Here is a 252,798-nt window from a genome sequence, read left to right as displayed (position 1 = left end):
CCGCGGCGTGCCCGGCAGCCACCCTGACCCTGCCTGCCGGCTCTCTTCCTCGTGTGCCCCGTGGCCACCCCCGTGCCCACCCCGTGTACCCAGGGGCCATCCCGTTGTGTGTCGTCCCCCACCCCGGTCCCCTGAGGCTGCCTGCCTCAGCGCTCCCCCAGCCCCCCTGCAGCCCGGGCCTGCAGCACACCCGCTGCAGCTGGACGTGTAGTATCGCACCTGGGCAGCGCTCACTGTTGGCCGCAGTGGAGGGAGACCGTGTCCTCGGTGCCGGGGCAGCGTGGCCTGCAGTTGCAGGTCTCACTGGGGAGCCCTCTGGGGTGTCGCCCCTTGCCCCCACTGCTGCTGGGCTCACTTCACAGAATCGCAGAATGGTCTGGGTTGGACAACACCTCAAAGACCATCTACTTCCACACCCCTGCCCTGGGCAGGGACACCTTCCACCAGACCAGGCTGCTCCAAGCCCCATCCAGCCTGGCCTTGAGCACTGCCAGGGATGGGGCAGCCACAGCTTCTCTGGGAAACCGGTGCCAGTGCCTCACCACCCTCATAATGAAGAATTTATTTTTAATATCTAACATAAACCTACCCTATTCTCAGTTTAAAGCCATTCCCCTGTGTCCCATCGCTACATGTCCTTGTAAAAAGTCCTTCTCAAGCTTTCCTGTAGGCCCCCATCAGGTACTGGAAGGTCGCTGTAAGGTCCTCACGGAGCCGGCTCTTCTCCAGGCCAAACAACCCCACCTCCCTTATCCTGTCTTCATGGGAGAGGTGCTCCAGCCCTCTGATCGTCTTCATGGCCCTCCTCTGGACTCACTCCAACAGCTCCCTGTCCTTCTTATGTTGGGGGCTCCTGAACCAAACACAATACTCCAGGTAAGGTCTCACAAGAGCAGAGCAGAGGAGGAAAATCACCTCCTTGGACCTGCTGGTCATGCTTCTTTTGATTGCAGCCCAGGATACTTCATTCTAGATAAGGTAGATGCTGCTGGCACTGGTAAGTCTTTGTTGGTCTTAACAGTGCCCAGGCAGGGCTGCACCAGTAACTGGCACTGATGCTGGCCATGTTTCCTCCCTCCATTCGATTTGGATTAAGTCAAAGTCAGGTCCTTCAGCAAGCCTAGGGCTTGCCTTTCCCCTCCCTCGCTCAGACATCAGTCACTGGCTTCCAGTTCTTTCTATGTTTGTGCAGCTCTGATCCTAAACTTGTGTCTGGACATTGCCCAGTCTCTGCTAGACACTCCTAAACCATGGCATCTCCTCCCCATGCATGTGGCTAGCACTCTCTGCCAGGACATTCACATCTTACCTGCAATGATACCTAATTTTTAGCCTACTGCTGCATCTTAACCCTTGGAAAGTTCAGTTGCAACGCAATGACAAGCATACTAGCTGGGGACATTCCCCACTTCGCTTGCTTCCTTGCCCCCCATGTTAACTCATGCATCCACATTTCAAGCCAGCAGCTCCTTTGCACCAGCCCTGATACTTCCACAGGGGTGTGAAGAGCAAACTGAGTCACTGACTAACACAAGTAGGACCACAAGGGATCCTAGAGGTCACCTCATCCATCCTCTGCCCACAGGCGGGAGCGGTCTTATCTTTCTGTCACCTTGCTGTCCTCTTCAAATCATCCCTTAAGCCTTTCTCTGGCTCCATGCCTTAAAATATTGGAAAAGGTAAGTGCCAGAGTGTGGAGATCACTGAGTGCCGCTCTGTGCAAGGCAGGCTGCTGGTGCTTTCCTGGCTGCCTGGCTGGCCTGCCTGGTGCCCCTGCCTTTAATTGTGTTGCCGACTTTTCAGGTTGGATTTATGGTTTTGCTCTGTTTGTATGCAGCCTTGAACTTGGGAGGCCTGACTCATGAAAGTAGCATGATGGAACTATAAAAGTACCAACAGCAAACCATTTAATAATAGAAAAAGTTCCTGTAAGCCCTCTTAGATTTGGCATCTCTCAGCCTGCCACCCACATAAGCAAGGATAATGTGAAGTTTTACTTCTAAGCTTAGCTGTATCGCTATGATTTGTCAAGCCTTTGGTGACTGATGTATGGCTTGCCAGCAGCCCAGGAGAGTCAATTGAGGGCCTTTGCGCTGTGGCATTCCTTGAGTGATCTGCCGCTGCCCCTCCTTATCAGGGATGGAAAGTGGCTGAGAGGTGCTTGAAATTATGCTGCAACCCCAAAGCTTGAAATTTAGGGATCACAGCTTGCCTGTTTCTATGAGGATGAGAGAGAGGAGGCCTTTTCACTGCTGACCTCTGCATCTAGCAGTAAAAAATATTTTTTTTCTCAGTCTAGACAAACAACAAATGGCTCATGGAGGTGTGCATGTCCTCTTTTCATCAGCCAGGCCCTGTGCTGTTTCCCAGGTTTGTCAGGCAGCACAGCAGGCAGGAGGTTTCCTCCTGCTCATTTCTTTGGGAGGGAAACCCCTCTTCCCAGCTAAGCATCTGTAATAACCAGGGGCCGCCTCCTGGCTTCTGCCAGCCTCAGTGACCCCTGTGAGATCTGTACAAGTCGTCCTCCAAAGACTGCAGGACAGTGATGTGATTCCCTTCAGCAACTGCGCTTTCAAAGAGGTCCTTTTTTCTGGCACAGCTGTCAGCTGCCAAAGGCACCCAAACCAGATTGAGCAGAACCATGTTATATTAAATATTGTCACTGTTTCTGTAGTGTTCATATCTGAGCCTGTCTTACGTGAGTGTGCATGTCTCAAATGAACGTTGCAGGCCACTGAAAATGTCACCTACAGATTAATCTGGCTCACTCCAGGCTTCTGGAAAAATGAATGAGGGTGATCAATAGCTATCCTGTGGCCTTCCCATCAATGCCCATGGCCCCTGCAGCATCCTTGCTGGGAACAGCTCCCCTCCCCAAGGGTCTCAGTCAGTGGCAGAGCTAAGAAATTCAAAGGTGGACAACTGCCATGGGGCCCAGGGCAAGCAATGCTGAGAAACTGGGTCATGCAAATGGGGAAAAGTGGGGAAAAGGGCTGATAGTTGTTAATCAGGGTCGCCTTATTTATTTCTGGTAGCACCTGATTATTCCTGGTAGCACAGCCCGTGCCAGTCCCGGTACCCCATTTCCTCAGAACCAACAGAATCAGCCCTCTGTCAGCACGAGAACAAGTGAGAGTGTTTCAGGAGCAGCTCTGGTGTCTTAATTGCTTGTCCTACTTTAGAGATTTTGAGATGGCTAGAAGCAGCCCAGAGGAAATAAGGTCCATGCTGGGGCGGTGTCTGAGCTGTCCTGATTTACACAAAGGACTATCTTTGAGCCTGAGGGTGGAAGGGGCAGCTCGAAGCTTCCAGCTGTGCCCCCTTCTCCCATGGCTGGATCTCCTGTGCTGCCACCAGCAGATGCAGCAGCTTGGTCTACAGTTACCTGTAAGTTTTATTTGTTTTTAAACCCCAACATTTTCTTAACAAAGCATCATTTCAGTGACCTCTGGGCTGATGGATGGACAAGAAAGCAGCAAACTGGTGGGGCAGAAAATACAGAATGCGCACACACACACACACACACTGACCCTGCGTCACAGCTGCAGAAGATCCTTCGCGTCAATAAAGGGCTGAGCCCACCCCAGCCCAAGATGAAGTATCAGGTCACTGCCTGCTGCTGGGTCAGCACAGCCGGGGAGGGATGGTCCCACTGACTGCCTCCCCAGCCCTGGTCCTGGTGCCTCCTCCCCAAGAGCCCATGGAACACAGCTCCTTTTAAAGCAATGGGATTTTACACGATTATGGCACAAAGAAACATCACCTCATTTTAAAGGCAACTCCTTTAGTTCTGTTCAGCTGCTTATGCTGAATGCAACTTTTAAATGTCTTATAATATACATGACAAGTAGTTTTGTATCACTGTTTTCTACTTAACAAGTTAATAACGTGCCAACCCAAATCCTTCAGTTACTAATGCCACCGGTGGGACTCATTAACCAACGTGAACACATATTTAAGGGAATACTAATATTCACAACGTACATTTTTATATTCATGTTGTCATTCTTGAAACCACAGCTCAGTTCATGTATTCTGTTGAAACATTTGTTTGCAGAGGATTTCTCACTCCCTTTTCCTCTAAATACATGTACTATCACTGGGGTACCATTCTGGTGAATGATATTAATGACAGCTTGTCATCACGGGAAGCTATTCCTAGCTGTCAATTAAAGGGTGTTTTGAAAGAAAGCAGCTCATTCAACCCCGGTGGGAGCAAGTGTGTCTCATTGTTTGACAGTGTCCCCCTTGATGAATTTGGGAGCAGCAGCAACAGCAGCTCTGTGGGGCCAGAAGGTTTGCAGATGCAGCACAGGGCTCTTGGGTGACAATGACAAGAGATTTTAAAGGTGCTGGTGCCCTTAGCAAAGGAAAGGCAAAAGAGGATTTCAGATCATAAAAGCAATCCACATGTAGGAGTATAGGCCAGGAAAGGAGTCCCAGGGACACTGAACCATTCTCCTCCAACTTGTAATATGATTTCCCATCCAACATCCCAGTAAATTTATTAATCTCTATCTTCGAATATGTTTCTTTACTTGCCCATGTTAACCCAAGTAGAAGGCTTCTCCAGGTCTTCTCTGCCTGATAGGTTGGAAACTTACTCTAATTCCCAGATAAAATGTATTCATAGCTAGTTTACACTAATTTGCTGTGGAAAAATATTCCTTTGCTTTAACTTGTGGGGTTTTTTTTCCTCCCCTGGTGTATTTATAGCAGCTCTCAGATCCCAGTCATCTTTGTTATCTTTGTTTTGCTGGGCTAAAAAAGCCGTTTTATTCTTGTGTCTCCTCATCACCATAGCTTTCCATTTTCCACACCATGTTAGTAGACCTCCTCTGCACCTGCTTCAATTTCAATTAAATTTTCTTGAGCATGAATGCCCAGACTGGTACGTGGTATTCCTGAGCTGCGCTCAAAGGCCTCGTACAATATTTGTCGCTTGACCCTGTAAATATCCCTCATATAAACATGCTTGATTTCTATATTTCCCCCCTCAACAGGGTGGTCCACTCTCAGGGCTTTCTTGTTCCTTTTATTTTCCTAAGCACTCCTTGCACAGTAATAAAAATGTACAGACTCAGTGGGGATCTGTTTTAACTTCAAATGTGCTGATTCAGTTCAAAACCCATTAATTCAGCCGGAATCAGGGCCATGGGGTGGAAATCCTTTTCCAGTTAAAACAGAGGTGAGAGGGACAGCCTTTGGCAGGCTAGGAAATAAAGTACATTAGAAAAACATAGCAGGACACCAGAAAGTGGGTGTTGACTGGGCTATGTTCACAGAGAACCAGGGAGACTTGGACATTTTAGATCAGGATGGGATGGATGTCTCTGTAGGAGATCTGCTGTAGCTTGGATTTGGGCAAAGCTCTGGGGTTTGATGCATGGGAGCATTATATTTCTTTAGCCTGTGCTTTCCTGGGTTGGATATGACGGTCCCTGGCGGACCTCACATTGACTGAACATGCAAGGCACTGTACAAAGCTGGCCAGACCACTGTACAGGGCTGGTCCCGTCTGGTCCTGCCTCCAAAAAATCCCTCGTTATCCAAGAACGCAAAAGGATGCAATGAAATGCAAAGCAAAAATAAACAACTGTGTAGCTTGGGCTACACGCTGCCGTGGTTCCCTTCTGTGTGGGCCTGGTGTGACCACTCCAAGCACAGTGTCTGGTGCTGCGTGTGAAGCTACCACCAATGTACATGCTTCAGGAAGCAGGAGCACACCTGGGTAGGTGGCTTGGGTAAGGAGGCAGGGTGAAGAATGCCCAGTGAATCCAGTTTTTGCCTCTTACCTCCACTTTGTACGTGGGCTGAGCAGAAAAACTTCCTACATGTGTCAGGAAGGCATTAACACTGAAGCACAAAATAAAATAACCCCTCAGCAAAGCATTTCCACAAAATGTTTGACCAAGGAAAAACGTAGGCTGACCATGGGAGAAATTTCCTGAGGCTATGATGCATTAAACTGTGGGATCACCTCCCGAGAGGAGCGGTGGGAACCATGAAACCGGCCACTTACAGCACCGTAAAATGTCCCGTCGGTGCCAGCCCAATTCCGGTTCAAGGGAGCTGCACTGAATCATCTACCATGCCTTTTCCAACTCTCACTCCTAAAAATCAGACCCAAGAAGTACAAAGAAAGAAGGACAAACAGTGATGTCAATTTGCTGAAGAAATACAACCTTTTTTACATTATTGTATGTCATAAAACCCTTGTGCTCGCACTGTATACTTGATCCTGATATTCCAATGCCATCCACAAAAAAATTCAGGCTTAACCCTCACAGTTTATATTGTCACTATAAATGCTGGTAAAAAAATATTGTACAGTTGGGTGCACTTGGGAAAATATTCTTTATATTTTAATGGCTATAGCAAAACTCCATTGCTAACTAGTAAAAAAAAATTTTTAAAAAATAAAAAGTTAAATGTGTTTTACAGCTATGTCGTCATGGGAAAGCTGTATTTCAAAGTGAGGGCATCAACAGCAGTGAAATGGGACATTTTAAAATATTTTAAACACTTTTAATGGGACATTAAAAAAAACCATTTCACCAAAATCTCTTTGCCAGTATTTTAGCTAATAGGGTTGCAGTGTATAAAGGAAGGGTTCTGACGCCTGCACAGGCCACCCAATACTGAGCCGCTGCTCAAGTGTCTTGAACTCTAAGTGTAAATGGAAAAAACATCTAAAATTAAGCGTTTCTCCTGGAGGAACAAATTGCTGATAAAGCAAATCTTCCCATAGGACAAGCACACCTGCTGGAAGGTAGAGAGACATTTTTATGTGTGGGATTTTTAACTTGAGATAAAATACTTTTCACGGGCAGTCATATGGAAGACAGCTGGCCAAAAATAATAATAAAGGAATTTGTGTCCCTTGGGAAATTCTGAGGTTTCAAAACCTATGATTTTTGACCTAAGCTGGGACAAAAAGTTGAGCTCTCTGATTTTCTTTTCATTTAATGACATACTCCTAAATAAAAATAGTATATTTCTTTTCACTTTACCGCTTCAACGTTTCTTTTGTTTTATTATTACATAATTCTAGAAGTCCAAATCATCCATTACACCACGCTGTTACATTTCCTTATACCGTACATTACATCGGCAGGCATAATCTCCACCCTTTTTAAAGATCCCTATTAAACCAGCTAAGTTTCTTCATGAAACTGAATATCAGGAACAACAAGGATCCCTGCCCCAGGCTGAGGGGATGATTGGTTTTGACAACTATTTTTCAAATGTGCTTTTAGAAGAATGATATAAGAGACTAGACCAGCCGGGAAGAAGAGGAGAGCCCAGCACCATCCAAACAAGCCCAGGGAATGTGACTGTTGAAAAAACCTGAACTGGCTCTCGGGCTGATGGCTGGCAGCAAAGTGGCCTGGCACAAGCCCACGGTCACTGGTGGTTTGATCCTTGCTGTGGGCAGGGAAGCGAAACTTCACAAAGGAAAGATACTGTACCCAGAGAGTGCCTGGCTCCCCCTCAGCTCAGGAGACCTCGTGTTTTTGGCCAAGCACTTGGATCAGAAGGGGTATATGTGTATAACACAGGAGTAAACAATTCTGTCAGAAGAAGATGACAAAAACCCCATACGAACATCCAAGCAAAAGCTTGGATAACATTGATACAGCCTAGGAAATGCTTCCAGTTACTCCCATCAGCATTTTCTGGTAGAAAACTGGTCTGCTGGAAAAAAATTGACCTGCTCTACCATGAAAGCTCTCATGTTCATTATTTATTTGGACACAACTGCGATGCTCAGTGCTATACAAAACTTTCTGGATCCAAAAATCCTCTGAACTGCCCCATAGAAACTAAATAATTACCTGGCTAGCACTAGCTACTGCTACTCCAAGTGTCCAGAGGCCAGGTCTTTAGAGTATTTCCTAAATTTCCGGCCAAAGTGGCTCCTTTCACCAAACGTAAGGTCTCGCCTCTCTCTCCACAAATGTGCATCTCCGAAGAAGAGCTAAATTCACCAGGAGGGATGTGCATAAGGCGTTAGTCCCTGGTGTGAGGGGCTGAGAGTTAGACCCTTGCTCTCACATACCTTCTGTCTACACTGCTTTAATTTCCCTGTCGTCTCCCCTTCTGTTTATTCTATTTTCTGCCTCTTTGTCTTTCCCCTCCAGTGTTCGGGGACCCTCCTTCCTTTTCCATCCTCTCTCTTCCTCCCATCATTTCCCCCTGCTCGCTCCTTCCTTCCTTTCTTTCTTCTTTCCTTCCTTCTCAGCTCTCTCCCTGGAGTTTCTATTCTCTCTTCCCTCCTCCCTCTCTTCCACCAGGACTTCCCTTCTGCCACCGGAGGCACCTAGTCTGCCAGGGGACGGGAGGAGAAGGACATGCCATGTCCAGAGGAGCCTGAGACACAGATATCCCACTTGCCTGGAGACTCATCGTAGCTCCCGCATCTCCTGCTGCTTTCAGTCCACAGGTACCAGCTGCATGCATCGCTGTGTAGGGGTGGGAACACCTAAGGAGTCCTGGGAGACAGTGCAGAGGGATCCAAAGACTGGAGAACTTGGCCTCTGTGCCTGTAGATGTCCTTTGAAACTCAAGAGAAAGAGCCTGTGAGACCGAGCAGTGCATCATCACCCAGACCTCCTCCTTTGTTACAGCCCTGAGGTAGCTGAGCTTTGAAATCTCAAAATTCCTTCTTCCCCCCCAAATATTCTCACTTATGCTGGCTGCCATCAAAAAGCACAGCTGAGACCACCGAAATTCATCACACTTGTCATCCACGCTGGAGGCAGAGACAGCTACTCCAGCTGAAGAGGCCAGCGTAGTAATGTGCTACCTTATCTCTAGTGCCACTGACTTCGGTCTATTTCATTTTCCCTTTGATTTTAATATAGATTTATTGAAAACAACAGTTATCAAAACAAACTGCACTGGCAAATTGGTGTTCGTCTGTAGCTGTACAAGCACCTATAAAGCTGCCAGTGTATGAAATAAATGGTGCTATATGGGAGGTCAGCTATTGCAATAGAAGTTCCCCAAGGATTTGCACTGGGCAGTTTGATATTTTTCTTATTACCCTCTTTTCTTTTTTACTATTTATGCCTCTCTGTTTAAATTTAAAACATACAGTCATCTGCCAAGACAAGACTCTCCGGTAAACCTTTTCATGAGCGGGCTTCCCTCAGAGTACCAGCAAATACTGATGTGTCCCATACAAAAGGCAGGCAAATGGGGACCGGGAGGCCAAGTTTTCTTCCCAAAAGGCTTCATCACCTAGGCCAGCTCTTTTTTTATTCCCTGCTTTTGAAAGGGTTTGTCCTTACCTCATGCTCCTTGAAAAAAATCCCACTGATTAAAACCCTGCTTCTTGTCACATTATTTAACCTCCATTCAAATTCCGTGGCAGTATCCCACCTTACACAAATTGTACCTGGTATCTGTGGGCTCCTCCCTACACACGGTTCTAAAAAAATCAAATCCAATCATAGTCTAAACCCGTTCATCAGAAGAGATAAAAGGGTTTCTGTACTGATCTCCACATCAGGAGAACACAAATCAAATAACATAACTGTCAAATGAGGAGATGGGGTGTTTAAATGCCTATAGAAATAGGAACTCTAATTACGGAAACATCTATAATGTAACTAATATTATTTACATTAGAGCGATGCTAATCCAGACGAGGGTTAATGTCGCTGCTCCTAAAACATTACAGTTTAAATAGACAAGAGACAGTGAGAGGATGGAGGGGAGCATCAGCATGCTCATTCCTGCTGGAAGATGAGGGATGGAGGCAAACTCCTGACAACAGAAGAGGATGAAAGCAAGCCAAAATGTGCAATAATGAAGGTGAGTTTAGATGCAGCCAGATAAAGCAAGCGACTTGCTCAGCCTCACACAAGCTGCCTGGGGTCTATGTGTGTGTGTGTGTGTGATGGGAAATGAATAGAGACTGTGGATGGCTTATACGAGTCTCTTACTCACAAAAATGTTACTCAGCAGTGGGTAGTGCTTGGATCTCACTGTGTTTTGCATGGCGCTCTGCAGACATCCAGTTCACTGGCCATGAGCTCCTACTGCCATTTTTTAAAGCCAGGCTGGCAGGTTTTCAGGCCACGCTGCTCCAGGTGGAGCTTTGCTTCCATGTGAGAGGCACCAGCCATCATTTGGGGGCTTCAGAGATCAAGGCATCTCACTTTGGTTGACAGAGAAAGAGTTGAGCTGATGGAGAGCAAGTAAAGCTCTCCATCCTCTGGACCTCTGGACTGATTCACTGCTCAGCCCATCAACATGCAGACAACCCACCCTATGCTTAGAACTGAACCTTCTGTCCTTAAAGTCTACTCTCTGGAGGACCTCACCCATTTTGTCCTTTATCCACTGTGGTTTTCGGCTCTGGCAGCTGTTTCCTAACTTCAGAGAGTACTGATGAGAGGACGTATTCTCCTTCTTCTCCTTCCTGCCCCTTCCCACTCATTTCTTTGTGCAAAAGCTCAATGCTTGCAACTACCACTCCTTTAGAGACCACCTGAAGTCCTTCCCGTTTGGCCAAGCTACCCCAATACAACCTGAGGCTGAATAAGACCTGTTTAGACCATACTCCATTTGATGTAAATTGCTGAAGTGGAGACAGACAGAGCAAGTATGACCTTCTCTAGATAGAGCTGTTGCAATATCAAATATAGCTCTGATCTCTTCTTAAGGGATCTCAAACATTTCTCATCCCCTTCAGAAACTTGCTGGAAAGAATAGGAGTCCCACAGACCTAAAATGAGACTAAGATCTTCTGCATTTGGCGGGAGAGGATCCATGCAATTTGGCAGTGGACCCAGCAGATTTTCCAAGGCTCTAGTAACAGTTCAGCACAAAGGGGTAAGCCAGCAGACAAGAAGCAGAGCATTAACAAGTCTGAATGACACGTGCAGCCAGATTGCCTGCTTCGCTGACAATTGATGTCATCCCTATTACTGGGAAAATATTGTAAGCATGCTTCCATAGCGCTCTGCAGCTTATTGCTACAGATAGTGAGTGTTTCTTGTCATGGCTTACAGCTTTTGTGAGCTGATGTAAAATGGCTTGCTGTTCCCATGCCGGAGTTTACTGGTGGAGACAGCCGAGGCACAGCCAGAGCGTGCCTCTCCAAGCATCTTGTATGCTTTGGAATTCTGTAAAGTAGCAACTGTATTATAAATACTCCTCTGGTACAGCTTAAGAGACAGCCTTCGGCAGAGAAGCTCACTGTTGAGGATCCAATACAGAACAAGGGAGAGGGACTTCCACAGACAAGATCTTCTGAACTTGTGCAAGGAGGGCACAAGGTTCTCCACAGATGCTCCTCTAAAATAGGACCATTGAGGAGCCCAAGGCTGAGATATTTAAGTTAGACCATTTACTCGCACCATGGCAGCAGTGCTGGAAGAAGAGCAAGTGCGAAGGCCAGGGGGCAGCAGCCCCTGGGCAGTGGGAAGATGCAGGTGAGCACCCCACAGCAGCCCTGGGGCAGGCAGTGGAGGGCTGAAGGAGTGGATCCAGGCAGGCAGGGACCGTGGGCCACTCTCTCAGGTAAGGCTCTGCTACAAAAGTGGTTGAGAAACAGAATCCTAAAGCACACCCCTTGTTTCTGTTAGTATTCCCTCTTCACTCTTGCTCTCCATTTCTTTTTCTTTCACTCCTGAGACATCTCGTAAGGAAAGACAAGCAGCTTGCCTCTTTAGGCAGTGGAGATGTGACACAAGCCTGTGGTTTCCCATCTTCACAACCCTCTTACATCCTCCAGGTACAGTCACAAGTACCCTGTAAGGAAAACAGCTGTGGTGTGTAGGCAGAGCAGGGGACGGAGGGAGAGGAAGGAACAAGAAGAATTGGAGGCTGAGGCAGAGCATCACTGTGATTCATAGCAATTTCCTCTGATCCTGTTTTATCACTGGGGGTGGGAATGTAAAAGATGCAGAACCTGTGTGAACAAGGTCAAATTAAATCACATTTCCAAGCTGGGGAAATTACTTTTGCCTGCAGCAAGAGAGGTGCACAACACGAATGAAGGAGGGGAGGTTCATGCCATCAGGCATGCTGTATCCAGCTAATGCAAGACAGAGGGAATTTATAATTAGCCCACTGAAATATATCCCTGCAGGATTTCAGTGAAGGGGGGGTGTCACACCAATTGAACATGTAAGAGAAAGACCAACTGAGATCTGATTTCAAACCTATTGCTCCTTATGGAAGACAGCTCGTCCTTATCTCAATGGCCATGTGTTTCTGTCTAATGAGATGACATTACTCAACAGGGTCAACTACCCACACACTCTGAAAATGTAAGAGAGAGACCATGAACATCTCCAGGACAATTCAAACCTGACTCAGCTTCAAGAGCATCAATGGGAGAAAGACCCAGACGCTACTGAAGCTCAAAATTTCCTACAAGAGCACACAAATTGTCAGGTCTATTTAACATCTCTTTGTCAAACCCTATGACTGTTTCTCACTGGCACGGCCTTAAGGGAGGGAGAACAATGCTGTGTGTAGATGGCTTGATGGATCGATGGAAGGATGGATGGAAAGGAGTCTCCTGAAAACCAGCCTAAGAACACAGGACTAGAAAAAATGACTTTTCCACATACTTCACATGCAACAGGGAGAAATTAATACCGACTCCCATGCAGCCTAACTAGCTATGCATGATGCGTGGCAGGCACGCGGGAATTGGTGTGTCTGCCTTAGCTAACTCACTGTCTCAGTGCTAACAAAGGGAAGTGGGCAAGATGGCGTGTGCAAGTGATGGCTGTCAGCTCTGAAGTGCCTGATTTGGAGTGTTGTCACTGAATTTTTGAATCCTGAGTATCCCTCATTCCCTTCAATTCTGACTAGAGTCAAATCCACAGAAGTTTGGAGATGGACCAGACCTAGAGGTCACCTAATCCATGTCTTGCCCCTGCTCACAGGGGCAGTGCCAGAAGGCACAACAGGCATTCAGGAAATCTTGCAAGGGGAAACTACACTGGCAGGACAAGCCAGTTTCTCCTTCAAGCTGGCAATGGTCCCACCTGTAGTGTGAGGGTTTATGCCTGTTCTAAGGTTTATTTTTTTATTTATTTGCTGTTAAAATTCTAGCTATTCTTGTTACCGGAATAATTTTGTGAATTCGAGTAAATTCTGACTTATTGATCCATTGAGGGGGTTGGAGTCTGCAGGAAAACTGCAGATGCAATGCAATGTTCCTCCAGCAATCAAGGCAGGCATCTGAACAGTTGTGAGATGTGGGACTGGATGATGGGATATGGGTCATTGGGACTGGATGGCAGAAAAAGCTAGCTAAAGATAAAGCTGGGCCAAGGTAAAGAAATCGTGAGTGTATCAGTTTCTGAAGAAGCTTGTGTCTGACAGAAAGCCAGCTTGTTGCATGTATTTGCCTGCTTTAAATAATTTACTGCTAGAGTAATGTGAGCTGGATTAAAGGACAAGAGAGAGGCAAGGAAAAGGAATGGGAAATGCAGGTGAGAAGTGACTTGTGAAAAAGACCAGTAGAAAGAAGACACGTATATCTTGGAGGAAGATGGGTAATTTCCCAGGAGAGGAATAGTAAGAACGAGGCACAAAGTCCTGGAAATCAGCAGCAGGGGTCCATCTCAGGAAGAAACCAAAAATTTTCCAAAGTTGTTGGAAAAGATTGTGTAAATGGTCTCTGAAGCCAGGCTTGGTGACTGAGCTAAGGAAGAGCTGGAGCTCTGGAGCGCATCACCCTCTCAGAAAGGGCAAGGAAGATCCCAAGGAGGAGCGAGGCTTGATTAGGTCTGTAGCAGCACCCTCACTCCTGCGCGTACCCCGACAGTTCCTCTGACAGGTGTGTCAGAGTGCAAAATCTCCGCCAGGGCCCCAGATCTGCTGGGGCAGAGCAGCAGGCAGGCTGCTGGGTGCTCCTGCACAGTGTGGCAGCAACAAGGACAGGCTTCCCTTGTACCGCTGCTCTGCTGCGGCCACGCTGCTGTGGGACCAGCTATGGGGAATTTAGCGTGGAAGTCCCTGGCCTGACCCAAATCCCTAGGGAGGGACCGATCAGGCAGAATTTCCCGCTCCCCTGCCCAGCCGCAGGAGGGGTTCGCTTCACTGGGGAGGAGATTTTACAGTCTTCTGCAAAGGGCAGAGGGGATGGAAAGGGTGAAAGATGTTTCGCTTTGCTCTCATCTGAACAGAGGCTGGTTTGTTATTTCAGCCTGGATTTTTCCCCCTTCAGATTTAACTTCCAACTCCTATTAAACAGACAGATTAGTCTAAGGAAAGAAAGTATTTATTTATTTAGTTATTATTATTTTTTTCTAGGGAGGAATACCATCTGGTTGGCATGACAACGGTGCTGTGGGCCACCATAAACACTGGATCATTAGCACCAATGCATTGGCTATTATGTAGGCTTGGCCATCAGCGCGGTTAAGGTGTGTGGGTTTATGGTGCAATCCCATTCGTATCATAGCATGGGAATTATCACAGCAGTCACAGTAGTGAGCACTACAGCTGATGCTGAGGTCCAGCCTTATGCAGGACTAGCTGCACTGGCATAAAGCATTTTCCTTTGAAAGAAGGCAGGCACAAAGCATAGGCTTGTCTTAAGTCACCTATGGCATGTGAGATGGCTAATATCTAATGTAGCTCCTGGGCTGGACCACAGACATTGTAATACTCAGCACTTTGAACTCCTAAACAACATCCCTCTGTATTGTGTATTATCAAGAGAAAATGCATGTGCCTATAAGGCACCAGTGTATTTCCTTCTGAGAACAGCCAGTTCCTATTACTACAGATGTGCAGGGTGCTCAGCACGGCTCTGAATTAGATCCGCAACCTGTACGTTCTTGGGAAAGAGCAACTTGTCTTTCTTTTTACTGTAAAGCCCCATTTCAGCTTATATATCTGTAGCAGATATTAATAACAATCATGCTGCACTTGGCTGCTACAAACTCTGACTGATGAGAGCAGCCCTAACTCACACAAGTTTCCAATTGATTTTATCTCATGTTAGGCTCTAACTAATCACACCGGAGAGCTGCCTTAAAAGCTCACTAGATCTGTCCTGCTCAGGTTTGCTTGTCTGGCTAAAAGGGAAGGTGGGGGTTGTTTCCAGTTCCCCATTGAACTGGGGAGCCCCATGTCTCAGGCAGGCATAGCCCTGTGTCCCTCCAGTCTGTGGAGGTGGTGCTGCCCCTGCATGAGGCTGTGCAGCCTGTTTGGGCCCTGGAAGCACACCCAGCATGTTCCCTGAGGTGCACTCACAGCAAACACAAAGAAATAAATACGAGCAGCAGTGTTACTCACCTCATGCACTTTCCATGGGCCAAAGCAGGAGCCACCACTCTGAGCCGCTCTCAGACATGGCTCCAGCTTCCCCTGGCTTCTGAGGCACAGTTCAATAGCTTTGCCTTAGTTTTACTTGATCCCATTAATGATAAAAATGGCAAACACATATGCTTTGCCTTTATAGCTATTTCACGCTTTGACATGATCCCGGGCAAGTTACCTGTGCTGTCAGCGTGATGGATGGTGCACAGAAGCGGGGTTGGACAGGTGTAGCTCTTCTCACAGGGAAGTATTTTTCCACACCATTAGCCTGTGGAACTCCTAGCAACAGGATATTTCTCAGAGAGGGATTTTAAAAAGCCCTGAAAACAGAGTGGCTGCTTGTGCAGAAAACAAGTGTCCAGTGCTCGAACAGTAAAAAGCGAGAAGTAATTGATAGGAAAGGATGTTGCATGCTGCACATGCTTCAATCATACAGCTTTGGTTACCAGAGTTTTGGAGAGAACTTTCCTCAGGAGCAGAGCCCCAGAAGTGCCTCATTTAGGGCTCTGGATATTTATCCTAAGCATCTGGGTCGGCCCTCAGCTTTGGAAATGATAATATGGTTGAAGTTCCCTTGCAAGCAGTGTACCTGAAACGGTTGATATAGTTACTTATCAGGCATCTGCCATCCAGCCTGCAATCTCCTTTTTGGAGAAGGAATTTTTCAAGGGCAAGGTCATGTAGGAAATACTACCGCAGGACAATGGCTTATAAAGAACACCTAGTACTCATTTGCAAGATCCTGGGCATGGTCTCCACTCTGCTGTAGAGATTTGGTGATGAGCAAGACTGCAAAGTACAGTGACATCTTGCACTGATGATAGCTTGTCCTGGGAAGCGGAACCAGGAGGTTCTTGCTCCTCGCTCTCCTGTGTTGCTCAGCTAACTTTGGAAGAGATCTAGGTGATGGTGATGATAATGATAAAAAAAGGGACATGCTTACTTGTCAGCCATATCTAGGCTGAAGAAAATTTTCTCACTACTAGTCCTGTGAGTCAACAAGTCATTTAAAGGACTGTTTTCCAATTCTGGGAAGACTAGTCACTGAGAGTACACCAGCTCTGAATTTCAAACTTCTGGCATGTAGTATGATTTCAGCCCTGCCTCTGCCAAATTCTTCCTCTGCAAGAGAGAGGGGACTGGCAGAGGGCAGTCACAGATGGCTCAGAAGATGAAGAGTTCCTGTATTAGCTCTTTGCAGCAATGGGACAATCCTTACACCGATCATTAGAGTAAAGCTCAGATTGGCCGCTAAGACAAGAATAATGCTCCCAAACGCATAGGTTGATCTTCATCTCAGATATCCTTGCTAACAGTGTCAGAGAGTGAGACACAGCTAACTGCAGAGGCTTCAAGCTCCTGTCCTCCTGCAGCGTAGCCAACAGCTTATTGACGCTTAAACCACAGCCACGGCTCTGATAAAACCAGGGGACAGAAACATTTGGACAGCAGGGACTACCGCTACTGGCAGCACTTCCCAGCATCTTCTCCCAGGAGGGGACGAGTGGTCCTTCTCCCAGCGGTGAGGGCAGGGTGGTGGTGGCACGCTGCTGAGACACGCTGGCTGTAGCCAGCAGAGGGCATGGAGATTACACACGCCAGCCAGCCACCCACACTTCGCTGGGAGCGATAGCTGCGTTGAAGCCTAATTGCGATAAAAAGCTCATTTTTAATTAATTACTTTGCCGTTTTTCGCTCCTCCATCCATACTGAAGATGAAAGGACGGAAGGGATGGCCTGGGTCTAGTGGAGGTGACAGTGCCGGTGACTTCAGGATGTAGTCCCAGACCTGCAGAATTTCAGCACTTTCTCAGGGTGTCACTTTTCTGGGGACCCACAACATCACAACAGGGCATAGCCCCAAAAATGCAAGGCATTGCCAGGGGATCCCCATGTGCTTCCAGTACGCGTGCAGTGTGGTTTTGCCCCATGCTTTCTGTACTCGCTGCTACAATTTGTCATATTTCTCAATCTTAATTTCTGAATTAGCAGCTAGAGGACAGGAAGATGGGTGAAGGGGGCTCTTGTTTTAAGAATTGTGCGTTGGTATTGTAAGATTCCATCGAGTTTCCAGTCGAAGCACTGTTTGTGGTGGAATTTACATGTACACTTGACTTTATGTATTCTTGGTAATCCTATTGAAATCTATGCATAAAGTTAAGTGCATCTAATCAACTCTGTAGGTTCAGGATTGTATATATTAATTTAATTTAGACTTCAGTATTTAGAACAGCACTTGCAATGAGAAGGTACAGCACTCTGATAGCCCATAAAAATCTCAAATCTTGTTTTAATATAAAGGGGGGGGGGGAAGGGGGGGGAAGGAGGGAATGGAGGTGTCCCCTATTACTCTTAGAGATGAGCAATACACACAAAGTCAAATCAGATGTTCAAAGTTATTTTAGGGTCCAAATTATCAGTGTAGAATATATTTCAGTGGAAATTTTTCCTATGGGGCTCTGTGCATATCACAGCTCCATAGTGGTGCAGGAGTCCATGTTTATGGATCCATTTTCAGGATCAAAACCCTCATTAGTAATACAGATTAATGGTAATTACAAATATAAATAACTTGAGTGTATCTTCTCATTTTCCTCTGAAGACATTGCTCACAGAAGCTAGCTAAATGCCAGACTTGTTCCCTGAATCCAAACTGTATTAAGTTCTTGTGTAACAGTGCAGTAACATAAAGTTAAATAAAGCTGCATAATTTTTTTTTATGCCTCAAAACACAGAGCTTGATTCTCAGCTAGCATAAATCAGACACTGGTGCAAGACTCAGATCCCTTTTTCCGTACCAAGGAACTGGACAAGTAAAAAATAAAAAAAAAATTTAAAATTGCTCTTTGGCTAAGAACAAAAGAAAGAATTTTGAATCCAAGGGATCGTTTTTCATGATGTTGTAAGCACCGAAAATACGGCTTTATAACAAGAGCACTTTTTTAACCAGAGTTCTGTAACTGTGACTGTGAAGCTGTAGCACTAGCTGGGCTGTGGCTGAATGTTTTCCTCCAGATCTCTGGGAGATAAGGGTTGGTTTTTCATGTGGCTTCCTGAAGTGTGTCAAAACACTGATGTTACTTAAAATGTGGCTCATCTATATGACCCTATGGAATATTTACTTGGAATATTTACTGAAGTCCTCAATTGGTTGCTCCTTTGGTGTGGAGCATGCTGCAGGATGAGTATCTTGGCAATGCGCGTGGTGCCAATTAATTCAGTGTCCCACACAAACCAGCAGGACTCATGTGTTGGGGCATGGCTGTCCAGGCAGCCTGCAGGGCAGCTGTTTCTGAAGGGATGTTAGAAATGACCAACCCCCCCCCCCCAGAATCATCCCTTTGGTTAATCAAGGGGTAACTGCAGATGTTATTCATGAGCAGAATATATGCACAGTAATGCTTGCTCACAACTGTGAGAGATTTTTACCTGGAATATCTAAATGCCAGTTTTCACACGAAGGGGAAAAGGAGCTCAGGAATCTGAGCCCGTGTTTACCATTGTGCCACTCCCGATCCATGGGTGAAGGCAGCACTTGCTGCCTGCCCTGCCATCCTCCTCACTCCTGCGCACGGTGTGCAGGAAGGCAGCAGTGGAGCAGGTCCCTTGAAGGGGAAGCATGCTTTTTTTGGTGGAGCATCATCAGCCTCTGTATGGCTGAGCTGCAGGTCAGAGCAAGGAACAGAGAGGGAACAGAGCTGCTGATGGTTACCTAAAGAAAGGACATGAAGCTTCTCCACCAAGTGCTTTCCTGAGTTGAGGAGCTTGAAATGTCACATTGTTTTATTTTGAAATTTAAGTGTGAAAATAAGAAAGCCTTTTTTTTTTTTTGCTAGATTTACTACCATTTCCAAAGGTTTTAGCATTCACGAGGCATGCAAGCACAAGTAAGAGCTGTCCCTGATGTGTTGTAGAAAGGGTGGGTGAGCCTCAGCCGCACGGAGAAGCAAACCGCTATGGCCCGCACAAGGCGCCCTGTTAAGGCCTGGGGGATGTTTCTTGCTGTGCCTGTGGACACTTCTGCAGGGGCTGGCGCATGCAGTGATCCCATGCAGTAACGGGCAAAACCAGCCCATATGCTTTGGTGAGGAGTCACTGCTTACACAGAACTTGTTGGATGTCATAAGCACATTATCCCTCTTACTCTCTGTCACACATAGGATATAGCCCAAGTGGTTGATGACGCTGATGGAGAGGACTTCTTTTTTCAGTGTATGTCGTATAGCATGGTCATATTTTGAGAATGCCAGTGCAAAGTTAGGTAAGAGCCAGAAAATGCTGCTCATACTCTGTTTTTAAGAACACCTGAAATTATTCAGCAGTGAAAGAAAACCAAAACAGTTTGCTCTTGGGTAGAATAAATAGGTCTTTTGGATCAATCCCTGGTGTACTTCACAAGAAACAATGAGACAAGTGTTACATCTGAGCCCCCATCTGAAACTGGTTCTTCCATTTGCTACAACCGGCAGTTTTTGCTTGGGACAGTCCTAGGGCTGGCAGGGGAGTTGCTTGGCGGCTGAGGTGGAGCACATGTGTGTGTGGAGCTGCGACGTGCATCCAGGAAACATTAAAACAGCAATGTGCATGCCGTGCGTGTGTGCTGCAGCTGGAGAGGCACTGGGAGTGTGAAGTCCCTAATTTGCTCTCTGGCTTTGCTGCGGCTGTCCAAGGCAAATGTGGGGATGCTGTCAGATCTGCCCATCCCCGGGCACCCCTGAGTGTCAGGAGATGCAGATGGGTGCGTGGGGGAAGGCAGCGCGCCCGTGAGCATCCCAAAGGGTGCCGGCTGCCCCAGGGCTGGAGGGGTCCGAGGCTGCCCGGGGGGGGATGCTGCTGCTGGGGGGCCCCTGCAGCATCCCGCTGCAATTTGGGAGGGAGCTGCACGGTGGAAAATATGACGGGTGCTAGGAAATAACGGCGGGTGAGTGACGCTGGAGCGGAGGGGCTGGGGGAGAAGCGGCGGCCCTGGGAGAGGAGCAGCCCCCCGGCGCCCCACTGGGGCAACTCCAGAGGCTGTGCCTGGCGGCCGGCCGGCGGGTGGGCGCCCGGTGCTGGACTGCATTTCCCATACTGCCCGAGTGCCCTAATGTATGCAGTGCTCAGCCTGGCTCCGCGTGCGAGTGTGTGTGTGTGTGCGCGCGTGTGTGTGTGTGTGCGCGCGTGTGTGCGTGTGTGTGTGCAGCCGGGAGTCCCTCGGAGAGTGGAGGCTCATTCACTGATGAGAGCCGGCACTGAGAGGCAGCACTGCTCCTTCCCTCGCACCCCCGGCGCCTCCCGCTCTGCTACATGCGAGCGGCGGGCGCGCAGCGGGGCCAGCACGCCCGGGACTGCCCTGCTCCCCGCACGCCGCCAGCTCCGCGCAGCGCCCGCCGGCAGCCGCACCGTGAGTACCGGCCACCGGGGCCGCCCGGCCGCACGCAAACTTTGCAGGGCAAGTTTCCCCCCCCGCCCCCCTCCCCGGCTCCCACCTCCACCCCAGTCCCCCGCGCCCTTTCCCCCTTCCCCCTGCTCCCTGCCCAGCCCCGGGGAAGCCGGCCGGCTCGGTGGCGGCGGGGAGCCGGCCGGCCGCGGGGAGGGCCGGGTGGGTGGGGATCGGCATGGTAATGCCGGGGGGAAAGGCAGATAAAAGGGCCCCCCCCGCGCCCTCGGCGAGCCCCGAGCTGCCCGGATCCTCCCCCCCGGTGGCTTTCCGGGGGGACCGGTAGCCAGCAGGGGGATCAGGTGCCGGGGACCGCCGCGGCAGCCCGGCTGGGGACGGCGCGCGCTGGGGGGGACCCGGCCCGACCCGGAGAACGGCACAGCTTCCTCGCTGCGAAATACATACAGGGGGTTGAAGTCTTTTTTTTTTTTTTTTTTTTTTTTTTTTTCCCCCCTCCTTTTTTGTTTCCCCTGGTGGGGCAAGCCGGGGAGTTCTTTCCTCGCTTCCCTCCGCTGCGCCCAGGACCTCGCTCTCTCCACGGTCTCTCTGGGCAGCGACAATTTCATTTCCCAGCGGCTGCAAAACAAAAACTTTTTTCAAAGGAAATAAGCAGATCCACGCACCCACCACCCAGTTTTTTGGGTTTTGTTTTTTGTTTGGGTTTTTTTTTGTTTGGGTTTCCCCCGCCCCCCCCAAATACACAAACTAAGGCTTTTATTTTGCAACAAAAGTATCTGAAAAAAAACCAACAACCCAACAAACAAACGAACCAACCAAAACCCAACCCAAAGCCCGCCAGGGTTTCTGTGCTTTCAAGAAACACTGAACAGCCAGTAATTTTATTTACTCCGAAGCTTTCATTTTTGCAATCGTGCAGTCCCCGTGTGAACTTTAGTTTTCAGCCATACCAAAAATGCGCGATCCCCGCTCGAAGACCAAATTATTTTATTTTTTTTAAAACGCACGCTGTAAAGTCGCCACTTTTAGCTTAATTTTGGACGAGGCTGAAGTTTGGCCAACATCCTCACCCCTCCTCGGGTCCTTCATCCCTAAAAGATTGCCGCCCTTGCCCCCGACTGCTTTCAGGTAGGACCAAACGCCCGGATCTCACATGCGGTGTTGTTCTGGTTTTATTATTGCAGATAAAACAAAGGTAGAGAGGCGGTTTAAATTGTCAGCGTTATTCAACGAATGAGCTAAAATTACTCCACATGTGAATTGCGTAGCTTGGAAAGCCAGAAGAGGTGGAAGGAATTATCCCTGTTTTCGCTTTAGGTCCTTTAGAAAACTTTCTGGATCATCCAGCGATGCGATCGAGAAATCGCAGGATTTGCTTTCTTTTAACCAGCCACCCCAGCTCTAGCCCAGGGAAGTCTGTAAATAGGTTGGAAGCATGGAAAATAATTCTTCACCTTCAGATCTAAATACATAAAAACCATCTGGTTGACCACAATGAAATCATTAGGAACTGTCTACTTAAAGAGTTGTATTGAATGCTTGTCCTTCCACACAGGAAATGTGTATGGTAAGTGATTGTTGCAATAAATCCAAACAACTCTGGGCATCTCCGCGTTTGAGGATCTTTGTGACTCGGGGTTTAAGGAGGAGGAAAAAGCGCGGGGGGGTGGGTGGGGGGGGAAGGCGACTTCGCGGACCGGACTGGCGGAGCCCCCTCCCGCCGCCCTCCCCGGGAGGGAATAATTCCCGCAGAGGCAGGAGCGGAGCAGCCCCGGCTGCGCCCCGCTGGCCGCTTCCCGGCGGGGCGTGCGGGGCCGTGCGGGAGCGCGGGGCCGTGCCGAGCCGTGTCCGCAGCCCCGGCCCCGCCGGGCCGCCAAACACCTGTTTAATTTGCCGGCGGGGGAGCGGAGCGGCGGGGCTTGGCGGCGTCGGTAGGCTCCAGCCCGGGGCTCGCCCCCTTCTTATTTTATTTTATTTGGATTTATTTAACACACACACACGGGCGGGGGAGAAAAATGGGGAGCGGGGGGTTAGAGGGGGCGGCCGGGGGGTGCCAGCCCGGCTGGCTTCCCGCGGCGGGGCGAGCGCTGCCGGAGGGGCCGGTGCCCGGTGCCCGCCGCCCGGTGCCCGCCGCCCGCGCTGCCCGTCGGAGCGGGGCTTCCCCCGGGGCGACGCCGCCCGCGATTTTCGTTTGGATTTCGCCAAGCTGGGAGCGGGCCGGGGGCGGCGGGCCGGGGGCGAGGCGGCCGGCAGTCCCTGGCTGGGCTGCGGGCTTTTTTTCTTCTTTCCCTCTTTTTTCCTCTTGCCAAACCCCGGGCGCTTCCTCCCTCCTGCAGCCCGCCGCCGCGGGGAGCACCCTCTCCGCCCGGGGGCTTCTTTCCCTCCTTTTATTTTCTTTAAAAAAAAAAAAATTTTTTTTTTTTTTGGAAGAAGTTTGCAGCAAACCCGAAGCGGGGGCAGAGGCCGGACTGCCCTGCCCGCGGGAGCCGCCCGGGGCCGGGGTTGGGGCTGCCCGCTCCGTCCCCGCCGCCGGCTCCTTCGCTCCCCGCTCTCCCTATTATTAATATTATTATTTTTTTTTCTTTTTTTCTTTTCTCCTTAAACCGATTTTCGCAGCAGCTGCCCGGGTGTGCGGCTGCAGTTGGCATATTTCACGCGTTGGAAAAAAATTAACTGTTTTTCCTTTGTATCTTAATCCAGTGATGAGAGCTCTCCTTTGTTGGCTTTCGAGCTTGCATTTGTTTTATTTATTATAAGGAAATCCAGTTTGGTTCAAATATATAATCCATTTGAGCACTTAAATCCCCAAACAGCTGGCATTATTTTGTTTTATAATCTTTGGCTTTTCTGCGCAGAGCATATTTCTAAATTCCTACTTGACATTTATGGGGAAAAAACTTTTTAATGTAAATGGATATTGCGATTTTTTCCTGGGTCTTTCCTAATTTACATTCATCATCAATTTTTCTGGATTTCCTATTGTTTTAATCTTTTTTTTCCCCTATAGCTTGTTAATTAATTTTTTTTCCCCAAGAAAACTTTGTTTCTGGAGGGAGAAAAATGTTAATTTGCCCCATTATTTTAATCTCTAGCATTTGGAAATGGTTGAGAGACCACAAAAATGCAACCTGTTGTAGAAACCAGAGTGGTGTGTTTTACTTATTTTAATCGATAGCAGAGAGGTGATTTAGTAATAGGAACTCTGAGTAACATTTTAGTAAAAGATTTGCAGATCTGGTGGCTGCGTATGGGGTGTGCATGTGCTCGCATATGTGCGTGTTTCTTTGCAGGCTGATTAGCAAGTGGGTTTTACGCTCAGAACCAGTGGTCACTGCTGTTTTCTGCACTTGCTGGGTGTTTGTGATGCCTGCTAAATCCAGCTCTGTCATGGCTTCTCCTACTTTTATCAGACTTTCCTCTTAACTAATTCAGCACAGTGCTACAACCGTCGTAAGCAGAGGAACCAAAACTGAGCCAGAGATAACCGATTACAACTTGTTCCTCGGTGAGACATTTTTTTTTTTTATGGTTCAGAGCGAAAGGCTGTTGATTCAATTTGTCTTGGTTGTGGCATGTTTAGCCTTGTTATTATGAACATACACGATTACACAGGTAATTTGTGTGCACCTTAAACAGGGTGGCTCTAAAAACCAGTAACTATGCACATAGGTAGTCATGAAAAAAATATTAATAAAAAAATCAGAGTTTGTTTTCAGTCTGTCCATCTAACCTTCATCTTTGGTAGACAGTTTATGTAGCTTCCTAGATTGATCTCCACCCCCCCTCCCTCTATGCCTTGTTTAGTTAATTCAACAAAGACTTTTTGCAATCTGTTTGGAGTTTGTCTGATGCCGTGGAAAAGTAGCTGCTGATTTATTTGGTTGCTTTTCGATTTCTGTCTCTAGCCCGTCTTTTCTCCTCCTTTCAGCGGGGATGTCAGCTGTTATTACTTCCTATTGATCCCTTTGCAAAGTGAGAAGTGAACTAAAATTAATGTCAATTCCACTGCTCAGATCAATAGCCGGAGTTATTTTAATCTGGATTTGCGTGAGGTGCTAAATTAAAAAAAATCAGCATAGAGGCAGAAAAGTAGCAGTTCCTCAGTCCACCTGTGCCCACTGCCTTCCCGGTACCCCAATGTTCCCTCCAGCTGATGACCCTGCAATCCATATTTTTTTAATTAAGAAGGCCAGTTAGTTTTCTTATTTTTGGGTTCTGTATTTAAACCTATGACATTTTGACATTGGGAGTGTATTAACGATAGATTTTCATAATGACTGGTCTGCCGCGGTCTAATCTGTCCATGTTGCTGGGGGTGGGGAGGTGCTGGGTGAGAAAGGAGCAAGAGAGAACGAAAAAGGAAGTGGGAGCTGAAAAAAAATTAAATTCGGCTGGCTGAAATATTGTAATGTGTTGATTTATTCCCAGTGTAATGAAGTTTGCAAACGAATAAACGGCCATAGTGATTCACAGTATCCTACAGGAGTGTCAAGTGTTGCGGCCAGATTACTAATTTATGAAATACATTTAACGTAATGGGCTGATAGCACAAGTAAAAATAGAAAAGGAGGCAGAGGTGGTTGCTTTTTTTTCCCCCTGGAAATCCATGTTTTCCCGTGATTGCTCAGTTTCACTTCCATGTTAATGATTGTCTATTTCTGAGAACGGCGGCTTATTTGCATGCATCTCTTTAGATATATAATCATGTGTGTGTACATGGATATTTGCGCAGTTGCGTAAGCCCCCAGCAACTCTGAATCTGCCAGTGGCTGCAGTTTCCTGACCTCCAGTTTTTGATCAGCCTCGCATGAAGAAGCGGAGCAAGCATACCCAGGACTGCAGCACTGACCAGGGTGCCCTTGGCATCCCCTCGCTCTCCCTCTCCCCCTTGCCCTCCATGGCAAAAACTCGACGCAAAAGTTATTTAAAATTTGGAAGAGAGCAAATCCGTTAATGTGAGATACATAATCTGGTAATTTAGCAATGATGTCTGTTAAGGATGGCTGCCAAATGAGGAAGCAGAGAGATGATGTCCACTCATCTTCACAATTAATAACAGTCAGCGGAGCGTCTGGGTACAGGATGGGAGAGAGGAAATGTTATCACTGAACTGCATTAAAGCCACAGACTGGATTTCATACACTTTGTTAACCTAGGCTCCCTCATTCATGGAGTACAAAAGGCACTCCATTAGGGAAGACACTCTTTCACTAAGTTTTATTTGAGATGTTTGACCCTCTGGATTTAAGAGGCACAATTTGTAACAGCTTTTTATTATTATATGATTTTTCTGGCCCTTTGAGCTCCAGCAGCTAGTATATTGTTTCAAAGTTATAGTCCTTGTATTTTAAGCTGGGTTGTGGGGCCTGAATGGCAGGCAGCGGAAGCTTGAAAGAAAAGACACGAGATTGATTGGGGAAGAAAATAACAACACAAAAAGCCGGAGCGAAACGGGGGAGATACAGAAAGGAGCATTTTCCCTTCTGTCACCCTGGGAGGGGGTTGTGGCCGGCTGGGTGGCTGCAGCCAACCTAGGAGGCTCAGCAAGATATGAGGCAGAAATTTTGTTAACATTTTCCTCTAAATGTTAATGGCACATCCAGGGCAGTTTACAAATCTACTTAAGAGTGAGTGCATTAGGAACTAAAATTACTGATCCATTCTCTCTTGTCCCCAACCCGAAAGGCAGACGCTTGCAGAGATCAGATGGCAGAAGCACCCATTATGATTTTAAGCATTGCCAGAGACGCCAGGCATTTTACTAGGGAAGTCTCTTCTTTGGCTAACAGGGACTGTGTGTGTTTGTGTATTGCATACACGCACCCATGCACGGCCACATTCCTACATTCCAACAGTGTGTGCATATATATATATATGTATGTATGTGATGGTATCAAGTACTGTATGTGCAAGTACTTACCTACCCATATAAACTGTGAGAGTGAGAGAAAATACGTCTCTGTTATGTATGTCCTGGGCAGCGTGTACAGTATAACCATGTGCGCCGGCTGATTTGGGTAGCTACGTACAATGGATATTTTTATGTTGGTTCCACGGGCACCCCCCCACAAGCAAATAGTGGTGTGTGTGTGTGTGTTTGGGGGGGGGCTTTCTTAAGTTTATTGCAATTATATGTATGTGCCTCTTTTGCCATATAAAATTCCAATTATAATTTGGAGTTACTATCTTAATTTTAGACTGAACCTTGTTTATTAGTGGGTTATTAGATCTGCATGTTATTATGTTTGGTTTGCCTTTCATTCATCTACAGTGGATGATACCCTTTAACCTGGAGGGCCAGAGCTGATTCCACTAGTGTGTGAAGTTGTCTATTGATTTTCTTGAATGGGAACAGTGGTGCATCTCCGGCCGGTGGGTTGTAACACATGTGGCCACCCTGCTGCCAGAGTGTCCCAGAGAGATGAGTGCAGAAACCTAACCAGTCGTGTTTTCTTTTCTTTTTTGTTTCTTTGCAGTGTTTGGAGGGTGATGATGCTCCAGTAATTTTCCCCACTCCGTTCCCAGGCATCGCCTTGCTTTCCTTCCAGGGAAGATCGTTCTGCTTGTGATCCTGCTGAGGAAAGAGACTCCGATGGACTTACACCGGGCAGCGTTCAAGATGGAGAACTCACCCTATCTCCCCAACCCGCTGGCCTCCCCGGCACTGATGGTTCTCGCCTCCACCGCCGAAGCCAGCCGTGATGCTTCCATTCCCTGCCAGCAGCCGAGGCCTTTTGGGGTCCCCGTGTCAGCAGATAAGGACGTGCATATTCCCTTTACCAATGGCTCGTATACTTTTGCCTCCATGTATCACCGGCAAGGCGGGGTGCCGGGAGCGTTTGCAAACCGTGACTTTCCTCCGTCCCTTCTTCACCTCCACCCCCAGTTTGCACCCCCCAACCTGGACTGCACCCCAATTAGTATGTTGAACCACAGCGGCGTTGGGGCTTTCCGCCCCTTTGCATCTACTGAAGACCGGGAGAGCTACCAGTCAGCCTTTACACCGGCCAAGCGCCTGAAAAACTGCCATGACACTGACTCACCCCATCTGCGCTTCTCGGACACTGATGGGAAGGAGTACGAATTTGGCACGCAGCTCCCCTCCAGCTCCCCCGGTTCCCTCAAAGTTGATGATACGGGGAAGAAGATCTTTGCCGTTTCTGGCCTCATTTCTGACCGGGAGACATCATCCAGTCCCGAAGACCGAAGTGACAGATGTAAGTACCTCCGTTGACTTGTTGGTTCTTCTTTAGTTGCGCCTCATTGAGATGCTCCACAGGTGTTTGTCCCGCAGTGCTGTGGTTCTTGCTGAAGGCAGAGGGAAACCAGCCTTTCCTGCTTGCCAGGCCCAGCCACGCAGCATTGCCTTGTCTCTTCTAAATGGACTTTGGCAGATGTTTAAGGTGAGGTGCTCTTGAAGGAAACTCCTCCTCCAGCATACAGCTGGAGAGACGGTGTTGACCATGCAGCAAGCTGTCTGTGCCCCAGCGCAAGGCTATAGATGCTGGTACACTTATGTGTGTAATGAGGGATGCAGCTGGAGTGTGTAGCCAGAAACTTTCCCAGAGCTTGAGGCAAACGTGTCCCCCCTGCTTCTTTCAGGTGTTTCTGACCTTTTCTTCATGCACACCATTCTTGCAGTAAATGCATCACCTTCGGGATTAGTGCCTCAGGTTAGGACAAAAGTACCTTTTCCTCTGGTTAACTTAAGAATAGTTCTGGCCACTGAGCTCCCTCTTCGAGAGACAAGCCCGAGTCTTACAATTCAGTAAGCTGCTGCACCATGTGCTTTCTCTGTTTCCTCCCTTTGGTGCCTGTCGAAAGGTGATGTGCCCCTTTACAGCTGGGTGGTTGGACTGAAGGAAACCAGTTCACATGCTCATGACTGTACCTCCCTGTTCCCCCATCACCTCGTCCCTTGTGGTGTTGCCTGCACAGAGCTGTCCTTCGGGAAGGGCAGGCCTTCCAGGTTGGTTGAGCTGGGAGGTGACCCGCAATGGGGAGGGGTCTGGGGCCAGCAGCAGAAGAGCACTAACTTATGATTAGAGTTTTCCTGTAAACCCAGACATGTAGACCAAGGAGCAAATTATTTGCTTTTCACACGGGCTCCTTTGTTCTGTTGAATTTTCTTCCTAGAAAACAATTTTATTATTGTTGTTATTATTATTACTTTTTTTTCCCCAACAAAAACCTGCTGCACTGTGCCTTCCTCTCCCTTTCAGACGTGATTTTTCTTCTCCCCTTTATGATGCCGAGGAGAGTAATAGAGACATTGTGGCTCTCTCTCTCCTGTCGGCGCTGCTTCCTCAGGCTGTCTCCTTGAATTAGGCACTGTGCTAACTTACCGGCGCTAAAAGGCATCTGCCTAAACCCAGCGTACCTTTTCAATAAAAGTCATCATAAAATCAACCTGCCTTGTAAATCCATCGCTCTTTGGTTTTGAAATATGCTGCAAGTGTGTCTTTTATGTCGGCGTTTGCGAGGGTAGGATGATTCCCACTGAAGGCAGAAGCCATGTATTCCTTGCACTAAGAATGGGATCTCTTATTTCTCTCCCCTCCCTCCTTCTGATCCACCCCTGACCATGCTACTTTCTGTGCTGTAAGCTCCTTTCATTGTTCAGCATCCCCTCTCCCTCCTTTTGGGTCCGGAGGGGAAGCGGCTATAGGTGGGAGCATGTATGGCTGTGTATGTGTGCGAGCTGGTAATATAATTACCCACGGGGGGAGGCAGGTGAGATGGCAAGGCTTAGAGACATCTTTGTCGATGCTCTTTCCCTTATCAATATAACCTGGCTGTGGAAATGAAGCTTGCTCAAAAGAGTACTCCGGGACATAGCAGCGGATGAGCGGGTCCGCTAGCTAAATTAATTTAGAGTGCATCAGCTGCTATGGATCTTGCTAGCAAAATCCTGTCAGATAGCCCATTTAAAGAAGTAAATCTGTTAAATGAATTAGACCACATGGAGCGCAGCTGCGGACAGACAGACGCATCCACATCCACCGCCGTGCCTCGCTTTTGCCAACAGCGTGTGCCGGACGTGGGTCCTCTCCCTCCTGGGAGCAGCCGGGGTTTTGCACGGGCGCGTGCGAGAGGCAGGCACAGTGACACCAGCTCCCTGCATCGCTGCCAGCGCTGTGGCAGGGGACTTGCAGGGAAAGGAAGCAGAATAAAAACTTTCCAGCCAGCTTGGAAAACTTGGGCAGAAGTGGAAGGCGTTTTGTTTTGTTGTTTTTCTTACCCTTATTGTTAAATTTCTTTAAGATGCTTTGCTGCATGGTAGAGCCAAGCAAATGCAACATCCCTGATATTTCATCGATATTAAAATTCTTCTGTTACTAGCAGGATAGTGTACGCTAAATAGTCTGTTGGCTCTGTATCATATTCCCATCACATATAGATACTGCACCATGGAAACTTCGCTCCATTAACACGGCGAGTTTATTTGGTTGTGCATATGCGGGCATGGGTGTGTTTGCTGGAGGCCGAGAGAGCGAGCAGCAGAGCCTTTTAGAGGATCCTAATGATCTTTGATGTTGACCACCAGAAAAGAAAAACTTCTGCAATGAGGAATTCGAGAGATCACAGTCAACAGATATAACTGTGATCCTGTTTTGCATTGACATTTGCATACAGATTTTTGGAGTTTCTATAGAAATGCATACGTGGGAGGGGGGCTTGTTGTCTGTGAGAAGTTTTGTGGATTCCTTGTGTAATTGTTGTATATAACTCTTGGTAAAAAACTGTGTACTTATGCTCGTGACAGAGAATCTTTTGCAGGTAGGTGGCTGTAGCTTCCAGGCAAAAATGTAATAAGGCTTCTTTATAACCGCGAGCAAAAATTGTAAAAATTTCTTAGATCAGCAACACCTTTACATGTCTAATGGGTGCTTTTCAGATTTGCAGAGCTTGACTGTTTAGCTGTGTTTTTCAGATTCCTGAAAGGGTTTGTGTTACATGAACTACTATGATTGCTCTGCATATTCTTCTGTACCACTTCGCAAGAACCTTTTTTGAATAGCTCATTTAAATATTTGTTTTGCCCCGTAGCTTAAACGGTGATTTTCTAAGAAACTTGCTTTTCTTTTCTTTTTTTTTCTTTTTTTTTTTTTCCTTTTTTCTAAAAATGGGATTCAATGCACTGGGTTTTAATTTTCCTGAAAAATAGGTTTACGCTTGAGATACTTTGCAGCGAAACAAGGATCCAAAGTCAGGCATTTTCATCTCAAGGAGTGTTTGGAAGGTGCTCTATTTAGTCATCTGCATCATGGGAGCAAAGTCTCAGTCTGTTTTCACCAGTGGAGGAAATTTGCAGAATTCAGTAAAATTATTTGGGAAATGTGCTGGTGTAACCAAGATTAGCACCTGTGAGATGTGTGTTTGTGCTGCAGAGATTGCTTAGTCCTTTGGGTGAACCTTTCCTGACTTCTAAAGCGGGGTGTTGCTTGCCAGCGGTACCCATACCCATGCATCCCATGACAGGAGAGCATCTCCTCTGGGGTGCATCTGGGTGGGATTGTGCTTCTTGTTACTCAGCAAATTGGGCTGAGATGTCTGCATTTGGGCAAGTTGTCTCTTGCTGTGAAACGCAGGTACTCAGGACATCCAGAGCGATGGAGTGTACAGGGAGCACATAGGAAAGTGGAGCCTTTCCAGGGAGAAGCAGATGCACCGTGTACTGGATGGGCCCATTCCCTTAGGTGCTCACTGAGAAAAAAATAATGCCATTTGTTAGAGTTTAGAGGCTTCTTGTAAAGCATGTGTTAAAGACACCGGGAGACATATTTTATGGGTTTCCTTTAATAAGCACACAATAGTTGAGATTCCTAGAAGGAGTGGAAATAAATGGCATGTTCCTTTCTGCAAAAGAGATCTATACCCCTGTTTTAAAATCAGAAAAAAAAATTAAGATCCCTGCTTTTATTCTTTGCTTCTAATAAAATCTGTCCCAGTGGCCTTCTGTACCCAGTCACTATGGCCTTGCTTTTGCACAAGGTGACAGGCAGAGGTCCATGCTGAAGCTGGGATCTCTTGGCAAAGAGCTGGACCTTGGCAGAGCGGACACCTCTGCCATCCCTGCGAGGCTGCCCACCCCCCCAGCTTCCCAGGGACCGCAGGAGATGGTTTCCCATGGCTGTCTGCTGCTTAGTCTTCATCTTGTGCTGTCTGTGACTTCTTGTGGAGCACAGCCTGATGTGTGAAGGTGACCCCCTGCATCCTGGCCACTGATTCAGTCTCATCTGGCCAGAGCCTGGCTCTCCTGGCCTCAGTTTCCCTGCTACTGCTGATGGCTCTCACCCAGCCTCTGGTGTGCCCTGGGGATGAGTGATTGAATTGGTGAGCAGGTTGGGATCCTTGCTCATCCCTTGGGACCACTGGGTACAGCGAGAGTGGTTCTATTGACATTATTTTGATTATTATTTTTTATAATCATATTTAACCTTGGTTATCTGGACAGTCAGTTTGTGCTGCAACTGGTTTCTCCTCTGCAGAAGTTGTGCACCATATTGGTGACCTCTTTGTTCCACTTTAGGGTTTTAAAGAACATCTGCAGCATGGAGTTAGTTTTCCTTTTGAAACAGCTGGTTCATTATTGATCAAATTCAAATTGTTCCTCAGGTGATAAACATCAGGGTTATGATGACCACAGCTTGAATTCCTGAATAACGTTGTGCTTTGGAAATCACACTGAGGACTGTCTGTCCAGCCACCCACCCCTTCAGACATGTGTGTGTTAGGCTTTGTGTTTATGGGCTGGGACCTATGTAGAGAGCTGTGTATGTACGTATGTATGTGTGTAGGGTTGTAGGAGAAGGTTTTCTTTCATATATTTTGTGGTAGAACAATGGGCTGGAGGGGGAATGCACACGTGCACACATCCGTTGCTCATGCTCATGACTCTTCCTGCTGGGGTGCACAACTTCCAAGACCAGTAAAATTTGGGGTCTAACGTGAAGTGATGCTTTGTTGCTTATAATAATCAGCCGCAACCATGGGAAATTGCAAGCTTGACAGTGCTTACGAAATAATGAAATAAATCAAGTGGAATGTTTGCTTTCCGTCGTGCAGTGCCCTGCGTGATGTAGGAGGAGTGAAGGAGCAACAGTGGATTTTCTGAAGGGGTGGGCAGGCAGATAGACAGGAACAGAGATGAGAGCCACTCATCCGTCCCTGTCGCACCACCAGTACGTACCGTCCTCGTGGAGCTAGGTGCACTGCGTGGAGGGAGGTCTATGGAGGATGCAGCAATCGCCTCCTTTTTCTGCTTTTCTGGCAACAACCTTCCCACTCCCTCTGCAAACTGTTGCCGAGACTCCTTCCCATGCTGTTCGGCTTAATTGTCTTGTCGGGATAAAGAAATGTTTGAACAGTTAAAGTGGGGAAGGGCTGGATGGGAGCAGGCCCGGCCGGCTGCGGGGCCATCTGGCCTGCCTTGGATCTGCTGGTCTCCGGTTTATATTTCTCTTTCTGTTATTTGGGGCTATCTGGCGCACTCGGAATACCTAATCACCATGGTGAGAGGAGGGACGGGGCTGCCTCCCCCGCCGCCCCCTCGGCCTCCCCTTCCCATCAATTGTCATGCAGAGCCCGGCCGGGCGGCTGTTCTGCTCGCAGCCCTCATTTGCTGTCCTCGCTGGGCTCTCGGCAGAAGGATGGCTTTTAATTGATCGTTTGAGGGGGAGGGTTGGGGCTGTTTTCTCCTCCAAAATGTTTCCCCGCACAGCCGCTGCCATCCGGCCAGCTTTCACGGCGCCTCAGCCATGCCAGCGATGCCTCGTGCCCTTTCCCTTCCCTTTTGGACTGCCCGGGAGTTGGTGTCAGGCCTTCTAACCGCTGTCCTCAGAGTGCTGGGCGACACCTAAATGTCATATTTATCTGTCTCCTGCTGGAGGGACGGGCACGGAGGCAGTAAATATTTATTGCTTCCCTTTTGCCCCGTGTGCCTGAGTGCTGGCATAAGGGTATTTATTGTACAACTGCAGGGCAAGCTCCTCATCTTGCTTGGTACTTCCCATCAAAACCATGGCCTCCAAACCACGGACCAAACCTTGCTTTTCGAGAAGGAATTAATCACATTAAATCTTCAGCCCCATCGATCAGACTCAACTGCTGTCACAGAACTGTGGCAGGAGAAGGGAAGGCAGACTTGGTGGCTGCCGTGCTGGCCTGGGGACTGGGAATCCTGACCTTGGGCACGGCTCGGAGTCATGGTTTCCCAATGCCTAACGGGAGAATAGTGATACCTCCCTCATGGCGGCGTGTGCCGCTTTGATATCTTCTGACAGAAGACACCAGGCAAGGGCAAAGTATTAGTATTATTAATATAGTACAGTTAGTAGAATATTATGAACTATTATAAATCATTACCACTAAACTACAGTTATTAAAGGAAATGACCAAAGTGCACTTTGCAAGCCAGGATCTCTGACAGTTAAAACATTGTTTTATTATTTTACTTGCTAACTTGCAAAATTCAAGAGTTAGCAACAGTTTCCTGGTTGATCGGTGGCGATTGTGTAAGGAGTTGGGAGAAGCAGTGGAGGGGCAGGCATACATTTCAGGGGGGAGAAAAATAAGCATTACTGCCTCGGTGATTTTTTTTTCTTTTTCTTTGATAATTTGACGGTCTCGAAGGAAAGAGATGTACTCAGGCATGGGCCTAATCCTGCTCTGTAGGAACGAAAGCGTTCAAGGCAACGATGTCTTAGAGTTTCTGGAATTCCCCCATGGAAAAAATAAAAGTGAAGGTGTTGGTGAATTGTTGCTGGTTGTTATTTGTTTGATATCATTTAGACAAGTCCCATTAAATGCTAGCAGCAGATTCATTTTTCCCTCTTTGTTTGCCTTCCAAGGAGCAGAAAACAGACATAATTATATTTTACGTGAGACTGTAAGATTTCCTCTCATCTCTTTTTTCTAGCTAATATCTGCAGCTATGAAATAAATTCCATTTGTGCATACATGGTGTTAGACTGAGGTAAATAACTGTCATCTAAAATCTGTCTAACCTTAATCTGCATCAGGAGCACTATAGAGATCTGTACCCATTTGTATAATACTAAGCTTTATTTTTATTATGGATTTCTAATGCAAATTCATAGTGGGGGCAAAGTTGTTTTCTTTTAATACCATATTCCAAGAAAAGCAGCCATTGAAAGCAAATTGTGATGATTTTTATCCTGTGGTTCATGTCACTGGTGGTCTTCGATCACGTCAGTTTGCCTGATAGCCTATGAATTTTTTACCTCTGTTCTTCAGGATGGAATAGCAGATTTGGAGACTTCTAAGGACATTTTTCAGCTATGCAAAGCGGTTTCAATTCTTCAGGAATAATGGATTTCTATTTGGGAAATTTAATGTGGGAACGGATTCCTATACAGCGTCCTCTGAAAAAGGACATGTGCATTTTTTTGTAGATGTACATGTCATCTGGGTATGTGCCTTTCTCCCCCCATCTCCCCAAACCTGGCTGTTTGCCTGCTTGGCTCTGCTGGTCTGAGCGATCCCTGTGTATACAAACACGCAGGTTACAGACTTCTGGGGCAAGTTCATCACCCTGAATTCAGTTTTCTTTACATCATAGTGCTGAAGTATCTTCCTGTTGCTGCTAAGGTATTGGGTATTTGTTGGGCAGATTGGAAGACCTTCTCTGGCACCTAGCCCTCTTGTCAGTGAAAGCTCTGGCTGAATAAGCACTGCGGGATTTGGTACTATCTGTGCCTGTCCCCTTCTTCTTTGTCTTGTTTTACAACGTGGATGGTGGTTGTGATAAGCAGGGCGTTCTTCTTTAGCCATCACTTTCTTCTCTCCTTCGATCATTTGCTGGCATCTTGAATTGCAGCAGTGCCCTGAGCAACAGAAGAGGGAGAAGAGCAATGTTGGGAAGGAGCGAGGCAAAGAGAGATTTATTGTCTTAAATGCAGATAACATGGGGAGGGGGTCCTGGTGACAGTGAAACTGCTTGGTGAGTTCAGGTGTGGGACACTTCCATCGTATTTTTCCTCACTTGGGACATTGTTTCTAATCAGTATTGTTTTAAAACCTTCCTTTTTTGGTAACTTGAGGCTGAGATCTGCTTTCTCACTGAATTGCAGAGCAAGAATGTGTTTTGTACTTTTTCTTGTGAATACTGGGCTGTTCTGCAGTGGGAAAAGGAAGGCACTGAGTGTCTCTAGACACCCCTAAAAGGAAGAGCTGGAAACTGCGTCCTTGCTTTCCCCTAGCAGCACCGATTTTTAGTAACTGGCTCGCACCAGAGTAACAACGTCAAGTTTTTAATTTGGAAAGACCCAGGAGCTTTCACACGTGAGCTTTCTGCTGGTGCATCCTTGCTTGTGCTTGGCAAATGCGCAATGCTGCAGCCCCAAGCAGGGTGCGGGTGGCAGAATGTGTCCAGCTGCAGACGCTGGGCTCGCTGGTGCGGCTGGTTTCCTGACACGGGCTCATTCCTTGGAAGGAAGGTGGAGTGCTTTGCAGCTCTTGTATGAAAACTAAAACAGAAAGCGCTGGGGCGGCAGTCAGCAGGTGAGCAGCATGCCGCCGGGTAAAGGTTCCCCATGACCACCTCACCAGACACAATAGGTTTTGTAAACAGAGCAAAAAGTAAAACTCAGGGGATGCATTTCTTTCCATTGGGATTTGCGATACTTTGATTCAAATTAAGATCTTTTTAATTAAAAAGGACTCAGCCTTTTCACGAGATTTTGATATTGTTTTCCTGCACTTCAGGAAACAACTTGCAAAGCCATTTAGTATGTGAAATTTTCTGTCCTGTAACATCCTTTTCTATAAGGAGACATAGGATAACAATCCCTCATCGCAGAGAGCCTGCTTCGGCAGTTGTGCTGGGATGCAAAAAGACCTGGTACCAGGTTACAGCAATTCCTTCTCCTTCACCCTCTGACATTGAAGATTTCATTTGGCATTTTCCGTCCCAGTCCTGTTTGGGGGGACACTCCACAAAATCCCCCTCCAGGGGTCCCCAGCCCCCGCACTGTGCAGGAGGCAATGTGAAGGTGTGTGTGAACAAGGGAGGCAGAGGGCTCCTGGGGAAAACAGCATGCCGGGTGAGGGAAAGCCTTACCGGGGTGGCCCGGCCGTGCCGCTCCGCACCCAGGCCAACCTTTGGCCCACGCAGGCCAGAGAGACCTGTGCCTCCTTGTCGCTGTTTGCAGCTTAGAGGGTCCTGTGAGGTCCTGATGGATGTGGATGGATGGAAAGTGGCATCTTGGGTGCTGGGCATCAGCGCAGGGACCCGGGCTGAATGCTGCAGCACCACTGAGGGGGCTGCAGAAGCTTGCTTCCTTCTCTTGTTTATTCTCCTTCTTCCAAGCCAGTCTCACTTTCCAACACCCGTGCTATGGGTTGGAGGTAAGCCTCCAGCAAAGTCCTTAGCCAGGGTGACAGCTTTTCCCTCCTGAGCACTTGCCTTCAGCCTCCCTGAGGAGGCAGCTTGACCACTGGCCTTTTTTTTTTTTGTTTTTTTTTTTTTACTGGGGAGATGGAGGAGCAATCAGTGACCTGGGTAACCCTGTGCAGAGCACAAGCAGAGGAACTTGACGGTCACAATGAAAAAGTTGCCAGCCTGAGTGGATTCATACCTCAGGAGGTGCCCCCTAGACAGGCAGAGGGGAGAAAGTGCAGCTATACTCTTACAGTCCTGCTCCTTCGCCCTTGGATTTGCGCTCTGCTCGGTGCACAGCCCTGTACGGGATTGCTGGCACTGCTCCTGCCCTCTCTGCTCCTGGGGGCTGGTTGCCACCGTCTGTGCTGCTCCTTCCTTTCTGCATATTGGGGTTCATGCACCAAAGCAGAACTCTCAAAGATCTGCCCTGGTTACAGAAGAGGCGCGGTGACCGGCAGCCTGCCTTTGCTCGCCGTTTGGGGCCAACGTGTTCGGGGAAGCTGTGCTGAAGGCGCCTGGAGATTCAGTAGCAGGGAAATGGGGAGTCTGCAGAGCAGAGATTTAATGTCAGCAAGAGGTCTTTGAGGGAGTGTGAAGCAGAAAAGCGCTACAAGTTATTTCTGTCTTAATTTGGCACACGTGTTGTGTCCAGTCCCATGTTGGGTCCAGGACTGAAATAAGTATGATGATATTTGGATCAGGACTGGGATATACTGGAAAAACTAAGCTGTGAAAGTTTGCAGATCTCTGTCTCCATTAGCCAGAAGTAATGTTCCCACCATCTCATTATTTTCCCCTTTTAAAATGAAAACAACACGTTAACTGTGGAAACAGGGGAGGATTGTGTTAGAGCAAGACAGAGCTGGGCAGAGAGAACTTGAATTGGCCTCACTTGCATGTAATGAGATGTTGTGGGTGTTGTAGCCTCAGGAAGCTGTGTATGCTGGGGTCCAGATCAGGCCCCAGGTTTCCGGCACATCTCAAGGAAGAAGGGGCTTTAAATTAAAAAAAAAGAAAAAATTGCTTCACCTTTGGTCATCTCTTCAGGAAACACTGTAAGGACCCAAGTCTGCCCTTGGGCATGTGCATCTCCCACCCGGACGCCCACCCCGGGGAGCGGGCACGCCCTGGCAAAGGCTGGGAAAGGTTACGGTGTCAATGAGAAACATCTGCATCTCTGTTCTTCCAGATGTTGCCAGTTGTGTCTGGGTTGTTAGCTGCACCTGGGCAAAGAAGAAAAGGAAATCCCCGGGTGGTGTGATGGATTTTGCAGACCCTGGGAGGAGAAGGCAGTTAGACACCACTTGCTGATAGTCTCCCTGCTATGTACTCAGGTGGCTCACTGACGTTCGGGTGATCCAGGACCCGTGGTTTTTGCAGCTAAGGAAATGTGTCATCAACTCGTCACATACCGATTATTTTACTTTTGTTGCACATTTCTAGCTTGACTGGTGTGGGGTTATGGAAGATGAAGGGCACTTTTATTGGCAGGGCTGAGCGTGCCTTCTCTTCACAGCCATGGAGAGCAGGAAGAGGGAAGGGCTTTCTGGGCAAAGCCCTGAGCGTAGGTTGTGCTTGTGCTGTGGACTCTATTGACCTTGGACAAACAGAGTCATTTCTCATCGCCTGTCTTTGAAGCAGGAGTTACGATATCCTTGTAGCATAGCTGCGTGCTGAAGGTGGTTGTGTTCACGTTTCGGAGGTGCTCAGGTCCTAGGGCAGGGGTTTATACCTGTGGTACCCGGGTGGTTACATGAGGATTGAAAAAGCTGTGTGGAGGGGGGAGGGATGGAGGCTTGATTAATAAACATTATCATTGGGATTTTATTCTGAAGACAGTTGCCAGATATTTTTTTGTATGAAAGTTGGATGAACAGCTGAAGGCAGTGGCTAGGAATGCTAGAGAAAGAACCAGGGGGGGAAAATTTGGAGTAAGGTAGATAAAAGTGAGAGATAAAAGAAATAATGCAGGGAAGGATGAGTAATCGACATTCTTGGAGTCGAAGCACAGGCTCTGGCTTCCTTCCTGAGCAGTAAAATAAAATAAAAAAAAAAAAGTCTTTAGAACAACAAAACTCTGGACGCACTGGTTTCCTTCCTGACAGGCCCAGCCTCGTGGTGTTTCGATGAGTCCTCATTGGCAACCAGGGCTGATCTAAAGGCCAAAGGCAGAAAGATTGGGGGGAAGGGAGAGGGATTTAACTCTTTGAGCTCTGCTAGAAAACCAATGTGTGGGTTCCTTTTGCCACTGCTGGGGCACGAACAGTGTTCCTTGTGGCTCATAGGTCTGAGAGGTGATCGGTACATCTATCCAGCTGCATGGTCATAGTCAGATGTTATAAACCAAAAGTGAGTATTTTTAATCCTTGTGGATAAAATTCCTTGGACTGTGTGCACGGTATGGCATGGAGCAACAGCACTAATGAGCAATGTGGGAGTGGACTGGCAGCTCTTGGTAGGAAGCCCTGACACGCCGCTGTTGCTGTCTCAGGGATGCTCATTTGACTCGTAGCATCCAGTTTATAGTGGAGTGCTGCTCCAGTGCCCTTTGTTAGTGTGCTTCCCAGTGGGGAAGGAGCTGCTGGGTGCAGAAGAGCCCGTGGTGCCCCAGAAGGCTCTGGGCAGCTTGCAAGGAGCCAGGAGCATGGGAGGGGAGGCTGTGTGTGTGCTAGACAGGTTGAATGGCTTGGGCAAAGCTTGTTTTGCAGCTAACTCTCTGAGGCTCGCCGCTCTCCGCAGGGTTCCCCTCTCTGAAAGGTCGAAGCTACTTCTTAATTCTCAGCAGCTGACAAAATATTTATTTTCAGGTACTTAAAATATTATAATTTGAAGTGGAGTCCAGGGCCCTGGCTGGAGCTGAGCTTTTGTACTAACAGCTTCAGTGAAATGCTTTTTTCCTCCTACAACTTGCCAACAAATGCTTGGAAAATAATTGTGGGACAGTCATCCCTTTAGTGAGCAGATCAAGAAGATTTGAGACTTGCCAGAGACTTTCAAAGGACAGGCCAAAGGTTCAAGTTGCTGCCAGTTCTATTTGTCTTAGCCTTTATACTTACTTTTGTGTCATTAATTTCATCAAATGTCTGTGGGTAAAAGGCACCCAGTGGGCTGCTGCTTTTGCTGAGCTCTCTGGGTGTACTTGGACACCTCTCAGGAAATAAGCCCACCTTTTTGTCTAGGGAGAGAGATTAGTCCCACCACTGCTGGAGCAGAAAGAGGCTTACCCACCAGCAGGCTTGTGATAACCTGACATAGGGACGGCTGCCCTGGGGGAACAGCACCCATGAGCTACTGGTGTCCTTTCCTCAGCCCTCTTTAAGTGGGTTTTGCAGGGAGATGCGCATGTGAACGAGGCTTCCTCAGTGGTGTCATACCTATAGGACCTATAGAGACCTACAGAAATAAGGTGCCGTGCTTGGATTTTGTGGAAGTTACTGAAATGAAGGCTCGGCCAGAAGGTGAGGTGAGCAGAGGCTGGGCAGAGGGGAGCCCAGTGCCCTGGGTCCTGTTCCTGGCCCTGCCGTTGGGTCCTCAGGATAATCATGCATTTTTCGAGACACTGGCAGGTCGTCCTGTTGATTTTGGTAGGCTGGGCATCTCTGTTGAGCTCTTTGCAAGGGCTGCCCTTGCTAGAGTAACAACTCTGTTGGCACTGTCCTCTCCTGGGAGCTGCGCAGCAAAAAAAGCAGGGAGGTGGCTGTTTTCTCAGCAGGATCCCTGCAGGCAGAGCTTCCCTGCCCTTCTCTTGTGCTCTTCGGCCACAAACCTCTTTTCTTGGTGCTCCTGTCGCTGCCTGTATCCTGACAGCTGCTTTCCTACCCTTTCTGCCCCAGTGCAGCCGGCCAAGCACATTAATTTTTCGGCAGAAGTGTTGTAATAATTAGGCAGCTCGTCGGAGGGTTTAGCAGTACTTAACCAGATGTGAAAAGACTCGTCCCATGGTCCCCGCTCTCTTGCTGGGCTCCAGCCAGCTGCCTTTTGCCGCCTGCTCAGGTTGCCTAGAAAGGGCTGCAGGAGATCTCCCTGCTGCCCTGGCTCCACTTGCCTCTCTTCTTATGCTAAACACTCATTTGTAAGGGAGAAGGAGGGAGGGTGGAAATCCTTGGGCTGTTTGGGAGAAGAGCAGCAAAGAATTAAAAGCAGACACCTGCAGCGCTAGGACTTGAGACCTCCACCATTAACTCTTGCCAGGGCAGCATCCCTTGGGCTTGTGGCCCATCTTTTGGTGCCTGGCAGGGCTGCGTGGCGGGATGCAAGGGCTGGAGCAGGTGGTGGTGTTCTCCAGGGCTCCTGACAGCTCCTTGTTACAGATAATCTCCATCAAGTTATATATATATATACACATACATACATATATATATATACGCATACATATATATAAAAAATATCTCAATCTCCGCTGCCTCAGTTTCCCTGCCTGTGGGGACGGTGCTGTTTCCCTGTCTACTGTGCTCCATAAGCATTTATACACACGGCAGTATTGTTATCACTAACATGGTTGTAAAATGAGGTTGTAGTAAACTGTATTGTCTGCCTAATCCATATTAATGGAAAAAATGTTGGAGACAAGATATTGGCTTGGATGGCCCTTGGACTGAGTCAATCTGACAATTCTTACCTTTCTATGGTAAAGTTTTATAAATACACACTGCCACCATATATTATGTTTAAAAAAATCTATATACAGCCTATAGGTTTATGGTTATACAGGGAAAAGACGTATTAAATCAGCAAGACCAAGGGAGCAGACAAGATATAAAAATGATACTGTATTATGCTAGAACTTATTGAAAATCCCAACGCATCTTTTTTTGTGTAAATGGTAAATTCTTTTCTATGTTCTGAATTTGTTTCTTAATGTGTGTCACGTACCATAATAGTAGCATGGACACAGTTGCAAATATGGTATGTGTTTTATTGTGAGTATTATACTGCATAGCAGAGTAAGGGTGTTGAATATTGCAGTCAGTTATATGCAGCTGTAAATGGGAGCTACCTGCTGTTCTGTATACAGCGAGCTGCATATTTATTAGTAAATACCATCTAGGTAAAATAAAAATAAACCAGGAAGTTGTATTAAAGACTTCAAGGTTTAAAACTAGTTTGCACAAAGCTCCTGGGATCCCACTGCAGGGAACGGTTGTGCATTTTCTGGCATTAAGTCTTTTCCATTAGATTTTTCTAGTTCTGTGAATTTGAAAGCCTCTGCCTAACTCCCCCACTCATCAGTTTGTGGAATAATTCATAAATGTTTCAAAGCAGGGTAAAGATCGTGTTTGGGACTGGAGAAGTGGCAGGTTGGCTCCTTCCCTGGTGTAGCTGCCGCTGAACCTATCGGAGTAGTAGCTCTGATGGGTGACATGCCGAGGACCCGTGGTTACGTGCACAGCACGGGCACGTGCACCACACACGCGTGTGCACGTAACTCAGAGAGCTGCAGGTGGGCAACGCCTGTGGCAGAAAGGCCGGGGTGTGCGCGGAAAGCGAGCCCCATGTTTTCTGGGGTACCTGCAGGCTTTCCGAATGACGGATGCCTCTCCGGAGATAAAGGCAGGAGGGCAGAGCGTGGACTCCAAAATGAGCAATGGCTTCTGAAATACCCGAGTGTTTAACCTAGAGGGAGCTCTCTTACATGAAGAATGAGACTCTTGGCACAGCCTGCCTGAACAGCTTTTAGCGTGTGTATCCTCAGCAAACTTCTGCCTCCCGCATCCTTGGCTTGCGCTTCTGGGTACCACATTTCCCTGGGCTGATGTATGGAGGGATGGAGAAGTCCCGTGGGTAACTGCTGCACTTCAGGCTGTTCAGAGGCTACAGCAGGAGCCTCACTCGGTCTCCAGAAATTGCTTCTTGGGGAAGTTGGTGGAGATTTCTCTGGCAATAGCTTTTATTCTATTTTTCCTGCTCCTGGTAGCACCATCACACCTCACAGATGAAGCACGGCTGTTGGGGTGCCAGGCACCGGCTCCCTGCTCTGCCAGGAGGAGGAAGGGAGGGCTCCTCAGTGAGGAACAGTCTTTTGTTGGCTGCTGAGGGTGCTGTTAGCAGGAGATAGTTCTGTGCTCGTCCAGGGTAGCTCAGTTTCTCCTTTTGGGTCTTTCCTTATACATGGCTTCACATCCCTTCATCCTCCCCGGGGTAGGTCCAGCTGCCTGAATACAAAGCCGTGATGTTTTGGGGTTAGGTGAACTGGTATTTCCTTTCCTGGAAGCTGGGAGATGCTGGAGGTGACACAGATGAATGATGTGAAGGTGCTTCCCCAGTGCACAGACAGACCTGGCTCAGACGTGGTGTGAATCCCTCAAATCCTTGCAGCCAGGGCCCCAGGGCAGCCTGTCTCTGGACACTGCAACGCATCAGTGACAGGCGTGAATGAGCCGACAGGGATCCCGTAGCCTTGTGTACCCACCGCAGCAGGGCAGAGGGGATGTGGCTCTCCAGAGGCAGCAATTGTAGCTCTGCATCTCCGGGCCACCCACTGATTTAACAGAGTGAAAGAGAAACTTGCTGAAGTACTGGGGCATGAGTCTTCAAAAGCCAGCAGTGTCTGAGATGTCATTTAAAAAAAGGACTGAATAAAAGCAGGATGGTGCAGTTCTTTCCTGGCTGGGTCCAGAAAGCTCCTATCTGGGAAGAGCTGGCCCAAAGGAAAAGCTTCGTGGTGCAAGGGCTAGGCTGGAGGGGTTGAGAGTGGTGATGCTGCCCTGCTCCTCTATCCTGTTCCCTGGCAGCCTGGGTTCCTGTGGTGGCTGCATTTGCCCCAGCAAGTGGCAGCTCTCACTGCTGGGGGTTGGAGGCATCTTTCGTGGGGAGCCTCTCTCTCCAGGAGCCTCCCTGCTGCTGGCACCGTGCTGATCCTTGGTGAAAAAAGAACCACCCCAAAAAGCAGAAAAGGGAGGTTCGTCCAGCCTTGGCCAACCTGTGAGGAAGTGCATCTGGGAGAAGCCAGGAGCTGAAATCCAGCCTGCCAGCCAGAGCAGGCTTTCCCAGCCACAGCTCAGTCTCTTCTTGGGGCCTTCCTAAGCTGCTTGGCACTGTCTGTCTGCCTTCCCATTCTAACTGCTAAGAGACTGAACAGTCTGGGGGACAGCAGGGACTCCCCTCTCCTTTGCAGCCCCCGCCTTAAAGAGTTTGTGTTATTAAGGCGGGCAGGGGGCTGGGGTGGAGGAGGGCAGGGGTCTTTTCCCCTCCAGCACACCGCTTGCCAAGAGCCACGGTGGTGTCAGTGGCTCAGATCCTCACACGGGCATCCCTGGGAGCGCAGGAGGGATGCTGTGCAGTGGTGGCACTGGCACTGGTGCCCCCCCAGCTGCGGCTCCTGGGACACTGCCCTGCTCTCTAGGCAAGGGCTGGCTGTTGTTTAATTTGCTTTTTGTCTCACTCCTGCCCCGCTGCCCCTCCCCAGCTCTGCAGACCTACTGACTAACAGCTTGAAAGGAGGATGAAGATGCCTACGCACAGAAAACAGAAAGGCCAGAGTTTGCACAGGAAAAAGCAGAGAGATGCTGGTGGAGTCTCTCAGGAGAGTTTTTATAGCAGAGTTCACGGAGAGCTGATTTGAGCTTTCCAGATCCCTTAACCCTGGCGTGCAGCATTGGGGTGATCTTTCTGCAGCCCCACTGTCCGGCAGCTGGGCTGCTTTAAAAGAGGGCTGCAGAGAGGCAAAGCTGGGAGGGAAATTAAGGACAGATGGAGTAGGACAGGGCATATTTTCCTGTGAGTGCTTTTCTTTTTGTTGGTTGTTTTTTTGTTGTTGTTGAACAAAGGAGTTTGGGGAAGGAAAGAACATGTGTGAGCGTAAGGAGCTGAACGGGGAATGTGGTTGGAGGGAAGAAATGGAGAAATGAGGCACCTTTTTCATCTCATTTTTAGAGAAAGGCTTTGTGCTAACTTTTTGTGTGCCTTCAGTTTGTAGCACAGTCTGTGTTTTTTCCAGAGTGGGCAAGGAGATGTGTATGCAGCAGAGGCAGAAGTTACTTTGGTTCAAGCCCCCAGTTTGGCTTGAAAAAAGCTAGAGGAAAGTAGATGGGGTTGGAATAAGCACTCTTCCTGGGGATGACTTCTCTGTGTGTCACAGATGATGGCCATTCCTTCCCCCATCTCACTGTCCTCGCTTTGCTAGCTAGAAAATCACACCTAAGCCTCCATCTTTCCCTTTTCTGATTTGACACAAGGAGATTCATGAAAGCAGCTAATTACAAGGATATCTCCCCTGGACTTTTAAAGAGGTTAGGGATGCTGCAGGAGAGCGAGCAGGTTTGAGTAGGCACACCCAGCTTTGGGGTCTCAGCAAATGTCTCTGCATGTTCATAGTGCCCAGCCCTGACCCCATCCTGTTTCTTTGGGGGAAGCTGCACGGTTGAGTACAACTCTCATGAAATTCAACTCCGTGAGGGCCTGTCCAAGTGTGGTTAGAAAAAACAACCCATTACTCTCATGGTTAGCTTTAAAGAAATCTGTTAACTCAATGAAGGAATGAGAGAGCTCAATGTGCTGTCCTTCTTCCTTGTCTTGGAACTGCTTCCCAAATACCAGAGTGGCAGACCAGTCCTTGCAAATCCTGTGGTCGCAGCTATTAGTTGTAAACTCTCACAATGAGCGGTCTAAATGCCCAAACTGTGCATTCAAAATTGATGCCAGTGTTGGTTTGATGCTTGTCCCGTGTTTGTGGCTGCAGCCTGGGTGGTGGTTGTGGACTGAAGGACACTGTCTGGGGCTCAGTCAGCCTGGGTGCTGGGTGAAGATGCATTGCATGGGAGCAGTTGGTGCCAGGAGCATCCCGCTTCCCACGCGGTGCGGCAGCTGAGGGTGCTGCTCAGCGAGGTGGCTCCCAGCCCTGCCCTCCTCGCAGGGCTCAGGAAGCCTGGGCCCTTGCAGCGAGCAGTGCAACCTCGGCCCAGGCTGCCGCTGCTGCTCACGAAGGGACTGTAGTGCCACGGCATTGCTCCCACAGGCACCCTGGTGAAATGCCTGAGGTACCAGCTATGAACATCCCCATGCAGCAGAAACGCTGCATCTCCTCTTCCTCTCTCCCTTGTTGTCCCAAGTCCACGGCCCAGCAGATACATGCTGCTTGAGGGCCTGGCTACAGCAATCTCTTTATTCTACATCCAGTTTTCTTGAGAGTGAGTTCCCTGTGGGTGTCTGCTCTTTGCTCAACACAAGCAGCCCTCCTTATGTGTCTGACCTTGTGCAGAAAGTGAGTTTTATTTTTGTGAGCGCCCAAGGGAGGTGGGTGGCTCCCCTGTGGGCAGAGCAGGTCTCATGCCCCATGCAGGGTGGTGCGAGGGCAGCTTGAGGGGGTGCTGGCTTCTTATCAGTAATTCCCACCAGTCATCAGCTGTTTGGAGTGTAACGCTTTGGCTCCTGAGAAGTTCCTGGGAATCCCAAAGGGTTAAAAAAGCCTGGAAATTCTGAGCTGTACCGCAAATGATTTTCCCCTTGTCTTTACCCTCTTCCCGTGTTCACCAGTCAAGAGGGAGCATTAGCCCCAGGTGCTGCAGGTGGACAAACCCAGGCTGATTTATGTTAAATGAATTCTCAGTGCTCCATGTTGTCACCAGTGACTGTCTCGCTGTTCATGACATGGGGATGAGAAACAAACTGCTCTGCTGTCCCATGAGACACTGCCTTTATACCTAGAGATATTAACAGTGCAGAGAAAACCAGGAGCAGCAGCCTGCAGGGAAAACCAGAAGGACTTAATACCCGCAGCCTGCAAAACAAGAGCAGCTCAGGACATCGGGATCGGGTCCTAGAGCCTCGGAGGTGGTGGGAGCATCCGTAGGAAACAGGAGCAGGGATGAAAGGGCTAGGGCAGGGCACGGATCGCTGTCACAGCCTGGCACGGTTTTCAGAAACAATCCTGGACCTTCAGTGGCTCAAAGGAATATTGAGAGTCCTACACCTATCTGCTGTGTGTCCGCAGATCACCATCTGTACATCAAACTGTACTCCCCACATGAGGATGCAGGCAGGGGGTGGTGAGCATGTCCAGAAGTGCTGAGAAAGGCGAGCAGGAGAAGCAAGGCTGTCTTCTCCTTCCATAGCCAGTCTGACTTAGAGCAGCCCCCTGAGTCACCTCTGGCTCTTCTCTCCAGGGCAGAGGGGTGACTGGCCGCACAGCCCTGCTCTGCCCATGCGGGGGGGTCTGGCCTGGCACGGGTGGCTGATGGACGCTTGCAGCTCTGCCTGGACGTGGCTGTCACCAGCTACTGTCACCGGCTGCAGCAGCATCTTCCCATGCTCTGCCCGGGGGTCTGGGTGGCTGCCAGCGGAGGGGTGAGGATGCTGCCGGCTGCTGCCCACTGCCTGATGGCCCCTTTGGGCCCTTTCGTGACCACCAGTAGGTTGTGACCCACACTCGGAGAGGCACTGCTTTAGATCAAGGGTGGCTGGCGAGCACACAGGCAGCGAAACCCAGCCCAGCAGTGTCCAGCTGGGAGACAAGGACCAGGGCTCAGGCATCCCCAGCAGATGGATTTTGAAAAGGCCTCCCTTTCCCTATATAGATGTGTTTTCAGCTCTTACTTGGACTTGAAACTTAAAAGGTATTTGCTTGGTAAGTCTGGAGAGATGTAACTTTGGCTTGCAAACTTCGAGCTTGATTTAAACAAGTGCAGCATGTTAAAAATAAATCCTTCTTCTCCTGCTTCCCTAAGATACATCCAGGTAGGGTGTGCTCAGCACTGTCTTAATGCTCTAGTTTAAAGAGATAATTTTGTCCAAAGCCACCCTTCTGAAGGAGCCTATAATTAGCAATTAAAGCATAAAAAATATTTCCATCGAGTGACTCCTAAATAAATGCTTGTCACTGCTGATCAGAGTTGGTTTATTTCCATGTGTGTTTTCCTTCCTTCTTTTTTTGTATAACTTACGGCCCTGTAGATGCTCAGAAGCTGTTAATATGGTTCTGTCGATACGTTTACCATGGTGATTTGGCTATATTTGGCGAGCGTGTGAAGAAATCACTCACCGGTTAGAAGGAGGAAAGACAAGCTGTCGATATCAAGGGAGAAATGCTAATAACCCCGGTGACAAATCATTCCTGGGAATCTCAAAGGGTTAAAAAAAAAGCAGCAGCACTTCCCGGAGAGAGGGGCCTTGGTGAGTGAAGGTGACTCATCCGGAGCTGCAGACACCAGCTGTCATCTCCAGCTCCTCCTGTGCTTAATCACTTCACTTTTCTAAAGAAATATTTTGTTCTAATTCAAACAGACCTGGGCTTGTTTGTTTTTTATGAATTATTTACCGGTGAGGAGAACCTCTTGAGGTGTCCATCTTCACTCAGAAATAAGTGGACTCTCAGAGCCTGCTGCAGCACTGTAAAGCATGCAGTCCCCTCCTTGACGGTCTTTTTTTTTTTAACACCCACTTAAAATCCGGAATAAACCAGAAAGTCAGCTCTGATACTTTGATCCATACTGGAGGGAATGCACGCAGACTCTGGCCTCATGCAGTTGCTCTTTGAAAGACATCCCTGCTCGTAGGTGCGTAGGTGCAGGGCAGTGATGCTCCAGCTGAGCCCTGTGGCTGCCGCTGGTTTCCCAGAGTGGAGGTAAAGACGTGTCCCCATACCTGACTGGCTCCCAGGTGTGTTCCTGCAGCGAGTATGCACTCAGCATGCGCAAAGCAAGTCATGAAGGGGCATGTGTACACCTCTGACCCCACCTCTGGGCACTGACCCCCTCCAGCTTAGGGTGATGTTTCTGTTACTTAATAAACCCATGACCAAATTCCAGCTGGCTGTTCCTGACTTCTGCTCTTTGCACATTTATAGCTCTTCCAGTGGCAAAGAGGAGCTGGTGTGATATTTTGCAGTCCCAAAAGGTCTGATCCAACAGCCGTGGAAGTAAATAAATGGAAAAATTTGCACTGACTGGACTGGGCAACAGATTAGTCCCTAAATGTTAGTTGATCTGCTTTGGGGTTATGACAGACAAATATTGCCCCAAGGTTACTGCTACAGGAATAATCGATCTACCTGTCTTGGATATGTCTAGGCTGCCTATCACCACTGTAATAGCTAAGTGAGTGTTACCTCCCAGGAAGGCTGTGCCTGACCAAATAAGTTGCCTTTTCTTTGTGTGGTCTGAGACCAGACAGTACAGTTTTCAGCGTATATAAGATAATTTCTATTTGACACTTACCTACTTTGCAGGATATTGCAACTTGACTGCAATGTTCTTATTAACTACTTCTTTCATTTCATTTAGAATTCTTTTTTTAAATTTATTTTTTACGAAATAAAATAACATGATTTGTAAATAAATGACTTGGCCTTCAAAACAATTTGGACAGACAAAGTGTCTTGAGTGTGATTTAGCTTGAGTGGTGTAAGTCGCACACTTATACAAGCTTCAAAATGTCAGGAAAGATAATCCCATCAGGCAGCCTGTAAAACAGAGCAAGCCTGGAGAGGGGTTTTCTTGTATACAATTACACTTCAAGGCACAGGATGAGAAGGAAGGGGATTCAGGACCTGGGGAGGCTGAAAGAGGCAGCTGGTTGCATCCTAAACACTCATTTGAGCTAAGGCCCCTTCATGCAAGACACCGCAGCCTATGGAAACTAGAGAGGAGATGGGCACATCCTTGTGGAAAGGAGCTCTGGTGCCACACCAGCATGGGTTTGGCCAGAGGGCTTTGTACCGATGCTGGCTGCAGCTTCCAGTGTGTTGCAGACCTGCCAGGAGCGTGACGGGTGTGCTGTGTTGTGCAGCCTTTCCTCCATCCCATGGGTTAGGTGCAATGGGGCATATTGTAGCTTCATTTCAGGGCTCCTCTTGTGTGAACCAGCAGCCTGAAGCCTGCCAGCTGCCCCTGAGCATAATAGACGAAAGTGCCCAAAAGTCTTCTTTGTGCCCCATTTTTGTTTGGAGAATGGGAACATCCTCTGGAATACGAGACACACGAAAGTGATGCCTTTACTGAAGTCAACAGTATATTTGCTTGTGATTCCTCACTTTTTTCTTTTTCCTTGCAGAAGACCCTTTAAGGGGCACTTTTTTTAAGGGGCACTTTTAACACCCAAGCCTCTTCTTCCTGCCCCCTTCCACCCTCTCCTCCCTCCAGCCCGCACAATCTGCCAGGTTCCCTCTCTGCTCTGCTTTCCTGGTGCAAAGACAAGACATTTGGGGTAAGGAGTTTGGACTGTATTCTTTAGTGATGTATAAGTTAGCAGAATTGAGGACTTCTTTGGGATTTTTGCCACTTACCATGAACTCTGGGATCCTGCTGTTTACAAAGCAGCAGCTGGTCGAAGGCACAAGATACAACAACTGAGGTTCGCTTCTGAGCCACTTTCTTGCCTTGTTTCTTGTGTGAAAAGTTCCTGACTCTGTGTTGATTTTCTTGAGATCCTGTTTATTTAAATCAGGATAATAATCTTCCAGATATACCCTAAAATTATATAGCCATATAAATCCTGTCATAATATATTCAGTAAAACTGTCAGGTGATCATTCTTAATGTAAAATGAGACCTTTTCATTTTCATCCAGTCAGTTAGCACTAAATTAACTCCTTGGAACAGGCTCAGAGTCATTCATTTGAGTAAATACCCCAGTTATTTATTGAATATACAGCATTGCTGTCTGTCTTGGGGCTGGGAGTGAGGGACTCTTGTTCTTATCCCAGCTCTGATACCAGTCAGTCAGGATGCTTGAAAACTTCAGTAACTCCCACACAAACATTTGTTTTGCTCTTGATCTCGGTGCAGCCATGAGCTTCCCAATGACAGGTTCCAGCCATAAGCCAGGCTGCAAGCAGGACTCCTGGTCCAGTGCCCTGGCACCAGCCCAGGAGATGGAATCATCCCACGCTGGCTCAAGAGCTTGTCTTGTGTCTTGGCATGCAGCTGAGGGTGCTCTTCTGGTGGGCTCCTTAGAGGAGGGCTCTGACCAGTTGGTCTGACTCTGTCCTCCTTGATCACCTCACCTCAGAGGACTTTTTCTAAATGATTGCCTTTCCCAGCCTTTTTGATTCCTAACCAGGACAGGTCTTCTAAACCTCCAGCCAGGAACTGGTCTGGGCACATCAGGACCTCCAGCTCCCCATCCTGGGAGGGAAAGGTGCCAGCAGGTGTGGGAGAGGTTTGCTGTGATGTTCACCATGTGTGGCTGTTTGGAACAAGCATTCAAACTAGTGCAGGAATCCTGGAAGGGCTGTCACTGAGATAAAGACCCTCAAAGAGCTTCAGCTCGTCCTTCAGTAGGGCGATTTTGTGGAGTGCCTGGTCTGTTAGGGCCTCCTCTCCATCCCCACAGAGGTTGGGGCCCCTCCTTGACTCCTCTTCATCCCTCCTCTGGCTGCCCAGCCAGCGGGGAGCATGAAGAGTCAGCAGACGCCTGCCCCAAAACAAGATGGAAATTAAAGTGCTGCCTGCAGGGGATTCCCTGGAGGACTGGGATATCTCATCAGCACACACTGTTTAGATGTTCAGTCCCATCACGGAGCAGGAGGGAGGGGTGAGCTTCCCTGCATCCCCGAGAAGACAGTGGAAGTGCCTCCAGAGATGCCCTGGCATCCAGCCCACAGCCTGGGAAGCACGGACTCAGCCAGGTTCAGGGAAACACCTTCTTCCTCCTGGACATAAAGAAAGAGCCTTGCTTGCAGCCCCGTATTCAGCTTGCCAAACACAAAAGCCAAATAAAAATAAACGAATCAATGAATCAAATCCTGACTGTCCGGAACTGGGCTGCAAGGAGACACACTCATCCTGCACTTCTGGGAGATCAAATTCACTACACAGATCAAAGAAAGAAAAGGAAAAGCTCTTCAAAAGTCAGGAAACAAAATCGCCTCAGCCTTCCTTTAAAGAAGGAAAGTTGCTGGACCGCAGCAGCCTAAAAGAACCAGAGGAGAAAGCATCAAAGGGAAGCTGTTAGTCACACGTGGCTCGGTGAAAGGTGAGGTCTGCCAGGTACTAGATGTCCAGTTTGAACTGACAAACCTCAGCTCCTAAAGAGCTGTCTCTTATCCTGCCTACTGGAGCTCTGCATCCCCCTCCCCTAGAAAAAATGAGAAGATTAGAATAAGGGAAGAAAAGAAGCTAAAAGGCTCCCCAGGTTTATTTGTAAATTTGTTATAGTCCCGCAGAAATTGGAGGGCTGTTCCCTTTCTGATTTTGTCTTGCTGATGCCCACTGTAACTGTAGCCTACCAAAAGCAAAGACAGTGAGGGTGGTGGATTGGTCTCTCCTTAGGAGGGTGGAAGAGAAATCCACCCTTGTTTGAGGATGACGCGTCGGGTGGGCATTGCAGGTTGAGTAGTAGGCAGATGTGCCAGCTGCAGGTAAGGCAAGAAGTTCGGAGCTTGAACTGAAGCCTTTCTGTCAGCTTTTATTGTCTAGCATGGGGGTGACAAAGCAATGCAATAGGCTGTCTAGGGAGTGGGGAGCACTGGTAGGTTTCAAGAGCAAATTAAGCAGAATAATTTTAGGGATGTGTTAAATATAGCTGTTTCCACTTCTGGACAGAGAGAAGCAGATAACCCCTTGTTCGCCCTTCCGCATCTGTGTGATTTTGTGATTCTCTGGCTATCAGGTTCCCACTGTTGTGCAGACACAAGGTGTGGAGCATTGGGTGCTCTCCTCGAAATGCACTCCGGTTTCTGTGGGAGCTCAATACTGAGGTAACCTATTGGATGGGGAGATGCTTTAGTAAACAAGAGGCACAGCATATTTAAGTGCAGAATCAGCAGCTGGCAGCAGAAATGGTTCCATGTAAGTTTATCAGCACATGGTCAACTAGAAGAAGGGAAAAAGCAGTTCCGTGCCCCCATCCCTCCCCCTGCCCTAGAAGAAAAGGAAAGAAGATGCAAAGGGGAAAGCTGTGAACAAATTGTGGAAGGATTGGAAGCATGGAGTGCAGCTAGAGACATGGCTTTTATATCTTTCAAGTCTAGGGGCTTCAGGGGTACAGTGACCTCAGCCATCTAGTGGGGTCACCTGTCCAGAGGACTCCCAAAATCGAAGCTGCAGTGTGTAGCTGCCCAAGGAGGACCACCCATTCATAGGTACCCACGGCTCAGCAGACAGGATGCCAGGGCTCGGTATTGGCAGGATGCTGAAGCCTTTTATCTCTGTTTTCTTAGTTTCGCTGACCCATGGTGATTTTGATGCCTAACTGGGATTTTGTGTAGTTTGTTTTAGTTTAGTATGACATTGTTTAGTGTTTAAAGGTTATCTGGGTTACAAATTTTACTGTTGTATTGATTGAATGGTCTTTTCTGCCTCGCTGCTGAAGATGAGAAGGAATTGAGAAAAATGTTCCTGATTCACCCACCAAACTGGAGTACTCTTCCCTACAGATGGCTGTCAGTTTTCTTCCCACATTTTCCTCTGCTACCATCTTGCTATGTGCAAACATGCATACAAGGCACGGGCTTCTTCCAGTATTGCATAATATGGTTGAAACTCACATTTACACACTGCTTTATATTTCTGCTGGTGCAACTTCTGCCTCTGGCTATGCACTAGGTTTTTAAAAAGCTTGCAATAACCAGCGTGATTTTTCTGAGCAAGGTGTCTGTGCAGGGAAAGCAGGTCAGAGACCACAGGAGAATGGCTCTGCCTTACTCTAGCCCAAGTACAGCCTTGCTAGCACTACTGCTGCAGAGAGTGGAGCTGGCAGCAGATGTGTTAGCAGATAGACCATGTACGTTCATCCACTGGAAGGTGTTGTACTTTGGCGGGCTGCTATACACTGAAGCCGTGACGGCAGCAGTTGCAAATTTGTTCCTTTTCTACTCTTTGAATGAGTGTAGGGTTCCTCGCTGCCCCCAGGTACTTTCCACTAGCAGTGTGGGTGTGTGATCCTGCCAAGGAGGATGCGTTGGCGCCACAAAGCATGGCTGTGATGCTGCTGTCATATCTCCACTGGCACCTTTGCTGTCTTTATTGATATCCACATGCCTCCATTTTAGTGTTTTAGCAGTCATGGTGATAAACAGCACCATAACAGCACCGTGTGGTACCTCTATCCCTGCGCTGTAAGGTGCTGTGTAAGTACCTGTGCTGCAGAGCATCTCTGGATGGGAGCAGGTGTGAGGGCTTGCAGCTGCACCTCGGCATGCAATACCTCTGGAGGTCGTGGTCCAAGGAGGCAGGTGGGCAGCAGGCACGAAGCTCTGCCTCTCATCTTTCACTCTATCCACAGAGTGCTGGAAAGCACAAGTTCTGTTGAGATTAAGTTATAATTTAAGGCAGTGAACATGTGCTCTGCTGGTGGCTATAAAGATTCAAATCATAAAGTTTTACAGTGGAATGGTTTCTGTAAAAGCATCATTAGAAAGGGGGAATCGTGCCTTTAATTCTTACGACTTATGGGGCTGCCTGGTTTGTTTTGCTTTTAGAGGTGCTTGGTGTGACGTGGGGTGGGGTCCCAACCCCATCTTTCCACTTAACTTTGGGCCTTTCTTCCCCAGGACCCTCCTGTTCCAGGGCCTTGGGAAGGACTGGAGACGGTGCGGTTTTCTGTGTTCACCCCATTCACGGGTGAGTTTTGGTACCCCTAATGTGTGCAGAGCTTTTGGCCTTCTGGACTAGCAGGGAGAAAGATGATCTGGTGCGTGCTGTGTAGTCGTGGTACGGAGTCTGGGGAAACCCAGGCTGAGATACCAGTATCCTGAGCGTGTTGTAAATGCCTGGCCAAACCGTCAGTGTAGGGTTAGGGGTGGGCTAGTCAGCCTGAGGCTTGTGAGGCTGTTGAATATCCTTCCAAAGGATGGATTATCTTCCTTGTTCTTTCCAACTCTGAAACCAAGTGAGGCTTAGTCGTGTCCCCTAACACTGGTTATCGGCCCAAAGGAAGCACCATCACACATTGCTTCAAGTTTTTGCGGCATGCAGCGTGGTGTTCTCCATCTAGAATGTCTTTACTCCGGTAGCGTTGGAGTGGAGACCCGATTGCTTTCGGCAAGCAAGGGCTCCAGGTCTGGGCTTCGGAAGCGGTCTGACACAGATGGTGAAAATCTGCAGCTGCTGCGTGAAAGGCGAATGAATTAAACCATAATATGAATAATACAGTCAATACAGCAGCCATGAGTTGTTTATTTTTATGTTAAATTCAATGCATTTTTGTCACCCTCATATTTTGAGTGATCAATAGGCCAAAGATTTTCATATTAACAATACTCAACTGCATTGTAGAAGCGGAGGGAAGTGGGAGGTTTTGGTAGCTGGGTAGACGCGTGAGGTTTTTGTCACCTCTTTGGGACGTGTGGAGAGCAGTTTGAGATTATGAATAAGCATCACAGGTACATATATTCAATGAAAGATCAGCAGTGAAATTGTTAACAGTATTCCCATTTCAATTGTCATCTCCAGCTCCCAGAAACAGCACCCCACTGGGATGAGTAGACTACAGCACACCTCACCATGCGATTATAGCAAGATCTTTACAAGGGGAGGAACACGTTGCTGGTGTGATTACACTTAGTTCATCTTTCAGTTTTGTTTTTAAATTAAAGCACGGGAACTTACTCATAATGAAAATTAAGATTGGCGGTGCAGGTGGCGCGTGTGTGATGTTTGGGGCTTTGACCCTAGGTGGAGGGCTGTGTTCTGCTGAGCTTTGCAGCTGGACTGCCATTGCAGGGCTTGCCTGGGTGAAACCGAGGGGGGAATTTAGCTCAGCTGTAAGTCAGTTACGTTTGAAATGGGGGAACATTAGAGTCCCAAGTCTTGGGATTTTATGTGATTCCGGCAAAGAGCTGAAATAGGGCATGGGAAGATCGGCACTTCTCAGCCTTAATCTGCAAAATGGAGGAGCAGACGGTTAGCTGAGGTGCTGTCGGTATCTTATGGATGGAAAGAAGGCATTTAATCTGTTCCATTGGGCGGTGGAAGTGACTTCCCAGCCTCGGCTGGCAGCTGGCGGCTGGCAAAATTGCCTTTAAAGCTGAGTGTCATGGGATTAGATTGAGTCCTGTGGCATTATGGCCAAGTCTTGTTCTGCTTTTGAATCCTCCCTTTGCCGAGCCCATAGATCAGCTCGGCTCAGGCTGTGCTGTGGCAGTAACCCGGCATTATTGAACCTGTCCTCCTTGCTTTCCCAGGCAGTCACACTTGCGTCTGGCCAGATTTGCAGGACTCAGCAATGGACAGCCCGGGCCCCACTTACTCAGAGGAGCAGATCGATAACAGAGGCGGGTGATAGATGAGGAGAGTTAGGGATGGATAATCTGCTGAATTTACATGACCCAGGGTGGTCCAGGGAAGGCTGCGGCTTTGCTGGGAGACTTTCAATAGGAGACAGAAGTTGCCTTAGTTTCCAGCTGCTGACTGCATTTTAAAAAACATTGCAGGGTCTGTTTGGGTGGGTGGAGGAGCTGCCAATTGTGAGTAGAAAATAAAAAGCGGCATGTCCGCTGACTGCCTTCAGGGCTGCATCCCCCCGGCCCTGCTCGGCAGCAGCCGAGCTGGCACTGCGGGAAAGGGAGCATACAGTGCCATCCCCCCATCTGCCTGTGCTGGCAGGCTCCATCCCACGACGGAATTTCAGGGAAGAAAGAAATACTGGCAGGGTGGGCAGGATATGCTTCGAGGTGTTACATAGATACATATGCAGTATATGCGTTAAATTGGCTGTGCTGGCTCACTTGGTGGGAAGCAGAGGGTTTCAGTCTGAAAGCTCTGTATTTCCAGGACCTGGTGAGCAAACACATCATAAAAACAAGCACCAGCAGGTAGAAGAGAAGCAACAAGCTGTGCTTTTTAGTAATAATAACAATAATAACAACAATAACAACAACAACAACAATAATAATAATAATATAAATTACAGATTTCCAGTCCCATTGGTACTGCAGAGTGGAGTTTTAGGGTTTAATCCTATCAGATGTTGCTAAATGCCTTCTCCCATGAGAACAGAGCGTATGCCAGTGGCTGGCTTTTGGGGAGAAAACTTCCCTTGAATTGAGGCTGCCTTCTAACTGTTTACAGTGGTGTCTTCCTTTTGTCTTCTTTCGTTTGATCTTTCACAGAAGCATCTGGTCTGGCCTTTGCTGGAGACATCACACTGGGCTGGAAGGGACCACAGGTCACTTCTTCTGCCCACAAGTGACAGCTCTGGTGCCCATAAAACTATAACCTTCCTGCTGGCTGGAGTGCGCTGCTGACAGACCAGCACGCTTTGATTTAAGTGGTTTAGCTTTTTCTATAATGCGTCTATGTCATTTGGTCTCAGATTTAGGTTTTGGTAGGAAACAACGTTTCTAAAACCTCAAAAGAATAAAACCCAAACAAACAATAATTTGAAATAAATATGTACACCAATCCTTTAAAAACCAACCTTCTTCCTTCCCTTTCATCTGTTCATCTTGGAGCTCAGGCCTTGCAGTATTCAGCTTTTGTACGAAACTCTGAAAGATAAGGCACTGCAGAGCGAATGGAAGCAAAAGTGAGGACAGGAAAGCTCTTTTCAATATGCAGACTGATAAAAATGCCCAAATTCCTGATAGCAGGAAGTAAAATAGATTTTCCTGATTCTTCCCAATGCAACCATCATAGAAGTTTCTAAAAAAAAAAAAAAAAAAAGAAAAGAGATATATTATTTTTAAAAAAATACATATGATTTTAATCAAGGTATGTTTCTTTATTATTTTACTGAATTAGACCCCAGTCCTACAGTTAGATCTATTCTGGATACAGCTGGTTGAGAATCATCTTACTATCTCTGGTACCAGGAGGCCTTTGCTGTCTGTAGCATCTTCCCCTCTGTATACCTAGCTGCAGAGATGATGTCTTGCAATGAACTATCCTCTTCTGTTCGAAGGTTGCGGGGTCTGGGATCTTCTGGGGAGAGCAGTGATGGAAAAAAAAAGCAGGACACCACGAGCTGCCTTGTGCAGGAGTGCATGGGGCTGACATGGATGTAAAATCATTCATCAGTTTTGCTTGTGTTTGCTATTTTGCTGGATATTGTAAGTAATGGCCAAGGAGAGGTGGTTTACATACCAAAGGTCATATGCTGCCAGGAGGGGCTGTGACAGCAAGGGCATCGGGAAGTCTTCACACCAAGCAAAAAATGCTGTTCTAATGCAAAAAGACCTTAAAGGGACTGATTTTAAAGGCTTCCCCCCTTCTTTCCTTCCTCGCCTCACTATATATTAGTAAATATGAGTAAATTAGTAAATAGGGCTCAGAGTTTGGCCCTAAGGCAGACTGTCCTACTGGGAAGGGATGTCCCAGAGTGGGGATGGCCTCACGCTGGATGCAGTGCTCTGTGTGTGCTGATGGGCTGCAGGACAGCAGCAGGGGTGGGGAGCTCTTGGCTGGAGGTGCCCTGCAGCTCTGTAGATCATCTCTTTGGGTAACTGTGCTGGGTGCCACAGCAACCCCAGTGAGGCCAGGGCTCAGTGATCAAAAGGAGCATCCTGGAGGAGGAAAAGGAGCATCCTGGAGGGGGAAAAGAAGCTGTGCAAGTGTAACGGAGCTCACAGGAGAGCATCAGTACCCAGGGGTACTCAGAATGGTCTTGGTAAAACATGCACCCTCCAAACAGAGGAGTCGTATTACTGTTGAAGCGCTCTCTAGCCAAGGTCTGTATCTCAATTCTCTTCAACACCTTTGGTTGCCTCTGACTTCTTCCAAGGAAGATAAACGAGCAATGCCAGGAGCCCAGCGTGGGTGTGTGAGCCCATACCAGTGGGTGTGGGTGCAGGGAGCATGGGTAGCCCTGCAGTGCCAGACATGCTCGTGCCACAGCCAACCTGTGTTGCCTTATTGTTGGGGGCAGCTTCAAGGAGGAATGGGCTGTTCTACTGGTCGAGTTGTATTTAAAGCAGAGAAGTTTTGAAGAGGCAAAACTTTATGTTTCAAACAATTCTGTGTAGCCGTGAAGAAGAGATGATCTTGCACACCTACCTGCTCGCTACGCCTGTAACACACATACACATGGGCGTATCGGTATACAAGCACAGCATGCGTGTCTTCTGTAAAATCGCAGGCGCGCACATATCTGGACACACGTACACACCCCCAGACGGGGGCCTTTGTACGGTTGTGTTTATTGAATGGGCTTAATACAGGGCAAAGTTCCCTTTGCTTTCTGCTTCCTGACATCTCAGGGAGAAAAACGTCCTGCCGTAGCCTCAGTAAAATAACTGAGGGAATAACTTAAAGGAAAAAAAAAAAACCAACCCAGGATTGCTCCAGTTAAGGAATTAGCCTGCCTTGCCTCTGCAATAAAGCTCCTCTCCCTCTCTCCCTGTCAGTCCTGTGGCACCCTCCCTGCTCTGCGTTTTAATTCTAGTCTCTAATCTCAGCCGCTCCTGTGATAAATTAATTGTAATGATAGAGGCCCCAGTTACAAGGTCTGCACCGTTTGCTTGTAATCTGAGCGACAGGTTTAGGGCCTGCTTTATTTAAGATGCGAGGGTAATTACATGGGAGTTAGCATATGCAGGCAGGGAGATATGATTCATTCTCCCAGCGACGGCCATGACACAGCTGTTTGTCGGATAAAATAGAGGAACCGTGTTGTTACAAAATGTTCCCCTTATTATACCTCATTAAAAACAAGGCTGCGATAAGTCAGACCTGGCAATGAATAAAATGTATTGCCCCCTGTAAAAGCTGATAGGAGAGAAAGAGGGTCTTCCAAGCAGCCTCAGGTCATTTATTTATTTTTTGTTCTCTTTCACGCTCCCTCTTCTTCTTTCCCTCTCGTTTTCTGCCTTGCACTGGCTGCTGGCGAAAAGAAAAGGAATGTTTTCTCTTGCTTTCTCTTCTTTCTTTTCTTCTTTCTTCCTTTCTTTGAACCTGCCTATGCCCTCCCCTTCTGGGAGCAATCGCAGATAAGGCAGAGTCGGGCCAACAGCAATTAGCAAAGCCTTTTGCAGGGAACAAAAGAGGAGATTTGTTCCCATCGGCCTAACACGAGTTGTGCCTCTTCACCTTGCCTGAATGCAACAGGCTGAGAGAGATGGGAAGCTCCCTCTTCAGCCCAGGGGGCCGGGGCCTTCCCAGGCAGGTTATTTAAAAAAAATAAAATAAAAGAAAAAGAAAAAAAATACAAACGCGTTCCTTTCAGGAGAGAAAAAATATTTTTCTTTTTTTTTCCTTTTCTTTTTAAAGAACCCGAGAAGCGTAAGGTGATTCTCTCCCCTTTTTCATCTGCAGGAAAACAGCAAAAGTTTAAACAATAAAAGCCAAAAGTGGGGGAGAAGGGCACAAATGACTTCTGAGAGCCCCATCAGGGTGAGATGTATAGAAAGGGTCTCTCTGAACTGGCGTGCCAGAGCAGATGCATAAATCCATCGCCTCTGAGAGTGCTTGGGCGAGGGAGTTCAAAGGATGGCTTTCACTCTTTCACCAGTGTTTTTTTCTTTGCGCATACTTTAAGCTGTCAGACTTTGTGGGTTGCAAGCATTCCTGCTTATTTATTTATTATTTTGGTGCCCTAAGAATGCAACGTTCACTTTTGTTTTAATTTTTTTTTTTTCTCCCCGGGGAAGATAGAGTAGTTTTAAAGTAGTGGGAGCAATAAGAGGTCTTGCCTGCTCTGGAGGGCTGTCATTTGGGTGAGAGGCACCAACCAACTTGAGCAAAGCTTGAGGCGGGCAGCTGTGGCCTTTTGGAGCTGTTTGTATGGACTGCATTAAACCAAATGACGTGTGTCTTGGTTTTTCTAACAATTTTTTTTTTTTAACACTGATCAATACGTTCAGCTGCCTCTTCTCAGACCATTTGCTTCTCTCTTGCGTATGTTGCTCTTTTCTTCCCACAATAGCTGAGAGGAATGAATAAGGCTGATTGATAGATTGGCTAGTTTATTTTTAACTTACGCTATTGAGGGAGATTTATAAAAGCATCATAATTTCTCTCTGAATGGAGATTTAATTATAAACACTGTAACATTTGACTAACAAGATATTGACCTGCATTTGATTTAAAAATTAGACGCAATACCTTAGAAATAACTTCTTGAAGTACCAGATACAGCAAATTAGCCACTTCTTAGGTTTGTTCCCTCAGGAATAGGTCCTGCTTGCAACAATGTGTATCTGGTTTGCATACAAACCACCAGAGTTTTGGAAAGTTAAGTCATCGCTTGCCTGGCTTATTGGCCACCATGCTGTACCCAGGTCCTGTGCTGCCATGTGACAGGTGACAAGTGTTACAGTGGGCCCAGGAGTAACAGTGACAGCAGAAAGCATTGCAGTACCATGGGCTATCACCATGCTGTTAAACCAGCTAGGGACTGAGGACGATAGAGACGGTATCCTGAGCAAAGAAGATCAGAACCCAGGGTGTAACCTGTGCGGATGTCCCGTTGCTGCTCACGGCTTCTCCTGTGTGAGCCAGAAGAGGCACAAGTCCTGCCAGGTCTTGCCTCTGGCTGGTGGTAGTATTTTAGAGGGAAAAGTGATTTCTGGGTTAGGGGCAGTATCAGCTCACAGCGTAATGGTAGTGCTGGTGTCGTGGACCTGCTGGGCTCTACAAGCCCATTTTAGCTGTGGGGAGATCAGTGCTGTGCATTCACAAAGAGTCCTGTTCACATCTCCTTGCTCCAAGGACATGGGGTGTAAGGATGAGGAAGCCTTTCAAGACACAATGTCCCAGGCAGATGTGCCCTCATGCAGCAGTACAGCATTGCCACGGATGGCAATGGTGCTGCAAGTGTCAGGATAAGACTAGTACATTTTGAAGGCTGATGTCAGAAGGTTGGGGAGAAGTCGAATGCAGCACAGGGCAACAACCCTTGGGCAGTTTTCCCCAAATCCCTGGGTTAATTACACTTTCCCAGACTGGCTTGCTTGTCCCCTCACCTCCTCTTCCCACTTCTGTATTGATCCTCTGCACCAGTTCTCCTTTCTGAGTAGATCTTGTTTACAGAGATGTAATGAAGTGTCTTATTTCCAAATAAAATCCAAAACAAGCAGGAGTAATGGTTTGCAGATTCAACCACTCCCACACTGGTAATTTACTAAAATTAAAACTTAATTAAGCCAGGCTCACTCAAAGGTTTTGCATAATTTAGTAGTCTGTCTTGGATAGCCAAGGAGCTGTACAGGCAGGCAAGCTGAGTCAGGAGCCAGATCTGTCATCCAGCTCTGGAGTCGGAGCTATTACCTGGTACTTTGTACACCTACTTTTTTCACTTGTACAATCTCAGAGCAGTTTAAAGGAATGAGCTGGGATCATGGCCTCCCTTTTACCGATGGGAAAAGTTAGGGCCAGAGAAAAGCACCAACTGTCCAGGCTGGTGCTGTGAGTAGTAGTAGGGGAGAACCTGATGTCTGCACTCCCTCATGCCTGTTCATGCATCACATCAGCCATTCTCAAGATCTTTTAAAATGGATTACCACACAGTAGCAGCATCTGAACTAGGACAGATGTCTTTGGTGAGGAATGCAACTTGCATGTTAAGGTCACATCTTGGGAGAGTATGTCACCTCTGAGCACAGGACCACTGAACATCACTTCGGGGCAACAGCTTAGCTTAGCATGTTAACATGACAGCTTACGCAGGTCATGGTGATTGGTACCCATATGACTTGCTGATATGGACTGGAACTCCTTTACAGGAGAGCACAGAGCAGGGAGGAGAGCTGCTTCCAAAGATCTTACAGTCTAGGGAGGGAAGTGAGGCAGGCAGAGCAGTATCAAAGGGAAAATGGAAAGGCTCGAGGTGCAATAGAGCAGCAGCAGAGGTGGTGGGGAGCATGCAGGATCAAAGACTGAATCACTGGGCTGCTGTCAGGGTATGTTAGGCTGTACCGTCTCCCTTCTCTGTGGGGAGATGCCCTGTGAGAGCCTGCTGTTGAATTGGGAAGAGATCTTTGTACCCACAGTTACTTGGTCTCTTCTCTTTATTCCATAAAGGGACAAGTTTCATCACCGGATCTTATGCTGCCTCTGAGAAAGCTTTGGAGAGACTTGGCAGTAGAAATGCCGAGCCCTCCTTCTGCTCCTGTGAAATGGCACTGGTAGAAGCACCACTGTGAGAGGGTATTCCAGAATAGCTGGTGGCTAATGTCTGAAAACCATGGCTTAGTTGGTGCAGCTTTGCTCTTCTACTGGGTGCAGGTGATCACCTGCTTCAGATACACCTGAGCACGCCTGTGGAGCAGTTTGAGCAGTAAAGCCTGTCTGTGACCTCAGTGGTCCCACTGACAGGGGCTGCCCAGGTGGGTCAGCGCCACAAGGCTTTGAAGCCCAACAGGGCTGCAGGACTGTCGCTGCCTTTCTAAAGCCTTTGAGCTATGGTGCCTCGGCTGCAAGGGACGGATGAGCTAGTGGAGTTGGCTTCCTACACAACCAGGCGTGAGCAGGGCTTGCAGAATGCAGAACTGGGGAGGGCGTTCGAGAGGGAAGCCAGGATGAGCTGAAGGTGTGCAGGGCAGGAGCTCACCTCAAAGGGAGGGCCCCGAAGTGTCTCCTGGAAGGGCAGGGAGCTGCAGGACTCGGTGTCTCTGGGCCGTGGGCACTGAACGGGACACGCAGCAGCGGCGTGGCGCGGAGGGCCACCAGCTAGCCGCGAGGCTAAGGATCACCCAGAAGGTGCCGGCTGGAGGGAAGGGAGCCAGCAACAAAAGCCGGGGTGGGAAGGGGGGGGTGGTGTAAAACCAGAGGCCAGCTCTCCCCTCCCCCTCGGCCCATAGAAACCCGGGGGGGGCCGGAGAGGCAGGTGAGTAAATCACGGCGGGGCTCCATCAGCCGGGTCCCCTTTGTGCGGGCACAAAGCGCGGGGTGTGGTACGGGCGGTGCGTGCGGTGCGGGGCCGGGCCCGCAGCCCCGGGCGCCCCTCGGCGCTGGCCTGGCCCGCCCCGGCCAGACAATGCGGGGGGTGGGCTGGGGGAGGCCTTTGTCTCCCTGTTTTATACACTCTCTTTTCAAGGTGGGGAGGAGGGAGAGGGGCTGAAAAAGTTTTTGAATTTCAATCAGGTTTGGCTTTGAAAGCCTTTGGCTTTTGTTGCGGGGAGAGGGGGGGAGGTTTACATTTCAGCTGAGCCTGGTGGCTGGGCGCTGGGGAGGCGAGGGGGAGGGGGGGGCAGGCGCTTTAATGACATCAGCTTGGCTTTGGGGCTAGGCAGCCGAAAAAAAGTGTCATCCCAGAGCCTGCTGATTTGGCAGGCACATGGCCGGGGGGGGGGGGGGGGTCGCGGGGGCACGATGGGACGGCTCCGCGGCTGCTTTCTCAGTAGCCCCGAGACGGGCATGCCCCGCCGAGGTGCCGGGTGTGGGACACAAGCCTGCCTGAATGGCTTGTCCCCGCGAAGCACCGGCCGCCCCCCCCCGCCTAGCTTGTCCCCCCCGCCTCGGTGGCAGCTTTCACTTGCGTAAGCTGGTGAAGAATGGACCCACCCATGCCTAGAAATCCGCCTCCTCCCTCCCTTCCCACCCCTTGTCCCCCTTTCTGAGGGGTGTAATGGAGCACATCTTACAGGGAGCAGCTGCCGCTGCCCCCGTGCCTGCCCGCCCCGTCCGCTTCCTACCCCGGGGTGAAAGGGGGGCGTGGGGCACCCGGTGCCCCCCAAGATGCAGGGCCCGGGGCTGCTCCTCCCGTGCAGCGCCACGGCTGCCACCACAGCACAGGCTTTGGAAAGCCTGGCTTGGCCAGGTGCCGCGGCACCCCTCGGTTGGGTGCCACGCAATTTCCAAGCTTGCGGCGCTGTGAGGGGGTGAGAGCAGCACACCACAACCTGCATGAGCTCGTTCATCTCCCTCTGTACCCCACTCACCCCCTTCCCCAGGCAGAGGCAGCAGGGGATTGCCCTCTGCATGGCTAGCCTTGGCTGGGGAGAGGTCTAGGGGGAGAGGAGTACCACTTATTCCAGTTGTCATCATCTCCAGTAACGTGTCCTTCTTGCACGTGGTGAAGCTGTGTGGCTCATGTCGCCCATCTGCCTGGTGGCAGGGAGGACCTGTACCAGCTTCCATGGTTGTATCTGACGGTGCAGATGACCCGTCCTCTGTTGAGTGTGGCCACATTTGACTCTCCCATTCAGCTGCAGAAGAGCTTATTTTCCTTTGTTTTGAGTAGAGTTAAGAAAACTACAAACCCACATGTCCAGGAGCAGATCTCAGCTCTTCTATCATGGGCTGTTTAGATGCATGCCTCTGATACTAAAAATCAAACACTGCCCTCTTCTCCTGGTTGCTGCAGTTCTTTGTGGGACAAACTTGGGAGTAAAAAATGTGGGAGAGTTCATGGAAAGAGGAGGAATATGATTTCACAGGATTATTTTCCATTTTTGAGGCAAATCCTGAATTCTAGCTCATAGGTCCCAATTCTCAGGACATAGGAGGAGTGGGACATTCCTGGTTTAAAATAAAACCAACATCCTTTGCGTTTTGATCAGAAACATTTTATGTCCCAGAGGTGTGTGTGCTGCCAGACCAGTGTGTCCTTGGCAGTGAAAGTAAGTTCTTCTTGTGCGTCCTTCAGAAGCAGCAAAACAAGGGAATGAGAGGGTGTCAGGAGCAGGTCTTAGCTCTTATAAATGGAGATGTCTCCTATTCTACAAATATAAAGAACCCATCTCTGTTCCTCAAAAGTCAGAAGGTCCAGAACTTCAGTCCTGCCCCAGGGGCAACACCTTTTGCCAAGTCTTATTTCAATACCATTTGGGAGGAATTTCCACAGCACAAAGAATGATTTGAAATGGGTTTCATTTCACCCTGAATTTTTTGGTTAGAGTCTATTACAAATATGGGCAGCCAAATGAAACCCCAGCAAAGAGCCCAGGAGAGCTTATCAGCAGCATGCCAGTGGTTGTGCAAGGTACAGGCTACGCAGGGTGAGGTGTACTTCTGTCTTTCCATATTGTGTTTGTACATTTCCAAGTATACTTCAGCTTTGCCCCTGGACAGTACTTACTAGGTAAAAACACACAATATAAATCATATTTCTTGGAGTAGTCTTGTCGTATGCCCTTTCTGCCTCGTGTGGAGTTTTCTTTGTCTTTAAAACAGTATCAAAATTAATATTGATTGCCTTGAGAGATATAAAGTGGCTTCCCAGAGTCACTATGATGCTTGGTGCAGAAGGACAAGATTGACTTTTTCCTGCTTTCAGTCTCTGATATAAGCCCAGCATCTTGAGCTGGTGTCTGATATGGGCATGTCCATGTTCATCATGTCCATATCAAGCTGTAAGGGTAGGGTCTGTTTCAGAAATTGGTCAGAAGAAAGCATTGGTGCACAAGGAAAGCTCACCATCCCTTTCAGGAACTTCACTGTAACCCAAGGGCATGCCTGCAAGGAAAGCAGTCTGCTCCTAGGTTGGGGATGCACTGCTGGCAGCTGCAGGTGCTCTGTATCTGTCGTTGTCAGGAGCTTTGCAAATGACCCAGGGTTCTGGGGAAGGCACGAGCGGTGTCGTGCTTTCTATCCATGTGTCCGTCACCACCTGTAGAACCACAAGGTGGAGGGTAGGAGCTGCTGTACCACTGCGGAGCAAGTCCCCTGAGGTGTTGACACAAGGCTGGTGTGAGTCTGAGGGTGAAGGAGGTGCCTGTACCAGCCCAGGCTGCTAAGCGTGGTCAGGGTGGGACGGCCAAACCCACTCGCACCCAAAACATGACCCAGCGTTGCTCAGGAAAGGGAGATTGTCAAGACAGGGAGGGGTTCAAAAGAGCAGGAGGTTTGGGGGAAAGCAGCTAGATCCTGAAAGCGGAGATGTTGAGAGGTTCATGTATGAAACTAGTCAGAAGACCTTTGAGGGCAGATGTTGGCTCCTGGTGGGGCTGTGTGAATGCAGTGGCGAGAGGTGGAGGTCAAGGAGGATATATTCCTTTTGTTTGTACATCAGCCTGAACCACAGCCATGGGAACTCCTGCCATCGCCTGTGTTTACATTCATATTTTATTTTTATCTATTGACCTCTCAATTTAAGAGAAATGGGAGCAGATGTCTCCTCGTCGGGGACTCTCTTTGAGCTCCTGGCTCCAGCAGCGTTATACCAGGATTTACACCAGCACAGTGGAGGTCAGAATCTGGCCCTGCCACCCCTCCTTCTTCTTGTAGGAACCTTTTTGGTTCGTAGCTTGCCCATGAGTCCCATGCAACTCCATTTTGCTTTTCTCTTCTTTGAAAAAAAACCCCACAATCTAATTTTTACTCTCTGACTGATACTAGAACCTGAGGTGCTACCCCAAAATAAAAATGCATCCCCCCCTCCCCAGGTCCAGTGAAGTTGTTTTCCTCTGCCTCCTGCAGCACAGGTTAAGCCAGTGCCAGCTCTGGTCTCAGGAGATTCCCTGCAACCCCCACTTGCCTCGCTCCGTCGCCGGCAGCTTTTTCATTATTTATTTAATGTCTTGTACCGTAAATAATGGTGACTTTATGGTTATTAGGAACGGGTTAAGGTACATGCGGGCAGCACCAGGCTGCCTTCAAAAGGAACAGGCCCGGCATAAAATGTTGCGATAATTGCTTTACTGCTGAGTGCTTGGTCTTTATTTTGTGTCCGATTTGTCTCTTAAGCCAGCGTAACATTCTCCCCGCTGCAGGAGAATGCAGAGAGCAAATTGAAGGTCTGAGCGTGAACAATGCAACATGGTGCACTGCTGGGTTTTTCTTTTCTTTCCTCTTTCTTCGTTCCTCTCTCGACCTCCCTCCAGTCATCTCTGCTCCCCCTCCCCCTCCAGCCTTCTCTCCCTCTCGGCCACTCTGGCTCTTCCACCTCTCAACACCCTGCTTACAGCAGGTGAGATGGGAGGCGGGAAGCCAGCAGGTCCTCTTCAAATGCAAAGAAAAAATATAACGGCAGAAAGTACCTTCTTATACGAAGCCAGGCATATCCTTCAGCCTGAAATACCAAGCACATGTTCCAATGCAAAAATAATGATGCCCACTCACGCAGCAGCTAAGGATGCTCCTGGGTGCCCATACCTGCCAGTAGTGGCACGGCAACTGCCTGTACACTGCACGTGCTGAGGAGGAGGCAACAGGGAGCAGGTCGTGGAGGCAGGTGTGCTTTTAAAACACAGCTCCCAAGGTGCTTGGGCCTGGGAAGTGTTTGTGTCATCCTGCTGTACACAATAATTACCTTGTTAGAAGTAATTAAACATGGATTTGTGATCCTTCTAAGGTGGAGCTTCCCTTTCCCTCCTCTTAATCATGAAAGACAGCTGCGGTTGCACTGCAGACAATGGGAGCATCCTGGAGCAGAGCAGCCACGGTGGGTGCATCAGTCATCCCAGGGCCCTGGCAGTTGACCTGGCTCTTTTCCCACCCGTATGCTCCTCCCTGGTGCGAAACCATCTGAATTGCTTTCTTCTGAGATTTATTTTTGGTGGAGGAGGGGAAGCCAAGTGCCAGACCGGTTCCTGTGTGGCACTGCAAGCCTATGCAAGGCTGCTGCTGGACCTTGACAAAGCTGCTCAGTTTTCCCGGACCTCTGTTACCCAGGCTGTGGAATGGCACCATTGCCCCCAGCCTACCCGATTATCAGCCTCTGTTAGTAACTATCTGGAAAGTGCTATACTAGAGGGACCGAGGTCTGCTACAGAGCCTCTTGTCTCTCCTCTGTACAGAGACAGGTAGAAATGAAGGTTGCAGTGTCTTATCTAATCTCTGGTTGTAGAAGAATCATAGCTTATTGACATGGCCTCGTGAACTGCTCTGGAGCGCCTGGGTCTCCTTCATGTTGGAGAAACCTCCTCTGGTTGGAAAGTCAGTTGTTTCTTGGTTGTACAGTATGTGCTGGCATGATGGGATGGAGTGATGGAGAGCTGGCCTGGTGCAGAGCAGGTGAACAGCCCTTTCTCCATGCATTGCTGGCAGTGTTGGGGCCAAGACAGTATTTTTTTTTACTAGGAGGAAACGGAGAAAGGGAGTTGGATTGTAAAGGAGTCCACAGCCTTCTCCTGGAGGCCTGGCCAGGAGTCTTCTGAGATGTTCAGAATCTCTCTTACTTGAGATCAGACCTTTGTGGTTTGGTCTTTCTAAGCCTTATCCATGTAGTATGGAAAATGCAACCAAAATATCCCCCAGACAGATATAATCTTTGAAAAAGCTTTGTTTTGAGTTTTTCTCAGGAGTTAAGATTTGGCTGTTACCCCAAGTGCAACAGCTACCACCTGAGAAGCTGGCATGTGCAAAAATATAACTCCTTGGTTTGCCCTTTCTTCCAACCTTAGCTAGAGACATGATGCTTTCAAAATGAGAGAATTTTACCTTCCCTGGGCCTCTGGAAAATAACTTGATTAACAGAGCAAATTATTACACAAAAGAAGTTCGGGTTTTTTTCTTTGCAAGGACTCAGGAGTTATTTCAATCAGAAAGTGCTAATCATCGATTTAAACCTAAGAATCAATGGGTTGTAGCCGTGGCAAAAGCCAAATCAATGCTGAAAATCTGACCCATGGATAGGTTTGGTCCCCTTTCTCACACTCCCCACCTGCCTTCCTTCACCCTCCCCTTGTCCCCTGGAGCAGCGACCAAGTAATTAATAAGGCATAAGGGGAAATATGAATGAATTGGGTTGAGCAAGAGAAGGAAGAACAGGAGGAAGGATTTGCTCTCTGTATCTGAACAGCTTTAATTAGCTGTTTCTTAGTCTCTTTGGTTTGGTTGCTTGTTAGGGTAATCCAGTTAAAGAGGCTGCCTTTCATCTCCGTTAGACTTTTTCTTAGCAGAGAGGGATGGGTGAGCTGTGCTGGAGCACGGGGTGGTGTGGGCGGGTGGGAGCCGAGGCCACCCCAAACCCCGAATGCGATTGTTCCTACGGGGCTGCCGCCTTTAAAAACAACTAAAATAACCCAACTCCGGTGCAGCCCTCTAGCTAGCCACGAAAGTCAGCAGTAAAATGGCCAATGTGCTTCTCTGGGCTTAATGTGTCCTGTTTTCTGACCCCGAAACGTTTTCTTTATGAAAGGATCAAGTTGGGAGCATTGTCCCAGCGCCTTGAAAAGAGCTGCACAGAATGCTCTTTTGTGTTAAGTTGCCTTTTTTTTCTTCTTTTTTTTTTTTTTTTTTTGAGCCACTGCCTGCTGTGTTTTTTTCCTCCCCCTCCCTTCTGCACGATGGGGGGAGAGGCTGGGACGGACAGTGATACAGACAGAGACTGTCTTGATGAACCATCTGTGCCACAGTGTAATCCAGTGGAGCTGAAAAATTAAACAGCATTTTCAATTAACTTTCTCTCTCTGGCTCTTTTTTCTTCTTCTTCTTCTTCTTTTTGGGGAGAAGTTTTATTTTAACCCCTTGGAAGCCATTGGGATGGGGAGAATATCAGATGCAGGGGCAGTGTGAGCTGGACTCATTTGAAAACACACACCTGGAATCAGAGCAGTATCCATGAAGCCCAGTGTCCTGTCTGGAGCAGGACATGCTGGCTGAGTTAGGGGATGATTCAGAAAGGCATGTAATTTTGGAATAAATGGGCCACAGGGGAACTTTCTCTTACTCAGTTGAAAGAGTGTGTACTCCTTTAAAAAATCACAATGGCAGTTTTTATTTACTCTTGCTGATATAAGCTAGAATGTTTTCATTATCCAGTTTGAGTGGAGTTTCTTCTCTTTAACTGTAGCCTCAGCGCTGTCTTGTGGCAAGGAGTCCCAGGGGTTAACTCTGCATTGTCTATAACGATTGCCTTTTTATCAGTTGTAAGGGGATTTTGCCGTTTATCTTCACTTCATTTGATTTCCTTCTTCCTTTACCCAAGGAAAGGCATAATAGGTGTTATTTTATTAAAACTACTCCTATTTCACTCCCTGTTTTGTGTATGTCCTTTGTAACCACTTTTATTTGTCCTCTACAGAAAAGGTATGTTCATTCTCTTTGGGAAAAAGGTTGCTCCTGACTTGGGACGGGGGCTGTGGTTCACATGAACACTCCTGTTTGCAGCAGAGGTGTGGGGGCTGCAGCATCCCTGCTGCTGGCTGCTGATGCACACACGTGTCTCTGAGGTTGTGGTTACCGTCGCTTTTTGGGGGAGAATCCTGCCTTTTTCCCATTGGTGACTCCAGCTGTCCTTGATGCTCGCTTGGGAGCTCCTCTGTCAAAGGCATTTATAGAAAGCCTGAAAAACTTGCTGACCAGTCATTGAGTTGAGGCACTTGGACAATTCCCACTGAGAAGAGAGAGGATTTGCATTTGCAGGAGGCTCCCTGCGTGGGGTGTGTTAAATCAGGGCCATCTGAACACAGTCTGTAATTCTGAAACTGTTTCCAGTGACTTCCCTCATACTAAAGTAGGGCTTTGCTCGTCTGTAATCCTCACGGCTGTCTTTTGGCCTCCTGGAGAAACATTACCAGTGTTTTGCCCTCCAGTCCTCTGACTTAGTGGTTGCAATAATAGTCATACTGTTTTGCTCTTATAAGCTCCTTTTATAGCTGTAGGACTCCCAGTACCACACAAGAGAGATGAACCTTGTTAGTAGTTTATTTTGAAGGAGAAATGAAGCATGAGGAAGCAAAGGGACTTGCCAGAGGTATCACCAGGTGACCAGCATCATGGCTGTCTGGTCCACAAGCTGGAAAGCCAGGCTGTTCCCTTCTCCAGTGGAGCTGAGCTGCCGGTGTTGAGGGGGATATCCAGCCCTGTCATTCCCACATCCCCTCGCTTGTGTCTCGCCTGGGCCTGGGGACTTGAATTCTTGTAACCTGTGTGCTGTGCACACACAGAGGCAGAGGTACCTGGGCTCTCACTCCTTCGGCTCATGTCTTGCCCTCCATCTCAAGCAACTGAGCAACCGTCCTGAGCCCTCCCCGCTCCACACCTTCCTCCTCCTCAGCCTTCCTCCTCAGTAAGTTCTCTTCTCCCACACTTGCAGCACAGCAGCAGCAGCTGCTTTTCCCCAGCAGTGACCTCGGGGAAGGACCCATGAAGATGGCCTCGTGCCCGTTTCCCCTCGCAGTGCTTGTACTGGGGCATGGAGCTGGCAGAGGGGTGGGTGCAGAGCCTGGGCCCAGCTTTTGTCCTTGGCTGTTGAACACTCCATGTCTCCATCCACGGCTGTGTTGGCTGGAGGCTTGGGAGAGAGGACCTTTGCCTCCAGTCACAGCCCCTCCAGGTGGTCCCCAGAGCCAGGCTGCTCCAGCCCGCTCTGCAGAAGCTGGGACAAGGGGGCTGTGGGCAGCAGCAAAGCCACAGTGTCACTGCAGCCTTTGCATCTCTGCACCAGACCTGTTCCACACAGATGGGTAAGGCCAGGCAAAGCAAAAAAAAAAATGTCCCCCCTGAGCCAGTGTCCCCAATCCACTGACTTCTGCCGCCAGGAGGGGAGGTGGCTGGGGCGTGTGGGTCCCTCCAAGCCCTCCACTGCAGCTCGAGCTTGTCACTTCTCAGGCTGGCAGGTGAGCAGGGAGGGCTGCCACCTGCACCAGCGTCCCAGTGCCTGCTTGCCCTCTGTTTGCCATGCACCCTCCCCAGCCTGCAGCTCCCCTGCGGAGCAGCCCGCAGCTCTCCCCCTGCACATGGGCAGCCTCCCAGTTTCCAGGGGCTGCTACTGGCATGACCGGGGGGGGCGGGGGGGGGGGGGGGGGAGAATACTCAGCAAATTGCTTTGCTGCACATCTTAAAGCAGCCCTTGATTTGATTTAAACAAAAACAAAAGGGGGCTTGGTGGAAAGCAGGGCGATTGGCGGGCGCAGGCCCTCTTCTGTGTCTTGCACACACAGGCTCGCATAAGTGACAGCTCAGTGGGCCGCTGTTGAGCGCTTTCATTGCACTGGCTCAGCCTTTCGGTCGGGAAAGCCAAAGTGTCTGTCACTGCGTCCCCCCCTGCGCCCCCCCCCCCCCCCCCCCCCCGCCTTTTCTTTTGCTTTTCCCTTTCTTTCCCTCCCTCTCTCTGCAGAGGAATGGGTGAGACCTTTGCATTCAAAGGGAGGATGGCTCTGTGAGGTCTCACTGAGGGTGGAAATCACTTTGGCAGAGATGATGTTTCTTTGTTTAGGGGCAAATTGTGCCCCTTCTCTGCAGCTCCAGGGTTGCCAGATGCTGTCATCTGCAGGGGGTCCCCAGAGAGGGGTGTGCGAGCCATGAGGGGAGAGGAAGGACTCTGGGAGGGGAGCTGCTGGTTTGAGCACTTTCAATGGGAGGCAGAGATACACAGGGAGACAGAGAAAGGTTTGGACGATTTGTAGTTGGTGGCTGGGGAGCTGCATGTGAGCAAGGACCCAGGGAAGAAGTGCAGCTGGGTGGAAAGGACAGGTACTCCTTCCTCACACCTTGGGGCTGTGAGGTCCATGCAGTTGCTGAGCAGTGGCTTTTCCTGGATGCTTTGGTCTGAGTTTCTGCTGTTATTTGATACTGCATCAGATTCCCATGCTGCTTCCACCTCCAGTCTTTACCAAAATGGAGCCCTTGGACTGAATTAACTGGCATCCAGGGAGATGGACTGGGTATTGCATTTCAATGTCTCTAGTCATTCCTTTTATTGGAGCTGTTCTGACCATATCCAGCTCTCATAGCAGGCCGGGGTAGATCCGTCCCTTGGCTTTCACGTGAAACTCATGCAAAATGCAGGATAGTGGGATCAAGAAAAAGCAGTGAACAGCATCAAGGGAGACATGAGATGCTTGGACATGTGGTGATGGGCACAATGGGGCAAAGCCTCTTGCTGCTCTCCCTGAAACTGGCACCCACTGAACTTTGTGCCTGAGCACTGAGCATACTGCAGACAACTGCAGACACTGCACTCCCTCTCCCATCATCTCAGGGAGAAGCAGGACTTAAGAGCACCAGCAGAGCTTTGGAGGACGTGCCTCGTAGCCCTATTCTGATGTCCAAGCACATAGTCTTGGCCACCTGTGGCCAAATGTGAATGTGTTTGGATGATACATTCTCCTGAGCCTCTGGACCAGGGCTGCTCTTACTTTGACAAGTGAGCATCCCTCTCAAGTGCCTGTCCCTTATCATCCTTTGTGAGCTGTCTGACACCCTTGCTGAGCTCTGCTCCCAGATGTATTCATTGGTGGGTCTTGCAGGTTCTCGTTACTGAGGACTGAGAACAGAGTCATCTCAGCCCTCCATAGGTAGTCATCCTTCCTGGGCATGATTCTGCAGTCTCTGTCTTGATGGCAGCAGATGTCAGGTCCATTTGTGTCCAAGGATGCTCTCAGATCACTCCCAGGCTCAATGCCAGCACTTTGGGTGAAGAGGCTGGTCAGTATTTGGAAGCAGATGGGGTGGTTGCTTTAGCAGCAGATCACTGTAACCCCTGGCATGTGGAGTGAGATGTGGAACACGAATTTTGGCATGTGTGCTACTTCCAACAGTCATTCTCTGTCTCTCTTTTCCCAGTGGCAGGGTCAGGCTTACCACAGGTCTGCTTTGGCAGAGAGGAAGGGAAGCAAATAACTCTCCAGTGAGGGATAAGGAGAGCGACTTGTTTGGGTGATCCCACAGAGTCCTCCTGCCAGCCCCAGTTTCATGCGCCTTGGCTGTGCTGAACACTTTCTCTCAGTCCTTTTGGCAACCTCACAGTTAAAAACTTTACCAGTTTCTTTCTCTCTCTTTTTCCCTTCCTTCCTTTTCAGAGCTGACAGGGGCAAAATAAAGGCTTTATTTTTTTTTAAACAATTTTGTTCCTTCTGGGAGTGATGGAGCGAGAGTGAGTGAAGATTATAGCTCTGTGTGCCGAAGACCTTCATAATGGGGGGAGAAGCAGTGACATAATGGGAACCTAATGGCAGTAATTGGCCCTGGTTTTGACAGGGCCTATATCACGGCTCAGGGAAAAAAGAGATGTTTAAAGTAAAAATTTACACAAAATTATACGGTTTGGGGGGTGAAAACGGCTGTTTGGTTTTTATCTCTCTTTTTTTCCCATTCCTCTGGGGATGTTGCCTCACACTGTGTTTGTGTCTGTGTGTGTTTTCATGTCCATCACTTAATCAAAGTCAGAATGCAGGTCCCTGAACAAGAGAGCCCTCCACGCAGTGCCCAGGTTTTTAAAGCTCTGGGTCAGACGCTGAAAGCCAGTGCTGCTGAAGTCTCCTTCAGGAGACGTGGGACATGGGGACCCACTGAGATTTCTCTGAGGCTCAGCTGTGCCAAGGCTGGTGGCACAGGAAAGCAAGGAGCATGGCAGGGTGCAGAAGCCGGAGCAGTAGAGAGGGGCTGTGGGCAGGGGTATCTGTTTCTCCTTCCTGTTCACACCACTGAGTGAGATCCCTTCTACCTTTCTCCATCTCCCCTTGCAGGGGCTGTAAGAGCCTGTGCGTGCAGAGGACAGCGAAAGGGATGTACATCCAGCAAGCCAGGGAAAGGACAGCACTGTCTCTGCAGGCTGTACTGCCATCCCCTTAGCCCTCAGCACAATGCATCTCCTTTAACGTTTGCTCTGGTATTGAGAGAGCAGAGGTCCACAATATCTTACCCATCGTTGGACCCTATGAACTTCCTTCCTTGAACATAGCCACATCTTCCCCAGCCTTAGTCAGCTCCTTGATCATCTCCCAGGATCTCTTGCTCCATATCGTCTCTGCCTCTCTCCAGCACTGCAGTCCCAGGGGACAACATCCTTTCTTCAACACGGCCACATCAGCACTGGCCAGAGTAAAATGCTGGTCTGAGCTCTGATTCCTTTGCAGGCCTGGACCACACCGCATGTTTTGTCTTGCCATATCACGGTGCAAGCTGAAGTCCAGCTTGATGTCCTTTACCATCACCCAGGTCTTCCCTTACACATTTTCTTGCTCAATACATAGCAGTCAGCTTTTTTTCCCTTGGAATAGTGCTGCAGGCTAATGAAAGCCTGCACACTATAGGATTGCACTCCGAAGGCCCTTAGCCAGAAAGCAGCCACAGGCTTGGAGGTGTGACTGCAAACAGAAGCTTGGAAGTGCGGCACCATGAGCGTTTGTGTGTGTCTGGGCATTTTTATATATGTTGCTTGGGACGGGGACTCAAAACCTGTACAAGACCCTACAGGAACCCTCAAAAAGTTTGTGCATATTGCAGTGTAAGCATGCTTATCACACATAGCTCAGTCATAAATTGCATCACTGCAATTTGGATCACAGAGCTATTCTAGAATATACTTAGATGTTTCTAGAGTGCATTGAGTTACAAATTCCTCTGTCTTCAAGCTGGATTTAGCACAAAAGGCTGCTGGCCTTACGGACGAAAAAGTGTTGAATTGCAATGCATGTCTGCATGTTGGATTGTTGGTTGAACAGATCCAGATTCTCCCACTCTCCTGATGCTAGGATCTTTAAATATATCTGGTAAATAAGCTCAAGGCTTGCCATGTCCGTCACCCAGTTGAAGCTGGGCAATGTTCTTCAAGGACTGATCCCAAGAGGGCAGCTGGGATGCACAGCGTGTACATTTATCCCATGGGAATGGCTAAAGGGGGCTTGTACAGATGTCTTGCCCCCATTCTGACCAAAACAACACCAGGAGATTTGCAGTAGTAGTACTTTTTGAAAGGGACAATGAGCTTAAAGCAGGATCTATCAATGAAAATGCCTGAGGGCTGTTGTTACACCTCTGTGTTAAGGGATCAATAGTCATTTGGACCAGATTGAGCAGAGAAATGACTAATCTCAGCAAACACCATTCCCTGCGTAGCTGGGTTGGAAGTGGTGTGCCATGGTCTGGGAGGGTAATCTGGGCTCACTGGGTGCTTACTGAATTTGCAGACCCCGGGTAGCCCACTCTGGTGTGATGTTCTAGGAATAAGTGCATAGTTCTCCTAAGCTATGAGCAGTTGTCTGTACTTCGACTTAGGTGTCTGAGAGACACGTCACAGAAGCTCTGTGCTTGTCCACCAAGCCCACAAGGGTCACCTACTGCTGTAGCCTGCCTGGAGAGGGCCTTTCCTTGGCCCAGCTTCTGCAGCTGTCTCAGCCCCCCACATCTCCCAACGGGGGACAGAAAATATGCTTAACATCCCAGTTTAAAGATAGGAATGCAAAACCCCAATGCTTATGCCACTGGCTGGCTGTGGGGAAGGGAAGTCCTTTTAACACTAAAGGCTGAGCATAGCCATAACTCTTCCCTGCGCTTGCTTTGCTTTACTCTGGGGTGCCTCGCTGCCCACCCCACTATTGAGCTCGTGTGTGCGAATGTGCATGCTTGTGCGCATGCACCTGACTGACCTTAAACAAGTGTGCAAAACTCGTTTGCCTTCCTGGCTCAAAGGCAGCAGAGCTGCTGGGGACCTTGGGGGCAGGGGGAAGGCAACATCTGTTCAAAACCAAACAGTGCCTCCTGCTAAATGGCCTAGAAAGCTCCTGCAAGCAGGGTCCTGGGTGGAGACTCCAGTGCTGGGAATGTTTTGTCTGGAGAGGCTGGGATCGGAGGTGGGTGTCCGTGGGGGCTCCCACATCCTGAGAATGAGCCACATCTGGGGAAGTCGTTTGGCTGGTGCTGATGATTCCCCAAGTGCTCTTGGCTTTAATGACTCGTGATGCCGCAAGAAGTGGCCTTGTAATGGCCATTCCATGCTTGGCCAAGGGGCGCGTGCTCTGCCCCCACACCGGTGTGTTTTCTCATTTCTACAGGGGACCAGCACCTTCTGCTCTCCAGCTGCCCCAGGCAGGGCCACCTGGAGACCCCAGCACCTTCAGGAAGGGTCTGGGGGATTTTCAGGTCGCAGTAAGGTGTGCTTCTGGTGGCCATCCAGGTGTTTGTTCTGGCTCTGCTGTACCCATCACCAGTACTGGGCCAGGGTGATTTCTGCCTGCATGAGGTGCGTTCAGGGGTGCTGGCTAAGCTGGGCTGTGCATGGACCTGCTGCTTGTAATGGGAGGGAGAAGGGGAGCACCCTGACCCTGAAGCAACAATCCTGGCTGTTTCACTGCCCGGGAGCTGGGTTTTCCGTGAAGATGCTATGTAGGAGGGGTGGCCAAGCCCCAGGACACCAGCACCAGGCTTGCCTGCTGGAACTCGCATGGGACCAAGCACCCCCAAACATGGCCCTGTGCTCACAGCCTTTCTTACTGTAAAGCTGAGAGGCATTTGCCCCTCCTTGTCCCTGCCAGACTGCCACAGATCTCCATTCAGAAAAGTCCCTGCTTTGGACCTTGCACCATTCACACAGCTTGTAGGGACCCAGACCATCCTGTCAGCCCAGCATCTGGCCAGGCCTGGCCATTTTGGCTCTTTTCAGCTCTGTTCAGAAAGGTGAGTTGCCATGGGACGTGTCCTGCTGGGAAGCACACCAGCTATCTGTTTAATCCACCACCTTCCCTGCAACAGTGAGTGGAGCTCAGTACTCCAGCAGGAGTTTAAGTACTCTGCAGTTGGCTGTTTGGGGTTAATTCCCTTCCAGCTCTTGTCCCACTCACTAACAGACTTAGATTAAATCCCCTGGCTGCATGGCAAATCTAAGGCAAAGTTTCTTTGACTGGAAGTGGCCTCCTGCTGACTTGGTGGTGTCCAGTAGCCATGGTGCTCATGTGGCTTTTCTACTGTCCGGGTACCATCATTAATCCTCCATGAGAGGGTTTTGGTCGGCCTCAACCTAGGTTCTGGTGGGACGTGCATGTAGTGGCAGGGACTTTGCTCTCCCTCCTGTTGTCGGCCTTGGCACGGAAAAGTCCAAGAGGGCCCAAGGAGAATGAAGCTGGCACCATGCAAAGTGTGTGTCCTGGCTCTCCTGCAGCCTCTGAGACTGCTGCTGACCCCACCAGGTATGTGGGGCTGGCAGTGTGCTGACCCTGCCACACTGCTTCGGTCTCTTTTAACCCCAGATAGCAGAGTACTGGGTCTGAGTAGCCGCAAGTCATTTTGTGTGCAGGCGCAATGTTCTCCAGGCTCCAGCTATGGTGAGAAGGGGTAGAGAGCCAGAGCCATTGCCTGGTGGCTCTCCAGTGCCTCCATGGACTTTCTCCTTGGTTGTCCTGGTTTGAGGGTCAGCTGCAGTCTGCTCCCATCCTTCCTGTCTCAACAGCGTCCAGATCTGACACTGCTGACTGCCCCCCTCTTCCTCCCGTCCTGCCCCTGCTGTGGGTCAGCTTCCTTTGGTGGGTTCTCTTGGTGCTCTCCTGCTTCCCATCCAGAGCCTGGCGGAAGATTCGTTTTCACACCAAACCAAACGCAAATCCCATGACAGCAACAGCCATGAGATTCACGGAGGGATTCGGGCCGCGCGGAGGGCCCAGTTCCTGCTCAGCTCCGGGTCGTGGCACCTGGTACCCCATCCTGGCAGGAGCCTGTCCGCCGGCCGGTGGGGAGCAGGGAATTCCCTCCCCCTGCCCGCCTTTCGCAGGGAGCACTCATAAAGCCGCAGGTGTGGGATGTTTGTTATTTAGTCTACAGCCTGGTATGTGACAGTTTCTACTCGGAGTGGTTTCAGATAATTAGTACATTATGATTCCCCCACCTTGAGTGGGGGAGAGAGGAGGGGGCAGCCCACCCTCAGACTACTTGTAATTTCACATCCTGTGTTTTATGGACCCGAACTGTTTGGGGCGGGGAGTTGGATGGGGGGGATCAGAGAGCAAACAGCGACTCCTTCCCCCACCTTCACCATCTACCAAACCCTGGGGTTGTTAGGGTGGCCAAATGTTATTTTGCAGAGTTGCAACCAACTTAATTCAGAGATGTTTGTTTGCACTTTTTTTTCCGCCCCTTTTAAGGCTTGAATGCCTTAAAAAGGGAAGAATGAAAAACAAGATGCTCCTTCTCCCGGCCTGTCCATGCTCCCCTCTCCCTTTTTATTACACGCTTATCGCTTCTTTCCCTCCTGCTTTTGAAATTGATTTCCTTTCCTTTCTCTCCTATTCAGGGCCTAAACGCTGAATGTTCGATATTTCATTTGAGGCCGCTAATCGCATTACCACCCTTGACGTTTTACAGATATCATATTATGGGCGCAAATTTGGCAAATTATTAGCGTTGTAATGTATAGCTTGTCAAAGGTATTTAAGACACTAAGAGCCCTGGGCTTATCGGGGTTAGCAGAGAGCTCTCGTTGAGCTTTTGAAATGCAGAGAACCGGTTATAAAACACACTGTGACTCTCTTTTCAGCTTGTAAAAAAAGAGAGTGTGAGAGAGCGAAAGGAGGGGGAAAAATATCATCCGTCTATCAGGGGCTTCCAGGGCTGATAACAAGCAAAATTCTTCTCTGTGGGTTTCACTGGAAATGTGAGAAGCTTTTAAAACATTTCACAAGCTGTCTGGGAAAGAGGAAAAAATCTTTATTGAAAGGATGTAGCAATCTTTTTACTGAGGTCTATTTATCTCCTGGGAACAAGCTGTAAGTAGGAGTTCCCCTCCTGGTCACTGGAGCAGTTTGGGGAGGGATAGCGGGGTCCTCCAGTGCTCCTGCGCCATCCCCTGCGGTGACTCCTCCTGGCCCAGCCTGGGACACCGGTGGCTAGAAATGGGTCCCAGCAGCCCTCCTTCACCCTTGCTTGGCGGGGATGCTTGTTGTTGCCACATCCCGTTAGGCAGTGGAGGTGGGATGCAGATGCTGTTAGGCCAGCCACAGGAGAGAGGGTCAGGGAAGGCCCTTCCCAGTTGTCCCAGCGCAGCTCCGGGCAGGCAGAGCAGGACAGAGCCAGTGTTGGCATTTGCTCAGCGACCCTCTCCCAAGGGGAGGTATTTCCTTTCTGATCAGTTTATTAAAATGGTTTTAAGTCCTTTTAAAGCCCTGGGGGGGATTTGTGCCTTCCCTCGGTGTTGAGATGAGAGCGTGTGTGTTTCCCCCTCTCTTTTCAGACCAAGGGGAGGAGGGGGCATGGCAGCGCTGGGTCACATTTTGCTCCCAATATTGTGATGCTAACAAGCTGTGGAGTTCGTCAAGGCAAAGCGGGGTGACGGGGTTGGCGTGATTCACTCCCCGCTGGCAGCAGAATGGATATCATGCGTCTTATTACGGAGTTAGACAGACAGAGCCCCACCACTGAGAGCTGTCAGTCCTGCCTCTGCTTGACAAAAACAAGCCATAAATAAGCAAATGCTTCACAGCAAGGGGGCTTGTGTGTGTGTGTGTGTGTGTGTGTGTGTGAAAGACAGGGAGAATGGCTGTGTGTGAAATACCGGGGGTGGGGGGGTGGGGGCTCTGCATTTGTAACTCCTGTTTGTAAGAGGGAAAATGGGTGGGATTTATGCCGTTGGGTCTCCATGGAAGAGAACGTCTGTCTTCCTATTGCCTTGCTTAAGTGTTTGGAAACAAACCCTTGTGTACACCAGGCAGTGCACATCTGGGTGAAAGCGTGCCAGCACAGGGAGTATGTAAAGCATGTTCAACAGAAGTTTGTGTTTGCAAGGCTGCATTGGCAGGAGAGGTAGCTGGGGGTTTCCTCTTGCAGAGGTATTTTGCTGGGAGGACACAGTGGGATGCTGAGGTTGGTAGAAGCTTTATAAGTACCTGTTGCATACGCATGTGGGCCTGGCTGTGATGCATGTGTGCTGGGAAGATGCAAAATGGTAGTTTCAGGAAGGTGTCATGCTTTTCTGAGCACAAAGTGTCTCTGAAAAGAGCTGAGCATGGAGATGTGTTGTGCAGGCATGGATGAAGTGCCCATCATATTCAGCAAGCTGTACCAGCTCCTGTGAAGGTAGGAGGACATGCAGCCCTCAAGGGTAGGGAGCCTGTCTTGTTTGGAGCAGGAAGGGTGCCTGGTCTTATCATAGCTTTTCTAAGAGAATGTCAGTGAAGGACCCCAAGCCCATGCTTTTTCATGTGCCCTGGGAAGGCTGAAGCATCAATTTGTCACCCTTCCCTCCCGGGCTGAAGCAGGGGCTGGCACATGGTTCCCTGTCTCTGCTGATAGGTGCAGCAGGTTTTCCTGGCAGCCTGGCAGCCCATCCAGCCCTCTTCCGCTGTGGGTGCTCTGCCGTCCACATCCTCCCAGCAGCTTTCAGCCTCTTCTCATTTTGTGGTGCCCCGCGGGGTTTCCAGCGGAGGTGTAGACCCCCCTGCAGAGCACTATTTGATCCTCAGTTTGCTTTTCTTGTTCAGCATTCCTGAGTAGCTGAGATGTAATCCATGGACCCTCAGGGGCCACAGACCACGGGCTGCAAATCACTGTGCTCTGCTTACATCTGTCAAAAGAGTTTTGTAACTGCCCCTGTGCCTGTTGGAGGGCAGGGTATGGTGTCCTCTGACCAGCCAGTTAAAGCAGTGAACCTGATTTTCATGATTTTCCCTGCAATACAAAGCTGCTTAGCACCTCTGTGCCATGCAGCACGTTTTGGGTCAGTGCTAAGGGCTGGAAGGGCAGAAACATCAGCTACAGGGCAGACAGCATTGCACAGACCTGAGAGGTGCTGGGCATTGCAGTTTGTTGATTCTTGCAGGCTCCCAAAGCAGTGGTGGAAAAGAGAAGAGGCAGCAGGATTTGGGAAAGGGTTCTGGGTTGGATTTAGCTCCTCTGATGAATTTGCCTTACTGCAGGCAAATGTGCCAGGCAAATCCTTGCCACATCAAATGGAGCTACTTTTCTATCTTGTATGACTGGCCGTGGTCCTTCTACCTTAGAAGGCGGCAGTAGGAAAAAGACACTGCCCTGTCCTCTGTTGGTTTCTGCTGGATTGAAGTCTGTGCATAAGGCTTTGGTTCCGTTTCCCTAATGGACAGAAGTTTGTTTGATCTGAGCATGAAGCCCTGGGCTCCCTTCCCCTCTCAGCCTCCTAAGGATGCAGCATTCACCCTCTCTCTCATATGAAATGGCGCATCGGTAAGTGCTACTTAAGAAAACACATGTTCTCCCCCTTGAAAGCAGCCCCCCCACTCCCCCCTCACACCAACACCTTTCTTTATTCGACCCAAACCTCACCAAGGGGAATTTGCAACAACTGCGGTGATAAATCCACCCGCAGATAATTGGCAAGAAAACAACACTTGTGCAGTATATAACGTTTTATGGTTGTTTCATGTACTTTATTATAATACTAATGAGCAGTTATATATCAGGAGCTAACTGCACGCTGGATTAGCTTGTTAGCATGATATGAAACGGCAGAGCAAATAGTCCAGTCCCCCTCACCCGCACGCCCTCCCCCTACCTCTCGTTCCCATTTGCACTGAGTAATTAGTATGCAAATTAGACCCCGGGACCACACAAGTTCTAGTATATTACAAGGGCTTTATTATGCTCTTGTGAGTAGATGATGGAAGCGGCCCATGACAGTGTTTATCTCACTACCTCTCTCTCTTTTTCTCTCTCACATACATTGGCAGAGAGTAAACACACACTGAGCTGGGCCCCATACCATTATGACTCCCTGAAGATGCCACCAGCTTGCCTTTATCCCGATGACCGGAGTTAAGAGCCTCCTCTGGAAACACCATAACAATGATGTTAATAATAATAATAACCCTGATGATGATGGTGATGCTAAGAGCAGCCTTGGCTCTGGCAGTCATGGTGATGATTGCAGGAGCAAGGAGAAGGATCAGAGTGAGCCAGAATGAGCTCTTTGTCACCTGGGTCATGCTGCAGAGGAGCAAGGGTTGGCCTCGGTTTCCAGCCCTGCAGGGATATCCTGCTTTCTTGTAGCACAGGATTATGGTGTGTTAAGTGCTTGTTGTGTGTGATGCTCAGAGCGAAGCATCTTCATAGTCTTTGGTGATTTCCAGCTATTAAGAAATAAATCTCAGCTGAAGTTTTCTTCTGGGTTCCTTTCCTCTTCTGTTTTCTGTATACCATACTTTGTGTCCCACTTTCTCTTTTTTCCTTTATTTCTCACTGGGGTGGTCTCTGTGTTCCATGTATCTGATGATGGACAGACCTCCCTAAATATAGGCACTTTCCATTAAAGTCAGACTGTAAGACACCGGCAGCATCCTCTGTCTTTCCTGCCAGCGTGACTCAGATGTGCACTGAGGAACAGACTGAAGTTGGTCTGTTGGTGCTCTGCTGGGACATTGAACGTGGTGCCATGGGGCTGTATTCCTGCCCATAGCCTTGAAGCACCCAGCTTGTGTTCCCAGCATTCTGTTGAGCTGTTGGTCATAATTTCTGATTGTCATAACCAGGGCCAATGCCCATCTGATCACCTGGGTGCGAATGCATAGAGTCTCATTCCCACCCCTGACCCAGCCTGCTCCCTTCTCACCAGGTTTGAGATCTGATGTCTCATCTAGCTGGGATTGCATTTTGGGTTGAAGCAGTAAGTATTGAGGAACCAGTAAGGGTGAAGGAATGGAAAGAATCTCAATGAGACCTCACCCCCACTTCTTGGGCCCTTGTGGAATGCAGTCACCTCTGCAAGTGTGTTGAGCTCCATCTCAGAAACAAGGTTTTTGTCCAGAGGCTTTCCATTACAAAGTCCTGGCTGTGAAGCTCTTGGGCTTTGACGAAAAGGAGGTGTTGTATGAGGGGGTGGGGGAGCTGCGCTTTGTGGAAATGCAACCTCCTTTGGTCACTGTAGTGCTTCTGAGGGTGTCTGGGACTTCATGAAGGTGCAGGGGAGTCAGCTGATGGGCCTGAGGTGGGGGCAGAGAGACCTGGATGATCGCCAGGCTCAGTGCTGGGCTGTCTGTGGGACAGGGCAAGCGTGGTGGGCATCAGGTATTAAACCATCTCCAGGGAGCTGCCTTTTGTGGAGTTTGCTGCTAGCGTTAGCTTTGGTTTGTTCCCATTCGCATCTGGCTTTTTCTCACTCCGAGAGCTGACCATCCTGGATGTTCGCTGTTCTGGAGGACAAAGAAAGGGAAAACCAGACGGATGGGTTTGCTTTTCTGGGAGGTGTCTTCTTCTCAGGGCTTAACACTGAAGAACTTTGTGCAAAAGGAGAGAGATCCTGAAATCCCAGAGAAAAAAAAAAATTGGCCACATTCGTCCTGAGCATAAGCAAGGGGCGGGGGGGGAGGGAATCTGTAGAGGCGGCAGTTTTTGTAAAGCGTTGAAGTGCCCCACACATCACGCCCTGACAGGCCCTGATGTTAGCTCCCGGAATGGATCACAGGAGACTCATTAGAAAAAACAAATATTATCACACGCTGAAATGATTTATGGAGAAAAATGAAAAATTTTGTGTTGTTGCGTCCTCGCTCTCCCGCTCTCCTCTGCTTTCGCTCAGGGAAGTTATTTATGGCAGCGGGCCCTTAACAAGAGAAAGGCAAAGCGCCGAGCCGCTCGCTGCTGCAAACTGCCTGCATTTGATTTTTATTAGCGAGTTAAAACTTCCTTCTTTTCACCTCCCCCCTTCCCCTCGTGCGCCTTTATTATCCCGGACTAACTGAAATGCATTTTAATGCCTACTACTTGTGCTTTTAATAGTGATCCTATCGCCACCCCAGCAGCAAATAAAGTGACATTGACAGGGGGAGGAAGGCCTGACAGACAGCCGGGCAGACAGGAAGGAGTTACAGGCCCGCGTGTGCTCCCTCCTGGCCTGCTCGGCGCCGCTACCTTCCCAGTAACCCGAGAGGCGTTTTATTGTCAGAGCAGCAAACGCACACGAAACCCAGTCCGTCGCCCATGTATTCGCAGCCCATGTACTCGCAGCGCCGGCGGCGTGCCGCCTGCCAGGCCGGGGACCCCGTGCACGTGTCCCTGTGTCCCTGTGGAGGTGGCAGGCTCTCTGCCTCCTGCCCGCGACCAGGGGACAGGCGATGGGCGACCTGGAGCTTCCTGAGCAGGGAGCTCTGTCCCCTCAGCTCTGCTGCTTGGGGGGGAACAGCCCGACAGCTTGGCAAAGCAGGGCCCTCAGCACCGGGCCTTGCCCCCCACACGGCCCGGCTGGGAGGCTGCAGCAGGGGCTGGTGTCTTTTCCCCCAGGGACACAGCCTGGCCTCTGGGGCAGTTTTCCCAGCTCCAGCTGCGCCATATCACCGCCCGCATCCGTGCCCAGCAGGATGATGCTGGCAGGGGTCAAAGGCACGGAGCACCCCCCAGCCCGGGTGCTGTCCGAGCTCGGCCGGGCGCCAGCCTCCAAGCCACCATCTCCTACGCTCAGTTGCTACGTGTCCCCAGGGCCGCAGCAGCTATGCCAGGCTTGGGCTCCCCCAGAAACTCTCTGGGTGACTGCATGGCTCCATTCTCCCCCTGGCCAAACATCCCTTGGAGCGGCAGGATAAGCTTTCCAGAGCGATGGTTATGGTCTGGCCTTCCTCTCCGCTCCCTCTTTGCGCGGGCCTTTCCACGTGAGCCCGGCCCGGAGGACCTGGCAGCCCTGGCTGCGGCCGCGCCGGCTGCCTCCCCTGCGGTGGCTGGGCCTTTCAGGGGAGCCGGGAGCCCCGCGCTGGCTAATGCCTGCTGACACCTGCAGCTCCTCAGCTGGTGCGGCTGGCTGGGGGGGAGGCGCGGGGGGATTGTTGGTGGCATTATTATGAAGAGCTCAGCAGGCCTGGGGCCTTCCATTGTCTGAGTGGCAAATAAATAAATAGAAGAAAGCAAGTCTTCCCTATGGCTCGGCAACGGGAGGTTAACAGCTGGACATGACATGACAAATTGGGCGGGTTTTTTTCCTGCGGGGGCTGATCCCAGCAGCTTGGTGTGAGGGGGAGGGAAGGGGGAGAGCGGCTGAAGGAGGGGAGGGACAGAGAAATCAGCCTGGCAAGGGTCCCATCAGCTCATGGAGGGGCTTTGTCCCAGGATGGCTGCCTCCCCACCACGCCAGGTCCCCAGGATGAGCCCATCTCTCGAAAACGTGTGGTGGGGGAATTATCCTCCAGGAGGGAATCCCCAACACTGAAGCTCTCACCTTAACCCTGCGCACCTGATTCCTGCGCCAGCAGGTCCCCACAGCCTGCCCCCATGTTGTGTGTCCCCCCCTCCCGGCGCAGCTCCACTCCAAAATCAGGCACCGCGGTGCCTTTTAACGGCCAATAAAACCCGGAATTCTCCAGCAGGAAAAGCAGGGAAATTAATCAAATCGTGGATCTGCTGTGAATTACGCGCTCACCTCCCATCTGCCTGTTCAGCCGGCTCACCTTCCCCTCCCTGCCTGCAGCCCCTTTGGCTTGCTGCAGGAGGGAGCCTTTATGGCTACGCCTGGAGCCCTTGCCATTTGTCGTGGGCTTAATAGAAAATGTGTTAAACATACAGGAAATAGCCCAAATGTTACCAACGGGTCTATTTTGCTTGATTTGTTTCTCCTTTTTAGGGGTGGCAGGGGGTGGCAGGTTTCATTTGGAAATTGTGGGATGTAATGGCAGCCAGCCTTGTCCCCAAGACGGTCCTTCATGCAAGCCTGTGCTCAGAAGGTGCCCCTGGCTGGACATGCTGCTGCATGCTGCTGGTCATGTCAAACACCAGCACTAGCATTTTTGTGAGCTGGGGTGTTTGTGAAGGTTCTCCCCAGGCCTTTCAACCAAACCCTGCCTCCCTCCACAGGGAATGGCTGCCCCACTGCACATCCCGTGCTGGGATCCATGGGCCCATCCCTGCGCTTTGCGGTCTGCTCACTGTCCCAGCACGTGGGCACCTTAAGCCTGGCCTGTCTTCACAGCTTTTATTCCCACCCTCATGCTTTCCAGGACCTGCCAGGGCCTTGGTGCACCCAGAAGGGGCTGCTGCAGCTCTTTGGAGGGCCTCCATGTGCAAGCACATTCCGAATTGCTCTGCAGCCCTTTCAATACAGTCACTCTTTGCAGTATGTTGACTTGCTGAAGGCTTTGGGAGGGCTGGAGTCTGCTCAGTGCAGCCCGTGAAAGCCTGGTGCAGTTAAGGGACACAGTCTCGCTGAGATTCAGGTTGCAGTTCGTGAGTTTCTGTCACCACACGGATGCAGCCGAGGAGGAGCTGCTTGTTTTCACCCATCTCAGCTGATGTGTCTGGGACCAAAGGAAGGTCCTCTAAAGCAGCAAGCCTGACTCAGGCTACCCAGCAAATGTGGTTAGGCCGTTTTTTTCTGTATGGTGGACACCAATGGAGCCATCACCATGACTGCAGTGTGGACAGGCCCAAGGGAGCTGGAGCCATGGTGGGTGGTCAGGAGGGAGACTCTATAAACCCCATCAATCTCCTCCTCTGGCTCCCATACATCTGCTTGCAAAGGGAGGGGGAGGCAATAACCTGGCTATCCGCTCACCATTGGCGCTTTGGGAGGTGGAAGGGGGAGGAAGGGGGGAAACGCCAGCCCTGATCCCTTGGCAACTGCGGGCTGAAATATTAACTGGAAGAATGTGCCCAAGACATGGCCCCCGCGCTGGCCTGCTCCAGCACTGCATCCTTGGGGGGGCACAGGGAGGGGGCAGCCTGTTTGCACAGCCCAAGTGTCAACTAATTAATAGGAGTTTATAGGAACATTTCCAGGGCAGCTGGCTCAGGAGCAGTGGGGGAAGTGCCCCATGTTTCCTGAATACCAGCCATGACCCAGTGCTCTTCTCTGCATCTTGGAGGGACAGTAGCTGCTTTGATTCACTCTGGGGTCGTGTGGCTGAAGCAGCCTCAGCTAGTCACTGCATCGCTCCTGCCTGCACTGCTATCACACAAAAGGGTGTCCATGGCTTGTTCTGGAGACCTCTTCATTGGACAGACACATTTCTCTTCCCAGAGGTTCAAAGTGCCTGTTGAATAACCCAGGTGTGTGAACCTGACGATGTGTGTCCTACAGCCATTCCCTGAACACCCATGCTCAGTTGAGGAGCAGCGAGTTTCACATTCTGCTCTCTGTCCTCCAAAGTGCAGGTGTGGATGAGTTCATTCCAGCCCATCATTTCTCGTGCTTTCTCAGATAACAGGAAAGATGCTTCCTGGGAAGTGAATACACTCCCAACAGCGTATCTGCTGGATGGTCCTCTCAGGGTGCGTGCACTGCTTCGTCTTGAGTTGACATCGGACTGTGTGGACTTCAATGAGAGGTCTTGCTTGTACATCTCTCCTTTTGCATAACATGTTTCATGGGGTCAGCTCCCCTCCAGTGCTTCACCAGGTCATGGAGGAGGGATCTTACAGAGGTAGCCAGGATGGAGTTGTCCTGGGGTAGGGAAGGGTGTGAGCTGGGGGAGCTCCCTGGGGTGCAGGACAGCAGCGCAGACCCCACCACAAAGAGCGGGGCTGGAGACCCCTGCTCCAAGCATCCCAGAATTTAGGCCTACCTGGCTGTGATCTTTGAACAAACCAATAAATGAAGTGTAATAACCAAAACGGTGATTGTTTTCCTCATGGTAGCTGTGGAAATCTCTCCCGGGGGAACACAGACCTGCCAGCCTCGGGTTTTAGATCACAATCCCACTAACCTTCCTGTCCCCTGGGCAATAGTTTACTGCTGCTGCCCTCAAAGCTAGGCTCTATTTATTATATATACTGGCCTCTGTGTGTGGCAGTGTGTTCGTAAAGCCTGATTGAGCTGTAAGGAAAAGTGCACTCGAGGGGAAGGAGGAAACAAATGCCTGATTTGGCCTGCCCTAAATATGGGCTTATAACCTCTGTGGGTGCTGCCAGAGGGTTAGAGGCGGTCATCCAGACACAGCCCCAGGCCCAGCCACACAAAGCTGTGATAGCCTTGATAGCCATCTTCTGCAGGGGACCGCAGTTGTCCTGCCCTTGTAACCACCCTGGAGGGGTGGAAAGGGATGCAGGAGCACAGCAGGACCTGAGCATATCTCTCTGAGCTGGTGGCTTGCCCTTTGCGTGGATCTGCAAAGTATAGCTTGGGGAAATCAAGACCCCTGGCCATGCAGGTGCAGCTTGGAGCAGCCAGCAGATGGGACCTCAGCATGGCTGGGGATGCTGAGTCCAGAGCCTGCAGGGTGTCGTAGCCATGGGATGCTAACAAAACATTTTGGGTTGGTTTGAAATGATAGTTGCATGTAGGCTGGACCAAAATCATCTGCAGGTGTCTGTCTTCAGATGACAGATGGACAGTCAGGCAAATGTGGGGAGGGCAGTGCTGTGATCTCCCAGTGGTGCAAGTCCTTGACACTGGGCTTGGAAAAAACTTGCCAGGGTGGCAGATACTAGCAGGCACCCTTGTCCCATGATGTCCAACATTGCTTCCATGAGCTGGAGACCTTTATGGTTACCATGTTGCGGGGAGAGGATCCACACCTCTCTGCAGGAGGGTTGGCTGGTTGTATGGACAAAACCTTGGCCAAAAGGGAAAGAGGGGTTTCTACTGGGATGCTGTACCAGTTGCTGTGTGTGTGCCCAGCTGTGTGTCATAAGCCCTGTATTGCTCAACTCTGTGAGCAAATCTTCTGTAGCAGTGTCAGCAGCCATCTGGTATAGACAACTATGGGTCGTGGCTGCTGCTGCTCGATGCAGTAAGTGGCCATGGGGCCCAGCAGAGCCTTGACTGGACATTCCCATTTCACTTTACCCAGCTTAGTGGTTTGATACAAGTGTGAAGTGAGCCTGTGATAAAACAGGACAAGAGACAACACAGATGGGGCCCCATCACCTGCTGAGGGATGACGTGGCCCAGGAAAGCCCCAAAGAACAAACAAACGTTCTCTACTCCCAAACCCCACTGTGAGTTGAGTATTGGCTTTAAGTACCTCCAGGCTCTGGAAGCATTCACTCCTGGATCACAGCTTGGTGTTTTAGACCCATCTTCAGACCTACACACTGGAAATGACCCTCCTGGTATGGCTGGCAGTGGGGATGTGCTCCAGCACACAATGTGGCTGGCAGTTGCTGGAATCATCAGCATTGCCCTGCTTGTCTTGCCATGGTTTTTACTGCAATGCCTGTGTTAGGTGAGAGCCCAGTACAGACTGATGTGGGAGCTGGCAGACTGGGAATGGCAAGGCTGCCCCAGCTACTCAAGAAGGGGCACGGTGGTACAGCACAGACATAGATATTCTTCATTGGGGTAATGGAGAGCTGTAAGATCTTTCATTTTCCAGGAATCTGCCCCCTCCCCCTACTTTTAGCTTTCCTATATAATATTCCATGCTGTAGCCTATAAATGCTGCTCTGAGCCCACAGCCTGATTGAATTTGGAAGCCTTTGTTTACAGATGTCTGGCTGTACAGGGGTATTTATTGAATTTTCCATGAAATGTTGCTCCTCTAATGCTGTAAAGCACAGGCTGCCCACATCAGAGGAGCTGTGTGTTAACGGATCGGGTTACTCAGAGCAGCATTGCTCGCCCTCGCCATCCTCTCCCCTGGCAGGGGAGGAAGGTGGGTGCTGGAGTCCATGCACAGCAGGGCTTTTTAGGGGACTCTCACCCTTGAGAAGAGGAGGACTGTCGGTTCTGTGCCCTGGGGCTGGAAGGTGCATTTGGTCCTGCAAGGCAGCAACTCCAGCCACATGTGATGCAGCCTGGCCAGTGCTGAGGGCAGAGCAACTGGCTGCAGGTCACAGCAGCAGCCAGGTCTGCTGGTGGGACTGGAGGTGGGTCTGACTTCGGGATGTTGTAATTGCTGCACTGGCTATTGGTGGCTCTGAAGAGACTTTGACGGCAGGCAGATGTCCTCAGGGCCTTCTTGTGCCTTGCTTTGGGACTTGCAATGTTTGGTACAGTCAAAATGTATTGAGATGCCACTTTGGTCACTGTGTAACCAGGGTCCATCTTTCCTTGCTATTCTGATCTACTGGTGCCCCATCAGCAGAAGACTGTTATCAGCAAAAGAAACAGGATTTTCTTCCCAGGAGACCTTTATGGAACTCCTTGGAGCATCCTCTGACCTCAGTGTGTCATTTTTAACCTCTGTCTTGAGAGGAAAATGAGGGAGAGCCTGGTCTGTGAAGGACACATCCGGGATCTGCCGTTCTTACAGTGGTAGCTGGAGGAATGTGTCTTCCTTCCTCATGGGGGAAAGTACAAAACCATCTTGCAAAACTCTGGGTCAGGAGCCCCAGGATCTCTGATGTAAAATAAATGATTCTCGGGAGAGAGCATGTGTTCACCATGTTAGAAAAACAAGCCCCCTGCAAACAGCACATACCAAACTCTGCCCAGAGGAAGGGACTTCAAGGGTGGACGGAGGGAGCAGTCCGAGCATCAGAGCACAGCCTGCCCCCCTCTCCCAGGCTGGATCTTCACACTGGTCCGAGGAGGAGGCAGGAGGGATGGGGGCTTGTTTTCTCAGATTTGATTGGTTTATTTATCCTTGGTCCAGACTCCCATCTGGTCCAACTTCAAACAGGGGCTGCCGCGAAGTGTGGAAGCCACCAAGAGAGATTTTGCAAACAACGGTTGTGCAAAGTACATAAATATTTCTGGACATAAAAATGACTATGTCTGAGGAGGGATCAGTTTGGGCTGGGATGGAGGGTTCCCCGTCCTGCTTGAGATAAGTCCTGGAGGGTGGCTGGAGCAAGGAGAAATATGTGCTTATCTACAGTTTACATGTGCATGTGCAAGAGCAGAACCAGGCCTGCTGTGTGCCGCTACCACCGGAGGCTGTAAGGCAAGGAGAGGACAATGGGAAACTCTGTCTGTCTGCTCCTGATTTAAGAGTGCAAAAATGTCCACTGATTTAGGGGGCCAGAGTTGGATTTGGGGCCTGCAATTCACTGGAAAATCCAGCATAGTCTGTCTCAACCTCCTAAACATAGCAGCTGTATTGGAAACGTTTGGTGCAGCTCCTGGACATGAACTTTTAATTGAAGATATGGGGGAAATGCAGTCCTGTTAGCAATGGCCTCTGGCACCGTTTGAACAGAAATGAGTGCGTGGGCCAGGATCCTTGTGCATCCCAGAGCGATGCAGCCAGTGGATTGTAAATCAGACCAACTCACAGATTACAGTTTGGATGGCATCCCTTCAGGGAAAAAGGCAATGGCTGGCATTATGCCTGGCCTAAGCTAATGTCTGCACTGGTGATGCTGAAGAGGATGTGAAGGCCATGCAGAAGAATTCGTAGCTGATGCTACAATGGAGAGAACTGCAAACACCACTGAGGGCAAAGAAATAGTGTCAGGGTAGAGAGGACAGTGCATGCTAAGTGAGGGACACTGATAGCGTAGGAACGGTCCGTGCCATTCCCTGTTGTGCTTCTCAGTGTTCATGTAACAGTCCTTCCTTGAGCGAGGCCATGTGTATTTCTGGCTGGGATGAGAAGAGGGACAAGGAGGACACAGCCACTTCTATGGGCTCATTGCTGCCTTTGGAAACATTTGGAGGTGCTGGGTCTTGTGAGGTTAGGCAAGGCATACTCCATGCTGCAGCTCTGCCAGGACTTAGCTGCCCATTGACATCTGGTTACAAGGGCCGGAGCCAAACCATGTGGGAGAAATCCCACCAGGCTAGCTGCTCTCAGATGAGACAAAGAAGAACCCAGAAGGAGGTGTTTCTTGAGTTGAGTCCTGGTCACGGGGGACAGGGCAGTTCCAGATCAGCGGATATAAATCTGCCTGGTTTACACTCCCAGGATTCAGAGGTTTTAACCTCCAACTTTGAGGTATCTCTTAGCATCAGCACACCCAGATGTGCCATAGGCAGCAGCATGCATTTTTCCCTCCCTCAGAGAGAGACAGGTGCTCTCAGCAGTGTGTGGTAGGACCTGACTGCTAATCATGGACAGAAATGACCTTGTGCCTGAATGGCAGGATGCTTGAGTGCTGTCCCTGCCTCTGCTGCGGAGCTGCCTGGTTTGCATCCCCAGCTTTGCTTCAAGAGGAACATGCCAGCTGGAGCCTGGTGGCCCGGACTCAGTCAAGGGAAGAAGAGCAGCTCTACCCAGGCTTGGCTTTTACCACAAACCGCATCAGGCAACAGTCGACAGTGAGGCAAAGCCAGAAGACCCCTTAGGAACAGAAGCAGTACGCTGAGATTCCCTGTGCCTCTTTTCCTCTTAGCAGGGACCAGGATCAGCCCCACATGAGCTCCAAAACCCACTGTCCTGCGGCACAGTGCTGCCTGCCTGGGAGCCACAGCTCTTCTGCCCCACAAGCACCACCACCTTCCCACGCTGGGGCTCCCCCAAACTGGGTGCTGACCTGAAATGCAGGGGCAAAGCCCTGGGGAAACTCACTGGGAAGATCTCAGGGTTGAACTCAGCTGTCTGGGATGGAGAGCGCCTAAAAAACGTCCTGCCCACGCAACGCTCAGCCTGAGCCCTGGCCCGGCCTCCAGCAGCCGCTCTGCAGCGGCCCTCAGTTAAACCTGATCCCTTGCTTTAAGGGCCTGCCTGGCACTTAGTGGAGACCATAAATAGCGATTTATAAACGATCTTCACGCCGATTCCTCTGCCGCTGCTCAGACATCAAAGTCTATAATTCACACCCTCCCGCGTCCTGAGCCTTGCAAAACCGGAGCCTTTGATGTGAGCCTCCCCCTTCGCTACCTGTGTGCGGGGACCGAGCCCGGCTGGGCTGCGGGCATGTGCACTGCTTGCAGCAAGGCGCCAGGCCCACTCTGCGAGGCATTTTATAAGGTGTCTGCTGTCACTCAGCCTGTTCCTGAGCCTGTTATCCCCTTTGGCAGGGCCGCGTGGGACGGCTGCAAAACAATGGGAATGGAGCAGGGGAGATTGCTGGGGGCAGCATCCAGAAAGCACCTGGTCTCTCCTTCCCCCTCTTCCCCCCAGCACCTGCAAATTAATGGAAACTTCTCCTTCCAATAGTGCTGCCTGTGCTGTTTAACAAGTCCAACTGCGTGCTCTGAGGGCTAGAAACCAGCCTCGCTTCTCAGGGTAGAGACAGCTCCTGGGATCCTTGCACCAGCCCTACTGCTCTTAGGGCAGTGGTGAATGCTGGTGCAAGAGCTGTGTGGTGTAAGCAGGGCATGATTACATCTAAGGTGAGGCTAAGAAGAAGTTTCCTGGCTCTTCAAGAAGGGACTCTCTGAAACAACCTCCCAGGAGGGAATCAGGAGGATGAAAATGTCTGGCTAGTTGTAAGGTGAAGCTGTATCCATTGCAGGAGGTGGTGCTGGTGACAGCCCCTTGGGGCTCCTCGGCATGCCTAAACTCACCATGAGCTGCTTCTGGTTTGCAGCATCCTTGGGGTTGACTTGACAGCCCCACTGGCCTCACTAGTCGTGGGGCAGTTCAGCTTTGTCCCTTTTATAAGCTTGCTTGGGATACTTTCCCCATTTCCCCTGACCTCTGTCTCACCTCTCCTGAGCCAGCATTGCCCCGGGTGAGCACAGGAGCACTTCTCCAGTGCTGCAGTCAGCCTTGCAGTGCTCCTTCCATCTCCTCCATTATTTTCTGAAATCTTGAGCTAGATGTCTCACGTCTTTTCTGTGAGATGGACGGTTTTCTCTTCCTTGTACGTGTGAAACTGCAAAATGAAGGCTCCATGCTGTGATTAAACTGATTCTGGGTGAGCTTTGTGGGACAGGTGTCCCTTGGGGACAGCTCACCAGCTTGGCAATCTCTTCCTCTTTCTGCCTCTGTTTTTTAGCTCATGGGGCTGTGGAGAGTACTTTCAAGATGTGAAACCAGTGCAGGCTCTGGGGAGGGCACACTACTGGTTATATCCCTCTTAAACCAAATGATTGTTCAAGGACAACATGCTTGACTGTGGTACCAAACCGCCGTGAGAAGGGAGGGAGAGAGGGCTCAGCTCCGTACTCCAGCTCCCCTTCATCTCTGCCAGTTCAGCCCCTTGTTCCCCACACGAGGGCCTGTGGGGTCAGGCACCAAAGCTGGATATAAGTCACATGTAAAGCACAAATTAAACTCCGTCTATAAAAAAAGCTGCCTGGTGTGGCGTGCAATACTATGTCTTACAAGCCAGACACTGCAAAATTGATAGAGGTGTTTGGGGTGTTGGGAGGATTTCAATGTATTTTGCAGCTGAGATGGTTCTGGTTTTATTTATTTTATTTTATTTTAAGATAGTATCTGTAGAAATGTATTGAGAGAGTCTTGCATGTGCTACAGGCTGGCAAGTGGTGAAGAAAGGGCATGAATCATGTCACTTGGCTCTGTATTTAATCATATCAAACTGGTTTGGTTCTCCAACAAGTCAACATACATTATCTGTGTAAAAAAGGCATTTTACAGGACTGGGAGTCTAAATATCATTTATAAATATTTAATTCTACAAGTGATCTTTGCAAAAGAAGGATAGCTCTTCATTATCATACCTGTGTCTATTGAAATATCACCATTATTTATCATCCACTGTTGGTGCAGTGTCCTGTCTGGGACTGGAAGAGTTATTTTGTACTGGAGGCCACTGCGGGGCTGGTCCCATCTTTCTCCCCATGCGAGGCACTGTATAAAATGAGACACATGGCCCTGGCATGGGTCCCCTCTGCCCTGACCCCCAGCTGCACCAGCATGGTGGCAGGAGGGTCATACCACAGAGGTGCTCCAGGACCCAGCACCTAAGCTCAGGGGAGCCTCATGCCACCAGGCTCCTTCCTAGCCTAAGCAGCCAGAGCTGCCAAAGTTGTCACTGCCTGTGACAGAGAGCTTTTGTGGAGCACTCATCACCCATCCTGCTGTGAAAATGCCCTGCTCCGCTGCAGTCTGGTTCCTTTTAATGGTTGCCAAAGTGAACCATAAAAAGCAGTGGCTGCCCCGTTCATCCTGTCCCCATCCCCATGGCTTTCTGCCTGTTTAATCTCTCTGACATTCAGCCCAGCTTTGCCCTGCTCTGTTTTGACTCCTGACAAGCCTTTCAATTTGCTCTCCTCTCTGAAGAGCTGAGAAGCCATTGATAGCTCTCCCCCTGAATTATTGAACCCTGGGGTTGGGTTTCAGGCCCCAGGGAGCAGCCTCACATACCATTGATCTGCAGGGCTCAGGTTCAGACTGCTGCTGGCACACGCCTGTCCCCAGGTCCCCCAGGTGGCCTGTGGCTCCCTGTGTGCACGGATTCTTGCTCTGTCATGGGAGGAGACACCCATCTTTTAGGGACAGAGCTCTAAAAGATGCCACCTCTGGGGACTATGTCATCTTCCCTGTATTTGACGGAGAGGGAGGAGATGAAATTGTTCCTGGCCGGCTTCCCATTCATGAAGCCCGCCAGCTCAGGAGCCTTGAGCCCTGTGTATCTCTGCATCCCCTCCTGCGAAACAGAGGTGTGCTGTTAAGGTAGTGGAGGTGTGCAAAGCACCAAGATCTTCTCTTGGAGCAGAGGGCCAGGAAAGGACAAAGGATTAGTCTGATTAGAGTACGGGAACCTCTGACTTTGCTCTTCTTGGAGAAACAAACCTCCCTGGAGAAGACACAGTGACAGGGAGTATCTCATTTAAACCCTGCTGGCACCTTGCCCCAACTACCTAGGACTTTCCTCTTGTCACTGCCACATGGGCTGATCAGAAAACAGATACCCATTCGCACAACAAATAGGCTGTTGTGAATTGTTTTCCAAAGACCATGGGAATGTGTGTTGACAGACCACAGAAAACCAATAGCATTTTTCACCATGTTTTCAAGAGGAACATTTTTCATCCTCTTTTTTCACTGCCACCCTTACAGCCGCTGCACCATGAAAGCGAGCAGGGAGCAGGTATCCCTCATATACAGCTCATGTCACCACGCATGGCCCCTGGCACTGCTGGACAGTGCTGGTTACCCAGGAGAGGACATACATCTTCTCCATCCCTCCCTTACCCATTTTAGGAATTTTTAGCCCCTGGTCACTCCATGGTCCTTCTCCCAGAGGCTGACAGGATGCAGGGGCATGGCAGGAGCTGGCCTGGGAGCCAGAGTGCAAATGCATTTTGGTAGTGGGGGAAGAGGAAGGGCAAGTGTGGATTTTATTAAGTGATAACACATCTTCAAATCAGATTATAGGAAATTTTCAGGGGCACCACAGCATTGATTGGCTGGGCCAGAGTTGGTGAGGCTGTGTGGGAGCACGTCAGAGCGTGTGCAATCGGATCCCTTCCATTAGCCTGATCAATAGCCACTGCGTGGGGGGAGTGGGCCAGAGTGTGGACAAAACTGCAGAAATATGTATGCAAGAGCCAAGAAATCACATTACAGCCAAAGAATATGAGTACAACACGGGTAACCCTTTCACCCCAGCACCCAAGGCAGGGGGAGCATTAACCCTTTCAGGGCAGCCCTCTGACTCTGGTGCTGGATTAGGGAACGACGGGGTTGTGGCTTGGTGTAGCAGGAGGAAGAAGTGAGGCACCACTTCCCCATGCCCAGCTTGCTGGAGGTCAGATATGTTTCTTTGGCTGTGAGGAATCTGATGGCACATGCTCTTATGTGCATGAGATGTAGTTGGGCACTGGGAGTGTGAGCAGCGTGTACGCAGCATCCCCTCAAGCAGTGTTTGCACTGCTCTTTGCAGGGGGGTGCTTGTGGGACACCATGTGAGTGAGTTCACGTCAGATGCTGCACCCGTGTGATGTACAAGGAGAAGGAACTGGCAAAGGGCTGGAGAGCCAAGCCCAGCCTGCAGGCCAGGTCTTCCTCCATTGCTTCTCCACCAGTAATTTGCTGTGCAGCCTGAGGAGGCTAGGAGCTACGGGCCTTTCTTCTGCATCGTCGCATGCAGCATCCCCAGGCGCTCACAGGCAGGCAGAGCTGAGTGCGCCCAGTTCAGGCATCCTGCTAGCAGTGTGGGAGATGCAGGAAGGGAGAACAAACACTTCCAGAGGGACAGAGAGCAAAACCAGGGGGGACGTCTGTCAGGGAGAAAGACAGAGAGCTAACATCAAAGAAAGAAATAACGCATCTGTAAAATCTTCTTTTCTGCTTCTTACAATCCTAAGAATTTGTAGGAACATGGGACAGACTTTGTTGTCTTCTAAGCCCATCTCCTTTACATCTCACATTCAGGATTTCTGGACAAAAAAATGTCAGAGAAGCTCAAACGCCGCTGCAAGAGCCCTCCTGCTCTCACCTGCAGTGTGGTCCGAAGCCCCAGGATTTCTTGTCTCTCCACCAAGCCCCACTTCTCACATTTCCAGTCCCTCCCCAGCCATGCTTGCCTTTCCAGTCCTGTTTTGACACTTCTAATTAGCAGACATTTAACACCTTGTTTTGCTTGGACTCTGCCTTCAGCCAGACAACACATCGATGGCCTTTGACTTCTCCCCTGACCCTGGCTAACCTGGCAGCGCAGGGCTCTTGGCATCGCTCTGAAGACATCCTGTTCAATTTCCTCCCACTGCCCTCTGCCCCCACGGTCCTGCCGGCCCTCCCCAGCCCTGCTGGGGCAAAGGCACAGCGAGATGTGGTGTGCAGCCTTTCCCTTCGTAAGCGCTTTCCTGAACATGATTTAAAGCACTGAAGCAAGAAGAGGGTGTGTGTGTGTGTGTGTGTGTGTGTAAAGACCTGTAATAAAGTCAGCACTCTGCTTATTAAGGGGAAAAGGCTGTGCTTTACTTATACTAACATTAATTAGATAGATATACAAGGAGCAAAGAGGCCTCTAGGAGATTTATACAGAGGCTCTGAAGATGGATGTGAGGACTGACAGACAGACAGCAGCTCCCGTGTGTGCCAGGAACAGGGTACCTAGGAAGCAGTGATGGGGAGCCAAAGGGGCAGTGGTCTCGGGGATGCCTCAGAGCAACAAGCATGAGGGGAGATGGGGGTGTTAGAATCTGCCAAAACCACCTGGGAGTGCCATAAAACTGGAGGGAAACGGCAGATGGGGAGTACCAGGGAGATTTCTGAAAGCATCCTCAGAGAGGAGCATGTCTCCCTCTCCTGTTCCCCTCTGCGGTACAGTCAGGCAGGTGTAGTGGGCAGCCAAGGTCTTTCAAGCAATAGTTTGTCTTTCATGCTCTGGAAACCTGTAGTCACCTGGATGCCATTACCAAATTGAGGAGATGTTCAATTCTGTTTATTTTCACTGTGAGACTCCCTCTGTTCCCTTTCTCACTGAATCAATCAAATATTCTCCTACCATTCCCAGCACTGGACAGAGAGCAGAGCAGAAAACTCATCATGACTTTTTCATTGTCCCTCTGCAGAAGGATGCTTTATTAGCATCTGATCAGAGCAGGCCACCCCCTGCTCGATGCATTATGCTGAGGCAGAAGACTGTCCCTGCCCCAGCTGCCCCAGCTCACAGCCATATGCAGGAGGGCATAACCTTGTGTATGCCACTAACGCAACAGAACAAGTGACCATCTTCTTGGTCCTTCTGGGCCTGTCCTCATAGCCATCTGGACCATCCTTTTCTTATGTTTCTGTTTGGGGAGGTGACCACAACCCGGGGGTCTGGCAGGGATAGCTGAGCCCATGCCATGCACATACTCCGTCTTTTTCACCATCCTCCCTCCTTCCTCTTCTGTCACCCTGGGGAGGACAGAACTCCGTTCTCACTGATGCTTCAGCAAGGACAAGTCTGGAAGTGCCCTGTGATACCTTTGCAGCTGCTGAACCTTCTGCTTCACCAAGGCAGTTGGCATCCTTGGGTTTCTTCTCCTCTAAGCACTTCTCTTACCTGCAAGGACAAGATCTGAATTAAGGAGGAAAGGATGCTTAACTGTGTGTTCTTGCAGCCCCAGCAGAGAGGTCTCGCTCATCCTAGGACTGCCAGGCACTCACACACCAGTGAGAGACTTCCCCAGCCTGGAGAACTGTCTGTCTTGTTAAATCTTCATCCCCATCCGCTTTGCCCAGGAGGAACTTCCACACAGGGAAGAGCCCAGGGCTGCTTGAGGGGGGCCGCAGTGGAGGTGGGAGTTCACACGAGGTTTCTTTGATCCGTAGCCTTGTGCTTCACGACAAGCAGGGTTAGGGCTTGTAAAAGGGTTGTGGCTGCTGCTGACAAGGCTGAAGGCTCCAGGGCTTTTACTTGCAATTGCTGCAGCGGGCCCCCTGCCTGTGCCGCTGAGCTGCATCAGGGCCACTCGTCACCCTGTCCTCCCTTTGCTTTCTGATCTTGATTTCTCCATTCTGCCCAGGCAGTGCCCCCTCCCCTCTTTCCCCCAGCCTGGGTTAAATATAGCAGCTAACTTTGGTGGTGATTAGTAATAAAATTTTAACAAGCATCCATATGAACGTCTTTCTGTCACTTTTATGAGGCCATTTACAGCAGGGAGATATAAAAGCACCTTAAATCTCTCCCTAACAGGAGGGGTCACGTCAGAAGGGTGAGAAGCAGAAGGCCCGGTGTCCCATGTCACCTGCCAGGTGGTGCTGTAGGTGCTCCCTGTCCCCACGATGGGATGAGTGGCTCTCCTTTGTGCAGATGTTACTTTCTGGACCGGTGGGTGGAAAAGCAGAGGGGATGCTGTCGGCTGCCGGTGCCCACAGGTGCTGCCCATCTGCAGAGGAGCATGGCATAGGGATGGTGCTGGAGCTGGGGACAGGCACGGCAGTGTGAGGTTAGCTCAGGTCCTGTGGCAGGGCAGCTGCCTCAGCGCTGAGGTGTTGCACTTAGACAAATAAACGCTTAGGAAAAAGTGTTCACATCAACCATTTTCCGTTTGCCTCCCAAGCATGCTAAATTCAAAATAGGGAATAGTTCCTGTTGCTTTTCCCAAGCCTAAATTTGGGGTCTGAGTCTACCCTGACACTGTCTACCTTTTTAAAGAAAGGCTTGTAAAAGCCATACACCCTTCCTTGTTTCCGACCCGTATGGCTGCACACCAAGGGCAGGGACTGCTCCTGCTTCCAGCAGTGCAGATGTCCCCTGCTCTCAGCCACGTCATGCCTGGCATAAGTGGGAACAGGACTGACTCCCTGGTCAGCAATGTATGTGTGAGCAGCCAAAGGGATCCTTTCTGGGAGTACGGTAGAAGGAATAAGCCTTTGTCTTTCCTGTGTAACTACACGTCCCAGCTCTGCCTCTGTCTGTAGGCTTAATTTGTGAGCAGTGATATTTGAAAACTTTCTGCCTCTGGTTTTGCTCAGCATGGCAGTTGCATCAGGCTAGGACAGGTCCCAGTCTGGCCAGGCTGTGGGCTGACCACCAGGGACAAGCACAGTTTCTGGAGCACTGATCCAGCCAGCAAATTCAGTAGGTGAGACTGCACAAGATTTTTCTGGGTGGTGTTTCGTTCACAGTGTGATGGTGAGAGCTCCTTCTGCCCCAGGTAAAAGGCAGTAGTAAATTCCTGCTCCTACTGATGTCCCTGTGCGCTCAGAGGAGGGCAGGGTGCTGTGCTTTCCCCAGGGTGACAGGATGCTTTGGGTTGATGCAAAGCCCAAAATAAAGCCCCTCTGTCCCGACAGCTGCCAAACCAAACGGCTTCACAACTGCTCTGTGACACCCCTTTCGTGTGGGCACTCTGCTTCCTGTGCCAGGAGCAGCAGATCAAACAGCTTCACCAAGCCTTTTAATATTAAGAAAAAACATCAAGACTTGTGGTCTGAGTTCTGGGTGGAAGTTTAGGTTTGTTCCTTTTTCTAGTTTTGTTTCTTCAAAAAAAGGAAACACACCTTTGAACAGTGAAATCAGAAAATAAGGAAGCAAAATGTGTCTGAAATGAAGGCTTGTTTGTTGTGTGCAGTGCCTGGTCCGTAGAAGAACAATGTGCAACCTCTTCATAGGCAGCACAAGCTTTGCAGGAAGAGCTACTTTACATAGCTAATACACATTATAATTAATATACATTAGTTATGTAAACATATGTAACTGGTTTCCTAACTTCATATACGCTACCCAATCACTAACTGTGCAAGGCTAGTATAGATATGACCTGTACAAAGGCAAGGGAGCAGATGCCTTGTTCTAGGTCTACAGCTGGAATTACCATTCACTGTTGTGTACTTGCTCCTTTCTGAGGAGGCAACCCCCTGCTAAAGCAGATTCACCTAGAGCAGGTTGCACAGAATCACATTGAGGTGGGGTTTGAATGTCTCCAGAGAAGGAAACTCCACAGCCTCTCTGGGCAGCCCGTTCCAGTGCTCCATCACCCTCAAAGTAAAGAATTTTTTCCTCCTGTTGAGATGGAACTTCTTGTGTTGCAGTTTGTGCCCATTGCCCCTTGTCCTGCCACTGGGCACCCCTGAAAAGAGCCTGGCTCCATCCTCTTGGCACTCACCCTTAAGATACATGTATACATTGATAAGAAATGATCGACTGATAGTTTATTTTGATTTTTTTGGTGAGGAGGGAATCATTGAATAGGTTGGGTAAGTCAAACTGTTACTTTTTGCTCAGAAAAGGTGACTTTTCCATATCAGAAAATTTCATTCTGGAGTCTTGTAGGATACACCGTCCCTCTGGTTTTGACCAAGCAGGAAAGTGATTCTGCAGTGTTGCTGTTTCCTATGAAAAGCAAGGTTGTGTGGGTCAGCAGCTCCAGCAGACAGCACCTCAGGGCCTGCTCCCTGGATCGGTCACAGGCCGGGGGATAAAGCAGGGGTAGAGCACAGGACAGCTGCTGACAGCCTGTGGGTGAGAGGAGGCGGTGGCTGCTGCCAGGCCAAGATGATGTTGGCACTGCCTGCGCTTGGCAGCAGCAGACGGATGACCTTGCTTCTTGCTCCCACGCCGCTCTGTTGAGTTTCCCTTGGAGCCCAGGCTCACCCTGGGCTGCTATTTGGGTGTTTTTCCTGATTGCTTCCCTGGGTCAGATGAGACATCTGTATCCCTGCAAGCAGGAGGGACCCGATGCTCCCTCTGTGCATCACTTCATGTTGCTACTGAGAGAGCCTTGGTAACCCAAATGAGGTTAGTGAGCTGGGATGTCCCACACATCCTTGGTGCTGTAGGTAACATTCTCCTGTCCCAGAACCACACATCCACTGTGCGTGCCAGTGCAGTCACTGATAATGATTGGGATCCTGGGATCATCAAAGTGACCTGTTTGCAGAGGCAAGTTGCCTGAGCTTGGCAGAAGAAGGCACCTCGGGGCCTCCGGAGGGATGGGATGCAGGGGACAGTGCTGAGGGAAGGTGAGCGGGGAGCAGAGGGCAATGTCTGGCAGCCCCTGTGGATGGTGGGATGCAGGGGTAGCCCTGCTCCGTGGGGTTAGAGCCTGCTCCAGCAGGAGGTCAAAAAGGCAAAGTTTCTTGGGAGGTGAATTATCAGTGGGAGCAATATTGGCAGGTCAAGCACATCGGTGCTGGGGTAATACAGTTAAGGTGCAGAGCCTTGGAGGGAGCCCGGCTGAGGAGTGCAGCATTAAAGCAATGAGCCCAGCTTAATCTGCCCCAAGTGAGGGCAGTGGGGTCTTTAATATTGTGTCAGGCTCGCAGGCCCTTGTTGGCGGGTTATCCTTCATGGCAGCTAATGCCACTGGGCTAACTGAATTAGCCCCTCCTTCCACGGGGTGAGCGTGGGGTTGCCGGGAGGGCGATGGTGCCTCGCAGCTGCGGGGAGAGCGAGTGATGGCCTGGAAATTCAATCAGGTGAGGAGTCGCTGCCATCCCCAAAGGACAGGGAACAGCCAGATTGGGGAGGAAAGCCCAGGACAGGGACGCCAGTGACTGGCTCCATGCTGTCCCTGGGCAGGGTGTCCTCTGGGCGCTGTTCCCTGCTCTGGATGTCATGAAGTGCTGCCCTGCAGCCTTGGGGAGCGCCTTGGTAGAGAGCCCATCCATACCTCCGTGCTCATTTCCAGCTTGCTCGCCACTGGGTGCAGTATTCCCTCACGTATCTGTAGGGAACCGCGGCATGGGGAGGTGCTGGGATGTGCAGTGTGTCTCCAGCCAGGCTGGGCATCCCCAGGGTCCGGCCGCCAGCACACTTGCAGCGTTTCTGTTTGATCATAGATTAAGGTTTGCCAGTGACAGACAGCCTGGCCCAAGGAACTGGCAAGTGGGTCTTTTTCCTGGCTTTGCTGTTGGGATGCGGTGCTTCCCCAACAAGCTGCCGAGTGATTGCACTGTGCTCTTTGTAAAGCCCTGAGGGATGCACAGGCAAGGAGGATGGCTAAGAGTCTGGGTACAGCAATGGCCCGTCATTCCCAGGAGTCATTTTCTGTCCTTCAGGTTAAGGGAAAAAGAAACTCTGAACCTCGCAAGCATTTGCTGCTTGTCCTCCAAACCTGACATTGCTTTTTTTCTTTCCCAGCCTCAGCAATTGCTTTCTCCTTCATATCCAATTAAAAGCACACCCCTGGTGAATACTGCAGCACATCCTCAGTGGGTGATGGTGTCCATGCCCACCGTCAGCTGGCTGGTGCCGAATCCAGAAGGGCTCGCCTGTGTGCCAGGACCAGGGCCAGCCTGCGCCCAGGTGGTGGCACTTTGTCAGCCCCAAAGGCAGGAGTGGCTGGTGGTGGCCGTGGGGATGCTGTGGTCTCAGGGGCCTGGGACAGCAGACCCATGGCATGAGGCTGCTCCCCTCCCATGGGGCACAGCCCCCCTCGCTCTGCCACACCAGACCTTTTCCCAGCTGAAGCCACCGTTCCTTCACTGTGACTGCCAGGACTCACACGGTCCCCTTGCCCTTCCCAGGTGCCCCTTTGGTCTTCAAACCTGCCCCATCTCCCTCCACCCCCCTTTCCCTCACATTGTTATAAATGGAGGCTTTGGCTGCCTTTAAATAGTCATATCTATCAGACAAGCTCATGTCAGCTATAAATTCTACAGTAATGATGATTTTCTAAGTGGGTCGACTGGAGCTATTTCCGCTTCAGCCTCAAGTTACTGCACATGTCCCCCCCCCCCAGGGGCCAGCAGCCTCATTTGTTGTCCCCCTAATTGTCATTTCTCCCATACACACTTGGGCAGAGCTGGAAAGAAAACTGGCCCGGCTGCCGGCCCTGGGCTGGGGCTCCCCTCTGCTCCCACAGGTCCCTCCTGGTCTTCCCACCTGGCAGGGGGCTTCAGAGGAGGGGAGAGGGCTGGAGAATCGAGACAGCACTGGCTGCCTCTAATGCAGGCAGGGGGACTGGCTGCAGAAGCCCACCATATGGATGCCCTTACGTCTTGCTGCTCTCCCCCCTTTTCCCAGCCACTCAAAACTGGCCCCGATGTGTGAAAGCTGTAATTGCAGGTAATCCCCCCACACTGTGCATGGTTTGAATTTGGCAGAGCTGGAATGTGGAAGGGAGAAGGGGAATTACTGCCCAGACGCGCTGCAGGGCCAACATCTGCACGAGTCATCAGTGCACATCTGGCTGCAGCAGCCTGCGCTTGTAGCCCAGCCGGTCACTTTTTAGCCCATTGAGCCTGTCTTAATCTCCCACTAAGGGCAGGGCATGGATACCTCAGGACTGGGAACCTCAGGCTAATAGAGAAATTACTCCCGTCACCTGATATTGCTGCTGATATTGGGGTGGTCACACAGACTTGGTACGCCTTAGTTTATCCATTTGTAAAGTGGATTAAGGCTGTCAGGAGCACACTCCAGGGCACCCATCACACTAGCTGTTCTGGAGGGGAGAGTGACGGTGGCACCCTCTTACAGGTTTGCTTAAGGCTGGCACTGCTTTGCAGCATCCCTCAGTGAGATGCCAGAGCAAAGGTGCTGATTTCTGCTTCCACATACAGTTGGGATCAGTGAGGTGGGTCCCTGCCTACTTTCTGTTTCACTTGAGTGTGGTTGCAGAGACAGCAAGCTTTCTGCAGAAATCCTGCCTTGAGGTTCAGTCCAGCAAGGCTGAGCACTTGTCACTACAGACTCCCTGGAATAAAGCGAAGGACTTAAAATCTGCCTTTCGGGATCAGGCCTTTGCAGAGAGAAGTGAGGCAGCATGGGCAAAGTGGGACTCGCATGCTGCCAGTACCAGAGGGTCTTTGTTGCTTCCAGGTGCCGTGAACCTCAGTCAGTCTGCTTACAATGGATAGGGATGGAAAGCTTCCACCACACAGACAAGATGTACTCTTGGTAATCCCTCGCATTTCCCCGCTGTGTCTGGCTGGGAAGGCTGCTGGGACCCAGAAGGAAGCAGAAAGGGCTGGGGAGATGGGAGGGCTCAGGGCACAGAGAGGGGATGCAGTCTTGATGAAGGGGGGCTCTTATGTCCAACACTTGGTTTCTGTGGCTGGGCATGATCTGATCTGCTGGTGAGAGAGGGGGACAAGAATTAGGGAGGTTGATAGATAGACAGGCAAGTGACTGAAGATCCACCCGCTGCCATGCTCTGGGATGGGGGCTGGCCCCGTGGAGCAGCACTCTGGCAGTGCCTCATCCCTGAGGTAGATGACCCTGCTCTGTTTCCATGATGGAAAGGACCTGCTGGACCTTCCCATCCTTACCCTTTGCCTCAGATTTTTCTTTGGGAATGCGCATGGTCAGGATGTAAATCCTTGCTGCCAGGGAGCTGCCACATGCTGGGGAGGGGATGCTGGGGGGGCTTTAAGCAGCAGGCGAGGGTGTTATGTCTCCTCCCAAACGTGGCTGAGCACCTCTCTGTAAGTAGCCTGCTTGCGGCTGATCCAGGAGCAAAAGCATCTTCTGTTCAGTCACCTACACCCCTCCCTGCTCTCCCAGCCCCGAGGAAAGCAGCCTGACCTCGCTCGGCAAGAAGACAGACACAACCTCCTCCCCAGGCAGGCGACTTCCCAGATAACCCCCTGGCTTTCCAAGGGCAGTGCAGGTGTCAGAGGCATTGTCTCTTTGGAAATTAATTTTCCTGTCGATTTCCGTATTTCTCTTAATTGATGAGGGGCAAGTCTTAGGCGTGTTGCCAGCGGCACCAGCCACAGCCTCCTGTAGGTATCAGCAGAGCCAAAAGCACTAGCGCCGAGGGCTGGGGAGTGTAATGAACTCTCAGAGGACTCGTTGCAGCTCAGCCCGTGCTCTAGATTAGCTGAGGAATCATCTGGCCCAGCTATTAACTGTCCCATTTAACATCATAAATTATTAACCTAATTTTGAGGAGGGTTGGTGACGGATCACGCTGATTTTGTCTGCGGCCTCTCGCACAGCCTGCCGGTGCTGGGTAAGCCACGGGCAGGGCCTGGGGGTCAGTGCCTCCAGAGGAGGAGAGAGATGGGGCAGCACAACCCGGCTGCTGGCAGAAGGACCAGCCCTGCCTCCTCTTCCAGCCTGGCGGAGAGCTCAGGGACAGCCCGAGCAGGCGGAAATCTCCGGTGGAAATGGGGGATACAAGAGCTGCCGCCAGGGAAGAGCCAAGTCACCCACTCCCCAACACGCCTGCACCCACGCGAGGGACACCTGCACCCCTGCACATGGGTGTCCAAGATCTCTGCCGCTTGCTGGGTACCGGTATGTGCTGCCCACCATCAGTGCAAGCCATTACCAGAGGTGCCTTCTAGATAATTTAAGCAGCTATCGGGATGCTTTTTGTTTGTATGGCAAAGGCTTGTGGGCAGGAGGATTTTCTTTCTGGTTGTAGACTAGAGCTTGTTCAAAAAGTTTTCTCCCTGGGAAAAGTTTTAAATAAAATAGAGGGGAAAGTGGATTCTTTGGTATAAAAATTTTAAACCATTCAGACGTTTTTTTTTTCAGCTGATTGAAGTGTAATGAAAATTTAAGGGGTACCATCTTTTCTTTCCCCTTTATCTTTCTTTGAGAAAAGAGATGTGTGCAGGAAGAAAGGGCTGAGAATTGCACTCAAACCAGCATTTTATTTTAATTGAGTGGAAAAATTTTGAAGTCATTTGGTCTGTCGAAAAAAACATACAAACCTGAAGGAGAGCAAGCTCTGAAATCCTTGTAAAATGCCTCTTTCATTCTGGCATCACAAAAAGGACTTTTTGTTTCCCCACGAGCAGCTGTGCTGCTCGGTTCTGCCTGTCCATGGTGTGCGAGCGTGTGGCCCCAGGCTGGCCATGTGCGTGTCCCCATGCTGTGTCCCACAAAGGGGTGGCATTTGGGAGCGAGTGTAGCCCCCAGACCCACTCCCCTGCAAGGCTGAGTGAGGTCCAGCAGATCTGGGACCGAGCCCCACTCTCTGCTGTGTTTCCCTGGATGGAGGTGCTTGGGGTCAGGATCAGCAGGCTGCACTGCGGGTAAAACAACCCCCCAAAATCCCTAACAGAAGCACAAAGAAGTGCTTTTGGTTGTGATGGGGGCACGGAAAGGTGTCAGAGTCTGCATTAAATTGGCAAAAGCCCGTACCACTAACCTGCTTGTCCTTGAGTACCCACCTACTAACCAAAAGTGCCTGTAGCTCGTCGTGTCGTTACTGCTCCTTTCCCTTAGACAATGAAACGGGGAGCCCTGAATTTGCAGACCCACAATGTCAGTGCTCTCACACTCCCCTTGCTTGATGCAGGGCTTTACACACGTGCAGAACAGAGAAGGTGCAAGGAAATTGCCTTCACCAAAGGCCTGAACCTCGCAGTGCACACGCAGTACAGACCCGCGCAGGACTGATGCCCAGCGCATGGATATAAAATACAGCGCCCTGCAATAAAACATGCACTGCTAGTCTATATATTTTGCAATCCCTTTAAAGATTTTTTTTTCGTTAAACCCCTCACCCCAGCTCCCTCCCCATTCTCCCCCCAAAAAATTATTATAAAGAATTATTGCCATTAGTACGTCTTTCCCAGTGAAAGGAGAAAATCGCCTCATTCATAATTTATACCCTCAATTACTATTAATAAAGAAATATTTCAGCAGAAAATCGCCTGGGAAAATTACACGTAACATTGCATTAACATTCTATTTGAACATTTTCATCACATTTGTTATAGAGTTAATAAGAGGGATATGCTCCCCTGACTTCTTCATGAAATTATGGGCTGCCTATGATAGTTTAATCTTTTAGACTTTATATAATATATTCACTTTACTAATTGAGCTATCCAAGGAGCAGTTAGGGATGTTCTTAAACGTGGAAGACAAAGTAATCAGGGCCGTGACTTCCTGACGAGACGATCTTCTTCCGGAGATGAGGAGCCGCACGTGTGAGGAGCACACACATACGTGTTCCTGCGCAGATGTGCCACTCCATTAGCCCTTCCCTTAATGTCCTGCCTGCGCTTGGAAGTGAATGTGAATGAAAGGTGGAGGTGATTTTCAAACTGGCAAAATCTTCCCCAAAAGCTCTGTTTGTATTTCAGAGTGAAAGGGCATCTGGTGAGCTTGAGGAGGCAATTATTTTGTGAATAAGAAATGCTGAGCATGGGGGGGTCTCGGGAGCAGTACTTCATGTGGACAAGCCTTTACACTCAAATTCACCCCCACCCACAGTCATGCACAGACCGTCTGTAAAACTCTGGACAAGGAGCTGGGCTGGGGTGTACAACCCCTCTTCTGCTCGCCCTGAAGCTTCTGCGATCTGGGACACATGGTGCAGAAAGGCTTCCCCCCACCCTGAGGACAAACAACCCCAAAACTGGGCCAGAGGCAAGAAATGGGGTAGGTGTGAGCAGTGAGGAATGAGGAGACATTTGGAAGATGGGTGCTGCTCTGGTGCGCCATGACAGTGCCACCATGGGCATCACTCTAGACAATCTACTTGTCTCAAAAAAACTTGAGCAATGGGGAAGCCTTGGTAGCTCTCTTTTCTGCTCCTGCACCTGCAGTCAGCGATCTCGTGCAGCACCTGGAGCCTTGGTACAGACTCAGCTGCCCTTGGACCCTTTCTTGCACAGAGGCAGTGTCAGGCAGTGAGATTTGAGCCCCTCATACTGTGTGGGAGCTGAACCCAGGTCAGGGTCTCTCCGTGAGATCCTCCTTTCCCCTCCATGGGCACACAAGGTGTGCCTTACCACGGGATGTGATCCAGAGCTCTTGGTTTCAAGCGGGAGGCTTCCCGAGGTGACAGCAGGCAGTGGTTTGCACCTGGACCATGCAGAAGAGGGCTGCATTGTCAGCATGCCAGGAGGTTGCTCACTCATTAAGTCTAAGTACATGCAGCCACGAGCAGGTGCAAAGAGGGATCCATCACTGCTGAGCAATGGCCCTGCCACCAGGGATGAAGGCAAATGTCTGTTAGCTGGCCCTGACAAGAGAGTCTGAGGAAGCACAGGACCAGCTACTTCATTTCACATCCATAAGGTGCTAGTGTCTCCTCTGCAGCCACTTGGACCAGGCATGGGCAGGGAAAGGGTGGCAGGGCTCAAGGTAGCACACAGGCTCGTAGATGAGGATTTGTGGTCACCCCTGAAACCACTCTTGTGATTCCCAGGCTCCACAAAGCAGTGTCCAATGCTGATGGCAAGCCAAAGGGTTAATGAAAAGCTTTCATGCGTTTGGATTCATTAGCTGGGACTCATTAAACAGCAAATAAGAGCCCGGATGTTGCCAACTGAGCCCCGCTGAAGGCAGCTCCTGCGGGTGAGGCAGCCTGTGACTGCAGCGGACACCCGTGCTGGGGGGAGGCCGGGGGAGCCCCCATTGCTCCCTGGCAGACCATGGCTGGTGCATCCCCCCAGAGATGGGAATCAGTGCAGGAAGAGTGCAAGCAGGATGCTGGCAGTGAGCACCCCTCCACCACGTCCCCAGCATTCTAATGTCTATGCACAATGCCATCAACCCATCGGGCCCAGCCAGGCTCAACCATTCAGGCCACTGGTGTGACGTCCAGTTTTGTTACTGGGAAGAGGGGGCTGAGCCTCTGCCAGCTCTGTCCTCCCAGCCCACGTGAGCCCATCGGGGAGACAGGGATGGGTGTGTGACAGCCTGAACCTGTGGCCCCCCACTGCAGTGTGAGCTATGGAGGGCAGAGCACCCACACATGGTTGGATGGAACGTGCAGCTCCACCGATGCTTTCATGGTGGAGCATGGCTGTCCCCAGCCAGTTTCTCATGGGATGTGCTGCACCCTCAGCGCTGAGCTTGCAGCCAATGTTTTCCTGGGGGAAGGTGTGCCACCAGCCAGCACTGATGGGGGCTCTTGCCACCTGGGCCACCACCGAGCCATGCTGGGCAAGCAGCAGCCTGTGCAAACCCACATGTCCCCATCACCTCCCAGATGGGCAGGGGGCCACAAGCTTCCCTGCGTGCAAACACATGGAGAGTGCAGGGTGTTGGGCATCCTTCCAGGGACCACATGGGCAGCCTGAGCATGGCAGAGACTGAGGAAGGTGAGGCATGGACTGTCCACCCCGGGGATGGCCACTGCCTGGTCCTGAGCAGGATGGACCATGCTGTAAACAGGACAAGGCTTGTAAACAGGGCTCCAGCTGGGATAAATTTAGCCCATTGGGGTTGCAGCTCCAGCGCGGCAGGACACAGTGTCAGGGCATTGTCGAGAGGAGAGGGGGAGAAAGAAGCTGAATAAACAAACACAGCTTGTCTTTTTTTTTTTTTTTTTTTTTGTCCCAGCGTTGTTATTTCAGCCGGACAATTGCCCTGCAGATTGAGGGAACAGGCTGGAGTTCAAGTGAATTTGGCTTCTAGTGCCTCCCTTTTTACATTGTGTTTTCACATGGGAATGTGTCCTGGCATATATGGGTGGGTGTCTGTACCCATGTTTGTGGATAACTCAGTGGATGCTCCATGCACATCTCTGGGCTGGACCACAGGCATACAGGCTGCTTTGAAGCCCGGGTGAGGCTGAGTAACTTGGTGTTGGCTGTTGTGTAGGACTTTCTCCACATGCACAGCACAGACTTAACACCCATGGGTGTCCAGGAGCACCCATGCGAGGTGATCTGTGCTCCATACGTATCTGTACATGTCTCATGGGCCAAGCAGCCCTGGAAGTGTCCCTCCATGGCAGAGGGGTCACTGTAGAGGTGAAAGTCTTTGCAGGACTTTCAAGGAGATCAGGACTCCTGAGCATTTTTCCCCTAGTTCTGTCATGGGGCTTGGAAAAGTCATACTCCCTTGACAAAATCATCCGTGATCCCAGGAGCAAAGGGCATGGATCTTCTCTGTCAGTCCTGCTCTGTGAGGACCTAAGTCTTTTCTAAAGGCCATGTTTAGAGGCAGCCTAATTTTCACATCTTAGTTTTATTTTTCTCACATATCTCTCTGACACACACATACACACACACACTTCTATTGGAAAAACGATTTTAATACCCATGGCACATTGTCCTGGTGTGATATAAAATCCAATGACATGTGGCATTTGGAAAAGGTCACTTCCCCCATCAGGATTCATTATCCTACCTCAGCCTGGGAAGCCATGGGGTTGCCCCCTCCTCCACAGACCCCTTGCCCCCTCCCCAGCTGTGGCAGGCAAGCAGGGAGAGGGGATGAGGCACTGGGTGGCCATGCTGGGGACTTTGGCAGTGTCAGGGCAGTCCCGGCAGTGAGGGCTCTTGTTTCTCATGCTGATGTCCCTGCCCTTCTTGGTGTCTTCATTTTCCCACCTGCCGTAGGGCAAGAGGAGTGACAGGGATGTGCTGCTGGGAAGGCTCGGGCTGCAAAGCCGGCTCTGCTGGGTGCATGGAGCTCGGTTCAGCTTTTGCCTGCCTCCCCCTGCTCCCTGCTCCCCCTCTGTTCCCTTTTGAGCAGGAGCTGGTCTGGCAGTGCCCTCGCTCTGCACAGTTGCAGAAGGGAAACGCTCCCCTTCCCTGTTTCACTTGTTCAATTTTTCAGCTGGGTTGGTTGGGAACTGCCCTTCTGTGTCGGTGCTCACCACCACCTAGGCAGAACTGAGAATAGAAAGCAGATGGGACAGGGATATGGAAAGCCCAGCTCCTCACCAGGTTCCCCACCAAGCACGGGGTCCCTGGCTGCCCAGCACTCGGTGTCCCCCAGCCCCTGGGCAGACCAGCAGCACCCAGAAGGCTTCGTGCAGCAGCTCGGGGGCGGGGGTCTGCCCTGTCTCTTGGTGACCTGTGCAAGGAGCACTCTGGGCTAGAAAGGGGTCTCTGGTGCATGTCAGGGACAGCATGTCAGGAGTGGGGGATGCTCACAGCAGGGCAGAAGTGACAAGCTGTCCTGGGGTGCTTGGATGTTCTTGTTTTCCTTGGACTCATTTCTGCTCAGGCTTCACCAAGATGATCTTTATTCAAGTATACCCACCTCCCCAAGGTGTTTCCAGCCCAACTTGGAGCTATTCCCTGGAAAGACAGGAGGGCACAGGAGGGCCAAACCTGCTGTGGAGGCTGCCTGGGGGTGCTCAGGGGATGCAGTCCCTCGCAGGGCAGAGCGTGGGCTGTTCCCAGCAAGCCATCCCAGTGGGAGCCAGGACTTCTCTGCTTGGTCACACACTACTTTGGGGCAGCTTGGCCAAGCCGTAACCCTGTTCCCCACCTGCAGGGGAAGGGAGAGGTGAGGGTGGGTGCACTGACCATGCTGTGGGCTCAGGGCTGCAGGAAGGGCAGCAGATGGGGAGAGGGAACAATTGTTCCCAGGGAGAGGAGGGTGATTTTTGCAGCGGGGAGTGGGGTTTGATGCCTGCTGAAGATGACTTCTCAGAGTGCTGAGGGTGATGGTGAGCGTAGCCCCTTCCTACCATATAAACACCAATGAGTTATGGGTACCCCAGCCTCTAATTATGCAGTCAGCCCCAAATAGGCTGTGTCTAACGAGGCTGACAGACTAATATCTCAAGAGCCCTTAATGCGTTATCATCTCTTGCTGTATGACCTCATATTTATAACTGCTCTGGTGGGAGGTTGAGAAATGTCCTTCTCTTCCCCCAGCCCCCTCCCCAACTTTCCCCCCCGCCCTTGGAGCAGCAGCTCTTCAGCCTCATCTGTTAGGATCAGGAGGAAAGAGGCGACTTCTCTCCATCCATCATGAGCAGAGTTCGCGCTATTAGATGATTAAAGACATTTTTTATAATATTTGGAAGAGGCTTTGAAACATCTCTCAAACAGTGTGATTAATGCCTGCTTAACCCTCACCTGGCCGGGATGGTGTGGTGGGGAGGCCAGTGCATCCCAGGGCAGGGCTCCCCGGGCATCTTGGTGGTCACCCAGCCGTTGGGCACCCCGAGCCCTGACAAGGTGTGATTCATGAGTGTGGGACACCTGCAGGAAGCTCCAGCCTCCAGGCAGTTCCTAATGCACCAGGGACTTGGTGGTTTCTGAGGCTGCAACGGCCGGGGCAGGAGGAAGCAGTGCCTGCCCCCTCCCCAGCGCTTACACAAGAGGCCCCGGGGCTGTGCCCGTCCGGGTCCATGAGCCAGCCCATGCCACCATCCCACACTGATGCTGTGGGTTTCAAGAGTGGGCAGGGAAAGGGGGTGAGCAGCCTGTGCCCATTCCCAGCCGGCCTGAGCTGGTGGGGGGGTTGCTTTCCTCATTTCCCCTTCTTTTTCCTCTGCCTCTCCGGATGATTGACTTTCAGAGGCAAGTCTCTCAAAACAAAAAGCATAGACACCTAGGTGCTCCGGTGGGATACACCTTTAGGATGTTGCATCCTTGCTCAGTTTGCCATAAAGACCCGTGGGGCTGGTGGACATGTTCATGCTAAAATTTGTGTCGGCATTGTCTGGTACCTGCCAAAGGCCACATCACTGATGTTCGCTGACACTGGTTTCCATGGGGGAGTGGAGATTCGGCCTCGGATGGGGGAAGGATGCCCGCCTCCTTTGATCACAGGCATAATGTTTCATAATCTCAATTTCTTGTCAATTGATTGCCAGATAGAAGCGACAACCAAAGAGGGCCCCAGGCGTCTGCAACTGCCACTCATCGTATGATTTTAACTCTCCCCCTCTGTAAGTTTGCATTATTTTCTTCTTGTTGTTGTTGTTACCTAAAGAAACCTCCCCTCCCTCCCCCTCCAAAAAGCCTCCTAGAAATCCCAACGCCCTTGTCAGTTTGGTATTCAATGTACAAATAGCAGAGAAGGGTTAATGCATGATTAATAGGTGTTTTATTAAAACGGTTAATCTGTCATTATAGAGTCCAAAAGATCAATAGATTTCTTATAATCATGGCTTAAAATCATCTTTAGCGCTACTGCTTATGGGCTTAAGACCCTGGGCAAGATGCTTAGGGGACCTGGGAGTCTCCTGTTAACTCCTTCTAAACCTTCTGCCATCTGAAGTGTGACCCAGGGTCTCCTGCAGATGGAGAAAAGCTGACACAGGGCTGTACGTACCGTTATGGTTGCCATCCACCTTATCATTTATGGGTATTAAAATTGTCACACCTGAGCGACAAGAAAGGGAAATGGAAAAAGGGAGAAACTTGGAATGCAGCTGGATAAATGCTCTTTGTTATGATTGTTAGCAGCACCCGAGCGGAGCGAGGCGGGGGCATGGCTGTGCTGTCTCTGATCCATTAGTGCCATTGCAAAGCAGCAGGCGTTGGCCAAGCATCGCCCCATCACAGCCTTGCTCCTTCACTAACAAGTGTCGCCCCACACGCCGGGGCAAGGCGAGGGGGTTCCAGCCACACACGGAGGTGAAGCCACGTGCCTGGTGTGAGTCAGAGTGTCAGTGGCCAGGGAGAACCAGCCCAAAGACACCTGAGTCCCATCCATGTCCTCAGCCCCAGAGCTGTTTTCCTGGCAGCTGGGTGATGTTGGGTCTGGCTGACCCAACCCTGGTCCAAGCTGCTGTTTGATAACTCCAATGATACTCTGACAAATCCCAGAGCCGCTGAGCTGCCGACCCCCAGCACGAGGTCTCTGCAGGAGGAGGTGCTGTTTAGACAGGCTGACGCAGGGATGGCTGAGCCAGCGCAGGCAGGGGGGAGCACAGCCCCCGCTCTGCCCCCTGCCCGCCCTGCAGCATCCTCTCCTCCGCAGCAGAGGAGAGATCCTGAGGTCATGCAGGGCGTCTGTGGTGGAGCCTGGATGGCAATGCAGAAAGCACTGCAGGAGCACAGCACTCTGAGCACCAGGCAGGGCACCGAGTCATCCCTGAGTGATTTTGGGACCCTTGGCTATGCATGTTGCTCCGCCACTCTGCGGCGAAGACCCAGACCTGCTGCCTGCTGAGCAGAGCAGATGTTGGTGTGCTGGGAGTAGTCCTGGTGGCCTGAAATCCCTCCCCGTGCCTCCGTTTCTCCCTCCGAGATGCATGTGTGCAGGACAGGCAGACTCTTGTGCGGCCGCCAGCACCACAAGCCTGCCCAAGGCTGGAGACCCTCACTCGGAGGCTGCAGGGAGCTGGCACTTGCCCATAATACGGCCATGCAGAGTGCCTCTGCTGCAGCTCCTCTTCCTCACCTCCTCGCCCTGCATGGGGGCTCAGCCCCACTCCGACCGGGCTCTGCTCCCTGCCTGACCCCGCAGCCCGTGCCAGCCAGCTGCCCTCAAACCCTAGCTCAGGTAGAGTGAAGGCCAGTCCGTACCATTGCTTTCCACTCTCTTCCCTGCCTATCCCGCACTCATCATGCTTCGGGCTGGCTTGAATAACTCCCACCTGGCAAGAAATCCCAAGTCTGCCCCATTCAGCTGGCGGGTCTGTGCCCAGCGCAGGGGTCCCAGCCTGCTGGGAGGGTATCGCTGCCTCCACCTCCCACCCCCACCAGTGCTTGGTGTGGGGCTGGGAGGAGATTTTCCAGACCCCTGGGGTCCAGCCCTCTCTGTCCCTGCCTCATTTCTTATTTCTGGGCCATTATGTTCGACAGGGAGAATTTGTTTCTGTCCAGAGCAGATCCCCGGACAGTCTCAAACCTCTGAGGATTTATCATCCTGAGCTTTTGTTTGTGGGTCTCCAGGACCCTCTGCCCCACAGCTGAGCCCAGATGCTTCTCTGTCTCCTCCATGGAGCCTGCTGCCCCCCAGGAGCACTGACCCCTCTCTTCCTCCACAGATGCCCAGACGTGCAGGCTTCCCTGCGCCCCGGTCACACACATGCCTGCAAAGGCCACTGCTGAGGGCAGGGTGCTGTGGTCACAGATTAGGGGACATGTCCTACCTACCAGGAAGGTGATGGCTGTGGCTTCTTCTGGTTTTGCTCCCCAGGGCTGCTGGGGAGGTGGCCCAGGACAGGGCATGCTGGGATCCAAGAGGAGAAATGCCCCGGGATCCTTAGGTCACATTCAGCCTGCCCTGGAACTGGTGGCAAGGGAGGCTGGGCTCGTCCCCTTGCAGCCCCCAAGTTGCAGCCCTGCTCGCAGCCCTGCTCCGTCGCAGCTGAGTGACTGGGAGAGCCAGGCACAAGGCAGACATGAGCCCCCCTCGCTTGTCTCGGAGGTCAGCACTGACATCCCATCATGTCTAACAGAGCTGAAACAGTGGCGACCGCCTGTGCCAAGTGACAGCAGGGTGACAGCGGGGGTGGTGCAGGTGCCAGTGCTGTTGCCTGCAGTCTCCATCTAAGCAGATGTTTGGCTGCCCCCCGATCACGGTGGTGAGAATTTAGGGTCATCAACAGGTTCAGGTCTACCAGGACAGAGCTGTTGGTTGGCACAAGTAGCGACTGGGGTTGCGTTTCTAAATTGCCGTTGCTGCTGTGTTAGATGGGGACCCCACTTGCCACCAGCCCCCTCCTCACTCCCTCTGTGAGGGTCCCAGAGGCCACTGTGTCAGTGACAGAGAGCTGCTCTGGAGGCCGGTGGGGCGTGACAGAGAAGGAAAGGGGTGCGGGGCTGGTCCTGCAGCCCTGTCCCCTCCCCGGCCGCCCACATTCCTCTGCAGCAGCACCAGGAAGGGGGGGACCAACCTTTGGCACATTTATTGACACTCCCTGAGTTCATACTGCAACTCTACAATCTTTCCCTGAGATTATTAAGAATTAATTGATCACTTTTATATTCCCCCCGATACCCAGTGCTGCTTTGCGACAGGCAGCAGGAGGAGGGAAGGGAGACGGGAGGAGGGCAGGGTGTGTAAAAAACACACTGATAAATGTTAATTACTCTTTTACAGCCCTTGTCAAATTCCAAAGCAAGTCGTAAATTCATTAAACTCTAACGGATTAAGCACATGCAGCTTATTTAGTCGCCATAAACAAGATCATTTGGATGTTGATTTTCCCCTTTTTATTGCTGCAGCAGAAAAGGGGAAAAAAATCAGATGAGGGAATCAGTTGGTGATTACCAGGGAGTCAGAAAAGTTTGGATTTATTTAATATCTTTTTTTCTTGCTCCATGGCAGCTCTTTGCAGTACATCGGTCCTCAGGTTGCGCCTGGGCAGTGTCTTGCCGGGGAGAGTGGCCTTCCCAGGGCCTGTGTCCATGCCCCACGGCTGTCTTCTTAGTGCTGAGGCTCTTAAGACCCAGGCAAGATCTGGATGAGCAGAGATGGGGTGCTCAAAGGCCTTTTGGTGCTGGTTTCGTCTGGGCTTGCTGCTCTGCACTCCACCATGCTGGGAGGTCTCCATGGGCAAGGTTGTCTCCAGTGAGACTCAACTCAGCCTCTGGGATGCAGCCTCTCCGCAAGTGCTTGTGCAGGCAGAGTTAGCATAAAATTAGCTCTGCTCGTTCTGGGATGTTCCAGCTCATTGAAGTGCTGTCCCCAGCGTGCTGAGTGTGCCCGAGTGAGAGAGACATGTCCCCAACCAAGCCCAGCCATGAGACAGAGAGGCAGGGAAGGGATGCCACGCTGGCAGGGAGGGACAGGGCACCTTTGGCTGCTCTGAACACAGGGACATGGCCCAGGATCTGCCAGCCCTCTCGGTGAGCTTGCCATCCTTTGCTTGCACATGTTAATAATCCAGGCTGACCTCCTGAGCTGTGAGAGCAGAGGAAGGAGAATGAGAGGAGGGTCATGGAGATTAATTAATACTCAGGGCTCTAATTACGAGTTTCTTCAACACTGGGCTTTTAATGAAGAACAGGCGCTGAGGCAGCCTCGAGTCCCGCTGCCCCCCAGCTGGCCCTGCTGAGACATCTCCTGCCTCCTTGCAGGGGTGGTTTTACTGGGAGAGGGATGGGAGTTAGCCCCCGGCCGCCAGCATCTCCCACTGTGGCTCTGGGGCTCCAGGCTGTGTGGCCAAGAAGTGTCCGTGCTGCTGTGTAACCCCATCAGCACCTTGGGCTGAGCACGAGAGACCTGTGGCCATCCCCAGCATGCCCAGCTCCCTGCCTCTGTCCCACCTGAGTGTGGGATGGAGGCAGGAGGTGGCCTGGGTGCTCCCCAGATCTGGTGTGGGCAGGATGGCTGCTGGCTCTGCTGATGCTGGTTAGCAGCTCATGGCCAGCAATGCTGGCCCTGGGATACAGCTGTGCTTCTCCAGCATCTTGTAGCCTCCAGTGAGGCTGTGCTCATCAGGAACTGCAGGCAGCCATGTGCTGCAGGCAGCAGAGGCAACTCTGAGCACCTCACTGGAGCTCCCTGCCTGGCTGCTGCAGAAAAATTTAAGGCTTTTGCTTCAGAGTCCTCAGCAGCACGTCACCTAAAGGAGGTCACCTGGGTGCTGCTCTCCTCCAGCCCTGTCTCAGCCCATCTCTGAAACAGGTACAGCCCAGGAGGGTCTGAGCTGTGGCTATGTATGTGACCGCCCTGGCCCTGCTCCCCGCTGCGTTTGCCTCTTGAGGGGGCAGAGGTAAGAAGAGGAGCTGCTGAAAGTCTCAAATAGGACAGCAAGGGGCTGCCAGCCTTCAGAGCCCCATTCCCAACAAGCATTTCCCTCCTGCAGTCCTCACAGTGGGTACAAAGTGCACAGATATGTGCCGGCAGAAGTATCTCTGCCCACCAGATCCCTCCATGCTTTCCCACTGCATGGAGGTGCCCTCCAGAGATCACCCCAGGCTTCTGAGCACCGGTGGGGCATCCAGGGGTTAATGGAAGGAGCATGTCCCACGCTAAGCAGTAGCTAACAGCCACTAGCTAATAACTTTATGGCTTCAAAGCAGGGCATTTATCATGCTGAAGTTTGTTTATGCACTAGTTATATGGTGCATTATACCAGCAATGTGTTTGGCTGATAAATTCTCCGTGACAAGCGAGGCTACCAATGGGGACTCACTGAGTCCAAAAGACCAGTAGCTTTTTCCTGAACTCTGCTTTCTGAGATAAGGATGTTTTTTCCCTCTTTTGTTTTGTAAGGAGGAAAGAAAAAAATTCAACAACCTGTAAACTTAAAAAAAAAAAAAAGAGGGACATTTTTGTTCCAGATAAGTTGCCCAATGCTGTAGTCCCCCGATGGGGGCAGTGGAGAAGGTCCTGGTGAGGACTAGGCAAGCTGTTGTGTGAGGACCTCTGTGCTGGCAAGTGATGCACATGGACCTGTTCTGGGAAATTTGTGCGTGTGCTGAGTGGGCACTGACAGCTTGTACAGGCTCTGGATGTCTCTGGGAACAGCCTACCTCAGTCCCTTCTGCCCTCAGGGAGGGCATTTTTGGGGTGGAAATGTTAGAAGGCTCTCTGGCAACCCTCTAGTTCTGCCCAACGTTTCTAAAGTGAGCCATAATCATGGCATGTGTTGCTATTTTGAGGTTACATGTATGTGCAATTTGTTACTGAGCATGGCGCAGCTGCTATATTCACCTGTGCCCCCTCGCTCTGGGTTAAACTGTTTTAATCCTACTAATAATAATGACCTTCACATTTCTGGCTTGTTCTATCACAGGAGCCAAACCCACTCGGCAAACATTAACAAGCTCGGCCTCCTGACTGCATGCAAACATGATGGGTCAGGATTATTTTTCTTGCTGCGGCGGTGGGGAAACTGAGGCATAGAGCAAAGAGCTGGTGGGTCTGAGCCCACCCAGAGAACCCTTTGCTTTCAGCAGTAGACATCACCCTGCTTCAATTCGGACCAGTGTAGGCTTTCATGGGTCTTAACCTGTGGAGCAAGATCCGGGGCTGCCTGGCCGGTGGGATTCAGCGGAATGGGCCCTGATGCCAGGACCTGCCTCCACAGTGTGGCCAAGATGGTTCATGTGTCAGCAGCCTTTGCTCCTGCTGGGGAGTGGGACCTGCACTGCAGGATGCTGGGGAGCTGGGATGTGCCAGCTCAGCCTGGCCCCTTCCCCGTGGGGCCATGCCCGTGGCCACAGTGCTTGTCCCTGTGCCCGGCTGCAGCCAGTGGAGAGCTCCCCACCACAGTCCAGTGTTTGGGTGCAAACACCCAGCCAGCGGGCGTGTGGGCGCACACCTCCCTGCACGCAAACGTGCTTGTTACGTATATCTGCAGGTGCTACCCGGTGAGGGCATCTTAGCACATTTACCTATGCACGCCTCTGTGTGCATAAACAAGGATTCGTTAGCACACCGCGTGCATCTCCACCTCCGTCTGCTGCATTAGGATCCATCCACAGCTGCCCACCAGCGTGGGCACCGCCAGCTGCGCAGCCATCCCAGCCTGCGCATCCCTGGCTGCCTACCTGTTGCAGCCCCAGCTGTGTACCTGGGCTGGCGTGCAGGGCCTGGGCTGCGGATCTGCATCGGTGGCTGCGCGCAGTGGCCCCTGCAGGCTGTAAATACTGCCAGTGTGGTGGGGAGGTTGAGCGGTTTATGGCTCAAGGTCAGGCCCATGAATCATAAAAAGGTGTCGGAAGGAGCATTAACTCCTAGCCTTCGCTCCGTCTCTGTGTGGTTTCAGGCGGGGCCCCGGAGGCAGTGATTAAAGGGTGCACCTTCCCCTTTCAGTTTTACGGTAAAAGGAAAGCAGTAAATTAGAAGCCCACAGGCTGGGGCAGGCCAGGTCCCGCCAGCGCAACAGCTAAGCGAGTACCTGCCGTGCGCCCCGAGACCCCACCGCTGGCTCTGCAGCCCCACTGGCACGGCCCCGGCGCAGCCCTTTACCACGGCGGCCGCTTCCCGAGGGGCAGGGGCTGGCCGTGTGTTGGGCAGGTGGCCACACTCGTGGCCAGTACATCCCTCCATCCTTGCCCCATCGACGGCTCAGGGTGGCCGGGGGTGCTCAGCCCCGCTCACCCCATAGAGCAGCAGCACCTCTTGCTCTGCACCTTTTTATGACTCCAGCTATAATTAACTCAAGTAATAAATTTTTTTGAATCCAAACAGATATAACTAACATTTAATGCCCCTGTTTTCCTGTGAATTGTCAGGACTATTAAGAGCTAAGTATTGACTGAAGAGGTGAGGCAGATGTTTCTGCTGCTGAGGTGGGATTGCCGGGGCAGAGGTAGAAAGCCCTGATAACGGTCAGGTCCCTGCCCCACATCTGGACCTCGGGACAAGGAGTTGGGGCAGGGGAGAGCTGGGGTAACGACCAGCACTGCAGGGCTGACCGTGGCCCAGGGAGGCAAGGAGGAAGGGATGAAGGCGGCTCTCAGGATCCTGCTTTTTCCTACCACTCACCTATAGGCAGTCTCCAGTGCTTCAGCCTCATGGCGAGCACTCAGGCATGGGCACTGCTGGAGGTTTCACCCGGCCAGCGCATGCTTCAAATCCACAGTCTCCTGGAGAAGGGCTTTCATGGACAGAGGTGTGAACACACCCTGCCCCATCCTCATCCTGGCAGCGGTGCCGTCCTCCCAAGCCTGACCCTGCTGGCAGCTGCCCCGGCACCCCTGGCTTGTCCCCACCACCACCTGCCAGTCTGGCGAGCAGGACACGGGACATATGCAATAACGCCTTCCCCGAGCTGCTGCTGCTGCAGCCAAGGCGCCGTGCAAAGGGCCGGGGGCTCTGCCCACTGCCAGGCTGGTTTCCCCCAGCTCCTGCCAGCCTGGCACGGACCTGCCTGGGGGACCTGTGGCTGCTGGTCAGGCTGCCACCGCCTGCCGGGGACCTGCAATAGCAAGGGCCCGGGGGCGGGCGGGGTGCTGGAGCACATCTGCCCCGGGGACGCTGCACATCTGCCCCGGGGACGCTGCAGGTAGCGCAGCCCTTCTGGCCCTGAGCAGCCAGCAGAGAGGCTGGGGCTGGGCTGAATGAAAAGACCAGGTACATGCTGTGCCCCTGTCCCTGGGCTGTGTCGAGCATTCGATGTGTCAGAGAAGAGGAGGAAGGAAGCCTAGCGGCTTGCTGGGAGGGAAAATACTTCTCCTTTCCCTTAAGAAAAAAGTGCTTTTTCCCCTGGGGAATGGCATCGCAGAGCCCTGGAATTGACGGGGCTGCCAGAGCTGATGGATGGCGCCAGCGGAGGGAGCAAAGCGGGTCAGCAGAGCAGAAACCAGCAGGCACAAAGAGAGAGCATCCCTGCTAACCAAGGCAGGCGGTGACACCCTGTGCCGGGCCCACAACAGCCCCCTCTCTGTTGGCCTGGAGAGTCAGCACAGCTGGGGTACCTGGGGTGCCACCCTGCGATGCCCCCAGGCTCACCCCAACTGCACCCGTCGACAAGAAGGGCCTTTCTTCATCTCCGCACAAGCCCTGATTGTTCGGATGCTTCCCCTGCCACCGCCTTGTGCTTCTGCTCTTCCCAGAGACGGTGCTGGGAGGAAAGGGAGGACTTGCAACATCTGCTCAGCCAGAGCTGCTGGGGCTTCAAAGCTGCTAAAGGGGCTGAAGGTCCTCAGGCAGCTTCAGGCCAAGATGTCTCGGTCCTCTCAGCAGCTCTGCTGCGTGGCCGTGCAAGCCCATAATCCACCCGTGCCTCAGTTTCCCGACCAGTGGCTGAGGTCCTGCTCTGCCTCTGCAGGTGTGCTGCAAAGCGTGGGTGCATGCATTTGAGCCAAGGCACCCTTAAAGAATGGGGGAGCTGCAGTGCCAACTGCCCAGGGCAGCCTCCGTGCAGGCAGCTGAGCTGCCAGGTCCTCTGCCTTCCCTCCCTGGCACGCAGCATCCCGCTGAACATCCCAGGGCTGAGAAGGGGGAAACTGTAAGGTGGAAGCCTGGGCTGGTGTTGGTCTCTGAGGAGGGACCTGGCTGTGTTTTGAGGCTGGTGTGAGGAGCTGAGCTTTGGTAAATGGTAGAGGTGATGGCTTGTAGGGAGAGATTGAGAGACTGGGCAGCTGCGGTAAATAAGCCCTAACCTCACTGAAACTTGTGTGCAGTCTCTGCTTCCTCATGAGTGACACCCAGACAGCCTCCTGGCAGGAGGGGGGACAGCAGCTTGCAGCGACACCCGGGGGGATGCTGGCTGTTGTGCTGTGACCAGAGCTCACAGACACCCCACTCCAGCCTGGGAGCCCCTTGCTCTGCAGGCGGGAAGTGCCACGTCCCTGAGCACTGTCCCCATCAGGCACATGTGGGAGGGCAGGATCTGTCCCCATCAAGCATTGGGTGGGTGAGCAGGGTCCAGAGGAGGTCAGAGCGGAGGCAGGGCACACTGAGCTGCAGAAAGTTGCAGCTCTTTGGAGGGCTGGAGTAAAACAAGGGTGCAGTGAGCCCCAGGCTTGGCATCCAGGACTGCAGGCTGCTCCCCATCTCTCTTGTGGGGTCAGCAGGGCCTTGTCCTTTCTTCCCACCAAGCACAAAGAGGACAAGCTCTTGCCTCAGCCGGGAAGCCATAGCTCTTTGCCCAGGTCGCCCTGCATGGAGGTTCACAGTGCCCTCCAGGGATGCAGAGCTGCATCGCCCCTCCTGCAGCCTGGGGACAGGGAGTGGATCTCCCAGCAGACAGGTAGCAGGAAGGAGCTCAAGTGTCCTGTCTCCCACCCTGTGCCCTGTCTCCAGTGGGAGGATATGCCTGAAGCTGCAGGGCTGGAGGGACTTATCTCTGGAGGGATCTGAACCCCAAATTGTCATCTTTGCTCTCCAACAAGCCCTGCTGCCCAGTCCCTCTGCAGTGCCAACTGCTGCTCCAGTAGCTTCGAGAAGGAGGAGGAGGAGGAGGAGGAGGAGGAGGAGGAGGAGTGCGGGGAAGGGGCTCAGCTTCAAATCGATTCTGAGCACTGTGATAAGAATCTCTTATCACCCTTGTCATTGTAATGGCTGGGACTGAAAGGCTGGGTTGTGTAAGGACCAGATTTCTGCACAGCCCGAGGTGGGGAGGAGACAGGGTGCAGGAGGGTGGCAGCAGTGGCTCTGGGATGAGGTCCCAACACTTCGAGCACTTGCTTGCTCTCTCCAGTGATGGCCAAAACCAGCTCTCCCTTCCCTTCCCAACCCTGGGCCTGCCGTGTCTCCTTCCCCAGCTCCTTACAAGGACAAGGAGCTCCCAGTGACATGGGTAAAAAGTGGTGAAGTAACTGGTCCAGCAAATCCAGACCACCCATGGGGGTAAGGAGCACACAGAAGAGTAACCCAGAGGGCTGAACATTGCCAAGAGAGACCAGGAGTGACAGGAAGAACTGGGAAGCTCCTACTCCCACCTCCACAGCTACCTTCAGCCTCTTCCCACCTCCCCCTGCACTGGGCTCAGCCCCAGCCCTTTAGGGGGGTATAGCACAGGAACCCAGGCACCCAGGAGCCAACAGAGCTGACTGGGATCTGGTGGGGGGTTCCAGACCTTTCAGAATTCCCTCTGTTCCCATTACTGTCCAAAAGCAGCTTTTCCAGTGGGTAAGGAAAAGGGAGCCAGTAAGCTTACATGCTGTGGGTGGTATTGGACTAAACAGTGGCAGCATCCAGTGCCCTCAGCTGTGAGGGCCCAGAGCCCTGAAGCTTGCTCTGCCTTTAACTCCTTGTGCTTCTCCCCTGTGTTTTATTAACAACTGTTGATTGGGATTCCAAGGTCGTCTGGCCGTGCAGAGACACAGATAAAATCTAAGGCTGCTGCTGTCCCCTGCATCTCTGGACCCACCAATCCCTCTATCTACAATATCTCTCCTCCTGCTAAGCTTTCCTCTGGCGGACAAGCCTGAGAAGGTTAAACAGGGTCCTGCAGCAAGGCCACTGCTCTGTCCTCTTCTGACAGACGTGTGGCTGGGGGATGTGTTAGCTTTCCGCCCTCTTGCCCGGTTCCCCTTCGCCACGGTGGTGCAGGCTGTCCTGCTGCTGGGTGGGGATGGCCAGGCAGGGGCTGTGGTGCCGAGGAGGGCAGCGCTGCTCCGGAAGGCTTGCTGAGGCTCTGCAGCTGCCCAGGAGGTTTTGCTGCTGGCTCCACACTGTTGGTGGCAAAAAAAACTACGCTCAAAAGACCCCGTGAGCCCCCTGCACACAGATGCCCCGTCACTGGGGGCTCCTAGCTAGGGCAAGGTACCCAGGTGCGCTGCAGGGCTGGGGACTTGCACAGAGGGGGCTTTACTCGCCCAACAGTTGTTCTGCTGGAGAGGATGACTCTGAAGCTACGGGTTTTTCTTATCATGGACCAGACCCAGATTTCATGGCTGCTCCCAGCTTGGTGGCTGGAGAGTCAGTGGGCAGGGGGGTTGGCATAGTGCCAAGCAGCCCACCGCTCTGGACAGGCGCTTGGGGAGTCGCCTGTTTTAATTCCAGGAGGAGCAGCGTCAGGTCAGGTGAAATTGGCCCTGCCAGAGGATTTATTCATTTCTCCTTCCCTCTGCCTCCTGCCAGGGGCTGCACTAAGATCCTGCGCCGCACAGCCGTCTCGCTAAAGCCAAGGGGGCTTAGTGCTTAAACGGTTTTCATGCTGCCGTGGACTTCAGTGCTTGTCAACAAGTCTGAGGTCTTGCCGAAGAGCTGTGACAAACAGAGCAGCAGGGAGACGGGGAGAGTGGGCACCAGCCCTGGGAAGGGGGAGCACATGAACCAGGTCTCCAAACCACCCTGCATATGTGGGAACATCACATAGCCAGGTCCACATATCCCCTCCAGCACGGAGACAAATTTGGCTGTCCGACGCTCCAATGAGAGGTGTGTTTGGCCCAGCTCTAAGTTTAAACCATGGAAACACCTTCATTAAACCTCACTAATACGAAAAAGCAGAGCTCGCCCGTGGTTTTTAAGCCGTCGCTTTTGTCGGCCCTTGCAGAAATAGATGTATGCATACGAATATATTTTTTGCTGTGTATTCATCAGGCCTCTTTTACTGCTGGGGTGAGCCCGAAGCCGGTGGGCTGGCTGCTGCTGCAGTAACGTGCTGGCTCTGCAGATGGGGATAGCAGAGCTCAGAAACCAAACCTGGCTCCAGATGCCACTTTAAAAGCTTGACCTGCCTGGGGAGGGTGATGAAGGCACCCTCAATTCCTCCGGCACCCAAGCCGGCCCCACTGGGAGGAGAAGACCTTAAACTCATCTTCTTTCCTTTTGGGGAGCTGGATTTGCCAGGGATGAATTTGCATAAACATGGGATAGTTCAATTCAAGCTCTGGGACACAGATCTCATACAGTGCGGAGCCGCAAGGCACGTGGCGCAGGTGAACTGGCAGTGCCGAGGCCTGGAGGCTACTCATCCCGTGGTCCCCCGAGAAGCCACCCCACACCCTGGTGGCGACATGGGGAGTGAGGAGGCACGATGGCAGGGCAGGCTGCCCCCACCCTGGGCGGGCTGCAGCAACAGCAGCCCCCGAGACGCCCACTCCTGTGGGATCTGCTGCTGCCAGCGGGTCGCCAGAGTCAAGTGTTTGAGCAGGATTCGGAGGGGAGCTGGGTGGTTTTATGGGCAGTTATAGTATTTACAGCCCTGCTGGCTGAGGCACTGATCCAGGGGGAAGGGAGCTCCCTCCCCAGTGAAAACTGGATTGCAACACTACCGCGCCTCCAGCCTTCCCAGGGGCAGGATGGTACGGAGGATGGAGACAGATGGCCCATCCTATTTTTGAAGTGTCCTTGGTTGACCAATGCCCCGTGAACCTGTGGGTCAGTCCCACCTGGCATGGCCAGCATTCTGGTGCTGGTGAGGTCCTCATCTGGTGTAAACTCGCACTCCTCCATGGATTAAGCCCTTCATTTTCATGGGAAGTACCAGAGATTTTCTTTCTTCACCCCACTGCTTGGTTTTGTCCTACCATCCACAGTAAGTGCCTGCTTTGGCAGCTCCCCTGCCTGACGGGCAGGGATGGCAGGCGGCCCTGCGCACACCCCACATTGTTTTCCCATCACCTGCCACAGACCCTGTATGTTTTCATTTAGTCGACATAGGGGAAAGCTGTAAAACATATGTCTGCTTCCCAAGGAGAGAGAAAAAAATTACTCCAACATCTTGGTCCAGTTAACGGCTTGGGCTCTTGACTCCATAGTTGGCTTCTCAGGGACTTTGTTTCATGCTCTGCATTAGCTGGCCCCCTTCTCTGGCTGGACCAAGGTGTGCGTCTGGGGGCAAGGATGCTTGGGGGGGAAGGATGCCCCCAGCAGCTGGGGGTGTGTGGTGGGGCTGGGCTGCCCCCCAACAGCAGGCAGGCAGGAGCTCTTTCCTCCCCACCCTCTGTGGGCTCCTCCCAGCACAGCTCCCCATCCATCCCATACATTTACCTAACGCTAATGAGACGTATTGATTGGAATGATGGGATTTGTAAAGGTCGCAGGGTTAAAGTACATAAAACCAGCCTTTCTGGAGCTGCAATATCAGGGCCGATAGGTCTGGTGGGAGAGATTAAAGGCCTCGTGCTGCAAGAATGGAGAGAGCTGACAGCAATTACATTTCAGATGTGTGCATAGTTATAACCCTTCCCTCCTCAAGACAGACGACCACATCCCCACCGCCACAGAGCAGGTCTCCAACTCCCCTGTCTCCCTTTCAAAAGCAGGATTTCAACAGAGCAAATTGGGGAAGGAAAGACAGAGAGAAGGGGAAAGGAAGAGAGAAAGACTGGAGATCCCTTTGGAGGGGTGGTGCAGAGCTCATGCCTCTCTTTCGGGATTCCCAGCTGAGCTGTTATGGCATCACTGTGCTAAAATCACGTCGGTGGAATGCGAACTCTGAAAAGACTGCAGTCCCTTTTGTTAGGGCAGGACTCCCACTACTGGTAATGAGCTGGCAGGTCATTAGAGCTCTTATCTGTCCCCTGGAACGGTTCATGCTTATGGGCTGGAGGAGTCCAGATCCCCAGAACCACAAATGCAGTCGGCTGGAGGTGTGTCCCAGGTCAGGTTTAATAAGTCTTGCTGTAGGAGGCCAATGTCTCTGGACGTAGTTTTTTTTTCCTAAAGGCATTTCTCAGCCACACCTGGGAGCTCAGTCCCTCATGCTCTTCTCTGGGTTGTGCCCACCAAAGGTTTCTTCTGGAGCTGCAGGGCCAGCTCAGCTCTGGTGGAGTCATCCCACTCCATCACCCCTCCTTTCAGGCCCCTCTCTGCACCATGTTTTTGGGTTTTGGTCCAAAACAGAGAAGCGCAAGCACAGCCATGCCACTTGTACCACCTGAAAGTTATGTGCTTTTAACATTGCGGGCTCCTGTGCTGGTTCTGGGGAATAAGCATGTGCCTCAGTGGCTTTCTTGGGTCTCCAGAGGGAGCAAGCAGACAGACACGCAAGCTACGCTGAGGGATGTACTCATGTTAAGGAAGGATTAATGTTGACAATATCACTACACACAGAAACAGCTAAATTAGCTCCATGACCAAGCTTCATTAGCCCAGGCTTAAATCTCAGCTCCAGAGAGGATGAAGCCCAGCTCAAGAGCCTTCCAACCCCAGCTCATCTCAACTTCACAACACCCACCACACCTCTCACAGCAGGATTAACACCACAGGCACCCGGGACTCGGGAAACCTGGCTCCATCTGGCATCACAGCAAGCCAAGAACATGAGCAGGGACTGCACTTCCCCAGGGACGAACCCCAGGACAAAACGCAGCCAGGAAAAGGAGCCATTTACCATGCAAAGAGAGAAGCACGTTGCTCTCCTGTAACCATAGCTGTCCCGGGCTGAGAGCCTTCCCCTGGTGACAAGGCAGGGCTTTGCACATGGCGTGAAGAACCAGTGATCTTCAGAGCAGTTGTACACAACTTGCCCCTGCTGCCTGCCCACCCACACGTGCTGGGGCTTTAAATCCTCCCCCAGAGCCCTGCCAAAGGGGCTGCACCGGGAAGCAGGAGCATCCCCCAGCACCGCAGCTCACCACCAGTCCCAGGCATCCACCCATGTAGCTCAGTCTTTATTTATCCCTCCTGCGCACTCTCCTTCCCTCTCTCAGATGGTAATGAGTGGTTTGCACTGGGAACTAAATGAAGTTGATTGCCCACTGGTGTCTGCCATTAGTGGTAATTAGTTAAAACATCAGAGTATAAACAGTAAATTGGCTCTAATAATTAATACTAGCACTCAAGCATATGAGAGACACAGAGACTGGGAGAGAAGCAGTGGCAAGCTTGTAAAATCAGCTGGGGCTGCTTTAATTAAAAAAGAAGGAATGTAAGTAACACAGTATTGGAAAAAGGACAAAAGCCATCAGGATCTTGCTTGTTAGGAGCGTGGTTGTGTCTCCCCTGGTGTGCAGCAGGGCCGAGGGCTTGCATCGAGCCTCAGGTACCTGCTACTGCAAGATGCAGAGCCCACGATGCAGAGGCTGTTGCATCCCTGTGGTGCTGGGAGACTACTTGTGCAATGAGTTTTAGTCCTGTTGCCTCCTGGGGCAACAGGGAGGGCCATAACATGTGGATCTGCTCCTGCAGATGTGAGGCAACCTGGGCAGATGGGTGGGATAACCCCATGGGATTTTTCAGGGGAATTCTGCTGGGAGCAGAGGGGCTGAGCTCATTCTGCTGCTCCCTGCTTAATAAAGGCACCATCCTCTTCTTTTTCCTCCCACGGCAGATTTGACCTGAGGTGTCCTTTGGGAAGAAGGAGCCAGCAAAGGGTGGGTGGGTCCTGCTGGGGAAGGTTGGATTTGCTCTAAGAATAACAATATCTTTTTTCTGCAGGTTGCCAACCTGCATCCTTCCCCTTCTTCCAGCCACCTTCTACCCCTTGCATCACTTCCCCTTCTCCCAGCCAGAGTCTGGGGGGGGGTGTCCCATAGCCCTGCCCCAGTAGAAAGCCCTCTGGCCTCAAGTGCCTTCAACACTTCATCTTAAAAATAGTAATAATAATAATAATACTAAAATGCAGCTTAAAGCAGTAATACTCTTGGTGCTGGGGTGGTGCTGAGCACCTGGGGCTCCCAGGGAGCGGGTGCAGCATGGTTCTCCCCATGAAGGCAGGCATACTGGCTGCACCCTTGCATCCCCTGGCTCGGGCAGAGGTGGCAGAGATGCGGCGTTTGGGGAGGAGGGGAGGCTGCATGTATATTGCTATTAATCATCCCCGTGTACGTTAACCATGCTAATGTCGTAAGTGACAATAGCCCATCTCAGCTCGTGATTTAGGGTCTGTGAACGGAAGCTGGGCTCCTGGGAGTAAATGCGTGAATCCTCCGCTGGTACTAAACCTTCTAATAAATCTAACGCACACCAAAAAGCCCTGGGCACTAAATCCCAGAATCCGGTAATTGAAACCCTTACAGCTCTCAGAAATAAGGTAACCGGTGAGTGGAAGTGAGTGTATGTTTTTACAGAATATATATCCTATCTGCACCTGATTATCTCCAGCAGAGACAAAGGAAACCCAGTACCAACTCGTAAAGCACCTCGTTCCACAGACTTAAAATAATACCTTTGAAAATCAGAACCAAGCAGCCTTGTGCTTGCAGGGGCTGATGCTGTGCTCTGCAGACCTGAGTGGGCAGGAGCAAGGAGCCATGGCTTCTTGCTGCATCCCACTGCTGCCCCAACCACTGGCAAATGCCACCAGGACCGTGGTGGTCCATCTGTCTGCTGCCCTGGGCTGTAGTGCCTCAACGTCATGGGGGACTGGCCACTTGGGGACAGTCACCAACCCAGCCTTGCTCATGCATGCCTTTGCAGCAGGCTGTGAGTACCAGCAGAGGAGCGTGTCTGAGCTGGCACTGCCCTACAAGTCATAGCGGCAGGGAAAGGGCAGGACTTCCCAGTGAGGCTCAGCATCCCCCATCCCAGCTGAGGTGGGGCAGCGTGGAGCAGCTGCCCAGGACGGGGCAGGTGAAAATGTTCCTGCACTATGCAGGTCTTCAGTGCACGGGGCAACTGGACAAACAGAATCACGCGTGTGGGGCTGATCCCCACCTCTGAGAGCGGGGCGTTTGCAGGGACCAGAACCATTGCGTTGTGGCAGCAATAAATTTGGCATCTTTCCTGCAGCTTGTGTGTCTCTGGTAGACAGTGCTGAAGCTGTTTATCGTTTTGTTTACTTGAGAAAAGATCACATTGGTGTTTTATTCTGCTTTTAATCTCTGTTACAGACCACTCTGTAATGCCTTGGCAGGGGACTTAATAAATATAGTCATTTGGATAATGAATGGTGATGATACAGGCAAGCTCCGGGGAGGTTGCAGAGGAGAGATGCTGCACAGGGCACCTGGCTGTGTTCAGAGGCAGGAGAACCGTGTCCTCCCTGGGATCAACCCTCCACAAGGTCCTGCAGCCCTGGCTGGTGGCTGGGACACAGGGGTTGCCCAGCCCTTTCCCGGTTCAGCATCCTTCATTGTGTGAAGAGGGCTGAGACAGCATCAATGCAGACACCTGGTGTCCTGTCTGGCAGTAACCATGAGCCTGTCACCCACCGGGCCTGGAGGTGCCCTGTGCCCTGCACCCTGGGGACCTAGGAGCCATCCCATGCACACCACAGCAGTTTCTTGCAGCACTTCTGTACCATGGTTTTCTGCAGGAGATTTCTCTGAAACAAGAGAGAATTGGGGGTTTTATTCCCCCTCTCCCTACCTTTCCCTTTACTGCTGCCTAACTGTCCCTCTGTATTACAGTGGCTCATCCTTGCAGCCCCTCTTGCCATCTCCCACCTGCCAAACCCCACATCCCCGCCACCGTGCCATCTGCGTGCCAGCACACTGGCACAGCCGCTTTGGGTGACTTGGTGGCAGGCTGCAAGCGAGCTGTGATGGGACATCCAGTGCAGCTGCCCACTTCTACCTCCAGTCCCGGGGCTCTGGGACTGTCCCCTTGGGGACAACCATGGGATTTCCATTGCCTCTCCCCTTCCTCCCCCCCCAAACCTGGGGGGAGCCTGAGCACCCTCATTTCTCAGGTCACCGCTTGGCTAATGGTCTATTAATTTGTTCAATTGTCCCCTGTGAGGCAAACTCAATTTCTGCCCGAGATTTCTCCCTGGCTGTCAACACAGTGATGGATAGGATGAGCGGCTGTCACCGCCAACCCTGGCGCCCACCCGGCACACCGGGCACCCGCGCTGGCCCTGCGCTCGCACACCGGCGCGGCTCCGTGGGGCCAATCTGCCGCCTTGTGCCCAAGGATCTGTCTCCAGCAATGAAAAATGACAGAAATATTTAAGGACAAATAAGGTTTACAAACCCAATTTAAAATTATTACGGAAGGCCCTGGCTGCAGATGGGCCCAAGCTGATTCGCGGTGGCAATCAAATCGAATTTCCTTATCGTTGTATTATTTTAGGGCGTTATCTGGCCCCATAATGCAGTTATAAATTCAATTTCATCTGCGAGCATTCATTGTTTACTGTCGCCTGTTTGCCGGGGAAAATGTAAACACTTTGCAGCCTTCGGCTGCAAAATTAATTTCTGGTGGAAAACAGGAAAGGGGAGAAAATGTGGAAGGTGCCAAAAAAAAAAAAAAAAAGAGAGAGAGAGAAAAAAAGAAAGGTGGTGGTGGGAGTGCTGCTGGGCATGGCATGAGGGCTGGCCAGGGCACCGGCACCAGCCCCGGTCCTTGTGCCCGTCAGCTGTCAGGGCTGGCTGCCGCTGCATTGCCGTGCTTGGGATGGCAGCGGATGGGGATGGATGAGGATGGATATGGACAGGTACCTCTGGGCAGCACTGGCAGCTCTCACCTCTCCTCCCCACTGCTACGTTTCTCCCCCATGCAAAAGGAGAAAAAAAAATACTCAGTGACCTGCTGGGGCTGCCAAGGGAAAGTTGAAGGTCTCCCATTAATTCCAGACTAAAAATGACAAATTCATCTTCTACGACAATTAAATGAAGTCAGTAATTGATGCTAATTGATCTTCAGCCGAGAGGGCTCTTACTGCTTTGCCATGCTCTCCGTGATGCTCCAGCACTTTCCCTGCTTCCCCGCTCCTCCTCCTTGCAGCCCCCTGGCCACAGGGACATCCCCAGGGCCCCGATGACAACCGCTCCTGAGCCTGCTCAGCCTGGCCAGCTCTGTGCATCTCTTTCAGCCACTCGCTTCTTGGAGTTTACATTTATTTTCTTATTTATTTTTTTTTCCTTTTGGAGGCAGGTACCAGGCCTGGCTGTGTTAGCGACAAAGGATTTATAGCCTACAGCTGTGTAGGTTTCCACTTAATTTTTATAAGCCCAGCATAAGAGCCAGCAGGGGGTAAAGCACACTTGGATTTTCTCTACTTAAAATATTACAATGTTAGCACTTTTGCTTGAGCCCTGAAAAGGGGCGGGGGGGGGGCTGGATGCGTGTGTGTGTTTGGGTTTTTTTTGGTGTTTTGGGTTGGGTTTTTTTTCTCTTTTTTATGAGAGCCCTTTAATCTCAAGCCAATATGTCAAAATCAAATTAAGCCTTGGAAGGGGAGTGGGCTCAGCGTGCCAAGCTTGCTTGCTGGGTTGTAAATGTACAATTGTTTCTGGGAGCTGTTATTAAAGCGAGGTGACTGCTGCCCATTAAGGGACCCTGACGTCACGTCCTCCAGCCGCGCTCGGGAAGCGGCACTGGGAGGAGGGGGACAGGACTCAGCCATGCAGTGGCCGTGGGGAGGGGACAGACCCACGGCATCCCCTGGAGCAGAGTGGAGGGAGGGTGGCACCAGCCCTGGCATGGATGGGCTGTGTGGTGGCCACATCAAAGGAAGCCCTGGGGAGCACTGGGAACCCCTGGGGACTCCTGGGGACATGCCTTGTGTTTCCATGCAAGAGAGCACCTTGAGAGCCCCACCAAGGAACCATCGGAGGGAGCGGGTTTGGGTCTTGCAGCAGGGTCTGAGTTTTGGAGGTAGGAGACGTTGCTCAGCCAAGACTTCCCCTAGCCCTTTTGGAGAAGCAAAAGGAGGAAATCATGGGGTTTTTTCAGTTTTCTGATGAAAGTCCCTGTTTGCTTTGGTTGAGAAGCCCATTTCTTGCCCAAGCAAAACCCTTTCAGTGGGGTGATGGGTCCAGTTGTGAGCCCCACCTGCAGCGTCCCCTGCAAGGTGTGGAATAGCATTGCTGGTTTTGGGTAGCCTGGGTTTTTGCCGGGCCATGGTTAGGGCCAGAAGGGGCAAACCCTGTCCCTGGAGGTTACTGAACCCTGCTGATGCAGAGGCAGCATTTATGGTGCTCTGCTGTGGCATCATGCTTTGTGGGGGAGGTAATGAGCTGTTTGCAAAGTAACAGCAATGAGGATGCTGTAAAGTATCACTATTCTTTACTCAAGACAGTTTATAATTACCCGTAATGCTGATCTCTAACATGATATTTAGACTGTGCACATCTTTAAGGTGGTCACTTACCACCTTTTAATTCATGTAGTGGAACTGAAATGGGTTGGAGAAGCATGGGGGCAGCAGGGAGATGTATTGGCACACTGAGATCTGCTTGCTGCCCTCTCCCGTCCCACCCACCTTCGGGTCCTACAGATGCTGAGGCAGGTGGCCCCTGCTCCATATCCCCAGGTCCCTGATTTCAGTGCATCAAGATGGGCAGCTTCCTGGCTCGCCGGGAGCTGTCTGGGAATGGATGCTGCAGTCCCAGCAATGTTACCATCAGCACTGGGGTGAGGACCCAGCACAAGGACAGCAAGGAGACCTCACACCTCCTCTTGGCCATGCTACGCTGGGCAAGAGAGACAAACTAACAGCCAGGATAATTAGTTCTGGTGAGAGGCAGTGCTAATGAGATGGAGCATAGTGCTGCACTAACGGGGCTGTCTTGCTTCCAGGACATGAGACAGGAGCTCTGCACGGTGCTGGGCTGTCCTGGGTGGACATACAAGCTCATTAGGAGCAAGCTCAGAGACATCTAACATGACACTGTGGGCAGGGTGTCAGACCCTGGGGTGGGCAGCCCCTGCCCCCCTGACAGACATAGGTAGCAGCTCTCTGTGTTGCCTGGGCAATGCAGCGGAGAAGCCTGCATGCCCATTGCAGGCTGCTTTCACTGGTCTTGCTGGGTTGCAGCTGGGAAGCAACAGCACGGGTAGTTCTGTTCACTGGTCTTTATGGGTCCCACTAAATCCTGTGTAATATACTGTAAATAAAGTTTATAGCTGAAATCGGTGTTTTACAGGGGCAAACTGAAGTCCAGCTGCAGACCTACAAACAAATGTGTTGTATGCAAAGGGGTGACAGCACCGATGCCTCCTGCCGAGCCCTGACCCATTTCTTGGGCATGTTTCACTGGGTCTTAGGGAGAGTGTGGCTTGCACCGGCTGGCTCTGGCTCTGGACACGTTCATCACCTGCACATGGCTCCTGGCTCCCAGTGCCTCTTCCCCACAAGCAACTGAGCCCAAAAGTCACTTGTAAAGTGAAAATAAATTACATTCTCTAAGTCACACAAGGAATCAGCGATGAGGGCAGAGGTAAATGTCATACCCCAGAAAACTGAGGCACAGAGTTGCGCTTCAGGCAACGTTCTGGCAGAGCTGGAAGGAAGACCGGGAGCCCTATGTCACCTTCCTTGTGTCTCTGCTGTTGGTGCCTGACACGGTGTGCAAGGACTCAACCCTGTCTGTAGGGCTGTGGAAACCCTGATGTCTCAGAGACATCCAAAATACCGCCCTTGCCCCTTTTCCTGCGGCTCCACAGCTGGAGCAGCTGGTGGGCAGGGCTGCGCCTGCAAGAGCACTCCGGGTTCCTCAGCGATTCCCAGACGTGCTGCGCTCGCTGTTTTCCGGGAACCCAGCGGCCTGAGAAGAGATAAATAAGTGATACAGACATTTCTGCACTAAACACACATGACGCGCTCCCTCCCGCTCCCCCCTCCCCATGCACACAGTTCTATTAATCCTGACAAATTATGACGTACAGACGTGTAATGCAAACTGATTCATCATACATTCAAATCTGCTGTGCGGGAGCAGCGGGAGGGCAGAGGCAGACAAGTGTATTACACGGATAATGTATTTGACGTATTAATAAAACCAGCCGCATTGCTCAATCTGGAGAGAGGGGGGGATGCCAATACATCATGACAGATCACATATTGATGGAATCCAGATGTTGGGAATCATAGTCTTGGGGCCTTTCTTGTATTGACTAAAGGTAAAAAATGCTGTCTGTCAGCACATTAAATCTCTGCTTCGCTTGCAGAGGCTGGGGGAATGGTTATTTCTGGAGGACGAGGATGCTGGTCCCTGCATCCCCTGTCCCGTTATCCCAGACATCTGAGAGGGAAGGGTGGAGACAGAGTTTAGAACCCTTGTGTTATTATTTGGTTGCCCATCAACTGCAATGACCAGCCGGAGCACACGTTAATAGGGTCCTGTCAGCTTGGAATCCTTGGCTCAGGCCCTCAGCTGATGTAAATCAGCATCAAAGTGATTCCCATTGCGTACCTGGTCTCGGATTTTTAGCCAGTGAAACAGTCAAAAGCACCCCCTTGCCTTTACCAGTGATGCTGCTGTTTCCCACATTTTGCTCCTCTTGGACAGGGATGCTGCTCACCTCTGTCTTCCCTTTTAATCCTTATTCTGAGCATGTGGTGAGTCGCTTGAGTGCATGTTAGATATGTACTTGCATGTATATGGGTGTATCCATAAGTTGGTTTTAAGTGTTTTTCAGGGAAAGAGATTCTGTCGCTCACACTGTCATAGGTAAAGGTTGTTGTGCCAATAACAACTCCAGCTTTTCTTTTATCTTAGGGAGCCCTTTTGAAATGAAATCACTTTGTTTCAGATCTGTTTGGGTTGGATACTTTTCCCAGCTGCTTGCATTCTGGAAGCCTGATTGACTTTGGCTTGTGTGTGACAAGGTGTTACGCACATGGGAACGTTATCTATCGGGGTACACAAATATATGAATGTTCTGGCTTGGCTTTGCGCTCCCCCGCCTGTAGAGTGCCTTTCCCTCGAGCATCTTCTTGTTGCCTTGGGTTAAACCTGCTGCTCAGTGCATGGCAGGATGAAATGACACTGAGACGATGACAGAGCGTTATGCTAATGCTCTTTCCAGGGTTATTGCCATCTTGGAGAACCTGCTGTGCTCTGTGTTTTTGGGCCCTACCCCCGCAAGCGTGCATTACCTGCAGGGGGGAGTGACCGGGAGGTGGCTGGGACACAAATGGTCATTGCCTGGGAGGCCAGGGCAGCTCACAGAAGTGGTTTGGGTTTCAAAAGTAATGAACTTGCAGCAAAGAGGGAGGGATGTTTGAGCACTAGGAAGAGTTTGAACGATCGGGGCACAGTTTCCTTGGATTCAGACCACTGGGGCTTATATATAGGAGCCTACAGAACTATTATATAGGCTGAGAGAGAAAGAGAGAGAGAGACAGAGAAACTCTAGACAGGAACTATTTACATATATATAACACTATTTAATATAGATCTATTCTATTACATAGAACTAATATATAGGAGCCTATAGAACTATCTGTATGGCATTTCCCCCCCTATCAGACTGGATCAAAAAGCAGGAATCGAGGAATTTGGGGAAATACAAAAGAAGACATTGACATTTTGGTGATTTCTCCAGGGGAGCCCCAGTGGGTGTGGGCTGTGCGTCCATGCCTGGCACAAACGGATGCCAGGAGGTCTCTGGTGTGCAGAGGTGCAGATGCCTGGGGCCACCCTGGCATCGTTGGTCCCCTGCAGAGCACGCCTGAAATCCTCCGCTCCCAGGAAGGATAGCCCAAACTGGAGCTATGCTGAGCGATTAGCCTCACTGAGCCTTCCGAAATACATCCCCAGTATCCCCAGCTGGCTGGCAGTGGGGCAGGGATTAGCACGCAGTGTGTCTGCCAGGTGGGAGCAAGCCTGCCCCGTGTTCTGGGGTCAGGCTCCACCGCCAGCTCTGCAGGTCTGTGGTCTCACAAACAAGCTCGACTGATTGAACAGGAGCCGACGCTGCCTGCTGATGGCAGTGGCCCCACTCACTGTCCCGAAGGTGAGTGAGACCCGGCTGGTCCCGGCTTTGAAGGTGCACAGCAGTGCTGCTGCCCTCGGGCACGGCCAGGGCACGGGGCTGGCGGCCAGGGTGTCCCCAGCTCAGCCGCCAACTCCCTCTTGAGCTGTCGGTGACCCGCACCATGCAGGGCTTTCAAAAGCGAGGACACAAGTCCCTCAGAGTCCCAAAGTGCTTTTAAAACTCCTTCTTTAACCTCTGGAAGCCGTTTCCTTGCATGTGGAATGGAGACAATAAACACCTGAGATGAAAGGGCATCTTTTCTCTGCTAAGATAAAGGGGTTTGCTCTTTCCCCAGGACTTGTTTGGTACAAGTGGATGGGTCTGGAGGCTGAACTGCTGGCAGGGAGAGCACACCAGCCCCAGAAAGTAGCAAGGTCATTTTTCCAGTTGGAGAAAAGCAGCTTAGAGGAAATATAAATTGCACTGAGTGAGCAGGACTTGAAAGCAGGGAGGGCTCCTCAGATGGGGAGCCAGGGAAAATGATGGAGGGAACGTAAGAATGACAAAGCATGTCGTTCCAGTGGAGTGCAAGACGATTTGCTTTAGCTCATTAAATACTGCAATAAAATATTAATAGTTATTGTCCCTCTATTTTTTGTAATTATCCTTGCAAAGAAGGATCTGCTGCAAGTCACTAATGTATTCCCAGCAGCGGGTTGCTTTTTAATACGGCGATGGCAGTCAGGGGTGAGGAGGGGGGAGGAATGAAAGCATTTATGTGTAGCCAGAAAATAGTTGTATGATCAGGGTCATTAAGGAATCGGTGCCGTCTACAGAGGGAGCGACACGAGGCGGGGAAGAGGAGGCTGCGGGGAGAGGAAGAGGGTTCAGGTTAACCCAGGAGCACTTGGGAAGGGACAAGATTTCAGGGCAGTCTGGTGGCCACGTCCCACCTAACCCCAAGGAAGAAATTCATGCTGTGGCTGCCCAGCCTGGTGCACCCAGGCATTTGCTGGTGAATGTGGTGGTTTCCCCACCTGATCACTCTGATGCAGCTATGCAGGATTCTGGAAGTGCCAAGCTCCTGCTGCAGGTGCTCGGGTGCTCAGGGGACAGCTCAGGCAGATGGAAGGTAGCCCTCAGGGTGCTGTGTGATGTGCCAGGGAGGCTCCCCGCCATCGCAGCCTTCTGCAAGGCAATCTTTGTGCACGTTAGCTGTGCTGCTGCCTTCCAGTGCCCTGCGCCTGTTCCTGTGCCTGTCCCACCTGGCTTTCCTGGGGCTGTCCTCGCTCTGGTCAGCATCAGCCTCTCCCCATCCTGCTGCCATCTGAGGCTGCTCCCACCTCCTGGTGCACCCCTGGCCCAGGAGCAGGCATGTGCCTGCCAGCTCCTCTGCATCCCCACTGTGATGCCAGCCAGGGACTTGCTGGCACACAGCTGAGACATGGCACCACACCAGAGCAAGCAGTAGTGATGCTGTGGCCATGATAGGCTCTGTCAGAAACCTTAAAAAAGTGAGGTGGGATGTCTCCTGCCAGTAGCAAAGAGCCCCTCTAAGGCTTGTGCAGCAGCACTAACATCACACCCCACTGTGCTCTGGCCAGGTGAGACCTCACTCCGTTTCCTCCGGCTTTGTTTTCCCACTGCTTGAGCAAAGTGGGATGCGGAGAGGCATTTTGCTGAGCCTGGGCAAAGCTGTTGGCTTAAATGTGGTGGGGAGGGGTAGCTGGGTCTTTTCCAGGCAGGGGGGCAGCCTGCGGTGCCTGGGGTGGGTGAGGAAGGGCTGAGCCACAGCGAAGCGCTCCTGGCACGCGAGGCCAACCTTGTGATCACTGTGATGTGGCTTGGAAAGCTTTGGCTGGAGGAGGTAGAAAACACTCTGCCGTCAGAGGAGGAGAGAGCGGGGATCCCACCATGGCTCCTGCCCCTGGGCAGAGAAAACCCAGGGACGCAGGTGCTGGCACGGCGGCGTGGGCAGCAGCAGCAGGGCTGGGCCACGAGCCCACCTCAGGGGGCAAACCCTGTCTGCGCAGGCAAGCCGAGGGCAGCGCAGCCGTGCCTGTGATGCTGCCTGCCGCAACAGGGATGCTCCTGCTTCCCACGCTGGAGGAGGGATTGGGGCTCCGGCCCCACTCAGATCCCATCAGCCGGCCCTTGGAAGAGAAACGGTGCTGACAGGTATCTAAGCGAGGCAGAATTAAGGGAAATGATAATAAATGTAGATGGTCAGGCGGGGGAATGAAATGATCCATCTTTTGCATGTTAGTCAAGAGGTGCTCGCAGGCTCCCCCCTCCCCGCTCCCATTCAATCAGGGCCTGTCAGACCTCCAGCAGGCTGGCATTTTTGTGAAGAATCTCTCGGCTAAAAATTGTTGTCATTCCTATTTCCTTGTTATCAGTCGGCGGCACCTCGGCAGAGCCCGGAGATTAACGCAGAATCGCCGGGCGAGCATCCATTCCCGAGGAGCCCTATCCATTACACCGAGCTCGGCGGGTCCCTCCCGCCTCACCTCCCACATTCATCATCTTTAACGCTGACAGCCCGGCGCAGGCCTTTCAAATTTATCTCGCCGCGTCCCGGGCAGGCTCTATCCGTCAAACTGCGCGAGAGGGAGCGAGCCGAGCGCCATCTCCTCTCCCCTGTTCGTCAGGGAGGGAGAGGGGGGGAACAACCTGCCCGTGTGAGGGACTCGGTAAAAGATTGGTCCGAGATACACAATTAATCATGGCTCGCATCAATTTGCTTGATTTACTCCCCGGAGGGAGAAGGGGCGTAAACACGGCGTGTGCAGAGGCAGTGTGGAAACATAATGTGTCTGTCTATAGGAAAAACATTAACACATCATCCCCGTTGTGGGTGATTGATGGGGGAACGGGAGAGGGACAGCCCGGAGCTGGCAGGGTGACAGAGAGCCAGGAGCTTGCCAGAGAGACGGACCCAATGGAGATGAACCTCAGGGGCCACCGGTCAAGGCAGGCAGCGCCTGGCACGTCCAAGCCACCTTGTGCTTCCCTCCCAGTGCTCTCCTGCGGTGGCAGCCTGGCCCAGGCATCTCCCCCCACACCGGGACCCTCTGGGTGGGTGGGAAGGAGAGCTGCTGGCTGTGCTCTGTGTGCGAGGCAGGTGCTTCAGGGTATGGATGTATGAAATGTCCCGTCTTCAGGGTGATGCCAAACCCAAAGCAAAACCGCTTTTGCACGTAATAATTTCCAAGGCATATTTCGTGCTCATCACCATGTCCTAAATGGGTGGCAGTGCAGCTCGGTCTGCCTTGCCTTCCCTGAATTTCTCCTGTAAATAACTTTTTCTGCCTGTCCCTGGAAGTGGGTGCATTTCAGGATGAGTTCCAAATGTGCAGAGCGTGCTTGTGAAGCCCTTCGCTAGTCTTCGGGGTGGGAGATGCCATAGCAATGAAAGATACTGTTATTATTAGATCCCAAGCACTGGGTTGTGCCATTCCCTTGATGGCTCTGGCGGAGAGAAGAGGCTGACTTTTATGGAGAAAGTTACTGCTGTATTTACAATCCAAACCTCCTCGTAACCAGCCGCAGGGTGGAGGAGGAAATGCGGAGAGAGTGTGTGATGATTTAATGTGTCCTTCTCGCGTGCCTTTCAGCTAAGGAGCCTCCTCCCTCCTTCACCAACCCACACTCGGCCGGGCTCCGGCTCGGCGATCACAGCCACACGGACAAGGGGAGCGGGAAGAGAGGTTTAACCAAGGTCAAAAAGGGGGACCAGGAACCTGGAGACCCACATCCCAGACCTGCATCTTCCTTGGTAAAGTCTTCATGGAAATGAATGGTACTCAGACCTTGCTGGGTCAGGCACAGGGTTTTCCACTAGCTTTTGTGGAGATTATGGTGTTTTGAGGGGGAGACCAGGGGCTCGTGAGAGCTCATTGCCACCAACAAGTCACTCTGCACCTGATTTTGTAGGGAGTAACCTAGCTGATAGGAATAGCTCAGCGGTGGATTGTGCGGGATAGCCGATGCAATTTACCAGCCGGCTCTTACCACCCAGATGGACACGTTTCCCTGGGCAGGTTGCAGCCCACGGGCCGTTCCTAAACTCAGCACCATTCCTGCTGGGAGCTGCAGGCACCTGGCTGAGCCACCCTGCCAGGATTGCCCCCCGGATAGCCGGTGGTGGTGTCGGATGGGCTCGCTCCTGCCCAGCCATGCATGGCCCTTGGCTGGGACCTTCCTGCAGGTGCTCCTGTCATCTGGGCTCTGAACAAGTGGCAGTTTCCCTGTCTATGTTTCCTAATGCGCTCAAGGCCAAAGCCGCTCTTCCAGCTCTCCCAGTGCCACCCTGCATGGGGTTTCCTTTAGCTGTGCCCCAGCATTTCTGCCTGGGAGGGAGGGATACCAGCGCGGGGAGGTCTGTCATCTGTAGAGCACTGGGCGGTGCTTTGTAAGTCAGAAATGCACAAGACAGATGTGATCTGCCTGAAATGAAACCCAGAGCAGCGCAGGCATGATTTGAGTATCCAGTGTGTCCATTAGTCGCCCTCCTGTTTGCAGCTTCTCGGGGAAAAAAAGCCTCCTGTGCCACACCTTGTCACCCACCTGCCTGCCTGTCCAGCTATCAGTACAGTGCTGCAGACCATTCCTATTTCTAATTCATAGACTATGAATTAAACTCTGAGAATTAACGCTCCAGCTGGGGGCTACTCCCATCTGCAGGAAAATCCGCATCCCCTCTCCGTGATGTGCAGCATCACCTGTGCCCGCGTGCCCGACGCACCCAGCCCTTTGTCCTCCTCGGGGCAGATGCTGTCCCTAAAGCACTCAGGCTAAGCTCAGGCAGGATTAGGTCCGTGAACCCACAGTTCTGGGGTTGCTTGTGGTTTAAATTCATCAGTTTAATTTAGTTTTGCTCTCCCCTGATTTAGTTGCATCTGAAGAGGGGTTTTGTTTCGTCTTATCTTGTGGAAATCACTCATAATTTTGTAGTGGCTGTTTAATACATATATATATATATATGTATGTATATGCTGGGTTTTACAGCCCATTTTTATCACCTTTTTATTATCTTGGGTCAAAAGCTTTACTGGGTTGCATTCAGGGAATTATGCAAACTAAGAGAAAATACCATAGCAAAACTATAGATTTTCTCATTAAACTCTGCTTGGACATGTAGTTATTGTAGTAAAACTCTAGTAACTATTACAGGCCCTAATATAAAATTATAGTTTGACACCTCAGCGTGATTGGCCTTGCACTGCGGTTAAATTAACCCTTTCTGTCCCTTGCCTGCTCAGACTAAAGGCTTTTGCAGGAAGCGGGCAAGCCAGGTTTAGCAGGCAAGCTGGGCTTGGCAGGCAAGCCGTGGAGGCTGCGCGGGGGCTTAGCCTGGGATCCCCGTGGTGTGCAGCTTCAGAGCAGCTTTGTCTGATGAACAAGGGAGGATCCCACAACTCCAGGTGGATGAAGCCCAGCAAGGAAGTAGGAGCTTGCTGCAGTTTGCAGCCTCTCCCATCATCCCAGAAACTGCTTCATTCCCACCGCCCAAAGACTGTGTAATTCACCCTGCTCCATGCACAGCGGATTTAAGGAGCGATAAGCATATTCAGCAACTTAATTATCTCAGACCAGATTTTCTTCTCAATTACACTCAAGTAAATCTGAAGCGATTCCATTCAAGTGGATGGTGTTAGTCCACCCTTGTAAAAAATCAAAATCAGATGAAACATCACCCATGCATTTTAGCAAATCTCCACACCTCTGCCAGTAACAGTGCAGCAATCGTGGGAGGTTTCTGGGGCTGTCTGACACAGTGACAGGGAGCTGTGTTTAAAACAACTTGGATGGTCCGGCAGGGATGGGGACTATTTCCTTCCGATCGTCTGATTAACATTTTAAAGCCATGTTGATAATAACCTGGGGTAGCGTGACAGTTCAGCAACTTCATTCAAGGGAAACACTTAATCATATTTATTATGTAAACACAGCTTGCCATGCCCCCATTAAATTATTAATAGTACCATTAACATATTTACATATAAATCTTATAGCAATTGATGGAAATGGCTTCAAGAACCTTGCGTTAGCTCCCTCTTTATAATGGATTCTCTCTTGCAAATACCCATTTATTAAAGAGACAAAATATTAATTTTTTGTTAAATGTTCATGTCAAAAATGTCACCTTTGCAGTTTTCCAAATTGCCATTTATGCAAAACCTACTGACTTGGTATTTTCCTGTCTTTAAAAATGGCCTGTTTAAAAATATTGCTTCAAAAGGAGCAATTAAGGAGAATAAGGGTAAAGATATTTCAGTGATCTGGGGTTTTTTTGTGTTTTCATTAGTGATGAAGTTGATAAGCTGAACAACACAAGTACTGGTGGGGTTGTTACATCACTTCACCCCTGGAGGTACCCTAAAATGGCCCAAATCCTGCTGCCTGGGGGTTAACCTCTGATCAAAACATACACACTTCCTACGTGTTTGCAAAAGCTATTTGCTGTTACTGAGACCTGGGTTAATTTACTTGGGGCTGGAGTCACACCCAGACATTCCAGTTAGAACTGATCACTCTAATATGATGCTGTCCCACAGTTACGCTAGGGGGATGCTGGACCAGACTCCTGGGAAGATGCTACTGTCCCAGGGATTGCCTGGGACAGAGGGCAGAGGATAAGGCAGCAGGGATGTGGCTTTCACACACAGTAGTTGGAGATGCCAGGCACCCAGGGTCCACTGCCTGCCCTCTTTTTTTCTTTATCTTTCTATGAAAAAACGTGAGGTGTCCTTTCAAAACAGGAGTTGGAAACCGGGGGAAATAGGTGGCGCAGTGGGAGCATGGGGGGAAGAGAAGGAGTACAAAGGCAGGATTTACCAGACAGGATAAAGAAAAGAGGATGGAGGGTAGGTTAGTCCTTCTCCCATTTCTCCTCCAAATTCTGCATCTTTCCTAACCAGCCCAGCCCTGACTAATAATCCTAATTAGGCTGCATACTGTAATTCCTTAATACCTTCCAGGTAGCGGTATCCCAGGGTGATTCATTCTCAAGACTGCCAATTTTCACAAGTTTATCATAAGACTCTCAGGATTTTTTTCTTGTTCCTTAAAGTTTCAGCCGCTGCAATCAAGTGGTGATATAAGAATCTCAGTTTTCCTTTAAATAAATAGAAAAGGCATGCTCCGAGCCATGCGGTCAGGGCAGAAAGCTTGAATAGCGCTGTGAGCCTGGTCCTTAAAGCGTGGAGACCAGAAAGCAGAGAAGAAGATGAACGCAGGGTAGTGGAATTGTAGGATAATTTAGGTTGAAAGGGACCTCGGGAGGTCATCTTACACTTAATTTCTGGTGCATCTCATATTTAAATGGCAGTTTTCATTAGCATTTTTAGTAATAAAATTAATAAAACATAGCTCTCAGTTTTGTGTGAACTATGTATACTATACATCTGCATATGGTAAAGTATAAATCTCTGCTGAGCGCCCGGCTGCCCCTTGCCCCTCTGGTGCCCCCAGCCATGATGGCACATGTCCCATGCCAGCAGCTCTGAGCTGAGCAAAACAGAGGAAACCCAGTTTGCTGGGAAGGAGCCATAACTACCTGAACTGGGACCTGCAGGGGACCCAGCACGAGGCTCCCATCCCAGCTCCAGTCAGGATGAGTCACCTATGCAGGTTGTGTGTCCCTTCCCCACCTCCCTTCTTCCCACCTGAACACAGGGTGAATGAGGCACTTTCCCTTCTGGAGAAGTATTTAAGGATTAGACCTTATTATGGTAATGCAGAAGCCAGGGAAATACAGAGGGAGGTGGCATTACAAAGGATTTTTTTCCCTTTCTCAATTAAATGAATGTTCTCCTAATCCGTTGTGCCCAGTCCTCGTGTGTGCTGTTACAATTGTCTCTAAAAACTCTGTCTGATTTTTCAAGCAATTTCTCATGAAACAGGCACTTTCAGAAAAATCATAAGAAAGCAATCGTTTCAAATTGGTCATTTGGGACTCAAATTACTAATCTAATACATTTTTTATTGAGGGTTCTTGAAAGGTTCCATAAAACACAGTCTGTGAAGCTGCCCAAACTTGCCAGCCTCCCAGTTTGACAAATCAAACCCAACAATCCACTTTGCAGCTCAGGTTTAGGGCTCACGAAGCCGCCACCGAAATAGCAGCATTTATATTTTTCCATCAATAGTGACTATCTCGTCAGATTTTTAAATTCCCTGGGGTGTTTTGTTGATTTACCTTTTTTTTTTTTTTTTTTTTTTGCTTGTGCTGGATTTTTGTGTCCATGTCCAAGCTGCAGTGCTGGTATTGGGGATATCTGCGGGGGGTTGACCTGGAGTCTGCTGCCGAGCATCTGCTCTGGCTCTGCTGGGAGGAGCAAGCGGGAGGACAAAAGTCAGGTCAGGCAAGCAGAGGACTAGGAGCCAGAGACTGACTTTTTATTATTTATATTATTTTTATTATTTATATTCTTTTATTATTTTGTTGTATTATTTATCATGTTATTTATGTTTTTCTCGAGGCTGTGCTTAGATGGGGTCTCTATAGCAGCAAAGCACTATGCACAGTCGCTGCCCTGTTGAGCCTTGAGGTCTGAACAGAGAGGGGAGCCAAAATATGGGATAGGCAAGAGATTTTGATCTTCTTGCTAGAAGTGAGTGCTCAAAGCATGCGAAAATGAGGGAGATCAAACAGGCGGTCTCTGGTTCTGAGTCCCCGTGTCACGTCACGGCCACAATACCACATTCTGCTCTTTGCAGCAGTTTTTTGGGAAATAGGGATAGTGCTGACCCGCTTCCCAGCAGCCACTCATGGTTACAAAGCATCAGACTCCCCACACACAAGGCACTAATCAAATACGTGTTCATTATTATTTTGGCAGATGCTGAGGGCCGGCTGAGTGCTGCCTTGAGGTGGGACCAAAAAAGCTGTGCCTCTCTAATCAGATTTAATAAAATCCAAAATAAAACTCCATGGGTTGACAGCCAGCTCCTTCCTGATGCCGGAGAGGCAGCACCCAGTGAGGAAAATCAAGCGCCGCAAGGCCACTGCCAGCTCAGCTTGCCAAGAACCCAACCAAAATTGCTTTTCCCCTTTAACGTCTGGTGGCAATTTTTCTTTTGCAAGATCTGCCAGTCGGGAGCAAGGCAGAAATGTGGTTTTGGGGAAGATTGTCTAGCAGTGCCTGCTTCTTGTTTCAGCTAGCATAAGAGCGCAGGGGGGAGAGGGAAGGAGCAGGGCAGCCCAAGAGAGAGACACAGAAAGCTGCTGGGCATTGGGTGGAGATGGGGATGGAGAGTTTGGGGAGAAGGGGCAGCGCTGCCTGCAGCTCAGCGCCCTTGAAACCGCATGGCTCGCGGAGCAGGGATGGGGCTGGCACGGGGCTGATGCTCTTGGCTCAGTCCCAGCACCCTGGTTTGAATTTTACCCTCTGAGAGGAGCCATGTGAGCCTGTCCAGTGTGTGACAGGCACCAAGCGGGTGGGGAGAGGGGGCTTCCCTGCCAACCCTGCTGCACCCAGCCTGCTCCTTTGCCTTGCAGCCCCCAATGTCCTCTGGCTGTGCGGCTCCCTCGGTGCTGAGACAGCCGGCTGTGTGCTGACACGCTCCCCTCTAATGCCTCCAAGGGGGCCTGTTACTATTTATTGGGTTAGCGTACAGTTTTCTGCTGCCGTTACGGTTTTACTACGGGGATAATTCACAACGTGTAGTCAAAAAGTAGAGCCAAACGTGGCCGTTTTGAATGTCAGCTGGGGCTGCATTGCAGGGGGGAGCTGTTCTTGGCTGATTCTGCCCATGGCAGTCACCCATGGGTGACAGGGAGGAACCAGTAGCCTCTCCAGCCCATCCTCTGGCCCACAGCTCCCCGAGGGGTTTGACACCAGGGTCTTGCCCTCACACAGGCAGGGGGGACTGCACAGCTTCCTACACATCCACAGCCCCACAAACAGACCAGAGTTTATTATTGTGCTCTTTCTTTAAATATATATATATATCAATTTATTAAAATTAATAAGTAATGTGATATTCCAGAGAAAAACTCTCTTCCCATTTCAAAGAAAACTTCCAAGCCAAACTCCAGGCTGAAGCAAATTCAAAGAGGACAATTTATAAATGAAGCAAAATGGAAGGTGAAGAGCCACCCTTTAATCTTGGCTGTGGCCACACCACCAGCAGTTCCCACCTGTGCTGCCCAGGCTGGGGGTGATGGTGCCAGTTCATCCCAGCTCTGCCAGCACCATGTCTGGCATAGCTGCTCCTCGTACAGGGGTACAAGTATTTTTATTCCTGATGGGAAAACCTACATGCAAACACGTGCTCCCAGCTGTGCACATCTTTTTGCCCAGCTCAACCTTCCTTTAGGCACATGTGAGCAGCAAGATGCCCACGTGTTTCCATCAGAGGGGCTGCATGACTCACGGGGATCCGTTTCCTGGGCTCAGCCCTGCCTTTGCCCTAACGCATCCGCACGTGAGACTGCGCGGAGTCCAGCCCCCCAAATGCTGCAGGCACCAGCCTGCTCTGCCTCTGTCCCTGCCAGGTAGGAAAGCCACCGGCACCGGTCCCTCACAGAGGGATGGAGAGGTGTCAGGCTGCCATCTCAATGCGAGACCCCTGCACAGAGACACGTGGGCCCCACGGCAGGTCAGGGGCATCACTCCTCGCCCCACTGAGCTGCAGGTATAGCTCTGCCAACCCCCTGATCCTTCCTGCCGCCCTCCCTTGAACTCCCTCCAGCCGCCTGATGGCTTCGCAGGGTGTGTGCATCCCACCTCCTCTTTGCTCTCATGATTCACACCTCTCCCCTGCCGGCCCGTTCCCCGCTCTGCTGTGTGCCATGGCCGCCTGCCACAGCGCAGCCTCCCCGGGATGGTGTCTGACGAGCTGTTTGCTTTAGCTGGAGGGAAGAGCCAGCCACGGGGCGGGAGCAGCGGGCGGCCGTGACGGCACGTCTCCCGACCCGCCGCTCGATAGACTTGGATGCCGAGAGGTGCGGAGGTGCCAAGTGCTGATCTGGCTTTCGCGCTGTTGAAGTCCATGAAGTTACTTTGGATTTACACCCATGGAAGCAGGATGGGAACTTGGCCCGAGGTCTTGGTGCCGTCGTAAAGCTGAAGGAGCCTTTGGACCCACCGCCAGGCCTTTAACTGGGGGGGGGGGGGGGGGGGGGGGGGGGGGCTGTGTGTGTGCAGTAAAGAAGAGGAGAGGTGAGGTTCGGGGGAAAAGGGAAGGCAGCCCTGGTCCTCTTGGCCTCCTGGGGAAAAAGTGATGGCTACAGTGACTGCAGCTGTCGTGGGAGGGAACAGCGAGGGTCTGGGCAGGTCAGGATCCAAAAAAGGGAGAAACCAGGACTTTCGATCCCTTCCCCACACTCCTCCACATCCCCTCCGCCTAGCAAAGGTGCATTTCTTTGCGCATCAGATGAGGCACCCCGGGGCACTGGGACAAGGGCGTCCTTGTGCCCAGAAGCCCTGCCCCTGCAGGTCAGGACTGTGTGTCAAATGCCAGATCCCAGCAGCAGGTTAAGAGGCTGCAGCATCAGGATGCATGCCCGCCTCATGCTGAGCATCCCTCTCTGGGGAGGGGAGGCTCTCAGGGCAGATTTCACCTTGTGTGAAGGGGTCAGCGAAAGACTCGCGTGCCACTTAAATCCCACTTAAGCACTCTGCACTGGGGTGAAATTAACTTTCTCCGCAGAATAAGCCATCAAGAAAAACTGATCTAAAAATCTACGCTGGGCCACAGCCGAGCCACACTTCTATTAGCAAGTAAAAAAATATTTCCCGTCCTTAGAGTTAAATGAGCCAATAGTTCAATCACGGAGCGAAAAGCAGCAATAGAGACGGGGATGCTGAGTGCCTCAGGTATTGGCAATCTATGCAAGGAATCACAATAAGCAGGACTCGCCTGTTTTCTCTGTGTTTAGCAGCAGTGTTATTCAACAACCTATTTGCAAATGCCATCTTCCAAAGTCCTTTTTCCCCCCCCCCCCTCATTAAAGTTGCAGCGATAATAGGGCGATTACAGTGCAATAAGCTAAACGCAATCCATTAGTGGCATCACGGCTGGTTTTAGATCTTAAAAAAAAAAATAAAAATCAAAGCTGTTTAAGTTTTCTTATTATGCACATTAAAGGCAGGCAGCAGGGTCTGATCAAAGACAACACCACCCCTGCGCTCCCCCCGCCCACCTCCTGTCCCTGCATCTTGTCCCCCCTCTATTCATTAGTGGTCACAGCTGTGCAGTTGGCCAATTACTTGGGAATAATAAGTACATTTTGCAGTAAATTAAATATTAATTAGTCCTTGGCAGGTTGTTTTGGTTTTCTTTTTTTTTTTTTTTTCCATTCTCTTCCCTCCACCTGAAAATGGTGGAAGGGATGTGACACTGTCACCGCCTGCGTTGGCATGTGGGTGACAGCGGGGCAGACTTTCCTCCAGCCCTGTGCTTGGTATCCTCTGCCGTGGTTTGCAGCAAGGTCTTTCCTGCTCTTCCTAAGAGGGTTCACTGCTGCTGGGCCAGGATCTGTAAACCTATCCCCAGCTTTTATGTTATCTTCTTCTCCCAACCCAAGCACATGCCTGGGTCCCCCTCCTGCATGCTCTCCTTGGGCACTCAGCTCTCCGGGCAGGGCATCATCCCTGACTGCCTGTGATGTGCCTGTGAGAGTGGTCTGCAGGCAGCAAATAAATCCATGTGGGTTTTGCTTGGCCATGGGGAGGGTCTGCTCCGTGGGGTGTGAGGGCAGCTTGGCTGCTGCAACACTCTCCCCAGCAGTGCTAGCAGGAGAAACGCTGCCTGGTCCCCTGGATGTGCCTGCAAGGCCTCATCCTGCCCTGCTCCTGCACAGCAGGACCCCAACCCAAACAGAGCGCGTTGTGCCAGGGGGTGAGGAAGAGGAGTAGGAAGGGGCTGGCTGAAGAGCGACTGTCATACAACCCAGCATCATCCCTGGCCAAAACAAGTTGTCCCTTTTCCGGTTTGGTGGCAGAGCCCAGGCAGGGTGACCCCTTGGTCCTCTGGCCAGGGACACTGGGAACAGAGTGACCTGGTCTGGCTTTGCCTGTTCCTGTGGCAGTCAGACCACCCTGAACAAGTGCAGACCCTGGGGAAAGAGCTCTGCAAGCTGTAGTCAGGTGAAGCCCAGACCAGATCCCAAGCATGGATCCGCTGGGAAGAGCAGTCCTTAAACTGAACTAGTTGGGATAGTTTTGATATTGTCAATGTACTGGTGTATTTTAAGGTTTAAAGGATGAATGCAGTGGGGAAAAAAAGTGGATGAAAAGAGCAGCTAAGTTCTGCATAGGAGGGATGAGAGCCTGATGTGGAGGGAAGACCTGTCCTTGCTCTGGAGCTCCCCAGGAGCACTGCAGAGGCTGGCACAGGAGCCCCTGGGAGCCCTCAGCAGTCAGGACAGGAGGGGAAGATGCTCTGGTGGCTCAACCATTCCCTGCTGGCTAATCCTGGTTGGCGCTGCTGTCCCTGTCACCTGGGCTGTATGAAGTGCAGCATCACCTTTGCTCCCTACAGCCAGGCAGGAGCCTGGAAACAAGGAGACGGGGTCTCAGCATCCCAGACACCACCCATCCTTCCTCCCTGGTACCAATGTCAGCGTGAGCAGAGCAGAGAGCTTTCCATACTCTCTGTTCTTACTAACCCATTACCAAGAGTTTCTGGGGCAGAAATGAGCTACATTAGGAAAGCCGGGGTAATCTCTGCCTGTCAGCAGACCCCAAAGTAAAAGGCTCCACTTGTCCGGCTCTTGAATTTTCACTTTACTAACAGCTCTGCGGGCTGCCTTGTGATGCCCCATGCACCGGTTTACCCCTTGGTGCTCTTGAGTGCAATTAAGTTGTTGGTTTTTTTAAATGTAGTTTGATAATATGCAGGTTAGGTTTGTATTTTATTTACAGCTTTTACTTGGGGACCAATAAAACTCCAGCTGGCTAATGTGAGATCTAAAACTTGCATCTCACTCTTTGCCTTGGATATCTTTTCTATGGTAAACTATTTATTTGCGTTTCATCTTGTACAAGCTCCTCTTTCCATGCTGAGAAGCTGAGAGCTCCAGGGGCTCTTTGAAGACTATTTGCTATAGGATAGCAACTGGAATTCTCTTTAAACATCCGAGCCTGCTTTGTCCTACAACTGGCCTCTTGGTGTCAACACACAGTTTTGGGCGAGTTTCCTGTGCAAAGCTAACATTTGCACACTCCCCTGGCAATTGCACTTCCAGATCCCTCTTGTTCAAGCATATCCCATCTTTTATTCTTGCAAGCATGAGCAGCAGTTATTCCACGTGCCAAATTAGAGGCAGCATCAAGGCTTCTTGAGAAAGGAAGATTTAACTGGGTTATGAATGACTGCAGCGCTGCGTGGGTAGGAGGAACATGGTGCTGCGTGACCTACACAACCAGTCAAAATGGCCCATGTTTGGACTGCAAGTATGTGGTCCCCTTATCTCTGAGCCTTCATGTTCTCATCACGGAATTAAAATGTGACAAAATCTTCTTGGAAAGGGTTATTTGACAACAGGATGAGGCACAATCCCAGTGCATTTCAATGTCGGGCAGTCAGACATCTCCACCTATGAGCATCCCACGGACGCTGACCCTAGCGTGCCGGCGAAGTATGTGTGAAGGGTGAGGTGGCATCAGGCTACTGACACAAATCACGCTAAAAATGCCAAATAGCTGCGTTTACATGCATTCACAACCCGAGGGTCGTGCTCTTGCCATAAAAAGGAAGATGAACCCCGGCGAGATGGGAGCGATGTTCCCAAGGATGCCTCTGGGAGGGAAAGATCAAGAACCATTGCTCATAATGGCCTCAGATGCTAAAACAGTCAAAATAATAACGGGGGGGAGGATGCTGGAGGAGTGAGATGCCGCCAGGGGAGCCATGTGATGAGTGCCCATCACGGGCTGGTGCCTCTGCCTGGTGACACCCCAGCATGCCCATTGTCCCTGGGATGAAGGGGAGCCATGTGATGAGTGCCCATCATGGGCTGGTGCCTCTCCCTGGTGACACCCCAGCATGCCCATTGTCCCCGGGATGTTGCAGGTCTTCGGTGTGCATATCCCAGAATCCAGCCCCCTTTTAAATCCCAGCAGAGATTTCTGTTGTGTGGGTGGAAATGGCCGGGACAAGCTCTCAGAAGGCACAGAAGGGAAAATATTTTCTTTCTCTCCGGCACTATTTTTTACTCTCTTTGTTTTCCTTTCTACCCTTCTTTTGCCATCTCACAGCTCTCTAAATTCATGGGAGCTCTTCCTCAAGGTGAAATGAAGGCTTTGGGCTGCATTTGGTGGTGCCGGTGGAGGGGGGGATGAGGGTCAGGGAGGGTTAAGCAGGGAGGGGGCAGTGCAACAAGGCAGCCTGATCTAGTGATTAAACAAAGGGATTCAGCCAACATGTGTAAAATTAAGTGATCAAGAGTTGATTACAGAGTGCATTGATTGTGTACTGATGGATTAAACAGAGTCGTGCTCGGGATGCGATTTTCCGAGCTGGGCACGGAGAGCACAGGCAATCGACGTGTTGGCCAGAAGAACCCGCTTCTCCCAATCCCTGGCTTTTATACATTCTCCGGATAAATCTGCAGAGAGGCCCGTGGAATTATAATCGATTATCCATTTCTCAAAGTCACTTAAGGGCCCTGAGCTACAAGCTAAAGTGCCGGTGCTGCGAAGAGGCATTGGGTATGCGCCGGCATGTGCAGGTGCTGGCGCGAGGGGAAAATGTGGCAATGACCCTGCGTGCTGCAAGCTGATGAATCTATTTTCTTGTAGGAAATAGTTTTGACAGTTCAATATCTGTGTTTTCGCTATATGCCCCACACACCCCCAAGGGAGGAGAGGAGAGGAGCTGGAAAGTGGGGAGGAGGGAGTGGGTGGGAGGCAGGGAAAGACTCTGCCCCATCACCCCTTCAAATTATAGGCGTATCAGTATATCACCAACTTAACAGGCTGCCCTCCAAGTCAAGGGCATGGGAGCAGCATGGCTGCCTGTGAGCATCTGCTGCAGGCGCAGGATGGGGCTGGAGCCCCTCTCAGGGTGCCTCACTGGGCTGCGGGGGGACCGACAGCAAGTCCCTGGCCCACTGGCAGTGGGGTGGTCCCCGGGCTCTCATTGCACTGCCAATGGTGAAGGCAGAGTCCCATTTCCAGGCTGATTCTGTCTTTCAGGATGTGGCCAGACCCTTTAGCGAGGACTCAGAGGAGCAGGAGGACAGGGCATTCGAGAGCTGAGCAGATACAGTCTGGTGCAGGATTGTCCTGCAGGTTTTGCGGGGAGATGGGATGTGTGACAGTGAAATGAGGCCAGGAGGGAAAAGCCCCTCCAGTGCTCCCCCAGCCCCTGTGCAGGGCTGTCGCTCCCACTCATGACTGCATCCAAGTTTCTGGTATGAATGAAGCAATCTGGGCATGGCGCAGAGTCCAAAAGTGTCTAGGACATCAGACCTCTTTTATGGGCTCCCAGCCAGACACGGGGATGTTCCTGTGAAACTCCCACCTTCTCTAGTTCCCACTGCTGTTATTTTTTGGCAGCTAAAGAAGGTATTTTGCTCCAGGTCTTTCCATCCCAAGAGTGGATGCAGAGCATGGATAATCAAGGCCCGCTTTGGCAACGCAGCCACACAGCTCCTTGTCTCTGCTCTCTCCCACTGGGTCAGCAGGAACCCCAGCTCGGGGCGCTGGTTCCACAAAGGACAAAAAGTGACCCTTGTAACAGCAAACGGGACCAGAGGCCAGGCCCGCTGGTGAATGTCACCTGGCTGCCAGCCCTGGATGCACAGCCCCAAGCGTGCCAGGTGGCCAAGGTGGAGGAGGAAGAGGGATGGTGAGGAGGCAGAGCCATTCCCACACTCAGTCCAGCCATGACTGCATACGCGGCGCAGGCAGCAAGAGGAGCCCTGGGGTCTCCTGCCTGGCTGCCTGCCTGCTGGGAAGTGTGCGGGTCCCAGTGCCTCGTTTTGCAAGCTCTGCTGAGGAAGGACTGGCTGTGGGCCACGGAGTTTGCAGAATTGCAGGCATGGTCCCTGGATCCCACTGGCCCTTGGTGGTTTGTCCATAGCCTGGCCAGTCTTGGCTGCGTGGCATGACAAGACCCATGGGATGGAGGGCAGCTCAAGGATGGGGGGGAAGGAGGTGCACCATGCTCCAGGACATCCCCCAGGCTGGAGGGACAGAGTTGTAGGATTCCCCCAGGAGCATTTCTGCTGTGCCATGTTTGCTGAAGCCAGGGATCCCACTGGTGCTGGGGAAACTCAGCTGCTCCCCAAGACTTGTGTGTTTTGGAGACAAGGCTTGGAGGAGGCTCCAGTTTCACTGCCAGGGCAGAGGGCAGGTGGCAGCAGGAAGGTCCAGCTCTGTGGTCCTGAGCTTGCCCAGGCTCATACCAGCACTCACCAGAGAAGCTGGAGCAGAAAAGGGATCATCTGTCTCTGCCCCTGTCCCCGCTGTCCCAGTTTGGTCAATCTCCAGCCCAGCACGGGCCGTGGCCAGGCACTAACATGTTTCCTCAGGGAAGCCAGCATGGGCAGCCTGCCCGGCCAGGAGCTGCGAGAAAGGAGGGCAGGGAAAGAAGCAGCGCAGCTGCTTGGCTTGCTGTCGGTGTTTCTTTATTTTTCTCTTGTGAAGCCCAGGGAGTCATTTCTGCTCTGCTCTACAGACCCACATGGAGCCCAGAGCAGCACCGTGGGCAGACGGGACCGCAGCCCATCCCAGCCCTCCTCTTGCCCTCTCCCTTCCAGGTCCCTGTCACGCTCTCCTTTTCCAGCTCTCCCAGCGGCCCGCGGCCCTCTCATCGAGGATTCATTGTCTTGTCAGCCTCTAGTTAGCCAGCATGCGTGTGAATCATAAATTACCCCGCCCGGGCCTCTGCTATGCTTCAGCACAGACAAAAAAATTGCACTCCATCACCGTGTCTCCCGGCTTTTAGTGGTATTGATCAATGCTGCTCCCTTCCCGCCCCCCCCCTTTTCATTTTAACCGAGCCGGTTAAGTGCAGTATCTTATTTTGTGCTGGGACAAATGAAAAGAATATTAGCAAGGGCTGAAATATATCTCTTTTTTATCTCTCTGCTACTTTTTTATTGAATCTTTCTGAGTAGGTGGCTTTCCGCAGGATGACAGCCTCATGACAGGCTCCTCATTAGAGCCGAGACAGTAATTGTGATGCATTTCCCTGCGCGGCCTTTTCACTTCTCCCCCCCTCCTGCCTTTCCTCCTCTCTCCTTTTCCCCTGATTTGTAAAGTGATTGGATGTACAGACTCACTCAGTTTCTTAAATTATTGCCCAGCTCAATCCATCTTCCTCTGCCCCGCACCGGGCAGCCATGATCTCCACAGATGGAGAGCCAGGACCAGGATCACGAGTGGTGGGTTTGGATGCTCGGGGACGCTCCTCTCCTCTCCTCACTGCCAGGCTGCCACCCACCATGAGAAATGTGTTGCTGGACCCAACGGGACATGCAACAGCCTCCGAAGAGCCCAGGGTGCTGGGTGAACATGCATTTTTACTGAGCAGCACATGGGATCACCCCAACTGGAGTTAGCTGTGTGGCAGCAACACCACACCAGTTTACCAGTCCTCTCCAGTGTCAGCTTGCCTGGACAGGCAGCTACAAGAGCAACTCTTTTCCTTGGAAGGAAATTAATATTTCAGCAAGCTTTTCTGCCTTAGATCCCTCTGTAGTTTTTAGCCTCAGGAGAAACAAGTGTATTTTCTAAGCTGCTTGGCAGCCTGTGCACCTTAGCAGGGAGCAGTGCTGGGGATCAGGCTGTTGGCAGGGATGCAGGGGGCTGAATTCAGCTCTTTGCTGTGCCCCACATTGCTCATGAGGTTGTAGAGGTCCCTCAGTCCGTCTGTGCCTCTGTTTTATACACCCCAGCTGCATGAAACCAGCTGTCATCCACCCCTGTGCCCCTCTCTGCCAGACTGAAGGCAGGGGTGGCCCCGTGTCATGTCCAGCACAGTCTGAGCCCAGCTTCTGCTGGTGCCCTGGAGCAGCTTTGCGCTGTGATGCAAGAGTAGAGAAGTGACTCCGCACAAGCATTTTCTTATATGAAAAGCCACTTTTCCAGACCTCTGCTCCCTTCCTGCCTGCACAGACCTCCAAAAAGCATGTGCTCCAGGGAAGAGCAGATCTGCTTGATGCAGGGTGATTCCTCAGTGATCAGGATGCGCTCACTGCACTGTGGGGTGTTTGCAGAGTTAGGTCGTGCTGTGGATGCTGTTACAGCCAGACACTGAACACAGCCACAGCACACGAACCTGGAGTTACCTCACTGCTCATCACTGTCGCTGGTGCTTGGCTCTCCGCCACCCTGTGCAGAGCAAATGCAGGAGGGGCTGGATCCAAGGCACCTGGACCTGGGCAGCAAGCTGAGGTCTGCATCCCACACATCCAAGGTCTGCATCCCACACAGCCAAGGTGTGCATCCCACAGCCAGCCAGGAGTCCAAGGGAGAGGAAGGGTTTGCTGGAAGGAATGGGACATGCCCTGACCTCAAGCCACCCCCATGTGCAGGTTTTTGGAGACCACGCACCTTTTGGCTCCAGTCAAAACCAGCAGGATCCAAGGTGGCACCTAGCAGGCAAGATGCAATCCCATGGGGATGGCACTGGGAGCACACCAGTAAATAACAGGGAGGTGGTAGAGCGATGAGCAACTTTTTTCTTGCTCCCTCACTTTACTACCAAATACTATTTGCCTCTGTTGTTATTCTGGGGTGCTCTGCACTGACACCTGAACCATCTCCACCTTCCTCACCCCACCACTGTCATTGTCCCCTGTCTGTGGTGCAGCCCCTTGGCTGTCACTTACTGTCAGGGCTCTGCAAGCCTCACTGGCTGCAGCGCGGGCTCACCAGGAGAAGAGTGAGCATTTGGCTATTTCCAAGCTAATATGGGGCTTTCTTTGAATTATTGTTTTTTGAGCTGGAAGGAAAGGAGGCTTGTCACACAAGATATCTGCTATCAGTACACAAATAACAGCAAGCCCATCATCGAATGGAAAATAATTGCCGCGGAAACTGAGTTGCGGGGGAGCCGGGAGGGATTATTACAGGCACTGGCAGTGGTGATGCTGTCAAGGAGCCTGTGTCAGCACTTCCATTACCACCCACCTGGTTTCAGCGCAGCCCCCAAAGCGGTGCACGGGGCCGCGGGGCCCCAGCACGGGGTCATTTCTATTCAGAAGAGTTTCAGATCAACTGGCTTTGATTGGGTTTAAATGATGGAGTGTTTAAGAGGGAGAGAGAGGAAATAGGAGGGCGAGATGGAGGGAGGCATCTCAGAGGAGGGGGAGTTTGGTACTCAGAGAAGTGGAAAACAGTTTGAGGTAGGAGACATCGAGTGTTGGGAGAGAAGAGCTCGTCCTCCTGGGGACAAGTTTCAGAGGGCTGTGAGGAAGGACGGTGTGGAGATGTGATCCGAAAAGTGGGCAGATGCCCTGGGGTCTGCCCAACGAAGGGCTGTTACGAAAGAGCAAATGCATCCCCAGCAGGGAACATGTCTCCATCAGTGCTCCTGACCCGCTGCCACCACCTGTGTCACCCATGGTGGCAGTCCCTGGGGAGGCACCTGGCTGTGCAATAAGCCATCAGTGGAGCTAAGCAATTGTATTATAAACAATTGATTTCATTCATTTGGCAATTTGCTGAGCTCCTGGACAGAGTGAGCCCTCATGCCTTGTAAACTTTGCTCATTCAGAGTGGCTAGGGAGCATCACTTACTCCGTGCTGTGTAATGACAAGGGGCTGTATACATCACGTGCTGTTGGTGGGCTTTTTTTCTCATGTAAATGTTCTCCAAAACAGCATTCCCTGTCCTGTTTATGAGGAGAAAGCTGTCTTCCAAGTGACTAAGTCCTGGTCTACAAATGCCTCGCAGTGCTGTCAGCCCTGTGTGCTGGGGCACAGACGCAGGGTGGGAGTGAGGATGGCTTCATGCCTTCATGCCTGTTCAGTGCCACACTTGCATCCCCGGTACCTCAGCCCAGCTCCCAGCCTGGAGCCCTGATCCCATTAGCAATACCTTTGCGGTGAACCAGGCCTGACTCAGAGGACTCAGGGGAATTATGTTGGATCCATATCAGTGTGACTGAGGGCTGGATCTGGCCCTCTGTCCCCAGCAGGATCAGGAGGGTTCGGTTCAGTCCCCACCTGAGCTGGGATTCGTTTGCAGATGCCCTCTGACGGAGCCCATGGATAAATTCCTCCGTGCAGGGGTGCGTCTGTGCATCGAGCCCTCTGCTTTCAGAGCAGGAAATATTTGGTTTCAACACTTGGAGTTAAACATTTCCGCGGAGCCCAGGAGACCATGCAAACAGCGGGAGCACCAAGGTTCTGCCTTTTCATCTTTCTGGCACTGGTGAGCAGGGGGTCGGCAGCAGGGGAAGCACGGGCAGAGCCGAGGAGGGTAAACACTGGAGCTGAGCCTGCTGAGCAACCAGAGAGCGAAGGGGAGAGAGAGGGGCAAAGAAAACAAAAACACAGCTGCCAAAAAACAAAAGCCTGAAAAGAGCCATTCAGGGTCTCCCAGGAGTAGGTTTGGCACAGGACTGGGAGGGAAGAGCAGGGAGCACTCACTGCTGGGGCAGACACAGGTCCAGCCCACTCGGGAATATGCTGGCTTCATTTTGGCCTGGACAGACCAATCTCCTGTGCTCCCTTGAGCAGGGTAAGCACCTACACCCCAGTGCGGTCCAGCCGCACACACGGTGCAGGATTCTTTGCTTTTTCATGGGTACCAGGATGTCCCTGCTCTGGAAAGTGAAGGCGGGATGTATGCACGTCCCTCCACCTTGCATTCACAAACAAAACCCAAGGATTCACAGTGCCCATCCTCTCCCTCCCCACAACCCAACAGCCCATGCCACGGAGCTGGGCACTGCTGCCTGGCATGAGCCACCACAGCGTGGGCGTGCGCCAGGCTCTGGGGCACACTGCAGATGTGGATGCCGCTGATCTGGGGAGACGCAGCCTGGTGGCAGCCTCTTGTGGCACTGCAGGCGTGCGGTGGGTCTCACAGACCTGGGGAGGCTTGCGTAGGTGTCCTGCTGGCATGGGAGATGATCCCTCCCTTCTGCCTGTCACTTGCGCTTAGCCCTGCTCCTGCAAAAACACAGTTGTCAGCCCCTTGGGCCAGGAGCTGGGGCTTCTTCTGTCTCCTGCTTTGCAATCTGTACATCAGGGACTTGGCTGCATGTCCAGGTCCCTGTTCTCCTGCCCCTCTGGAAGCCCTTGCTTCAGTGCAAGCACCAGCCTCCCGCACTCACTGGAGCAAGGGGATCTTCCCTGGCTGACACAGGGATGTGGGGTGACAGCTGTCACATCCTTCCTTAGCACGAATTCGTCACTGTATCGTTAATGTAGCTGGTGGGTAAAGCTATTGCTGCTCATTTCTCCTACTGGCCTGGGCTGGGGTTGGGAGTGGCCGTGGAAGGCAGCAAGGCTCCTTCCCATGGCCTGAGATCCCTCCTGGTTTCCCTGGCTGTTGAAAATCAAAGTCACCTCTGCTTAGAAACATGCACCCCATGGAAGAGCCCTGAAAAACAAGCAGGGAGCAAGGAGCTGCACATGCAGGAGGTTAAAAAGCCACCAGCCTGGTGCGACAGAGCTGGTCCTCAGGAGGGACCCCAGCTGCACCTCCTGGTCCGAGGCTGCTTATCCCAGTGCTGCGGTCCAGGACACTCCATCACCTACCCCAGCAAACAAACCCCACTGGGATCCCCAGAAAGCAGAGACCCAGGGATGCTCAACCTACGGTTCACCCTCCGGTGCTGCTGAGATCACCCCTGCCCCACCAGCCCAAGATGTGGGTGGCAGGCGAGGGGGGCTCACGGGCCCCACGGTGATGGTCTGGGCTAGGGATGCCCCCCCAAGTGGGGATGCGGTGTGGTAGGGCGGAGGGCAGCCTGTTTACCCCTCCATCTGCACACACCACAGCGGGGATCCAGCAGGATTTCCCGTCCGCTCAAAGGCTGCCTGTTTATTTTGGGAGGGAGACTCAGACAGCTCCATTGTTTTGCTGCGAAGTTGGGGTTATAAATAGCAGGTGGTCAGGGACGCTCCTGGACTATTTTGGGCCCCCACTACACAAAAGTGGAAAAGCTCCAAGAGGAAGGTGGAATTACTGAAATGCCGACCTTTCCCGCAAGGGTCAGCGGGAGCTGGTTTGGGTTTGGGTTGAGTTCTGGACATTACTTACGAGGGAAGGAGGAGAGAAGAAGATGTTCCCAGTTGCATGGGCTGCACACTGTGTCCTTCTCAGCAGAAGGGTGGTAGGGATGAGGAGCCAAGGTGCCTGGGGTCTCCTGGTGCTCTGCCTGGGAGCCACCAGGAGCAGCTCAAGTTCAGAGGAGAGACTGGCTGGGGTTTCCACCTGGTTCTGCAAATGGGAGAGTTGCCAGTGGACGGGGAAGCTGGGAAGGTAGGGGGTGCCCCATAGCACTGATCTGCCCCAACTTGCCCCTCGTGCCTCAGTTTCCCCCACCTCTTAAAGGGAGGCTGAAGAAAAGGGCAGGTGATGACCCAGCAACAGACCCGTTCCTGCCGGGCACGTACGCTGTGTCCTGCTAGAAGGCAAGGATGAGCCAAGGTGACTCACAAACTTATTTCAGACCCTTCCTCTCATTAAGTGCCTGCACCAGGCGGTTGTACAGTGAGCAGCAGGGACCTAGTAAAGGCACTCACACCGATATTTTATACTTTGAGAAGGTCTATTCCTTTAATGGGGATTCATTTAACTGGGCTCTGCCATCGTTAGGAGCCATAAAATGGCACCTTTTGGCTCCTGATTGGAAGGCCACGGTGCACACAGCCCCCTCGTATCCAGTGCCGGCTGCTTTATTGTGCATTACTGCCTCTCACTCAGATTTAACCAATTTGATCCATGTCTAATACATAAATAAATAATCCAGCAGGAGGGTTCACATTAGATGACAACAGGCGGCTATAAAGCATGTTTCCCCCGGCTGGAGCCATCTGAGCCGGGCTCCGCACGCCCTCTCATGAGCAGAGCTGCTAATACAGCTGGGAGAGGGGGGCCTGGAGACCCGCGGGCTCCTCTGTTTTATTGAAACTTCATTGTTTGCTTTAGAGTTTTATTTTATGTTAAATAGATGCTGTATATTCCTTACAGAGGGGGTAATAAAGTTTCTGAGCTGGAGGAAATTGGCTTCGGAGCAGGGAGTGAACCAGGGAGATGTGGCTGGGCAGGGGAGCAGTGGGGAGGGTTTGGGTGAGGCTGGTGGGAGGCAGTGGGGGCTCATCCCCACTCAGGATCGGGGTCCACAGGTACCCCCAGATCTTGCCTAGGGATGATGCAGCCCCAGGAGGCTCAGGGCTCAGGTGGCTAAGGGATCCGGAGCTGCAGGTGGTGCAGGGAGGGTGAGGGGCCCCATCCCAGTGTGGGGGCAGGGTGAACAGTCCCTGGTGACCACTGAGACGGCCGTGCCGAGCATCCAGACCTGCTCCCTGCCATCCACAGCCTGGCACCATGGGGCATCCTCTGCCTCTGCGTCGTGTGCCCATGGAGAATCGCTCTGCCCTTCGTGGGGGTCATCCTGACCCACCCGACTTCAGGAGTGCTGAGGAGGATGAAGGTGGCTCTTCTTAATTCATTGTTATTAGTTATTTCCCGGGGAGGTGGTGGAAACACCATCCCTGGAGGTGTTTAAAAAATGTGTAGATGCAGTGCTTAGGGGCATGGTTTAGTGATGGACTCGGCAGTCCTGGGTTAACGATGATCTCAAAGGTCTTTTGCAACCTAAAAGATTCTATGATACTAATGGGAACAGAGGGTAGTGCTGTCTCATCCATTTGCCTCAAGTCACACCATCTGCACGGCAAACTGGGGAAGCTGGGGTTGCACAGGGTTGCTCCCAAAATGTGACTGTTGTTGCTCTCGCCATAAGACTGGAGGGCCCACAGCCAGGGCTGGAATGCTGTTGTGCCAGTTGCTGTCCCGCTGCAGAACAGAGCCAGTCCCTGCCCCAGGGAGCATGGGATGGGGAGAGAAATGGGGCTATACTGGGATAAAGTCTTCTGGTTTCAGACCTCAATCAGGACATGGACCAGGGCAGAGTGCAGGCGATGCTGATGGCAGGTGATCAGAGCTAAAGCTTTCTCCCCTCTTTTCCTCCCCACAGGCAAAAAGAAGGCGACTTTGTTTGACAGCCAGGCTCCGATCTGCCCTATCTGCCAGGTCCTCCTGCGCCCTGGCGAGTTGCAGGAACACATGGAGCAGGAGCTGGAGAAGCTCACCCAGCTGAACATCAGGTAAGCAGCTCCCTGGGATTCACCAGCATCCCTGGCTAGCCAGCCAGGCACCTGCAGAAGGCAGAGGAGATGGTGGTACCCACAGCTACCAGATAGAGGAGAGGTAGTGCTGGCCAGCAGGGCAGAAACATTTCCCTGGAGTTCACCACAATGGTAAAGCCAGGCAGAAATGCCTCTCAAAGGCCACGGACACCTCTTTCACTGGGGACATGTGTTGGGCTGAGCAACTCTCACTGTGGCTCATGTCCCATGATGGAGCAGGCCTGCAGCAGCAGCAGCATGCACCACCCCTCGGCTGCCTTCAGCTCCCTTCTGGTTTCCCCAGCAGAGCAAAATCCTCTATTAAAATAAAAAAATAAAAAAAATAATTGCATTTTAACTGCTAGCAGTTATTTAGGAAATGGCTGCAGTCAAGGGTTGGCAGATCCATGCCCCTGCCTTAATAAAACTCGGCAGCCTTGGAAAAAAGTGTGTTTATTTCAATTATTAATGAATTCCCTGGTCATTAAAAGGTGAGGAAAGGAATCAAACTGCCGACTAGAAGCAAAGTTACATCACCAGGTGGTAAGAGAGGAGGGGGAGCGTGTGTGTCAGTGTGTGTGTGTGTGCGCACCAGGGCAAGGGGGTGCACGTGGCTGTGCGTAGGGCAGAGGATGCAAGAAACCATCCCTGCCTGGCTTGGGTCTCCTTTGCAACTGAGCGATAGCCATTGCAGGTGAAGGAAGAAGGAGGGAGCTTTAGCCAGAGAAAAAGAGTCCTCCTCAGATGGGCCTGGGCTCCGATCTCCCAAATTTGGCACCCACAGCCTGAGGCTGAGGCTCGCATCCCCCATGCATTGCACAGGAAGGTGGAGCAGGGCGAGGGGGGCAGGAAACAGGCAGCCCATTTATCCCCTGCGACACCCAGTCCTCTTGTGAGCATAATTTATGGTGTAATTTGGGCTGCATCCAACTTAATAAAGGGCCACTGCAAATTAGTGAACAGGTTTAAATGAACAGAAGCAATTAGTGCTCGGAGGAGCCCATCAAAGAAGTTGGGCCAATATCAGAGTGAAACTGAAACCGCAAGCCAGGAGCGGAGGCTGGCTGGCGCGAGGCAGTGATGGGAAGGTGGCGTTTAATGGGAAAGGAAAGGAAACCCTAAATCATAAAGCATGACAAGGGCCATTGTGGGCCAGCTGACAAATGAAAAAGAATGGCATTATTCCTTTAAATAACAGCAGCAGTTTGAGAGGAGACAGCTCTCCCCAGCTTGCCCTCGCTTCCCTGGCCCGCTCCGCTCGGCCATGCAGGCGGCAAAGAAGAATCAGAGGTCTTTATTAATTATTAAATAACGACTCCCTCTGCAGCGTGATAGATAACGTTCAATCTAGTCGATGGATTCAGGCGATGGAGTCTAATCTGTAATACAGCGGCTCTGCACAGGGACGGTCTCTCCCAGTCCTGGAGGGGAGCGATGCAGGGGCCAGGGCAGGCAGGGTGGGAAGGGCAGGCAGGGCAGGCAGGGTGGGCAGCAACAGTAGGCAGTGGGATGCGAGTGAGTCGAGGTCCTGGGTGCTGCCCGGCTCCAGCAGGGCGGCTCGGTCTAGCGGGTGGCTCCATCTCCCATTCCCCCACCTTTCCTGCCTGGAGGAGCCGGGAGCAAGAACACATCAACAAGAGGAGAGAGAAACTAATAATGATCTCAAATAACCCAATAAACATAAAAATAAAATGTAGGCCTATAAACGTGATGGGCACCGGCAGCCCTGGCCGCTCCCTGCCAATACCGACTTGTTACCGAAATGGCTGAGCAGCTGTTACTTATCAGTCTGATGGGGAGAAGCAAACTGGGGGGCTGCTTTCCAAGGGTCTTTTTTTTTTTTTTTTTTTTTAATTTAAAGAGGATGCAGCCAATCATGGCTTGTGCTGTTAAGTTTTAATAAACCTTAATGATTTGCAACAAAATCATAAATTTCCAGTGCTTGGGGTTAGGAAGGCAGATCCCCTCCTGCCCGCTGAGCCTGCAGCACTGGAGACTTGGCGGGCGCCACATCAGCTCCTGCGGTGGCACCAGAGCTCCCCATGCCAGGATTCCCCACCGGGCTGTGTGGTGGGATGAGCCAGCTGAGATGCTGCTGTAGCGGCAGATCAAGAGGAGGGGAGAGGCTGGTGGAGAAGCAAAGTGGAGGGGCCGCCCCACATCATCCTCTCCACCACGTATTGAGCTTTCAGGGGTCATGGGAGCAGGGAGCTCAGCATCGCTCAGAGGAGGGCAGAGGAAGGGAAGGAGCAAAAGGGATTCCTCCACGTGATCACAAGAGCTTCTTGGGGCTGAGCTACAAGGGAGCTGTAGGAGCCACCTGGATGACACAGTCCCCACTCACCAGGAGCCTGGGGTTCCAATCCACCCACACCAATGCACCCCTTGCTCAGCTGGTGGGGGTGGGGTTTGCTATCCCTCGGGGACAGGGACAGCCCTTCTTCCCCATGGGCAGTGCCAATGTGACTGTCATGGCTTCAGGGCAGGGACATCTCAAAACCTACCTGTCTGAAGCATCCCATGGCAAGGCAGGAGGAGCCATGCTGAGTCACAGGGCAGCACCCACCTGTGCCAAGCATGCCCAGGGGATGGATGCTGGCCGTCAACATCATTAACAACATCACCGCCTGAGCATCATTCAGGAGGAACCAACCCCGGTGCAGAGTCAAGCTTTTCCTTGAAAAAACAGACTTGAGCGGGAATAAGGAACCCAAGTTTCTAGCTCTGTTGCCTTCTTGGTGTGTCCAGTCTCACAAAGCACAGGGAGAGACCTGCTTGTGCTCGCCCCACGGCTCCTCCACCTCGTGTGGGTCTGGCCGAGCCCCGCGCACGGCTCCGTGCAGTGAGGCAAGGCTCTCTGAATGCAAATTTCATTTCTGAGCCACTGGCGCTGTTTCAAGAGCCGGCAGCCTCTGAGCCCTTCTCGGTGTTACATATGTAACAGCCTCATTGAACTTGACATGTCAAATTCAGGCCATTTGTGCAAAATCTCCCTTTAATAATACCGTTTCATTTCGCTCAAATGAGACTTGAATGCATGTAAAATGGAAAAGGATATTTAAGCGCTAACATTAGGCAGATGTCTTGCCAGAGGCCGATTGAATATATGAGATTTTGAAGTGCTTAACACGTTTTCGGTGCTCCCTCTTAGAATATGTCACCTGGCTTTCTTTTTTTCCCCCTCCTTTCTTCCCTCCTCCCCCTCTTTAAGTGAAGGGTATAAATTGAAAGAAAACAAAACTACAAGCCTTGGTTTTATGGGGTTTAACTCTTGCCAGGCAAGACCGTTGGTATTCCTCTTCCAAAGAGAAATTACCTAGTAGCTCACCTTTGCAGAGCACAAGCACAAAGCAGCAGAGAGTGGGAGATGGGTGAGCGGTGGCCCCACGGTGCTCTGCAGAAGGGATGTGCTCCTTGCTCTGCATGTACAGCTCGGAGAGCAAAATGTGCCAGTCCCCAGCTGAGCACCTAAATGCCACCAAGGCAAAAATAAGAAATAATAACAGCGACCCTCTGTGTACACCAGTGCCCTGTGCCCCAGCCAGGCTAGTCGCTGCAGAATACATGAATATTCCTGGCTTGTGCGCATGAAGCTTATCTGTGCACTAGATGTAGGTCTCCTACCCTCACTCAATTCATATTCACTTGTTTTACACCTTTCCGTATTAGAAGCTTGCAATAAAGCACACTGAAATGTGAGGCTCTTTCTGGAGTTGTCAATAGCCCCAGCTCCAAGCTTCGGCTAGTGCTTCAGCTGCAGACGCGCTGCCCGAGCCCAGGGCCACCCGGGGAGTGCACAGGGTGCGAGAGCAGCACCCGTGGTTGTCCCTCAGGACAGGCACGCACACACCCATCCCCGTGTGCGTACCAGTGTGTGCACATACGCTGCATATGTCACTGTAGGTAGATACTATGAGTGGAGGTGGTGGTGCACAGGGGACCCTTAAACCCTGCCTGCTGCTCCCTGGGCAGTGATGGGAGAGGACAACCTGCTGACGGTGGGGGAGGCTGGGTGGAGAAGGGGCAGGCTCAAGGCTATGGTTTGAGTTTGAAGGGGGAGGGAAAATGAATCTGAGGACAGGAGAGGAGTAAAGGAGGCAGTAGGAGCTGTGGAGCCTGCCTCAGCTGGTGGTCCCTGATGGTTCCATGGTGCTTTCTAGAGTTTGGGGAAGAGGCACTTATTGGCCATTTAAAAAACTTTACAAAGTCATTACAAATATTACAGTTGCTGAGTCAAACACTTGAAGGTTGGGAATGTGCCTTTGGATGTAGTGTTTTTAATAACATGATGCTCTGTTCTTGAATATGCAGTAGTCTTTTAAAAAATTTTATTTGGCAGGGGGCATTTTTATTTCCCTGTGTGATAGCTAGAAGATTCTTCACTGCATTACCAGCACCAAACCTATGCTTCAGAGCTGTGATTTCACCTCCCCAAAAGGATGAGGTGTATCATTATAGCTGGGGAATGGTCCAGAAGTTGGAGCAGTGAGTTGCACCGTGCCAGCTCTGTTCCTGCTTTTGCAGCTGAAGGACAGTGTGAGCCCAGACAGGACTATCTCAGCTCTTTCCCCTTATTTAAAGGGGGTTTTAAGCTTAGCAGATGTAGCCAGCAGTATCCTCATGCCATGCTGTAATATTACCTGTGCCTGTGCTATGGCATCCCAGAGCCGGGCATGGCAGTGCAACAGCTGCCTGGGGGGCTCGGCGGGGATGGGTGGGCTTGGGTGGGTGGGTGGGGGGTGACGCTGTTCTCACAGTGCCCCTTGGCTGCACACACTCTCCCCTTCTTCACTCGTCTTCCTTTCTTTCCTCCACACTGAATACTTGATCTGAGCGTATTTGTGTTTTAAAGCCCGTGCTTACCTGTTGACTGTTCCCAGCCTGGGCTAGAAGCTCCCGTTTCTCCTTGCCGCTGTGGTGGGAGCATGGGGACACATCCCTGTGCACCCAGCATCCCAGGAGCTACTGATTCCCCCTAATGTCCCTTCTGGTGTGTCCAGGAATAATTTCTCTTCTGATTCTCTGATTATGAAGCATTTCCCAGAACACAGAGGGCACACGGGTCTTTCACCTTGGTGCAGCTGGGAAATGCTGCAGGCTGTTTTCTGGTGACCTCAAAGATGCTGTCACAAAGAGGAAACAAACAGTGTCAGGCAAAGGAGGGCAGAGCAAGGTGCAGTGGGAGGGCCCATTTCAAAGCAGGTGAAGTGCCCAGATGGGGGATTTAGCTTGACTCTTGCATCCAGCTTTGATTCATGTCAGAGGAAAAGAGCCAACCATGGGGCTGTGGTGCTCCAGCTCCTGTAGCAGCTCTCAACGCACCTCTGCCCAGGCTTAAATCTTCCTTCGGCAAACCTCTGAAGCTTCCTCTCCCTCATTTGCACATGCGTTCTGTTCCTCTTGCTGTTCTTAATCCTCCCTCCTTTGGCAGCCAGGGTGGAAGCAGAAAATGCTGCCTCAGTTCCTGGCACTGCACTGAGCATCCTCACCCTGCTCGGGGCGGGGGGGGCTTCACCTCCTTTTTATGCAGAGAGACACAGCGGTAGCTCTCCTTGGGGGACAGAGGCAGCTCCGGGCCTGGTGGGATAATGAATAAGGAGGAAGCTGGCAATATAGCTACAACATGAAGGCTGTAGGACCTTGGGAGGTGGCCTGGTCACTCCAGGCAGAGTCACTGTCCTTGAGAAATGACTTCAGGCAGCTGGAGATGCATCCTGGATTTCACATCCTTTCACAGGTTTATTTCCCAGTGTTTCACGGTCTTTCTGATTAAACTCATCCCATGCTAACCCCCCGCCCAGAGTCTGCACCTGAGACTCCTGGTGATGGACGAGGAGAGAAGCACACCACCCCCATGGACCCTGCATGCCCAAATACCAGAGGCTTTCTGTGTTGCTCCCGGTCAGGATAAGGACCCAGAACAAGTTATGGGAGGTGGCTCATATCCTGCTCTTGCTCAGGAAACCCTATGTTTAAATACAGCTGCTCCTTGCACTGCCCCAGCAAGGGTTTGCTTCATTGCAGTGGGATCTGCTGGGCGCTGTGTTGCCCCAAAGGGCTCTTGGAGGAGACCTTCTTGGGGCTGGTGTGGGTGGCTGCTCTGGGAAGGGCGAGCGGCTGTGCTGCCAGGCCCAGCAGGATAAATAGAGTGTGTAAAACCCGAATTAGCTCTGTTGTCATGTGTCAGACCAGGGTCATGGCTCTCGCCTCAGGTCTCCTTGATTTATGCCTGGGGACTTTAACTTGACGGCCAGGTACTTCCCCAGACTCCATGTGCAGCGAACACTGCAGGTCCCCCAGCCTCTGAAGGAGTGAGATTAGAGATGTTTCTGAGTGAGAAGGGTTTTTTTCCAAAGCTCCCTTGAAATACATGCAAAGTCCCTTCCTTGCATGTGGTAGACACCTGTGAGCGCTCCAGAGAGGGCAAGGAGCCCTGGCCAATGAGTAAGATTGCAACTCGGGGAAAGCAGGCACTGTAGCCTCCTGTTCCTCGACTTCTCTGTCTTTTTTTCTTCCTTCTTTTTCCCTCTTCTTTTTCCACCTTCTTCTTTTCCTTTCTTTCTTTCCTTTCTCCCCCTCTTCTTCCCTCTCCCTCCCTCTCTCCCCACCCCCCAATATCAAGGCGACATCTCCAAGCCAAGTACTTTTAATTTCGCCCGTGGCCCTTGCTGACACGGTGGATATGCACAGCAAGTTAAATTCCCGCCTGATCAATAAAGCAGAAGCAGTGTGTCCGACTGGTCGATATTTTTTTATCTGTCTTCAGCCCAGTCCTGCTGATGACAGCCCCCTGCGCTTCAGCAAAGGCACTCAAGGGCATCGGGCTTTGGCAACACAGCTCTTTTTTTTATTTAAATTAAAAAAAAAAAAACCAGATGCCTAAAAAAAAAAAAAAGTTCATGGAGTTTGGCCTTTGCTTAATAATGTTTTATGATTTATCTTAATTTTTAATTGAAAAAAATTTGCGAATTAATTGATTTCTGGGACTTGCCAATTAACATTGTAATTGGGTGCATGATAAATTTCGAGGGAGCATCATTTTTCTCCCTCTCCCCCTTGTCACTGAGAAGGGGAATCACGAGGGCAGCTGCTTCCTATCCGTATGCCCCCCGCTCCTTCCCGAGGTGCCGCTGCCCTCCTCCCCTGTATCTTAAAGAAGGAACAAGAAAGCTAATAAAGTCATGTTATTAGAGTCTCACCAGAGGTGACCCCTCAAGGCATAAATCCAGGCCAAGGAGATAGTGGGGACAGGCACTATTAAGTGCCTGACAGTGCTTTGCGAGGCAGGACTGGGCACGTCCCCTGCAGCACCCTCTCCCCAGGCCAAGGCGAAGGCATCCAGCCAGCCCGCGACTCCCGCAGGCTTTCCCGGAGGGCTCTGGACCCTCTGAGGTGTTCAGCCAAGCAGTTCATTACCTGTGATGTCTCCCGGCACGCGTGAGCCTCCACACAATGCCCAACTGCTCCAGGGAGAGACCTGACTGCGGCACCGAGCAGCCGGTACCCAAACGGCGGCATCCCGCCGCGCATGCAGCATCCAGGATTTGTCCTGCAGCCAACGTCTCCCAGCAAAATCAGGCTGCTGGGGCAGGTCAGTGCTTGGGGGGCAGCTTTGGGGTCATTCATACCCTCCTCTGCCCTAAGCCTCCAGGGAGCAGGTCCTGCCGTGGGGCAGCAGCAGGGCACCTCATGCCACCCCACAGCAGAGATGTCCAGCGTGGAACCTCAGCTCTGGGGTCATGGGTCTCCAGATTCATGCACAGATGCATCCCCAGGGGCATGGGAAGTGGCATCACCTGAAGCTTTCTCCAGCAGTGTGACTCATGTCAGATTTAAACTAAACACACTCCATCACTGGAGGAACCTGGCTGGAAGTGTCAGCTCCTCCGTGATACCCAAGCAGGGTGCAGGGCCACCTGCCATACCGAGGCAGCTAACAGGGTCATGTCCCCACATGGTGTGAGGACAAGTGGGTAAGCTGGCTGCTGCCAAAATGACGAGTGAGGGCACAGTGTTGTGCCAAGGCAGGGAGAGAGGACAAGCCACACCTGGCAGGGACCGATATGGAGAGCATCCATATCAGAGAGCAATACCAAGTAAATTAAAGAGTGCTTGGTGCCTCTAGAACTTCTCCCACCCACTCCACGTGCTGGTATGGATCACCTCACCACAGTCAACTCAGGTGTCCCACACATTGTCTAAAGCCCGTGAGTCTGGATGGGGCTTTGCTATGCTGTCCCACAGCCCCTGCTACACCCCACTGGGTGCAGGGAGTGAAGGATGCCAGCCCGGGTGAAGGGTTCCAGACTTCCCCGGCAGAGCCACAGCTTTCCCCACCAGCCAGGACACCAGAAAGGCCAGGATCAGTCCAGCTCCATGCCTGTCAGTGTCAGTGGCGGAGAACCATGGGGGAATGGAGGGAAATTTATGAGGAGAGGAGTCTGTTTATTATGTAGCAAATGTGGTGCTGCTGATACCATGGATTTATCCTCTTTCATCCCCCCTCTGATTTGTGTCCCTGCCCCTCACTGTGGCAGATTAATCATGGACAGAAAGGGAAGAGAGACCCTCCAGCTTCCTCCCACACACTCAGAGGGTGGCAATGACAGCAGCCTGGACCCTTCATCCACAGCTTCTCCAGCAGAGAAAGCACAAGCCACATGGCTGCCTGTCCTGCACAGAGATGCCCCATTCCTCTCCCCCTACGCAGACCCCAGGGAAGGCAGAACCTGCTGCCCATAGCCTGTGGGTGAGAGCACTTCTTGTGGGTCAGGGCTTCCAGGGTAGCACAGCGAGCCAGAAAATTTTCAGGTCATGTATCCCCTGGCTCATGCAGTGCCCTCCCCGAGTGCTATGAACATTCCTTGAAGTGCCTTCAGACCCACAGTACCCACAGCCCACTGACTGCAGGGCTGGGGTTTGCAGGCTGAGGTTTGGGACCTCGAGGGCAAAGCCTTCCTCTGCTGCTGACTCCCAGGGCAGTGGGAAGTCTGGGAAGGGATGTGTCGAAACCCAAGGGTGAGAAATAAATCTTCGGTCAGTTATTTGCCCTGAAGCGATGTATGCCTCTTTCGGAGCCTCTTCTGAACTGCCATGTGAGCTGGGAATAATTAAACAGTCATTATAGCCACGGTAGCAAAGAGCCCCCCAGATCAATCTAATGCATGACCTTTCCCTCCGACTTTTCTCTTTATTTTTCCAGCTACCTCCTTTTCAAATAGTGGGAAAGAAATGAAACTACCTTCCCACCCCAGCCTCCTGCTTCACCCCGCACACATGAACTGTCACATCCTCACCCAGAAACTTGTCACCCACTCTGAGTGGGGGCTCCCAGCAGGAGCATGGTGTACCAGGGGTTAACAAATTAAAAACCCAGTGGGGGAGAAAGAGCCAAGGGTGTGATTGGGACAGAGTAAGTAGCGGATTTTAGCACAGTCAGGTCATGCCACAGTGTTTTATGATCCTGCTGCATTTCTGTTGCAGCTTCATCTCTTTGGGGGAGGTGGGTGGCTGCCCTGCAGAGCCAGGTTTGTCACAGCTGGCTGTGTTGGGCGCTGAGTTCTCACAAATACTGACTGGCAGAACATTTAGGAGGCACAGCTGGGACTGTAGGTGCAGGGCGTTTCTGCTCCTGACTCCAGCGTCTTTGGCAGTTTGTACCATCACTCAGCCCCTTTCCCCACCATGGGATGCAGGTGCCACTAGAGCAGCCACAGCAGGTTAAAAAGCCCAGTGTGCTTCCCTTGATGGCATGGATCACATCCAGCCATGCTGGGGACTGTCACATGAAGCGAGGTGATGATTTGGCCTCATGTAGTTTAAAAAGAAAGAAAAAAAAATCAAACTCCCATTTTCCTATTTAGGCTTCAAGTAACACTTCCACTTATTTAAACTGGCATTCACAAAAATCCAATTCCCTCTCTACCTGGCAACTGCTTATTTACAGCTGGTGTTGCCATCCACACAGCTCTGCAGGAGGCTTGCTCTGCTGCCGGGGCTCCCGTCCCAAGGCTGCATGCTCAAGCCATGAGTCCTGCAGCTAAAAATAAATTGCTTCCACTGGATATTTTTTTTTGGTTGGTGTTTTGTTGTTTTGTTTTATTTGTTTGGTTTTTTTTAAGAAATACATCAGTTGGCTACAGCTTGTAGAAACCTTTTGGCTTTGCAAGATCTCATGTGGGAGCTGCATATGCTCTGGCTGGTGCTTGTCAAATCCGGAGGGCTGCTGAGACGTATTCTGTGGAAGAGCTGCAGAGCTGGAAGACACCAGCTATGTGGCAGCAGCTCTCTTACCACCTCTTTAAACCTCTTCTGGCTGCAAAGTCATTAAGGGATAAGCACAAACAACTGTAACCGCCTGAGCTCAAGGAACTTCTCTTGCAGTTGTTACTATGTGTGGGAAGCGCCGCTGGGGGTGGCTGCCATGCCTGGTACTGAGCTTAGCCCTGTCTCGATGGTTGCCCATCATAAGCCCTACCTTGCCTTGGGTGGGGGCTCTGCAGAAATCTCATTTGGACATGCTTGGGAAGCCCAGGAGGCTGTGGTGGGCTGAAGCACAGCATCGGAGCTGCTTCTGGCCTTTTTGTTGCTGCACCGAGACTTCAGGCAAGTCCCATCACTGCTCTGTGCTCAGATTTCCACTCTGAGCACATCGCGCTCGCTTGCTTGCTCTCCTCACTCGAGCTGTAGCTACAATTACAACAGAGCTTTCCAACCCTTGCTCAGGGATGCTGCTGTGATGCCCCAGTGCTGTGGCAGTCAGTGTGCGTGCTGCGGTGAGTGCAGAGGAGGAAGGCTCCTGCCTCTGCTTCCCTGGGGCAGCTGCCTGGCACTGGACTCTGCCTGGGCTGGAGGGTTAGCAAGGGCCCTGCCTGCATGTGGTGGGCTCTGGGCACCAAGAGTACATGCTGGGTCGTGGTCCTCTGTCTGGCAGTTGATGGGCCATCTGCCATGGGAAGTAAGGCTTCTGCTTGTCTCCTGACTTGGGGCACCCATAAAATTTCTCTTTTCTTTTGGAGGAAAGCTGAGATTCCTACAACAGTTTGCAAGAGCAAGGGCTTAAAGGAAAAGGACAAGTACCATCTTGCTCATGGTAAAGCGCTGTCAGATCACTTAACTTTCAGCTCACACCCTGGGTTTTCCAAGTGGGAAGCAGCAGCTTCCATTCATGGGGATGATACCACTCGTTGCATAACACTTTTTTTTTTTTTCCTATGGCAAGCACATCTTAAAAGGCAGGACCGTAAGAAAGAAAATAAATAAGCTTGAAGGTCATTGTGTGTAATAACAGCCATGGCAGGGATAGAGAAACCCCAGGACTGTGGTAAGGGGGGAACATATCCATCGTGCTGAGCTGCTCTTTGCCCTTTTGGACACCATGGCTGAAGCACTGGGTCTAAACAGCTCCCTTGGGGCTTGCTCTGGGAGATGCCAAGGGATACCCAGTTGCATCTGGGGATGCTCCTAACCAAATATCTGCCTAGTGTTAAAAGACATCTGCATGTCTGTGGTGTAGCCTGAGTCTTGCTTTCATTGTGGAAGGCCTGGCTGAGAGTGAATGTTCCTCTTAAAGCTGATGTGCCCTAATATAGCGGAATGATGAGTCCCCAGCAAGTGCCCTGGAGCACGTGGGGACCTGGCTGTGCAGCTCCTGTTAGTGGGTGATGCAGCTGCACGGCTGGGCAGAGCCCTCCAGCAGCACCAAAGCAGGGACCTTATGTTGCCCCCAGAGAGGTGCAGGGCACCCAAACGTGTGGGGATGCAGGAATGCATGGCCAGAACCGGTGTCTCAGCACCATGAAAGGGAGCCAGTGAGGAAGCAGCCTCATGTTGCTTGGAAGTTCAAAGTTATTGAGAGAGAGAGAAGGCAGCTACCCAAATCGCTGGGTCTTTCCAGGGCACTTCTTGTCTTCCTTGGTACTTTGGGGGGGTTGCCTAAAAGGGAAAGGAGTTGTTTTGCTGTAATGAACTAGATAAACAATTCCCCAAATAGATTAAAACTAACTGTAACTTATAAAAGTGGGTAGTAATTATATTTTATTAGCTAGCAAAACACCATTTTTTTATTTCATAGGATAATTCTGTGTAAATCACCTTAATTAGAAGTGTCAGACGAGCCCGTGAATATCGTACTTAGTAACTAATTTCCTATGTACAGGTTATAATTTAAAACACATGGATCACTCGCCGAGTGGAAATATGCTAGCCATGAAATAATGTGGGGAGTGTTGGGGTTATTACTATGTAAATGTGTAATCATTTCAGACCACTGCAGCCTGGCTGGGTGATTAAAGAGAATCCCAAGGTCTCCAAAGATTGTGCTCTCTGCAAGGGCCTAGAGCAAAAAAACTTTAAAAGGCACTGAAAAGTGTTTGAACTTTAAAGGTCTTGATTTCCCTTTTACCATTTTTAATTTGTCTGCGGTGTTTATGGAGGGGAAGGTTTCTCTTTGCTGACGGCTTTTCGATTCTCAGCCCACTGCCAGCATCCTTAAGAGGTGCAGGGGCTGCAGCCGCTGTAATTTGGGGGGTTGTTGAGCAGGGTGGAGGAGAGCACCCTTAAACTGCAGCGTCTTGGGACTTGGATGACCAGAGCTTGTGCGCATTCCTGAATCATCTCTGGAAATGAATAAAAACAAATTGCAAGCTCTTATGAGCAATAGAGTGGGGCTAAATTGCAAGAAAGGGGGGTTGTTCTTAATAGTCCTCCAAATGAAGAATAAAATAAACTCTGCCAAGTTATCTAAGTCAGCCCCCTTCCTCATCAGACCCAACAGAAGAGGCTTGGGCTTTCAGATGGCCAGAGAAACTCTCATCCTGAAAACTGCAGTTTCCTGGCACTAACACCATTTCTGGGAGGAATTAATGAGATTCTTCCTCTTTCCCTCAAAAAGGAATGATTTTAAACACCTTTAACAAGAAAAGGGAGGAAATGAGTTGTTTTTTTTAACCTGGCGTTTGGATTATAAAAGAAAAAAAAAAAGTTGTTTCACACTTTGGGCGATTGAGAAATTCAAGGTAACGCTGGAGATGGGGAAGGGGGTGGAAATCTTTCCCATTGCACGTGTTTGGGCATGGGCTGAGGTGGTGCCAGGGCTGCATCTTGGGGGGCAGCAGGGACTGACCCTGCTCTGTGCCACCTCCGGAGAGTCGTGGGGGCAGAGATGGGGGCCAGGACATGAGGGGCACCCTGCACCTCCCAGCAAACATCTGGCAGCACATCCCCACAGGGAAGGGGGGCTGTGATGGAGGTGATGCCCCAGCCTGTCGGTCGGTGGTCCCGGGAACCACAGTCACTTTCTCCAGGAGCAGAGCTGTGGCGTTTGGGGTGACCTGATGGCCGTGAATAACTGTGTTTCCCCGCATTTCGGGGTAGGGGGCGAGGGCAGTGGCACTGGGAGAGGAGGAGGACCGTAGCCCCGGGAGAAAACACCTTCCTCCATCCCTGCTCATTTCATAACACCCAGCCATCTGCCAAATCAAGGCAGATTAAAGCCAGCCAAATTCAATTTCTCCCCGCTGGCACTGCAGCTCAGCATCTGGGGCTAAAGTGTCCCCGACAAAGCGAACATGACAGGCACATTGCTTTTTTGTCACATCTAGTACCGTGTTGATCTTCTAAAAGTCTCATAAAAATTTATTGATGTCTCCCATATTGCTGTGATTGAGAAGAAAGGAGCGCGGGTGTGCGGAGCCGGGTGCGCGCGCGCGGGCGAGCGTGTGTGCGTGTGTATATTAATGTTTCTGAAGTAGATCTGATTTGATATGTCTTGTTCTATTGTCAGCATCTGTTTAGCGAGGCTTTTTAATACTTTCTGGCTGCCGATCACTCATCCTTAGCCTGGGATGCAGGCTTGCATACAAATTTTGTTATTAAACACAATTCCATTCCCCCCCCTTCCCCAACCTCCACCTCCCCCTGCTATCCTCCCCCCTCCACCCAGCCACCCATCCATCATCTCCCCGGGGCTATGGGGAGTGGGAGGCAGCCGCCCCACCGGCAAGCACTTACAAGCACAGGCACTGGGCTTGGCAACATATTTCAAGAGCCTTTTGCCTGCTGCAGGTGCTTTGCATTGACAAATCGAATCATGGGGAAATAATTTATTTCCTAATGCTGTTTGCAGCATGTTAGCAGGAGAATTTACATGAGAGAGATTACTTTAATAACCAAAAAATTACAGTGCAGGCCTCCCCGCCATGTCGGCTTTGATATGTAATTGTTTCAAGTTTAACCTGTCTGGAGGGGGGAAGTTGTTATTAAATCTATAGCATCTCCCGCTGGCGAGGGCAGGCGAGGAGGAGCGCTGTGGCAGGGACCTCCTTCCCTGCTAAATGGGGAACAAGCTGAATTAACAAATCACTCCAGCCTCCAGCAGAGCAGCTGCCTCCACAGCATGGCTGGAGCTGAGGGGATCTTCTTTCCCTTGCTCTTACGTCGATTTAATCTCCCTCCCTTTCCTTCCCTCCTTTTTTTTTATTGTGCCTGACCCTATGCAGAGCTCACCACCTCCTCTCCCCTCTCCTTGGATTTCTTCCCCATGCCCCTGCGGGCTTGCTCCCTGCTTTTACCCAGGGCTAGGAGAGGAGCTGTGCAAGCCCCCAACAAGGGGGAGAGTCAGGATTTTACTCTGGATCATGTGTCTGGGTTTAGGGGGGTCCACTTGTAGGACCATTTTATTCCAGATGGAGAGACAGTCGGCACTGCCCTCCTTTCCGTGCCCCTCTGGTCATGGTGAGGAGGCTCTCGTTGGTCTAGGGAAGGGTAGCCATGCACTTTGCTATTTGACCTCACGAGATCCCTTGAAGTATCTATCCACCCCCTTGCCCACCGCAGTGGGTTTGTGACTCTGACCCTGTTCTCTTCTCTCTTGGCAGCAAGAGCTCCATCCTGAAGGATGCCATGGCAGCAGGCACCCCCAAGGTAAGTGACCACAATTTGGCACACTTTTGCCCCCCCTGAAGGATGCTTTTTACATCCACTCACCTTCCCAGCCTATTCCCTGTTCCTGGTACTTAGTGTCTCCCAGGAAGGTGGCCATGCTGTGGGGACTTGCCAGCACTGGGGGATGCAACTGCCCCCATTCACCCACTGGGTTGGAGTGGCCCAGTCCCTGCATGAGGCTCTCTTGTTCCCCGTGCAGCCAAGGGATGGTGGAGCTGAAGGACCCAGCAGGCTCTGGGATTCCAGATTGTGTCTAATGACAGCTAATGAGAGCTGATCACACGCAGGCTGAGCTCAGCCTGGGAAATCATGTGCAGGAGTTCCTGGAGCCAGAGCCATATGCCAGTTTTGGAAGAAGGGAGTGGGACTGCCTCATGGGAGCGACGAAGAACACCTGAGGAGGAACCCAAATCTCTAAAAGGCCCTGTGTCAGCCTCATCCTCCTCCCCAGGACCCACCTTCCATGCCTTGGCTCAGTATGCAAAAATACAAAATGCGTGGAGCATCACAGCAGCACTGCAAAGGGCATCATTTACTAATCGGTATCACTCTTAGCTGGACTTGGTATGATATGGCAGTGGGAAGGACCAGAGCTTGGGCAGGCAAGTGGGTGGCAGGGAGCACTGCAGGGCAGCCGGGCATTGCACCTCTGAAGACCATGCTGTGCTCCCCAAGACAGGTAAATGCAAGTGGGCCAGGCTCTCCTATGCTTCTGGTGACACAGTCCGAGACAGGGAGGCTCCTGGCTTCCAGGGAAGCACAGGGCATCTCTCATGGGAGATGTCTTCATGGTTGTTTTAGTAGAATCAACTTCAGGTTTCATTCTCTTTGGTTTTTTTCTGGAAGCTTTGGGTCATTTTTGGCATGTGATGTCAGCAGCAGAGACTGATGTTTCTGTTCTAGGTTTTCCCCTTGGGGCTGGGTGTCTTACCAAGCACACCAACACCTTGTCTGCTCTGCCAAGCCAGGGCCCGGGGAGCCACCATGCTGACCTGAGTTCCTGAGAGGCAGGGACACCTCTTAGATAAGCCCAATAATTTCCCATATCCTCCAAGAGAAAATAAAGATCGCAGTGATCCTCCATAGTGCTCCTTACCATTGGCATTCCCATCTCCTGCGTGACTACCCTTGACTCACATGCCCTGTCCTGCAGATACTGGGAGGAATGTGGAGACCTGACTATTTCTCCCATGAAAGAGCAGAAAGCAATCCCCAAACCCACCCTCCATGGACAATCCACTGAGCCCGAGGCTGCCTTAGGCTGTCTCGAAAGAGCTGGAAAAGGCACCCGCAAAACGAAAGCAGTTGGACTCTGCAAGCTCCCCTTTCCCTCCTCGTCAGATCTGAGTGTAGATAACTCAACAGTCCCAAACACATCGCCTGCGAGGGAGAAGGACGGCTAGGAAGACAGATTAGCTGTTTGGAGGGAAATGCAGCGAGTGACTGACAGAGACCAGATAAAGAAGAAGGTCCATCTCGCGGCAGGGCCGGGCTTTTGAAGTTTCCATTGACAAAGAATCCCATTTGCCTTGAGTGAGGGGATTAAACTGGGACTGGAGCGTCGTTCTATGTAAAAGAGATCAATCGTCCCCTGTCACCACATGGATCTCTTCCCTTTGCCCGTCACGTCTGGGGCTAAGAACATTAACTTCAAGAAGCCAGGAGAGCAGGGAGGGAGAGGGTGAAATCAGGAAATCTTTCATTCCCTTCTCAGAGAGCTTGAAAGCCTCTCAGCCCAGGAGGATTCATTATTTCTAGGTGGCTTTTGCTGGGAGACAAGTCCTGTGTGGCATGGGAAGGCACAGCGCTGTCACCTTCACCTGAGCTTGGTATTAAAGGCCCCTTTGTAACCAGGCAGGATTGAGGAGGAGGGTGGTGGGAAGATGAAGGCTGCTCTTTCCCTTTGTGCCCACTGAGTGTTTGCAGCATGGGGTGGAAACAGCCCATCGAGATGTGCAGTACCTCCAAGAAAGTCCTGCTGGGGACAAAGCTGGGTCTGGGTCACCCTTAATAGGAGTCCCAGGCAGAGGGATGGTGACAGACATGCCCAGGCACCCAGGCATTGCGGGAGGTCTGGCAGGCACTGCCTGGGAAGAGCTGGGACTTCTGCCGTGTCCCACTTCCCACCCCAGGAACCGGTGGGAGGCATCACAAGGACCGCGGGGACTGCTGCAGTGTTTCCTGGCTGGTCCTTCTCCCAGTGCCGACAAAAGGGCCAGCAGCTCAGCAGCAGGGCTGCACCTCCCCATCCCTTAGGAGCATCCCCTGGCAGCACAGGCAGGGGCAGGTTGGTCCCACTCGCAGACATAGGAACTGGGGTGGGTGCAGTCTAGCCACGTTATTTTTGTGATCACCAGTGGCTTTAAGACCACTTCAGGGATCATTTAGGACCTTTGCATACAGTCTCACTACCATATTGCTGCTTCTGCACTGGCCTGCAGCTCCCCCCAGGATGCAGCTGGGGACAGGGGATTTAACCCCCCTGTGCTCTGTCTCCTGCCCTGCTCCCATCCCTTCCCCACAGTTGCCCCTGCAAACGTCTCTCCTGCCAATAAAAGCCCAGATGTAAATGCATGTTCCTTGCTCGCCGCGTTCCTGCCCCTGAAGAGCTGTCACTCACTGCACCGGGTCAATTTTCATGGCAATATGTCAAAGAAAATCCAATCACTCAACATGGGATGTGATGAATGCAGAATTATTGTATCAGGTTCTTCTATTATTGGAGCGGACGGAGGCAGTGATGGCCAAGCAAGGGCTGCGAGCTGGGGGGCTCCAGCCAGCGCGACTGCTTGGTGCCTGGGCTCCCTCCCTGCACAGGCAGCTCGGAGGGCAGTGCTGAGCACCACGTAGCTCTGCAGTGCTCAGGATCCTCGTCTGCTTTCTATTAGAGACCAAGCCCAATCGATGGTGGTATGCCAGTGTGGACAAGCCACTTGGACAAGCAGATGACAAACCTGCGCAGTGAGTCTCAGGATGAGATTTCTATCCAACCCTGAGTGCCACTTTCTTAGGAAAGCTGGTGACAGCAAGCTGGGCTTTGCCAGCCTCTGGCTGGGGAAAAGGGCCTGAGGTAGCTGCCTGGTGTCTACAAGAAGTCCTGTGGCCTGCACATAGCAAGGGGAACACCACTGTCTCCTCCCAGCTGCAGTTTCTGTCCTGAATCCATGCTTGGATGCTCCCCACAAGGCTTGTGATAGCCTTTGGTGGCTGGATCTTCGTGTCGCTGAGAGCCAGGTAGCCCATTGAGCCCCCACAGGTCAGGCCAATGACTTGCTCTTCCTGGGCTGCCTCACACCTATACTTTGCAGAAGACAGAGGTGCATAAAGATGCTGAAAGCTCATCTCCTTTGCAGAAAGCACACCCAGTGGCACTGCTCTGGGAAAGGTATTCTTTAGGCATTGGACTTCAAGGACAGTCCTGGACACCCGTAGCCTCCTCCTCTGATGACATGCCTGAGACATCAGGAGAAAGAGGAAGGGTGGGAAAATAAATTCTTCACCAAAGAGGAGTTTCAGTGTCAGTGGGAACAGATGTTTCACGCCTATGTAAAGTGATGGAAAATGTCCTTGCTTTTACTGAGCTAGAGACCGCGGCTCCATAGTTCCATTCACCAGTGCAGTTGCTCACTAAACCTTCCCTGCCATCCTGGTCACCACGAGGCAGCCCAACACGAGTCACTCAGGAGGACACTTTCTGAAGGTGTGTCCAAGCCAGCCATGCCCCAGACCTCTGTGAGCCCAGAGCTTCCCTGCAGCACTCCCCAGCGTGGCCAGAGGCTGTGCCTCAGGCAGATCAGGCAGCAGGGATGCCTTGCAGAGGCATATGGACCACACTGCAGGCTCCATCCAGCCTTGTGGCTGCCCAGGAATCTGTACATAACTGCCAGCAGCGTGCAGTTCCCCTGGCCATCGCTCCTGGGCTTCATGCTCCCCCCTTGCCTTTCCCCTCTTGCCTTGGCTGCCTCTTGCAAGGGGTTGTGTAGGACAGGAGCACACGTTGGGCTGAACCCATGCTGGTGAGGTGTATGAGCAGCATAAGTCCAGCTGTTCCTGCTCTCCCTTAAGCAGCAAGTGGCAGCTCTGAGAGCCAGTGTCCCCAGGTCTTCCTAGCCATCTAAGAGCGCTTCTTTGCCACTGCATGTCTGGCTCGTGGCTTTCCCTCCATGGGCTGTCATTTAGGTGGGATATCATCTGTGCCCGGAGAGACCTCAACCCCTGAACCTAACAGGTGAACTGATAGCCCCTGTGAAAGCGCTGGTAGTGACCACTGAGGAAGAAGAGGCTGGGCCCCATGAAACACACCAGCTCTCACAGCGGGTTCAGCGCTCGTTTTCCACTGCTGCTTCCTAATACATGACTGCAAATTGCCGTTGCCACTAACAGTCTGTCCCATGCACCGGCGCTTGCTGCAAACACACACTGATGTGAGCAGCCAGGAGCAAACCCCACCTCGCGCACCCAGAAGAGGCTTGTGGCCGCTTGGTTTAGGTGTGCACCCAGCTCCTGGGGGGTGCCTGCAGGCAGGCAGCCAGCATCGTGTTGCTCCGAGACCGCCAGCAGAGCTGGGAACCGAGCCACAGTGCCAGAGCCCTTTGATTCCCCTCCCCACCCCCCCACCTCCACCCTTGTGATTTTACAGCTTCACCGAGCAGTTTGAGAGAGAATTACAGCATCTAGAGGGAAATTTGACCACTAAAGCCCTCCAAGGAAAAAGAGCTTTGAAGCAAGCAAGATTTGGAGCCTTAAACCTTGACAGAATGTCTGTATTAAGCCTTTCCCAGCTGCCTCGCTCGAGATGAAATTTCTAGCGCAATCATTTAACTTCTCCGTATCATGTCTGGTGGTAGGAGAAGGGGACGGGTGTCAGGGCCCTGGGGTTTTAACTCCTTCTCTTGTGTCACTGGTGGGGGGGTTGGAGAAGTCACTCACCATATCTGTGCACCCTCCCTCTGTAGCTGTGATTTACAAGGAAAAATTAAAAAGCTAAATCCAAATATTGTGGCAAAGCTATGGCCAAGCCAGGGACAGGAGAACAGCCCACAGATATGCAAAGGAGGGGAAATTACGTAGGAAGCATGCTGGCTGGCCGCACTCCCTGCCACTCCAGGGTGACGAATACCAGAGCCACTCCAAAAATCTCTCTGCCAGGTTTTATTCCATAAAACAAATTACCCCATGAACAAACAAAGGCCCTCGCTCCCCTTGGGCCAAACAGCTGTGCCCTCCCATTAGTATGGGGGAAACCGCTGTGTTGGGCAGGAGGAGCAGAGAGGGATGTGGTTGCAGAGGGGAGCCGGGCAGGCTGGCAGACCCGGCGGCCCGTGGCCAGACCTCCTTCCCATTCTATCCCCCGTGTGCCAATGGGCACTTGTCCTGGAACGGGCCCCTTTCCCCGCCGTGTAGCTGGTGTCTTGCCCAAGAGGACCCAGAGCTCGATTACAATCCCAGGTGTGACTGTAACATGCACAGAAATAAATTAGTAGCTCACATTTCTGTAAGCTCATTCTGCTTGCAGACCACTGGAATCTTTCAGCGAAGGCCAGGAGCTGCTGATACCATTATTTCTGTTCACTATTCACACGCTTCTCACATTTAAGCCTTTCATCCCCAGCTCCATCCCACCTTTATCTCTGCCAGCTAAAAGCCACTAGATAATTTTACCCCTAACTTTCCCAGGAGCAAATGTGGACCCTCCAAAAGCTTCTAGGAAACTCAGCTCTAATAGTAGCATCTTTATGTCAGGAATCCTCCAGCAATAACATAAAAAATGGCTAGCAGAGTTAAGGGGGAAAATCGCAGCAAGGCCTGGTATCATTCATTGCTTTCGGGTTACAGTTCCCAAGTGATAACAGCTATTAGCAACACTTTGACGGCTTCCCTACGGTGGAGGGGAGGGCAGGAGACAGAAAACATGTCAAGCCATCACCTCCATGTTAAGTGATAAGTACCTATTTAGACGGCAGAGTTAAAGCTGAATGCATCAAGCAGGGAACACTTTGTGCCAAAATAAAAAAAAAAAAATAAAAAAAGGCCATATAGATACATAAAAAGCGGGGTTAGGGTATTTGTTCTGCTGACAGCAGCTGTGATGGATTGTTTAAGAAAAATAGACTCCCTGTGTTTTTCCAGGGCTATCAGAAAGCAAGAGTCCAGCACTTTAATACTCTCAAATGACTGGCCTTGAGAGGCAGCGGAATGTCAGAGGCACCGGCTGGGCTCCCCCAGCACTGACACCTGCCCCGGCTGCGGCAAGAGGCAGCGCTCAGGGCTGGGGGCGGTGCGTGCCAGCAATTTCCATCCATTTCCTCGGGCCGGCGGCTGCACCCTGACACCCGTCCCTTCCCCTCGTGCTGCCCTGGGCCCACACCTCAAGCGCCTGCGGGTCGGAGCCAGCGACGCGTTGGCACGCGTGTCCTTGCCAGCATTGCCTTGGAGCTGCCCACAGCTCCTCCTCCCGCAGCGAGGAGCGGGTCCGGAGAGCGATGGACTAGGCTCACAGCAGCTGGCACACCAGCTGCACGATGCGCATTCATGCCGATCCTGCCCGGGTATTTATATACGTAAACTATATGTTGTTCCTAATTGCAATGAGACCGCCGAAACATTTGCAGATGCTGCAGCTCAGCTCTGCAGAATTGCACGGACCGTGGAGGGTGTCGGGAGCTACCAGAGTGTGAACCTCATGGCACGAGCAAGGCTTACATGGCCTCTGCTATCTGCCGGGATCCATGGACACAGGCACGTAAAGCCCTTACATCCAGACATGTCTCTTCCCCTTGGCACGGCACAGCAGGGCTCCAAGGGGTAGGAAGGAAACGCCAAGTGGGGCCATGGCTGCCCAGCACGGCAGGAGGGGCAGGAGGAAGGAGGGAGTGCAGGGCTCAGACAAGATTGATGGCCTCGTTGCCATTAAGAAAAAAATTAGCCGGTGGCGGCTATCATATTAAAGGGTGAAGAAGCTGTGAATTATTTTCTTAAAGATCTTATCACTTACAATGATAATTTTACCTTCCAAAAGGCCACTTTTAATGAGGCAAGCCAGGCAAAAAGTCATGATTTAATGCCAGATTTTTTTTTCCAAACACATTTTACTGCTTTTTTGTCCATGTTTAAAAAGCGCCGGTGACCTTTTTTTATTTAGCTTGCCCCAGGTGTAATGCTCAGGCTGATCCTCTCAGGGTTTATAACCTCCGCAGAGAGTGCCTTTACCCAGCGGAGAGATGATTTAAAGGGGAGGGAGAAATATGAGCTGCACAGCCGCTCGCACAAGGCCCTTGCCCCATCTTTCATGCTAGGAGCCGTGGTTCGCCAGGGGAGGGGGGACCAGGGAGGGAGGACGAGTGCTCTCACCCCAATAGCCCCACTCAGATGCACCTGAAGGGGAGCTGGGCTGAAATGGCAACCAGGTGGGGATGAGATGGCCGGTGGCCTTTCCCAGGGGAAAAAGGGGTATCTCACCATCAAGGCTTGTTCCCTCCGTGGTGAGGCGGCTGGTCCCCAAAGCCAGGAGCATCTCCACACAGCTGTACATCATGCCTGTCTGCACGGAGAGCACCCAGCACCGTGGTTTTGGGGTGGGATGGCAGAATCTGAGTCTGCCCTGCAGTGCGAGCATGCACGAGGGCTGGGAGGACACACGTAAGGCTGCCTTTTCCCTCTGCAGCCGTCTTCCCAGATGCTGGCTGAGATAGGGACGGGGATCATATCGCTGTCCCTTCCCCGCCTGCTGCGACCCAGGTGGGAATGAGCAGTGTGAGTGCGGGGGGCAGAACATCCTTGGCTTGGTGTGCTGCGGCCAGGCATCCTCACTGCTTAATCACTGGAAAACAGCCCCAACATGACAATTTGGGATAAAATAGGCCAAAATCAGGATGGCAGAGAGGCTGGCCTAATGCAGAAATGAAAGTGACCCTGATGGCAAGTGGCTCTCCTAATCCCTTAGCCCCTAAGCCTGCATCCCTGCCTGCTCCCATGGCTGCCTGAAAGGCAAAGTGTGGCACAGCGCATGGAAATGAGAAAAACAAATGAAGTCAAGTTTCCTAAGAGTGAAGGGGAAGTGTGACTTGGCATCTCTAACGCTGTGTTTAACATGCTGGCGAGGTATTTAGAATTGAAGTGCTTGCACACAATTTAAAAATAGACAGTTTATTAATCTAAACTGCAAGTGTATGTAGAAGAGGCCTCGAGATTGACATCTTTGGGATTAGTTTAGCCCTGCGTTTTTCCAGAGGTCATCGCCATGGTGCTCAGGAGGTTTGTGGAATAAATGGGGCCAGCATTCTTCCTGGGACCACACGCTAAAAACTAATACATAACGTTTAATTTACTGTCTCCATAGCTAGCCCAACCATTTTTCACATAATAATATTGGATTAGAGCTACCAGAAGCTGAGCGGGAAGCTGGAGGTGGGGAGGGTTTGTCTGTCTGTCGCGGAGGAATGGGGAGATGGGTATTTTTTCACCTTCTCTAGAATACATTGGAAGACAAAACAGATTTCACCCTCCCAGCTCCAGAGTGCTTGGCTTATTAGAGGAGGGGTTGGACATTAACACTGCTGCAAACAGGGATGTTGGTCTGAGTCACACCTGAAGGCTTTGAGCTCACATCCCTCTGCTTTATAGGGTATGTGCAGTCCTGCTTCTTCAAAAATGTTCCTCATCCTCCATTTAGAAAATAAACAACAGCAAGAGCTTGGGGTCTGCACTCTGCAGAAATTTTCCTGGTGGCTTCATATGGTTATCAGTGGGCTTCTCCAGAAATACGTGAGCGGCTCACCAAAACTCATCACCAGCTGGGTTCAGCCAGCAATGGAGAGCCCCCCTGCTCTGCCCATCTCTGCCCTGGGAAGCAGAGGCTGGTGTCTTGGGGCAGCCCTCATCCGGAGCCCCCAGCCCCACAGGCTACCACTGGCCCTCCCAGTGACTGGCATCCCCATCGGGCTGAGCTGAGGAGCGTGCCAGCCCCGAGAATTGGTCAGCACAGCCTTCAGCATTGGCAGGAGGGACCATGTCCAGGGAGATAACTGAGCACCCGTCAGGGAATTCCTTTCAGGACGTCATGGTCGGTAGAGCTATGCTTTATGGCAGCGCAGTGCAGACAGGGATGTGGCTATTGCCCTCGTGGCAAGGCTGGCAGCTCACGCCCATGGAGTTGAACATCCCAAATGTTCAACGCCAACATAGGGTTTATCATCCCAAATTCTCCTCCCCCACCACCATCCCGAGCCTGCCCTCCCTGCATGCCCACCCCGACTGCGCTGCTGTGCTTTTCTCACCGGGAGAGCTGTCCGAGCCCAGGGGATCGCATCCTGCTGACTGAACCGATTTGTATGCTGACTCATTTTTCCACTTGCTCATATCTTTTACAAAAAATGCACATTTTTTCACATTTCATTTCAGCCCAGAGGCAAATATTTCTGGAATACTTGCCTTTCTCCAAGGTATTATGCTTTTTAATAATGTTGTCACCACACTTGACCTGTCCAATTCAGATGATATCTACACTTCCTTTCGCAAACACACACATCTCTGAGCAGTCATTTATTGTCAAATCTTGCCAGCTGATTCTCAGAAACAAACATCTGGAGAGCTGCATTTCTAGTGTACATTTTTTACAATGTATTGGGCTATATTTAGCCTAGTTAGCTAATTTATATTTTAAATTAGAATTTTAAATTGCATTTTTCCCTCAAAGTCTTCTAGTAATAAAGTTCACTTGCAACTCAGTGTACATTTTTTTATGCACTGTCAAACTCCCACAGTAATTTTCCTGCTAGAGTTCACTGTGTGTAGAATTTAGACTTACCTACTATTGACTTGAAGTTTATCAGTGATTTCTTAGGTCTCAGATATCACTGATCTTTTTCACCTTCTAAAAGGCCCTTTTTTTCTGTGCTACTTATTAAAATAAATGGCATCATTACAGAAGGAAGAGGTAGCTGCACTGCAAAGGTGCTGAGAGCTTTAGTGGAGTTTACAAAGCTATTGAGAGATTTAGTGGCACTTAGAGGGGTGGACAAGGGCATGTAAGCGCCACACCACATCAGCAGGCCTTCGCCTTACCATGTGAATTTCTGGTGTGGTCCTCACACACTGTTTTGAGCAGGGCCTGATTCTGCCCCCAGCCACTAGACCTGGAGACAAAATGCCCATCCTTTTGTTGCCTGATGCCTTTGCACTATGCTAGACCCTGCAGCCTGGTCCCCTTTGTGGGGCAGGGTCCCATGGGAAGAGCAGAGCCAGCCCCACAGCCCAGCAGTCCGTCCCAGCGCCACCCCACAGCCCAGCAGACACTCTCCATGGCAAGCAAGGGGCAGAGAGCTCAGCAATGCTCACAGCATGAATTTCTCCTTTCTCTTGCAGTCAATTTTGTTGTCGGCCTCAATCAAGCGGGAAGGAGATTCTCCGACAGCATCGCCCCACTCCTCAGATGACATCCATCACTCCGACAGATACCAGGTAAGCAGGCAGATGCCGTCACTGGTCTCAGCCTTAGGCAGGGAGCCAGCTCGCCCCAGTGCCTGCAGCCCTCTGTGCGTGAGAGCCCAGCTCTCGGCTGTGCACCACTGCCCCAGCTCGCGTGCCTGCAGCATGGGGACGTGAGCACTGGGTCCCTCGCACGGCTGTGAAGGTGTGCTTTTGTCTGCAGAGTTCTCCCAGCTCCGACGTTAAATCACAGCTGCACAAAACTGCTTAAAATCTTTATAGAGGTTTCTGTTGCATTATATTCATCATCTTGGTCATTGCCGTGGCTATGTTTGTCATTACTTACCCTGTGCCACTGGGAAACTTTCAGAGAAGTGATTTTTTTTGTAAAACAGTGAATGATGTCAGCCTGCAGCAGGCCAAAATTTTCCATTTCACTGGTGTGCCACTGCCTGGCAAACTGACTCATGACTCCCACTCAAACCAGAAATGGTTTTGGACCATCCACAGCCATGCCAGTGTGTTTTATAAAACACCCTCTGCCCAGGGAAGCAGCAAGTCTTGACTTGTGATACAGTGGGTAAAAGTTGAGGGAGATGGAGCAAGATGAGAAAGGCAGCAACACAAGTACAGGCTTGGCTTGTTTTAAGTCTGTCTGTACTTTTGGGGCAGGCTGGCACACTGGACTAACTCAACACACATCCAAACTGTCTGGCTGCAAGCCTGCACTCAGCCACTGGCTTCAAGTAAGCTCTGAAAGGCAGCGGTCAAATTAATGGTGGTCTTCAGCACAGACGCAAGCATGCCTCCACCTGCCACGTGGACAGGCTGGGCGGGCCGTGGCTATACCAGCTTGGCATATGCCCATCACCCTGTATCCTGCGGTGCTCTGCAGCGATGCCCTGTGCCCAGAGTCAGGCAGACGATCAGGTCTTCCTGCAACAGCCACTTTACGTTATGCCAGGTCTGCGTTTGGATCTGCAGAAGGAGAGGCTGGTGACCAGTGCTGGGGGTCTTAACTGAGCAGCCCCAGTTAAACCATGTGTTCCTGTAGATAGGTCCTATTAGTAGCAGATTTGTACATTTGTTGCCCATTACTCTGTCCTCTGTTCTATTTATTGTTTATATTATCAAATATGGACCAGACCCTCCATAGTTTGCTACATATTCCCATGTAGCCTTCAGTTATAACCTGGTGTCACATCAGTCACTTCACCCTTCTATGAGCAATGAGACATGGTGCAAAGTAAGAGAAGCAAAACCCTGCAGAAGATACAGAAATGCCTGATTCAGGTAATCCCACTCTCTTTCCTGCCTGCTTATTAAGGCTAATAAATAAATCACGTTCCTTCCAAAAGGGCAAGGAAGAGACTTTTTCCATGGCCCCCTTTGTTGGAGAACACCCCTCCCTCCCCGCTCTGCCAGACTTCAGTCTCTGTGAAACTGGTGGTCCCTTGCAGTTCTCCATTCCTATAAATTTTTATTATGTCATACTTGAGGACAAATATTCTCAGCAGAAGCCCCCTCTATGTGCTGAGTCTAGGTAGTCTCCAATGTGTTTTAAGTTTGTGAGTGTATTTTATGGAAGGTTGCAGCCCTTAATGCAAATGTGTAATGGGAGTTGTAAGTCCGCACTGCAGGGAGATAAGACCTCTGGGGCCTGATTTTCATTTACGCTTCTGCTGGCTGCGTTATGCTGCTCTGGCAGTGTAAAGGGACCTCAGAGTGGGTGCCAGGGTTGTGTAAAGCCTCAGCATACCCTTAATAAAGCCACAATATGAATAAGAATTCAGTCTTCCTGGTTTACCAAGGGAAATGTTCAGCAAGTAGAGCAGAAGACTCTCATGGTAGTGACTTTAAGGGCTGCAAAATTTAGCTTTCCATATGCAGAGGTGTGCTGGAATTACGAATGTCCCTTGTGTTATCTGTGATCTAATCATGAATACACAGTGTATTAGTAACACGCTAGAACATGAGTTATTGGCGTATAGGTTTTCAGAATTCCTGTGGCTCGGTTTTCTTAGTCTTAGTGCTTATTTACCATGGGGATATTTAGGGAAGAATGAGATTTATGAATAGGAGTGCTACAGGAATATGGGCTTGCACAGCATTTGGGCTGCTCGCATTGCTCTCCACACCGAGAAGGAGCTGCAGCAGAGGCAGTGGGGTGGCTCCAAGACATGGGCAGGAGGGGTCCCCTTGCCTCCCCTGTGCCAAGCCTGGTTGCTGGAATTTGGTACATGGACACTGATCGGACTGAGGTGGTAGCAGCTGGTGTAGTGCAGGACCTTGTGATTTGGTCAGTGGTGGGTGTTGCTCTCAGATACAGTACATTCTGTCAGCTGGGGCTTTTCCTGTGCTCCAAGTAAAAATAAAGACATTTTAGTTAGATTTAGATACAACCCAGAATCCCCAGTGGGAAAAATCAACAGCAAATTATAAGTTATTCACCATACCACAAAGACAGCACTTCAGGCTTGGAGGGAGACCACCTTGCATGGGTCAGCTAAGCCCACAGAACATTTGTGACTAACATGTGGAGTAAGTATAACTGAAAGGCTAAAATCCTCGTCCAGGAAGGGCTTCCCTCCCTCCACCTGAGCTCAGCAGTGAGCATGCCTCCCAAAAGACAGCTTAATTAATCAAAGGGGTAAAACCAACAATCAGCAGCTTTCATTCAGTAAGCAAGCACATGTATGAAAATACAACTGCATTTCAGCTTGCAGACAGATGTACGATGCAGGTCAGCACTGTGCAAAGCTTACCAGCCAGCACCTGAACTTGCTAACTGCCCATCATCTTCTGAAACAGCAAAACATACCAGGGCTTTTTGGTTTTTTTCTCTGAAGGAGCAGCAGCTTGTCAGGTACCAGCGCAGAGACCCAATATGTAGGTTTGATTCCAAGAAACAAAGTCTGAGGAGTCTGCAGAGGGGAGAACAAAGAGGATTGTGTGTGTAGGAGCCTGTGCTGCCCCATTTCTAGCCCCTAGCTCTATCCTAACCTCAGGCTGGTCCACTGCGACCACCTCCCACCACAGCTGTGGGAAAGAAATCCACCAGACCAGTTGGATTGCCCAGGTTTGCTGAAATGCAGAAAGGACAAGAGGGGGAAGAGGCTGAAAAGCAGAGGTGAGGTGGCAGCACCCCACCTGCAGCCTGGGTGCCCCCACACCTGCAGCACTGGCCACTTCTCCTTGGGAAGGCCGGGAAGGTATCAGAGCCCCAAAACCCAGGTGGGTGCCACTGGGGTGGGTCGGGCCGGCATGCCCAGCCCAGCCCCAGCAGACACAGGGGGTGTCATTGTTCAGGCCGCACTCAGCCAACCGGGCAGGTGGGAGGGCCAGGGGTCCTTTCCCCAGGGCCTCGCCCGCCGCAGCCCAGTGCCTTTGGAGTGCCATGGTAGGGCTGGGCCAGGCCTGGTGGGGCTGCTGGGCCCCCCCCCGGCCACAGGCTTTTGGGCCTAGTTACCCCCCGGGTGCGGGACAGCTGGTGCCCTCGGGCCCCCAGTCCCTTAAGGGGCAACAGAAGTTGGAGAGCGGTTGCCCCTGGTGCCTGATTGGCCAGCAGCTTTGGGTTGTAGTTGTGCCCAGGGCCCTGATTGGCCAGTGATGTTGGGCCTAAAGGGTGCTCAATCCCTATTGGGCAAAGAAACCTGCCTCTAGTTGCTCCTGGGTTCTGATTGGCCAACTGGCCCTGGATTCCAGTTGCCCCAGGGCTCTGATTGGTTATGTACCCTCGGGGAGGGGGGGGTGTCCAGTGGCTTCTGATTCCTGATTGGCCAGACACTAGGGCCCCAGTTACCCTTGATTTCTGATTGGCCAGACGCCCCTGGGTTCCAGCGGCCCCGGGGCCCTGATTGGCCGGGGCTCGCTGGGCCCTGCTGCCGCCTGTCGGTTGCCATAGGAACTTCCTCTTCTCGCGACTCTCCCCGCCGGTTTCCTGGTGAACTTTCACCCGCTCGGCGGCGGGTCACATGACCGGGGCCAACATGGCGGCGGCCGCTGGGGGCTGATCGGCGGCGCCTGCCGGGCCGCGTCGTATCCGCCCGCATCCCGGGCCGCGCGGGGGGGTCCGCCCCGGGGCCCACCGCCCCGCTGCCCCGCCGGCCGCCGGCGGCGCCCGCGGCTATGCAGAGCGGCAGGAGGGGGCCCGGCGGCGGGGGCCGGGAAGAGGTGGGTGCGGAGGGAGGGGGGGGGGGGGCGCGCGGCAGGCCTGGGGCCGGTGCGTTGTCCCGGTGATGCGCGGGGCGGGGGGGACCGGGCCGGCCCTTGTTTACCGGCGGGGGGCGAGTTGTTTACATCGGCGCCCGCGGGCCCTGACACTTCTGCGCTCTTGTCTCCCCTCTGCAGACCTTCCTGCGGGTGCGAGCGAACCGGCAGACCCGGCTGAACGGTGAGTGCGGCCCCGCGCGGCGCCACGGGCTGCCCCCGCCCCGCCGGGCCTCCTCTCGCGCCTCCCTCTTCCCGCAAAGTTTCCATAGTTTTGTGACCCCCGTCCCCCCGGCGACCTGCCTCGGCGGGGCTTCGCCAAGCAGCCGGTGGGGTGCGGGGTGTGCTGGGGTGAAGCCCTCCAGGTTCCTCCCCGGTTCCCGGGCGAAGCAGCTCTCGGCGCTGGGAACCCACCAGCGAGCTTATAAGTGTGCCCCGAATCCTGGCTGTCGGGTCGCGGGGCCAGGCAGCTGTGCTTCCGCGGCTCACATGGCAGAATCTTGCAGTAAACTTTTAAACCAGCAGTCTGAGCGTCTGTGCATCTGACGTCATGTTTTGGGGGTTGTTTTGGTTTTTTTTTCCTCTCAAACACACAGATGCTGGTGCGTTACTTTTATTCTTGTGTTTCTGGGTGTTCAGAAATCTTGTTATAGCAGAAAGTCCCATCTCTATTTGTAAATCAGAAAAAATCTGAAAGTATGTTTGGGGGGTTTTTTCTTGAGCTGAAGAAGTGGAAACTTTTCCCAAAGTTCAGGGAAGTTGGAACTTAGTATTCAAATAATAACAATATTCTGTGATCTGATCTTTGTATTGTTTTTAGCCAGTCTAATATGTACCATTTAGTCAAAATTTGGTTATTTGGGTTATCAGGAGGCTTCTTAACCTTGAGCTTCCTGCTGTGATAGTTTAAGATAACACCGGTGATGTTCTGCTGATGCAATTTATTTAGAAGATAGAGCAAAAGATACTTTTAACAAAATAGAAGAAGGCTTCAGAGTGTGCTCATACCAAAATAGTTTGCTTGAATCTGAAGTATTACATGTTTAACGTAGTCTTAAGCAAATAGAAGCGTTATTAAACTACCGACCCAATGTCTTTGATAGGTTATACATAACTGAATTCAGAACTAGCTTAGAGATTTCTAAGTATTAACCCAGAGGGCCAAAAAAATGAACACTTGGAAGTCTGTGATGTCATACAATAAAGAGATGAGTTGCTTTGCATCAGTCACAGGTAACTGCTGGCAGGTGTGTTCACATTTGCACTCAGGTGAGTGCAGTGAGTTGCCAGTGCTGGCAGGTGGACCCTTTTCCCGGCAGACTTAAGACAGCTGACATACACTGAGGTATTGCTCTGCGGTGACTTGTTTTGTATGGCAGAGGTCTCTGGAGTCAGTTGTGTCAAACTTTATTCATCGTTTTTGGATAGCTGGGGCTGAGCTCCCCCCCTTCCACCTTTTTTCAGGCCAACAGTGTGCGGTTACCTTATTTTCAATAAAGTCGAGCCAGGCTTGTGAGGTTTTTGTGGAGTCCTTCAGTATGAATGAAGGCTCTTGATGACAGTGTGCTCTGCTGAACTGACTCAGTAGTACTTGATGCTTTTGACTTTAGCTCCAAGTAGGCCTGCAGCACAATCTGTGTAGATTGCGATCTAGGAACTCCTCTTGGGCCTGTTCTCGGATGCTTTTGTGAACCTAGGCTCATCATCCAAAAGAAGGCTGCTAATTTTGTATAGCATTTGTGTTGGTTTTGCTGAACCTTTTCCAATCGTTTTTGTACATACCTGTTGGGGTACAGTGAGTCGAACAGACAGTCATATTCCAAATGAGGACATTCAGTTAATTTATATAGTGCCCCTATAATGCTAGTATATCCTGTCAGTTCAGTTGTACACCCTAACAGTACTAGGCCCAGATGCTAGGGAGCTGGATGCAGAAATACTGCCTGAAGTGCTTTGGGTCAACAAAGAAGGTCAAACTAGGTCAGAACTGGTTCGTCCTGGCTGTAGCTTTTTATGAATCTGGTTACTACTGTTCCCAGAACAGAGCTGTACTGATGCCTGGTTCCATCCTATGCTGTTAGATTAGTATTCAGCTGGATGGTTGGGTAGGTTATGCTGCTTCTTTCTGTGCATTTATTTGACTATATTTGTGACCACTGAACTCGGCCTGCTTTCTTGTTTCCTTCTGCACTTTTGTTTGCACTGAAGTAACTTTGTGGTATTTGTAAGCTTTGCCACGTTATTGGTAAACAGTTATTTAAGCAGTATTGCTCCAAATGGAGAACATTTGGGTGTTCTGAGGGGTAAAAAATGCTTATTTATCTATATCTTGTGTTTTAATGAGCTTCTAATCAATCACGCGACTTTATAGCTTGCTCTGTGAGAATGGCCTTATCCCATGTTAGTTTACACTGACAGAAGTTATGTAGGACTTGGTCAAAGGTATTTGGCTTTTTGTTTCATATTCTTGTTGACACACTGAAAAAACTTAGGATCTAGAAAATGCTATCTGTCAAAGAAAAATCTATTTATTTCATTTGTTTTTTGTTATGTTTTAAGTGTACTTTCCAATATTGTTGTAACCAGTTTGTCTTGGTAGCTCTGTCAAGCTTCTTACCAGCTGAGTTCCAGAATCGCTTCTGGAAACTCCTCCCATAAAAAGGGGGCCATGGTATTTGCTGTTCCTCCACATAGTCCTTGGCTCAAGTCTCAGCTGCCCAAGCTTCTTGTGCTTGAGTCCTGTCAGATCGCCTCAATGTGTTCCATCCTGTTGTGGTCACTTGGGAAAGCACAAGAGCTAAGGAAAGAGAAGGTAGAGAGGGAGATGTCTTCTGTGAGCTGCTGTTGGCCTGGCTGCAACATGATTGGGTCCTGATAGTTACATGGTTCACAGGTACCTGATGGTCCAGAATTTTAATTCTGTAAGTCAAACCTTTGACTTAAATTGAACTGTAAGTAAGGTGAATATATTTTCAAGCTCTGAAGCAGGAGAGTAATGTTAGAGACTCGGCTGAGTGTTTGTATCTGAACTTCCCTGTCAGCCTCAGTGAGTTAATCCTGCACCTCTCAGCTGTGCTAAACTCACTTTGCAGAGGCTGTGTCCTTTTGAACCCAGGAGTATGAGGTGCTGATTCCTGATGAACCCATGTGATAAAGAAGGCATTTCCTTCATTTGCCTTATATCCAGTGTTGCCAAACTGGAAACTAAGCCACCCCGTAAATTGATGCTTATGGAGTTTGACAGTGCAGAGCAGGTTAGGTAGTTATACAAAATTAGAGGCACAAAGTTATGGGTTAGTGCATCAGAACATGGATTCAGCAGGTTAGGTATGTGCCAGCCGCAGAGAATAGTGTCAGATTGAAGGTTGCTGAAAGTCACATGTGAGTAAGTTTGGCTGTGCAAGTGTGAAAGCCTCACAGAGACCCTTCTGTGAATTTGGCCCTTAATGTTCTCTCAGATGAGCAGCAAATTGTACATAATTTCTGAAACAGATTCATTCTTGACCATCTGTTTTGCTTCAGCTTGTTCTTGAGATGGCTGTTTGTGCTCTGCCATTGCTGCCTTTGTTCCTTTAGATCAGATGCTCTTGGAGAAGTTGATCATCCACAGAAGCTTTTTGTGATAGGTCTAACAAAAAGGAGTATAAGCGCCCCACAAAACTCCTCTAGATTTGCAGAGAGCAGGTGGTAACTCTTGTGCTTTAATATCTTTGAGTCCAATTTAGGGATATTTGCAAAGTTGGCGTTCTCAGCAGAGTTGTAAAATAGGTCCTTACCCAGCTCCTTTTACGCCTGCCTGAGAAGCTGATTCCTGTTTTGGTGGTGGCTGTAAGCCCACCTCCCTGGGCACACCTCCCTGGAGGTGGTCACCGTGCAGTTTGTTGTTGAACCACCAGCAGCACATTGTGTGCTCTTGTACCTGATGGGTGGGGGAGGAAGAAAGCTAGATGATTTTCACTGGAAAGAAGACAAAAATGTTTCCACTTAATTTGATTGGCCTGCCATTGCAGGAGCTGCTAATGATGTCTGCATGGGACTCGGGGGACCACTCGAACTGGTGGAGGGAATCATAAGAGATATTGCTAGTAACTTAATCATCTCCTTTGATGCTGCAGTAGAGGTTTGTATAGTGTCTACTGCTAGATGCTATGTAAGAGCACTTCTGAGGTAATTAGTGTCCTGTCCTGAAGGTAAATTTTTGCTTGTGGAGGGACATACCAGTGAAAACTAAAATCCATTAGATTTTCTTTCAGGAAGTTTTGCTAGGCTAGAGAATAACATGATCTTTAGGCATTAATAAGGTGCAGCCTTGATGGGGACAGCCTCTTGTGAGAAAAGACCGTTGGTCTGTTCTGCCCACAGGCAGCAGGGGTGAGCTGGCTCCTCTCTCCGCACCCCTGGGAAGGCAGGGGCAGGTGTACCCTCAGCAGTAGAGGCTTTGTCAAGTGCGGTTAGGATGCTCCTCTAGTGCAAGCAGCTTCTCACCTTGTGTAGTGCCAAGAGACCCCATGTTAGGAAAGGGAAGAGCAGCTCCCTTAGGCAGCACAGCTCCTAAATTAAGCCAGAGACCGTAACTGACACGCTGGCCCTTGCTCTGGCCCCCAATTCTTGCTCACCTCCATGTGCTACTTTCTCATTCATATGCTGTGGTGACTTAAACTCCTGGGGTGCCCAATGGTTTAGTGTAACCTGAGGGAGAACATGCAGATGCAGCTGGAGCAGTGCGTAGGGTAATGTGCGTCTGTTAAAAATGAGGCCTCAAAGGTGCTGGAAGCCCTCTGATGGCCTAATAATAATTATCAATCCTAATAAAAACTAGTGAACTCTTCACCTCCTGGCAGAAGGCTGGAATAATAACTGTGGAGTCTTTGTTCAGTCAGAGGTAAGAATGGGCTAGCCTTGTGCAAAAACATTCCCTGGGCTCCATCCTCTTGCATCCAGTCCTCCGCTGTCTGCGTTTTTATCTTTCTGAATTATGAGAGGGAATGGCTTTTTTTTTTTTTTTCCCTTCCTCTCCCATGCTTCTGCGACAGGAGCAAGGGGGAAGAGGGATTAGTGAGCTAATTAGAAGTGATCATGTCTATCAACACTAATTAACAATCTTGTGGTCTCACTTGCGTGTTCTTTTGAGCTGCTCCCCTTCGGGACAGTGTCACAATCACCCCCTGCCTTTGGGGCTGCTCTGTCCCTTCTGCGCTGATTGGAAGTGATAGCCCGGCTGTGTGACCTGTCGGGTAGGGACAGCGCTGCTCGGGATGTGCTTTCTAGGCTGCAACATTCCCTTTTGGTTTCTGCTGTCACCAGGGGCTCCCTGAGCCTCTGTGGGCACAGCACTGCCGCTGCTAATGACCACAGAATGAAAATGGCAGGGGGATTTGTTTTCAACACCTCTTTATTCCAGTGGCTTTTTCACTTGTGGCACTAGAACTTATTCCTGGCAGAGCTAAATGAGCCAAGATAGGGACTGTCTGCCTGGACTTCCTTGGAGCTGGAGCAGAGTGAGGTTCCATTCCCAGCTCTGCACTAACATTTCAACAGCAGATCAGGTACTTGTTCTCACAAAACAGTCCCAAGAATTTATAAGTGCAAGACCTAAGATAAGTTGTCTTTCTTTTATCACTGGTACGATGCCTGTACTGGAGGATAGCAGTAAAAAAGTTAAAAATATTAACAGACTTGCCAAGCAGACTGACTTAGCTGGATTGATTGGCCACCGGGAGTCCTACCAGAATAATTAAACTGCTCCTTCCCTAAAAACAGGATGAGGTGAGAGAAAGAGGAGTCTACGATGAGGACAGAGAAAACTTTGTTCCTGTTTTCCTCTGCTCGGATAGGTGTTTGCTACAGAATGCTCAGGTTGTGTCTGATTCCAGCCTCGTCCCCTGTCTTGTGTTGGCTGTACAGAGCTAGTGAGGCAAGGAAAGAGCATCCTAAACTTACGTGGAAGAGCCGTACTGGAGGATATAGGATACAGAACTTCTGAAGTCTCTCGTGCACTGAAGTACAAACCAGAGGGAGCATAGCTTAACTCTGACTGCTGCTTAACAGGGCTGGATGATGCGGAGAGCAGGGGGAAGACAGTGTTTGGAGGCTCAGGAACAGGAGAGAAAACAAAGAAAACATGTTGGTAGTCATAGTTTTATTCAAAAGTGGAACATAATTTCATCTGGGCATAATGAAACTGGCAGTAACGGTTCATGATTTTTGCTTCTGTATTGACTGGAAGTCAGGTGATTTACCTTCTGGAGTAGAAGCTGACAGTATAGGTAAAATAACAGATTTAAACAGACAGAATTAGGAAGGAAACTATTAAAATATCTCAATAGGAATACTGAAATACCTGAAGGGTGTGGCGAGGCAGTGGGCTGTGGGAGCTGTCAATGTGGTGGTGGCGTACCCAACACAAGACAGGATTGTGGAGCTTTAACAAATAAATTTTAGACAAATGATGAAAGTGGTGTACATTTACTTTAGAGCCTCTGTTGTTCAAAGTGTCAGGTATCAAAAAGAGTCTTGTTTTGGTCTTGGATTGCTGCCTCTTATTCTAGAAATGTCACATTTGCAGGATTCTTTTCATGATGCTAGTGGCGAAGATTGATTTTGAAAGTTTTCCCACAAATCTGTCTCAGTAAGGAAAAGCAATGCCCAGGGAATAATTTAAAGTCTTAACCCTGGAGCATCAGAGAGTGTAGGGGATGACGAGTACCCCTGGTTCTGGATTGTGGGAAGGTATGTCCTAACCCAGAGAGTCCCGAGTCCAGGGAAGCCAACAAGAAAGCTTTCCAAGAGGCCTTTCAGGTCTGTGTTGGTGTGTTCAGTTGAAACTTTGTAATTCACTGGGTGGCGTGCCTGCACTAAACTCATGAAAATGATTGACAGAAACTTTCCCGTACCCTGGTCCTTCTCTTCCTGGCATTGCAGCAGCTTTCTCTGACTCGTTGGCTGCAGGGAGCTGTTGATCCTACAGTATTCAGGCATGAAGGCTTTGAGAGCGTGCCACAGCACTCACAATGTCAGTAACGATTTCTGGCTAATGCAGCTTTTTGGTAGTGTCATCTCTCATTATCGCATGGGCTTTCCTTGGGCTTTTCCTTGTCTCTCATTCAGAATTTTGACCTTCCTTATTAATTAAGCAGCACCTTTCCTACAGCCAGTGATTGAGTTATTCAGTAATACCTGCCTAAAGCCATCATAATAAAGGACAGAAGTTCTTTTTAATGCAAATGATTTGGTTCCAGATGTTTTGATCACATGAAATGATGGCTCAAATTAACCAGAGATTGGATTAAGCAACAGGCTACCTTGGCTGCTTTTTCTAATCATCGTGACTCCTAACATGTTTGTTTCCCAGAGCATGCCCTCAAGAAGGCAGTGTAGCCCCCAGTTTTCATCTGTGAAAACAGTGAAACAAAAATAGAGGCAAACTATCTAGCATAGGTGTTGCATTTTCATGGCAAAGATCTTTCCATAAATGTTACCCACTGCTAAGATGCTGCTCTGACTTCTTGTGATGTTCTGGGAAGGAATTATTCAGGGTGTACAGGAGACACGGTGGTCCTTGTAGTAACTGTTAGGGACTTTGTCCAAGGCTTTTCGGGTGCTGCATCATCCTTCTACAGTCTAAGCAAGTTCTTCTATAGGGAATAGATTGTTAGTGGATGGGTCAGGGACTTAGAAGGCAAAATCCAGAACAGGGTTCAGTGGCTTAATCGCTGAACTTCAAAAACAATTTCAGGCTTCCAAGAGAAAGTATTTAATCATTTGAGTAACTTACCTGTGGATGTGCAGCAGATATTCTGTCTCCTAGTTATTAGATCGTGAGTAGCTGCCTTTCTGAAATCAGGCTGTACTCAGCCGCAGGTTACAGATTTAATTTGGGAAGTGATAAGTAACAGTCTCTGTACTGTTTACAGAGGCCGGAATAGGGAGTTGCAGCGGAATTTTCTGGTGTAAAATCTTACCATTTCTGCCAAGGGTTTATTATTTGGAGCTGAGCAAGGAGAGAGAAGAGTGGATCTACAAACTTGACATGTCTTCCTTTTTTTTTTTTTTTTTTTTTTCTTTCTTTCTTTCTTTCTTTTCTTTTTGTTTTCTTTCCCTGGTTTCTCCATGCAGCTCGGATTGGAAAAATGAAACGGAGGAAGCAAGACGAAGGGCAGGTATGTCCCCTCTGCAGCCGACCTCTGTCAGGATCCGAGGAGGAGATGAGTAGGCATGTGGAACAATGCCTTGCAAAGGTAGAGGCGCAGCAGGATCACCAGCTGCCATTCCCTTCTCCCTACTCCTAGCTTTGTCTGCAGTTGACCTAACATGGGGCAAAAACTAACATTGCTGAGCTTGCAGGCAATGCTAACTGTCTCCCTAAGATCTGTAGTCACTTCTCTTTGTCTTAGAAGATGAATTCTTCTGGATTTTTCTCCTGTTGCATTAGTAACTTTTTTACTTCATGCACCCTTTTGCTGTTATTGAAGACTCAGTTATAGACTAAAGGTAGAGCTATTGAAGTTCATGAAGCCTTTCGTAGGACTTCATGCTTCCTATGTAGCACAGTGGGAAGAGTTCTTTCTGATCTCTGCCTTTGACAACATTAGAAATATTTTTTGTTGGGTTTTTTTGTAACAGACTGGCATTTGTAAATGTTGCATGACTACCTTACTCCAGGAAGTGCATTTGAGCAGAACCCTCCTCCTGCCGTTCATCCGAAAAACAGCAAGGAAGAAGGAGGAACAAGCCCTAGAGGAGGGAGTTGCGTCATAGGGCTTTCTGTGCTTGTTTCTCAGGAAAAGCCCACAGTAGAGATAACAAATTCATTCTTGTTGCCTCAGAGGTGCATGGTGTGAAGAGAGGTGTCTTCCGATCAGTGTGCCCCAAAAATGCTCTAGGAGAACTTTCCTGCTGGGGGTCGAAGGAATCAGTGGTTCACATAGTAGGGGAATTGTGCATGCAATGCAGGGGGATGCATGTTGAAATGCACATTAGCATGTTGTAGGAACCAGAGCTTAAATTGCCATGTGTAAAAGTGATGAACCTGCAACTTCTTTTGATCTCAAGGTTATCAAGTTCTTCCAGCACCCATTTACTTCTAGATTTAGATCACTTGGAATGGGGGGCGGGAGTAGATGCTGCTGTCTGCTCTATACTTAGCTGTCCTGGGAACAGTCCAGCTTTCCTTCTCCATCCCACCATGAGTTATTAACCCCAAAGAGGTATTTCATGCATCTCAACGGTCTGCCCCTGCTTTACCCTGCGCAGAGAGAAGGTTCATGCATGACTGAGGATGACTCTGTGGACATCGAGAATGAGAACAGCAACCGCTTTGAAGAGTACGAATGGTGCGGGCAGAAGAGGATACGGGCTACTACTCTCCTGGAGGGAGGATTTCGAGGTGCGCCAGTGTTTTGGGGACCCTTGTAAATCATTCTGCTGTGGAAATTGATCATTGCTTATCTTTAAGGGGAGAGATTTGGATATTTGTCTTTCACAAAGGGCAGGACCTTCAGCCTTTGTCAGAATGTAAAGTGATTTCAGCTTTGTGCCTCTCTCAAATGATGAGAGTCAAAATTTGTGCAAGTCTTGAACAAAAGCGTTGCATTATTTCTTGCTTGAGAAATGTGGCTGAAGAGGGAATGAGTAGGAATGAGTAGAATGGGGAGATCATTTGCAGAAAATAGCTTCTTATATGTTACACATAGTAAGAAATACATGGAAATATGTGAAGAGAGGCAAATAGAAATGAAATTGTAAAAATTCCCAGCCTGGAGTGACGAAAGCTGGTGTATCAGCCTCTGGTGATGTATTGAAGGTGACAGCTAAGTCGCTTTAGCACCTGCATAAAATATTAAAGGGCCAGTTGTGCATTTATCACTCCATCCCTTTTAAGGTTGATAAATGAGAATCCAGGAACCTGCTCTGCACCTCCAGCACTGCAAGCCCTTAGGGCTCCCAGACAAACACATTTTATTTTTCCTCCTTCTTTTGCTCCTTCCCCAGTGACGGGGAAATCAGTTACTGAGGAGAGAGTGAGTTATGGCAAAATTTGACCTCTCGTGAGCTTTATTGGTGAATGTAATTTTAGCTAGAAACCTGGCCCCTTTCTTACACTCAGCCCTTTGGCCTCAAAGAGGAGGATTTACTAAACTGTTTGTTGGCATGAACCTCTGGCACTAAGGAGAATCTCTCGCAAGCAATCCACGTAGTGCATGCCTAATGAGAGGAGGAATGCTGGCTCCCTCTGTTCAATAAAGAGGATGGGATGTGATCTCTTCCTATATTATCTTGAATTTTAATTTAAAATATCTCAAGGGGAAAGGCTACTATGTTAAGGGAGTTGGACTTAAAAGCCAGCTGTGTGCTCAGTGACAACCTGGCACTCCTGATCGGCTCTTACCTTTTTCTGAAATTAAATTGTAGCTGAGTTGTAGCAGAGCAGGTGATCAGGAGCACAGAGGTGAAGGAGCAGCAGCTTTGGGTTTTAAAGGCTAGCCAGTGAAGCTCATACTGTCACTTGCTGTGTCTGTAGCCTTATCTACCTTAACTTTTTTTGTGCCTGCATGGAGAGTTGCATCTGTACATGATTCCAGGTAGAGGTCTGATGAGGCCATGCAGTGCCTTATGTATTATAGTCACTACTGTCCATAGCAGGGAAGGATGTGATGTCTTGTCGCTGCTAGTCCTGATTAAAAAAAAAAATACTCAGTTCATTTCTGCCCTTTTTTGTGCGTGCATAATTTCTTCCTTCACCCCCACCAGACAGTTGAGTTTGAGAAGAGTATTCCACTTCCTTCATCATGGACATTGTACTGTCTTCACCTAGTTCAGCATTCCTGGTTGTTTTTGAGTTCACTCACTGAAGTGTGATCTGGACCTTTCATACGGTTTCAGGTATATGGAGACTCTTTCAAATGAGGCTTCAGGTGGATGAAATGTGTTTAATTGTGATTAGGCTGTGTAAATGCAAAATACTTGCTCCTCATTGCATTTTCTTCCTTATTTTAAGGAGTTCCCAAATGTGTCGGTTTGCATTATACAGATCAACTGCTTTCTTCTGCCAGAAGTTAGATTCTAGCATCAGTCAGGGCTGTAACCTCTTCTAGATGGCTGCACGTGCATGGACAGGTACTTCTGTCTTTCATACTTAGAAATAGCCTTGCTTCCATCAGGAAGTATGGGGTCCGTCTCTTCTTTCCTTTTTTGAGACCTTCATGACACCTTCAAGAGTATTTAGTTGCATGAACAGATCCAGCAAAGGATCAGAAGTCTAGGAGTAGAGCACAACTAGATGCAGTTCTAAACCCCTCCATAATTACCCTGATGAGAAGGCTTTTGGATTAGACTCCTTCCCTTTGTGGTGCTGGATGAAAGGTGTTGGTAGATCAGCTCACAGGCTGACCCCTGTAGCATTTGTAGTGAGGAACATCCTCCCTGTGCAGCTTTTGGTGGCAGAGCCAGTGCTGAAGAAATGACTCCACCTGAGCAGCTGGCACGTCCCTAGCGTGCACATTTCTCCCTGCCCTTCCTCCTCTGGAGCACACCTCTGCTGGCAGCTGGATTCGGCAGCTGTATGCTCCTGTAGAGAGGCGACTTCTTCCCTAAACAGGGGAACTTCTTGCCACCAACTTTCTACCTAGCGTTTTGGGATGAGCAGATAATATCTGGAGGGGGTACCTACCTATTCTATGCAAGAAATTTCTGCAAAATCGGGAGGCTGAAAAAGCAAAGCTGGAACAATCTCCCATAGTTGGCTGATTGTATCTCTTTTTAAGCAAGTTACGCTTTTTCATGCTCCCTTTTGTGGTTCTCATATTGTCTCTGGCTGCTGGCATTCGGAGGTCTCCATCAGTCAGGCCAGCTTTGTGTACTCTCAGGTAACCTTAAGGTGACTGTCTTTTTCCTTTCTCTGCCAGTGTTGGCTCTTGCCTTGTTTTAGGGACAGAATTCTTAATTTACAGCCCTGAAGCACAGCACAATGTTTTGGAGATGCTTTCCAATGCTTAAAACTGCTTTGTCTGGAGTTGGCAAGGCCCTCGTTAACCCCCGTCACCCGAGGCTTTGTGTTTGGCTCTGTTCCCTTTGCTGAGAAGTAGCAGCGATGTGGAAATCGAAGGCCTTTTATAATGCCAGACAGCCTTTGCCAGGCTGCAGGAATGTCACCAGTGTCTAAAGAGATGACATGAGGAAATACATAAAACCAGAGGGGGAAAATAGATGGCCGTGTGTCTCATTAATTTTGGTTTTAATGGTGTGTTGCTTTGAGGAGATGTCACAGCTGGGCGAAGGGGGAGCAGGATGCTGGCCAGCGTGTATTGCATGAGTCGGTCAGTCCGTTGGGCAGCATTACAGGAGTGACTCAAACTTAACGCAGGTCCTGGCTTACTCTTTTTATCATTTTTGGTTAGTGGATAAAGTTCATAACACCCTCAAGGTGAGGAAAACTCTTTGCTAATTATATGAAAGGTCTTGCCAGGTTCTCAGGTGGAGTAAGGTTGGGAGATCTTGGGGTTTTTCTTCTTGAAACAGAAAGGGCAGGGAAGTGAACAGCCCTGCTCAGATTTTGTGGAAGGTGGCCTAATACTTAGGATCAATCACAGGCCGAAACTCTCACTTGTGCGGTTCCTAGGATGATACTTGCTTCCACAGCGCTTGCAGGGAAGACTTGCTCCTGTCACCTGGGGGGATGTCTTAGAAGGTGGAAATAGTCTTCTGTGTTGGTGTTACAGCTGCAGATCCCCAGTCAGGTCTAGTGCAGCAGAGCCAAAGCACACCACCTGGCCTGCCACAACTGGACATACTTGAGGCAGCAGGTGGAAAGAACAAGAGATAGCAGCAAGTAGGAATATGACAGAACCGAGAAGCTCTGGGGTCGGTATGTTGTCTCTTAAGCTGTTGGGTTAGGTGAAGGTGTTCAGTCAGGAAATACTTGATACTTTTAGCTGTCCGTCTGACTTCTTAAAGCACCATTTGCTATCACTTAATTTGCTTACCCAAAACTGGAAGAATGCAGGGCGTAAATGAAGTTTATTTGCAATTATATGGGATTTGGAACCACTTTGCTTCAGCAGAGGGTCCTGCTTGAAATAGGGCTTTAGAGTAGGAGAGTTGTTGCTTCTGTTTGGGTAGGTGCAGAAGGCTACCAGCATGAAATACCAAGCGCTGTTTAAATCAATCACATGCTTCAGAGTGAAAAGCTATACAGATAAAATAATCAAATATTTCCCTATCTCTGTACAGTGTCACAAGACTGAAATTTCTCTTGAAATACCTGAACGTTCAGTAACCATCTATCCCCACGTCTCTGAATCATCCCTCTGAAGCTCTTTGTTACAGGGGATTATTTCATGCCATCTTTGTCTAATGAGTTTCTGTGTTTAGGAAGCCAACAAGGCTTCACAAGTGAAAGCATCAAGTGGCTCCCTCTCTGATGTGTTTTTTTTAACGTTCAACATATTTGTAGCAATTCTTCTGTTCCTCTCCAGAATGGATGCACGTTACCCTCAGTGTTTACACTGTAAGGTTATCCCTTTAAAGAATTCCTGAGGGAAGTTCAAAAGGGTTTTTTTTCTTTGAAAGATTCAGTGTCTCTTTTTGTGTGTATGTCTCTTACTTGAAAGAAGGGAAAGGGAGGGGGGGAGTGAAAAAAAAAGTGCTTTATCTGAAAAGAATCACATCAGCTCCGTGCTGATAGAAGCCGCTGTCATCGCTTAAACGGCTTAGCGCAGTCAAAAGGCAAGAGGACTTAAAACAGTGTCTTACACAGGGATCGATGGGTGGAACACATAACTCGTAACTGAAAAAAAAAAAAAGCAGCAGCACGGGGTGGGGGGAGAGATAACGGTAATGATTGCATTGAGGGAAGCTTGAGGGAGGCTTGTTCTTTGTAACACAGCTTCAAAGGTGTCTGGACCAGCGCCTAAGCAAACTGTCCTGTGAAGTCTCTGCCTCTGTAGGTCTAGGGGGAGGCAGGGGGGATGCTTGCACCCTTCTGTTTCTTAGCAGATGGGACAAAGATTAGTAAATGCCAGGTTAGCAGCTCCCTTCTGCTGCTTCGGATTTGAGGAGAGGATTTTGTCACTTGGCCTCTCGCTGTCCGTTCCAGGAAGATGGCTTGTCCAGGAGAGGGGAAGGAGGCAAGCGGTGGATGGGGCGGTTGGGGAGATGGGGTGGGGGGGCGGGATGTCAGTTTATCGATCGCACCTCAGTCAGGAGAGCTGCAGGCGCAGTGCTCTGAGCACGAGCGGCAGCGTGCTTAATGTGATTGAAAGGCAGTTAAAATGGCGGTGACCTTTTCAGGGGGAATTAGATTGCCTGCCAAGAGTGGTTAGAGGGAGTGATAACGCCAGCTTGAGGAAGCTGTCCAGTCTGCTTCAAAGGGAGAGAGACAGAGACGGGGAAAGCAAGCTGGCAGCAAGTACCATTTAAAGCACGAACTGTGTGGTCTGATAGAACAGAGATTGCTGTCCTCTTTAGATATGGAAGAATTGAAGAATTGTAGCTAAGTTCTCTCCACCCACCCTGTCGTCCTCTTCTCCCCTCCAGCTCCCCCAGAAAAAAGCATTCCTCTGGGCACGGTAGCAAGGTAGTCACCACTGCTCTTCTGGGTTTCTTTTCCTTCAGCAGATCAGTTGCATCAAAAATAACACAGAAGAGAGAAAGACTTTGAAAATGTTAAAATGGTAAGCAGGGCATTTTCAGGGAAGGATACTTTCTTAGAAAGATCAACATGACAAGGATCTGTCTGATAGATTGCGATAACTCTTGAAGAAGGAAAAACACACAGGGATTACTTAACTCTGAAGTTTCTCTTTATTTCTCCATGCTGCCCTCCTCCCAAGCTAGCAAAGGGTTTGTATGTGTTCGTTAATGTCTTACCAAGGGAAAAGAGCAGCACGACTTGGCATATGCATCAAGGGACTTGAGTAAAGCCTTATAAGCTGTAACAAACTACAGTTACCCTTGGGTGCCCATTTGCATTGGATCTCATGTCGTGTCCCATTAGAGCAGCTGCCTGGAAAGTGGTACTATGTTAAAATGCCTAAAAGTTTCTGACAGATGGCTGCAGTCCCTCTGTCAGCTTTCTGTCTCTGCAGAATCGAGATGTGCTTTGGTTTGAGCAGAAAATATTATAGGCCAGCCTTTGCCCAGCATGAGTTAGTTGTCCAAGAAAGAGCGTTGAGGCAATAGCTACATTCTCTGCCAATTTGTTCTCCTTCTAAATACATGCAATATCAGAAACATGCCCTCAGGTGTGAGGTCCTGTCCTCAGAATCTAAGTAGATGCTTTTCAGTTCTCCTGCTTCAGTAGCAGGTGTTTGTGAACGTAGTGACTTCGCTCATGTCTGGTACTGCTTGGCAGAAAGCTCCAAATAGAAGAGCAAAACTCAGTTGCACTTCTCAGTGCAATTTCATCAACACCAAGCTCTACAACAAAACTCTGCAAAATCTGTTTGACACATACGTGGAAACTGAGCATGGAGAAGCATCTTCTCTAATGTTATGAAGATAGTAGTGAAGCTGGCAACAGAGCTTAAAAGTCTTGCTCTAGAATCTCACCTAGTAGCCAGCCGTGCCCTCTTTTTCATGTAAAATATAATGAGGCATACAGAAAAGCTTCAGGAGGCAAGGAGAATTTCCATTTTTCCATGCCATGAGGTTCAGGCTGCATTTAAGGTGATACTAGGAAGGGTATAAATACTGAAATTCAGCAAAAGAATTTGAGCAGAACAACAGAAGTGTGACTTCTCCTGAGAGAGTGTGTGGGAAAGAAAACGTTGCTGGCATATTTAGACCTTTTGGAAGAATGGTCTAGTAACTAGAATAATCTTCCCCATTTCTGTGTTGATGAGTCAGAATTCATTCATTTTACCCTGGCAGGCTAAAGCAAACTTCACCTTGGATGCAAGAGCGGTCTGTGGTAAAAGTGTAGGGAATCTTTGTCATAATGAAATTCTTAATCTTCCTCCCACTTAGCAAGAGCTCAGTTCAGTGCCTTTCTCTGTAACATTTCCTGTGTCAACGCCCCTCGTTGCTTAGTCTCTAAGGTGAATGCATTTATACATCTGAGCATCCTTCCCAGCCTCGCAGTCTTGGTATTTTAGCCTTCCTATATTTGGTTTGATACCTTCTACTGATCGCTTCTGCCTGCTGTAAGCTTCCAAGTAGCTGAGATGTATAAATTTCATGTTTCTCAAGTGCTTATTCTGTGCCTTATCCCCCCTTTAGAGGGCTGCTGAGTCCCAGAGCACTCGTATGCCTTACCTCAGCCCTTGTGTAAAACGGTGGTAATCCTGGTAATCCCTCTGTTGCTGAAGGACAGTACTTTGTACTTGTCTGATGGAGTAGCCCAACCACTCCTTAATGTTTGCACCTCTCTCCTTTGAGAGCAAGTACTTGTCCATAAGGTAGTACTTGACCTAAAAATGCTAACAGATCTGTTTGCATAGCATTACATACAATAATCAGGTGGGCTGTACCTGAGTATTTGTTCGCAGTTTGTGTCCACATACAGAATTTGAGGGATTCTGTGGCTAATAAATGTCTCCTGGGTATTGTACTGTATATTAACATCAGAAGTTGACTTCAGTGAGCAGGAAAAACAGATGAGAATAGTACATGATTTAAAAAGAAAAAAGTTCAGAATTCCTACCTTACATACACAAGGCAGCGTGACCCACCATGTAATTGATGCTCAATATCATGTGTGTTTAAAGTTCATATAATGCTTCAAGGAACAGTGTTTGCTTCATTTTGGAACACAAAGTAATCAATGGGATTTAGCAAAGTAAAAATCACTTTAACTGGAAAAAAAAATACTAGTGTTTATAGCTGTTAAAAGTCCTGATTGTTGATAGTACATTTTCATTAACTTGAACACATGCAAAAATTTAAGAACCTTAATTTTTATGCTCAAACTGCCAGAATTCGTTAGCTGAAAGGGGTACAATCAACTAAACCTCACTGTTAGATTTACGATAAGATTTATCTGTGGGAGGAAGGGGAATTCTCTCAATTTGTCAGTATTACATATCGTGCTTGGGGAAGGAAAAGTGATGTCTGTCACCCAGCATCAGAGGAAGGAGGGAAAAAAAATTAAAAAGACAGAAAATGCAGTTGTAACACTGTGAAATTGGCAGGGGGAGTAAGGGAGCAGGTAGCACCTAAAACTAGTCAGGTTTTTTTAAACTGACTGGGTTTCAAGTTGACAGCATCCCTTTAAACTTCAGTTTTCTCAGATCTGAGACATGCAACATAAGATCTTCAACTTCCATCTGCTGCACTTGCGTAGCTGCTCTCTGCCATACATTTTTCTAGTGGTCTGTTTGCTCTGGTTTTGAAAGTCCCAGGCTTTAAGACAGTCATTTTATAATTTCTGGTTTTTTCCAAGTGTCTGCAGTTTTGCTAGAACTGCAACCTACTTCTTGGACACTCAGGTCAAACTTCAGCCTTAAGCACACAGTAGTTGATTGACGTGATTTTAATAGCATTTTAGAATACAGTTGTTAAGTCAGGGGCAGTGAGATTTTTCTAAAGGAAAAAGGGAGCACGGGTCTCAATGGCTCTAAACAGCTCCTGTCTCCGCATGTCGTCTCTTACGCTTGGCGGTGAAACGCATTATCGAGTAGTGCCCGGAAAGTGGCTAACTGCGTTTGACACACGCCAACTCCCTGCCTCCACACTGGATAATTGCATTGTCAACTGTTCAGCAAAGTGGCAGGTGACACTGCAGCCGGATTGATTGTCCTAGTATGGAGGCTCCCAAGACTGTCAGCCACCCAATCGATAGAGTTTACACAAAACACTGTGACTGCATCTGTAACTAATTTCAGTTTGAACCTTGCAAGATGTGGCTGTCCCTGTTTCCTGGCCTCTCTTCTTCTTTTCTTGCATCTCCTCCCTGGGTGAGGAAGTTGCTTTTCTGCTGAAATCCCAGCTTTATTTTGTATTTTGGAGCTGGAAGTGAACAAATCAATGGTGTGTTTTGTGGTTTCAGAGTTGAGGGCATTACAGCACATGGCTAACTAGCAGCTCCAGTTTTGCAATCAATAGGCTGATCAATTGATTAAATTAGCACTGATTTTTCTTTCTTCTTTCCAACCTAGAAAAGAATTAGTTTGGGGGGAAGAGCACATGGGTTTGGCCTGTAAAATTCAGCCCTTGGTTTTTCCAGTCCTTGGCTGCCTTTCGCTTACAAATACAATCTCAGTGTTCATCATTATTTAAAGCAAACTGCATTGAGCCCCGCCGCTGGCAGCAGCCTGTTGTAAGCCAGGGTGTCACTTTCAGCTGTTCACCAGCCTTGCTGCTTCATGCTCGGCTGCCTTAGAAAAGTCATCCTGCAAGCTCTGCTGTGCTGCTTTATTATTGGCAAAGTTGCGACATTCCTGTGATCCCTGTCAGTGGTGCTTATTGATCCAGTGATGTGAATCTGCTTAGTGATTCAAGATTACTTTAATTCTCCCTCTTCCTTTTTTGTTTGTTTCCACCCTCTCCCCAGGGGAGCAAAGGCTTTCAGATCCACCTTCCCCTGACTGTGGAAAACAAGCCATAGCTGCAAAGACCATGGCTGTTGCTGCTGCTTTTGTACTTCAGCTGTGGGTATTGAAGAGCAGCCTTCGAGATACACGTGAGGCTGTTCTCACTTTAGTGCATCGCGCTGGTGTGAGTCTCTAGGAGGCAGCTGTGCATGAATGGCTACACCAGATCAGACCTTTGGTCCGAGTGCGTTTTCCCCTCTGTAGCCACAATTCATACCTGACGGGTTACAGAGAGGCATAAAAGAAATCTCTGGAATACTCCTTGGTGCTGTGAGGGGCGGGGAAGCCTCTTCCCCCCGAGCGTTGCAGCAGCTGGCTCTTACCCCGTACAGTGGAGCTTGCCTGCCCTTTGTTCAGCACGCCGCTGCAAAATGATGTTAATGGTCATAAAATTATATGGCCCCTTTCTTTAAAGGCAGCTGTTCCTCTGATCTGTTAGCAAAGATCACTGTAAGTGTCCGAGACACTGATAAGCAGTCAGGTCTCTGGCAGCCCATTTGTGGCTCTGTGGGAGCTAATAGATGGCATCAGATGGATGCATCTGCTGTTTCAGGTGTATGCTATAATGACACAGTTGGGTGTCAGTTTTCCAGGTAAATCACTGTTTTGCTTGAAATGGTTCTGGCTCCAGAGAAATGAAACCCTTGTCCTGCAAACGGGCTGGGAAGCTTTTCATGGCACGTCATTTTTTCCTGCAACAGGCTGGGAAGCTCACCAGAAGAACTATTCTGTCCCTGTTTGTGCTAGGAAAAAATGGGGGAACAATTTCACTGCCTAAAAATGTGGCTGGGAGGGCGTGTTACAGACCTGCAGAAAGACTGCTGTTCAGCATGGCCTCATCTCTGCCTTCCTCTTGTTTTCAAGAATCTCTAATGGCTTTCTCTTTCTTCCCAAATGCCTTTTAAAATAAAACAGCATCCATGCCACCTTGTCCTCTTAGTACTAGTTTGGGATACTTCAGCAGCTGATGAAATAAACCCAGTTTAAAGCCGTTCTCGGGAAGTATGTGTGAGGCCTGGCCGTGTGTCTGCATAAACTACTTTTATTGCCTTCATTGTTTTTACTCTCCAAGAAGCCAACGAGTGACATTTCGTTAAGAAAATAGAGTGAACGTGCTGGAAAGGGAGGTTGGGCAGAAGGGGGTCACTGCAAGGAGTGTAATTAGCAAAGGCCAGTTCTGGAGATTTACGGGAGGCTTTTTTGTCTTCTTTCCTGAAACGTGTAAATTACCAGTGAGCAAAATGAATGCCTCTTCCCAGCCAAAACAGGCCCCAGTAGAGCTGCATGCCCCCGAGATGGATTTGGATTTAGACCCACTTCACAGAATTTACTCAGAATTCTGGATTTCTAGAATATATCTAATGTAGATTTGACACCCACTCCACCCCCACTCTTTGGGAGCCAGACAGGAGAAATGCTAGTTGTACAGATGAGTTTGATCCTCTGCATGAGCAGCATCCAGTAGCTGCATTCATAATGGTCGTGCAAATAATAATACTAACATCTTAGGTTTGTTCCTCAGTCTTGTTTGGAGCGATAATTGAACATATACAGAACACCTGGTCCCCAGAACTGACTGAGCAGCCCGGACAGGAGCTGAGGAGCAGCGGTGGGGTGCGGTAGGTCTGTGCTTTCCTAGCTGTGCTGATGAAATTTGGCTGTGGTCATCTGGGTCTGCTCTGAGCTGGTTGTCTTTACCTTTCTGCTCCCGAGACTGCCAGTCTCTGTGTGAGCTCATGCCTGCGCAGGAGCCGGCAGTGCTGCCAACACCTGAAGCAGCATATGTTGTCACTTTGACCATCTGCTACTGAACATGATGGAGAAAAGGAGGGACTTGAATGTGAGGCCCTTTGTTCTGTGAATCTGCTTATATATCATGTTAATGACTCTCGATCTTAGCTTGAGCCACCATTCACTTGAGAGATGCTGAGATGACCGGTCATCGGGGGGGGGTTGCACAAAGGAGGTGAGATTTGAGAAGCAGTGCAGAGGTCAGAGAGCATGCTTAGGCATAGGGGATGGCTTAGGGGAAAAAAAAGTGCTATGACAACTTACGTAAAGGGGAAGAAAAGGATCTCTGATGAGATTTATCTCCAGCCATTATTAATAGGCACATGGAAGAAAGTGGGAAGTGTTTTCCAGTCTCCTTCAAGCTCAGCTGATTCCTGTAGCCTGCCAGTGCCTACAGCCTGGCAGCAGCAGAGAGTCATGCGAATTTTTCTGCTTTTCAGACCTCTGAGTCAGTATTTCAATAACACTGTTGCTTGCGTGGAGTACCTAAATTTTTCAGAAACTGCCTTGAATTGGTGTTCAGGCAGGCTGCTCCGAGGCCAACCCAAGCAAAGCTGTGTACACAGTGCTGGAGGGTGGCGGGCGCTCTAGGTAAGTGATCTTGATAGGTACATTCTGATTGATGGGCGAGTTTGTCTCCCAAACTGTCACAGGGTTTATAGAGGTGCCACTCAATACCAGTGCTGGAATTGCTTGTCAGAGCACCTGGCTACAAGAGCAATGGGGATTGGAGACAGAGCTGTAACTTTGTTTTTTCTCTGCTTAATGGCCCCAGCATCTGACCTGCCTGCTCACTCCTGTTTGTCTGGACCTTAAGGAGGCAGCTGGGATTAAGATTGTCAGAGGATTGTGCTGCTTTAGCATTGGGAAGCTAATTGTATCAGGGCTGGCAGCATATGACGAGCAGTTGCCTCCTACCAAATGCATGGCAAGAGCAAAAAAAAGTCTTCCACAAGGAAAAGGAAAGATATAGTAGTCTGTATTTTGGGTGGTTCTTTTTTGTTTTTTTTTCATCTGAAAGTAGCATTTTCAAATCCACATGTGGCATTTCGTTCCTCAGGCCTTAGGTGACTCTCCTTGTAAGAGTCGCAGCTGCTTCTGTGAATAACAGATTGCGTCTCTTGTGAATTCTTAGGTCAAACTCACAACTTAACATTCAGTTGTTCGATTTCACTTTGTTAACACATTAGGATAAAGTTCTGGTCCTGAACATTGACCTCTGGAGAGCAGCACTGACTTTAGAGGTCTGCTCTAGGCAGCGTTGCTGATAGCCATGAATTACTGTGCGACCTTCAGAAGCTGAGCCTTGCTGGAAGAACCCTTCCCCACTCCCAGTGCACGCTATTGAATTGCAAATAACCTGAGTGTGATGGTAGGGGGTCTTCTGGAAGCTCCCGTTCTCCTCTAGTAGGTCCAAAACAATGCTGTTGCAAAGGCCATTTCTGCTTGACACCCTCCGTGCTCCATTTCACATTTTCCTTGCTCCTGGATGGCAGAGTACGCTGCCGGCAGGAGCTGGAAGTTGTGAGCCCTCTTTACACTTGGGCTGAGTTAGTGAGAAGCAGGTGTGATCCTATCAGGCCTTCCTTGCATTTAGTGGTCCTCTTAATCCATTTATAACAGTACTTGTTCAGAAATCTGGTTTGAATGAGCCTGAGATGAATGAATAATGTCAAGCAGTTCAGACGTCAAATATTTGAACAGCTGCGTGGGTGTTTTCACTGGCTTTGTGCATGGAAGCAACCCCAGGAAGTTAGACAAGGAGGGTCAGGTTGAAATTGTGGCACCAAACCCCAGCCTGCTGGAATTGGCCTCAAAATCCATCCCTGCTGCAGATGAAAGGACATTAGGATGCCAGCGACAGGCCATTTGCTCCACAGGTGATGCTGGACTGAGCTTGATGCTGGACTGAGCTTTGCATCCTGTTCTTTGGTGTTCTCTTGTGTGCAGTGGCAGTACTGGGATTTGTGGACCTTTTGATTCACATAGGAAACATATCTTGTGGATTTTGTTTTTCCTGATTTTTTTTTTTTTTTAAGTGGCCTCTGAAGTCCTAAAACTCAGCACAGCTTACATTCAAAGTCTTTTCTGGGTTCACAGAGGTTACTTTGTTTAACATAGTTTCTGAATCAGTATTTTATTTTATTTTTACTGTGTTGCAATGGACTGTACTTGGTCATGTTCAAAAAAAAAAAACAACTAAAATCCATATCTGGTGAAAATCTGAGAGCTGAATCACCTTATGGTGGCTTCCTTTAGGCGATGGCCTAGGAGTCCTTGTTTGATCAGGGAAGAAAATTTACCCTTCTCCTGCCCCTCATCTTAACCTATGAACTTTTCTGCCATGCCCTCCTTTGTGACTGAAATGCTCTTTCAGATGATCCCAGTGTGTATCTGTCTTCATAAGAGACGCTGTCCAAACCCTTCCCCTGCACCCTCCCTGCATAGGGAGGATAGTACTGTGTTGGCAGTGCAGTGGTTCCTATTACAGAGCTAGATTCAGCAAAAGCTCTGGAGAATTTTCCTTTCAGACTTAAAAGGATTTTCTTAAATTCAAAGGTTTTGAGAGCAAGGACACCAGGATTGTGAAGTCAAGGTGCCTTTATTTGTTAACTGTATCGCAGTAAGCAGATCTTCTTTTCTTAAGCTCTAACCATAAACCGCTAGTTGGCTTGAGTCACTTGGGAACAAAATTGATGGAAAGGTGCGTGTTTGCTGTGTGCTTGGCATCCTTGTGGAGAGAGGGACACCGAGAGCAGTCCCACATACATTCATTCTTTGGGGCGCCTTTTCCACCCTCCAAGGCACTTCCTCCAAGTGTTCATTGTCTGGCTAATGTTCAGATCACCTCTGGGACTGGCCAAGTCACAGCTCCAGCTTTGCATGATTTGTGTTTCCCACAGCTACAAGAAAAATGAAGAGCTGTGTGTCCGAAGTTTATGGCCTTTGAGAAGTGATGGGCTAAAGTAATGCCAGGTGCAGGGGATGGTGTTACTGCAGGTTAAATGCCATGCCTGTAAATTACCACCCCATCGCCCACTGTGACTTCTCAGGAAGCTTTGAAAGACTATCCAGCTTCTCTGACAGGTCTCTCTTACTCCTCTAAATCTTCTCCCAAACATTGCAATGAACTGAAGGGGTCAAGATTTACTAGATAAGCCATTGCAGCAAGAGAAGGCAGCTCATGACATGTCAGCTGGCAGTGTGCAGCCCAGTATGTGACATACTTTTAAAGGGGTCTGCTCAAGGGGGCTGCCCCAGTGACACTGCAGAGCTGACCTACAAGCATGGCTCCTTCAGTACCTGGTGCAGGCGGTGGATGCTGCATTGTCGATGCTAGTTGTGTTACCTCTGCTAAAAATTAAGGCTGGCAATTACTTTGAAGTAAAAGGTAGTTTATGCTTCTAGGGAAAGGTTAGTCTTAAAATCATTGTCATGCTGCGGTTATCACTCGTTAAGGACCTTCTTTATATTCAGGGAAGAGAAATATCAAATCCATATAAACAAATTTTATTGGGGTCTTAATGAATCGGTGAGAGCATCCGTTCCTCCAGAACGACAGTAAAGAACAGTGTCTGCATGGTGTCCTTGGAAATGAGACCTTCACCTTGCCCTGCTCTCTGTACAGTTGCAGACTGTTAGAAATACAGCTCGCTCTTCTGGGCTGGGAAAGTGCAAGTTTGCTGCTGACTGCATGAGCTTGTGTAAGTGTGCTGGTGAGAGCCCAGTGGGATGAACAGGCTCAGATACCTGTAGCGCTAAAAGGACTACCCTAAGACTTGGCAGTGTCCTCATTCTTCAGGCACACACCTGGTATTCAGTGCTTCTACATTAATTTTAGCCTGTCTTCTGCATTTCAAGCCACCTTCACAGTGCTGAAATGTACCCCCTTTGGGGCATTTGTGCAAAGCCAAGGCCATGTATGTCTGCCTTACTCTTTCAGTGTTTGCAGGTGGGATGTGCTCCCTGGTCTAGCCACAGACTTAGCTCACCAGCCATCTGGATGTGCCACGTCCTCCAGGCTCCAGCATGTACCCTCTATCCGTGAGCCACATGTCCAGGTCTGCTGTCTGGACAGTGGGGTGCTAAGTGAAGGAGTGTACGGGAGGCAGCCAGAGCAACCAAATTTCTGTCTGCATTGCTTATGTTGCCCAACAGCTTAGATCTGCTGCAGAATTGAACGTGAATGAGGACCTTGCACCACCGTAGGATTCAGGGGATCTTTGCTTAACTTCCACTCTCATGGGAGAGAGCATATCCAGTGTTAGATTTACTCATAAGGAGTAAATATGTCTTCCTTAGTTTCTCTTCTGTTAATGAACCTTAGGCAGCAGATACCACGTGAAGGTTCATCGTTGTAGGTGTTTGTCTGCAGGTTCAATTAAAAGAAGCCTGGTTACAATCAGCAATAACACAGTCAACAAAATGCTTGGGAACCAAAATATATTTATATTTTGGTAGAAGGTGGTGATTGTTACCCAGTTCAGTCTGGGGTGGAACAGTTCATACTTGCTTCCTGCTGAAGTTGGAACTGGGATCATTCCTGATCCACCCATGTTGGAAGTGCAGGACTCTTATTGATTTGCACTGCAGTTTGCTTACATAAGAAGTGCTTGTAAGGAGCTGTTAATGACTGTGGAGTCTGATTATTTTTTTTTTCCTCCTAGAAACAGGTTTCCTATTGTTAAATGGTTTATGTCTTAAAAATCTCAGGCATGACTAAATGAATTTAAAAAAGAAAAAGGTATTTCTAATTGTATTTTAGCTTCTGCCTGCCCTCTGCATCTGAATTGACTAATTCAGAATGTCCCTGTGGCCTTCTCTTACCTGCTAGTAGTGTAGTTTCTGTGTTAACCACTTCTGTGAAAAATCAGTCAGTCTTCCCTGTTTTCTGTGAAAAATCAGTCTTCCCTATCTTGCTTCAATTTTCTTCTGCCTTTGAGAGGGACCCTTCCAGTGCCTTCAACTTTAAAATAACTTGTGTTGAGACCAAAAGGTCAAGAATATTTTGTTTTCAGCATTGAGGGGCATTTTAGAGCATAAAATCCAGAAGTTAAAGCATTTCTGTGTTTCCTGTGCAGTCTTTGGAGATGGTACCTTTTGTGAAGCTGTTAAGAGGAAAGGACAGCCTGCAGACTGGTGCTGTCACGCCATCCTTGGGAGACCTCCTACACTTCACCTCCAATTCAAATGCTTATCCCTGTGTTTTATTTTTTTCCAGGTTCTGGGTTTATCATGTGCAGTGGCAAGGAGAATCCAGACAGCGACGCTGACCTGGATGTGGATGGAGACGACACACTTGAATACGGGAAACCACAGTATCGTTTTTGAAAGGCTCTTACTGAGAGGGAACCTAGAGGTGCATCTTCAGCTGGCTTTCATACGGCACTGCCCTGGGTAGTTGTGGATAATCTGTCTCTAGCCCTACTGGATGTGGCACCGCCTTCTCCAATTGCCATGTTATTTGAACTAGGAGGGATTCCCAGCTACACATTTTGAGATCCCTCTTTTGATGCAGCACTCCTTCAGACTGGTTGGTGAAGTAGGAGAGACATTGCAGGAGGTCAAAGTTAGTGTTTCCCTGTTCTGCTTCATAAGCAATCTGTTGTCTCCATCCAAGTTGCTTCCGTATGGATAGCTTTTCCTGCTTCATGAGCAGAAATTGAGTTTATTTTCTACAATACACCCCTTTGTTTTCAGGGGGGTTGCACACTATTCACTTGCTGCTCTGAGAGGCTGTAAAACTTTCATTAAGGGCAGTTTTGGGGAACTTCTGGGAGCCAAACTCTTCAGAGAGAGCTCTGGGAGAGGATCTGGGAGACACAGCCATCAAGAAGAAATTCCTGCAAGGGTATTAGGCAGACATTGGCTCAGCTATGGTGAGGGGGAATGTATAGCTATGAAATTAGATTTTATTTAAATCTGTACCAGCCTTTAAAACTGAATCCTCAACCCTTAGCCAGTGAAAGATCTCTGTACCTCAAACAGGAATAGTAGAATTGTGCAAGTTAGACTTGCAGAGGTTGAGGAATTGGTTTTCCCTTTCTAAGAGGCTGTGATGTTGCAGTCAAAAGACGTTTCTTTCTACCCAAAATAAAACTTTAAATCCAGAATTAAAAAGCAATTAAAAAGATTTTAAAAAAATTTAAAAATAAAAAAAAAGAATTAAAAATGTACCAGCCCCTCTTCTTTTGATGTGTCCTCAGTTGGAATGAATTTGTTCTGTATCCCAGATAGTGTCCTAACCATCTCAAAAGCCTTTCCACTGTCTGCAACGAGGCTTTACGTTCCTTAACCCCTTGTGCTCAGGTACACAGAGGCAGACGTTATCCCTTGCACTGGGGAAGAGCCAGGTGAAGCCAAAGAGAGGGAGGCGCTCCGAGGTGCTGTTTTAAAGTAAGTACTGACCCTTTCTAATTTGCTTTCGTTACTTTTGGGGAGTCTCCATTTGTGCAAAATACCCGTTCACTTGAGCGCAAGGATCACGACGAGAGGGACTTACAAAGAAGTATCGTGTGATGTGTGGGTCTCCATTTCTACCCGTGCAGCGTCGCAAAGCCTTCCTGCACACTCTCCCTCCCTTAGCCACTGCACTGCACAGCCAGTGCTGTCTTCTCCCTGAACAGTGCTGGACAGAAGGTGAATTCTGGCAATGGTGAAACTGTGCTGTACTAAGGCCTTACGTGTCATTTTGCTTCATGATGAAATGTGGCCTCTCAGTAGTAGTATAACACGATGCATGGTGCTGTCTGAATTGCATCCCATTATGTATGTGGGGTACGCAAACTAATTCCTTGGCATTCGGCTCTGAGGTTGGGGCAGGACGCGTGCTCTGCCCACATACATGTGTGGAGGATATAGGCAGCCAGCATTCAGGGCACTTGGGGAAGCATTTCAGGCAAATAAAATGAGTCTTAACAGGGAGGTAGGATTGCTTTCTAAGCCCTCTGCCCTGCATAAAACAGGGCTTAAATTACCCCTCTATCTCTTTGACTGAGTGATCCTGTGGGGTCAAGGTTGAAGTGATTGATAGAGCAGTGAAATGAAGTTTTCTTACTGCTTAGCCTGTCACAAACACTAGTTCAAAATTAGGTTCCACTCCATAGAAAAGTGGCATTTGCTGCACTGGATCCAAACCATTGGTCTGTTTGGTGCTTTGCTAACCGTGCTAGTCTGTAGGCAGGGCCTCAAAGATGCTGAAGCTCCTTCACAGCCAGGACAGTGATATTGTCGCAGGAGGGTATCGGGGTACCCTTTAATCAGTGGCTGTGACACTTAGTGCTTGGTGAGACCACTAAGGACCTGAGACATGGACACCCACGTGGCTCGCACCTAACACATCGTTCTGCTTTTTGGGCGAGGTCCTTGTGTGTCTCTGGACTTGTTTGCCCATCTCTAAATCAGGAGAGGTGATGTTGCTTGTAAAAGCACTTCGAAATTCTGGCAAGTTTCTGTAGAATTGCGGTAGGGTAGCTGATGCCTGAAGCGTGAGCTTATGTTACCTTCTGAGAGCTGATATGTTACCCAGCCACAGGTCTGCAGCCAGCTCTGCAGATCTTTCTCTTACAGTCTCTGTTACTGGCTTGAAAGTGAATGGACAGGATTAGGAGTTATCGGTACTTCGATGCTGCTGTGCTTCAAATGGAAAGATGGAAAAGATGGGGCTTATGAAGGTGTAAAGTTGTTCTTAAAGGGGGAAGGTATTGCAACACAGAGGATTTCTGGTCACAAGTAAGGTTTTCATCTTTGAAACTACATATTCAAAAATGAGCCTTGGGTCACAGGTGCTGTTTGAGAATTCCAGGCCTTCAGTCAGTATCACAACCACCACGTGATTCTACAGAGGTTGCAGCTAGAAGTGCAGGTTGGGAGAACGCTGGTGGAAAAGTGGGCCAGCACAAAAACACACCCGCAGCAGGCCAGCCGCTCAAATTTTGAAGCCTAGACTGATGGATAGAAGTATTGCATGAGAAATAGTGGGTGGAAGGGGTAGCTTTTCCCGAGCACCAAAATTTTCCATGTTCAACCTTTAGCATTCTGCCCTTTTCTCTTTTAGTGGTGGCACACCCAGTACTCGAATAACACCGGAGTTTTCTAAATGGGCCAGCGATGGTGAGTGTTGAACTTGTAAATTATTAATTTGTATGCTACAGGAGGGCAGATAGATATTCCATATCTTCTGATTGCCAGTAATTAGGCAAATAGTAGTTACAAACGCTCTTGCACAGTACCAGCAGATGTGTATGCACATACAATCATGGTATCTTATTGAAACTTTACAGCACAATTAACTGTAGTCAGTGGCAGCTGGGGGAGTTCCCAAAAATGCAACTTTAACTGGCATGGTAACGAGAGATAGGGGTTGGATTGACTTGCTGTCGTGTCAGTAGCAGACAGACTGCTGTGTCACAGGGGGAGCCATCAGAGCTTGACTATGTGATGGTGGTGTTCAGCTTCTGGGGGTTTAAACTATACAGAGACATGTTGCTTGGGGTTTTTTGCAACTGCTTTCTTATCATCTTCCCTTCTTTAAAAGGGTATGCTAGAGTCTTGTGTCATGGTCTGTTGGGTGGGTCTTGTCCTTGCTGTCCTCTGTATAGCCAGAAAAGCCTGCAGCGCTGAAGCCTGCACCTTTAGAGTCGCAACCCTAGGATCTGGCCTACTTCATGACCTGTAGTTGAAAGCTCATAGCATTAAGGGAAGGGGGGTGGGGGTGTTAAACCCATTCAGCTGCCAGGTTTTTTTATAATGCCAGCAGCACTGGAAGTGTAAGCAGCAACCTAGTGGAAATATGAGAATAATAAAACCTGGCGCTTTCCAGCTGTAGATGCCAAATCCATTTCCAGAGCCGGGCAGTGCTGCTCTGGCTCCCTTAGGAAGGGAACTGAAGCTCAGCGACCTGAAGAGACTTGTCCCAACGATTTTGTTCTCTGTTCTGTTACTGTAATGCTTTGGGCATTTGATTCCTAGCCTTGAAAGTACCTAGAAGACATAACCTCTTGCCAGTGAGGGAAATAAGTGGGTAGAACCGGTTTTGCCAAGGGCATGATGATTAAATGGAGAACATAGGATAGCTATCGCAGGCATTTTCTTCTGTGGGATAGGCAATCGCATTTATTTTCTGTGATGTGAGAGCACTTGCTTGTAGGTGCGTTCAGCTTCAGTAACTGCAGCCACCGGGATGATGAGGAAGCAGCCCTGATGACACTTGCTATGAGCAGTTTTCGTCATACCTTTTCCCTGAAGCCATGGTGCCGAACCAGCCTGGGGCTGGCCCCAGCACAGTTCATCTGGCTCATCTCCAACTGGTATCTCACAGCCCCTCCAGTGCTGGGAGGAGCCGTGGGACGGCTAGCACTAGGAGAGCTATGAGCAAGCTGTTCTGTCATACTGGTTACCTGGCATACATTTTTCTCCCTTTATGTGTCTGAGGGGTCTCCAGAAAAGGGAGAAGCTGAGAGGAGGATCTGGGCTGGGTGAATTTGTGCCAGACCCACCTTTCTGGAAGTACACTTTGCCTTGGCAGCTGCATCACACCTTTCTGAATTAAATCCCGGCTTAAACAACTGGTACATCCGTAAGGGTCAGTTACTATGAAGTGGAGAGAGGGTAGGGGTTGTATCTTCAGCCCTGAATCATAGAAGTGTGGTGTCCAGCGAGAGGGCCTCCCTGCCAGACAGGGACACGTAGCATCAGTCTCTTCTCTTTCCGAGAATCAGCATGAAAATGACTCATCAAAGTCCTCTGCTTCTGAAACTGTAACTTGCTCAGACTGTTTCATTGCAACGATCAAATGTTCTCTCACTAATTTGTCTGTTCTTCCCTCAACAGAAATGCCCTCAACGAGTAATGGTGAAAGCAGTAAACAGGAGACTATGCAGAAGACCTGTAAGAACAGTGACATTGAAAAGTGAGTGTAAAGTGGATAGCTTTCATTTTTCTTGATTCAAGGAACCGTATGTCCCATCTGGTGTTCCCAGAAGCAGTACTGGTTTGAGGGTGAACATATTTGAAGCTTTTACCACTGAGAAGGAAGTTGTACAATGGTGTCCAACATGAAGCCTGAACTTGGAGCTGTTGGTGTCCTGGCTTGGTGCTGCTGTATCCATAGAGGACCTGTAGGGAGTTCTCCCCCAGGTACCTGTGTGGTCCAGTACCCAGTGACAAGGAATTGAGCACAGCTTCCAAAGGTCGTCTCCACTCCAAATTGCTGCCTTTTAGAACACGTTGATAGATATATCCATGCTTTCTACCATATTCTAGTTATGGTGGGTTTTCAAGTATGTTGTGTGGTGCGTAACAGCCTAGACTAGAGCTGGGACTTGATGGGAGGTGAAGATTCAGACTCACTTTAACCAGACAAAAACAATTGGCTTGTCAGGCTATGCCTTTTTTTGTTCCCCCTGCAAGGTTTCAGCTATCAATGTATCATGGGATCCTGCTTTTACTGGAAGAGTTAACTTACCACTGCATCTTGGGTTTTGAGGACAGTCCTTCACATGGTCTCAGTTGTTTTCTCCATGGTACCTGCATGTTCCACCCTTCGTCTCTCCAGCAAAAGGGAATCCCAGAAGCCCAGTAACTTGGCAGAAGCCTCACTAAGAGAATTTCTTTTCCCTTAAGATACAGGTTTCACCTTTGAATGATCGCTAACAGAAATAATCTCTCAGTTCCTGAGTTTTTTTACCTGCAGTCCTTCCAGTTGATTCAGAAGTTTTAAGTCCCAGTCTTTGAATATACAACGTGCAGAGGCTCCTGGCCATCTGCTTTCCTGTCCCTTTCTGCTCTCTGGATATCCTGCAGTCTAGTCCAGGGTAGAAACAAATGGTTTTATCTGCACTGTGCAATTGAGTAATAACCTCTATCCTCAGCCTCCTTGCACATGTTCCTAGGGTAACTTACTGCTCAAGCAGATTTGATGATCCAAGCCTAAAACTACAGGCTCTTCACTGCTGCTGTGGATTGCATTAATTGGGATGGAGCAGTGTTTAACTTGATTATTGCCTGACATAAAATGTTGCCCCAAGATAAATGAGAGAGAAAACAGCTTCAGTAAGGTGGAAGCAATGAAGTAGTTGTGGGTTTTAAACAGACAGCATTTACTTTTTGGGGATGAGATCCATCGATAATTTGGGATCCGGAAAAAATGGTTGTGTTAAGATGACTTTACAGGAAGTTTTTATGTTTTGAGGGTTTTTTAATGTAGTTTGTGCTCCTCCTCCTGCCCCTGGTCCTGTCTCAAGGCGTCATGCCCCTGGCACATTTCATGATCTCTGGCAGTTCAGCTTGGCAAAGCACATGTTCACAGTCAGGGATTAACTGAGGAAACTCCCTGCTGCAGAGGAAACTTGTAACACTGCTTTGCTGTCTTGGCACAGGCTTTTTATTAGCATGTCCCAAACATGGGCTGTCTACTGTTTGATGCTTCTCAGTGAGCAGGCTCCAGCCAAGGACCAGTGAATCTGGGAGCTCGCAGGTCGATGCAGAAGCAGTTTTGTCCTTAGAGGGAGCCAACCATTGCATGCTGTCTTGATGGCAAGGACTCATCCCTTCTGCCCTCATCTGTCAGCCTCTGTCTCAGCCACTGCTTGGCTTCCCTTTGGGCCTCCTGCCTGTCAGCCCAGCAGCCCTCCACCCTCCCAGATCTGCTCCTATGGAAAATCTTTAAACTGCGGGAGCTGAAAGGATTTGACATTTTCCAGAACACTTGAGCTCAAGTGATAAAATTGACATAGCTTTAATAATCTGATCAAAGAGGCTTTAGCTAGCACCTTTTGAAGGATCCCAGAATCCTTTCCAAACAACACTTGTGCTAACACTGCTGTGAAGCGGGGGGAGTGTGTATGCGTGTGTGCACGTGTGCCACAATAACCTTGCCCCGGTAAAGCTTCAGTTCTGCAAAAAGTCAGCAAAACCCACTAGAAAATACAGGGAAAGCCTTAAGTGTCCTGCTGAATCTTCCCAATAATGTTGATTTTTTTTCAAAAGTAGTAGGGAGAGATTTTTATTTAAGGTGCTTTATTTCAACGAGGTTCAGAAAACAAGATGGTGTTTCAGGTGGAGAATTTCTAGCTGCTTTTTTTTTCCACCTCTCCTTTCCTTTGAGATTCATGTGTGATAAATAGTTTCTGTCCTGCCATTTAAGAAGTCTGAATGCTCTGTGTGCTTGTCTGTGTAGAGGGGTTCTGTTAAATTAATTGATAACAGGGATCAGAGCTAGAAGCCTACAGAAAAGGAGGGGGAAGGGTTTCACACTGTCTGGCTGCTTCCCACTCCACTGCTGAGCCATGATATATGGCGACCCAGCCCAACAGGCTAAATTGATTCATCTCTAGTTCCTGTTTCTTAATCTGGAGCTAAATTGGTTTCATTTTTCTTGTTTTGGGTGGTGCTTACAGGAAGTTTTTGGCAGCATCACTTTACTTCATTGTTTGTAACTTTAATTTTTGCCTTTAAATCTGAGCATTATTGATTGGCATGTTAAACCCTGTGTAGCATCTGATTAGCATTTTTAAAATTGTCCAGAAGCACATGGCTTACCACCTGTGTCAGCCATACTCTCCATTTAGAGCAGTGGCTAATAGAGTTAGCAGCGATCTGCGTATTGATCCTTCTCTCATAAGAATGACGTTCCTTCCCCCTCCCCTCTTCCAAAAATAAGTCTAGGCAAGGAGAGCGGTGTGGGTTTGCTTGTTTGGTTTTTAATCTGTTTAATACAGTACAGCAGGCGGTCCTCCTTTTGGCATGCAGCTAAAGCTCTTTGCTTGAGCAAGTTGATTTATTTTAAATTTGTGGAAGAGTCTCTTGCATGTAGAAACAAGTAGATGGAGTTTGAGGTAAGTCTGTGTTTGTTGCCCCACTCCTTGTGCCGTGCCAGGTCATCAGTAGCTTGAGCAGGTTGACCTCATCCGTGTTGCGTTAAACTTCAGACAGCAGCCACTGGTAATGAGAGAGGTGGTCCTCCTTCTCAGCACTGTGGAGTGTCTCATCCCTGCTGAGCTTTTCTAATCTTGCCAATGTGAGGTATCTGGGAGACACCTTGGGGTGCTGGAGGCTCGTGGGGAGAGGTAATTAAGGATCGCACTGGCTGAGCTCTGCCACAGTGGTCCTCGGCAGACAGGCAGAGCTCAGCTGGTGCAACGCTTACTTACCTTGACTCAAGAGGCAGCTTTGCTCGGAGAGAGCAGCCAGTTCCTAATTGCCCAGGTATCCTCCCAGACTCCTCCGCCCACGTTGTACTCTCAGCCAAGGCACTGTTGTGCAGAGCGCAATGCAAAAAGCACCTTTCCTGCAAAAAGTCTTCCTCCCCCTTCCCTCCCGAGATGCTGCCTGCAAGGGTCTGGTGCCATTTTGAAACTGAGGTTCCCTGGGGTTAAAAGCCAGCATCTTAATTCAGAGTGCCAATGTTCAATTTTGCTTTCTGCCACCAGACTAGATTGCAGGCCAGCAAGAGAGTCTGGGTTAGTGGCCCACTGGGTCACCTCCCATTTGTTTTCCTCAATTTTGTGTTGTCATAAATTCATTCCAGCCCGTTGTGGTTGATCAGTTTATCTCCGCCGGGGCAGGGAGCGCTGCGAGCATGATATATGGCACAGAGCATTGTAGCCAGCCTCTCCATGAATCACTCCAGATGTTTGGTGTCAGCCCCAAAGCAAACAGGACCCGGCCGCTGAGCGTTGACTACGATGAGCTCAGTATGGGAAGAGACATGACGTATGAATGTTTATTTAATAATTCTCTAATATTTCCAGCGGAGTGTGGCTGTGCCTTCTGGGGGAGGTGAAAGGGGGGGGAGGTTGAAGAGGGAAACTCTAATCTGTTGGGGTGGGTCATAAATCAGGCAGACAACATCATTAATCAGGGATGGGACAGAAGTGGAAGGAGGTGGGACTGGAGCTGCCATCCTTGGTGGGAAGGGGGCTGTGCTCCTTTTTTTTTCGTAAAACAAATCTTGTTTCTGATTTCGCTTGGCCCCAGCCGCACTGCCCGCATAATAGCAAACCCGGACACAAGGCTGTTTAAGTGAGTATGCTACCACCGCTATAAACCTTGCGATACGAGCCTGCCAAGCATTAAATCCCTTTATAATTATCTTCTTTATATAACACTTCATGCTCATCATGCTTCATTGGATGAGACGCTTGTTGGGTTAAAAAGAGGGTTTTAGAGACAAAAAGCAATTGTGTTTGTTTTATTTTTCCTGTCTCCTCTTTCCTCCCCTTCCCCCCCACCTCACCTCTTTCCAATCCAGCTGTTCCGAAAGCATTGGCTCCGGAGGGGTTCTAGCACAGCAGCACAGGAAGAAGCATCAGTTAAAATTAAACTGGGGTTGTGGTTTAGGTTGGAGTCCTTGTGCAAAGGGTCAGGCATGTGAGAGCAGCTGGGGAGGTGGCAGTGTCTTGTCGCAGGGACTCTGCTCCCAGGCAGACGGGTCGAGACGGGAGCAGAGTGGGTGTGAAGCCAGAGGATTAGCAGAGGCCTGGAAGGGAAGGAGCTACTTAAGCTGGTGTGTCAGAGGGAAACAGAAGCTGTTGTGAATTTACACCAGAGGATAAGCGCTCCCCAGCCCTTCCCCATAGTGTCACACCATTAACAGGCTTTGGTGGGAGACAGGAACATCATATAGCGAAGACAGAATTAAAAAATTGAGTCATAAATGAACTAACCCTTTGTGCTCTGCAAAGAGAGAGCGTGCTGCTCCTCGTGGGCCCAGTCCTAGGTTAGCCCCTGTACATTTGAGACGAGATCCAGGAAACTGAACTGAAGCATGGGATTGTCAGAGCCAGGCTGAGAAAGTGTTGCTGGGCTGTGCTGCTTGTGTCCAGATTTTTATCTTTTGTAGGTTTTACTTCTTCCTTTTAGTAGTATGTAACATGTGCTTGTCGTGTATACTGGCATTCAGTGTTGAAAGGGTGCAATAGGCAGATGCTCCATTTCTTTATGAAGCGAGACTTTGGCATTACTTCATCCTCTAGCTTGTGGCAGTGGAGAGCACAGTGCTGGGCTGCATTTCTTTATCCTGCTCCCTCTTTTAACTGTTCGGTGGAAGGTGAGTGTGCCAATGATGGTCTCGGACCTTATTACCACTGAAATTGTGTCATTGTCGTGGTTCAGCGCAGGCTAGCAGTTAACGAAGCTCGGCAAGGCTGGCTGACTGTATGAGCTCAGACCTGGCGGAAGGTGGTGTCTCTGTTTAGTGCAGCTGCGTCCAGAGGTTTGGTCTACTTACCATGCCTTGGGGCAGTTTTCTGTAGATTTTGACATCTTCATACCAGGAGGGACTCTTCTGTATGTTGAATCTGTGATGTTTTAATAGCAGAAGCATCTGCAAAGCCAAGGTGGCTGCCAGCTTTTGGGGGCAGTAGCGTCCCTATCCCACAACTGGTGAAAACCCTAGGAAGGAATTCTGTTCCTGTGTTGGGGGCATGGTTTAGGCATTTTGCCATTCATGTCTCTTTGCCCGCCCCCTTCTTTGCTTTTTTTTCTTAGCTTTTTTTCCTTAGTTTCAGAAATTGGTGTTAACTTTAATTTGTGGAGTTGCTTCCTGGGAATGAAAAATCGATGGGGGGCTATCGCAGTGTGAAATTCGACTGTCACTATTGAGCTATAGAGTTAGCAAGATGTCTTAGAAGGTAAAAAATAAATCGTGGCCCAGCAAGTGCTCAGCTGTGCTATTTCAAAGGGGATATGAGGCTGATGGTCTGTTAGAGGCTACTTCAGTTAGATGGATGATGATTCCCTGTGAAATATTGGAGTTATTCCATAGGTAAGAGAAACTTTAGCTTATAAAACACAAACAGCTGCCTTCTAGCAGATGAATTCTGCCCTTAGATGTGTGAGCAGCTTGTCAGAGAGAGGACTCGTCCCTAAAATTAGCCTATTGTGTTTAACAACGTCTCTGATGGAGCATTGTAGATCCTGCTGTGTTCCTTCTGAAAATATTTTGAGGATGTGACTGTTTATCCACATCCCTTACCTACACTGCAAGAATTAAGAGGCAGGGACTGATTTTTTTTTTTTTTTTTTTTTTTGTTGGAAATGTTTGTATGGTGCCCAGATGCTCTCAAGAGAAAAGTAACAGTTATTTTACATAGGCTGCATTCCCTGTTTGGATGGAAATGTTCCTTTGAAGAGCAGAAAAGGGATCATGTTGTGCCCCATCCGCTGCCAGTTTGCTGTCGCTGTCGTGCATCTGTTGAAGGGCAGCCCTGGCTGCGCAGGCTGTCTGCATGCTGGCGCTAATAGGGCTACTGCTGTCTTTGGCACTTACTGACTATTGTGGCAGGACTCAGTAAGTGTTTGTGCTGTGCCAGCTGCTGTGTAACAACAGGGTGATTGTAATTATGGCTCTTGGTAGTTTATGCATTTCTTAGACTATAGTTAGTAAGTGTAAATATGAAATAGTACCCAAAAAATACCCAGTTTATATTACTCCTCACTAAATCATGTCTGGGACAACTGTAGATTCTGTAATTATTTCTTGCACACTTGCATGCACAGTTGCAATACCACTGAGGGGAGCTTATTGCTGGAACAAGGAGTTTTAAGCCACATTTAGTTGGAGCTTGGTAAAGATTTCCCAAGGAATTTAATTACAGAAGAATTCATTGTGCTTTCCTATCTCTTCTGCAACACAGAACCCAGCACTGCCTTTACAGAAGCAGTGTAACAGCAAGTAATGTAATCCATGTAGTTTAATATTCACGTTGATTTTTTTGCCCTCGCTTCAGTGTCAGTGCTTGTCCTACCCTTACTCACTCCCCACCACTGCAAGGCGCTGCATCCTATTCATCCATTCACCACTTCTTTACTCCTTCTTGACAGTTTCTGTCCACAAAAAGCTGCTGTTTCCCACTCAGTTGCACAGGCATTCCTGCTTTTCCGTCAGATAGCCGGCTCATGACCTGTCCTTCCTCTGCATCGCTGGTTTCCTCTTCTAGCTCTGGGACCACATTTGCTTATGCAGTACTGTGCCGTGGCCTTCTTTAATAGCCTCATGTTTCTTTTTGAAGGCATGATTACCTTAAATGATGCTAATTCTGATCCTTTCTTTCCCCGTAAAGGAAACAGCAACAGTGTAAAAGTTCTAGGGCGGCAGCAGCAGTTGTAGGAAGCTGTCTGGAGGATGTGTTATCGTGTTGCCCTTGTGTACCTCCAATCAGCAGTCATGAATGGAAGTTCTGGAAAGCATATCACCTCCATGGTAAAGCCCTTAAAAGGCCACAGATGAATCCAAGTGTTGCTGTAGTAGCATAAATATTTCCTGTTTATTTCAGCCGTTTGGATGCAGGCCATGGGAGTAGAAGGCATTTCGTTCTGCGCAGAGGCTGGGTGCAAGACTCGGCTGCGTGTCCAACCTTCTGAACACCTTTCAGCCTGAAGAATTAGCTATTCCTCTTTCACTTCAGAGATATTTTAGAATTTTGTGCCCTGATTGTCCAACCAAAGCAATAATCCCAGACCACATCCAGGCCACAGTAAGATGATGTGTTACAGTTGCCATAAGTCTTCCACTAGAAAAATATACCTGCCTAGCTATACGTGGAGCTTGGTCATAATCCAGACATGTTTACTTGTAGATGGAGGCAAGTTTCAGTAAGGCTGGAACCTCTAATCTGTGTGCCTCAGCAGGGAGAGGAGCTGCATTTTCCATTTCCTCTGTGCATGCCGTTTGTGGCCCTGGCTTGTTCTGAGCTGGAGACCATCATGTACCTTCACAGATCTGCTGGGAATACAATTAAGGTCACCAAGGTGAATGATACATTTGAAAAGTGAGCTGAGATATTAACACACATTAGATGTGCCATTATTTCTATTTAGGAAGTTTGTTGAGAGGATCATTTTCTAACTCAGGCTGTGCTGCCTCAACAAAACCTTATTACAGCAAAATACTTTCCCGTAGCGTGGCTTTTTCCTTTATCGCCAAAGCTGCTCCAGTAAAGCAATGGGATTGCATTTATTTTCTCTTTGGAACAGGGGACATAGTCTCTAAATCGGAATCAGAATGACCCATGCATTCTTTCTCCCAGCTTTCATGTCGAACCATAATTGCTCAAATGGCACATTTAAAATTTTGGCGCAAGCTCAGACTTTCACTAGCCGCCTTTTTAAATCAGTCCCAGTGGCCAGTGGATACTGCGTAGCCCTACAAATGCATCTAAACATGCTGACTCCGAGGCTCCTTCTATTCTGAATGATCAGTGGTGCCATCTGTCTCTGTTTTCACTGGGGCTGGGCACATGTGTCCCAGCGAAACACGGGCCAAAAAAAAGAGAGAGAGAAAGAGCCAGTGCCTGAATTTACTTCCCGCTTCTGTAAAGACATTGTTGGGCTCTGTGTTACAGAGGCGGAGGAGAGATGAAAGCATAATGAATTCTTCTGTCATTAAATTCTTCGGGGAATCTTTACCCAAGTCCCTACTAAATGCGGCTTAAAACGCCTTCTTGCAGCAGTAAGCTCCCCTCAGTGGTATTGCAATGGTGCATGCATGTGTAAGAGAAATAATTCCTCTGCAGGGGAAAAAAAAGAGACAACATTTTTGGTTTGCATCAAGATGAAATTAGTCAGAAGCAAACTCTGAATTTGGCAAGCAGATGCCAGTATTAACAAGTTGTGCAAGCAAGTATAAAATAGAGGCGCTCGTGACTTGAGAGAGCCTCGGCATCGTGTGTGTGTGTGCCCTTGCATGCACCCCGCTCCAAATTCACAACTTAGAACACGGAAATTAGAATGGGGAACATTGCATTATTCATAACTTGGCAACCAGAAGCCAGGGCACTTTGCCAAAGTAAACTATTCTCTGTAATTACAGGTGAAGCAACGTTCTTTAATATCTTACAATACAAAAACATACATTAATCAAGGAAAGAGGGCTTTTTTTTTTTCCTAGAGGACAATAAATTAGCATCCTTGCCAATTTCCTCAATACATGTGACAATGTTTTACAGGATTATAAGTCAGCCTTTTTAAAGGAGGTTAGTCTAAAAACAAATAAACCCAATAAATGAGATTTTTAGCTAAATAAAGGGGAAACCAGCTCCTAAAAAGTTGACGTCTTGCCAGAAGATTTGCTTTTAGCACTGGCACTCACAGACTGAGGGTCTAAATGTCACAGTGTGATTTGACACGGCTCTACTGCAAACAGCTTTGCTGGGCAGTTTTCTACTGCTAGGAATCTGGCCCCTTCTGCTGTAGCCAGCTCATCTAGTGAAATAAAATTGCAGCGCATCGTGCCAGTCTGGTAGCCCGCATGTTCTGGGGTGATTCACAGTCAATCTGCCACTGGTGCCTGACACTGGACTTCTTTCACAGACTTAACATACTGAAAATGCTTGAGCTGTGTCTGTTTCCTTTTAAAGCCACCTGTGACTTTTCAACAACTTACTTATCAGTTTAAGTGTTTTGCTTGCTAGTAACAAACTTTTTTTTTCAGCTTTGTTATGTTCTTGCACTCCAATAAATGCAAAAGGCCTTTGTGTCAGTGTATCTCCCACTGACTTTAGTAATGCCAAAATAAACTGGCCGCATTGTTAGTATAGCGCTTGCTGCAGGTGATGCTTGCAAAGTCAAAAGAGGGGGCAAAATCTTTCACCAGGTTGAAAACAAGCAATTTGTGTCCCAGAAAACTTAGGGTTGTTTTTAGTTAGTGTCTGAAACTCAGATACTGAAGGAGTTGTGTTGAAGACACAGATACGAGTGAGAGCCAAGACAGCATCATCATGCTGTGACATTGCACAACGTGACCAGTGTCACAGCAGCTATGCACAGCGTGTTACAGGCTAATTAAACATGGTCTCTTCTCTGAAGAAATTGCCCCCTCACCCAAACCTAAATTGGCTATGAGTGAAGGCTTGCAATTAAATGACTGTGCGCTGATGCTGGAGTCATTTTTTGGATCATTTTGTCAAGTAAAAGCAAGGACTGCAGTAGGCTTTCTCTTCTGCAGCATAGTAGTGGCTGTGGTAATCGTCATCTGTGGCTGGATATGGCCAGGAGCGATTTCTCTACTCCTGGAATCTTACTGCAGCTTGACTCTGCCTTCAAAGCATTGACCAGTCTATTTCTAATATTTACGATATGTAAGCTGCTAGCGACCTGACCTCTGCCACTGGTGCAGGGAAATGGCATGTATGTTCTGCTGGGATCAGGTTCTCTACCTCGGACAAGGGAAGGTAAAGACTTTGTTTAAAAATAAAGACACCACGCAGGTTTGTCAGTGGTACTGTACATTTTCCCCTCTGCCGCTCTGTGTTTACAGGCATACAAACCCAAAAATAAATGTATGAGGAAGAGAGAGGAAGGTCAGAATATCAAGTGTCAAAAGTAGCCCATGAATTTTATTGGTGGTGCATTTAATCAGTGCTAAGCGTTTTTTACAAGGTACATACAAACAGTAGAATTGTAAAAATTTATAGAATACTGTGTACAGTGTGACTGTTTATGAAGAAAGGAGAATTTATATCCAGTTGAAATAAACCAAAGGGGAGTGTTTTATGGAGACTACTCAACAGTAGGGTACGTGAAGTGAGGTCTAGGTGAGGGAAGGATGGGGTATTTGCAGGGGCTTACTGATCTTTGAGGTGTTTTTCTGCTTCTTCAGCAGCTAACAGTTTGCATCTTTCAGTGGCTCTGGAACAGGCAGGATGCTGGACACAGGGATGGTATGGTGTTTTGTTTTTTTCTGTGCAATGGAAAGGAAACACAAGTGAACAGCTGCTACTAGCATCTCTGGTAAAGGCTCTCGCTCTTGGGCTCGTTCCAGTCCAACAGTTTCTTGAGCAGCCCTTAATATCCAGCTGGGAAGGGTTAACTGAAGCCAATCACTTTGACATCAGCATTTTTTTGTTTCCTTTTTGGTCCAGTATTTTGTTGATGATAAAGCACAGACTTAGTCAATTGAGAGATTCCAGAGCTGCAGAATCAGAGATAATTTAATTAACGGAATTGCTTGTGATTGCCCACTGGGACGGCGGGTAGGAATTGCTTGATTTAATTTGGAGAAACAAAGATCACATGCATGCTAATGTTTAACAAATAACCAGTGTTTGGGTTAAAGTTTTTTTGCAAAGAGGGGGGCAGCCAATTCCCAGGGGAGATTTCCCAGGAGATGATTGCTGAGTAACAACTCTATAGTATTTTTGTGCCCTTCTTCTGGCCTTTTATCTGAACAAAGCAAGGATTTGCTTAGAGGAAGAAAGTTTGATCTTATTTTCAGTGTTCAGGGAAAGATGCTATGAGAAGTGGGAAAATGTGCATTGAGTACAAAGACTGAAAACTGTCACATGCCGTCTGCTTAAGTCCCAGGGACTTGCTCCCTGGTACCCAGCATCCTCAAGTGTGACTGCCAGGTTGTTGAAGAGTTAACCACAAAGTCCAGAGAGAAGTGCAGGACTGAGCTTCCTCCTCTAGGAACCCTCCCTTCATGTTTTGCTCTTGGCTCCCCTATTTGTCGTGATGCAGGTCCACCATGAGTAGAGTGTGGATGTGCCCTTGTGTCCTCAGATATGTTCTCAGCCAGGGAGGACAATTCAGGTACCTGCAAGGCCACTTGCACCTGCTGGAGAAGCCCCACCGCTGGGGCTCAAGGCATTGCTCTTGGCAGTGGTTGTGCTCAGCAGATCTCTCTGGAGGCTGGTAAATGATGTTATCCAAACACGTCAAATCAGAGCGCTGAGGCACAAAATTGTTAAGAGAGTCCTCCTAGATCCAGCATAAGGTCAAGGCAGAGCTGGGAGAGCAGAGCTGTGGAAGCCAGTTCCTTCTTCCCTGCAATTCCCTCTGCCTCCCTTGGCAGAGTGGCTTGCACACAGCCTTACTGGGTCCACGGAGCTTGGCTTTCTGACCCTTGCTCCACCCTGGCACTGCCCTGCTGCAGTACAGCTCAGGCTGCTCCCAGCTGTGTCCGGGCAAGCACAGACAAGGTGTGCACGCAAGAGGGAAGCCTGAGGGAGTTCCCAAGATTACTGGTGCAGGAAGAGTTGCTCCTAAGTGATGCTTATCTTTAGGATACAATCAGCAGGTTGACGGTAAAATGTTGCTAAATGGAATGGCATGTGTCCCAAGTGTGCTGGCCACCACAGGAGCCAGACACATGGGAAGTGACTCTTGTCTTTATTCCATCCCTGGAGGTAGTTCCAGTTTCCTTTATTTACTAATGTTCTCCCTATTTCCCTTGACCTCATTTCCTCCGGCTTTTTGGAAGCAACCATGCAATTATCGCTCACTTTGGGTTGACCCTTGGCCACCACATCCCTGGTTGTTGCTGCTCCAAGAGGCTTTCCTGAAATCTCAAGTGCAAAATACTCACTTGTGGCCAAAACCTCTCTCTTGTGAGACAGGAGCTGTGTCTTCAGCGCTACACTGTGCGTCAGGATTTGTCCTGAGAGCACGCTTGGCAGGGAGAACATGGACTTTAAAAGTGTCACAGCAGAGCTTTGATCAGCGCTGGGAGATGCTGCAGTGGCTAAAGCTCCCTCTCTTACCAATGCACCCCAGTCTTGTTAATAAATGTATATTTAACAATGTCTGGAGCGTATGAAGTGATAATAACTAAATCAATACCTCCCACATTGATTGTCCAGGATCCCTACAGCGTGACGCACGCAGCGGTGCGGTAATTTTCCAGCTAACTAGCACCCTGATCTACAGCCCTCCTATTGATTGGCCATTGTATCAGGCAGCCTCTGAGCATTATTGCTCATACCTCTATTCAGCCTCCTTTTCTGATTCATTCGTTTATTACTGGACAGGGGCGATTATCTCAGAGACTTTCCGAAATTGGCCGGTGGGGGTCAGCCATTTAGACTTCTATAAACAAGCCATTTTCTATCTCCTCTAGTTGTTGCAGTGGCAAATTTTTCCTTTTCACGCTTTGACTGTTATTGGGCTGGGACTGGGATGAATTGGCCTTTGCTTGGATCAGCTCAAGGAATCAACTTTTAACTTTCGTTGCTGAGTCGTCTGCCCTTCAGAAGGAGGACGAGTAGTTCCACAGATGATAGTAGGAGAATTTAGCAAAAGGTTGAGGTTCTGCTTGCCACCTGCTCTGGGTAGGAACCACACTCACTGCCTTTACGCCTCCAGTGCCCTTATGCATGCAGGAAGGAGAAACGGATTCCAGAAAGTCAAATTCAACTGCAGCCTCCATCCAACAGCAGCTTATTAACGAGCCAGACTGGAAGGGAAACAATTTTCTCATCTGACAATAATCTTCACGCTAAAAATAAATAATTCTGTTTCTTTCTTCGACAAAACTAACACCTTTCTAGACTTTCTTTGAAAACTAACAACTCTTCCTTGAGGGTGGGAACCCAAGCTGGGATACAATAATAGTTTATATCAATGAGTAGGAGCAAGTGGGTGTTTCACAGCAGGGAGCGTTGGCTCCTGCTGAAGCTCTTTCATTCTGAACTAGAGAATATTTATTGATGCCAGGACTTGAATGCACAGTGTCCCTGTCCCCAGGCAGTCCTCAGCCACTAGGCTATCATGGGACATGGGATCTCTATTTCTTTGCCTTTTTTGCAGTTTTAAAACTCTTATCATTTCCTAGCAAGTGTCATTTGCAATGAATCTCCTTCTGATGAAGATCTCAGTTAGCTCTTGCAGAGCGTCTGATCTTTACAAAGGTAGGAAGAAGTTGGAGGAGCTTTATAACACTGGTACTTAATCGTATGTACTCCTACAGCTCCAGTTTCTTCTAAAGTGTCATAATTAGGGAAATCCTCAAGATCTTTTTGATTAGCTCTGTTTCCAGAGCCCTGGGAAAAGCCAGAAGAATCACCTCATAGGAGATACCTCAGGTCCCTCCCTGTGTGCCAGCAACATGCGACTAGTGAACAAAAGAACGAGTGGGTGCGTGCAGCTGGAGTGCTGAGATTGCCGCTCACTTTATTCGTTGTAGTAATTCTCTCAACCCATATTTAGCCACCTGTTGATGAATCATCCTCTAAAAAGGTAGAACATGTAGGTGCCGCTGCAGGTTATGTTGTGATTGATGCAACTTCTGGGGGTGAGGTACTCTTCAGGTTCTTCTGAGCTGGAGTCTGCTTGGACAGGCCTGAAATTCACTGACATATGTGAAAATTGCTGTTTTGTTTTGGTTTCCCGTAGAAGTGAAAGCTTTAATGTCAATGCAGTACTCTTAAACCTTTTCTGGGGAATGCTTGAGGGCCCCTCCTTATGTCTCCCTGTGTAGAAATTGGATTTTGCAGCATGCTGAAGTGACATATCCTTGTCTATAATGCTCCCTGCATCTCATTTGCTGAGCATTGCTGTCTGCCCTTGCTTTTTTAGGTTGGCAAGTTGCTCTTTTCACCAGCCTTGCAGAACCATGAAAATACACTTGCCTGCCCTCAGCACAGTGCCTCTGTGACAAAAGAGATAATGCTGCCCATCAAAAATGACCCTAAGAAATGGGAAAGCAGAGATTGTGAAGCTGCTTTTATAGCCACCTTGTTGGCGCAGTGTCCATTGCTTTTAGTTTCTCCTTTATTTCAGTATTAGAACCCAGAAAGCTAGGGGGTTCTTTGATATAAAAGCATTGTGTTGATCCTGTGTAATGAGCTGATTTTGTGTTTCACAAGGTTGATGGCCAGTGAAGACCTCCATTCTCTAAGGGAAAGAGCAACTCCTATTGCCCACAGAAAGTTATCTCACCTGCTGTAGAGAAACTTACAGAACTTTGTCCAAAGCATTTGGTCCTAAGGAATCTTTTAAGGGAGACAGGAAAAGAGGCAGAAAACAAAAAAAAAAAAACCACCCCAAACAAATTTCTTTAAATGTTCGTGTCTTGAGGAAACTTGCTCTCTGTATGAAGTTGCAACCTCAGCACTGTTTTGTTCTGACCTGATGTGTTTGGAAGTGTTTAGTAAGACGCCCCAAATAATTCACACCCGGCTTTTCAGGAATTCTTCACCCCAAGTGGGATGTCTTTGTTCGAATGTTGCCATTTGCTGTGCGGTACCTGTTGTGAGATCCTTTTTCACACAAACTCTTAACACTCTTGTGTGCTCAGTGATGCTTACTCTCCATCGTCTTTTGCAGAATTACAGAAGACTCTGCAGTGACAACATTTGAAGCGTTAAAGGCTCGTGTCCGTGAGTTAGAAAGGCAGCTTTCCCGTGGGGACCGCTATAAATGTCTCATTTGCATGGTGAGTAGCACTCCACTTGTGGTAATGAATCAGAAATGTCTTGGTATCTTTGCCGAGGAGGGAAGAAGCTTTTCTCCTTTTTTTGGATGGAGTTGGGGAGGTCGTCTTTGTCTCTGTACACCAATTAGCTTTCCACACGAAGGTGCTAGTGTTTTGGGCAATTGAAATTTCTGTATGCGTTACGTTATTCTACTGGTATTTCTAGCTGGCTGTCTGTATCGGGGGCAAGAAAGCCCCAACTTCAGAAGACTTTCAGCCTTCCTATAGAAAACTCCCAGACAGCAGCGTCCTCTTCCTGCGTGTGCAGATTTACATACATAGGAGAGAGCAAAATCTGTGATCTGAGACACACCATATGATTTGGGAACAGGAATGTTGCCTGAGCATTTAAAAGTTGTGGATGTCCTGCTTGCTTGTGGTGATGCTGTGGCCTTCTTAAAGAAGGGCAGCAGCTCCCTCTGATGGTCCGAGCCCGCAAAGCTTCGCGTGTCTGGTTAAGTTTTGATTCTGCTGATAGCAGGAGAAAATTCTGCTTGGCAGAGGGCTTCCTCTGCAACTGCAGCTTGATGCATGGTGCTCTCCCTCCCAGCTCACGACTTGTACGGGAGTGCAGCGCCTGCCTCTCATCCTACAGAAGGGAGGACAACTTGCTGCTGATGTCCAGAGGTTTATTAGCGGTGATAGAAAATACTCCAGAGAAGAAGGCATGCCTACTGAAATAGCAGCAGAATGCTTGGGATGTAGTTAAGCTGTTCCTGCAGAGCTAAGAGTTGTGATAAGGGTTAATCTTACCCTGTCACTGTTTTTTTTATGATCTGGTGACCTTTCTGATGAGAATAATGGCAGGTGGCCACAGCAACTTCAGATCTTCAGATGCTCTTGCGATAACTGTGCTGAGCCAGGTCACCACTTGAGTGGATTATGGGCTTCCAAGAGGAATTCTGGGAAGCCAGAAAAAGGGACGGCAGGAGACTTTCTGCCTCTACTACGCAAGCGTTACAAAAATACAAACTTACATACTACACAAGCTTATTTTTTTTTAATAGAAAATACAAGGCAGTGTTATCTACTAAGAAAGGTGTTGCAGTGGGGTAGGAGTGAAGAATCAGTAGATCCCTGCAGTGGAAATAACCTGTTTGCTTCCTCTTCTCAGGACTCCTACACAATGCCCCTGACTTCCATTCAGTGCTGGCATGTGCACTGTGAAGAATGCTGGCTGCGGACTCTGGTGAGGCTCTTGGCTACTTTCTTGTTGACTTACAGGCTTTTTTCTCTCTTCGGGGATACTTGTTTTAAACCACCACAGGGAAGGATGCTTTTTGCTTCATTTTAAACTATCCAAGTGCTGTGCATGCAGGCTTCTGAAGCCTTGCTGGTTAACAGCCCGCTCTAGCTTTGACTTGAGTGAGTCTCATTTGAGTCATCATGACCAAAGTGCAGTCCTGCCCCTTGCTTGCTCCTCTGCTGCCGTGGGGACAGCCATTGCTCATGCAAGAGCTCTGTGCTGGGAACAGTCTTGCCTTACAGTAATTTCCTGTGGGTCATCCATGCAGAGAGGTAAAGCTGTGAGAATGGAGGCCAAATCCACTGAGATTTCATGGAATGGGTAGCTTCTGAGAAACCTAATATTCCCCTGGAGCAAGGGGAATCATCTTCAGGATAGAGGATATGGAAGGGAGCTTTTATGAATATGAATCTGTATTTTTCAGTTTATTTGAAATAGCAATGTGCAGTTTTCAGGCATACGCCATTCTGTCTGGAAGATTGGGGGCTACCTTGATCATTGAATAGGTGACCCATTGCAGTAGTAATTTATACATGTATTAAAGGACATCAGGTTAAAATTTAAGGTGTTATTAAATAAAGTGTTTTCCTTTCCTGTGTTAAAACTGTGGGCTTTATAATCAGCCTTTAATGTCCCCTGTGCAGCTGATTTTCAAGCTTTCATTTTCCTCAGGTTGGGGAGTGGAAAATAGTCAGTTATGCTTTCTAGTTCTCCTGTTAGCAAGATGATACAGTGTTGGGTTGCAAAAAACGTAAGGGAATGCCACTCCTAAAAATTGTTCCTGTAAGGCATTACAAAATCTACTTTATAGAACACGTTGTGTGCTTGGAATTACGATTAAGTTGATCATACTCCTTTAAATCCTGCCTTTTAAAATTCTTGTCCAAGAAAAGTTACCAGGACGGTGAAGTGCCTGTGGGCTTGAGTACTAATAGCAACTCAATAACTTGGCTATCCCTTGGGCTGTATTTTATAGCTCTTCAGCTACACCCCGTCACTATTTAGATTATACAAGCTTTTGTAAACATTTTAGCAGCATGTTATAAAAGACACATATGTGGGTATGTAGCTGTGAGGTGTTTGGATGAATGTGTGCTCTGCCACCTTTGCTAAGTGAAGAGTAATCTTGTCCTTCAGTGATGCTACAAGCTGAGGGTAAAGCACTAATTTCTTTTTCATTTTCTTTACTCTGAAGTCTTTGTCCTCTCCTTTTCCCACCAGCCTCAAGTCATCTTCTAAATCTGTGGCACCGATTTCAGGCTGTTCACAGGCTCAGCAGCTACTTAGTTCAGCTTCAGGAAAGCCCCTTTGTTTCATGTACAGTGGTGGTGGCTGCTCATGAGAACGGGGAAACCCCACTCCAGGTGCTCAGGGGTTAGCATTTACCCTTGCAGAGGGGGAGCCATCTCCCCCCTAGAATTCCATGAGGAAGGTAGGGATGGAGCTAGCTGCGTGCTGTCCGCACGTGGCTCTTCTGCCAACCAGGCAGGCGGGATGGGAATAGTCCAGCAAGACATCATATTAGGACTTGGCACTTGCATAGGGGAAGCAATTAATAAGTGGCTACTCATGTGTTCCCCAGCCCTAGCCTCTCCCTGCAGCCCCCAATTTATTAAACCAGGCCTTTTCACAAGGCATGCTTGCACTCCCTCTCCCGTCTCAAAAAAAATCTCCCAGCCTGTGTTCGCATGTTTCTAATGTAACCATTAAAATGTAGCCCGAAGACAGCAATAAAAACCCTGGAACGCCTTGGTGCTTTTGTGTCTTGATCAAAGTCAATGTGTGTAATCTCGTTAAGACTGCCCTCCTTCCCCCCTCCTTTTTTATGAATTTAATGGCATACAGCAGCTGGGCTCAGTGTTTAATGCTCACCAACCTGCATTGTTCTAATTAAGGTATCTCCTTTTATTTCGGGCACAAAAGAGACTCTTGTTTTTTTTTAACAAGCGAGGAGCTGTGGGATAGTGTGTGTAATAATCGCCGCTGTTACCTTTCCCTGGGTATAAAGCTGGCTCCCCAGCGGGGGCGGGAGGGGGGAGCCTGCGCGTGCAGCACACATGGAAAGACTTGGCTGGGGGAGCGGGGCAACATTTTTCTTCTGTTGTGCAATAAACAATTTGTTGGAATTAATAGGAGTTGGGGCGGGTGGGTTGTGTCGGGCTTCCGGCCCCTTTTGAACATTCTGGAGATCTGCCATCCCTGCTGGTGAAAAGTCCCCTTTCTCCTGTGCGCCTGTGGTTTATGTGCCCAGCCAAGATCTAATATTAAATTAGAGTGTGAGTGTGTCTGAGAGAGAGAGGGAGGACCTTGTATTGAACAAGGACGTGGAACTGAAGGCACAGACTGCCTGGGAGCACTTCTAAACCTCTGCAAGGTATTGAAGACAGGGTGAAATTTGATGCTCACATCTGTCTGTGGACCAGAGGAGGTGAAGCAGTTTTTAAAAGGTTTAAGGTTTAAACATTTTCTAGGATACGATGCTACAGTGATCAGAGCATCCCTAGTATCCTTTGGCTTCAGTGGTGTCAAGGGCACTGATGAGGGTTGGGTCTTTCAAGCGCTTAGGCTTTCCGAAAATAGTTTTTGGACTTTTGGCTCTTGATGCCCAATTCCAAATTGTAACTGCTCTGTTGCTAAGGGAGAGGGGGAGATGTGTTCAACCACCAACTCTACAAATGGCGGCTGGGCTCTCTAGCTTAGGTACCGTTATACCAGATCTCAGTGCATCAAACTGGCTTCAGGTTCTGGGCGTGAAACATTCACCAGAGCAGACTCCATCTCTGTCTCCTGTTGCTGTGTTGGATTAGCGTGAAGGAAAGGCTGGGGCTGCAGAAAGGGACCCTGCAGAAAGAGAACTGAGACCGTGGTACTAGCTGCGTTGGCCAGCGCCTCAGTTCCGACAGAAGCTGCTTGGTTAGATGGTCCTCCTCAGGGTGGCCGTGGAGCAAGGAAGGAACCGTCCCTTCACCCAGCAGAAGGACGTGCTGAGTTGGGTGGTTTTCTCTCCTTCCACTCGCTCCGTGAGCAGAACTGGTCTGCCCAAGGGTTACAGTCCAGGGGCCACAGGCTAAAGGTGTGCTGTATGCTGCATGCATGTGCTGTGTGCATGCACATGCTCTGTGGTTCTAGGCACAACAGGAATGGAGATAGGGAGGGGGATGCAAGAACACGTTGCTTGATGCCACATGATCGTGCTTGGGATCCCAGGAAATCATGTTAGCTGTTTTGTCAGCTGGGTTTGTCTGCTGGTTTTGTATTGCTGTGTCAAACCACGCCGCTGAGCTTGCTGCTCCCTAGTTGCTGGTTGTCTGGGGCACTCAACACAGGGACATTTTTCATTTCATCCATCCTGCTTGCAGAGAGCTAGTTGGTATCTTCAAGTTACACAGAAACTGCAACACAAGCCCGGAGGACTTCCCTGTGATCACTTTTGGAAACTCCTGAAAACATATATGCAGGTTCTTCAAAGACAGGAGGGGAAACGGTGTTGCAGGAGAGAGGCTCAGCCTGGGCAGCAGGCAGTGGGGTTCATTTCCCTGAACATCAGCCATCCGTGGGGCAGGTGTCCATCCTCAGCTGGTTGTTGGACTGCAGCCCTGAGTCGCTGGGTGACGAGGGATGAATCTCCCTCTGGAGGAGGTTTGTTTGCCCCTTCTCTATCCTTCCCCATTAACCAGGAAGGATCCCACAACTACTAGTGTGTGGTACTAATTTTCCTTCTCCTGGGAAGGGTGCTGTGACAGTAGAGACTGGCAGTCTGCTGCAGTGCTTCGCTGAGCCGGTTTGGAACCTCCATCCTTGGAGGTTTGTGAGAACAGGTTTGATGCATGTCCGTCAGCCGTAATTCAGGTTGAAGTGATCTTGCCAGGGGAATGGGTTGGTGAGGTCTTGATATCCCTCTGAGCTGTAGGTCTGTGATCTCCCAAACCCCAGTATCTTTCCTTACGAAGTAAATGGAGTTAAAAGCTCTAAGTCAGGATGTTGTTGGCCAGTGATGGAGCTGCTGGTGGGTGCGGGGGTTCAGGGGCTGCTTTATCTGAGCATGTGCAGTTTGCTGTGTTTCCCCCACCGCCTGTACAGGCAGAGCCAGCATTTCCTATGTGTATTTGCTGACCCCAGGCTTGTGCTTGCCTGTCTTGGGCTTATTTGAAAATGACAACCTCAAGAGCAGGAAAAAAATAACTTTCTAAAAAGCCGCCTTCTTCACAGAATACGCTTCCAGGGGATACATCGATAGATATGTATGCTCTGCAGTTGACACATTTATATCTTTGGTAGATTACACTACTACATTCTTAGCCTTGTCACTTTTTCTAGGCTGTAATACCATATATCTCATGCAGGCTGGAGTATTTTTGTAAGAAACAGTGCAGATACAGAGCAATCCTTCTGGGTGATTCCTTAGTGCTTCCATCAACATAGAGACCTCCTGAGCCAGCAGCTTGCATGGCGGATGCTGCAATTGATCCTTCAGGATGTTCCTGTCTTCCATGAGGTTGTCTGGTTATTTATTACTGTGCTTCAGTTTTGGCCACCTCCAACAATGTGTGCAGGTGAGCTCTACCCTTTGGGGAGGCTCTGTGGAAAAGGTTGCTCTCCTGATCGCTGTGACCCCATTACCTGACAGCTGGAGGTACCCCACAATGGCAGTGGTGAACGGCTGCTTCGCTGGGAATTAGCGCGGGCAGAGAAGCTGCCACTTCGTGTGGAGGCTGTGGTCAGAGAGGGGGCTGTTGCCTTTGTTGAGAATTGGATCTTGGAGTTCAGTTTCTCTTCTGGCAGAAGCTGGCTCTTGGTTTGCATCCCTCCTGTCATCTCTTTACTTTGGTTTTCAGTCCTCTACAATAGGCAAGCTTTGAGCCCACGTTTGATGGTGGCACTGTGTAGGTGAAGTTGCTCTGTGTGTGTGTCTTTATTCTCTATGCCTGGTAGCATATTCTGCTTGGAAGTTACCCATTTTTAGACCCACAGGACAGCAGGAAGTGCCTAAATCCTTCCTTTTGAGTTTTCTTGCTTTAGCCAATTTATAGCAGACGTCACACCATTTTTTTTAAGAGGCAACTTTAAGACAAAATACTCCAATCCTTCCTGGCACCATGTGAGCCCTAACGACTTCTCGACATCTCAGCTCTCGTTAATGTATTTTTCAAACTACTACCCCAAGTGATTAGCCTGTATTGTGGATCAATCACTTGCCAAATTTTAATTAAGAAAGGAGGAGAAAAAATAAACTCCATCCTGGTTCCAGCCCCTTTTCTTTGCTTTGTAACAGCCCTGGAGCAAACTTCTTGCAGCAGAGTTTTATAAACCCCTCAAAACTGGGGTTTATAATGGAAAAGCTGAGGTGGCCTTTACTCTAGCACACGCAGCTATAACACATCAAGGCTTTTCCATGAAGCTATGATGAAAGGAGCAGAAGGACCTGGAAAAAAAAGAAAGAAAGAAATGGCCGACAGGTGGGACTTATTATTCCACAGCATTTTTATTTCAAGGGAAAAGTTTAGTAACCCCAGCTGGCAGGTGAGCAGTGGGGGAGCAAATGCTTTTTCATTGTGCCTGTGCCAGCATGTGTGTGTGTACAAGCTTATGTGCCTCTCTACAAGAGAGGAGAGCTTAAATGCTAGTGCCAGTGAATGTTGTACACCTACATGGAAAAGTCAGATGTAAGGAACGAGGTTCTAAGCAATTTCAATCTAAAAAGAAAAAGTCAGGACTTAGTTCTGAATTTAACACACATGCTTATGTGTGCAGAGGATGACAGTTTTATTCTAAAAAGAAAAGAAAAAGGCTTCCCCAAAGGTCCAAAGTCATTATTTTTGCTTGAACCGTTTAATACCAAGCTTAAGTGCTCGGGAGACCCAGAGACCTGGGCCCGGCGTGCCATGAGCAGTCAGCCTGCGCAGCACAGCCCAGGCTGCCGCAGGTCTCTAGGGTGCCGTTGTTCCCCCCAGCGTACCCGGGCTTCAGAGCTCCAGATGAGCTGCCTTTCCCACGTGCAGATGAAGCAGCATCCACCACTGCCCTAAATCAATCTGCAATCACGTAGCTTTTGCAGAAAACGGGTCAGAGAAGGTTCTGACTTCAAGCATGGATGAAAAGTTGGCGCTGGCTGCCCACGTGCAGCTCTCAGCCTTAGGTGGGGAGAGTGGATCCCCCTAAAGCCATCAGCATGTGGTGCAGGAGATCCCGGGGTGTGGCAGGACAAATCCACCCATCTTTCCTTGCCCTGTGGTGTGAAGGAGTTGCTTACCTGACCTTGCTTTGCCACAACAGAGAGGAGCAAAGCTGCAGTCAGTTTAATTAGGCTTGTTCTGCTGTCCTGTGGGCTGAATGTGGAGGACTTGTGCTTAGAGCAAGCACCTGTGTGCAGCCTTTGGAGAGGCACGGGCAGACTGGCTTTCCAGGAATCTGTCCTTCCGAAATTTTGCACATTGAGCTGTCTAGTCTGTGTTAGTGAGGTTGCCCCTGCGTCATCACGGACATCTGCCTGCAGCTGTCTCAGTCCACCTCCAAATCCCAGGATAGAGAATGAGATGCAAGACAGTGAGACGGCAGCAGCTGAGGTTTGCTTTTAGCAAAAATGAACTCGGGGGGGGGGGGGTGTCCGTGCTCCTCCCCAGCCACCTACAGCCAAACACCTCCAGCTTCAGCAGAGCTATGAGAAAATAACTGCTGAAATGCCATTCAGCATTGCACAGGAGCACTGAGGAACGGAGGGGTGTGGGTTTAGGTGGCAGCAAGCACTTTCCTTCACCCTTCACCCCAAACTGAAGGCAGGCTGAGGCATTTGATGGGTCAGGGACTGGTCTTGCAGAAGGTGCCTCTCCTTCATGCGTTGTCCAGAGAGGCAGAAGCTCCAGCTACTTGGTTGGATGCTTTGCTGCCTCTTGCCAGTAAGCTGTGCTTGTCTTGGGAAGGAGAGCGTGGACACAGATGTGTGCGGTGGTCACATCTGGAATGCCTTAAAGTCCCCATGCACACTTCTGCTTGTCAGGGCACACAGGAAAGCTTGAACGGGCAGCTGCCGCCCCTTTGACAACCTGCTGTAAATTCATTCTTCAGCACCTCCCTGCCACTTCTCCTGGGACCCTCCAAGCTAAAAGGTGATGCCAAGAGGCCAACCAGATGCAACAGGCCCCTGTGAGGACCAGGGAACTGCATGGTGATGCAGACCTGAGCAGGGACTCAGTTGAAACGGACTGTTTAGTGGTATTTGCATCCAGATTAGTGAGACCCTCCATGGCAACCCTCCTGTGTAGCCCAGCCCACAACGGCAGAAGGGGCAAATGTTTAGATTTTTCTCTCCTACCTGTTGTTGCTGCTGCAGGGAGTTTTTACTGGGACATGCAGGGTTAGAGCTTGCCCTTTTTTAATGGCAGAGATGTATAGCTCTGGTCTTGAGCACTGGCAAAGGGGTGTGCTATATAAACAGGCTCTGTTAAAGGCCAGTGCAGTCAGCCTTGGGTTTCAGCAGGGTTTTAAGCCTGGCCTTAGAGCTGTGGTTTGTGCTTGCTTTTGCCAGAATCCAGCATGTCAAGTCCGCTCTGTGAAGACCAGTGCATGGTGCTGCCTGATGCGTTGCCCAGGCACAGTGAGATGGTCCCTGTCCCGGAACGCTGAAAATCTAAACAGGCACAGTAGTTAGAGAAGGGATAAGATAGGTCCCAGACAGCTAGAAGGATGCGCCCACAGGCATCAGCACCAGAGTTAGGTGCACCATCCAGACCACCAGTGGTCTGTTGCTCACCCTGAGAGTAATGTCTGGTGTGTCTTGAATGTCCATCACGTTTCATAAAACTCCAGTTCAACAGGACTTTGTGAGTGGCTGTTCTGGAGCTCAGGTGCAAGTGCCCGTGGTTCCCCGCTGTGTCAGGGCAGCACCTCAGCCGCTAGCAGCAAGGGGTGTCAAATGGGAGCCTGATTGCTCAGAAGCCCGAAGCTCAGGGAACAGCGGGTGTGCAAAGTCCATGTCTGCCAGGAGTGATGTGCACTGGGAGCAGGGGGGGAGCTGCTGTAAGGCTGGTCTGTGGGGGCTTTTCGGTAGCACTCAGAACTACAGAGCAAACATGACTTGCACTTCTTTGGAGCTGTATCCTTGTGAATTACTTGCACTTGTGTAAATTTTCTGTTCCTGGGACTCTCTCCTCTAGATTCCTCTTAGTCCAAGGAGCTTCCAGGGGAGAAAGCCCCTGTCCTGTGTCTGCAGGTGTTGTCACAGAGCGGAGAGGACCTTTTCTAAGGGTGCTTGGCTCTTGTAAGCAGCAGTGCCAGTTCCTCTGCTAGGGATGTACCCAAATGCAGGGAGCAGTAACCAAAGCAGTGTGGCACGTCACAGTCCTGCCCTGCCACTCAGCCCACATCCTGCAACCCTGCAAGCTGCAGTGCTCACTGCTGCAGGTACTGAAACAAGCCCTGCTAAGGGAGAGCAGCCGCAGCACTGGACCAAATGGCTTCGGTTCTGCTAGCAAGCCCTGTGCAAGCCAGCAGGTGCTCACACGGCATGTTGCGTCCCTGTCGTCTCACTTGTCACACCGAGCACTGCGCATTAGCTGCTGGAAGGGCCTGTGACAGCAGTGAGCACAACTTGGGGTGCTCAGTTCTGTGTGGCAGGAGGTTGTGTCGAGGCTGGGGTCAGTGTTGAAAGCTAGGGCACCCCAGTTTCCTGCACTGCTGGTGCTGTAGACAGGAGGCCGCCTCACAGCAGAGCCATCTTTCTGTCATTTTTCCCATCAACTGTCTGTCACATCTGCCAATCTAACGATGACCAGCTTAGATTGACCCCAATTCTGAGGCTTATTAACACCCTCTTGCTGTCAGGCCCAGTGACAGATGGCACATCAGCCCTTGTTTTATTTCATGTAGCGTTCATGTCGGCCGCCTGTTACCTCGCCCCAGCTCACGTTGCAGTTTGCTGGTTTCAACTCACCTTGGCAGAACGGACTTGTCTCCGCAGCATCTCTGCAAGCTCGGGGTGGGCAGTGGGGGCTTCCTTCATGCCAGCAGCTCTGGGGCTTTTGCAGGATTGCTGAGGCAGTCCCCCAGTGTGCCGCCCTGAAAGGGATGGTCCATCCCCACCATGAACCAGTTCAGTCACCCCAGCTAAAAGCTGCACTTGTTCCAACTGGGCTGGTTTTCTGCCTGCTCAGTGACCTGAACTGGCTCATCGAGGGCTGCAGGTGAGCAAGGGAAGCAGAAAGGAGCAGCAGATCTCCCTGGCAGCCAGCAGGGATGGGGGGGGTGCTTGGGCCAGTCTGTCTGTAGAGACCTCTCTCTCCAGAGCTGCTGAGTTTGGTGACACCTTGGCTCTGGGTTTCAGCATCCTGCAGAGCTCCTGCCTGCCCAGCTGCCTTGTGCCTGGGACTGGAGTGGGACGAAGGGCTGCAGGGAAGGCAAGAAAGGTGATGGCACCTCCCCTTCCCACAGCTTGTGCCCACTGTTGGGAGGGCATGGCCCTGCCTGGAGGGGAAGGGGGTGGCCTTGGTGCCCCTGCTCCTGTGCTGCTCCCCCTGAGATCCCAGGCCAAGGGCAAGGTCGCGCAGTTGTCCTTCTCACGTTGTTCATCTCATCTGCCGGTTGCAGGGTGCCAAGAAGCTCTGTCCCCAGTGTAACACCATCACGTCTCCCGGAGACCTTCGGCGCATCTACTTATGAAGGACCCAGCAGGAGGGTGGGACCCAGCTACTCAGCTCAGCTCATCACACCAAGGGGGAGAACGACAGCAACAAAAAAAAGACGTTTTAAAATTTAAAGAAAAAACAAACCAGAGACTCCAGACATGGACTCGAGGATACAGGAGCAGTGGGGAGCCTTGGCTCCCAGGTCCCGCATGTTGAGACCTCCTTCAGCATCTGCAGCGGGCAAAACCAAACCCTTTGTTGTGAAGCCCCCTTTTTTAAAACCAGTATTCCCCATCCACCTGTTCCCTGGAGCTGGCTTTGCATCGGGGATGGCTCGTGAGCCCTCCTTTGGACTGTGTTGTTGACCACTGCCCCCAGGAGACTGGGGAAGGGACCCTTGAGAGAAAGATGTTAAATAACCTGTAACTTGTGTTCTTTGTTCAGGTTTTTTGTTTTGTTTTTATTTGTTTTGGTTTGGGTTTTGGTTTGGTTCTGTTTTGGTTTTTTGTGGTGTTCTAGTGATAAAAAAAGGTTTAAAGAAAAAAAAAAACACACCCAGGCAGAAATGAAGCACATGTAATATAGATTATATATGTTTACAATGTTGTGTATAAATGGGATAGACTCAAACATTACATACTAATAAGTTTCCCTTTCTTTTTTTTGGGTTGTATTTTTTTTAAAGAAAAAAATGAGCAGAGAACATTAAACCCATATTTTTCTTGGTTCAGCAAAGTTTTGGCATTAAAGTCATTAGTTTAAAAAAAGTATATATATACATATATATAATATAAATGGTTTAATGTTCTGTGGTGTATATTTCCTCATTCAGATATGAAGTTAACAGCTTTTAGTAATGGCTGTAGCATTGCCCATAACTTACAGAACTTATGGGGAGTAGAGGAGGTGGATTTTTGTCATTAGTTGTAGCTAATGGGGCTATTTATAATAGAATCGTTATCCCCGGAAAGACACGGCTTTTAACTCCTCGCCAGGGGACCGGGCAGGGCGGGGGGATCTGGCTCAGCCCCCTTTGCCTTTCCCAGCTGGGGAAGGGGCAAACGGTGCAGAGCTGGAGGGACGCAGCCCACCAGAGCGCTGCCCTCCCCTGGGCCAGGAGTGCCTGCTCGAGGGTCCGGAGGGTCCGGCTGACCCCCTCGTGCCTCCTCTGTAGCCCCTGCCCCTGCCGGGCTTTGCTTTCCTCCCCTCCGGTAGCGTTTGCTGGCCGCGGGTGCCTGAGCTGCTCCCAGTGCCTGCTGCCGAGGCAGGGGGTGGGGAAGCAGCGGGCATGGGGACAGATGGCAGGGGACAGGGTGGCCCTGCTGGTGGCTTTGCCCAGAGAGGCTCGGCGGGTTGCGCTGTGCAGCGAGCCCCAGCTCTGCCCAGTAGAGCCAGCCCAGCCCCGCGCTCCCGGAGCCGGCCTTTTCCAGAAGCGGGTCCGGCAGTGGGGCAGAGCCGGGCCAGCCCTGCCTCATGGCCGTGGCCACCACGGGGCTCGCCGGCAGGCCGCGGCCACCAGCGATGCCTCCAGCCAGAGCCAGTGGGTCCCTGCAGCCCCAGCTTCTTCCACGCAGTCCCTCATGCTTGTCCCTGTCTCCCGTATCCTCAGCCTTAACCAAAGCTGCCATCTGGCCTGTTTTTTTGTTGTTTTTTCTTTTACTTTCAGGACCTAAGAAACAGATGCTGAACCGTTTCCCAAGGTGAATGCGTGCCCCATGTGCTGACTTCTCTCAGTCCCGTGCTGTGCAGCCCTGCCCCAGCTCCCCAGGCAGTCGTGGGGTGCCAGCCTCCCGAAGCCAGAAGACAGGGAGGTGGGGAAGCTCATCTCCCCTGCTCCTGCAAGGTCTTTCCAAGCAGATCCCACCTGGCAGAACAGCGTGGCTGGGGCATTTTAAGACAGTCTGGAAACAGCAGTGGGTGAGGGGTTTGGAGCTGGGACCCCAGCATCGCTGGGGTGCTCTGGCGAGGGAAGGGCTGGGGAGGCAGGATGCCTGCGGAGTGATGGTCCCATCCCATCACTGCTTCTCTGCCCTGAGCTTGGTTCTGTTTTGCAGAGAACAGCTGCTGTCCTTGGCATCTCCTGAGTGATTTCAGAAGGATCCCGCTGCACCCAAAAAAAAAAAAAAAACCCAAACTGAAGGAGATGTGGTTTTTATTTTTTAAGCATCTCGTCAAAAGGTGACAATTCCTAACTGAGATTTTCCTGGGTCTCCAAGCTCATCACAGCTGTGGTGGCCTCTGAGACCAGAGCTGCAGCCTCCCCTGCTCAGGGACACATCCCTGCAGAGCCGCTGGGGACCAGAGGAAGCTGGGGCACCCCAGGAGGGTCCTGCCTCCCCGGGGAGGCTGTGGGCAGGGGAAGGGGCTGCAGCAGGGGGCTGTCGCTGCTGGGTAGCACTTGGGCAAGGGAAGGGCAGGCACATAGAACTTGGGTCTGGATCTGTAAAGGGGGAAAAACTGGGGGCATAGCTGGGCTGCGAGTGCCACCCAGCCAGAGTCGTGGTGCCTGGGTGCCAGCGCTGGGGTCTCTGAGATGGATTTGGAGAGGGTGCAGGAGGGGGGGGGGGGTGGGGGGGGTGAGAAGCAGCCAGGAAAGGGGGAGAGGGCAGGACACCCCAGCCTGCCCTTGGAAACAGGCCC

The 252,798-nt window shown here is 50.1% G+C and overlaps 1 protein-coding gene across 11 annotated transcripts; it reads left to right on the top strand.

Moving 5' to 3' along the window:
- The first annotated feature begins 20,928 nt into the window (after positions 1–20,928).
- Positions 20,929–250,816, top strand: RNF220 (ring finger protein 220). 11 transcript variants are annotated; one of them, XM_080406144.1, is made up of 17 exons: positions 22,414–22,611; positions 24,113–24,185; positions 27,157–27,897; positions 114,969–115,043; positions 164,058–164,187; positions 179,085–179,130; positions 189,514–189,609; positions 193,927–193,969; positions 201,901–202,022; positions 203,038–203,170; positions 219,325–219,421; positions 220,413–220,499; positions 222,160–222,215; positions 223,935–224,013; positions 239,148–239,256; positions 240,410–240,484; positions 250,121–250,816. In XM_080406144.1, the coding sequence occupies exons 3-17, from the start codon at positions 27,273–27,275 to the stop codon at positions 250,190–250,192; spliced, it is 1,845 nt and encodes a 614-aa protein (XP_080262270.1). In that variant the 5' UTR covers positions 22,414–22,611; positions 24,113–24,185; positions 27,157–27,272; the 3' UTR covers positions 250,193–250,816. The 11 variants fall into 11 exon arrangements, with proteins under 11 accessions (XP_080262272.1, XP_080262270.1, XP_080262271.1 ...); XM_080406141.1 differs by lacking the exon at positions 22,414–22,611 and adding an exon at positions 26,952–27,052 and having other exon boundaries at positions 22,719–24,185; XM_080406146.1 differs by lacking the exons at positions 22,414–22,611; positions 24,113–24,185 and adding an exon at positions 20,929–21,808.
- Positions 250,817–252,798: the final 1,982 nt, after the last annotated feature.

This window comes from Falco punctatus (assembly GCF_963210335.1).
Source record: "Falco punctatus genome assembly, chromosome: 11".
Lineage (NCBI taxonomy): Eukaryota > Metazoa > Chordata > Aves > Falconiformes > Falconidae > Falco > Falco punctatus.
Note: the sequence above shows the minus strand (reverse complement) of the source record. Positions and strands in the feature narration are given on the sequence as shown.

Excerpts from the sequence above, each read along its gene's own strand:
- RNF220 (XM_080406146.1), top strand. The coding sequence starts at position 27,273 with ATGGACTTACACCGGGCAGCGTTCAAGATGGAGAACTCACCCTATCTC. Across the intron at positions 220,500-222,159 it reads CTCCGAGGTGCTGTTTTAAA|TGGTGGCACACCCAGTACTC; the intron begins GTAAGTACTGAC and ends TTTCTCTTTTAG. Across the intron at positions 239,257-240,409 it reads ATAAATGTCTCATTTGCATG|GACTCCTACACAATGCCCCT; the intron begins GTGAGTAGCACT and ends TCCTCTTCTCAG.